This window comes from Dermacentor silvarum, chromosome 11, assembly GCF_013339745.2.
Source record: "Dermacentor silvarum isolate Dsil-2018 chromosome 11, BIME_Dsil_1.4, whole genome shotgun sequence".
NCBI lineage: Eukaryota > Metazoa > Arthropoda > Arachnida > Ixodida > Ixodidae > Dermacentor > Dermacentor silvarum.
In genome coordinates, this window is record NC_051164.1 from 118,379,340 (window position 1) to 118,667,697 (window position 288,358).

General features: G+C 49.1%; 2 protein-coding genes and 1 pseudogene across 2 annotated transcripts; 2 read left to right on the forward strand and 1 right to left on the reverse strand.

The window, feature by feature from the left end:
- The first annotated feature begins 76,918 nt into the window (after nucleotides 1-76,918).
- Nucleotides 76,919-78,797, forward strand: LOC125941357 (uncharacterized). Its single transcript, XM_049658422.1, has one exon. The coding sequence runs from the start codon at nucleotides 76,919-76,921 to the stop codon at nucleotides 78,083-78,085; it is 1,167 nt and encodes a 388-aa protein (XP_049514379.1). The 3' UTR covers nucleotides 78,086-78,797.
- A 6,068-nt stretch (nucleotides 78,798-84,865) lies between these two features.
- Nucleotides 84,866-242,850, reverse strand: LOC125941358 (uncharacterized; annotated as a pseudogene).
- Nucleotides 242,851-283,274: 40,424 nt separating this feature from the next.
- Nucleotides 283,275-284,702, forward strand: LOC125941359 (uncharacterized). The gene is made up of 4 exons (XM_049658423.1): nucleotides 283,275-283,630; nucleotides 284,257-284,334; nucleotides 284,396-284,586; nucleotides 284,646-284,702. Exons 1-4 carry the CDS (start codon nucleotides 283,561-283,563, stop codon nucleotides 284,700-284,702), a joined length of 396 nt encoding a protein of 131 aa, XP_049514380.1. The 5' UTR covers nucleotides 283,275-283,560.
- Nucleotides 284,703-288,358: the final 3,656 nt, after the last annotated feature.

Below are 288,358 nucleotides of genomic sequence, written 5' to 3' on the forward strand. Positions count from 1 at the left end.
AAGAAGCACATTCAAAAAAGGCATGGCATATGCATGCTCATGTTTGTGTTAGCACCAAAGAATGAATATAATGGATTAACAAAATGAAGCAGCGGGAAATTCCTCGCTGAGAAGACCGATGAAGTGCGACGCAACTTGAGAAATAACGATATGGAAACGTCCAAGAATATAGAAGAAAAGAAAAAAAAATATATTTCAATCGTCGCGATGACACATCACGAGTCGCCGTACAGCTTCCAAGTCGCCAGTTATAACGGAATTAATGCCATTCATTGTCACGTAAGACAATGAATGGCTCATACCCCCGTAAACGCGGCCTCCCCTATACGACGACAGAAGAGAAATGAAATTCTACGCAGGAATGATTAGCGGCAACGCAGCCAGCTGTGGAAGCAGACGACGACGATGAACGTGGGAGCAGTCGCACAAGTGCGTGCCGAGCACGAGCGCAATCTTCACGCTCTCCCAGCTCGGCGATGCTGCGCACGACAACGAGCCAGCGAGCTTTTAACACCTCCGCTGTAAAAGATTAAATCATCGCGATGGCACATTACGTTTCGATGTATAGCGCCGAAGCCCCTAGTGGTAACGAAATTATTTTTGAACAGCTCTGATAGCGTCCACGCCACAATGATTGCTTGTGTACTGTCAAATGTTCATATGCTGCGGCCGCTCATGGCACGGTGCAAAATTGCGCTCGCAGCGAAAGCGAAACATTGTGCGCGGACATGCATGCAGACGCACAGTCGGTCGCTGCGAACCCGTGCGATCGCTGCATTGAGGCTTCACTCTGGTATGCTCCATTTGGTTACACAGACCGCACACTGTAAGAACAGATTTCACATAGTGTGCTCTCAGCGACTGCCTGCCTTTCACGTTCGGGGGACTCCATCGGGCGCCCGTGCGCAATGGGCGTTCACAGTAGGTATTCGGTAAAGCGATAGCGCCTGTAAACTATTCTGCGCTTTCTCTTTGCCCAATATTATTATTTTGGCAGTAAGAAACTTCTCTCCTTTGGAGAGTGCTTAAAGAAATGGCCAGAAGGGCTCCCGCGTGGTGTTTGTATTGATTGCCGACAACCAAACATATGAGGAGCGCGGCGCGTTATCCCTGCGCTTCCGACAGATGGCGACTCGGTAAGTCCCCAATACCGAGATATGGCACGTGTTCAGCAGAGTCATGTGACCGCGCTAATGAAAGCGTGCGCGCGGTGGCCCCCGGGCATTTCTCCGCTCTACCGAGATATGGCTCGACCTAAGGGCACCTTGACGCCGGAAGAAGAGGCTGCCCGACGAGAGAAGCACCTTCAAGCCCCACGGGAAAGGAAGCGCCGCCTTCGTGCCGATTCAGTCGACCACGCCAACAAAGCCGCCGATATCCGAGCCGATCCGAAATACCGAGAACGCCCAGCCTTGCCCTGATAGCCTAGCCTTAAGGTATGTTCAGACTGCGGTCGTAACGTTAGCAAAGCGCGCATCTGTCATAAAAACCGTATTGCGCGTTACAAGCGTTAACATCGTTGACAATGCTGGTCGTTCACATTGTCAGTTGCGTCTCAGTGGATTTCAACATGGCGCCTGTAAACAGACTACGCACACAACTACGCACACTGCTCGAACTACGCACACTGCTCGAACTACGCACACAAGCTACTACGCACACACACAGCCATGTCCGTTGGGCCGTTGCTCTAACTGGGAATGCCGGTAGTCGCGTCACTGGAAATTTAAAACTGAAACTGCGGCACTTACTGGCCACGCCGTAACTGTCGTATCTGTATGAAATGTAAAAGTAGCGGGCCTTCCAACAATTACGCTCGCGTGCGTGACGACTGTTGCGCTCTTAACGCTTCATACGATTGTAGTCTGAACAATTTAGTTGCGCTTTTTGCGTTTGCGCTTCCGTTTCTTGCGAAATGTCTGCACATTACGTACGTAGTCTGAACGTACCTTTACCCTGATAGCCCAACCTTGCCTACAAAAAGCCAAGTTAAGCCTACATCAACTAATTGCTAAGGAACGTCGCCCAGCTCCGCTGTTTCTTCAGACTTGGTAACCGCTAGTGTCAAGCTGGCCGCATTTTTTTTCTCCACCTTTGCCTCGGCGCGCTGCGATGATGATGATGACGATGATGACGATGATGATGATGATGATTTAATGGCATCGATCCCCTTTGAAACGGGGCGGTGACAAATAGTCACCTAGCCTGCTTGATTTAATCAGGTATACTGTACATGTTCTTTATCTAGGATTTTTGTATACCTATCAATAATCTTTTTCCTTTTCCCCCCAAAATCTACCTTGTTCCGCTACCTATGAGTTTAAGAGATCAGGTCGTATCAATCTCTTCCCTACTTTTTTTCCACCAATATTCTAATCGTCTCTTGCTTATCTCTACGGCTGATCGGTTGATGTTTCCTTCCAATTTAAACCCAACCGCTTCTGGAAGTTGTACGTTGCCTACGGTTCTCACTGGGTGAATCCCTGCGCATACCATTAGGATGTGCTGAGTGGTCTCTGAATCTTTACTGCAGCATACACATGCCTCATCTAGTTCCGAATATTTTCACCGGTATGTCTTGGTCCTTGGGTAACTGGCTCGAGCCTCAAATAGCAAGGAACTGCCCTTTGTGTTATCGTGCAGATTTTCCCTTCTAATTTCTTTCTTCCCATTCTTGTGAATCTCCATTGTCCTTTTTGTTTCCATTCTGTGCATCCAATTCACGGTCTCTATTTCTCTCACTTTCTTTCTGACGACTCCTGGTTGTCTATTTACAGTTTCTATTATCCTCTACTTGGTTGCCAACTTTCTTGACCTCTTCCTTCATTCTGTGTCCAAGCTTTTCAGATACAGATACTTATGCACTTTAGCCGCCCTTGTTCCTGAGTGTTTCTTCAAAACTAATTTTGCTCTGTGCTTCTCTGACTTCAAAATAGGCCCAACCTATGTCACCCTGCACTGCCTCATTTGTGGTTTTACCGTGGGCTCCCGAAGCCAACCGGCCTACTGGTCTTTGGTTAAATTCCAACCAGCCAAGATATCCCATTTTAAGCGTAGAATGGCATTTGCGAACGTTAGCGCTGGCCCCATTACTCCTTTCCAGATTCCACGCATCACCTCATACTTATTGTGCCCCCACACTGCTCTGTGTTTCATTATTGCTGCATTCCGCTTCCCCTTTATTTTTCAGATTATCTTGGTGGGTGCTTGAGTAAGTCCTTCCTTCGTTTTGTATACGCCGAGGTACTTATATTGCTTTACGATAGGAATGGTTTGCTGTTGAATTGACACCGCGTAATTACCCGTCTCTTCATTGAAGATCATAATTCCCGATTTCTCTGTGCTAAACTTAAGGCCTAGATTTGTCGCTGCGTTGCCACATATATTCGCAAGTGTCTGTAAATCTCTTGTATTGTCCGCTAGTAGCACAATGTCGTCTGCGTACATCAGTCCAGGGACCTTCTGTTTCACCATTTGTCCATTACGCATGTAGGATAAATCAAAACCTAATTCGCTATTTGCCAGTCGTCTTTCCATGCTTTTAACATAAAGCGTGAACAACAATGGAGACAGAGGACATCCTTGCTTCAGTCCGTGGTGAATTCCCACCACTTCATTACCTTTTCGACCTTCCCACACAACTTGTACTTGGTTGTCTCTATATATCTCCCTCAGCAGCTCCACGGAATCGTCATCTATGCCTTCGTGCTTAAAAATATCCCATAACAACTCCCTGTCTACGTTGTCATAGGCTCCTTTAATATCTAGAAATGCTATCGATAAAGATCTATTCTGAGCTACTGAAATATCTATGCACTGAGTTAGTACAAACGTATTATCCTCTAAGCGTCTGCCTGGCCTGAACAGGACTAGCGCTCGTCCTGTTCTCTCGTTCTTGTCCGTGTCTTCTAGTGCTATGATCCCCTCTGATGTATCTAACCAACTAGCCCAAAAAGCCATTCTTTTAAACCATTCTGTAGTTCCCTCATTACATCGTTTTTCTCCACCCACTTCGACAGTTCTAATTTTATGGCTTGCATTGTCATCACCGACATTACTGTAAGTGGCCTGTACGAGCTCGCCTTATCCTTATCTCCTTTTCCTTTGCAGATGACGTTCATCTTCCTTTCTCTCCATCCAACCGGAATTTTCTTCGCTCTAATCACTTGCTCTATGACATTAGTCAGCAGTGCCTTGCTCTTTGGATCGAGGTTTTGATTAGCTGCGTTGAGATTTCATCGGGTCCTCCGGCCGTGTTATTAACGCGATAGCTTTAAGGGCCGCGTGTCGTAGTAACTCCGGCGTCGCGGCGTCCGTGGTGGATAAAATCATCCCCAACCATGCCGACCGCGCAGGCCCTCCGCCTGTCGCAAGGTGTTGTGAAATAGAAAGTCATGCCGAACCACGCCGACCACGCAGGCTCTCCGCGTGCCGCAAGATGTTAGTGAATAAAAATTGAATTTCTCACAGTGAAATCCGTCAGAAAAATGGTGAAGTACGACTTAACTGCAACCTACAGACATGGTGGCGTCGGATTGTAATTTGAATTCATTTCATTTTATTACCTTACGAATGTACGAGAAAACATAATTCTGTTACGAGGAAACTCAAACACAAGTCCTTTTTCTAGCAATTATACCATACCAACAGCGGCGCGCTCGGGTAGGTTACTTGCGAAACTCCTATCCAGATGGCGCTCGCATCTTCGGCAGGCCAAATTGGGACTTTGCCTGCCTAATGCGTTTTGGACACGCGCGCGTCGGGGCAATAGCAAATAATTAATAAGATAATAAAAAAGTTCCTAGAGCCTTCACATTTTAATATAAAACAAATTATATTTCCCCTGAAAAAATGTCTTCCCAGCAATGTATTTCTGTTTAAAAGTGAGGACGGCTTTAAGGGAATCGGTGTACGCTGGGTCTTTGTAAGCTGGCTTTCCCACGTTCTGTGTTGCAGTGAAGTCTACTCATAAAGAAAAATGTGATGCGAACGGGGCCCGATAATGTTATCGCGTTCCACTCTTAAAGGCGAAGCTTGAGCGTCCTCCAATTTTTTAGGGACATTTTCTGCTGCCTTTTTCCAATAAAAGCTTTCTATGCCAAATTTTGACATCTCAGGCCTGTCTGTTGTTGCTGGATCTGTTGTCTGAACTACGCTATTCTCGTGCCGCAGTTATCCGTAATAACGTCTGTGATGTACCGCAGCGCATCGTCTCATATATTACCGTCTTCGCAGCCGTTTGCGAGTGTTTAGTTGGAGCTCCAAGTGCTTTTATATGGTTCCAGAATCTCTTTGGGGCGCCTTTGTCGCTTTTGTGAATGTTATGCATCCAACGTTCACTTGCGCATTTAATTTTCTCTTGCACGAGCTCACTCGCCACCCTTTTCTTTTCTCGGTACGTGTTCTATTTGAGGAGCACCTCTTCTTCGTGTAATCCCAACGTTTTGGCTTCTCGATGATCCCTGGACGCCTGCTTACGTTATAGCTTGCTTCATTTCATTGTCCCACTACTTACGTGGCTTCCTCTTTCCAATCCAACAATGTTTCTTTTTTCTTTTTGCCGTGTGACTTATCTCCTGCTACATAACGGCTACCAGTTCTTTATATTTCCAGCCTGTTGTAGGAAACACCTCCATTTCCTTCTCTGTCTTTTGCGATCTCTGTTATTTGCATTTCATAAATTTTTAGAAAATCTGATGTTATTGGTCCGTCTTTTGCGTTAGTATCTCTCCCAACGCTCTCTATTGACCCTTTTAGCGGAGCAGTTTGTTTTAGCGAAACGAGAGGGCGCTCACGGCGGCGCGCCATACGTCTCCTCAGCGACCGCGCACGAATACGAAACCATTTCCGCTTCTACCTTGCTTCTGTGCGATCAGCTGTCGGAAATGCAACTGAGTTTTCGCTAATACACTGTGCTCCAGTCATGCTAGATTGAATCATGTGGATTGAAGACGTGTGCAGTAGGCTGCAAAAAATAGTGACTGGCATATTAAGGAATGTAATGAATATCTGGGGCCAAGTTTGCTGACCGCTGCTGCAATTGTCCGTACGTGTTTCCGGCACTTTGAGATGTACGGCTCTCCTCGAGGATACAGAAATTTACTCATCCGCCAGCATTGTATCGCTAACCTTCAAAGAAAGGGTTTCAGCCCCGGTACGTCGACAAGAGTGAGTATTGCTCGTTAAACAATGATAACGGGAGTAGCGCCGCCTCCTGTCACAGTAGGTTTCGCGCACAGTATTTACGCACATCTACCCCAACCAGCACGGAAACTTACATCCACTCTTTCACCAACGTGTCAAGAATAAGTGAATGGGCGCACACTTGAATGTATACTTGAATATTCAAGTATATACTTGAATATTCATCGATAGCGCACGAATGGTCGAAGCTGAATGTTTCGTGATGGTCCACAAGAGTAAGCATTCGAATTATTCGCGATAATACGCATTTGCTACAAGGTATTGCAAAGTGCAGAACAGCTACGTTTCAAGCCTTGAGCGCAGCAAAAACAAATCTATCAGAACTGAGCACACCTGCGAGCGATTAGGCAGAAAATAATCAGATAGTGGCCGCACCGAGGAACTTCACTGTATCAGAAACTGACAAGCCGCTGCTTCAAAATATTTGCCAAATAAAGTACAAAGGACAAAACACACTAACCCTGATTCAATTCATGAGCGGGATGTTTGGATAGCTTGAAATACATATTTAGCCCCGCTTTTAGAACAAGCACAATATACGCTGCTTGCGCCGTTTGGACATAGGTTAATCAGCTCCGAAAGCGCTTTTGCATGTCCTCTGAAGCTGTGATCAAAGCTTCGTGTCGTTCACCCAGTAACCGTTTACGATATCTCCCAAAAACAGAGGTTTTCTAAGCCGCGCCTGCGTCATACACTTCCATTGTAAACAAGGAGGCAACGGAGGCAGTTGAGGCAAGCAATGGACGCGTCACCACGTGATCAAACATGGCAGCGCCCATGGGATTGCCGCGAAAAGGGTCAATAGCTTGCTTTATTTCCTTGTTCCATCACTTACGTGGTTTCCTCTTTCCAATCCAACAATTGTTTTGCTGTGTCTGCCTTATTCCCTGCTCCATAACGTCTACCAGTTCCTTATATTCCCAGACTGCTGTAGGAAAAGCCTCAATTTCCTTCTCTATGTTTTTTGCGATGTCTGTTATTTGCTCTGTATTCATTTTTAAAAATTCTCAGGCTATTGGTTCGTGTTCTGCGTTGGTATCTCACCCAAACTTTGATGCTAAACGTCTATGATCGCTATCTAGGATTTCTTTTTTTTTTCAATTTTCGTCTATTATCATTTGGTCTAGTTGTTCGTAGACCATTTCCGAGACTAAGGCGTAGTCGACACATGACTGCAGTGTTACCTGTCCATGACACTTTCCTCCCTGTAAACTACTATGAGGTTCTGTTCATCACACAGATATTTAGCACTAGAGAACTGTTGTAATCAGTATATGCGTCTTAATCGTCCATGTGCGCGTTCATATCTCCCACTAATATCACCTGGCCCGATTTCCTGAACTCATTGATATCGCTTGTAACGAAATACACCAATTCCTTATTTTTTTCTCTGCTGTATATCACTACCTGTCCATAGGTAAGCTTCTCCCAGCCACGTCTTTTTGCCTTGCCATGTGCCGCTAATCCATAAATGCTTCTTACATCACGCGCATGTCACGCGATGTGACATGCGCGCCACGTAGTGCCGATACGTGCACATTTTGCATTGCAGTGGCATAATTTTACACCCGGTAGAACGCTATGTAGCAGATGCACTGTTACTGTTAAAAATAGATGAAAAGAAATCCCCCGGTCCAGATGATATACCCAATTCCTTCTTAAAACGGTATGCCAAGTGGTGTTCAAAGTACTTGGAAATTTTGTTTAGTAAATCGCTTCAGGAAGGCATGCTTCCGGATGACTGGAAAACAGCAATAATCAAACCCTTACATAAATCGGGAAACAAGAATTGCATAAAAAACTATCGACCAATTTCTCTAACTTCGACGACATGCAAAATTTTCGAACACATAATCTATAAGCATGTAATTGGTTTTCTTGATGATCACTGCGTGTTGACGAACGCTCAGCACGGATTTCGGCGGGGCTTTACCACAAAAACTCAGTTAGTAGAAATAATTCATGATTTTGCCAATACAATAAATAAACGAAAACAAACCGACGCTATATTCATGGATTTCAGTAAAGCATTCGACAAAGTAGCCCACAGCAAACTACTTCACAAATTGAGTTTTATACTTAGAAATGCATAAACTATTAAAATGGATGCAAGCGTACCTAACCAACCGCTCCCAATTTGTTCGGATAAACCAGACTTCCTCTGACACATTACCTGTTGTTTCTGGCGTTCCCCAGGGATCCGTGCTGGGTCCTCTTTTTTTCTTGCTTTATATAAATGACATTGTGAATAATCTATCTGTCAAAATTAAACTTTACGCGGATTATTGTATACTTTGTGCCGAAATTGAATCCCCCCAAGATCAAATCAGGCTAAATAGTGATTTTGGCAAAATAGTTGCATGGTGCCATCGATGGCAAATGTCTATTAACTATGAAAAACCGACTTTATGAGAATAACACTAAAGAAAAAGCCATTTCTCTTCGACTATTTTGCCAACAACACTTATATCTCCGAAGTATCTCACTATAAATATCTCGGTGCACATATCTCACAATCTTTCCTGGTCAAAACATACTGACACTGTAATGGCTAATTGTCTTCGCAAATTGTTTACCCTAAGACGGGCGTTAAAATTCTCGACACCTGCTGTCCCCCTTCTGGCATATAATGCAATAGTTCGACCTACTTTAGAGTATGCAATAATCATCTTGGACCCCTACACAAAAACAAATATTGAAAAATTAGAACGAATTTAAAAGAAAGCTGTTCGATTTATCTACAATTCTTACGGTGGAACCTCTATAACAGATCTCCTTAAACGTAGTGGCTTCTATTCGATTACAGAACAAAATCGTGTTTCCCGATTAAAATTCTTTTTTTCAGCTAGTGAATGGCCACTACCGCATTGATACCTCACACATTTTAACACCTGTAACTGGTTATACTACCCGTCATAAACATTCCCAAGCAGTAGCCCCGTTAACGACGCATAACAACTGCTTCAAATACTGTTATTTTCCAAGAACAATAGTTGATTGGAATAAACTTCCTGACGAAGTCGTTACACTAAATTCTTTCTCCCTTTTTCAGGCCCGCCTGCATTCTTGACTCTGTCCTTTTACTTGCTTCTTTTTGCTTGCATTCTGTCCTTTTGTCATGTTCAATTCAAGCGTCGACAAGATTGCTTGTAATCTATGTTTGTATGAGTGTACTTGTATGTTCCCACCCTGCTAAGATCTTGTAAAAGATCGCAGTATCTATAAATAAATAAATAAATAAATAAATAAATAAATAAATAAATGAATGAATGAATGAATGAATAAATGAATAAATAAATAAATAAATAAATAAATAAATAAATGAATGAATGAATAAATAAATAAATAAACAAATAAATAAATAAATAAATGAATGAATGAATGATTGAATGAATGAATGAATGAATAAATGAATAAATAAATAAATAAATAAATAAATAAATAAATAAATAAATAAATAAATGAATGAATGAATGAATGAATGAATGAATGAATGAGATTTATACAAGAATGCTAGAAAAATATATATATTGTGTACCTGAATAAATGAAGCTGGCTAGGTGACTATGCCACAGCCGTGTTTCAAAAAGGATGCAGAGCATCATCATCACCCTCATTAGCATCGTATCGTGCCACTTCCCGGCGACGGCGGCCGCATTTCGATGGGGGCGAAATGCGAAAACACCCGTGTGCTTAGATTTAGGTGCACGCTAAAGAACCCCAGGTGGTCAAAATTCCGGAGACCCCCACTACGGCGTGCCTCATAATCAGATCGCGGTTTTGGCACATAAAACCCCATAACTTAATTTAATTAATTAATCGCATCATGCCACTTGTCAAATCAAGCGGGCTAGGTGACTATGTCACCGCCGTGTGTCAAAGGGTATGCCGGTAAATCATCGTCATTGTCACAGAAGAGCGCATAATCTAAGCGCGCGCCGTGTGTCACGCAAGCCAGCGAAAGAAGCACGTCGGCCCCGCGGCAGCTTCAACAGAGAGGCATACGCCTCAAACAGCTGACGCGACCAACAGTCTAGAAGCCTCGACAAGTTCCGCGAAGGCGACGGTAACGAGAGAGAGAGAGAGAGAGCACCGATACCCCTCTCACCCTGCGAGTCGAGAGAGAGAGTACTACAGCGTGAGCGTGCGCATAATAATAATAATAATAATAATAATAATAATAATAATAATAATAATAATAATAATAATAATAATAATAATACTTTATTGATGACGTAAGTATAATACAATGCAAGAATCGGGCCTGCCACAGTGCCTGGCAGACAGTGACAGAGCCAGCAGTTACACGTTATTAGCTTGTAGGCCACAGTGAAAACTAAGAAAACATGACAGACTTCCGATCACGCATTAATGTGTCTAAGAGCCTTTCTGAGACCACATTTCGTCTTCACGTCTTGTATGCATGGGGGAAGTAAATTAAGCATTGCGGGGACATAATAGTTACGGAGTCTTCGACCGTGTCTCGTCTTACAGCGGGGTGTAACATAAGGATTCTTTGGTCTCACGCAACGAACAGGCACATAAGGAATTTTAAACTGGCTTAACCAAAAATGCTTTAAGACAACAGTTTCTAGCAGCAAAGAATTGAAATCAGGTAAATAAAAAGTTTTGAACACATCAGATTTGGGGGAAACATCATATGCAACATTCTTCAGAATATCACGAAGGACGGAATTGGCCCAGTTTACCAAATGTTGAGCGCCATGACCATATGTAGATATCCCATACCGACTTACACTGTAGCATAAGGCATGTACTACAAGCTTTCAGACAGAAAATGGCATGTAAAATTTATTATTATACAAAACACAAGACACTGCGCGATGTTTTTGACAAATATGTGCGAAATTATAATTGATATCATGACTTCTCTGTATTTCTGTTTTTGCCCCCCCCCCCCTTATGTAATACCCGAAAGGGGCCTTTAAGGGTTATTAAATGATGATGATTATAATTACAGGATAAATCACTGTAAAAAAAAACACGCCAAGGTATTTATTTGAACGAGCGTATTGCACAGGGTCACACGAACAGGGATTGCAACGTGATGTGTGCAAATATAATGGGCACGATAGGGTAACTTGCTTCACAGGGTTGTGGAAATGGATTAGTTGAGTTTTGGACGCATTGATATCGACTACATTATTTCGAAACCACTCCATCACTTTTGTTGTTGCCGTTTGTAAAGAAGAGATGGCGTCACTGTAACTTCGAGCGTATGAAACAAGGACAGTGTCATCAGCATACTGATATAATTTGACGTTCACAACATTTGATAAATCGTTGAAATATAAGTTAAACAATTATGAACTTAAAATTGAACCTTGGGGGGACTTCGGTCAGGTTGCTGCAAAATTTTACAATAGACATAAGTTGGTGCCTGTGAGATAAGAACTTTTTCAGAAGCCGCAAAAACGCACCGCGAAAGCCTAGCAATGAAAGTTTGGTTAGTAGTATGACAGACGCTGTCAAATGCTTTGCAGACGTCGAGAAACAGTACACAAGCAATCTGATTGTGTTCAAACGCAGAGTTTGTCGGAAAAATCTTCAAGCAGCAACTGTGTGCCCCGATTCGGCACAGAGCCATACGGGCTAGGAGATAACCCGCTATGCTTAGTTAAAAAGCTGCTCATTGTCTTGAGCAGATGTTTTTCCGATATCTGCCCAACGCATGAAAGGATTGAAATAGGCCAGTAGCTTTCGTTTTTGTTGCGCGCGCCACTTTTAAAAAGAGGAATGACCAGCGCATTTTTCAGATTATCGGGAATGATACCAGTGGTAATAATATTGTTTAAATTGAGTAGTAGCACATTTTTTATTGCTTCGAAAGTTCTGCACAGCTCTAATATTGAAATACCATTAATTCCTGGAGACTTGTTTGATTTTAGACTGGAAAAGGATCGATTTCAGGTCATGTCCCGAAAGCATCGGAAGAAAGGAGGATTCTGAAATACCAGTTTGCAATGTATATGGGTGAGGTCTAGCTACATTTTGAAAAAAGAAATCATTAGCGGGTAGCAGGACCATTTGAAGAAAAACGACACATCAGATCAACCACCACCTCTAACATTGTTAATTAGGGACCATGTTTTCCTGATGTCACAACGAGCGTCCGTAAATTTTGCTCGTATGTTATTACGTTGTGCTAGACGTATCATAGCATTAACCTTATTTCGAAGCTCTTTGAACCGAAGCCGCAAAGCAGTACAATGAGGACTTCTCTTTGTTTGAACTCATAACAAGTGTTTTGCTTTTATTGCCGCGAGTATTTCTGTCGACATCCATTTTCGGTCCAAGTTACGTTGGTTGATTTTACAGACCCGCGTAGCTGCAAGCCGGAAATCGATGAACAGCGTTACTAAGTTGTCTTAGGCGTCGCCTGGACGAACGGTCATCAAAAAGTTACACCAGTCGCGATTCATTACGAATTTGTCAAAGGCCATGGGGTCAACAATTGAGATTTGTTTGAATTCGTTTGGAGCGACCAAGTCGTTAGTGTGATCTGTTAAAGAGCAGCAAACCATGTAATTAGCAGCGAGTTTCGTGGCAATGACGGCAGATTTGACAATCAAGTTATGTGCACGTATATGATCTATGCAAGATACGGCAAGATGATCAGCAAGGAATTCTACGCGCGTAGGTTCACAGATCGTGTTTTGCAAGTCCCATATGGAAATGACGTCCAGACTAACAATCGTCGTTGAAGGGCGTAGAGTATCTATGTTGACATCCCCAATTAGGCAAACATGGTCCGTTGACGACATCGAGGCCAAGGCGGCATCCAGTTAATTCAGAAGTATACGACCGTTGCAACACGGTGGGCGATAAACCGCAAGCAGAATTAGTGACAAGGAAGGTGCGCAAAGGGGCACTGCTTCAGCTTGGGAAAACGAGAAAGTCAGTTATCGCTCATGTGCCTCGGATGAAAACTGCCACAACTCCTCCCCTTTTAATGGGCCGATTGTGTGAAAAAACTTGGTATCCAACTATCTGATACTGATTGATACAGGAGGACGGAGTGTTAATCTCGGTAAGCACAATCGCATCGAAATAGGAGCTCAAAGGAGTGATTGAGGCCTCAAAATGGTCCCAATGCTTTCTAATACTGCGAATGTGGACGTGAACAGCACGGAAGGCGCAACCATTAGGATTTGGAAAGAAACTGCAGACCTCGTTCAGATTAGTACATGTCTTGAAGGCATCTTTGTTCATGCTCATGCAATACTCTCGAGATCAGATGCCTTATTGATATACAGAATAGGTGTAGCTTCGTCCCTCTTAGCCAGTATCCTGCCGGTTTTGGTCCAGACGGGTTAAAAATTTTTTCTTTGCCTTTCTGCCTTGCCAGCCGATACAGCTCTCGTTTTGCAGGCGAAAGATTGCCATTGAAGTAAAGCCGCGGAAAGGTGCTATCATGAGCGAGCTCACGTAGGACTCCCCGTGCAGTGAGCCATTCCTGCTTCGCCGAGACAGTTTGCATTTGCACAAGGATTACAGGAATGGTATTGCTTCGTGCGGGAAGTCGGTGAACAGCATCGGTCGCTTTGAATTCCGAAATGTTTAGCTTCGCGGCTAGTCCTGACAATTAGGAAGACAAATCCTCGTTGGGGTTATATGCCAGGCCATGAATCTCAAAATTGCAGCGTCGTCTGTATTGCTTTAAATAGCCAAGTTCAGAGCCAACCTTCTCAAAAGCTCAGCCTGGGCAACAATCTTAGCGGAGAGTGTATCTACTTGCCTGCCAAGCTCGCCGACTGCTATCTGGTTCGCAGTTACAGTGGACGACACCGATTCATATTTAGCGGCAAGGCAATCGAGCGACCTCTGTATCTGAAGAAAAGTTCGTGCAGTTTTTTCTCCGGTAGCTTTGAAGGTCAACAGTTCCTCCACTAGACTAGCCAACGTTTCGACTGTAGTCGTCAGCCGGTCCAGTTTATCGTTTACAGTCAAAATTTGTTGTTCGAGTGCTCCATCATCCGATTTATTACCCATTACAGGTTGCTTGACGGCTGGCGTCTTGCATACCGGGCAGTCCCAAGATCCCCGTTTTGCTGCTGCCATTTTCGAAAAAGTTGACTCGGCAACCGTCGAGCAGTTTTTACCCAGGTGAAACGCATCATTGCAAACAGAGCACGTCAGAAACTTACCGTCTTGCGGCAATGGCTCAGCACAAATGGTACAATCAGGCATTGTGGTGCAGTCGGCGGCAGAGAGCAAAACAGAAAAGGAACGCGGGCCGGTGGTGGTTTGACTCACCTGCCGACAGAAAAATAAGGGATCAATACATGGTACCGCCTTGCCGCCGACTGCAATGGGAGTCAGCGGGAGCAGTCCTTTTGTAGACGGTGGTCAGACTTGATTGGGCTGGCCGAGGCAGGGTGACCAAGGCGATGGGAGCGACGGTGGGCGCCAGACAACGAAGCCGATGTTGGTCCTTTGGTATCTTTATGCTAAGATCGGTGATCCAGGAAGCCAGCAGGTGTCGATGCGTGTTCCCAGATAACCGGATCGGTTGCTTCGAATGCGTGCACAACCGGACAACCTGCCGACAGAAAAATAACGGATCAATACATGGTACCGCCTTGCCGCCGACTGCAATGGGAGTCAGCGGGAGCAGTCCTTTTGTAGACGGTGGTCAGACTTGATTGGGCTGGCCGAGGCAGGGTGACCAAGGCGATGGGAGCGATGGTGGGCGCCAGACAACGAAGCCGATGTTGGTCCTTTGGTATCTTTATGCTAAGATCGGTGATCCAGGAAGCCAGCAGGTGTCGATGCGTGTTCCCAGATAACCGGATCGGTTGCTTCGAATGCGTGCACAACCGGACAACCTGCCGACAGAAAAATAACGGATCAATACATGGTACCGCCTTGCCGCCGACTGCAATGGGAGTCAGCGGGAGCAGTCCTTTTGTAGACGGTGGTCAGACTTGATTGGGCTGGCCGAGGCAGGGTGACCAAGGCGATGGGAGCGATGGTGGGCGCCAGACAACGAAGCCGATGTTGGTCCTTTGGTATCTTTATGCTAAGATCGGTGATCCAGGAAGCCAGCAGGTGTCGATGCGTGTTCCCAGATAACCGGATCGGTTGCTTCGAATGCGTGCACAACCGGAGAACCTGCCGACAGAAAAATAACGGATCAATACATGGTACCGCCTTGCCGCCGACTGCAATGGGAGTCAGCGGGAGCAGTCCTTTTGTAGACGGTGGTCAGACTTGATTGGGCTGGCCGAGGCAGGGTGACCAAGGCGATGGGAGCGATGGTGGGCGCCAGACAACGAAGCCGATGTTGGTCCTTTGGTATCTTTATGCTAAGATCGGTGATCCAGGAAGCCAGCAGGTGTCGATGCGTGTTCCCAGATAACCGGATCGGTTGCTTCGAATGCGTGCACAACCGGACAACCTGCCGACAGAAAAATAACGGATCAATACATGGTACCGCCTTGCCGCCGACTGCAATGGGAGTCAGCGGGAGCAGTCCTTTTGTAGACGGTGGTCAGACTTGATTGGGCTGGCCGAGGCAGGGTGACCAAGGCGATGGGAGCGATGGTGGGCGCCAGACAACGAAGCCGATGTTGGTCCTTTGGTATCTTTATGCTAAGATCGGTGATCCAGGAAGCCAGCAGGTGTCGATGCGTGTTCCCAGATAACCGGATCGGTTGCTTCGAATGCGTGCACAACCGGACAACCTGCCGACAGAAAAATAACGGATCAATACATGGTACCGCCTTGCCGCCGACTGCAATGGGAGTCAGCGGGAGCAGTCCTTTTGTAGACGGTGGTCAGACTTGATTGGGCTGGCCGAGGCAGGGTGACCAAGGCGATGGGAGCGATGGTGGGCGCCAGACAACGAAGCCGATGTTGGTCCTTTGGTATCTTTATGCTAAGATCGGTGATCCAGGAAGCCAGCAGGTGTCGATGCGTGTTCCCAGATAACCGGATCGGTTGCTTCGAATGCGTGCACAACCGGACAACCTGCCGACAGAAAAATAACGGATCAATACATGGTACCGCCTTGCCGCCGACTGCAATGGGAGTCAGCGGGAGCAGTCCTTTTGTAGACGGTGGTCAGACTTGATTGGGCTGGCCGAGGCAGGGTGACCAAGCCGATGGGAGCGATGGTGGGCGCCAGACAACGAAGCCGATGTTGGTCCTTTGGTATCTTTATGCTAAGATCGGTGATCCAGGAAGCCAGCAGGTGTCGATGCGTGTTCCCAGATAACCGGATCGGTTGCTTCGAATGCGTGCACAACCGGACAACCTGCCGACAGAAAAATAACGGATCAATACATGGTACCGCCTTGCCGCCGACTGCAATGGGAGTCAGCGGGAGCAGTCCTTTTGTAGACGGTGGTCAGACTTGATTGGGCTGGCCGAGGCAGGGTGACCAAGCCGATGGGAGCGATGGTGGGCGCCAGACAACGAAGCCGATGTTGGTCCTTTGGTATCTTTATGCTAAGATCGGTGATCCAGGAAGCCAGCAGGTGTCGATGCGTGTTCTCAGATAACCGGATCGGTTGCTTCGAATGCGTGCACAACCGGACAACCTGCCGACAGAAAAATAACGGATCAATACATGGTACCGCCTTGCCGCCGACTGCAATGGGAGTCAGCGGGAGCAGTCCTTTTGTAGACGGTGGTCAGACTTGATTGGGCTGGCCGAGGCAGGGTGACCAAGCCGATGGGAGCGATGGTGGGCGCCAGACAACGAAGCCGATGTTGGTCCTTTGGTATCTTTATGCTAAGATCGGTGATCCAGGAAGCCAGCAGGTGTCGATGCGTGTTCCCAGATAACCGGATCGGTTGCTTCGAATGCGTGCACAACCGGACAACCTGCCGACAGAAAAATAACGGATCAATACATGGTACCGCCTTGCCGCCGACTGCAATGGGAGTCAGCGGGAGCAGTCCTTTTGTAGACGGTGGTCAGACTTGATTGGGCTGGCCGAGGCAGGGTGACCAAGCCGATGGGAGCGATGGTGGGCGCCAGACAACGAAGCCGATGTTGGTCCTTTGGTATCTTTATGCTAAGATCGGTGATCCAGGAAGCCAGCAGGTGTCGATGCGTGTTCCCAGATAACCGGATCGGTTGCTTCGAATGCGTGCACAACCGGACAACCTGCCGACAGAAAAATAACGGATCAATACATGGTACCGCCTTGCCGCCGACTGCAATGGGAGTCAGCGGGAGCAGTCCTTTTGTAGACGGTGGTCAGACTTGATTGGGCTGGCCGAGGCAGGGTGACCAAGCCGATGGGAGCGATGGTGGGCGCCAGACAACGAAGCCGATGTTGGTCCTTTGGTATCTTTATGCTAAGATCGGTGATCCAGGAAGCCAGCAGGTGTCGATGCGTGTTCTCAGATAACCGGATCGGTTGCTTCGAATGCGTGCACAACCGGACAACCTGCCGACAGAAAAATAACGGATCAATACATGGTACCGCCTTGCCGCCGACTGCAATGGGAGTCAGCGGGAGCAGTCCTTTTGTAGACGGTGGTCAGACTTGATTGGGCTGGCCGAGGCAGGGTGACCAAGCCGATGGGAGCGATGGTGGGCGCCAGACAACGAAGCCGATGTTGGTCCTTTGGTATCTTTATGCTAAGATCGGTGATCCAGGAAGCCAGCAGGTGTCGATGCGTGTTCTCAGATAACCGGATCGGTTGCTTCGAATGCGTGCACAACCGGACAACCTGCCGACAGAAAAATAACGGATCAATACATGGTACCGCCTTGCCGCCGACTGCAATGGGAGTCAGCGGGAGCAGTCCTTTTGTAGACGGTGGTCAGACTTGATTGGGCTGGCCGAGGCAGGGTGACCAAGCCGATGGGAGCGATGGTGGGCGCCAGACAACGAAGCCGATGTTGGTCCTTTGGTATCTTTATGCTAAGATCGGTGATCCAGGAAGCCAGCAGGTGTCGATGCGTGTTCCCAGATAACCGGATCGGTTGCTTCGAATGCGTGCACAACCGGACAACCTGCCGACAGAAAAATAACGGATCAATACATGGTACCGCCTTGCCGCCGACTGCAATGGGAGTCAGCGGGAGCAGTCCTTTTGTAGACGGTGGTCAGACTTGATTGGGCTGGCCGAGGCAGGGTGACCAAGCCGATGGGAGCGATGGTGGGCGCCAGACAACGAAGCCGATGTTGGTCCTTTGGTATCTTTATGCTAAGATCGGTGATCCAGGAAGCCAGCAGGTGTCGATGCGTGTTCCCAGATAACCGGATCGGTTGCTTCGAATGCGTGCACAACCGGACAACCTGCCGACAGCAAAATAACGGATCAATACATGGTACCGCCTTGCCGCCGACTGCAATGGGAGTCAGCGGGAGCAGTCCTTTTGTAGACGGTGGTCAGACTTGATTGGGCTGGCCGAGGCAGGGTGACCAAGCCGATGGGAGCGATGGTGGGCGCCAGACAACGAAGCCGATGTTGGTCCTTTGGTATCTTTATGCTAAGATCGGTGATCCAGGAAGCCAGCAGGTGTCGATGCGTGTTCTCAGATAACCGGATCGGTTGCTTCGAATGCGTGCACAACCGGACAACCTGCCGACAGAAAAATAACGGATCAATACATGGTACCGCCTTGCCGCCGACTGCAATGGGAGTCAGCGGGAGCAGTCCTTTTGTAGACGGTGGTCAGACTTGAAAGGGCTGGCCGAGGCAGGGTGACCAAGCCGATGGGAGCGATGGTGGGCGCCAGACAACGAAGCCGATGTTGGTCCTTTGGTATCTTTATGCTAAGATCGGTGATCCAGGAAGCCAGCAGGTGTCGATCCGTGTTCTCAGATAACCGGATCGGTTGCTTCGAATGCGTGCACAACCGGACAACCTGCCGACAGAAAAATAACGGATCAATACATGGTACCGCCTTGCCGCCGACTGCAATGGGAGTCAGCGGGAGCAGTCCTTTTGTAGACGGTGGTCAGACTTGATTGGGCTGGCCGAGGCAGGGTGACCAAGCCGATGGGAGCGATGGTGGGCGCCAGACAACGAAGCCGATGTTGGTCCTTTGGTATCTTTATGCTAATATCGGTGATCCAGGAAGCCAGCAGGTGTCGATGCGTGTTCCCAGATAACCGGATCGGTTGCTTCGAATGCGTGCACAACCGGACAACCTGCCGACAGCAAAATAACGGATCAATACACGGTACAGCCTTGCCGCCGACTTCCGACTCTGTATGAGTCACCACCCTCCTCGACGACGCTCCGACGGCCGTGGCTGAAAATGCGAGAAATTACTAGAAGATTCCCAGTCTTTGTTCGTGCTACGGGAGCACGACTTCGATAGGAAGGTTCGAGAACCCCCGGCGAAGAGTACAAAAGCGCCGTGCGGGAATCAGAAGGGGGATCAGACCGCGCCGGTGAAGAGATGTGACGTGAAAAACGACCGTCTGCGGAACAAGGTGATTCCCCGGCAAGCTAACCGACGAGTTCATCGAGCGTCTGCATTTCCGGAAGAAGTTCCTTCTTGGAGATTTGCCTCGAGCTACGCCGAGATCGTCCGGCTCAAGAGCAGCACGGGTGCATACGATTGGACACGGTGTTCCTATTCATTCTGTACTTGACGTGTTGGACTCTTAGTGCTTGTCGTTAATTATTTTTCAGTGTTTTGATAATACCCATCTGAATTGCATTGTGATATGTCTAGCCATAGTGTGCACGTGTGTTTCTAACTGCCTTGTTTGAAGGATATATTTTGTTGTGTTTTGATGACTCTGGGGACTCGGTCTTTGGACCACAACCGGCGTTCACTGGCGCAGCAGAGGGCCCCTTACTAATTGTCCTTGCTTTCGTGGGGTTGTTTTCGGAAGCTGATAAGTCGGTTTTGGAATTTGGCCCGGCGTTGGAGCCTCGTTCACGGGATGTGTGACAGTCATCATCATCATCATTAGCATCGTATCGCGCCGCTTGTCTTGCGATGTGAGATGCGCGCCGCGTAGCGTTTATACGCGCGCCCCTTGCATTGCAGTTGTATATTATTACATGAGGTGGCACGCCATGTGGCAGTCACACAGGTAGCGGAACAAGGTAGATAGAGAAGTCTTTAGGAAGAAAAAAAAAAAAGATTATGGAGAGGTACTATTGATGTAATGAAATACATATATGCCATACCTGATTATTTCAAGCAGGCTAGGTGACTGTCACCGCCCCGTTTCAAAGGGAATGCCATTATATCATCACCATCCTCATCAGTATCATTAGCATCGTATCGTGTCATTTGACACGCGATTTGACGTGCGCGCCGCGTAGCGTTGATATGTACAAACTTTGCATTGCAGTTCCATTATATTCCACCAGGTGTCCCGACATGTATCAGTTGCATATAGTAGTTGTATGCAGGACCTCATAGCTAGGTGACTATTTGTCACTAAGGAGGTTTAAGCTTAAAGCTCATTGTTTGTCACCAGCCCGTTTCGAAGGGGTGCCATATAACCATCATCATTAACACAGCAGCGTACCGTGCCACGGGTCAAGGGATGTGACATGTGCGCCACGTAGTCTGGATACCTGTGTTTGCTCATAGGCACACGTTATAGCACCTCCTAGAAAGGTACGAACCGCTGATGAAGAAGCGAATCGTAGAGCTACGCGCGCGGCAGCAGCCAGGACAGTAGCGGGCTCAGCAGACCGCTGAACAGAGAGCAGTACAAGCTGCAGCTAGCCATTCACGCTGGGCGGACAGTTGACATCGTTCTCGTGAAAACGACGCGAAGAGAATTCGCCGCGAGGACCCTGTATTCTGTGGTGCCGAAAATGGAGCTTCTATGGAACCTCTCCTCCAGCTTACGCTGTGAATGTGCTGCATGTGCCGCGCAGGCCTGTGACTTTTCTTATTTATTTTGCTTTTTGCCTGCGAACTTGTCCCTCAAAGCAGGTGCTGCCATGTTTTGTTCAGCAAGGTCAAGTGAGTGATCTGTGACGCCTCGATGAAACCAGAACATTTCCGCGTGCTGGTAGCTATAACGTGCGCATTCTTCATCACAACCGCAGCGTTGTACGGACTGTCGTGACTCGCGTATCTTATGCGGTGTGCTCCTTTCGTTCTAAATCCTCACCGGTTTGCGATAACCAATCGGAACTCGTACTTTCTGGTTACGTAAGAAGGGTATGTAGCTTTTGGGGTTTTTTTTTTCGACACAGGAAGTGAAGCTGTACACTGCAAGCGTGTACTTGATGGTGTCAAGAACGATGTCTGCACCAGTCTCACTACCGAACGCCACATCAGGAACCCGTTATATCACTGCAGAGTCATATAACAGTCATATAGCCCCCTCCCCCATCTCAATGTGATTTTAGTTCTACCATGAACACGTTTGTTTTAACAGCGAATCTGTTTAAGCCAGCCGTAATTTGTGGTGCGTAGCCGTGGTAGCCATGGCAACCCGGAGGAGGAGGAGGAGACCGCGTGCATGCACGCGATCTCGCACGCGGTCTCCTCCTCGCCAGCTTCCTGCCTTCCCGACCCCTGCCTATCTTTTCTCCGCGGCGCGCTGAGCCAGGAGAAAAAAAAAAATGTCGCAGTTTCGCCCGAAAGGCGAAGCATCGATTGCGATAGCAAATTAGTAGAGAGCTATTCGGAGTAAGGATAGTGGTTTTATCGGCTGCATAAACTTGGACTTATTCGCTTACTAACTGAATTAACAATCGTGGTGTCAGCGCGCACAAGCAAACATGAATAGATCACACTGAATCACCGCAGACAACGACTGTCAAAACGCTGTCAGCAAGCGCAGGTTCGCGCGGTCTATCGCTTCAACGGAAACTGAGCAGCGAACGCACAGCGCATACAAAGGTCAGAGCCGTGTAGAGATAAGAGACGGTGCGGGCGACCAGCACCGCAGGGCGAAGTGCAGAGGAGAAGTTGTTGGCAGAGGAGTAGCTGCCCCCCCCTCCCTCCCGCGCTGCTTGCCCGCTTTCATGCTTTCGCGTGGGAGATTGAGTGGCAAGATACGCCTTTGGTGCCGGAGCACAGCGCCGCCCCGCCTCCCTCCCTCCGATACCGCCACGGCCTTTCGCGCGACGGTCGCGTTTGCTTTCCGCCGTGCGTTCGCTCTCCGTGATAGCGCGCGTCCCCCGCGCGCTTTCGCTCGCGCATACGGCGCGCGGCGACGATTTTATCACCCTTGGAATCTATGCGGAACCTTACGGCGACGGCGACGCCGACGGCAGAAATCTGCTTTGGAGTGTCCATATAATTGCTATCGCAATAAAAAAGGCGAAGGCTTGCATTAGGCCGCGCACAGTTCAAGACACAGCGAAGCTGGCCAATTGATATCGAGCGGCAAGCAGCAGCGTTCTTGGCACTGTGCCAACCTTGGTTAGCCTGCCTGCGTTTGTGGCATGCCAAGAACGCTGTCGCTCGTAGGCGCCGAGGCGTCCAGCGCTAGTCACGCGAAATGTCGCGAAAGGGAAGGTACCTTCGAAAATGATCGCTCGAGAATACCTTCCTACATGCGTAGTTAAGTTAAACCAAGTTAAAACCTAGCAGGCAACCAATTTCATACCTAGCAGTAGCAGCCAGTAAGCTTCGCTGTGCCTAAGCTCTGCGCGACTGAGTGCGAACTTGCCTGATTTTTTTACTGCGAATTTGTTCGAGGTGTTCGCACTGTGTGGAGGGCCACACAAATGCAGCTTGTGTGCGTCACCGTGCAGTTGTTGGGGTGACGGATTCGCACAGGCAAGCGTAACGAGCAGGCTTAGTATATCTCCGGTACAGAACTGAGTGCCTGCCAGACTGCGTTGGCGTTGAGAAGGATGGACCGTAATAGGAGTGACAACCTCAACTCTGTAGCCTGTGCATCACATTTTACACACCTACACCATGTAGAGCAAGAACTATTTGGCTTCCTCTCCGAAGCTTTCGGCCATTTCAAATTGAACGCAGTGAGTTTTTTTCTTTCTTTTCTTTTTTCTTTCCAGTTTTTATGCGGGCCGTGCGTGCGAGCCAACTCCTCACGAAGGACCATCTTCTGTGCATGTTTCAGGACATTGGAAAGAGGCAAAAGAAAAAAAAAGTACGTCTAGGACTGCACGCACGTGTCCCGGCATTTGTGCCCGTCCTGCATACCCTGTTTCGCAAAATCAGACGAGCCGTTCATACGTTGGTCACGCCCCCGGCGGCAACAAGGAGCGAAGGCGGCGAGCACGTGACAGACCGAGTCGCCATGCACAACTCGTCTCGTTGTTGCGTGGCGCTGTGTCAACTCAGCCGAGCCTGCAACGAGGGCGTCGGCTGGAAAGCGTCGTGTACAGAAACACACTGGCAGCAAATAGTTCTCCGCGCCGGGTCACTCGAAATCCCCGTCCGTGTTAATTAAGCCATCTAGCTCTGTCAACACGAGCGGCGTCGCCATTGTGCGTCACGCGTCCTGTTTCCCAGTGTGCCGCGGCCGCGCGTGCAGTCGCTGTAGCCGCAGATGCAAACGCGTCACTCCAGTCTCCCCAACCTCTCAAGTAGCCGCTGCGGAGAAAAAATCTCGTGTTCCTTCATCACATCCTTTACGTGATTAGCATAATTTATGACCCTGCGCCGTGATTTGCATACTGTGTGGTGGCGCAGGCGCTCTTCTCATTTACATACTGAGTCGTGAACACTGTCTACACTGGAACGCGCGTGACGCAGATTAGCATACTCCGGGTCTTGCTGAGCGTAACTTTCAAGGAGCTCCTCTTCTGCCGAGACGGGGCAGTTGGGAAGCAAAACACGAGAGAAGTCGTCCAAAGATGATTAGCATAATTTTGAGTTGTCCTTCCGCGTCGTCGCCGCCTGGAGTAGCGATTGAAAAATGCGATCTCTGGTGCGGCCGCTCGCCTTCTTGTCGACCGCGCGTAGCCGACATCTGTGCCAGCGGCTTTACGACACATCGCTGCACCGCGCTGCGGCCCCTTATCGCAAGCTGTCGCTCGCTTACCGGGCGTCACTTTGCATTTCATCACGCTGACCCCCACTTCGGTACGAAAACAGCTTAGGACGCTGCGTTTGCTTGGCTCATAGTTTTGCAGGTCGCCTTTAGAATATGACGCCTCGTTATGACCTCGATGGTGGACGAAACCTCAGCGTTCTCACCCACCGGAAACGTAGCTTTTCGCCACGCTGTATCTAGGGCGATTTCGGGGATGTTTGGCGTCGCGATTTGGGTTCGAATGTGGCTGTATACCGGGGCACAGCTGCAGTTCGGAACGCAAAACCAAGCAAGCTAGATGGACTGTATTTTTCTTGTGCGGAAATCTCACGACGGTAGCGTTGGTGACCAAATCATTTTTTTTTATCGCGGTAGTTTGTCCCGTCGGAATGCATTTGCCATTTAACGCAGCCTCCAACTTCGCGTGGCGCGATTATTCGCTAGCTACACGGATCTTTCATCTGCAGACTCACATTTGCGATGCGACATGTGCACACCACCAGTGCTTATGCATCATCTACGCTACGCTTATCATTTTTCAATCCATCGCCTGCTGTGCTGTCCTTATCGTCAAGTATTTCTGTTAACCTCGAGCTTCTGCCTCATAATCCAGCACCGGTAAAATGCACTGATTGTATGCGTTTCCCTTCAAGCATGTTCATAAGTTCAAAGAGGTATTTTAATCAAACGTCAAGCAGGTGTTCTCACGAGAATCTAGCTTTCAAGAACACACTGCAGTTTCCGCAACCTTAGTTAACAATCCCCGAAATGTTTTCTTGCAGCAGCAAGAGCTCTTAAAAAGTGGCGTAGGAAGCAATAATGCATGGATGAATGAAGGCTGCCGCCAGCGGTCCTACATGATGATGATGATGATGATGATTTAATTACCTCCCCTTTGAAACGGGGCGGTGACAATTAGTCACCTAGCCTGCGTTATTTAATCAGGTATGCTATACATGTTTTTTATCTAGCATTTTTGTATACATTTCATTAATCTTTTTGTTCCCCTCAATATTTACCTTGTACCTCTACCTATGACTATAAGAGATCAAATCAGGTCGTATCAATCTCTTCCCTGCATTTTTTCCACCAATACTCTAAACGTCTCTTGCTTATTTCGACTGCTGACCGGTTGATGCTTCCGTCCACTTTAAACCCAAGCGCTTCTGGAAGCTGTACGTTACCTACTGTTCTCTCTGGGTGAATCCCTTCACATTCCATTAGGATGTGTTGAATGGTCTCTGGATCTTTGCTGCAGCATACACATGCCTCATCTAGTTCCGAATATTTTCACCGGTATGTTTTGGTCCTGAGGTAACTGGCTCGAGCCTCAAATAGCAAGGAACTGCCCTTTGTGTTATCGTGCAGATTTTCCCTTCTAATTTCTTTCTTCCCATTCTTGTGAATCTCCATTGTCCTTTTTGTTTCCATTCTGTGCATCCAATTCACGGTCTCTATTTCTCTCACTTTCTTTCTGACGACTCCTGGTTGTCTATTTACAGTTTCTATTATCCTCTACTTGGTTGCCAACTTTCTTGACCTCTTCCTTCATTCTGTGTCCAAGCTTTTCAGATACAGATACTTATGCACTTTAGCCGCCCTTGTTCCTGAGTGTTTCTTCAAAACTAATTTTGCTCTGTGCTTCTCTGACTTCAAAATAGGCCCAACCCATGTCACCCTGCACTGCCTCATTTGTGGTTTTACCGTGGGCTCCCGAAGCCAACCGGCCTACTGGTCTTTGGTTAAATTCCAACCAGCCAAGATATCCCATTTTAAGCGTAGAATGGCATTTGCGAACGTTAGCGCTGGCCCCATTACTCCTTTCCAGATTCCACGCATCACCTCATACTTATTGTGCCCCCACACTGCTCTGTGTGTCATTATTGCTGCATTCCGCTTCCCCTTTATTTTTCAGATTATCTTGGTGGGTGCTTGAGTAAGTCCTTCCTTCGTTTTGTATACGCCGAGGTACTTATATTGCTTTACTATAGGAATGGTTTGCTGTTGAATTGACACCGCGTAATTACCCGTCTCTTCATTGAAGATCATAATTCCCGATTTCTCTGTGCTAAACTTAAGGCCTAGATTTGTCGCTGCGTTGCCACATATATTCGCAAGTGTCTGTAAATCTCTTGTATTGTCCGCTAGTAGCACAATGTCGTCTGCGTACGTCAGTCCAGGGACCTTCTGTTGCACCATTTGTCCATTACGCATGTAGGATAAATCAAACCCTAATTCGCTGTTTCCAGTCGTCTTTCTATGCCCTTAACATAAAGCGTGAACAACAAATGAGACAGAGGACATCCTTGCTTCAGTCCTTGGTGAATTCCCACTACTTCGTTACCTTTTAGACCTTCCTCTACAACTTGTATGGGAAGCAGTAATCTTTACTGGGAAACGTATGCGGGGTGCGCTTCGCATTGTTTTCAGGAGCGCCTTATTATCAATTATGTGGTTCGGATACTTGTTTTGAACTTGTTTTGAAACAATATATGCACCGTTCGCTTCACTTTGCTGAATGCTTGTAGCCTCTGCCTTACGGGGGTATCAGCGATTCCATTTTTTCCTTGATTACGGGGGTATGAGCCATTGATCAATCATTGCTTGTAGCCTCTGCCTTACGGTGGTATGAGCGATTGCATTTTTTCCCTTGATTACGGGGGTATGAGCCATTGATGAGTCATTGCTTGTAGCCTCTGCCTTACGGGGGTATTGTTCAACCCTGCACTGCCGCCGGGATCGGCCCATTATTGTTTTTTTGCAGACGTTACGCCACGGATAAATCCCGGGATCCTAGCCATAGTGAGCTTCGCTGTAATAGACATCTTTCGCCCTTGCCAGACATTTGCTTTCCGTTGTACTTCTGCAAAACAGTCAGGATTGCTGTTGCGGTTATGTGAGGGTGGTACTCCGAAGTACCGATGCTCATTTTATTGCGATAGCAATTATATGGACACTCCAAGCAAAATTCTGCCGTCGGCGTCGCCGTGAGGTTCCGTATAAAGTCCAAGGGCGATAAAATCGTCGCCGCGCGCCGTATGCGGTATGTGCGAGTGAAAGCGCGCGAGGGACGCGCGCTTTCACGGAGAGCGAACGCACGGCGGAGAGCAAACGTGATGTTTTCCGTCGTGCGAAAGGCCGTGGGGGGCTGGGAGGGAAGGCGACGTTTAGCTTGCCGCGCTTGCTCACGCCAACGTGTTGACAGTGGTTGTCTGCGGTCATCGAGTGTGACCTATTCATGTTTACTTGTGCGCGCTGACACGATGCTTGTTAATTGTGTTAGTAAGCGAATGTGTCCAAGTTTATGCAGCCGATAAAACTACTATTAATCTTGAAACTGCAGCGCACACATAAGAAACGAGGACACAAGGCAAAGGTAACAGACAGCGCCTGTGTGTTACCTTTGTCTTGTGTCCTCGTTTCTTGTGTGTGCACGCGCTGCAGTTTCAAGATGAATAGCTACAAACTCGCCCAACTTTCAGTACTTTTACAAAACTACTATCCTTACTCCGTATAGCTCTCTACTAATTTGCTATCGCAATTGATGCTTCGCCTTGCGGCCAAAACTGCGACTTTTTTTTTTTTTTCATTGAAATCCAGCGTCACGAGAAGACATCATGCACCGCTGCCCTCAAAAGAAACAAGTGCTTTTCTCAAGCTAATGCTTGCAGTAGAAACAGTCCAAACCTCTGGGTACCAGCAAAGGCAGCCTTCACATCTTTCTCATTTATACAGAAATACGCCATATCACCCGTATTGGCAACGTGATCGTCCTCACTGAATAGCAAACGTAAACTCCTGAAACAGGGCTGCAGTCACACAGATTGTTTTCCAAATACCCCCCCCCCCCCCCCCCTTGCACTATGCTAAAGGCTAGGAGTGTGCGAATATACGAAACTTTCGAATAATGAATCACATAGTGTCCTAATAGATTCAATCTTCGAATCGAATAGTCCCGCAAAAAGCAATCATTTTCACTGTAAATGCAAGTATTTTTCGAATACATTACGAATATTCGAAAATGTAAACTGTGACGAAATAATGTAAATAAAAATTATAAGAACAGCACGGTAAAGAACGTGCCTAGTGGGTCACTTAGGTAGCCATACTTTACAGGCGATCATTCGCACTCTCTGGATAGCATTCGAAGAAACTACTCGTCTGCTTCTGGTGCTCCATTTGTGCTTTTTAGTAAGCGACGTTTCATAACCTACTACGTAATGACAAGGACTTGCTAACTTTAAGATTACCGGGATGTGAACGTCGTTCTATGATAATTTTCATAACGGCTGTTCATTAATCGAAAACTATTCGATGTTAGATTAGAATCGCTTCGCTTCTGGCACTGTGCCATTCGATTTGGTCTCAAAAATCACTATTCGCGCACCCTACTGAATGCCCGTTAATTTGGCAAAATGTTGCAGCTCCTGCCAGTCTCCCGAACATAGTTGCATTATCGGTTGCATGGCATATTTCTTCAATGCCTCCTGTAAGCATTATCTGGTGCACTACTGAACTGCGTCTGTTACTTTATTTATTTATTTATTTATTTATTTATTTATTTATTTATTTATTTATTTATTTATTTATTTATTTATTTATTTATTTATTTATTTATTTATTTATTTATTTATTTATTTATTTATTTTTTGCATCGTGCACCTTACCAGGCGCCTCATGATCAACATTGTGGTAGGGAGGATTCGCCGATGCGCGTTTTATCTGAAGTGAAAATCTTATTTGTTAAGCATTTGAATTCTGCGGTTTTACGTGCCAAACCGACGATTTGATTATGAGGCTCGCTGTAGTGGGGAACTCCGGATAAATTTGACCGCCAGGGGATCTCCCCAATGCACGGTACACGGGCGTTTCGCCCCCATCGAAATGCGGCCGGGATTCCATTCCTCGAGCTTAGTAGCGCCACGCCAAAGCAGCTAAGCCACCGCGGCGCGTGTTAGTTAAGCAATTAAGGCAGTGAGTTGGGCTAGTTGTAATTCAGACAAGTGCGTGTTCCAGCACGTAAGGAATACGAAAAGAGGTGCAGAATAACGGGGCTCTACCTTTTCTGCATGTCCTCCTTTTGTCTATGCACCTGTTTTCGTTTTTCTTGCGCGCCATTTTTTTTTAAATATTGTATTCATCAACCGTTCCCGTTAACGCGTGGTTCGGAGGATGAAGGCTGTGTTGTACCGTGGTCAACAAACTCTGTGGGCAAGGTAAGATCACTGGCCATTCTTTAGCACGTGTTACAGAGACGCGGTCTCCTTAACGGATATGCTGCAAACGACACTTGGGAAGGACGTGAACGTTACGCCATATTTCATGCATGTTTTACTTGATAAGTAAACCCGACTACTCTCCGTGTGTTATGTTAACCTTATTTTTTGTTTACCTCCATGAGCTTTATTTTAATTGAATGCATAACAGTACTTGTATCCGCGGGAGGGTGAATTTCTTTTGTTGCGGACAGGATAGTCACTGCAGTGCCTGCACAGCTTGTGTACAACTAATAAAGAAAAACAGTACAATACCAAAATATTGTGCAGTTTCTTTTTTTGTGTTGTACTGTTTTTATTTATTTGTTTTGTTTTAAAACAAATTGCTGTAGAGAGAAAGAAATGCAACACGACAAGCAATAAAAACATTCATATATGCGTCGTTATAGAACCGAGAGAACGCATAACACAAATACTAGACGCTAATAACCGAGATTTCACAGCGCGCATTTCTGTGGTTTTACAAGTAGAAAACCTGTTTTTTCCAGGCGAGTGAATAAAAAAAATGTCACAGTTTCGCCCTAAGGACGAAGCAATGAATGCGATAGCAACACAGCAATGTCACACGAAGTAAGGTGAGCGGCTTTGGTAGCAATATGAATTGTAGTAAACATGAGCTGATTAAGTAAGCAGGTGTGCTGCGGCGTAAGTAGACCGACATGAACAGAGACTCGATGACCACGAGAAGGCGCGTGTGAAACGGTGGTGTTGATGAGAAGCGCTTCCCGTGGGCAGCGCGCGTGCGAAGGGACACACCTGTAGCGCTGCACTGCCGATCTGGGCAGCATTGCATGTGTAGCGTGCGTTGGAAAATGTGGCCCGACTATTAGTAACTGAATGAACAAGCGTGGTGTGAGCGCGCACAAACAAACATGAATAGATCACACTGATTGACTGCAGACAACGACTGTCAAAACTCTGGCAGTAAGCGCATACGCCGCAGCGGCGAAGGTACGTGCGGTCTGTCGCTTCAACGGAAACTGAGCGGCGAATGCACGGCGCATAAAGGTCAGAGCCGTGTGGAGATAAGCGACGGTGCGAGCGAGCGACGAGCGCGGTTGTTGGCACAGTAGAAGTGCCCCCCCCCCCCCCCCCCCCGCTCCCTCCGGCGCTGGCTTCCCGCTTCCTTGCTTGCGCGTGGGAGATTGAGTGCGTTCGCTCTCCGTGATAGCGCGCGTCCCCGCACGCTTCCGCTCGGGCATACGGCGCGCGGCGAAGATTTTATCTATAAGGAGCCTCACGGCGACGGCGACGGCAACGGCGACGCCGACGGCAGAAATCCGGTTGAAGTGTCCATATAATTGCTATCGCAATAAAAAAACGGAATATACAATGCTGTACTTGGGCATGTTGCTACTTGGACAACATTTTTAGCGCCAGCGGACGAGGAAGGAAGGTAGACGCGGACAACACAATGCGTTAAAATATTCAAGGTAATGTTTTCTGCTCTTTCCATAATGAATACTGAGGAAAGTTTGTAAGGGTCAACGTTCCTTAAATCCGGCCATTTGCTTTCTAAATGTTTAATCTTAGAGAATAGTTATTTCTTTGTAATTATTTATACTATGGATAAGTTAGGCAGTGAAGAACCTTCTGTGGCTGTGGCTTTAATTGGTACGTTACCTAAGTTATGTCTGTTTGTCCCGTACAATAGTCTAGCCGACAATTTATGTAAAAATTTCTGAGTTTTTGACTGATCATGAGAATCATATAAATAAATTACCTACCGTAAGATTTAATTTGGGAGTTCTAGGCAGATCAACGGAACTGTTGTGCGTCATTCAGTGTAATTGGAATGGAAGCAGCCGGATACGCTTTCAGTACGTTTTCTGCATGAACACGCGTGGACATCGCTTTTTCGGCGGAAGTTAATTCCCAGCTACAACAGTAGGTAAGAAGGGTATCTATGAAAATTTACATCGTTTACGCGCGCTGTCGTCAAGTAGAATGAATTCGTTCCTATCAACTCTCCAGCGGGGATTTCTCAAACAATCTGGAGCGGTCCTTGTTTCGTTTACGCATGTTTCGTTCTCCGACGGTGAAACAAAAGGTCTCTCAACATCAGTAATTATCAGGCCGTCAATGCTTGATTCTGCGACTCATACGACATGTAGGAGCACCGCTGTGTCGTCTGGGCGCACGGGCAGTTTTTCCCGAAGGCGGAGCATCGGAAGCATGGTTGGGCTCGCCACACGGTGTTTTAACAAAAAGGCGAAACATTGATAGTGGTAGCAAAGCATTAGACAACTACACGAAGGAAGGTTCGTAGTTTTATCGGCCGAATAATTTACAGCAAGCATTTGCTTACTAATTTGGTGTCAAGCGCGCACAGGCAAACATGAAGAGATTTCACTCGATCCGCCCCTCGCTGTCACAATGATGGCGGGATGAAGAGCTACCCGCCGTGGTGGCGTAGTGGCTTTGCGCTGCTAAGGTGGCGGGATCGAATCCCGGCCGCGGCGGCCGTATTTCGATAGGGGCGAAGTACAACCGTGCATTCCGTGCGCTCTAAAGAACCTCAGGTGGTCACAATTAACCCGGTACGGCGTGCCTCAAAATCATATCGCGATTTTGGCACGTAAAACCCGAGAATTAAATTTTCTTTTAGAGCGCTGGCAGCGGATCGGGAACGCTTGTGCTGCCTCTCTCTTCACCGCGTCTCGGAAACTTGAGATAACGTGACCTCCAACGCTGGGCGCGCGGCAGCACAGCGTGCGTGAAGCCACCAACCATCTCGGTGCCTTCGCACCCGCCGCCGATTACGTCCACGTTACGGTACTTGGGCCACGTATGGATTCAACCACTCGGGAAGCCAGGGCCACAGGCGATGCGCGCTCACTTGCCCCTCATTAGCGCGCGCCTCAGCACGTGACCTCCAATACAGGCTCGCGGAAGACGGCGCGCATGAAGCAGCCTACCTTCTCAGCACGGACTCGTACGCTGTTCGTCGCAACCACAGCATACGGCGCGCGGGGCGAGATAGGATCGCGTCGCACTTGAACTTATACATACGGAACATCACGGGGACGTCGAAAACTCGCCCGGAGTGTTGATATAATTGCTATCGAAACACAACGTGTTCATTTGGACTGGCTGGTACGTCTTGTTGCAAACAAGAGATTTAAACAGCGCGCCACTGGACACAGCAAGGACAGAGTGCTAAATTAGTGGAGCGGACATGGCGCGCGACAGCCGCTTTTGCTTTCACAACGCTGTAGGTGAGAGCGATGGTGTTTCTCGGCGCCCAATGAAAGGATTAGATGGATTGACGTTAGTTTTCCGTTCCGCTCAGAGCAGTGTTTGGGTATCGCATGCATAGAGCTCCGTTGCAGGAAGGCTAATGTGTTCGCACGCTACGCTCATGCCAGTAGTGGAAGACAGAAGGCGACCTTGGCTTTGGCGAAGTGGATTAAGTAGAGCGTGATGGTGCGTTCACTTGACTTGGCCGTTTTTTCAAGTCTTCGACAGTGATAGAAGACGGATCCACCAAGCCGGCAGTGGCGCCGCTGTCTTGGGCACCTGATCCGGGCTTTGCGCTGACCTGTATGCTCTGAAGGCCCGGCTGAAAGATTTCCAAGTTCTACTTGCTGTCACTCACGTATCACGTTAGAAAACACCGCGCGTGATTTTTTTGCACTTCTTCTGACAGCTATACCGTTTTAAACGCGAAGCTTTTCGTTGCGAATCTTGCCGGGCTTTGTGACCGTGGGTTCTGCGATCTGGCTGTTCTCTAGCCAAACAGGCCAACCAATCACAGCGGAGGATGCGTGCCGCTGGGTTCGTTGCACTGCCACCAGATGGCGCTCACCTCCGCGCATCCGCAGTGGCGCCGGCTGTGCGGGGAAAAAAACAGAACCAGAAAGCTCACCTTCGCGCGTCCGCGGCATTGCATTAGCCTCTCTACAATGCCTGAATAAAGCCTTCCGTGTCACTTTGTGCGGACATTCAATAAACTCAAAGCTCGAATCTTTATGCACTCACACAAAGCTTCGCTGTCATAGATTCCTACTCGTGGGATCTGCTGGATTTTCTTTATTCTGTGCCTTCACTGTTCCTTCATCTCGTGCACTGCTATGAGTTTCTTGATGGGCTCTTTCCAGGAGCTTTAGTGCGAATCCCAACTCCTAGTACTGCATTATAGTGAGGAGATCTGGGGAAATGGCTAATTTGCAGTAACGGTAAGTACAGCTAAACCAAGCTTGGCGTAGGTAAAAAAGGGCAAACTCGATGAGATAATTGCAGAGGATTTATCGAAAAAATGCACAACGACAACGAGAATGCCAATGTAGTAATGGAAGACCGATTCCTGCTGTGCAAACAGATCTGCTGTGGTTTTCTTTTTTCTTCCGGGAACTTTCAGCTGGCGTTACGTACTATAGGCACGTACAGGGGCCTCAGCCAGCGGCTCCTGGAGCACTTTCCAATCAGGTGGCGCCAGCGTATCTTTTTTTGCTTTGCTTCCTGTTTATGTCAGCCGGTTTCGTCTCCGACGGGGCGCAAAATAGTGCCTCAGGTAGCAGCAATAGCATCTACGCTGCAGAACTGGCAGCCCGCCGGGGGTTTCGCTGGTTGGGAGAAGTGAAAGAAAAAAAACGACAGATGCGGACACGGGAGCGCAACGTGAGCACGCAGCGATCGAGGAAGGAGAGGAAAGAGATAAACAACTCAGCCAGCCCTACTAGCGGGCCAGCGCGGTGTGAACCTTCGGTCCCCTCGGAATTCACGGTTCTGCGAGGCGGACGGGAGTGCCCGGAAACTCCCGTTTCACTTCGATTTTCGAGGCCGCCGCGAGCCTTTCCGTGTGTCTGTGTGTGTGGTGTGGGGCTGGACTGTGCGCACTAGAATGTATTTTACGTGGATTTGGTCTGCCCGGAGAAGCAATTCGTCAGCGGGATCCGTTTTCTTCTCTCTATTGTTTACCATTGCTACTCTGGTATGGGCGAGTTAGCCCGCCTTCCCGGTGCACGACTTTTCATTCTAGTTTCGTCCTACCGGTGGCTCCTCCATCTGCTTTAACCCCTCACCGAAGGCTGTCTCCGTTGTTGCTAATTGTGACCAGCTGTTGGGTGCTGCTTCGTAACGTTCGGTAGAACACGATTCAGTTGTCAGCATTTTATTACTGTTATAACCTGTTTGGCGCATTGGTTCAGTTTCACCTCGTGCGTTCAGTCCTCAGGTCTTTCCAAGCAGAGTCTCTTGGATGCGTCCGTTGCTTCAAATTCAATTGCTTCAAAGCACTCGAACGGGGGCAGGGCACCGCGATGAAGGAGTCTGACCGACCGCCGGTATATGAAGCGTGGGCGCGCCTGCAGGGACGTCTTGCGGGAACTTGTTCGTGGAGGATGTGTTTCGCCAACGCCCTGGATTTGCCTTTACTTAATTAAGCCCAAGAAGTTTGCGATATGCATTAAGCTGGTAACGAGCACTTCTCGGCAACGTATTTGCAACCTCATTCCTCACCTGTGCCACAGCTTCACGTGGCGGTTAAGGCCTCTACGGAGGACGCTTCCGCTCCGAGTGCGCACAGCGGCCTTGTCGACGGCGAGTCAGTCAGCAAACTTCACAAGGAGTCGCATTCAGTTCAACTCGCTGAGATATACATCACATTTGCCGTAGTTAGCATGATTGAAAATAAGCAAAGTCTGGAGGGTGACGAAAACCTGCGGTTTGTAAAAAAAAAACGTTCAAAATCAACTAAGCGATATCTCTGTTATATCGTGGGCCCAGCTACTGTGCGTCATCAGAGCACGCTAGTCCACTAATGTTTGTCATGCAGGTTAATAAAGCATGCAGTCTTTATTACGGTCAAGTAATCACTCTCTGCTACTGCTACCGGGCCCGCATTGCTGCCTTTCCATTATTGTTCAGTGCTGTGATGTTGTTCGCTCTTTATTTTTGCTGGTGGGTGACGTCGAAGCTAACCCTGGACCTGATATTGAAGCCGTACTAAATGAACTTAAGAATCTATCCGCAGGTCAATGGCAACTAATCACCGAGATTCAATGCCTCAAGTCTCAGTTACTAACAACTGACAAAGCTATATCTGATCTGAGCGTGCGTATGACCTGGCCTGGAGACCCACTACCAAAATCTAACCCCCCTGCGTTCCGATATAGAAAGCGTGAAAAGTGATGCTGCCCGCGTAGCATACACAATCCAGAGGCTGGAAGCGCGTATTGATGATGTCGAGAACCAGTGGCGGCGCAATTAACAATCTGGTTTTCTGTGGTATAATTCTTCAGGGGCCGAGTCGTTTGCCCACTCGGAGGACATTGACCACTACTGTCGCAAACATCACGCTTGACCCGAAAGAAATCGAGCGTGCACACCGCTTGGCCAATCGTGCAGGTAACCGCTTCATAATAGTGATTTTCACATTTCACAAAAGAACCTTTCCAACGGCCGCAAGAGAACGAGCTTCAGCGTTGGCGAGAATTTTACACGTCCTGTTCAATTTGCCCGCATTCGCAAAAAGCAAAGCGGCACCTTATTCCCTGCGCTTCAAAGCCCTGTTCATGGGTAATAAGCGCTACGTTTTTGAAGAACGCACACAGAGTGTGAAAGAATTGCAATAGCAGCCACTTCGCCGCGGGAAACCCCCTGCCCTACAGTATCGACATGAGCTAACCTTTGCTTTTCTGTGATCTTTGCCAACGCACGCGGCTTCCTTCCTAAACGCGATATTATGTCCAACCTCGTGTTGTCGTCTAACAGTAATTTGCTGATAATAACTGAAGCCTGGCTCACTGACGATATTATCGAGGTTCTTGCTGATCCGCCGAACTTCTGCCTCACGAGTCGGTGGTGTGCCTATCGTCATTGATCGTGCTCGCTAGCAACCATCGAGACCGACTTGGAAATCATATGGTTATTCTGCCGCGCTTCACCGCAGACTGTTATGCGTTTGCTGCAGAACACCACATAGCATTCCCGATTTTTCGCATAAACTTAACATCTTGAGCGAAATTCGTGAAAAACACCCTAACGCAGAGATCCTGCTTTTTGGTGACTTTAATTTTCCGCTAATCAACTGGACTAACAATACGGCTTTAATCGTAGACTTTAATCGTTTTGATAAACAGAAACCTCGCTCTGTGCACTGTTCAAAGGAGCGAGAGAGAATAGTTATTAATATAAAAAACTGTCTTCTTCTGGCCAGCTACTCTGCTATGGGTGGGAAAAAGCAAAAAATATTTACCGTGGTTGAACGCTGTTAAACCAAGTTTGTCGAGCGATAGCACGGTTTCGCTTGCTTTGCGAAAGGACACAGACTCTGCTCGGCGTGGCAGCAGCAGCGAGCGATTGACCATCATGCTGCGTCTCGCTTCAACGCGAACTAAGCGTCGAAAGCACAGCGCATACGAAGTTACCAGCACTCGGCGCACTTTATACGTATCGCAGTTCGCTTTGTAGATGACGCCTGCGCGACCGCGCACTTTGTCTACATCGCAGATCGCTTTCAAGATATGGTCGCCTACGTATCGTGCGCAACAGTCGCCGGTAGTGGCGGGCCAAGTCCCAGTTTGACCTTGACTGAGCTTGAAGGTCAGATTTACGGAACTAGGCGTTTTGTGGGTTAGTACCTGGAGTAGTAGAGCTATCGCTGTAAATGATGGGCGACGATGATGACAGAGCAGGCATGTCTGCTCATAGCCAAAAATCACATTTGTTCGGGCATCCATTGTGAAAACGACTGTGTATATATGGTACAATTAGTTATCCTAATGGGAAAAATGTTGCAAAAAAGTCGCAGTTTCACCAGAAAGGCGAAGCATCAATTCCGATAGCAAATTAGTAGAGAGCTATACGAAGTAAGGATAGTAGTTTTATCGGCTGCATAAACTTGGACACATTCGCTTACGAACTGCATTAACAAGCATGGCGTCAGCGCGCACAAGCAAACATGAATAGATCACACTCGATTGGTGTTGGGCTGCTGATCACGAGGTCGCGGGATTGAATCCCGACCACGGCGGCCGCATTTAGATGGAGGCGAAATGCGAAAACACCCGTGTACTTAGATTTAGGTGCACGTTAAAGAACGCCAAGTGGTCCTAATTAATCCGGAGTCCCCCACTACGGCGTGCCTCATAATCAGATCGTGATTTTGGCACGTAAAACCCCATAATTTAATTTTTTAGATCACACTTGATGACCGCAGACAACCACTGTCAAAATGCTGGCGTGAGCAAGCGCCGCAGCAGCAGCGACCGAAGGTTCGTGCGGTCTATCGCTTCAACGGAAGCTGAGCGGCGAAAGCACAACGCATACAAAGGTAAGAGCCGTGTGGAGATAGCTTTCAAGATAAGGTGCGCGCGACAGCCCGCAGCCGCACAAAGTACAAGTACGCAGTTGCTGGCAGAGTAGAAGCCGCACCCCTGCGTTCCCGCGCTGCCTTCCCGCTTTCTTCCTTTCGCATGGGAGATTGAGTCGCCAGTTCCCCTTGCGACCGGTCGCAAGATACACATTTGGTGCCGCAGCTAAACGTCGCCTCCCCTCCCTCCATCCATCCCTTCCTGCCTCCCATCCCCCGACGGCCTTTCGCACGACGGAAAACATCGCGTTTGCTCTCCGCCGTGCGTTCGCTCTCCGTGAAAGCGCGCGTCCCTCGCGCGCTTTCACTCGCAGATACAGCATACGGCGCGCAGCGACGATGTGATTGCCCTTGGACTTATACGGAACCTTACGGCCACGGCGACGGCAGAAATTTGCTTGGAGTGTCCGCATAATTGCTATCGCAATAAAAAAGTCTGAGGCCATCGGTGTCACACCAGGAGTGTTTTATGGTGCGGTGTTGAGCAGGACGGGCAATCGCCAAGGCAGACTTCCGGGTCATCTGTCGCTGCCTTCGCTTGAAGGAAAGGCTTGAATCGTGTTTTTCTGAAAACTGCGCTTGTTGACGCAAAGAATATTTTTGTCAGGAACCGCTGCACCTTCGAGAAGGATATTTCTGTGAGTAATGGCCGAATCCATTTCGCACCTTTGCTTCAGAACTTCTTGTGCAAGCTTTTCTTTAATAGCTGATCAAAATTCGAGCCTCCAGCTTAGAACTTTTTTTCGAAGGAATGGACAGAGCCACAATTCTATTTTTGGTCCTGACGAAAGCCCACGTGTATCAAGCAGAAGAAATTTCAGCTGTGTATTTAATAAAATGTTTCTCGAAAAAGGAATTCCTTAACAGAAGCAGGGAAGTTTTATATATTATTGTTAAAATATTTGAAACGTATTTTATTATTTCTGCGTAATATTCGGCTCGGTAGCGTAATATACAGCCGATAATGACAACCTGTAAAACTTGTACTCGTTTGTACGGGAAGAAGCGAAGTTAGAGGCAACCGTTGTTGAACACTGTAGTCGACTGCTAGGGACCGTTTTCAAAATGCGCGCAGAGTGGCCCCATGGGCGCGCTTAGACATAGCGGCATGTGTTGCATCGCCCAAGGCCCTCGCTCGAATCCAGCAGCGCGAGAACCTCTCTGCCATTCGTGTTCAGCTCAGCGGCTCTCTGCCATGCTGCAGCTCATGATGCCATACGTGGGACAAATAACCTGCTTGCCCTATACACAATTAATGTACGGATATTTATCAGTCTTTTCTGTTCCTTAAAACCTCTTTCTGCCTTGTATGGTTAACTATGTCTTTAATGGATCCGGTCCTATCACTTTCTTCCCTGCTTCTTTTTCCACTCTAAACGTCTCTTGCTTATCTCGACTGATGACCGGTTAAAGTTTCGATGCGCTTTCAATCCCAGCGCTTCTGGTAGTTGCACGTTACCCACGGGTCTCGCTGAGTGAATCCCGTCGCATTCCATTAGGATGTGCTGAGTGGTCTCTGGATCTTTACTGTAGCATACAGCATACACATGCCACATCTAGTTCCGAATATTTTCTCCTGTATGTCTTGGTCCAATTCACTGTCTCTATTTCTCTCATTTTCTTTCTGACAACTCCTGCTTGTCTATTTACAGTTTGGATTATCCTGTACTTGGTTGCCAACTTTCTTGACCTCTTCCTCCATTCTGTGTCCACGCTTTTCCGGTAGAGCTATTTGTGCACTTTAGCCGCCCATTTATTTTCATTCATGTTCCTGCGTATTTCTTGAAAACAAATTTTTGCTCTGCGCATTTCTGACTACAAACGAGGCCCAACCCATGCCACCCTGCACTACCTCATTTGTGGTTTTGCCGTGGGCGCCCGAATCCAGCCGGCTTAGCGAACTTTGGCTAACTTCCAACCCCGACACTATGTCTGATTTTAGGCACAGAAGGGCATTTGCGAATGTTAGCGCTGGCACCATTACTCCTTTCTAGATGCCTCGCATCACCTCATATTTATCGTAACACCAAAGTGCTATGGCCTATAAGTGCTGCACTCCGCTTTTCTTTCATTTTAAGATTATCTCAGTGGATGCTTGAGTCGGTAATTCCTTCGCTCATTTATACACCAGTAGATTTATATCTATGGGCCTTACTTGCTGCCAAACTGATACCACTGCATTGCTCAGATCTCTTCATAAAAGATCGTAGCGGCAGGTGCCGCTCGGCCTTCATGAGTGGCACCTGTTACTTTTGTGTCTTTGGTAAATCTATGGTTGCAACAGTTCGTCAGGTAATTTGTCTGCAATGCGGATTATATTCCTTAAATATATTTTAGGAAAAATCCCTTTGAATTTAACCTCGAAGAAGCGCTACCGATTTGCCTACTGCCTCGCAAGGCTCACCCGATAGCAGAACCCAAAGGTTTGATTAGGTTAGTGAATGGCGACTGCAGCGTCTCGTCTTTCTCATATTCGTCTGGTATTTTGTCTTTCTTTGTTCTTTTTTTTGTATGCGGAAAAACATCGAAGGAAAGACCCTCCAGGAATTATCAAAGTCAGACTCCCTATTGCGTTGCACGCTGACGCTACCAGAACACCGAGTAGCGACTGACACCTGGCGTTGTCAGCGTTCGGAGATAAATGCATCTTAGTTTTGGCCAGGTGGTTCTTGCTGTTAATCACGTTTACTCCTCAACAAGATTAGAGCATGAAGAAAAACACATCACGCCAGAGCGCTTGCATTTGCGACGCCCGAATATATACGTATATGTCGAAAGCGCCGGCCAATGGTAAGCCATCGTGCCGTGCATATATAGCAATGAGCGAGGCTTCGGAATCTGCAACGCCATTTCTAGCGTCGGGAATTTTGCGTGGTGTTCTGGACATCTCACGTAGAATAAATTGGTGGCCGGACACCGACTTGATTCCCAGCGAGTGCTGGATGGTCAAGCCTGCGCGGTGGCGTTGTCCTGCGCGAACCCGAGAGTCCTCCATTGCAGGGCTCGCCTCGTTCGGAAGATAATCGCCATCACTATGGCCACCACGAGCGCTGCCACCACGGCCACGAAGATGGGGCTGAGCGCCTTGCGCAGGGGTTCGTCACGTGTCCTCGGCGGCTGCTCGTGCACTGCCGTCCGCAGCTTGCGTGTCCTGCTGCTGCTCTGTTCGGCGGCCTGCGCGCGTACAGTGCATCATTGAAGGTCACGTGGTGCAACGAAACGCTCGCCTCGGCAGCACCAGTGTCGCGTTCTTTTTTTTTTTTTTTCTTGTTTTTCTACGTGTTTTCTTCCTTCTTATTGCGTCTGCAGACATTTCGTTGATATGCATTATGAAAATTCCGTAACTCTTCAAGAAGCTGGAGTGTTGCTTCGAACCGTCCGTAAATATGTTTTCTGTGCCTTATTATACGCTGTCCTTTTCCAATGCTATTTGCTCGCTCTGTCAATTCGCGGGGTATCGTTGACCGCCGTCTTAACCGCCAGAGTCAGGGATCGGGTGCATTGAGCTGGAAACCGCCACCTGTAACAAGGCGGACACATGTATTGTTTTAACACTGTAATACACAAGACGACGACCAGGACGCATCCCTTCGTGCCGCGGCGCCCGAAATTGACGTGATTCACTGACTCGCCCAACTTCATTAAGTCTCGATGTTCACGTAGTCTTTGCCAGCGGTTACTTTTGCGAGGCTCATGTATTTATTGCCCGTGCGTATTTTCTGTCGTTTTAAGGCGTTTTGTTAGCGATACACTGTATTTTCGAATATGTATATTTTGCTTTCAAAACTGATGCCAACGTAGCCGGACTACAGCAGGCTTATTCATAAAGATCTGAAAGTGGTTTGCGCGACGCTCGTAGGGACCTTATCCGTGCTTGCAATGAAACATGATCCCCGCCCGTGTGTAGTAAAGAAACAGGCACGTGTGAGGAGGCGCGAGCAGTCTGTCAACTATGAATATTCAAAGGTGGAACACTATTCAAGCCGTCATTGCACGTTCTGCATGCCCCACTTCCTGATGCAGCCAAAATATTTCTGCCGCTTAAGATTTTCGAGTGTTGCTTTAGCGATCTCGAAGCACAGACTAAATTTGAAGCAGTCCACCCCAACCTATATTTTCCCTACCTAATATGATGAACAGCCTTCATTTTTCGAGCTCAATTATTACTTAGAAATATGACTAGCAGCTTGTTCCATTGGAAGAAACGGATATACGCGTAAATCAGACTTGTAAGGTAATCACTCACTAGTCGCTCGCATATTTTGCTCAGTGCACTAGCATGGCGATTAACTTTAATGTTCTCAGCACCCTGTGTTTCAATTCAAATCACCATCACTTGTCTTTATACGACCGGGAACCACGGAGGTATCCGCGTCCTTGCGATCCAGTCTCAGATTTTCACCGTTGGGAACGATTGCAGTTTCTGTACTCTAAATGACATTTAGCTTCGCTTCCGAAAAGTTGACTCTTCGGAGGGCGGAAGTCAGCGATCGGCTAGCATCTTCGTCGGTGAGAACAATGAAGCGTCCATCGAGGCAATGGACCGGCAACGTATTTCGAGCGCAGTGTTGGCGACGGCGACTTTCCAGCCCGACGGTGCAGTTTTAGAGCCGAAGACTCTCGATTCTGCGCAAGCCGTCCAACTCGGCCAGGCACGAGGAAAAGAGCAGATAAAGGGCCCTAATGAGTCGAGCAGGAAATACCCAAACCCCGCTCATTTCACGCCGGATTGATCCCGCGAACCGTTGAGACGTGACGCGAATGGCGCTGCTGCCGGACCTCGGGAGGCCCGTAGCGAGAGACAGCTGCTGGACTCACGTTCTGGACCTGCTTCGTCTTCTTCGCTCGGTTGGCTGCCGCCTCGCTCGGCGCGGCTTCGTCGGGAGCGCTCCGGTTTCGGGAGGCCATGAGAAGGCGAGCAGTTCTATTACCTGGAGAGGTATATTTCACTCGAGATTAGTTCCCCGAGTGCGCATCCCACGTAGTGCACAGATCACCATCGTCGTCGTCGTCTCTGTTCCGGTGCGGGCGGTTTGTGGTTTCCTTTGGGGGGCCGTTCTTACAGCGAAGCTGTATATGGCCGTGATCGCGGGATTTCTTCGTCTCCGTAGCGAGAAACTCAACCAATCAGAGCGGAAGGCGCTCGCCTCCAAGCATCCGCGCTAGCGGCGCTGCCGGCTGTGCGGGGGGTAAGAAAGAAAAAAGAAAGCTCGCCTTCGCGCATAGCGTTCGCCGCAAGCGTTTCCCGGTAAAGATTACGGTTGCAGAAGCTGCAGTTGCCGAGAAGCAGCAACTGTAGCATACGACGCAGGGAGTGACGTCAATACACTTTCAAATGTAAAAGAAGAACCCGCCTAGCAACTGCTTTCTTTTGTGTTGTGATGGCGCTATGGAAAGGCCACGCATAGTTACGACTCCCGAAGGTCAGCGTGAACACTATGAGCTGCGACGGGAACAGTAACGTCAACATGCAGGACGGCGTCTTGCTTAGGCGAGGCAGGACCCAACGCAAGCCACGCACAGCTATAGGACGCCCGAAGAGCAGCGAGAATACATGAGCGACGATAGGAACAGCAACGTCAATATGCACAACAGCGTCGTGCTCAGGGTCGGCAGAGCCCAGTTCAAGGCTACGTCACATTGGTCTAGTGGATCAGGTGATACCACAGATTCGCTGGCCAACCATCCTCACAGCGCGGATTGGAGCCCAAATTTTTTATTTCGGTCTCCCGCCGAGAAAGATGGCCACAGTTTAGTCAAATGAACCGTTATTACAGAATCTGTGTAATCAAAGGCGGCCACTTCGTGGGCCAACCTCGAGTGGCCCTAACTGGTGCGTGTGCGCAGCAACCGCGGCTCCTCCACAGAACAGCCAATGGAGATAGTCACCCATTGCATCTCTTTCCGTTCAGACTGCGATAAGTGCTGTTATCCTTTATATTCGACCAGGAACGCATATTCGGCAATTTCGAATAGCGAATTCGATACTTGTTGCTGGGCTAGTTGGTCATCTTATTGCGCAAGGACGCAACCACGGGCGGAAAAAAAAAGTTTTCTTTCGTGTCCTGAAACTTTTTCTTCGGCCCGTGGTTGCGTCTTAACGTTGCGTAATAACAATAGCGAATTCCCGAATCTAGTACGAATCAAATAACAAGGCGCCTTCGATTCGTACTTTGGAATATTCGGTTATATCTATAGGATTGTAAGGGGGACCGATCCAGTGCTGGAAGCTCAGTCAAAGGCGTCGTTGGGCCGAGGCCTATAACGCTAAACAATCGCTCAGGTGTAGCACGCGGACCTCGTTTCGTTCCCTCCAGGTACGGCGTCGGGGTTTTGTCGCGCTCGCTTACGAATAACGAGCGTCGTAGCGTGGACCTGTGCTGTGCTGACGGGGTCAAGGGAATTTAGGTGCCGGTGGAAAGGGCGGGGTAAACAGATAGTCAGCTGCTTGCGCGGGCCTCACAATCGAAGCAGCAAACCAGACTCGGGATTGAAAGAAGCCAGAAGCGAGTCGTACATACAGGCCCTGCTTGTTGATGCTGTCCGCTGGTCGGACGAAGAGCAACTATTCGCCCGAATGATACGCAACCCGCCTAAGACTGTCGCAGAATTTGTTTCGGAGGCCACAACGATCGAGAATACGCTTGAAATGCCCGCCAGGCAATACAAGCGCCTGTGCGCTGACAAACTACGCCGAAGCTCAAGCGCTAGGCGCCGACGACTTGCGGTTGACGATCAGAGCGGTCGTGCGGGAAGAGCTGAAGAAGTTATGCCCAAGGTCGCAGCCACAGGTGGCCTCGATCGCTGACATAGTTAAAGAAGAGATTCAGCGGTTACTGCTAGTGCCAGAAGTTTCGGCGTCGCCTCAACCACAGCCGGAAGTGATGACCTACGCCGCCGTCCCTCGCCGTCAAGGTCCCCCTCCGCGCTCGCGCCAGGGCCCCGTAACGCCGCAGTTCCGTTGTCCACCGCCGCCAGCATGCACGCCCGCCCGTCGCCCAGCGCAGCTGCCAGAGCAAGACGGACTTTTGGCGCGCCCCGACCACCGCCCGCTCTGCTATCACTGCGGGGAAGCCAGCCATGTCTACCACCGATGCCCATACCGCGAGATGGGCCTACGAGGGTTTACCATCAACGCGCCACCTGCACAGCTTGGCGAGCGGCCACGTGACATCGCCGACTACCTCTTCGGAGCCCAGTGGCAACCACGACGACCCTCACGCTCGCCGTCACCAGGCCGCTACATCTCGCCGCCGGACGCAGGCCCAGCCCGGGGCCGATCTCCCAGCCCTTACCTGGGAAACTAAAAGCAGCAACCGATGGAGATGCGGTTGCTGTACGACGCAACGCCCAAGATCCTCCGCCGCCGACGAAGAAGATTCGCGAATCATCATGACGAGGTATCAGCACGCCGCCTGGCAAGAGCCTTGACGACAACACTTCGCCGCCGAAAGAAGACCTGCCGACGCGACGTAGCAGCTGTGGAGCAAGCCGACGCAGCCGTGATCCGACGCCATAACGTAACCGCAACGCAAGACGACGGTCTACCGACATAGACGTGCTAATCGATGGTCATAACGTCACCGCACTCGTCGACATTGGAGCGGACTATTCCGTCTTCTGTGGCCCGTTCGCCGCCAAGTTGAAGAAGGTCAAAACGGCCTGGCAAGGACCCGATATCCGGTCAGCGGGAGGCCACCTTATAACGCCGGCTGGAATCTTTGCAACGCGAGTCACGTTTAAGAACCGCACTTACCCGGCGAGCTTTCGTAATCCTGCAGCACTGCTACAGAGATGCCATCCTAGGCATGGACTTTCTAAACCAACACGATGCAGTCATCGACTTAATGTCAGTTTAAGTCGATAACGCTTTCAACGCACAAAGCGATACCACCGGGTACAAAGATCAGTTACCATGCATTGAATGTGCTTGAAGAACAAGACACCGTTCCGCCTCGCTCCAGCGTAATGATTTCCGTCGGTACCGAAGTGCCTGCAGACATGGAGGTCGTCGTTGAGGGCGATCATCACTTACTCCTCGACCGTGAAATTTGCGTCGCTAGAGGCATAGCTGAGCTACGTGAAGGGAAAGCAAGAGTGATGCTCACAAACTTCAGCCACGAATACAAGCACATTAACAAAGGCACCACGGTCACATACATCGATGAAATAGTACAAGCCAGCAGTGCTTTCGCCTTCGCGGATTCTAGCGCACCTGCAACGATGACTGTAATACCTGAACCAACTTCTGACGTCAATCAGAACCTTCCCAATCATAAGAAAGAACAGCTAAAAGCCCTGCTCCTGCAATACAGGGACTGCTTCTTGTCGTCAAAAATTCGACATACCCCTGTCGCCAAACACCGCATCATAACCGACGAATATGTCCGCCCACTCCGTCAGAGCCCGTACCGAGTTTCGGCGCGCGAACGCGAGGCCATAAGGCAACAAGTCGACGAAATGCTACGCGACGACATCATCCAGCCGTCAAAGACTCCGTGGGCGTCGCCCGTGGTGTTAGTGAAGAAGAAGGATGGAACTCTACGTTTGTGCGTCGATTATCATCGCCTCAACAAAATCACGAAGGACGTATACCCTCTCCCACGGATAGACGATGCCTTGGATCTACTCTAACAACGCAAAGTATTTTTCGTCGATGGACCTCAAAACCCGTTGCTGGCAATTCGAAGTCGACGAGAGGGACCGGGAGAAGACTGCCTTTATAACACAAGACGGACTAGTCCGTTCGAGTTCAAGGTCATGCCGTTTGGTCTTTGTTCGGCACCTGCGACTTTCCATCGCGTCATGGATACAGTACTGGCAGGCTTGAAGTGGCAGACTTGCCTCGTATACTTGGATGACGTCGTTGTGTTTTCCTGAAGCTTCGAAGAACACCTCCGGCGCCTTGAAACAGTTCTTCAAGCAATCAAGACCTCCGGACTCACGTTGAAGCCTGAAAAGTGCCTCTTCGCATGTGAGGAGCGTTTTGGGCCACGTCATCAACAAGTCTGGAGTGTGCCCTTACCCACAGAAAACGGCGGCGATCACTGACTCATCCATCCGCCGACAAGAAGGCAGTGCGTAGATATCTTGGACTGTGCGCCTATTACAGGTGCTTCGTCAAGGACTTTTCACGGATCGCCGAGCCACTGACGTACCTCACGAAGGCCGACGTCGAGTTCAAGTGGGAGACGCCGGAAGTCGAAGCATTTGAAGAAATGAAGCTACGCCTGCAATCGCCGCCAATACTTAGGCATTTTTACGAAAACGCCGATACCGAAGTCCACACTGACGCAACCAGCGTAGGACTCGCCGCCGTGCTTATTCAGAGGACTAACGGACTATAAAGGGTTGTAAGTTACGCTACCCGTTCGCTGTAGATGGCGGAAGCAAATTATTCCACAGCAGAAAAGGAGTGCCACGCCATCATCTGGGCTACATCAAAGTTTCGCCCCTACCTCTATGGCAGGCTATTCTAAGTTGTGAGCGACCACCACGCCTTGTGTTGGTGAGCTAACTTGAAGGATCCTTCAGGTCGCCTCGCACGATGGAGTCTGAGACTTCAGGCATTCGACGTCACCATCGTTTACAAGTCCGGGCGATAGCACTCTGACGCTGACTGCTTGTCTCACGGCCCCGTCGAACCGCCGCCACAGGACGACCAGGATGACGACACTTTCTTGGGACCCATCAGTGCCGACGGATTCGCCGAACATCGAGCCGACCCGGAACTAAGGAGCCTTGTATACTATCTGGAAGGCAAGACCGTCGCTGTGCTGGAGGTGTTCAGGCGAGGATTGGCATCGTTTTTCTTGCTACAGAATAATTTCTCACCACTCCGAGCCAACTACCTGCTCCTACGTGGTACCCTCAGCATTGCGCCTGAAGTTCTGCAAGCTCTACATGACGACCCAGCGGCTGGACACCTCGGTATTTCCCGCACGCTCGCGTGGATACAAGAAAAATACTACTGGCCTCACCCCACTGCCGACATCGCCCATTACGTAAAGACACGCCGAGATACGCAATACACCGCCGACAAGGCCAGCCGGACTTCTACAGCCGATCGAACCACCTCGCCGACCGTTCCAGCAGATCGGGATGAACTTACTAGGCTTTCCCGACGTAGACGTCCGGGAATAAATGGATCGTCGTAGCTACGGAATACCTCACCCGCTACGCCGAAACAAAAGCCTTGCCCAAAGGCAGTGCCGCCGAGGTATCCAGGTTCTTCGTTGAGAACGTCCTCCTGCGTCAGGGTGCCCCAGAAGTCCTCATCACCGACAGAGGTACGGCCTTTACGGCAGATTTAACTCAAGCCATGGGGCTTCTGCGATGCCCAGGGGGCGCTGCAAAAATGGTGCTAAAAAGCGCCCTCAATCAGAAACTGGGTAGTACCAAGCTCGGTCGTCTGCTTCGGAAAGCACGTTTACAATATGGACCCGCCACTTTCGGTTGTGTTGTACCACGGCTTGCAGCGAATATCGGGCGCCTAATATTTTTTCAGGGGTGGCACGCTGCGTAAAGGCAAGAAATTATGCAACGCCGAATACGTGTAAGACGTTCAAGAAATAAGCCGCGAAGCTTTAGCGCGGTGTCAATCGCAAGTGAAGCGAGTCACGTACGAAGTTGAACTTCAGGTAAGGTTTGCACGCTGCTAGATTCAGGCGCACAAACGCGAGGAAATGCTTGCTATAAATGAATATACAACCGCGATAAGCAGACATCATGTGTACGGAACTGCTCGAGCGCACGACGGTACGCGCCGCGACGGCAGCGGTCTTTCAGCTTGCCGCGATGTACGAACTGCTCGAACGCACGATCGTACGCGCCGCGACGACAGTGCTCCTTCAGCATGCCGCGACACGGCGGGCCTCCTGCAATATTTCTTGACTGCATGCCGCTAAACAAGTACCATCTGTCCCTTTAGCAACTGATAAATAACTGATGCAATGCATATGAGCTCAGCAGTAACGTACTACGCGCGAATCGCGCTGCAGCGCGAGCTCGTGCGCTGCTCGCTTGATGTAGCTTTTATCGACAGCGCTCGAACATCGATGTGATGTAATCAATAGTGCCTTGCTGCCTCAACGTGCTGGCTTGAGGTGAAGGATGAGCACATTTAGCTCTCAAATATGTGCTGCTCATGAAGTTATCCAGCGCGCACGACGCTCCGCTTCGTGAGGCCTTGAAAGAAAACGGTCGAATCTGATGTTGGGATTCAGGCCTTCTTGCTCGTGGCAGCTCATGACGCAGCAGTAACGACGGGGACGCTTTTTCGCGGCTGAGCTCTCCGGATCGGCGTCGCCAATTCCTTCTGCTTCCAGCATTACGTCCGACGGCACACGGAGAGTCCGTTTTCGTTAAACTACGCTGCGGCCAGCTCGCAGCGTGGTCTCTGAGAAGTGACGAGCCTTCTCGCACTCGCAACAGGGCCGAAAGAAGTGCGAATCGACGTAAAACTCGGGCTATAAACGTGCTTCGCCACAGCCAGGGCTCAATACTACCCAAGCTGGTACCACCCAGATACAACTTCTCTCGCCGCTACCAGGCGCCGCTACTATACCTCAAACTCCAGCGCCAGACGCCCATCCTGCGATACAGCCTAGGGATGGTCGATGAAATTTTTTAATCGATTAACGATTAATCGTTCGTCGGTTTAGCGTATAATCGATTAATCGCTTTCGATGCGGGGTTTTTCGTCGATTAATCGATTAATCGACTTTTTTTCGGGCGCTTTAAAAAGGCTGAAACACAGTTACCTACTCACCTATTTTACCTATTTAACGTTTGAAAGGTGGAACCAGGATAAGAAATACAAGCGTATAAACTTTGATAAAGAATAATGTTTAATTTGTTAGAGGTCAACTATAATTGCCACTAGGGACTAGTGGCAGGGTGTTCATATTAACACGTGTACTACTTGTTTATCTTTCCCCGGTGACCGCTTTTCACCGGCTAACAAATGTTAAACGTTATCGCTCGGCGCAGGGCGCAGGACGGAAGTTTCTCGAACGTTATCGAATCTTCTATCCGTTGTCTACTGTCACGGACGCTTATGTAATCTGATTGTATGAGCGACGCAAATTGTCTAGTACTTTCTGGAAGACACGCGGGCACCAGGGCGAGCCCAGTGCTTCGATGGGGTCGCCTTCGATGACTTATGTATAAAAGCCGACGCGTTTCGCCGCTGATCAGATTTCGACGATCGCCGACTGTGTTCGCCGCTATCGTTGTGCTTCGAGTGCAACTTGCTTTTGTGGGCACAGGTTCGCCCAATAAAACATCTGTTTCGTCATTCACAGCTTTGCGACTGTTTCCTTCACCGTCACTACTACGTGACAATATTTAACTTTTACGGAATTTTTAAAAATCGCCTGTTGCAGGTAGCATAATTCTTATCGTTGAGTTGGGTTATTCGAAGAGGCGGACATCAGTAGCACGAGAAATCGAAAGACATATTCAACCAATTAACAAAAATTGACTAATGAACTTCTTAGTTAATTACTTTACGACACATATTGCAATTTACGAATTGTAGCGGTCAGTTTGCAAGACGCACTTACTTGAAATGAATTTCCAGGATGACACCAGTTTCGAGATATTATGTCTCAAAGGGTGGGACGAATTACATGGGCGTTCCAGTTACTTTTGTGCTTCAATGCATTTTGGTAAAAAAGTAAGTGGACCAACAGTGCATTTTTACGGCGAGTATACGATGGTGCATATCACCAAGCTGGTGTCATTCTGTAAATTCATTCCAAGTGGATACGCCTGACAAGCTCACCGGCTATAATTCGTAAATTGCAATATGTGTCGTAAAGTAAAAACTAAAGTTAATTAGTGATTTTTGTTAATTAGTTGAATATGTGTTTCGATTTCTCGTGCTAATGTCCGCCTCATCGAATAACCCAGCTCAATGATAAAAATTACGCTACCTGCCACAGGCGATTTCTAAAAATTCCGTAAGACTTAAAAATGAACACCCTGCATGTTAAAAATGGCACTTACTGAGGAGGGTGGGCATGGAGGAAGGAGAAATTAAAAGATATCATCGCAGCACGACTGACATGAAGTAACGGCGCAACACGTGATCGCCACATCAGAGCGCGTGGTAGGTTTAATGCTGCCGGGTGCAGGGCAGCAGCGCAGCTGAACGGGAGCGCACCCATTTGAAACTACTGCGAACCAATACGTTGTCTCTCAGGGTCACGTGCTGACTATATACTGCGAGGTAAAAAGCGAAAGAAATGGCTTGACGGTGAGTCCGCTTGCCAAGACTTGCAGCGTCACGTCCTAGTTCATTTCTTCCTCCACTGGGGCGCCGTCACTCCGGCCCCAGGCACCTTGTGTGACGCGTGCGTAAAGCGGGGAAGCGCTTGGCCAGCTCGGCAGGACTCGGGAAAACAGTCAATAGTCGCCCTGTCTTCGCAGCCGCGCTGCCGTTGCTCGTACTCCGCATTCTATAGTACGATTTCAAAATTTTCACGCCACTTTAGTCACCGTCTGGAAAACGATTAATCGAACTGCTTTAATCGATTAAACCGATTAAATTAAAGGTAGACGTCGATGACAATTAATCGTTTTGCGGCGTACTTTTAGTCGATTAATCGATTAATCGTTCATCGATATTATCATCCCTACAAGCCATCGCCGGACCACTGCCTACCACCCGCAGACGAATGGCCTCACAGAGCGCCTAAGTAAGACCATCGCCGACATGCTGACAACGTAGGTCGACGTCGAACACAAGACGTGGGATGCCATCCTTCCGTACGTGACCTTCGCATACAACACAGCCGCGCAAGAAACGACGCACATGGCGCCGTTCAACCTGGTCTACGGAAGGAACCCGGCAACGACGCTTGACGCCATACTACCGGTCGTCACCGACGAGGGCAATCTCGACGTTATCACCTACATGCAGCGCGCCGAAGAGGGTCGACAGCTCGCCCGGCTGGGCATCAAGAACCAGCAGAGGCCCGATAGCCGACACTACAATCTTCGACAACTCTACGTCGAGTACCAGCCCGGCGACCGTGTTTGGGCCTGGACTCCGATACGCCGATGAGGAACTTAGCGCAAAACTGTTACGACGCTATTTCGGACCCTATGAGATCATCCGACGCATTGGCGCAATTGACTATGATGTCGTGCCAGACGGCATTTTGCAATCACAGCGGCGCCGCGCACGACCCGAAGTCATCCACGTGGTGCGTCTTAAACTTTTCTACGCCCGCTGACGAACTTAGGGACTTCGTTGCTTTGCTGTTGTTTTTATTGCGATAGCAATTATATGGACACTCCAAAGCAGATTTCTGCCGTCGGCGTCGCCGTGAGGTTCCGTATGACGTCAGCGGCGATGAAATCGTCGCCGCGCTGCGGACGCTGTATGTGCGAGTGAAAGGGGCGAGGGACGCGCGCTTTCACGGGGAGCGAACGCACGTCCGAGAGCAAACGCGCGTTCTGCGCCGTGCTACCTGAAGGGTTGCAGAATTAAGCGTCTCTTTCCTGCTTTCCATATATAGAGAGCAAACGCAACTTTTTCCGTCGTGCGAAAGGCTGTAGGGGGACGGGAGGGAGGGGAGGCGACGTTTAGCTGCGCCACCAAATACGATCTCGGCCTGATACGTGCCGCCACAGCCTGCCGGTTTGCCTCGCCCAGCCTTGGTGACGACTTCACCCTATCCCCTTTCTCTCCCATTTCCCCTCCCTGTTGGCGCTGAGCCGTGCTCCCTCAGGGGCTGCAGAAGATAGCGTCAACCTTTCCCTTTCCACACGAACCACTTACACACCAAATACGTATTTATATCAAAACGCCACGCACGTTCGGTGCGAACGCAGGCAAAACGCCGACGGCGTCGGCAACAGTTCTACGCGTTGCAGGTGCTGCTGCATGTCCAAGTTTATACAGCTGATAAAACTACCATCCTTACTCAGTATAGCTCTCTAATAATTTGCTATCGCAATTGGTGCTTCGCCTTTCGGGTGAAACTGCGACAATTTTTTTTTTTTTTTTTTTTTTGTATTACGCGTGGTTTTGTTTTCGCTTTCGTGTTGGTAGCATCCGGACGATGTTTTTTAAGGGGAGGGGATTGACAGGTGTACTTGATTATATTTCACCGGTGACCGCTTTTCACCGGCTAAGAATGAATGAATGAATGAATGAAAAACTTTATTTCGTGAGCTTTTCAGCGCATGCGCCAGATGGAAGTGGTTCCCACTTCACAGGAATCGTTATGCTGTTCTCGCCGCCTGGCCCCTGGTTACGAGCCAAAGCTGGTCTTCCAGGGCGGGGCTGGACAGCAAGATCTTCCATCGGTCTCTAAGGGGTTGGATGGGTAGGGGGATCGTGTTGGGGTTAGGATTGGTGAGGAGTGTTGGGTGTTATTGGCTAAATTTGCATTCGGCTATCATGTGTTGGAGTGTACCTGGCTCGTGACACACGGGGCATTCGTGCCCGTACTGGCTCGGGTAATAATGTTAAACGTTATCGCTCGGCGCAGGTCGCGCCTGAATGTATCGGCAGTTTATCGAACGTTATCGATGCATCTATCCGTTGTCTGTTGTCACCGACGCTTATGTAATCTGATTGTATGAGCGACGCGGATTGTCTAGTACTTTCTGGAAGACACGCGGGCACCAGGAACCTTCGATGACTCGTGTATAAAAGCCGACGCGTTTCGGCGCTCATCAGATTTCGACGAACGCCGACTGTCCGCCGCTAACGTTGTGCTTCGAGTGCAACTTGCTTTTGTGGGCACAGGTTCGCCCAATAAAACGACCGTTTCGTCATTCACAGTTTTGCGACTATTTTCTTCACCGTCACTACTACGTGACATTGAAGAAAGCTGTCCGCCGGTCGGATCCAGACCTCGTAGTCCGGGATCGTCACCCCGTCTAGGTAAAGTCCCTATCTCGGAAAAGTACCGCCATCTACTCTCTCCTCCGCCGTCTCCTGTCCTAAGACGCTTCTTTTTTCTTTTTTACTTTTTGCTTGCGGAAGGTGACGCCAATGACGGCGGCTGCGCAGAGTGGCTTTCGACATAACTCTGAGGCAGAAAAAAAAAAAAAAAAGATATAAAGAAGTGAAAGCGCGCGCTATCATCGTGCAATCGGAGATACAGGAGAGAGAGAAGCGGCGTTGTTCAAAGGATGGCGGTACTTTTCCGAAGCTATAGGTCTAGGTACTTGCGGTGGGCTTCTTCGTGAGCCCGACGGTCCCATACCACGTGTTTGGCCGTACAGTACGGCGTGGTCGAACTGCATCGCCGTGTCTCCTCGCCCGCCGCTCCGGGGAGGACATCGAGGCAGCTTCGCCCTGCAAGGTACCCGGCGTCTCACAACGCTAGCGTGACGAGGAACGCCGTCAGCGGCGTTGCGGGAGCCGCAGCACGCTATGAAGGCGACGGTCGGCGAGTGTCGGTGCCCAACTGTCCGTCCTGCTCAGACGGAACGGGGTGAGCTATGCTATACCTTGCGTACGCCCGCAGAGCGGATTTCTGCTCAACCGATGCAGCGCGATGACAGCACGATGCATGCACGCCTCGAGTGCACGTCCGTGTTGTCGCACTAGAATAATTGTCGGCGTCTATATGCATTAGCTTTGAAGGATGCTACGCTATCCCGAAAACGGCCCCGCTTTTCGTTGAACATTCGGTCTTTGGGCAGATCAAATACGGTGTGCTTTATTTTAACGTTAGCAATAGTTTTAAAGTAACGTTGTTTGCCAAGCGAGTTGGTTCATATTAGTGGGTGAAAGAAACCAACAGCGCATAGCACTTCATAAGAATGAACGGGAAACTTGTGAAGCGTTTGAAACCAAGAAACAGGGCAAACGTTCATGCTTCAGCGATCCTTCAGTACTCCTCACAGATAAAGAGGTTGCATTTTTAGACTGCTGGCGCACGTTGTCCTAATCACTGAAATGTTTGGCTAGCTGCCTGTTTGCTTTCTTTGGCCAGATAGCTGAAGTTGGCGTATGCGCTTCTGGTTCGTTGTTGGGACTACCATTTTTATTAAACTTTCAGTTATAAATCCAGCGCTTGTCCTGTGTAGTACATACTTCTTGATTTTCCGCTGATTTCTTTCACCCACTAATAATCGCATCTGGCACTAAGTCACATCTGGCATGTAGCACAAATCTACTCAATATGCATGATTACACGAATAGGCGGGCATATTTTAAACTGGAAATCAATATGCATAATTCACTAATTAACAAGCTTTTACTAATAGCTTTTTAGATAATTACATTCGCGCACACATAGTAATATACGTATTAAGGGCAGTACACAAGGCGCACCCACTTCGAATTTTTAAACTAGCACGAGGTTTGAGATAAGCACTGTCATAGTATTCTTTAATATGCATTGCTGTTCCACTTACTTGAAAAAAAAAATGCATTCAAGCTCAAAAATTACGTGAATGCCAATGCATTTATCGCAAACCTTGTAAACGCATAGTTTGAAACTGGAGTCATCTTTAAAATTTGTTCCGAGTGGATATGACTTTTGATATGACGTTTACTGTTTCTCCGGTGTAGACAGATTTACAATCTGCACAGCGAATCTTGTAAACCACTCCAGGGTACTCTGAGCGGGGCAAACGGTCTTTGACGTCGCCGAGCCCATTTCTTAGCTTTATCGTCGGCGCATGCGCCATCTGGACGCAGTGTTTTTCAAACATTCTCCACAGCGGTTCACTAATTTCACAAATATAGGGGATTGCTGCGCGTTCGTGGATCCCGGGGCGTCTTCTGCTTGTTCCCTTGCTTGGATGCCAGGTCATGACACCGTCTTCTCAATAAAGCGCTTCAGGCAGCCGTTTCAAGTCGTCCGAGACTGTTTCCAGCTCTTGCTTCAAGTCTCGAGCAGGTGTCCTCGGCACTGGTTGACGAGCGCCGTAGTGCTTGTGAGCAGACAGGTGCATGGACTCGAAGCTTAGACACCCCCCGGTATGGCTTTCTACATAGCCGCAAAACGTTAGACTAGCGTCCGTACGCAGTAATCGTAGTGTTCAAGGGAGGAATCCTTTCGGCGGCTACGGTGAATTTTATAGAAGGCTCCATGCTGTTTAGGTCCGCAAGAAATGTTTGATCGTTGTCCTTCTTCGTAAAGAAGGGTCGGGGCTGGATGGAGCTGAATGCCCGGGATTCCTTGCAGCGCGCTATATACTACGTGCCACAGTGATCCGCCCGAAAAGACGACACGCTCACGGTACACTGGAATCGGCGGTTGCAAGATCGAAGGCCAGTGGGCCCTGTTAGAATATAATTTGTGGACACCGGGCACCAAGGTCTGTCTGGTTTTCACTCGACCGCATTCTTCTTCGCCAAGTTTGGCGCAAGTACAGAGGTGGCAGCACCCGTCGCGCTTCTGTGCATCAGTTTGTAGAAGGTTATGCGTGAAATACATCTTCAGGCACAAGCGTAGCAGGCCGCAGAGCTCTGTCACGTCGAACGGGATTCTAACGCCAGATCCTTCGTTCAACAGGCGCTCGCAAGATGCCACTGCAAGGACGACTGGAATTAAGTCCCTATATAGAAAAAGTACCGCCATCTCTTGGTCAATGCCGCTTCGCTCTCTCCTATATCTCCGATTGGATGATGATAGCGCGCGCTTTGACTTCTTTATATTTTGTGTTTTTCCGCCTCAGAGCCATGTTGAAAGTCACCCTGTGCGCAGCCGTAGTCGCCGGCGGCGACCGCGGCGAGCGCCCGACCACGGCCCGGACCTGAAAGCTTTAACAAGGACTTTCTATGGGCGCTACCGTCGACTTGCTTTCGCAAGCAAAAAGTAAAGAACAAGCGCTTTAGTAGAGGAGACGGCGGAGGAAAGAGCAGATGGCGGTACTTTTACCCCTGACACACGGGCACTCTATTTAGGTAAGGGGACATCTAGCGGAAAGGCGTTCAAGTGCAGTGACACACGACAAAGGAGTATCTGCCTCTCGGCAAGGTTCCTTTGCGGGAGGGAAGATCGGGCATCTACTTTTCGAGCGGAAAGGTGTACTCTCGCATACAGCGTGCACAACTCATCAATAGAAGAAAACCTGTTACACAACTACGGTGCCCCGTAAATATTTGTTTTACCTCAGAAAATATTTTAATTTTTAGCGGTAATGCGATTTGTCGAACAGTGAAGATTTACTCTAGCCATACACGCAAACGCTCGCACCACGTCGCTAGCAGCGCCAAGTTGAATTCAGAATATGCGCATTATCATAAAAAAAAAAATGTTTTTGCGTTCTACAATCACTAAATGTAACCTACAAGCGCAGCTTTTTGTAAATGTTTTCCCTCTTGCTTAACAAACAACGCTTTTTTTCCCCCCGCGTTCATCTGAGGAACCACCTAAAGAAGTTAGTGCGATGCCGTGGGAAAAAAATTTTAGGTTCTACAATCACTAAATGTAGTCTTACATGCGCAGCTTCTTGTAAATGTTTTCTCTCTTGCTGCTTTAACAAGCAGCACTTTTTTTTATCTTTTCGGCGTTCATTTGAGGAACCACCTAAAGAAGTTAGTGCGCTGCCGTATGTCATCGGCGCAACTCCTTTCTGCAAAGGGTCCTTCAGAGTAACAAAAGGGGTTTCCTGCAAAGGACTTTACTTTCGCCCGTATGTCAGGGGTATTAGACTGGCACGCTTGTAAGCAAAGAGCATACGTCGAAAGAACAAAAGACGTGCACAAATCCCGAAGCTCTGTGTTTTTTGGCATCGGTCAGGGGCCGGCGATATCGCGATGAAAAAACGCGAACAGCGGAGCGCGTGGCCGAAGCATAACTGCAGGTGTAGTGCTCGCCGTCCAGTCAACACCATTGACAGGCGCATACGTCGGGTTTGATCGCGCTGTGCCATGATGCACCCCTGCGATATTGACAAGGAAAGCTTATCATCTGCCAGTCATGTCTGACACGCGGTGCGATAATGCCAGCCGGAACAAGATTCTAGCGCTACGTTGGCGCCGACTGAAAGCACAGATTTTCCTATAGCGACCGCGTATGGGAGTTGGACACGTTTCCTCGCACCAGCGAACTGACGGCTGCGCTGACTGTCCCAACTTTCCGCTGTTCGCGTTTCTTTTCATCGCGATAGAATTTGCGCTGTCATCATTACAGCGCCGTCACCTTTTCTCTTTTCAAATAAAAGAAAAGCAGAACAGATACATAAATATTGCAGTGTAGGGGGTGCATCATCGCACAGCGCGAACAAACTGGACATGCGCGCCTGTCAATGGTGATGACTGAACGGCGCGCACTACACCTTCAGATATATGCTTCGGCCACGCGCTCCGCTGTTCGCGTTTCTTTTCATCATGATAGTACATTTGGAAACATAAGGTTAAAGTTGGTTGCGGTAGCTCTTTTTTTCGCCTTTAGAAGAAAGCCGGTGAAATATGGAAAAAGCTTACGTGACCTTCCGCTTGCGCGCCACAACAGCGCTGCGAACCAATTTTGCCTGTGTTGCTAGTTTCACAAATACATACGACATGTGTGCTGCTCAGCAACAGGGCAGACAGGCCGTTTTGTTAATCAGAGATTAGTGGAGCATAGAAGGTCGTTAACCGAAGGATCGCCATATGTCTTTGCACTGTCGAGGCTGTAAGTGCAGGCTCACATGAATGCGCTGTTTTACACAGGAACGAACAAACGTTTCGTCTAATGGTCGAGGCCTGGCAGTAGTGGAAGCGCATAAGCCATGGCCTTCGGTTGACTTGCATAATGCCTGAACAGTTATCTCTGGCGTGTGCCTGATGGACAGGTGGCACTACCATATATACCTGAGCATGCGCAGGTAAGTTTTGTGCCTACTTTCACGCCACAGTGCCAAGGTCCATCTAAATAGGTCGCGAAGCTTGGAACGAAAATCGTGCCGAAACCTATCGCCAGAGATATCAGTTGGTGGTGCACCATTGAAGCGCGACTAGATGAGGAGGGGACAAACACTGAAACTAGAAAACCTATGTGAAAAAAGAAAATATTAGAAAAATTTTCATCAGAAAACTGTCATATGAGTAATTATTTCGTTTAAAATATTTTCGCTGTACTAAAGCAACAAATGTCAATTTTTTGTAGCAGCGAAGCTGTTTAAGCCAGCCGTAAAAAGTGCGCGTTCCACGAAGCTACCATCAGCATTGGCTCGAGCGTCTTCTTCCGCAGCTGGCTCGTTGGCGCCCCTCGGCACGCGCTCGTGCCACTGCTCCCGCGTTCGTCGTCGTCTTCTTCCACAGCTGGCTGCGTGGCCGCTAGTCATTCCAGCGTGCAATTTCTCTTCTGTCGTCGTAATGGGGAGGCAAAGCTTGCACTAGGCCGCGCAAAGCTCGAGTCACAACGAAACTGGCCGATCGATTGCGTCTCCTGGTAGTAGCTATATGTTGAACTTGGTAGCAGCTAATTTCGACCTTGGCTATGTCTGAGTTGGGCTTGGTTGTGCCAGGTATCTCTTAGGTCATGACGCAATCGATCGGCCAGCTTCGCTGTGCCTCGAGCTTTGCGCGGCCTAGTGCAAGCTTTGCCGTTTTTTTCTATTTCACAATTTATTAGTTCGTTCTTGGTGACCCCTACCAAGCGGTGATTCTGGCGCTAGATTTGGCAAGACTTTGGAAACCAGCTATTATGTCGTGTGGAATGGCGCTGCTCAGCTGAACCTGGTGGTTTCATCTGAGTTTTCTTTATTTCCTTGCGTGTTTGTTCAAAGTGTGGCCTGCAGCGTCACTTCAAATTTTGCGTGACCTGGCGCACGGCATTCACTGGCGAAAGGTGTTTTTTGCAAACTTTTTGTTATCGTGCAAGTTCACACTGCGGCATCCTACGAGCTATGTCTCTGTGACGCTCTGCGAAGGAACGTCGCGCTATGTTCGTTCACTCTCCGTAAAACAGGCTCTGAGTGTCCGACGGGCAGCAAAATTAGTAAGTCGAATGTTTTCTAGATGATAATGTGGGGCAATGTTGTCTTGTCTGATAACTGTTGGATATGAATACATGGTGTCGCACGGAATTGCGAATGATTCTGGGAAAAGTTTTCGCATATATGTTGCTATACATTACGACTGTGTGCTGGCCATAGTACTTTTCATCCATTGAAACAAGTTTTGCATGGTCAATTATATTGGTTGCATTATTATAGACGAAAAAAAGCGAAGTTGCTTTTGAACCGTCTGTGGCACTGTCATTTATTTCCCTCCTATTCGCGCACCTGCCTAAGGAACCTACTGGAGCAATTGCCATCAGTGACAGTCTAATTATGTTCACATTATGAAATACGCTACTCTTATAGTTTAATGACACGTGCACGCTTCAGCTGAGGTGAGTCGCAAGCTCGCATCAGCCTCAAAAGAAAACTGCTGACGTAGCAGTCGAAATGTCGGACGCTAAATAAATTCAAACATTCGCTCCAAGCAGCATAAATGCTGACGTTGCTGCTGTTTCCGGTGGTGACGTCACATTTAATTTTTTTGCTTTCTGTTAGTTGTCCCCCCGATAGGCAGATGGCGACGGTTGCAGCGAGCAGCCATTTTCTTGACATGTGGGCTTCTATGGAAGCTTCGCTACCAGTTTACCTTGACAGTGCGCCCTTCTAATTGGTGGTCGGCGTTTGTGCAGTCTCTTGTGTCTGCACGCCTTACCTTCTTTCACGATGAATCCAACTAGCTAAACTTTCTGTTGCTCGGGAAGGCAACAAACCGATCGGGGCGCGTTCAGAGCTTGCTCGTGCTGTGGACTGCAAGTCGAAGCAAGCTTCCTTTTCATTTGTTTTGTTCCCCATTAAAGACATAGCGCAAGTGAGCGACGAATGATGATAGCTGGCTTCACAGCGCCACCGCTGCGACATGCGTGGCACACCGGTGCGTGCGAACGCTGAGAAACTCGAGTCTCTGGCGCTTAGATCTCCTTAATCTTTTGTTTCTTCTTCGTCAGAACTTCTCTACCTACCTTGTACCATTGCCTGTAACAGATCTGCTCAAACGTCTCTTGCTTATCTCGACTGCTGACCGGTTGATATAGTTCCGCCCAATTTAAATCCAAGCGGAAGGTGTACGCTACCTACGGGTCTCACTCGGTGAATCTCTCCGCATTCCGTTAGGGTGTACTCAGTGGTCTTGGGATCTTTGCTGCAGCATAGACATATGCCTCATCTTGTTGCGAATATTTGCGCCGGTGTACCTTAAGCACCCAGCTCGACCCTCAAATAGTAAGGCCCTTTGCGTTATCGTATAGATTTTCCTTTCTAAGTTCTTTCTTTCCATTCTATAGCGGCTTGCGCTGATGTTCGCGTAGGCCAGTTTCCAAGAAGTTACTTTGCGTGAATATATTGCATGTTTTTTAATGCTTGCCTCTCACACAGGCAGAGTTAAAGGCAGCCCTCGTTAGGCTATAACACGCAATACGAGCCCGGGTAAACAGTCACCAACAAGCACCTTCGACAGCCCCGGGCGTTGATGGCTCTCCTTCGGTACTGTAACGACTGCTGGATTAAGCTACCGACAGCCTGGAAGCACACGATGGTGACCGTGGTAACCAAGCCAAACAAAACCGTTCAATCGCAAATCTCCGCCCAATCTCCCTTACGTCATGCGCTGGGAAACTTATTGAACGCATGGTCAACGAGCGGCTCGGCACACATATCGAGGAAAACTATCTCTATCCGCACATCCATGTTCGACTTCCGCCAAATGCTTTCCACACAGGGCGTGCTCCTACAGCTAAGGGAAGATATTCTTGACCATTTGAGCAAACACAGCAAGTCATCCAATCTAGCGCTAGACGTAAAGGGCGCCTTCGATAAAGTGAGCCATCAAGTAATTCTCCGTTACATATATAGAACATATCGGTTGCGGCGCCAAAACATACGCCCGTGGTTCACGGAGCCGGCGTGACAAAAGCTGCTGTAACCTGCTTCGGGGGCATGACAAATTACTGCTGACAGCGCGCGCAAGTTGAACTCGCTCAGCTGTTATTGCTAAACAATACTATGGCGCTCTTCATAGCCCGTGTGACGGATGAGGCGGGCTATAATTTCGGTTTGTTGGCGCTTCCTTGGCAACACACCGGCGTCTGGAAACAAAGAGAAACGCTTTTCCCGTCCGCTGCCGCGGCTCTCTCAAGGGGCGTTTATGCGCCACATTTAGTGCGAACATGCAGATGCGACTTGGTCGTGACAACAAAGCGGACTGAAAAACAAAGCGGGCATTAAGAAAATACGCGATTGCCGGTGCACTGTCCACGCTCGCGAGGGAGCCCAATTGAGACGTCGGCGCAAACAGGAGGAGCCCTCATCGGCGGCACTTGGGACCATTACAATATACGAGAAAGCGGCACGCGCCTCGGCACACGAGGGGCTGCGCGCCGCATCCATAAGCGATCAGACTCGGAGAGGCCGCCGATATATCGAACGAGGCCTCGGCGATACTGTGCTCTCCCCGGCATCGATGCTGCTTTTGTCCTCTTGAGTGCAGCACGGCACGACGCAAAAGGACGAAATCCTCGCTCACTCAATGGTGTGGTCCAGACAGCGTGCCACAGCGGCCTCAGAAGGGCTCGAGCGGGAGCTGTACTCGCAAGAATGCAAGGGGGAAAATGCAAGACGGGCTATGTGTGTTATCCATTTGTTGGGTGACACAGAACATCTGACATGAAAGTCGGTAATGCGTTGTTTTCTTTGACAGTGTTTGTCCCTCGCGTCTATTCCTTATTTTGTCGTACGAGCGATCTGAACGTCCGCATGGCGCTATCGCAGCTGAAGTTGTCTCTCTGTGGCAGCTGTCGCCACTCAATTATAACAGAATGAAGTGGCTGTCCTTCACATTGCGGACAACGGCTGATGAGGTTAATAGGCATTCCTCCCCGTTCCCGCGTGTCGCAGCTATAGCTTAATCGAACTGTGCTCAAGAATAACGTCGGGCCTAGTTTTCACGATTCATCAAAAGCAAAAAGAGCACAAAAAAAATAGAAAGAACACTGTCTGTTCTGGCCATGGTTGTAGACAACAGAGGCAATGGGAAAAGCCGAAAGTGTAAACCCATAATTTAAATCAGCATTTTCAGCGCCATTCCGCAATCACGAGTCAGGCCGGAAATGCTTCTTGATGTGGTTGAAGCAGCCCCCGGAAAGTAAAACTAGTTTCGGCTTCAAGGCATTTGCGCGCTCTTAGCTGTTGCCGGACATCTTAAGGTATTTTTCTTATTCTTTTTATAAATTTTAAGTCTGGCGAAGCGCGAGAAGTGGTCGCCATCGTGCGTCCGTCGAGCATGCCTCCGCTCACCCTTGCCATTCGCTCAGCGATATCACAGGTCATATCGCGCTTCATCGTCTGCTTCGGTTGTCCCAAGTGTGAAGATGGGAAAGATAAGACAGAGCAGCTTTATCAGGCGTGCAACGAACGGAAGACGCAGGAAACCAGGGCCGCTATTTTGTAGCGATGCCTTTAAAGTAATAATGCCTTTTCGCGCTTATCGCGCTTTGTCAGTGGTCAGCTAGAGCGACGGTCCGCTCACGATATCAACGTTGATAACGCGAGCGGACCGTCGCTCTGACCACTGACAAAGCGCGATAAGCGCGAAAAGGCATTATGACATTAAAGGCATCGCTACAAAATACCGGCCCAGGCCGACCAAGCATTAGACGAAGATTGCTAAATCGGGCATCACATGTGTTGCGCGGCTCTGTGGTGTTCGAACACCGGGAATTCCAGTTCTGCGAAGTTTTTCAGGTTTCCTAATGACCACGGGTAAGCACAAGTATTTCACCATATTTTCCGAGCAGGTATTCATTTTGCATGAGTAAACCAGTTCTGTGCAAGCCTGAGTGGACTGACATACGAGCAGTGTCGCTCGACTCATTCCTCATGACGGCAGCCCATCTGTTGCCGGTGAAATACTTGTAATGAAGGGCTTGAGTGCGCGTTTTGGGGCTATACATTTTGTTCATTCTTTGTCGACATGCATAGCCAAGGTTAAAAAAAAGAAAAAAAAAGAAAGACGCAGCCGTGGTGGTTAATAATTTTCGCATTGGTTTGGATCTTCTGGAATCTGTTTTCACTCATTATGTGCGAATTTCCATTGTGAATTAAAATTGCTTCTGTTGATTGTCACTTTAGCACTGCGTGAGGTCAGTCTTTTTTCCAGTACCGAATGTGTGAATAAAAACAAATGCGTTCAGCTTTTACTTGTGTTGAGTTTTGGCTGGCCGAGAAATCGGCTAGTTTTAGTTGATCCACTTCACAACACACCAACAAAATTAACGATTGATGGTGCCAGGAAGTCATTTTCTTCACGCTACCCCCACTATATTTGTGGACTATAGTTGAAGTGTAGCCCTAAACGTAACCGCAAGTTAGGACTTTCCAAGCGACTACTTTCACGAAATGACGAAATGTAATATATTAACCGCGAATATTTGTAATTAACAACGGTTTGCTATATAAATATTCATTATAATTGCTTGGTACTGGTGTGTACGATCAATGTACCAGTGGTTTAGAAAATGAATAGCAGCTTGCAAGGTAAACTTGGGCCGCGATTTTGTAGCGATGCATTGACTTATTCTACTCTAGTCTTATCATCCACCGCTCACGGCCGGCTGATCCCGTTGATAACGCTAGCGGACCGTCGCTCCGACCGCTGCCAAAGCGCGATAAGCGCGAAAAGGCATTATTACCGGAAAGGCATCGCTACAAAATACCGGCATTGGTAGGAAGAAAGCGTTTCCTAATACACGACACACACTCAGCGGGTTCTGCTCAGCGATTTGGCCAATGTCGGCGCACGGCCAGCGGACCCGCAAGAGAGCACGAACACAGTCCGCTTGCATGCGAAGTGGGAAAGGAGGGCTTCAGCGGCAACCCTCCTCCTCCCGGCTGCGCGCCCTCTCTCTCTACCTTCGGACCTCATCAGTGACGTCATGGAGGCATTGTTTTGTTTATTTCCAGTAGGATATCCGGCAGCCGCCAGTTGTGGAAGCGGCGGTGCCGCCGCGTATCGGCATGGGACCGAACATTCCATGGGAGGTATAGGGAGTTCCCGGCCCCTGGTGGAAGCTCTGCTCAGGAGATTACGTGAATCAAAATCTATTCGTCCTGACAGTTTACCAAGCGCCCTCCTGAAATCTTGCGCAAAGTCAGTGTCACCATATCTAAACATTATTTTTGAGAAATCAATAAACGATGGGTCTCGTCCATATGATTGAAAAAAAAAAAAAAAGAAGCTTCCGTCGGGTGCCTAGCTGTTCTTAACGTAGGCACCCGACATACAATATCTAACTATCGTCTGGCATGGCTAACATGTATTTGTCAATGTCAGATCTTAGAGCATGCTTTGCACTCACCATTATGCAGCATATCAGTCAACATTCCCTGATCACCTCAAGTCAACATGGCTCTCGACAAAAAGCTTCGTGCGTTACACAACTAACAGTATTCGTTCGTGATTCGGGGATTGGCCAAGAGTTGGGCACAGTTTACATACGTTTAAGCGAATAAATTTAGAATCCATAATATTGATGAATAAATTCATCATCATCTGCCTATATTTTATGTCCACTGCAGGACGAAGGCCTCTCCTTGCGATCTCCAATTACCCCTGTCTTGCGCTAGCGTATTGCAGCAGATGAATAAATTAAAGCGAGTAAAATCCAAGACGGTTCAGTGATCAGCCATTCTAATAGAACACAGAAAAAGAGAGAGAATATGTGTACATACTTATCAATGAGGCAGTGAGAGAAGAATGAAATGAATAATACGATTAACAATTAAATTGGTTGGATTAAACAATGAATTTCTCTATGGCGATGCATACATTCCTGTGTGAGTGTCCAAGCACAGAATCTCGCAAAGACAACAGGGGGGATATTCTGTAAGAGTCCACCTAGTGGACTCTTACAGGAGCACGAAGGTGCCAGCCAGTCTCCTTCGCGCTCGTGAAGCGGCAGCCAGTGGCGACAGCCGAAGCGGATAGTCCACTAGGTGGACTCTTACAGAATAGCCCCCCCCCCCCCCCCCCCCCCCCCAGCACAGGAGAGTTCAATGGCAGACCGAGCTGTTGCATTGTAATTTTCAATGGCCCTTTTCTCAAGGAGGAGAAACGCCGGCAGTCCAGTAAGTAATGTTCAGCTGTTTGTAATGTGTTGCAGAAATGACACAACGGGGAAATTTCCAGACCAAATCGGTGCACGTATACATTTATGGCGGGACTCAGTCGACATCTCCGTCTCGTTAATGTCACTTCTGTCTGTCGTGTTTTGCAAAATTTCCTGCTCCAGAGGAATTGTAAGTGGTGCAGTCCCGCGCAGCGCTTTAGATTAGATTCTGACGTGCATCTTAGAAACCTGACCGACGTGCCGAAAGCCGTCGTTTGAAGGAGGGTTGGAAGCAGGACCTGCCTTGGCCAAACTGTCTGCCGCTTCGATCACGAAGTATGCCTATTTGTCCAGGTACCCATACTAATCGTAACCTCCGCAAATGACTTGGAGCTAGGGCGTGTAGAGTTCTTAATGTATGCGCCTCGCCGGGTGCAGTAAGGGAACTGCACAATGATAAAGAGTCTGTGATTATTACTGCGGTTGTCGTGGGAGGCTGTAGTTTACGCAGTGCTAGGATAACAGCAAGGAATGCCGCCAGGAATATTGGAGTGAAGTCTGGAAGACAAAAGGTAAAAGTCCAATCCAATGACGATGAAAAACTCCCTTTTGCTCACACTGCGAAACACCCGTTTCTATAATTACCTTTGTGTCGAGCTGATATCCTGGAGGAAGCCGTTAAGAATATGCCAGGGAAGCTGCTTTGTATTGTTGGGGTATATGTGATCACGTATGTAATAACCGATGAATTTGAGAGACTGCTTACCGTGATTACATCATTTATATGTGTACATTTAACGGACTCAATAACGGCAGTGTTATAATCACCTGTGGCGTGTCAAACCGAGGCCATGAGAAAGAGCTGGTTGGCGGATAAAGATCTACTGGGATCTTCTTAGTGAATATTCGCAGAGCCTTATGAATGGTGAGCATCCTAATTCTCATCTCTAGGGAAGCAAGTCGCGATTCCTTGTAGAGGACGGCGTTTGCTACAAACTTTGGCGGCCCCAGACCTAAGCGGACCGCTTCCCGTTCCACCAGAACTAGTGGACGCAGCCTATAAGCATGGGGGCCGGAGAATAACATACAACCGAATTCTACTATATAGGTCGGATAAGCATGCTCTAATTCATTATGCCTCTGCGCATGCCCCATCGATTATTGCTTATGCTTCTCAATATTCCCATTGCTCGGGAAGCTTTTGAAGTTACATGTTCACTATGTTGACGCCAGTTAAGATTTCTATCAGAATTAATTCCAAGGTGCCCGACTTTTTCTGCTTCTGGAATAGTTGAGTGACAGTATGAAAAGAACATAACTTGGTCTTGTAGAGAAAGGACGAGAACATCGTTCTTATTTGCATTAAAGGACAAGCGGACACTGTCCAGACATGCTTGCAACTGTCATAAGTATTCCTGTAAGCACTCGTACATTGATTGAATATCACTTGCCGAAGCAAAAAAAACGTCATATCATCAGCATAAACGTTCGTGCTTACATTCTGATCACGAGGAATGGAGCTGAGCAAGATAATAAACAACAGTGGGGATAAAACTGCGCCTTGCAAAACCCCGCGCGATTGTCTGAATTTTCCTGATGAAATTGCACTTTGTGCACCGTAAAACTCCCTCACTGCAGGCATTCAGCAGTCCCCGTTACAAAGTATTCAGGTAATAGAATATCATGCATCCTCTCCATTAAAATATGGTATTCTACACTATCGTATGCTTTAGAAATGACTAGTTTAACTAGAGGCACACATTGTTGGTGGTAACGTGCCATCTGGATTCCCGGCTCTTCAGATACACGCTTTCCACACTGGTCTGAGCTGGATCCCCATGATATATGATGTGAGTCGAAGACTCCAGCCAATGCAATCTCTTTACCTCAGTTTACCAGAACTGAATCTAGTAGACGTGTATACTGCACACCCGAACGAAAGTATATATATTAACCAACGAGAAAGGCCTACTGCCGGGGAGAATTATTTCAGCTGCTAGAATTTCACATTCCGGAGACATCAGCTGGAATGATATATTTGTCCTGTGGCAAAACGTGCTTGAGACAAGAAATAAGGATGCCTTATGAGAGAACGGTTAGGATGTAGATGCAGATTCTTTGGAAATACTGGCACGTACTTACTCTTGGGAATTGGCCAAGTTGATGATTATGATTCCTTATTTAATGGCACAAATCCATTGTGGGGAATAGGCTTCGAACCGGGTGGTAATATGATTAAAAAGAAACAATTGAGACCCCAAATCGGGTAAGTCTAAGTAGGCCGCAGGTATTCCTTTTATTCCAGTGAGCGAGCCACGCACTCTTACGGCCCCGAGTGGTGATGAGTATGTACAGATGAGGAAGATGAAATGCACACGCAGCGCTCACACTTACACATCCGCACGGGCATTATCAGTGCACCGGGACGATTGTGATTGTGAACCATTGTTCAGGGAATGCTGCGTGTTGTACAGAAACGGCGATAAAGATACGCGGGAAATCGTGGAAACGAGCTTGACCGCACAAGTGGGCCCCACCTGCGTCAGCGCCCCCCCCCCCCCCCCTTCCCCCCGTCTGCAGCGCTGAGCTGAATGGCTTATCCCAACTTTGCTGGACTGCACGTGGCCCCGTCTGTTTCCGTGCATGAACTGCTATTTATTAGACAGTTTTAGTTACACGTACGTGGAGACTTCACGTACGCAAACGTGAACAGTCTACGTACCTTACGTGCACGCCATCTGAAACGCTTTTAGCTACACGTACGCGACGCACCACGTAGCTACATCTATCGGGAAATATAAACAATTCAAGATGAGTATTTCAGCGAAGCCAGTGATGTGCATTGGTGCGTGCCGGTCATCGTCGCCGCGATGCCCGGAAGCGTTATCTGCTGTCATCGTTGACATGGAATGAAACAGATGACCAGTCATCCTGTCGCCGTGTTTCCATGCAAGCCATCTACGCGCCCTCAGGACGCTATCGCTTGTTCGTGATCTCGCGAAACCCCCGCGCGAAGCTGTCTACGTGCGCAAGAAACGCACGTAAAAAATCGAATCTCACGTACGTCCGTGAGACCAGCGCGCGGCCGCTACGTTCTGCGCATGCGCACTGCTTACACGTAGAAGCTCTACGTACGCAAAGCCTCTACGTACGTGTAACTAAAACTGTCTATTGTCGCTTAAGGGATGAAGGTGTCACTTGTCAAGAAAAAAAAAGTCAGCTGAAAGTTTGCAGACCGTCCTTGCCGTTCCTTCCGGTCCGCGTCGCTTAAGCTCTTTGGTCACAGTTAATGTATCAAACCAAGTATATCCTATAAGTATGCATTCCGTTCCTCTACGTTTTCCTTCACGTGATAAATATTTGCACGTATAATTTTGGCGAAATCGCCCACCATCTCTTCTGCGTTTCTTTTTTCTTTTCTTTTTTACGCTATCTGTGTCTTCAAGCGAAAAGGACTAAATAAGCGACTCGCGCTCAAGTGCAAGCCGTTTCGCACTTACGCCGCTGCAAAGATTTATGCGGCCTAGCAGTCGGCGATGCTCAAAAGCCCATCGCATTCACTCCATTCCTCTCGCGCGACAAGCGGAAACGTTCCTTACCCTGCAGGAACCGAAAGTCCAGTGAATATTTCGCTGAGTCCGCGTCGACCACAGCGGCGTCGGAGCATTCGCGAGTGGTCAAAAAGCGGGAGCTGTTGTGCGCAGCGTTAAGCGGAGCCTGATCAACTTGAGCGTTCGCGATACAACAGCGTTCGCCGTGGGAAAAGTTGAGGCAGTGTAAGCGACGTAAATAAAGGCTTCTGCGCTCAAACTGTGCGTCCTGTAAAGAGGGAGGCATGTGACATTTTTACGAGCCAGAAGCTCGGCTCGTAAACGAAACAAGCGCTTTTACGATGGCCAGTGTTTTGCGCGAGTGGAGAGTGGCTGTAAAAGCGAAACCGTCGCGGCGAGTTTCTCGCCGGTGCGATTGGGACCCGACGGCCATTTTATTGCGTTAATAGAAGTCTCTCCCTGGGCGCTGCGCAGCCGCGATGGAGGCTTAACGGGTAGAATTTAATAACGGAGGTGCTGTGACCGTTCCGTTGTGGCTGGCTTGCCTCGTCTCGCCGACGAATTGCCGGGCTTCTTGGCCGATGTCTCGCTTCGCTGAACTGTCTTCATTTGAGAACTAAATGCTTACGTCGGCAAACTGTCGTAGGATTGTGTAGCGAGTAACATTTTGCTCTGTTAATTGAATTCGCTTTGGACGTCACGCTGTACCGTGTTTTTTCCCTGTTTAGGACAGCACCATTCTTTATAGGGAGCATCGTTTGTTTCCTTCCTTCCTGTTTTTTTTTTTTTTTCGTGCGTATTTCTGGCGATAGAGAGCTCCTCAGCTGCAGCATAATGCTGTCTTTGTAAATCACTCCGGGACACGCGAAGCAATCAATAGAGGTCTTTCGGGAAGTCTCTATCGAAGGGCGTGTTGCAAAATCTATATCCGCCCTCGCAGCACGCTCGGCGCTAACTGGACCAGTATTTCAAACCCTGACAGTTTCCTCGAAAGGAAGCCTGCGGAGCAAGGAAGAAATAAAGCGCGTCACCAGCCGGATGTAGGACCGGAAGTTGACAGTGGCGCCACGTTGCGTCCTCCGCGACAGGATTCGCTCGATTGTATACCGCCGCTTCTCGTCAGCCTGCACCAGCGGGCAGCCTCTACTATTATAGTGTGTAGATGCGCGCACTGCTCGACGACGCCGCAGCCGCATCCAGAGTTTTGCGGCAGCGTTTATCTTTTTGGAATATTTTGTCTACTACGGGACGGGCTAGCGGAAGTGCTTTCAGCTTCGCGCAATTTAACATCCGCCGAGCAAAACGACGGGCATAAGGGCGGACTTACGAGCCAGTCTAATAGGTGGCATTGCAGTGAGAGAGAGAGCGCGGAGAGGAAAGGTCAACCAGACGAGCGTTGCTACCCTACACTATCGGTAAGGGAAAGGGGAATAGAAAGAGGGAGAGAGTGAGTACACGTGGGATGATGTACAGGGACATTATAAGCGGTCTCTTTAACCGGTGCACTTCAAATACTGTACTAATGCACGAATCGCTTTATGTGCCAGCGACGGGTGTAGCCACGGTCCGATGTGTCTTTGACTCGGAGAACGGTCTCGAGTCCAGTCGGTTTAAAGTTGTCCTGAGAGAGAGGCGTTGTACGTCGTAGCGAGGACAGGTACACAATAGGTGCTCGATGGTTTCCTCGCACCTACAGGAGTCGCACATCGGGCTCTCGGCCATTCCCATACGATATGAGTAAGCGTTCGTGAACGCCACTCCCAGCCACAAGCGGCACATCAAGGTTGTTTCCCCGCGGGGAAGGCTAGATGGCAGTTGTAGCCGTAGCAAGGGGTCCAACTTATACAATCGGCAATTGAAGGCACTTGAACATCATAAAGCTTGTGACATTTTGCGTGCAAGCAGACGAAGTTCCCTGGCAGTGTCCGTCCTCGCCAAAGGTATTGGACGCGTCTGGGTGTCCTCATAGGCAGACCGGGCAGCCCTGTCAGCAGTGTCGTTGCCAACGATGCCACAGTGAGCAGGAATCCACTGAAAGATTATGCTGTGCCCTGCTTCCAGCACATGGTGGTGTACTTCCCTGATGTCGGATATCATCTGCGCGTAAGTTCTGTGATGTAAGGCAGATTTAATACTGTGAAGAGCTTTCTTAGAGCGGCGACTATTTTATCGCCCTTGGACTTTGTACGGAACCTCACGGCGACGGCGACGCCGACGGCAGAAATCCGGTTGAAGTATCCATATAATTGCTATCGCAATAAAACATCTTGCCTCGGTCACTGAACAGGATGCGAGGCAAGACGTAACACCGTAGGTTCCAGAAAGAAGGTGGCCACGTTGTTGTTGTTGTTGTTGCCTCAAAACATGGCTCGTACCCACGAGAGGGATTGGCCACACTGGATAAAATAAAACATACACCCAACAACGTACAAAAAGGGTAAATGCGAACAATCAAAATGAAGATTTTGGCAACTCCTTAACACAGATTTTGAGAGGTCCTAACTAAATAAAAAATTCAGAGAAAGCTATCTACTAGAATAAAAATAAAATAACCACCTCTGACGCAGAGCCAAAGTCTAGAGGAGCGGTTCCCGCGTAATGTTTAAGGTGGTCGACAGCAGTCACTATCATTGATGTGCTGTCGGTGTGATAGGAAGAAGTCCGATGATGATAATTGCAGTGATGTCGAAAGGTAGGCCAGCAGGAGGCGCTGTTGGTCACTTCTGTAGTTGGCAAGCCGTGCAAGAAGTAACGTACTTGGCCACGAAGGCAGAAAGGCCAGGCTAGAAGAAACGGCTCTTGATCCGGTTGTAGGCTTTGTGAAGGCCTAGGTGGCCAGCAGAGGGATCGTCGTGGAAGGCTTCGAGGATCTGTGTGCGCAGCGAACGAGGAACAGCCGGAACCCAGCGGTGTCCATCGGAACGGTAAATGTTATGGTGTAGCGCATGGTTCTCGAGCTCAAACTGCTTCAGTTAGCGAAGGAACATGGCATTAGGTGGACGTGAGGTTCCGCATAGGCGTTGTATAATTCGGTGGCAGTATGGGTCAGCCCGTTGATAAAAGGCGAACTCAGTGTGGTGATTTGAGAGCAGTGTGTTGATAGGCGCTAGTGGTGCCAATGTCAGTGAAGACGTAGTTTCATGGCCCCGTGAAGTGCGATGCAGGGATATGCTCATAGATGATAGCGGCAGGGGGCAGCCAGGGAGAGCGTCGCCATCTTGATATTTTATCTTGTAGATAACTAAAAAAAAACTTGGAGGAGACGAAAGCTTTGCATTTAAGAAGTGGAACGCGATAGCATTCAAAGATCCCTGACTGCTTCTGACGCTTACCGGCAGCTGCAGCTTATGTACCCATAATGTTTACCGGGAAATGCTGGCGGCGAACGCTATGGCCGAAGGTGAACTTTCTGTTAGAAACGCGGCCTCTTGCGTGGGCCGATCCCGGTGGTAGTGCACAGCAGCGCCAATAAAATTACATCATTTACAGGTTTCTGTTATTGTTTCACACTTTTAATCTTTAAGTTTTAGAATATAACAGAAAAATCAGTAGCCCCTCCCCTGTCGAGGAGATGGGGGTAAGCGAAGCTTGTCGTGCGTTTTTTCGGTGTTCCTCCGAACGAATTTTACTGAGGAGTACCACGTTGTGCTCGAACCTCAACCGGTGACACGCATTACAGCTGGCTCGAATGTTCCGGTTGAGAAACTTGCGTTGAAACCTGGCTGTCCCACTGAGGAAGTTGGCGCTAGCGTTGCCGAGGCGTGCACCACCGTTGTTGGGTTCCTGAAGGGCAAGGCGATGGTGGCGTTTGGCCTCAACATCGCGCTCCCGAAACTCAGGGTCGGCGGCTCTTCGCTGACGTTTGGCCTCAACATCGCGCTCCCTTAACTCTGGGTCCGCGGCTCTTCGCTGACGTTTCGCCTGGACTTCGGAAGCCCTCACGCTAGAATCGGCACGTCGACGACGAGCCCTTTCCCACGTTCAATCTGGATGGATTTGCATGAATTTTCTTCAAAATTTAATCTGTCCGTTATGTAAGACAATGAATAACTCATACCCCCTTAAGCAATGGCTCATACCCCCGTAAAGGCGGCCTCCCCATGACGACGACAGAAGAGAAGTGAAATTCTACGCTGGAATGATAAGCGGCAACGCAGCCAGCTGGGAAAGCAGACGAAGACGACAACGAACGTGGGAGCAGTGGCAGGAGCGCGTGCCGAGCACGAGCCACTGTGCAGCTCTGAGGGCAGCTGGTTTCTTTAGCGTTACATCGCCGGCGCAGGCTAGCGTATACAAGCTTCGCTTGAAATGGCATGCGCTGTCGGTGTTTTGTTTAATGATATTTGTTTGTGGGCTATCATTCTCAAAATTCCTAGGAATACCTTTGTCAAGAATGTAAGACAAGGTATGAGCAACTTTAGTGATAGAATGATGTGGCAAGGCGTGGCATACACATGTACCTAAATCAACGACGCCGGCACCGGATTTTCTGCAACGCGCCCCTTATGGTTATCGCGTTAAAATCAAACTCTTGCAACTGGAGCACCCAAAGCCCAAGATCTCCAGACAAATGTTTCCGCGATGACAACCAGCATAGCACGTGATGGCCAATAACTACGGTAAAGTTGCGTCCATAAAGATAGGCCGTAAGTGTTGCACGGCCCAAATTGCAGCAAGAAATTCCTGCTCTGTTATTGAGTAGTCTGTTCCGTAGCTGTTAGTGTGCAACTTGCATACGGAACAACTCTCTGTCGTGAAGTGTTGTCATGTTGCAGGAGGATAGCACCGTTACTGTGACCACTAGCATCGGTGTGCAAAAAGGTACTTTCATTGAAATGGCAGAGAAGGGGTCGGATGTTTGGAAAGCGGACCCGCACTCGTTAGTCCAAGTGAAACGAGTGCCTGAGGCCAGCAGCTTGCTCAGTGGCGACGCTATGTTTGCGAAAGGGCGGATAAAGCGCCTCAAATATGACGCGAGACCAAGAAAACTTCGAAAGTGTTTCTGATGTTCTGAGCAAGGAAAGCGAAGGACCGCAGCAATATCGTCTGGTCGGACGCCGTTCTTTCTACAAGGGGACCGAACACTTTGATTGTCCTGCTGGAAAATTGGCACTTTTTAGAGTTGCGCTGAAGACCAGCGCTAGAAATGCAGGTCAGAACTTCGTCGAAACGCTGAAGGTGCTGGCGAAAAGTGGAAGAAAAAATAAATATGTCGCCAAAACTTAAGACTACGTAAAACTGTGTGTATCATACGTTCAAAGGTTGCAGGAACGTTACACAACCCGAATGGCATTAGTCTGAATTCGTACAGGCCGTCTAATGTTGCAAAGGCGGTTTTGTCCTTGTCTGTTTCGTGCATATGTATATGCCAGCAAACCGATCTGAGATCGAGACTGAGGAAGTATTCAGCGTCATGGAGGGAGTCAAGGGCATCGTCGATTTCTGGCATCGGGTATACGTCTTTGCGCGTGATCCTATCGAGTGTTCTATAATCGACGCAAAGTCGTACAGAACCGTCCTTCCGGACTAGCACAACAGGCGACGACCAAGAGCTTGATGGCGGCCGGATAATGTCGCCTTTGAGCATGTCGGTGACGTTTCACTCGACGACTTTCCGCACCGCGGACGGCACGCTGTATGGGCGGCGGCGTACAATGAAGCTGCCATCGGTTTCAATGCGATGCACTGCGGTGGAAGGGCGGCAGAGAAGCTTAACGTCAAATAAAATTCTGTAGAAGACTGAAGGTCTTCTTTCAGCGCAACAGTGAGATAGGCGTTTATCGTGGCTGCTGTAGTACCGTCGTCATCAGGAGGTGAAGACAAATGCCGTGTTTCCATGTGAAAGAGAACGAGCTTATTAACAGGTTGGGCGTCTGTAAAGCAAGTCACCGCGGTGCTTTGGGGCAGCACGATCGGCGAAAGAGTTTGGTTAAATGCCGTGACTTCTGTCGTGAAACCTCACCAGGCTAGGAGCAATGGTGAGCCCGCTAGAGATGTGGCAATGGCGACCGAATGGTACAAGAAACACATCACCATTAATGATGGTATCCGTAGTCAATGTTAGAATACCCTCATGGCCAGGTGGAATCAAACATTCGGCAGCTGTGACAAAACGCAAGCTGTTCGAGTTCGGAGGAACATTCAGTGTCTCTCATATGAATTACACGTTGACGGCAAGAGATCGAAGCTGATGCGAATGAGAGGAAGTCCCATCCTAGAATGAGCTCGTGAGTGCAGGAGGCCAACACGAGACACTGAATGTGGTGAGGTATGTCTCCAATGAAAACGCGTACTGCGCAAACTCAAAGTCTGAAAAAGGACGACTAATATTAGCACAACGAAGGGGTGGGCCATTGTAAGGTGTCCTCGGTTTTCGCACACGGGAACGCAAATCGGCACTATTAACTGAAAGCGAAGCGCCCGTCTAGACCAAGGCTTCAATCTACACACCTTCAACACACACCAACAGTATATTAGACGGGCGCTCCGGAGAGATTGAATGCAGTCCTAGAGATGCAGCTTTCCCTCCTGACCCTGTGTCCTATCTAGTTTACCGAGCGACGAGACGACGTGGCCGGACGAAGAGGAGAGGAGGAGCGTCGCATCGGCGAAGGAGAACGACGACCCGCGTAACGGAAACTTTCGGCTGTGCCGACGTTGTCCAGGGAGCGACGTGCGTAACGTTGGTAAGAGCGGTGAGGTTGCGGTCCTGGCGCAGAAAGCTCATCTCGCTCAAAATCGTTATAACCACGTCGTTCGTCCTGTTGACGGCGTCGGCAAAACCTTGAAATATGGCCACGGATGCCGCATACCGGTTGGTGTGGGCGCCATGCGTTGTCGTAAGGCTGAGCCGGTGCTCTTGCTGAGAGTGAAACGAGAGAACCACGTGGTGCAGGCGGCGGGGTTGCGGGAAGTGTTATGCCACAGCAGCAATCTAAGCATAAGTGGGTGTTGGTAGGGGTAGAGGGCTTGGGCCCTGCGCGCATGCCACCTGAAGCTAGTTATTCCCTCGCGATGTTAGGTAGACCGCATCCAAGATACGTTGTATAGACGTTGGCAGCACACGATGAAGCTTGTGCATGCAGTTGGTCGCGGATGAGGGTACGTATCAGTGCACGCAGCTCGTTGTCGTTGCTTACCCTGTGATCAGATACGTCAGGCTGCAAGCGGATCGAATGAAGTTCATCGAGGTGCTGACACGTAGCCATGATGTCGGCTACAGTGGTGGGGCTCTTCACAACAAGCGCAATGGCCCCAATGCCCTTGAGTAAATGGCGCACGCAGTCCGCCATAGAGCTGTTAGCACGGCGCAAACGATGAGGACGTCTCCTATGCATGAAGTGTACGACTCGCCGATGGGCTGAACCACGGCCGCTGGATTAAAAAAAAAAAGGCTTTATTTTATCCAGCGGCCGTGGCTGAACGCACTCGGCGAGCTTGTTTTTCGGGAGCTCCGAGTGTACATCGGGGATGGCAAAAATCTGTCGCAGCTGCTGTTTAAAAGAAGTCCAGCCTACGAAGCCACGTGGATTGATTAGGCGACACGACGGTGTCGCCTAATCCACAGGTTTTCGCCATGCAGATGATCACCGCTGCCCTTTCGCACGTGCTGCTGCCCGTACTGGCGGCTGCTTGTTCCAGGCCTCCCTCTGAGCATGCGCCCTTTTGTCACCGATTTTCGGATCAGCGGGGCATCGCACATGACTTCGCCTTTCCGGATACCTGTGTGCAGCCAACACAGCAATGGGTGCTCGATTCATCGTGGGTTCCTGCATCGACATCGACGCTCTCCAGCTCGTCTACTATAAAAGACAGCCTACCACTCCGGCCGCTCTGTGGGCTTGGTGGCTGCGCCACGACGGTGGCGCCTAATCCACTGGTTTTCGCCATGCAGGTTGGTACAAGGCACAGCCTTTTTGCAAAGAGGTGTAGCGACTATTGTCTGGTGCAGCTTCCGAGCCCACATTGCTGCCTTGCTCTTATTGGTGAATGTGTAGGAGTGATTCGCCGCTTACTAATACTCTCTGGCGACATTGAAACTAACCCGGGACCCGACACGAACGATGTACTGAAAGAATTGCAAAAGATTTCAGCCAGTCAAAACACACTAATCAGTGAGGTTCAAGGCTTAAAAAGTCAGATTGTAAATACCGATAAGATTCTAATGGACTTGAACAAACGAATGACCGAACTGGAACATCATTACCAGGCCATGATACCCCTTCAAAATGAATTAGAAGCTGTCAAATGTGCCTCTGCTCAAACTGCCAGCCTTGTATCCGTCATTGAAAATCGCCTAGACGATGCAGACAACCGGTCCCGAAGGAATAATTTAATTTTCTATGGTCTTCCTGATACTAACCCCAAAGAAACCTTCGCACAATCAGAAAAGCTGGTCATTGATGAAATCGCGGATACCATGAAGGTTAACCTTGAGTCCAAAGATATCGAACGTGCTCATCGCCTTGGTCGCTATTCACCTAACCGGCACCGTCCCATCATTATCAAATTCGCATCATATAAAACGAAAGAATCAGTCCTGTCTAACGGCCGCAAACTGAAAGGCACAAATCATAGCGTGAGCGAAGATTTTTCACCTGCAGTTCGGAACGCCCGCAAACATCTTATTGCCTACGCTAAAAGTCAATCTATGCCCTTTTCCATGCGTTTCAAGACGCTCGTCATGGGTTCCCAGCGCTATGAATATGACGAATCAACTAAATCAGTAAAAAAGATTCAATAGCAACCATTGCGCAAAAAACATGCAGTTAATAACCGCCCTTCCCCCCCTAGGAAGAACCTTTCCTTATCTGTTGTTTATACTAATGCCCGCAGTTTCATTCCCAAACGTGACGCAATATCAAATCTCGTGACGTCATCTAACAGCAACTTGCTAGTTCTAACGGAAACGTGGCTCACAAGTGAAATTAGGGACGAAGAAGTAGTCCAAGACTTGCCAAACTTTGATGTTTATCGCTGTGACCGTCAAGGTGCACGCGGGGGTGGAGTTCTTATCGCTTCCAGTAATGAATTATCCTGTACGCCAATTACTATCTCTTCCAACTTAGAAATACTATGGCTTCTTATTCGCTCTTCCCCTCGTTGTGTCATTCTAGGCGTGTGCTACAGGCCACCTACCAGTAATCCAAACTTCTCACCAGAACTTAACAGTGCTTTATGTCAGATTACAGCAAGCCATCCTAACGCTCATATACTCCTGTTCGGTGACTTCAACTTCCCCATTATTGATTGGAATAACCTGACTTCCGCAATAAACAACGCAGAAGCGAAAGACTTTGTCGACATATGTTTGAATTTTAACTTAACGCAACTTATCTCAGAGCCGACACGTGTAACGCGCGACTGCGCAAACATTTTGGATCTTATACTTACTAACCATCCAGAAACCTTATCATCGGTTACCTATCTTCGTCCTATCAGTGACCACAGTGTGATTCATGCCACATTTGACTTTGCCCCCGCACCGCGTGTTCTTTCCAGCAAAACTATCAACCTATTTGATAAAGCAAACTTCGAAGCTATAAATGAAGAATTGTGCACTTTTTTACCAGTCTTTGAAACCTCATTCAATGAACGATCTGTTGATGACAACTGGGAACTGTTTAAAAATAAAATGAATGAACTAGCAAACAAGTATATTCCGAAAATAACATTCCGTGAGAATCATCAGAACCCTTGGTTTAATAACAATGTAAAGAGGTTGGAGAGAGAGAGAGAAACGTTTATTATTGAAACAGTGTCCCGAGCGAGGCCCGGTATCACCCTGAGGTGGGAAGGTTCCTTAGTCCAGGAACCCTCTGGCTTTGGCTGCCCTCTTGGCCCTGGCGACGAGTTGTCGTTGGTCTTCCAGGTCCCCGAGGGTGAGCTTGGCCTCCCACGTTTCAAACAGGTGGTCTTCGTTTGCTTGTGGTGCTCTGTTAGCGTCCATTTCCGGCTGCATTTCGCTGTCTTCATGCCACGGGCATTCCAAGAGCAAGTGTGCCAGGGTGTCGGGGACGTTGCATAGTGGGCAGAGGTAGCTGTGGGATGTCGGGTAGAGGCGGTGCATTATAGTGCCGTGTGTGTAGGTATTACTTTGTAGGCGTCTGAGGACCACGCTTTCTTCTTTGCCGAGGTTTGGGTGCGGTGGAGGGTACACGCGGCGCTCGAGCCTGTAGTGTTGCAATATCGCCGAATAGTTGTTGGGTACGGCTTCCACCTCTTCTGCCGCGGGTCGGAGGGCGTGTGGGGCGAGGGGAGCCCGGCTGACGTGCTCGCGGGCAGCGGTGTGGGCCGCTTCGTTCCCCTCTAGCCCCTCGTGTCCGGGTACCCACGTTACGCAGGTGTACGGGAGCGGAGTGCTACGTCGTTGCAGTACCTTGAGTGCATCAGCCGAGATGCGGCCCCTCGAGAAATTTCTACAGGCGGCCTGAGAGTCGGTGAAAATGACTGCTGCGTCTGTGCATGTGGTGGTGGCGAGAGCGATTGCCGCTTCTTCCGCCGTTTCCGGGTTGCGTGCCTTGACGGTTGCCGATGCTAACTCGCGGCCTCGGGAGTCTACGACGCTGAGAGCGTATGCGTTTCGATGCGGATACTTGGCCGCGTCGGTGTAGCGGGCGTCTGGGTCTTGCTTGAATCTTCGTTTGATGGCGTTGGCTCTAGCTTGCCTTCTACTCTTGTGGTATATGGGATGCATGTTGCGCGGGATGGGTGCAATGCAGAGGGACTCTCGAACGTCCGATGGAATTCGTTCTTTCTTGTCCGTGTCTGCGACGTACGTCTCACTGTAGTTCAGGTGTCGGAGTACTGATCTCCCGGTGGGTGTAAGCTTGAGTCGTTCCAGTTGGCTGTTTTTGTGCGCTTCAGCGAGCTCTTGCCACGTGTTGTGGACGCCCATCTTAAGGAGACGTGTAGTAGAAGCCATGGGGGGGAGTCCCAGGGCGACTTTGATTGCCTTCCTTATCATGATGTTGATCTTTTCGATCTCTGCGTTCTTTAAAGCCAGGTACGGCATACCGTATGTGATGCGGCTGGTGAGCAGTGCTTGTATTATTCTGAGCGTGTCTTGCTCCTTGAGGCCGCTTCTTTGGCTTGAGATCCTCTTGACGAGGTGCGTGAGCTGCGAAAGGGTGCGTTGTAGTCTTGGTAGGCTGGCCGCTCCGGATCCGTCCTTATGAATAAGGAGTCCCAGTATTCGTAGCGTATCGACTTTCGGGATTGGCGTCCCATTGAGGGTGACGCAGGGGTCGGGCTCTTCGTAGCTGGGTGGCCTGCCTCTCGTTCTTGCTTTCAGGACGAGATGCTCAGATTTCTCGGGGGCGCAGCGGAGGCCACAGTTTTGGAGATAGCTTTCGATGGTGTTTACGGCTTCTTGTAGGGCGGTTTCTTGCCTTCCAATGTTCGCAGCTCTGGTCCAGAGCGTGATGTCATCAGCGTACATCGCGTGATGCAGATCTGGTATGGTCTCGAGGAGTTTGGGTAACTTGATCATAGCCACGTTGAAGAGTAGCGGTGAGATGACCGACCCTTGCGGGGTGCCTCTGTTTGGAAGTTGGAAGCTTTCGCTGCGGATGTTACAGATCCCGACGGTTGCCGTGCGGTCTGTCAGAAAGTTTCGGACGTACGCGTAGGTCCTAGTGCCGCAGCCGGTGCCTTCGAGGTTGTGGAGGATCGCGTCGTGACTGACGTTATCAAAGGCTCCCTTGACGTCTACTGCCAGTATGCAGTACTTGCTTCGATTGTTAAGGTGATCGAGGAGGCCTTCTTTCAGTTGTAAGAGTACGTCCTGCGTTGAAAGGTGCTGCCTGAAGCCGAACATGGTGTCTGGTAGGTGACCGTTATCTTCGAGGTACTGGGTAATGCGGTCGTGCACCATATGTTCGAAGAGCTTTCCCACGCACGAGGTGAGGGAGATCGGGCGTAGGTTCTCCAAGCTGAGAGGCTTGTTGGGCTTGGGTATCATAGTGATCTCCGAGTGCTTCCATACAGCAGGCAGTTCTCCTTTCTCCCAGCACTCGTTGTAGTACCGGAGGAGAGCCGCAGTGGCCTGCTGCGGTAGGTTGCGTAAATGCTTGTTTGCAATCCGGTCTTTGCCGGGGCTGGTATTTCTAGTCAGCTTGGCTAGGGCTACGTGGAGTTCTGCCTGCGTGAAGGGTCGGTCGAGTTCTAGATTCGGTTTTCCAGCGTATACGTTGCTGCTAGTTGACGCGCGAGAAGGTGCATCTCCGCAGAGCTTCTTTTGTACTTCTCGGAGGAGGTGTTCCTCTGACCCGTCGTGGTTGTGGATAAGTCTGTGGAGATGTTGCTTCTGTTCCGCTTTGGTAGGTTCCGTGGCTAGGAGTGCGCGTAGGAGGTGCCATGTCCTTTTGGTGCTCAGAGTCCCTTGTAGCTTGTCACAGAAAGCGTGCCAGTTCTGCCTGGCGATTTGGTCCGCATATTCCTGAGCCTGCTTGGTAAGGAGAGCGACGCGTGTCTTTAGCTTTCTGTTGAGCTTTTGTCGCTTCCATCTCTTGAGGAGGGCACTTCTGGCTTCCCAGAGGTGGAGAAGGTGCGCGTCAACCGCGGGCGTATCGGCATCAAGTTGTATGACCTTGGTGTGGCGTTCTGCTATATCTAGCACATTTTTGAGCCACTCGTCAATGTCGGTTATAGTTGCTCCGGAATCTAGGTTGTCCCTAAAGGATTTCCATTCAGTTAGTCGTGCAATTCCGGTCTTGGTCTGTCTACGGGTGTGTGCTACATCTAATTGGAGGATATGGTGATCGCTCCCTAGGGTTTCCGGAAGCCGACTCCACTCTGCCCAGGGGACGTCCGCCGTAAAAGTAAGATCGGGGTTTGTGTCCCTGGAGACGCTGTTTCCAATTCTCGTGGTCTGGAGAGGATCATTCCAGAGGGTGAGTCTGTGTTGTTGGGCGGCATCGTGCACTCTAGCACCCTTCCTCGTGGTGGTATGATAGCCCCATGCCGTGTGCGAGGCGTTGAAGTCCCCCACTATTACGACTTGGTGGCCATTCGTGGACTTCTTGAGTTTTCGTAAAAAATGATCGAAGTCCGGTAACTGGTCCCGAGGGGGGCTGTACACGCTGGCCACGAATAGGCTTTTCTGCGTCTTTCGTTCCGGTAAAACCTCGATTAGGGTGTGTTCTGTCTGGGTGTTTTCTATGTCGTGTTCTTGCGCCGTGAGAGTTTTCTTGACCAGTATGGCAGTGCGTTGGGTGTGTGCATAAGTGGTGTATCCTTGCAGTCGGACATTCTGCGTGTTGGTTTCTTGTAGTGCTATGACGTCGGGTTGATTCAGCTTGATGAATTCTTGCAGGCTTGCGTGTCGAGGGCGGTACGAGCGACAGTTCCATTGCCATATGCGTATAGTTGAATGCTGGTTCTTCGCCTTGTGGTTAGTGGTCGCCATCGTCGATGGATTCGAATTCGCGTCGGCGATCGCGAGTGGGCGAGATGGAGCGAGAGTCGCTGTGGCTGTTCGCCCGCGCTTTCTTCCGAGTCGTGTGGCGCGAATTGTCGAGTTGTGCATTGGTGACATAGTTTTTCTTTACATGCGCGATAAAATTGTTGAGCTGTGGCGCGATCCCATCGATCTTGGCGTTTAGCGTGGCGATCTTGTTTTCGAAGGTTGCGGCTGTTTTTTCGACTGCTGATTGGACGATTTTTTCCATCGTGGCGTGAATGTTGTTCATAAAGGCTTCTTGAAATATCAGGCACCTTGCATCTACTATGGCTTCGACATCCGCCTTGGTCAGCGTCGTTCCCGACTGTCTGTTAATGTTTTCGAGCTCCTGGCATTTTTGATGCAGCTTGTCTGTGAGTTCTTGCTGTTCCTTGCATTTTTGGAGCAGTTTGTCGGTGAGCTCTTGCTGTCTCTGTTGACTGCGGAGTAGTTTGTCTATGAGGTTTTGCTGGCTTTGCAATTGGCTGTGCTGATTCTGCAGTTTGCTCTGCTGGTTCTGCTGTTTGTTTTCGAGGACCCGTATGGCTGTGGCTTCGGTCGACGAGGAGTCCAAGCTGCTCGTACCACTCGGGGCGCTCGAGCCACTTGCCACATCGGCGTAGCTCGCTGCGCTTGACCGAGTGGGAGCGCGAGCGAGAACGAGAGCGGGAGCGCGAGGCATTTCGCAGTATTGACTTGGACCTGCTGCGCCTTGGGGAGCTGCCCACACTGATACTGCTCGAGCTGGTGGCCGCGGTGCTCAGCTCCGGGAACTCTTCACTGCTGGAGCTCCAGCGGTTGTCTCTTTCTTGGAGCCTGTTGAGGCGCTGTTGCCGTATATTATATGGTGGTGGGCTTGGCTTCAGTCTCTTCTTGCACTCTGTACTTGCAGTTTCGTGCCCTTCTCCGCAGAGCTTGCAGGTTGGTTTGCAATCATGGTTTTGTGGTTGTCCAGGTCTTGCCGCATTTGTAGCAGAAATCCGGGACCGGTCTCGGACAGACGTCTTGACGGTGTCCCGTTGTGCCACAGGTGCGGCAGTACTGCACTGACTTTCGATATGGTCTGCAGCGGAAATCAACGCTCTGGAAGATGATGTAGTAGGGAACGTGCGGTCCTTCGAAGAATACGACTGCCGCGGTCGACTGACCCAGCATTCTGGCGTGAAGAACGGTGTATCTTGCCGGTGCTCGGATTCCTGCCATGAGTTCTGCGGTGCTCGTTCCGGGTATGAGGCCATTGATGACGCCTCTGGAGACGTCATCAGGGGTTCGTATGTTGCCTTTGACGTGGTGATAAGTGCCTCCAAGCTGTATTTTGTTGATGCTGACCAGCATCTTGGCATCTTCCTTGTCGGCCGTGCTTGCGATGATTAAATTTTCGATTCTCTGTACTTGCACGCGTACTTTGTCATTGAAGTCTTGCTGCGATAGTCCACTCGCTCGGCCGATGGCGTGCATAACTGCAACGGTGTTCCATTTGGCGAGGTCGAGACCTGCTTGCGGGCGGTAGACGATCTTAAAGTCGTCTAGTGGCAGGGGCGGCATCCTGGGTCTGCGTTGTTGCTGTGGCGGTGCTGGATTGGACGTCTGCTCATTAGTTGGTTTTGTTGCCGGCGTCTTTACATTCGTGGTGTCCTTCTTGCCCTTTTTGCTCCTCGTGAGCCAGGCGCTTTCCGCTTCGATTGTTCTGCCGCTTTCTGTATCATAGTTCCACATATCTTCCCCGGTGTTTTCTTCCCTCCGGTCCGTTTGCATTGCATTTGTTTCCTCTTCTTTCTGGTTCTCTGACATTTCGCTTGCTGCAGCAGCCTCTCGGCTCATCGTAGTGTCCGTTTGCATTGCATTTGCTTCCTCTTCTTTCTGCGCCTTTGACATTTCGCTTGCTGCAGCTGCCTCTCGGCTCATCGTAGGGGCTCTTCGCCGCGGCGTGGGCGAGCGCTCGTGCGCTCGTGCTCACGTGGCGTGCGCCGCGACGGCGTTTCCTCTGATGGGATTGCAGCAGCTGCTTTGGCGTTAGGCTTAACCTGGTGGGTGTGCGGTCGACTTGATATCTTGAAATAAGGTGCACTTACCCGAAATAGGCTATTGTCCGGCGATTTCTCTCGTCTTGCCGGTTGCACCGGTGCAAAACTTAGATTCGTCACTGGCCTTGTTCCGGGATGAGAAGCACGAAAAGCGGGAGCCCATGTGAGACACGTCTGTTCTCCTCGGCCCCCTGGCGGCGAGTCCTAAAGAGGTTGGAAAATAAGAAAAAAAGACTTTTTCGTAATGCCAAGAAGAATTTAAGCCCAACTTGGGAAAAATACTACGCCGCTGAGAGAGAATACTTACGTGCTGTCCGCAATGCCAAATGGTCCTTTTTCAACAATGACTTACCTAAAATGCTAACAGACAACCCCAAAAAATTTTGGAAAGTTATCAACCCTGGGAACACACGCGCTATAACTCTTGTAAATGATGCGGGGGAAATCATGCCTGAAACTGAGTGCGCACTAATATTTAACAACGCATTTTCGTCAGTATTTTCTAATGATAATAACGTTCCATTGTCTAATGTCCCCTGCAACATAGCTTCTAGCATGCCGAGCGTGGTGTTTTATCCTGATGGTGTTTTGCGCATTATTGAAAACCTTAAACTTTCATCCTCAGCAGGTATAGATGATATAAACTCTAAACTGCTAAAAAATACAAAATATATTTCTTCATCATTTTTGTGTCTTATATTTTCTCAGTCACTTGCTACAGCCTCCATGCCTCACGACTGGAAGGTGGGGAAGGTCGTTCCCATCTACAAGTCTGGTAATAAGAACACACCGCTAAATTATCGACCGATCTCTCTCACTAGCCTTCCGTGCAAAATCATGGAACATGTCATCTACTCCCTGATCATGAATCACTTGGACGCCAATCAATTTTTTCATTCGGCACAGCATGGGTTCCGTAAGGGCTTCTCTACCGAAACGCAACTAGCTTTGTTTCTACACGACTTGCATATAAACCTTGACTCTAACCAACAAACTGACGCTATTTTTCTGGACTATGAAAAGGCCTTTGACAAAGTTCCTCACCGCCACTTACTACTAAAACTTTCTTCTTTGAACTTGCACAGTGACGTACTCAAATGGCTCGAAGCATTCCTTACTGATCGCTACCAATTCGTTTCTATAAATGACAAATCATCCACTCTTCTCCCTGTAACTTCTGGTGTCCCGCAGGGATCAGTTCTCGGTCCTCTTCTCTTTTTAATTTATATTAATGACTTACCCCTACATGTATCTTGCAAGATACGAGTTTTTGCTGATGACTGCGTGATTTACCATCCAGTTTCTAATGCTACTGACGAAATCACCTTACAACAAAGTCTTAACAACGTGCAGTCTTGGAGTGAACAATGGTTAATGACTCTTAATCCCAACAAATGTAAGCATATATCTTTTACCCGCCGCCGTAACCCTTTCCTGTCCTCTTATACAATAGTAAACGTTCCCATAGAATCAGTAGAATCATTTAAGTACTTGGGCGTAACACTTTCTCATGATCTCAGTTGGGGTACGCATATTTCCAACATACTTTCATCAGCTAACAGAACTTTTGGCTTCATGAGACGACACTTGCGTGACGCCCCGCAGAACGTAAAACTCCTAGCTTTCAAATCCCTTATCAGACCGAAAGTTGAATACGCATCACCCATCTGGAATCCATATCAAGTCTATCTTGTTAACGCGCTCGAGTCCTTTCAAAACCGCGTCGTCAGATACATCCATTCATCATACTCATATGACGTAAGCGTATCATCCTTAAGAGCAAAATCTGATCTCCAGCCCCTTGCACGTCGTCGCGCTACAGCCAGCCTTTGCCTCTTTCATAAGTTTTTTTACAGTTCCCTAATTCACGAGCCATATATCACACCACCCGCACGCATATCGCTACGAACTGGGCACCCATTACAAGTCTTACGGCCACGCTCCCATACAACTACCTTTTCTTCGTCTTTTTTTTCCCGCACAGCATCAGACTGGAACGCACTTCCCCACCACGTGGCTGAAATCACTTGCCCGACATCGTTCTTCGAAAATGTCTTTGTTGGCTGAAAAATAATCAGCTTTTTTCACCGCGCATTTTTCCCCCTTCTTTCTGTGCACTTGCGAAATGTAGCTTTCTTGTAGTTTTCTGAATACCTGTGTTTCTGTTGCATCAACTGTACCCACCCCTTATGTAATACCCCTAGCAAAGGGGTCTTTAAGGAAATAAAACTGAACTGAACTGAACTTCGCGGAATCGCCCCATCGGTTAGATGCCCTCACGCGGTCGTAATTTTCCAACCAGCCCTCAACATCGTTGCCGTGGAAACCAGCGAACATCTGGGGATCTTCCCGAGTGCTAGAGATCGTCCTAGAAGGTGTCCTCGCAAGAGCAGGCGTACCCGAGTGGAGCTCCAGGAAGCTCGAGAGATGAGACGAGGGCCCCGAGAACAACCTCCAACTTATGAGACAACGTTTATGCCGCAGGTCTTCCTTTTATTTCAGCGAGCAAGCCACCCACTATTACGGCCCCGAGTGGTGATGAGTACGTGCAGGTGAGGAAGATGAAATAAATGCACATGCAACGCTCACAATATATATATAGATGAGAAAGGCAAACTGGCAAATGGCGACCTGTGTTTGCCAGTGCACAAGAATGCCTAAATGAGCACTGGGGGCCGTTGGTAAACAGGGATGACGAGAGTGCAGCGTTTATTATTTCCAACGGCATAGAAATCCGCGCTCTGCGGAGTTCTGGCCCCGTCTCGTCGGGCCTTCGCGAGGCGCCCTGCTCGCCTCTTCAGCCGAAGCACCGCGGGGCGCTCGAAGCGGCGGCGCCAAGCTGAGGACGACCCCTGGCGCCGTTATCATCAGGCCGGGCCTCCCCGCGGCTCCGGCAGCCGAGCTTGCCAGGAAGCAACCCTCATGAATTTTGATGCGGGGAGCGTCTTCCATCTTGCCCCTTCGCTGCTCGCGGCGTGTTCCTACCAGCTTGTCTGGCCCCGTGTTCTCCTCCCCCGTGCGCGCTTTTGCGCACAGGAAGCGGGTGCCGCGCCAAGGTTTGCCGAGCGCATGGCGCCGGTCTCTGGCCCGTTCTTTTCATTTTGAAAGAAAATCCAAGAAAAAATAAACACTATGCAACCACTTGACTTAGTAGCCGACGTTTGGTCCACGACAATTTCTTGTTTTAGTGCAGCAAACCCAGCTCAGCTGAATGACGATGTGGGTAGAGCAGAGTGAGTGTTCACTTACAAACGGCTGAGAGAAATTTCTCGCGAGAGTGCAAAACTCTTGGCTTAATCGTACCGGCGGGAATGCACACAACTATTGAGCAACGCCTTTGGTCGTCGTATTTGTTCGCTGCAGTAAAGACGGCCGCTGGCAAACGACGTGAGTGAATGAAGATCAACTCTGCCGGTATGAGTTGGAGCTGTGTACAAAGGGAGCTTTCTGGTTGTGGTCAGTTGCTGGATAATGCCATTTTTGCCTAGAAAAGACCACTGTGTTAGCAACGTGACGGCGCCTCTACCACTCGTGAAGATTTCTTCCCTGTCAGCGTTTATGTTGATTGATGTTGCCAAGAAAAATGGCGGGAATCCAGATGTGTATGCGTGAGGCCGCAAACGGAAACGGCAGAGCACGCGGCTGTCCGCTAGGAGCTCGGCGAGCTAAAGTCACTGGAAAGTACCGCAACCGCCGGAGCGCGGTCGTTGCCAGATTTCGTCCAACGCCTTTATCGGGCGGCAGCAGCTCAGCTTTGTAGCTTCGCTTTCAGCGGTTTATATTATCCCAAATCGAAAGATTTCATCGTCCTTAACATAAAAGATGAGACGGTGCATCTTCTATGCGTGCGAAGCAGTACAGATAAGTACGATCGGAAGATTTTTACAGGCGCCAAATTGCATGCAGCGAGACCAGCGAACTCGCGCTTGAGCGGCGGTTCTTTCGTTTGTTCTCCTTCCCGATAAGTTTTGTGCTCGTTGGGAAGCTGTGCAAGGAATATAATAAATTGCATAATTAAGCAACATTGCTCGTGTTTTAAGCATTTTATCCGTCGCAGGCCTACGCGAATCTCGGGTTTGTTTACATCACTGTTTTATACCCTCCTGGCTAACTTGTAAGCTATTCGACGCGCTGCAAAGAACGCGAACAGCTCTTCCTCGGGTTTTCTAGGCTTTGTACAGTGAAGACCGGCATGATGGTTGTCGCTGTGGGCCCTGTGAAGTCCAATAACAAAACTCCGTGGTTGCTCAGTGGCTATGGTGTTGGGCTGCTGAGCACAAGGTCGCGGGATCGAATCCCGGCCACGGCGACCGCATGCATTTCGATGGGGGCGAAATGCGAAAACACCCGTGTATTTAGATTTAAGTGCACGTTTAAGAACCCCAGGTGGTCCAAATTTCTCGAGTCCCCCACTACTGTGTGCCTCATAATCAGATCGTGGTTTTGGGACGTAAAACCACATAATTAAATTAATTAAAATTAATTCAACTGCGCGTCCCCCGTTCTAAATGCAAAACGAACCCCAAGCTCGTGTGTCACACAGAATTTTTTAGGCTGACTAGGTATCAAGCGTTACCACGCATCGTTTATAAGCGGGGATGTAATAGCTTTCGAACGTGGCTACTGATTTACCCGCGCTCGAAACGATTGATACAGATCGACTTCGACGAAGATAAATATCCCTGACTGCAGTACGAGGAAACGGATGCTAAAACAGTTATCCAGGTCACTTTCCCGTTGTTTTAAGCAGTCATAAACAACACCACACGAGAAAATGTATATTTTAATATTCGACATTGGCAGGTCGATAGATCTTTATTGCAGTGGTTTTCTCACTACATTATGTTATTTTCTACACAGCCGCCCGCATTCCGACGCTTTTCGAGTGGCATTTTGCTCGGTTCTGCACATTTCTGAGCATCTCCTCGCCTTGTTTGCGCAAGGCAAACCGCGCAGTCTACAAAGCAAACGCGTCAAGAAGCGTCTCGATCACACTATGGCATTTACGCAGTTCGATGATATCGCAAGGCTTCTCAGCTTTGCGATATCATTAAGTTCACCTAGTGGGAGTGAATTTGTCGCGCTTTGTTCGGTGCAGCCAGATAGCACGGCGATTGCTGTCGCTCTTTCCACTTGATTGGTATCGTGAAAAGCGCTTTCCCGGACTCCCGGTGGTTGCTGCACCCGAAAGCGCAGCACCCGGATATTTTGCTTTCGTTTTAAGTCTACCAAAGTTACATATGCCCTAAATTACACAAAATGAAGACTCCGACCTTGTCGATGGCTCATACGCGCGGCGTGTGCGAGCGATGCCTTTGTCTGCTTGCCCGCTCCGGCACGGCGTGGACCATCTATGGCGAAAAGTGATCGCGTGACGGCAACTGACCAATCGGCGGCGCGACGGCGAAGAGAAAAGGGCTGCGGTACTTTCCAGGTTCCAGGGACTTTACAGCGAGCGGGCTCGTCGTGACACCACGCGGCGGCCGCGGTATCTACGCAACGCAGAAGACGCAGCCATCACATGCAACTGTAGCGCGTTTTCTATTGCTATACTCACCACAGGGCTGGAGTGCGCGCTCGCGTTCGTGGGCTCCAGTATGTCTGCCAAGGCGTCTAGCCAGGAGCTGCCAGTAGTGCGTGCGTGCTGGCGACCGTACGTGTGGTCTTTCCTTGAGTTTCGCGTGGTTCGAGGCTAGTCGAGTATCCAAAATTAATCGAAATCAGCAAAACCCCACGGCTACGACACTGATAAGCGGTGTGGCCAAAGTTTATTTCCTTCGCAGGCGGGCGCGGCCGCGCGTTAGCTGGAGATATTCGGCTTCTTCCGGAAGTACGTAATTCTTACTGAAATTCGAAACGCAGTTTTTCGTCTAGTTTAGCCTGTTTAGTACACTGCTTCAAAAATATACGCACTAACAGCAGTAATAAGCGCACTGGTCCAAACACCCTTCTTGATTCATGACCGCTATCGGAAGATGACAACGCTCTATGGGAATTCACGTCAACGGGAAGTCCCCGGCAGCGCCGAAAGGGTGAGGAGAACGCCTCTGTTGAAAAGTGAGCGAGAAAAAGGCGACTTCGCGCTTCGCTTGTGAGCACCACGTATCTCGCACGAATGCAACATTTGGCTGAGATAGTCACATGCGTATGCTATCCGCAGAAGGTGTTTTTAACACGAAAGTGTTTTAGGCCAGGGTCCACCATCAACGTCCTGTAACGGATGTGGCGTCGGCGCGAAAGATGCTTTCTCTCGACAGGGATGGCGCCGCTATCTAGGAGCGGTGAAGCGAAGTAGTGCATCGTGACACTAACGAGCGCCGACAGGGAGCGCTACGATAGTCACAGCACAGCGGAGGCTCCAATGCAGTCATGGAGGAAGGAAACAAACCTTCCTCTATGGTGGCTAGAAGGGGCAGTGTGACGGGCAAGGGCCAGAAGGTGCACATACAGGCGATGAAACATGGCGGCAGGTCGAGGTGGCGCTGCGCGCGTCGGGAGCGCGTGCAGCGGTGTTGGTAGAGCGTGGCTGAGGGCTAAGTATACATATATATTTTTTTGCATATTCGTTCGTTATGCGGCATGCATTTGTTGCACGCGAAACTTCCCATATATGTTGCAACTGAGCAATTTTATTGAGTTGCCAGTCTCTGCGCGAGGTATGCTATACGTACGGCGAATGGGTAGTTGACAGTGGCCCGTGTTATGTAAATTTGTGCTAGACGTTCGTCCCGGATACGAGGTGCTCCTCAACTTATTTTATTCTTGTTCCCTAGTTACGCCCCGCACTCAATAAAGAAAAACAAGCGCCGGTTCGCGCGGAAACTATACTAACTGCGCGGCTGCAACTTGCATGTTTCGAAGAGGGGTGTTATATTCCCTTAACATTTACAACTTGTGCGTGTCACAAGGCTACAACACTGGTCATTCTACTACCACTAAGTATATTGAACAAGTGTTTCTGGAAATGTAAAAAGAAGTTTGTACGGTGCATCCAGCTGGTTCTTCAGAAACATTTTATTTTTCACATGCTCATGCATCAGTTCAGCACGACCAGAAAAAGTTCAACACAGTTCGAAAAAATGCACTAAAACAAATCAATCAGCACAGCTGAGAATTGTAAGTACAATTCGAGTTCCCTCTGTACGTTCAGCAGCTGCCAGACGGCGGCAAGTGTTGGCACGCCTTTTAACTGAAACGCCATGCTTCCGTCGTGATTGCTGATTTTGCAAGATCTTTCGTAGCTACTTGCAGTGCATGCAAGGGCCCTTACTTTCGCACGTAAGGCTGCACTCAGGCGAAAAGTACAAGCCGGCAAAATACTCATATTTTCCGACTGCGTTTGGTTTCATACCACAGCCAGCACATAAAATCAGAGAATGTGCGCTGTTCAGCACCAACTGCGCCTCATCTGGTGAGGAAACATTGCGTTTTAGGTGCAGCTTGCCCCTAAGAACAACAGAACAACTGACTGTTGCTACTTGCTCAACGGCCTGTTCAAACTTCACCAATTTCGGCAGCAGTAGGTGATCCAACTCGGCACCCTCTAACTCGGAAAGGCCGAAAGTGACGGTCCCTGGTTCAGTGGAAAACGATAGTTTGTTCCAGCTTGTGTTAGGAAGTTTGATGTTGCGGCACACGTATTCCGTACTGACTTCACTCTGCGGCTCCACTTCTATCGTGTCAGTATGTACAGCTTCGATAAACTCCGATTCTGCAGCATGTTGTGCTTCTATTACTTGTTCCCTTTCTTCCGGCGCCTGCTGCTTTACAGTAGTCCTTCTTTTAGTCAGGGGCTCACCTTGTTCACACAGGTTTCTCTCCTTCCTTCTAGTCGGCGTTTTCTTTGTGAGGTATTTTGGCGCATCCTGGAAGATTGTAGGAACGGCGTCCTCTGTTAGCAGCGGCCGATCGCGTGGAATTTCAACCATCTCACCATTGATAACATGACGATAAGTCCTCTGTATAAACGTTGCCTCGAAGTGACGTTCACAAACGACGCAGTCGTTGGTTAGTTCCTTATCGCCCCGTTTTATATTACGGGCCCACTGCTCCCGTTTCAATGCATCCTTGGGAGCTCGAAACGACGACACCCTTGCCGGACACGACTTGTACCCACTTTTACAACCGGGCACAAAACACGTACCTGCTTTCGCTGACATGGTAATAGTGTGTCGCTATCCGGAATCATTCACATGGTGCGCGTCCAGGAGTCACACAAACACAGTTGCACGTGTGGAAGTTCGCGCACAGTGCCAAATACACGTGGCTGTAGCAGCTGTAGCAATGGCTGTAGCGGCGAAGATCTCGCGCGCTCCCGACGACGGCCGCGCCCCTAGCGGCGTAAAAAATATCATCGAGTTTTGTGCGCCTCTCTCCCATGGCGCGCATATGGCGACCGTCACACTGCCCCTTCTAGCCACCATACTTCCTCCATGAATGCAGTGTAGTCTGGTGCAGGGTTGCCAGACTGGGCTATTAATAGCCAAAATGGGCTACTTTTTATGCGGGTTGGCGTCGAAAATTTTTAGTTGGCTACATGGCTATAGTTGGGCTATTTTTGTCTTAAGGACTTCGGAGTCCCAAGGACCACGTCAACACTGACAAAACCCGGGAACGGCAGTTTATGAAAACCCAAAGCTGCTACAAATTTCTGTAGGCAATCTCGAAGGCTGTGTTTTTAGGCAATGTCGGCGCTGGGAGGATGGCGTCATGGCTGCCATGTTTTCACGTCATTGTTTTGGTTTCGGCGCCATCTGCTGCCGGTTCACGCATGGTTCAGTAAGAAAAACGGTGGGGCTGACAGCTGTCGAGTACGTGTTCCGTGTCGGCCGGGCTGCTATACTGCAAACTATTATGTGGACTTGCAGAACAGCTCGAGTATTCGCACGCATGTCGTGGCGCGTCATTTTCGCCTGTGGTCCTTCAATGTTTATCAAGGGTTCCTCAACGCCTATTACTTGGTTTCCCGCACATCATCGCGTTATTTATTTACCCAGTGACTTTACGAAAGAAAACGCGTCGCTTTCATCGAGAAGCGCGACGGTTTTTTATGTACATGCTCAGCGAAGCGCTGTAGTCTCTACTAACGATCAAAACGAAATATTCTGCTTTAGTTGTGGCCTGCATGTTCGCGATAGCACTACATGAGCACCATCTTCCAGTGAGAACATTGACAACTTTTGATGGGGAAAGCTCATAGTCATTGTAATTCCTCTTTGTTCGTCTTACTAGCCATTATATTGTACTTTGCTCACGCGTATTTCCAGCTGTGATGACAAAAAGAACTGCGTTCGATATACATAATAGGTGCTTGTGGTACTCCTACGTCTATATTTTATTATTTTTGCACACATCGCATTAGTAGTAGGGCAAAGAGCTCTTGCCAGTTTTTGAAGGTATACATGGTGTTCTACTGACTTCATATTCTGATGTATGGTGCTTGAATTTGTTAGACGAAGGCGCTTACTTTGTACTTCACGACAGCCGTGCGCGACCAATAAAGTCAGTTTTGTAGGTTCCCTAGCGGAATTACATATATTCTTTTTTTTTCATGTCACACTGAAGGTAAGGTGCACAGCGCCCTCGGAAATGTGACAACACACGCATTCGTGCCTGCATTTACAGAAACTTACGTACACGTTTTCATATTGAACGAATCTTGCGAGCGAATCCCTGTTTAAATATTGCACAGTTCATTTCTTTTCGATACAAATAGTACCCAGATTATTGCCAGTGCCATAATCCACGTGTAAATTAAAACTATAAACTTTAATTCACTTCTTCTGTTATGGGCCAGCAGATGATTCTGTTTGTTTCCACTCGAAGGCGAATTTTAGTTGCAACTGCCGCTTCTTCGCACGAGGAAAATGCGAGAAGGTTTCAAGTTTTCTCCAGAGTCCAGTGTGCCTCCAGGGGGTGCATTTGTTAACTCAGTGTCGAGCTGCTTTCGACTAAAAATGACAAAACTGTGAGAAAGAGAGAGAGAGCGGCAGATAAATAACATGTCTGTTTTATGAATCAAGCTTAGGCAAGGCATTCCAAAATGCCTTGAACTCGGGCCGCCTCCTGGGCACTCGATCGTGACCAGCCGAAGGTGATCCTCGAGGTCGGAGCTGGCAATATTTTGCCCGACTCTTATAGGAAAATGCCACGGGTCAAGTGAGACATGAACTAAAGTTACCTCAGAACGTGGCTTAGTAAATACCATTAACGTCATGAGTAAATCGGAAAAGAAATCCGTCGACTCATTGTACCAATAAGTGGTGTCCAAATCCACGTCTGAGTGGCAGCTCTCACTAGAATTATTTACGCAGACCTTGAGGCTAGTGTTGTGCACCATGGTTGCATGCGGCGGAAGCAATTTTGGAGCCTCAAATACACGGTGAGATTTGAACACCATCTACACTACCTACAAGACACTTGCAGAACATCATCGAACGTTTTGGCTATGTTTATGGCTACTTTTCGCTCGCGAAAAATTTGCATCTGGCTATTTTTGGGCAGCATTTTTAGATCATACGACTATTTTTTGTTGGGGCCATCTGGCAACCCTGGCCCGGTGTAGGCCGTCTGCTGAGGTGATGACGCAGTTTCCGCACGTGATTTGTCTTTCGCGTCCGATTAGCCTGTGACGTCTCGTCGCCTACGGAGTCCAGTTGCAACATGCATCAGCAGTGCTTACACGCCGCGTACTGCTTCGCTTGCGATGGTACCAACTGCGGCTCTAAGCGGCGCAGAAAGGCAACGACGTCGACCGGCGAATCTCGCTTTGGTCCGGCGAGAGACACGCCAGCGTGAAGCAGAACGCGTTCGCGGTGCCACTCGCAAGCTGAGCGCGTCGCAACTCAACTGGCTGCCCAAGACGGACCAAAAAGCTTCGCCGAAGCGACTCGCCGAACTCACCGAAGCAGCACTGTCGCCGACCCGCAGATCGTGCGCCTTTCGTTGCAGCCAACCGTGAGTTCAAGAAGCAAACAGCTTCTGTGAAGACTTTCGTGTTCGACCGATTCCTATGGAAGAGGCATCAACCATATCAATTTTCACTAAGCCCGATTGTTGCTTCAGGGCCCCTTTAAGGCCTATTGTAAACAATAACTTTTCATCAGAAGTAATAATCACTTTGTAATCAGTTTCTTTTGTTATTATCTGTACAATTTCTGCACTTTCGTTTGATTTCAGTTTTAATATTTTCGTTGTCAATCTCACGCAGAGTGTCAATCACCCGCCGTGGTTGCTTATTGGCTGAGCTGCTAAGCACGGGGTCGCGGGATCAAATCCCGGCCACGGCGGCCGCATTTCCGTGGGGGGCGAAATGAGAAAACACCGGTGCACTTAGATTAGGTTAAAGAATCCCAGGTTATCCAATTTATTCCGGAGTCCCTCACTACGGAGGGCCTCATAATCTGATCGTGGTTTTGGCACGTAAAACCCTATAATTTAAATTTACTCACACACACAAGCAGCACCAAGTCAATGACCGCGCTGAGTATGCAATGTAGCCGTATACACTACGTAACAACCCCAGTCACACAACCTAGTGAACTGTGCAGTGCTCATGATTGTATTTTATTCTCAATTCACGTTGGTTAACAACAATAAATCCCGGGGTTTTATACTTACCACGATCTCATTATGAGGCACGCCGTAGTTTTGAACACCAGGGGATCAATTCCCGCCAGCTTGGCGCTGCGCAACGCTATAAGCCACCGCGGCGTGTTGGCGACAGGGTACTTTATAATCAAAGGTTGCGTAAAAGATGTTCCTATTTTGGCCTACGTGTTTAATCTTCCTTCGCGAAGTGGGCTTTTCTCGTCGCAGGGGAAAACAGTTCTAGTCCCTGTGTTCATGGCTGGTTACCCTTGTGACGTGAAAACATTCCAGCCTGTTTCTCTTCTTTCAGAGTTTTTAAAGGTTTTTGAAATAGTAATGCGCCTATATTTAGGGCAAGATTTATCTGATTCAACATGACTTTGTGCAAGGCAGATCAGCCGGAACCGACATAAACGATTTTCTCGGTTACATCGCACCGACCGTTTTTAAGCGCTGTCAATTGGACACAGTGTACTTTGATTTGACGAAACCTTTTGACAAAGTGTCATCAGCTACAACAAAAATGATTTGCGCAATTTCTATAGTGGTTCGAAAGCTACCTTTCTGATCGAGTACACGTGGTCAAAATATCGATACATCTTTCAGCCCATTTACATCTTTGTAGGGTGTACCTGAAGGTTCCAATTTAGGACCACTTTTGTTATTGGTGTTTGTTAATGATTTGCTCTGTTATGAAATTGAGTCACAAACTTTGATGTTTACTCATGATATAAAATTCTTTTAAAGAATGTAGTGCCTAAATGACTTATAATTGCTGGAGGACGTTTCCTTTATTCGTGAGTTGTGTGCTACCAACATGCTTGAAATTAATGTGAAGAAAATTAGTGTTTTGTGTTTTCCCAGAAAGCGTGTGTAGACAAATTTTAATGATGCTTTCTCGGGTGATAGTATTCGTTGTGTGCTTGATGTCCGTGACCTTGGTGTTTATGTAAATTCAAGCTGGATTTTCGCCTTCATGTATTCTGTGTTGTGAGTAATGAGGCATTTAGGCTTAACATCTAGACTTAAAGAAGGTTCGGCTTCCTGATTGTTTCAAAACATTGTCCTGCGCACTAGTCAGGCCGCAACAAGAGCTTGCTTCTACTGTGTGAAACTCTATTAGTACCCATCAAGGTAACTTAAGAGAAGACGTTCAGTGTGATTCGTTCGCACTTTCTACGACAGATATATTCGTCGACGTCGCGATACTATGAATATACTCAATCCGGTTCGTTGACTTAAGTGTATGCTTTCTTTGCGTGACGGGGAGACTCGCGCGTGACCCAAGTTTCTGGCTACAAGTGGCGCACGGGCTGATTGATTGTCATGTGTTACTAGCATCGTTGCAGTTTCGTGTTCCGTCACTGAAAGCGAGCACTTGTTTTGACGTGCTTTAACCTAATATCTATATAACCTGCCCCAAGACACGGATGCAACAGATGTGCAATGCCAGTTCATCTGACATGAATATTTTCATTTGCGTGCCTGTGTTAAATTGGCGCACAGGATGCTTGATGTAATTGAGTTCGGCAAGCACATCTTTATAACTTTCTTATACACACTCACGCTTTCTATACTTACTTTAGCATGTAATATTGTTGAAAATGTTGTTCTGTTTTCATATTTTATTATGTCCATGCTCTATGTATGTACGAGTGATCTGTCGCCAAGGCTTTACAGCTGTTGGCAGGCACTTAAGTAAACTGAAAAACGCACGCACGCACGCACGCACGCACGCACGCACGCACGCACGCACGCACGCACGCACGCACGCACGCACGCACGCACGCACGCACGCACGCACACACACACACACACACACACACACACACACACACACACACACACACACACGCACACGCACACGCACACACACACACACAGGCATACAAAGTGTTAATATATAGATAAAATGTCGCTTACCGTAAGTAAGGTTATAAACTCTTTAGGAGCTGATCGCTCTAATGATGCCTGATCCAATAGCCGAATAATATATTCCGTTATTCTGTTAACAGGCCGGCGTGCTTTAAAGGTACCTATAGCCGACATTATTTGTTCAGATTTTATGTGGGAATAGATATTTTTGTTACGCAGACCAGAGACACGCGTACTGGCATTATATATATATATATATATATATATATATATATATATATATATATATATATCCTCAAACATATCAGCCGAGATACTGACCGACCCAGTAGCCACGTTTATAACCCGGGATGACTCGCTTTAGAAGAACGGTTTGCTTTAAAAGGAGAAGGTAAAATATGACATTAAACCTGAATAGTATTCTGAAATGCGCTACGGTATCAACAGTTGAGCCAGCTCCATGGCATCCGAGACACAGCCATGCTGGCCCCTGAGCTGCCGCGTACACGAGCATACACACACCGTGTATGCTTCCGTCCAAGTCCGCAGTTGTCACTATCCCTCCTGTGTTTTCGGTGGTCGAGGCGTACACGTTTGCAGGGTTTTTCTTAACTAAGCCATCTAAGAGGCCACAGGACTACGAATTTCACGTCACCGATAACCCGAACCGCCACTTTGGATGTATTTGCCTACTTGCAGGGGACGCAAAATGACAATAGTGTACAGCTGTGCACAGTTGCGTTCAAGACCAATCTTGAGAGCTGCTTATGGAAATATTTATTCGACTGAGTGTCTAGGTCGCGTCAAGGTGTACGTTGCAGTGTAGCTGCGTAACGCGTTGACTTGAGCCTGCTAGTCAGTACCATTTTTTAAAAGACCCTTTTTTTAGGCTCTACGGCTGCTGGCTGCAACCTGCGGTCTTGCGCGATTGCGGGTTTTGGATATACCGTGTGTTCTTGCGAAGACTGCCGGTGAATCCTGAAAGTAGAGCGCTCAAGACAAATGTGTTATTTTGTTGCGCAATTATATGAACACTCCAGGCGCATTTCTGCCGTCGCCGTGAGGTTCCGTATAAAGTCCAAGGGCGATAAAATCGTCCCCGTGCGCCGTATGCGCGAGGGTGAGCCGGCGATCGCGGCTCAATCTCGCGTACGCAAGGGAGGGAAGCGCACGTCTTCCAGTCGCGCGCAACGCTCCAGAGGGAGGGGGGTACTCCGGCTGGCCTCACGGCCGCATGAGCCCGCCTGTGCCGCAAGCATCCTAAAAGCATCCGCCCGGCCGCTGTATATCGAAAGCCATCTGCGGCGGGGACAGAGTCCGCTTTGCTCTCTGTTTTCACCGCTTAGTTTATGTGGCACGATTCGCTCGCCGCCGCGCTTACTCATTCCAGCGTTTTGACTTTCCGCAGTCATCAAGGGAGATGCGTTCATGTTTGCTTGTGCGCGCGTGACACCATGCTTGTTCATTTAGTTAGTATGCCTATATTTACAAGTTTACACGGCCGATAAAACTACTATCCTTACTTCGTATAGCTGTGCACTATCTGTCCACTAATCGATGCTTCGCCTTTGGGGCGGAATTGCGCCTTTTTTTTAGAAACCGGATTGTCGGAAACGGTGGACGTCAGAAAACATGGTATGTGTATTCGTGTTCTCGAAAATTTATTAAATGCACTATTTTATCTGTTTAATTAGCACTGTTAACGTCGCTATACTGACATTGCAAATTAAAGCTTGTTGCTACTAACGAGGTCAACTCATATTGGTTTTTAAGTTGCGCGAGAAGGCCTTTTTCTAGGTCGTTCAGCAGGAGAAACTGTCACTTTTTCGCTGGGGAACTGAAATTGGGCCCCCAGTTCTAAGAACGCTGGAAACCACTAACAAGATAAATTTAAGCTGTTGGCATAATGTGACGTCTCCCAGTCTGCGCCACGCAAACTGAACCACTTCTCGTATTTCGACGTGGTGCACTTACAGCTCGTCCTTCACCGCGTTATCCTTGCCCGTCAATTCACCGTCGTGCAGTCATTATGCCGGGGTTGTCACGCAGTCCATCGTCGCTATGCGTTCCTCATTGTGCCGTCGTCATTTGATCGTAGTCGTCGTCGGCACTGAGGCTTCGTCATGACGTCATTCTTTCGTCGCAGCACTTGGGATTTTGGAGAGCAACAAGTTTACGTTGAGTGTTGCGTTTCCCGGTGAAAATGCGTCCAACTTAGTCACGTGCTTTGTAGTTGCATCTGGCCTCTAAAAGCAGAGTACTTCACAAACACTGATGCAAGCTTCGCCTAAACTGATTCTCTCACCATGGGATCCGCATGTTTTTCTCTCTTTCTCGTAGTGCATAAATATTGTGGCGCATTTTGTAGTAAACGCTATACTTTACGCTTCCGCTTTAAACTGCTTTGTGGGGCTAGTGTAAGGAATTACCAGTGCTTTATTGGACTGCTTTTACCATATGCATTCTTAGAAAGAATTCACACTATACTATATGGCGCAAGCATTAACGCACCCTGAGGCTCGAAAAGAAAGGTGGCGGCGGCCGCGTAAAACACAACTGGCTTGAGTGGCTTAACCACTCTGGTCTTGGCCCACACGAGGCGGCGCACGTTGAGAATCGGCGAGGATCGATAGCGAGCGTGCGCGAGGGCTGCCCGTCGCGCACTCGGGGATAAAGCCCCGGTTGAGACAGCGGCCGAACCCGCCAGCTCAGTGTCACGCTCACACTGGAGCTTCACGCTGGGAACAGCCCCTCCAGGCAGAGTTTGAAAGCCATCTTAATTGCATTCCACACCATGAAGCGACTCGCCCGCGTGTCGCCCGGAGCACTTGTTGGGACGCGACCGCTCAAACGGCCTTTTTCGCTGACCGTCCTTCGTGAGGGCTGTTTAGGTTTAAGTCAGTAGCGCAGTAGCGTCAGATAGCGCAGGCAAGTAATCAATAGCGCTTATGACTATTTGTCATCGCCTCGTCGGAATAGTCACCTGTAGCCTGCTTGAGCTAATAAGGTTTTCCTACATCTATGGCAGTTCGGCATTTTGCCTATGTCTCCTTGATGTTTTCTCTCCTCAACCTCTATATTCTATTGTCACGTAGTAGTGACGCTGAAGAAAACAGTCGTAAAACTGTACAACCGAACTGGTTGTTTATTGGGCGAACCTGTGCCCACAAAAGCAAGGTACACTCAAAGCACAACGAAAGCGGCGAACACAGTCGGCGGTCGTCGAAAATCTGATCAGCGGCGAAACGCGTCGGCTTTTATACCTGAGTCATCGAAGGTTCCAGATTAATCCCTGATGCCCGCGTGTCTTCCAGAAAGTTCTAGACAATTCGCGTCGCTCATACAATCAGATTACATAGGCGTCGGTGACCACAGACGACGGATAGAAGCATTGATAACGTCCGAGAAGCTTCCAATGCAGGCGCGTCCTGCGCCGAGCGATAACGTTTAACATTTGTCAGCCAATGTTGAAAGCGGCTACCGGTGAAAGATAAACATGTGTACGTGTCAATACCCTCCCCTTAAAAAGCATCGTCCCGATGCTACAAACAAACACGAAAGCGAAAACAAAACCATGCGTAATAAACAAAATAACAAAAAACAATAACAAAGTAACAAAGTACCTAAGTTTGTCAGCGGGCGTAGAAAGGCTTAAGACGCACCACGTGGATGACTTCAGGTCGTGCCCGGCGCCGCTGTGATTGCGAAATGCCATCTGGCACGACCTCATAGTCCAGTGCGCCAATACGTCGGGTGATCTTATATGGTCCGAAATAGCGACGTAACAGCTTCTCGCTAAGTCCTCGTCGTCGTATCGGAGTCCAGACCCAAACACGGTCACCGGGCTGGTACTCGACGTAGCGTCGTCGAAGGTTGTAGTGTCGGCTGTCGGTCCTCTGCTGGTTCTTGATGCGCAGGCGGGCGAGCTGTCGACCTTCTTCGGCACGCTGCAAATAGGTGGCAACGTCGAGATTTTCTTCGTTGGTGACGTCCGGTAGCATGGCGTCAAGCGTCGTTGCCGGGTTCCTTCCGTAGACCAGGTTGAACGGCGCCATGTGCGTCGTTTCTTGCACGGCCGTGTTGTATGCGAAGGTCACGTACGGAAGGATGGCATCCCACGTCTTGTGTTCGACGTCGACGTACATTACCAGCATGTCGGCGATGGTCTTATTTAGGCGCTCGGTGAGGCCATTCGTCTGCGGGTGGTAGGCGGTGGTCCGGCGATGGCTTGTGTGGCTGTATCGCAGGATGGCTTGAGTTAGTTCTGCCGTAAAGGCAGTACCTCTGTCGGTGATGAGGACTTCTGGGGCACCGTGACGCAGGAGGATGTTCTCAACGAAGAATCGGGCTACCTCGGCAGCACTGCCTTTGGGCAAGGCTTTTGTTTCGGCGTAGCGGGTGAGGTAGTCCGTAGCTACGACGATCCATTTATTCCCGGACGTCGACGTCGGAAAAGGCCCCAGTAAGTCCATCCCAATCTGCTGGAACGGTCGGCGAGGTGGCTCGATCGGCTGTAGAAGTCCGGATGGCCTTGTCGGCGGTGTTTTGCGTCGCTGACAGTCTCGGCATGTCCTTACGTAATGGGCGACGTCGGCAGAGAGGCGAGGCCAGTAGTATTTTTCTTGTATCCTTGCGAGCGTGCGGGAAACACCGAGGTGTCCAGCCGTTGGGTCGTCATGGAGAGCTTGCAGAACCTCTGGACGCAATGCTGAGGGTACCACGAGGAGGTAGTTGGCTCGGAGAGGCGAGAAGTTCTTCTTTAGGAGAATGTCGTTTTGCAAGAAAAACGACGCCAATCCTCGCCTGAACACCTTCGGCACAGTGACGGTCTTGCCTTCCAGGTAATCTACAAGGTTCCTTAGTTCCGGGTCGGCTCGCTGTTGTTCGGCGAATTCGTCGGCACTGATGGGTCCCAAGAAAGTGTCGTCATCCTGGTCATCCTGTGGCGGCGGTTCGACGGGGGCGCGAGACAAGCAGTCGGCGTCAGAGTGCTTTCGCCCGGACTTGTAAACGACGGTGATGTCGAATTCTTGAAGTCTCAGACTCCATCGTGCGAGGCGACCTGAAGGATCCTTCAAGTTAGCTAGCCAACACAAGGCGTGGTGGTCGCTCACAACTTTAAAGGGCCTGCCATAGAGGTAGGGGCGAAACTTTGATGTAGCCCAGATGATGGCGAGGCACTCCTTTTCTGTTGTGGAATAATTTGCTTCCGCCTTCGATAGCGACCGGCTAGCGTAACTTACAACCCTTTCTAGTCCATCAGTCTTCTGCACAAGCACGGCGCCGAGTCCTACGCCGCTTGCGTCGGTGTGGACTTCGGTATCGGCATTTTCGTCGAAATGCGCAAGGATGGGCGGCGATTGTAGGCGTCGCTTCAGTTCTTCAAATGCTTCGATTTGCGGCATCTCCCACTTGAACTCGACGTCGGCCTTCGTGAGGTACGTCAGTGGCTCGGCGATCCGTGAAAAATCCTTGACGAAGCGCCTGTAATAGGCGCACAGTCCCAGAAATCTACGCACTGCCTTCTTGTCAGCGGGCAGAGGAAAGTTGGAGATGGCCGCAGTTTTCTGAGGGTCGGGGCGCACTCCAGACTTGTTGATGACGTGGCCCAAAAACAAGAGCTCTTCATATGCGAAGCGGCACTTTTCTGGCTTTAACGTGAGTCCGGAGGTTTTGATTGCTTGAACTGTTTCAAGGCGCCGCAGGTGTTCTTCGAAGCTTGAGGCAAACACAACGACGTCGTCCAAATAGACGAGGCAAGTCTGCCACTTCAAGCCTGCCAGTACTGTATCCATGACGCGTTGGAAAGTCGCAGGTGCCGAGCAAAGACCAAACGGCATGACCTTGAACTCGAACAGTCCGTCTGGTGTTATAAAGGCCGTCTTCTCCCGGTCCTTCTCGTCGACTTCGATTTGCCAGTAGCCGGTTTTGAGGTCCATCGACGAAAAATACTTTGCGTTGTATAGTCGATCCAAGGCGTCGTCAATCCGTGGAAGGGGGTATACGTCCTTCTTCGTGACCTTGTTGAGGCGACGATAATCGACGCAGAAACGTAGGGTTCCATCCTTCTTCTTCACTAACACCACGGGGGACGCCCACGGACTCTTGGACGGCTGGATGATGTCGTCGCGTAGCATTTCGTCGACTTGTTGCCTTATGGCCTCGCGTTCGCGTGCCGAAACTCGGTACGGGCTCTGACGCAGTGGGCGGACATTTTCGTCGGTTATGATTCGGTGCTTGGCGACAGGGGTTTGTCGAACTTTTGACGACGACGAGAAGCAATCCTTGTATTGCAGGAGCAGAGCTTTTAGTTGTTCTTTCTTATGCCTGGGAAGGTTCTGATTAACGTTGAAAGTTGCTTCAGGTATTATAGTCGTCGTTGCGGGTGCACTGGAATCCGTGAAGGCGAAAGCACTGCTGGCTTGTACTATTTCGTCGATGTAGGCAACCGTGGTGCCTTTGTTAATGTGCTTGTATTCGGGGCTGAAGTTCGTGAGCATCACCGTTGCTTTCCCTGCACGTAGCTCAGCTATGCCTCTAGCGACGCAAATTTCACGGTACAGCAATAAGTGATGATCGCCCTCGATGACGCCCTCCATGTCTGCAGGCACTTCCGTACCGACGGAAATCATTACGCTGGAGTGAGGCGGAACGGTGACTTGTTCTTCAAGCACATTCAAGGCATGGTAACTGATGCATGTATCCGGCGGTATCGCTTTGTGTGTTGAAAGCGTTATCGACTTGGACCTTAAGTCGATGACTGCACCATGTTGGTGTAGAAAGTCCATGCCTAGGATGACGTCCCTGGAGCAGTGCTGCAGGATTACGAAGCTCGCCGGGTAAGTGCGGTTGTTTACCGTGACTCGCGATGTGCAGATTCCAGCCGGCGTTATTAGGTGACCTCCCGCTGTCCGTATATCGGGTCCTTGCCAGGCCGTCTGCACCTTCTTTAACTTGGCGGCGAACGCGCCACTGAAAACTGAATAGTCGGCGCCAGTGTCGACGAGAGCGGTGACGTTATGACCATCGATGAGCACGTCTAGATCGGTAGACCGGCGTCTGGCGTTGCGGTTAATTCGTGGCGTCGGATCACGGCTGCGTCGGCTTGCTCTGCTGCTGCTACGTCGCGTCGGAAGGTCTTCGTTCGGCGGCGATGTGTTGTCAAGGCTGTTGCTAGGCGGCGTGCTGATATCTCGTCGTGATGATTCGCGAATCGTCGTCGTCGGCGGCGGCGGAGGATGTTCGGCATTGCGTCGTACAGCAACCGCACCTCCATCGGTTGCTGCTTTTAGTTTCCCGGGTATGGGCTCGGAGATCGGCCCCGGGTTGGGCCGGCATACAGGCGGCGATGCGGCGAGATGTAGCGGCCTGGTGACGGCGAGCGTGAGGGTCGTCGTGGTTGCCACTGGGCTCCGGCAAGGTAGTCGGCGATGTCGCGTGGTCGTTCACCTCGATCGGGACGCGGCGCGTTGACGGGGAACCCTCGTAGGCCCATCTCGCGGTATGGGCATCGGCGATAGACATGGCCGGCTTCCCCGCAGTGATAGCAGAGCGGGCGGTGGTCGGGGGCGCGCCATATGTCCGTCTTCCTCTGGTAGCTGCGCTGGACGACGGGCGGGCGTGCTGGCGGCGGCGGCGGTGGACGACGGAACTGCGGCGTTACGGGGCCCTGGCGCGAGCGCGGAGGGGGGCCTTGACGACGGGCGACGGCGGCGTAGGTCAGCGCTTCCGGCTGGGGTTGCGGCGATTGTGGCTGCACATCGGGAACTCCAAGTGAGCGCTGAACTTCGTCTTTGATGACGTCGGCGATAGATGCCACGTGAGGCTGCGACCTGGGAAATAGCTTATGCAGCTCCTCGCGAACGACCGCTCTGATGGTCTCGCGCAGGTCGTCGGCGCCTGGCGCTTGAGCGTCGGCGTAGTTGGTCAGGGCACGGCGGTTGTATTGCCTGACGCGCATTTCAAGCGTCTTCTCGATCGTTGTAGCCTCGAAAAGAAATTCGGTGACAGTCTTGGGCGGGTTGCGCATCAATCCGGCGAATAGTTGGTCTTTGACACCTCGCATCAAGAACCGAACTTTCTTTTCTTCAGACATGTCGGGGTCGGCGTGGCGGAAGAGGCGAGTCATCTCCTCCGTGAAGATAGCGATGTTCTCGTTGGGCAATTGCACTCTGGTTTCTAAGAGAACCTCTGCCCTCTCCTTTCGTACGACACTCGTGAAGGTTCTCACGAAGTTTTCACGAAAAAGGTCCCACGTAACCAGGGTGGTCTCCCTGTTCTCAAACCAGGTCCGAGCAGCGTCATCCAACGAAAAATAGACATGGCGCAGCTTGTCCTCGTCACTCCATTTGTTGAACGTCGCGGTCCGCTCGTATGTCTCCAGCCAGGTTTCAGGGTCTTCAGCCGAAGATCCACGGAAGGTCGGTGGCTCCCGAGGTTGTTGCAGCAGGATGGGGGACGCTGGGGCTGCCATTAGGGTCTTTGACTTGGCCTTGATCGCTGTGCTCTTCTCGGGAAGAAGTCCGTACTCCGGCAGAAGTCCTTGCTGCCTACGGCTAGCTCGCTGGTCCTTGGTGACGTTGGCGTTGTCCTCCGGTTTAGGGCTTGGATCGCGGCTTTGCGGGGGCGTTCGCTGCATGAACGCACTAGCACCTCCACCAGATGTCACGTAGTAGTGACGCTGAAGAAAACAGTTGTAAAACTGTACAACGGAACTGGTTGTTTATTGGGCGAACCTGTGCCCACAAAAGCAAGGTACACTCAAAGCACAACGAAAGCGGCGAACACAGTCGGCGGTCGTCGAAAATCTGATCAGCGGCGAAACGCGTCGGCTTTTATACCTGAGTCATCGAAGGTTCCAGATTAATCCCTGATGCCCGCGTGTCTTCCAGAAAGTTCTAGACAATTCGCGTCGCTCATACAATCAGATTACATGGGCGTCGGTGACCACAGACGACGGATAGAAGCATTGATAACGTCCGAGAAGCTTCCAATGCAGGCGCGTCCTGCGCCGAGCGATAACGTTTAACATTTGTCAGCCAATGTTGAAAGCGGCTACCGGTGAAAGATAAACATGTGTACGTGTCACTATTGTAACCTATGCGTGCAACGAACCCGGCTCTATACATCTCTGCTCCTTTCCCGCCAATACTGTAAGCGTCCCTCGTTTATTTCGACGCTGACCGCTAATTGGATCCATCGCTTTAAGAACAAGCGCGTATGGGAGGTGCACTTTCCCTATAATTCTTGTTAGGTGAATATCGCGGCATTCAAATAAACGCGCTGAGTCATCTCGGCACTTTTAATGCAGGAGACACAGCCTCAACCATCCTTTTCATAGTATCCCCCCCTATATTTCTGTCCTGGAGCCACCACTGAAATCGCAAGTACTGCGCTTTCCGTTATCGTACAAAATTTCTCACCTCATTTCTTTCTTGCCGTATTCGTAAATATCCGTGAACATTTTAAAATCGAAGCTTCCTTTGCAAACTACACTTTGCGAACCACAATATGATAACCTGAATGTGAAAAAAATCCCCGGAACCCATCTCACGATGACTGTCGAGGGTGATGCGCTTAGCATAGAATAAATACAGCCACACAACGCAATGCCGCCACCGTCGAAACGAGTCATGTGCGAGGCGCGCAGCGAGATTCCTCTTTCGCGCTTATCACTGGGCATGCATTGCACTGCATGATGTGTCCGAATGCGGCAACCCTGTTTCTGGACACGCTGTCTAGTCTGGTGGCACTGCCGAGAAGTCCGGCCGTGGCCTCCGAGACGAGAAGCTGCGAACGCCCAGAATCGGTTGCCGCACGCTCAGTGGTCACCCAAGTTGGCGAAGGTTCATTGACCCAGTGCATTCGTGTGGACAGCGTTTGCATGAAAGGCGTTAACTGAAACCGGCACATTCCCAGTGATTTGTGGCGCAGCTATACTACTGCATCACGCAGTAGACAGTTGTAGCATAGCGTACGCTAAGCAGCGCACGTTTATTACAGTTTTAATTGGCCTGCTAGATTTTCCGATTTTAGAGGCCATACGTCTCGCTTATCTCCCGACATCACCGGTAGGTGGCGCTCGAAGGTTTCCCTCGTTAGGCTTCGTCTCGTTCGAACGAGAAGAGATCTCAAAAACTGCAAGGTTACACAAAATCCAGTCTCAGGCCGCCTGAGAATAAGCGAAAGCCGTTTACACAGTCATTTGCTACGAACCAAGTGAATTCTATAAAAGCAACGCCAAATTCAGTTCGAAGCGGGCAGCGGGGACCGCCGCCACGTTTTACGGAAACCACGCAAACACGGCAACGCTAAATCTGAGAAATAGCGTGCGCACGCTATACGCTATGAATCGTTTAGCGTTCTGCGCATGCACAGTGACAACCCGTTATGTTGTAGCGTACGCAATGGTATAGCGTGCGCTAAACTAAAACTGTCTAGTATTCCTTCAGGAACACTGTAACGTGGGTTCGATTCCGCTGAGCATCAGAGAATCTTTTTTTCGTCATTGTAGAGCGGCACATTCCCAGTGGCAACTACTCGAGTTGGCGCCAAAGACGTTCATTCAAGAGCACCACACACCTGCTGGTACCTAGAAGTGCTAGGTAGGATAAACTGCAGGGTCCATAGTGAGGTCTAGGATTTCTATCAATTTGAAGACAGAGTAAAACTAGTCACGAAGAAAGAGGCCTACCTGACGCAGTAAGGGTAAAAGCAGACCAATTCGTGCTGGGGCTCGCAAACAAATGTGCAGCTTTAGAACAGGAAGACGAAGATAACACAGAGGTAATGAATGAAGCCGTTACTATAGGTTGACTTCAAAAGTAGCAATTGAAATTAGTCGCGAGGCACCAAGGCCACCAGTAGCTAAGCTCTCCCAAGTAGTTAACAAAGGGCCTAGTAAAGAAACGACAAAGCATGAAAGTGTCTTACTCAAGAGAGATCGAATAGAATTTGCTGGGCTGTCAAAACTGATGAACAAGAAAATAAGGGATATTCGAAATTATAACGTGGAAAAGCTTAAGGAAGCAGTAAAAAATGACCGCAGCATGAAATCTGTGACAAGAAAACTTGGCACAGGGCAAAGCAAGATGTATGCAGTGGAAGATAAGCAGGGTAATGTCAGCAATTTCGATGATACAATAATAACAGCGGAAGGATTCTATACTGACCTGTACAGTGCCGAGAGCAGCCAAACTACCTCCATTCGAAGCAGTGATGAACAGGATGCAGAGGCTCCTTCTATAACTAGCGATGAAGTTAGAAGGGCCTTGAAAGACATGACCAGGGGGAAATCTGCTGGAGAAGATGGAGTTGATTTAATCAAGGATGGAGGAGATATCATACTTGAAAAGCTTGCAGCCCTTTATACGCAATGCTTCACGACTTCAAGTGTACCAGAAAGATAGACGAATGCCAACATTATACTAATCCATAAGAAGGGAGACGTTAAAGAATTCAATAATTGTAGCCTCATTAGCTTGCTTTCAATATTGTATAAAATATTCACCAAGGTAATTTCCAATAGAATCAGGGAAACACTACTTCAATCAGCCAAGAGAGCAGGCTGGCTTCAGGAAGGGATATTCCACAATGGATCGCAATCCATGTGATCAATAAGGTAATCGAGAAACCTGCGGAGTTCAATCAGCCTCTTTATATGGCTTTCATGGAATATGAAAAGGTATTTGATTCAGTAGAGAGACCCGCAGTCATAGATGCATTGCGTAATCAACGAGTCTTCGGAATACCTTGGAAAATATCTACAAACATTCCTCAGATTCCTTGCTTCTCCACAAAAAAAATTGTAAATTACGTATCAAGAAAAACTCGGTGCTAGAATGACCCATTGAGCGAAATGCAGCTCCACTAACGTGAAACCTGGGGAGGTGCGAAGCATGCAGTGATGCACCGCTAATGGGCTCATACTGCCTTAAGCAATGGCTCATAACCCCGTAAACGCGGCCTGCCCATTACGACGACAGAAGAGAGATGAAATTCTACGCTGGAAAGATGAGCGGCAACGCAGCTAGCTGTGGCAGACGACGAACGCGGGAGCGCACGAGCGCGTGCCGCTTGCTTACTGTGACGACGACAGCCCGAGCGCATAAGGTGCTTCGCACCTAAAAAGGGTCTGGAAAGGAGACAATCTCGCCAATGCTGTTCACTGCATGTTTAGAAGACGTATTCAAGCAATTAGACTGGGAAGGCTTAGGAGTGAGGGGTCAACGGCGAATATCTCAGCAACCTTCAGTTTGCAGATGATATTGTCCTGTTCAGCAACACTAGAGATTACTGGAAACAATGATTGGCTGGCTGTCTGGCTGGCTTTATCTAAACTAACCGTTTTTGGACCAACCCGCGTGACTGGGTATGTGCCGATGAAAAAAAAAAAGTCATTCAAACTTTTTTACAGTATATATGCTTGGCGGAATCGAATCCGCGTCATATCTATCAGCCTCTGTCTGAATGTATATAGTTAGACAGGTGCGTACTTTCGGGTCCAGAGGTGACAGAGGAGATCGGATGCAGTGCATGCATCGTACATGACGCGTTTCGGTGGTGGCAATGCGGTGTGTGTGGCTACAGTTGCTTCAATGCTAATCGCCTGATTGTCGACAGTCATTCTGAGGTAGCTTCTTTGTTTTGTTTTAACAGTGAAGCTGTTTAAGCCAGCCGTAATTTGTGATGCGTAGCCGTGGTAGCCATGGCAACCCGAAAAAAGAGGAGGAGACCGCGTGCGCATGCACGCGGTCACCTCCTTGCCAGCTCCCCGTTTTCCCGACCCCTGCCTCTCTTTTCTCCGCGACGCGCTGAGCCAGGAGCAATAGGAAAGGCGAAATCTTGCACTAGGCCGCGCAAAGCTCAAGACGCAGCGAAGCTGGCCGATTGATATCGAGCGGCTCGCCTCCAACGCGTTCGGCGTCGGCAAGCAGAAGCGTTCTTGGCACTGTGTCAGCCTTGGTTATATAGCCTGCCTGCGTTTGTGGCATGCCAGGAACGCTGTCGCTCGTAGGCGTCGACGCGTCCAGCGCTAGTCGCGCGAAATGTCGCCAAAGCGTTCGGCGTCGGCAAGCAGCAGCGTTCTTGGCACTGTGTCAACCTTGGTTCACCTGCCTGCGTTTGTGGCATGCCAGAGGAAAGGAGGCAACACTACATTTGCTAGTAGGTACAGCGTTTGACCGCTGGCGCCACGCTGCGCCGCTCGCACGTACCGCGTTTCTAGGTGGTTCCGTTCACCGAGGGCGCTCGAACGCAATGATATGGTTTGCACGAATGCAACCCTTGGAAGCGTGGCTGTATGGTTGAGTGGTTACGGCGTCGTCGCAGTGAGGTTCCGTATGGGCGCGTTCACACTGAGGCATTCGGCATCTGGAGTGGCGCGGAACCCAGTTCGGCGGCGGCGAGATCCGTCGGAACAGCCCTCTCCGCGCCGATCGGTCTCGGACCGAGTTTTGCGGCAGCTGCCGCCGGATTCCCTCACCGCGGACCAATCGGAGTGCTAGTAAGAATTTTGAAGATGGCGGCCGAGTCGGACGCGCGCGCGTTGTCGCAGTCGTTGAAGTCTGTCGCCGCGTCGGAAATGCTGATCGAATTGGTCCGAAACTTAATTGTTGTCACGAATAACATCTCAACTTACTCTCAGTAGTACTCCATGTCGCGATCTCGCAGAAAGGGTTTGGTGGCGTGACCAAGCTTTTGGCGCTCTTGCAAAGCAGGACGAACCCACCACCGCCGCTGGCGTCCTAACTTCTGCTAATGCTTCTGCGCGTCATGCATCGCCAGAAAAGTGCAGTACTGCCTCTTCTTGCTCAGGGTTCACTGTAGTTGCTTGCAGCGATGAGGCGCAAAATAAAACCACGCGAACTCTAAGCGAGCGGAGATAACTGCGTATAGTTTCGAGGATGCGGGCACATCCGGTATATCCCGCGCTTGTTTGGAGGTTAGCGCTTTACACCGCAGATGGCGCTGTATCGCATTCCGGCGGCGCAGTGGGCAGCGAACGGCGCGAATTTCGGCGGCAGGAGAATTCCGTTCGCTGTTGACGCCGGATTCTCCAGTGTGAACGTGCCCTATGACGTCAACGGCGATGAAATCGTCGCCGCGCTCCGGACGCTGTATGTGCGAGTGAGAGGGAGCGAGGGACGCGCGCTTTCAAGGGGAGCGAACGCACGTCGGAGAGCAAACGCGCGTTCTGCGCAGTGCTCCCTGAAGGGCTGCAGAATTAAGCGTCTCTTTCCTCCTTTACAATCAGCATATATAGAGAGCAAGCGCGACTTTTCCGTTGCACGAAAGGCCCTGGGGGGACGAGAGGGAGGGAGGGGAGGTGACTGTTTAGCTGCGGCACCAAATCCGTATATATATAAAAACGTTGCGAGGCGAGAAGGTGGGTAAGATTTCCGACGCTGCTCGATGAGTGTTCCGTTCTGATCTCGTCGAAAACCTCCGAGCCGCCCCCAGAAGCACCGGCAACAGTCACCAATGCCGCGCGCGTTCGGTGCTAACGCACCGAACAGTTCTACGCGTTGCAGGGGCTGCTGCATGTCCAAGTTTGTAGAGCTGATAAAACTACTATCCTTACTCCGTATAGCTCTCTACAAAATTTGCTATCGCAATTGATGCTTCGCCTTTCGAGTGAAACTGCAACAATTTCTTTTTCTTAATATTGCGTTTTCGCAATTGTGCGTCTCTTCCCTTTGAGAGCGCAAAGTGCGAAACGCTTATGGAGCCTTCCTGCTTCGGCGGCACATTTGCCAACAGCGCCTTTCTGTGTACCACTTCAGCTACGGGAGGAATCGCGGCTCTTCACACTTTTCGCGAAATTGCATGCAAGTTTTTTGGAAACAGCTACCGTATGTGGTGCACTTCTTTGGATGAAGCTGAGCCACGACGGAACACTTGGTTCGTTTCCGTCGTCAAATATTTAGTTACTGCGAACGTTAATATATATTTTTTGTTTTTATGTTAAGCTATCGCGCGTTTTGTGCTTTTTGCAGCTACTGTAGTTAGGAGTTGCAAACGTGGTGTGCTTGTGTCTCTCCGTCACGCTGAAGATCGTTGGCAGTCAAGAAAAAGTGCACGTTGCCCGTCGGCTCCGCCCGCAGAATGTGCAGCTGCGAAGAGCCAACCTCCGCGCAACGTTGGTAATGTCTGTAGGGTTTTGCGAACGACCCTCTGATGCATGCGTTTTGGACGCTCACTGTAGCCGAAAAGGGCGTGTGCACCACGGTGAAGTTGTTTTTGAGAAGATAAGAGCGTGTTACACTAAGTGAGAGCCTGTGAAATCGCTCAAGTCTTCTGATGTATTTTCGACGCGAAATGTCAAGTGGCTCATTGAGCGGCAAAGCCGGCGTCTGTAGTCTGTAGCAGGGAAACGGCACCTGAAGTCCCATTGGCTGCGACGCCACCTCACCAGCGCGAATCGACGGAGCAGAGCGCGCGAGGTGTTGTGTGAGGGGAGAGGGCATCGCCGCGACGCCCTCGCTCTCGGAAGCCGCCTGCCGTATTTTTCTCTCTCACCCCCGCTAGGCTTAGCTGCTTGGTGGCCGCTGCGGCTTCCTCGTCGCGCAGGACGTCGCCGGTGGGATGCGGCGTAGGCACTGCAGGCTGATGCTGGCTCGGGCGCTATGCTATATACCGCTATGGTACATTACTCGCAGCGCAATACTACCCGGTTTGCTACCCTGCACTGGGGGAAAGGGGTATAGGGGTGAAAAGAGAGAGATGGTGAGGACAATGCTTAAAACGCGCTCGAAAATGTTATGGCCTATTAATGCAGCGCTGAGAGGTTCAGAAAGTGAAGGGGAAAAACCAATCTAGCGGTTAACTCATTGTTTACTTTTCCGTACAAGCTTCCGCAGCCTACTTTCACGAAACTGCTTGTGTTGTGGCCATCGGTTATTAATCTCCGTAGCATCCTGTTTTTTTTTTATCTTCCATGGAAAGCCCATCCATTTACACCACGTCTTTTTGGAGAGCGGTCGATTATCCTTAAAACGTCGGGCGGGAGTGTGAAGCTAGGGGGGGGGGGGGGGGGGGCAACTCACACGTGGACCAGTGTCGAAAACCCTGTCCGTGCCTGCCAGCAAAGTACACACACAGCCCATCTGAGGCCGCACTGCAGGCCCGTCTCTCGGAAGTAATGGGCTGTCGAATAGAAAATTGGGAAAAGCTTTTCTGGCCCTGCCAGACAAGGAAGAAAACAACCTAGGAAGGCCGCCTAAAATGCGGCCTTCCAGTTTTCTCCAACTTTGGCAGCGCCTCTCGGAAGAGCCCTAAACTAATAACGCGGCCCTAAACTACCCATGTTTTCAAAACATAAGGCAGCAAAAATAAAGTTCCAGGAAATAAATAGCAGAATTTCTTTCTGAAGACTATAGCTTTGTACTTCGTTTTTTGTTGGTGAGAAACTTTGAACCACAATTTTTCTCTTTTCGAAGCACAGTGCCAGAGTACGCAATGATGAGATATCACGTGGTGTGTGAGTTGATGAATATTCCATGCAAGAATTTACGCGTGTTAGCGCACCAAAGGCAGAAGGTGTTTGCTTTACTAAAGCCTCATTAAATGATCCCGTATTCTTTCCCGGTGTTTTTTCTTCTTATTGCCTATAGCACAATAGTGCTTGTCTATATAGAGACGTATATAGCGTAACTTTCATTTAAGCCATATCGCGTCAAGGCAAAGTTTGCATTCACCTCCAACCAACACGAAACTTCAACGAATGCAATGCGGATTTTTTTTTCAGAAATAAAACCGTGAAATCAAAAATAAAATTCTTGCAGGACCTATCTGACGATGAATGCCGGCGCTGCTGAGCACGCGAGCGCCGTTTCGATTCTCCGGCCGCGCGCGGCCGCATTTCGATGGGGGTGAAAAGGCCTAATACGCTAGAATTTAATTTTATGTCGACATGAATGTGATTAGCAATGCAGCGACACACAGTATTGCCCAGTTCTTCACTTCCGTGTAGAATTTTTCGCTGCCGACATCTGTGTAGCTCCTCACTGTCTGGTGCCATTCTGTTCACTTCTTTCTCTCCACACTCGCCTGCTTTCGATGCCAACATCTTCGCTGTGGCTGACTTCCTCGTTCATCTTCTGCTGGTAATACACTATATCCGGGCACCCATGGAGGAAGGAAAAAAAAAACTAAGAGGGAGCGTCACGTGACAATCTTGAAGCCTAGTCATAAAAATTAGAGGAATGGGATGATGGGAAATAGGCCCTCATGTGATAGGCAAGCGGTAGATTTTACTCGGCTCGCTTCGGTTTCGTCTGCTGCGGGGGCTTCGTAATATGCGCACATACTCGGTGTGGCAAACGCGCGCCGACGTTGGTGAAGGAATTCAAGTGTGTGAAGCAGTCCAGTCTATGTTAAGTCATTCAACGTAACGCGCCGAACCACCATGCTGCCTGCCGCTTATGCAGGAGACAGGCGCCAAGGTTGTAGCGAACGAAGGCGTCGGGTAACCGGCATTGCGCCCAACAACCCGGGAGGACCACCTCAAACGACTGCTCGTTGCGTTTCGTGGTGGTTTCAGGGAAACGAGGAAACCTTTCGCCCTGCATGCGTGTGAAGGCAACCAAGCCGCCATTCCGACGGCGATTCGTCGCGTTTGGGGACGTCTTCTTGGAAACAATGGTGCATTTCGCCCCCGCAAAAATGTGCAGGCGATTAAGCGAGCGTACAGGGTCCGAAGCGACTACTTTCCCACGGGAAAAAAATTCGTCCCGTCTTGTGCCTAAGGATGGACTGGCGAGCCGGGGACTCCGAACATATTTAGGGCCGTGCCGGCCCATAGTTAAGGTTGACGGTCCCAGCTCGACGCTGTCGTTCTGCTGAAAGTTTTCGGCCTCTCAGCAGACCGGCGAGCACTCCCGTCAGCAGTAAGCGCACCTGCGTGATGAAGTGTTGTGTGCCAGGGTGTCCTAATCGAACAGAAAATCGGCGCGATGGTCTGTCCTTCCCACTGTGTAAGCCATATACTCTTTAGGTGGGGACATTTCTCGGCTTGCTCGCCGGACGCGATCGACCAGCTAAAGCAGCAGCGCGTCTATCGGGCTGGTGACGGCAGCGGAACGACGCAACGCAGGCGAGAGCTTGCGCGGACACGTGCGCATGCCCTCTCCCCTACGTTCTCCCCTCTCCCCGGTGACCCACTTTCGCGAGTCACTCGATCATTTCGGATTTCATACCAATGGGAAAATAAACCAATAAAACGTTTTTTTCTTTTCTGTTAAAGTTGCGTCGTACCGCCGATAGGTATCCGCTGCCGTCACCGGGCCGATCGGCGCGCGCCGTTGCTACTTTATCTAGTCGATCGCGTCTCGCGAGTGTCCTCACCTAAAGAGTATATATCTTACAGCGTGGTCATTCCGGCAGGTAAGCACAATGAACGTTCCTTTTATTTATGAAAATGGAACTGAAATATTCGCTAATTATATATACGTGTATATATAATGATCGACAAGAAAGGGAACCGAGGGGCCCGATTTTTATTAATCATATCATAAGAAGCAAAGAAACAGTGACACCAAGCACAACATAGGGGAAATTACTTGCACTTACTAATTGAATTAAATAAACTGTGAATTAATGAGAGTGGATGAAAAAACAACTGGCCGCAGGTGGGGAACGAGCCATGTCTTCGCATTACGCGTGCGATGCTCTCACCATTGAGCTACCGCGGCGCCGTTTTCCCATTCACTTTCTGGGGTATTTATGTTTTTTACAGCTAGAACTAACCCTGGGAGTGTTAGCCAGCGTTACCACTAACAAACCTAGGTGGCGGATGTGGAACATCCTTTCTTCGCGAAGGCGTCACGAGTACGTGATGATTTTAGATGAAGGCAGGCGCTGGCTAATAAACCCACATATGCTACCTCAAGGCGCCAATGTTGCCGGATTTGAGCCTTCGTTATGTAATGAACGAGAAGCAAAGGAACCGCGAGGGGCCCGATTTTTATTAATCATATTATAAAAAGCCAACAAACAGTGACACCATAGAAAAAAAATGTGGTTGATCCCTCTTATATAGGAATCGGTATAGAACACGAAAGTGAAACGTGTCTTCACAGAAGTAGTGTAATGTTTATTGCACATTGATATATAATGTCTATTGGTGTTTTGTCGCTAAAGCGCCCTTAGGCGTTGATGCACCCACGCTGACGCCTGGTGGCACGTCTCCTCCATCACGACTACCAACGTCGATGACCATGAGCAACCGTCGTGCATATGGAAGCTGCACTACGCTGCACACGCTAGCACAACGCGAAAGACGAAGCACGTAACTGACACACTAATACAACGCGCAAGACAAAGCACGTAACTGAATCGTCACCGAGTCAAATCAGCGCGTACAGCGCGTCGTAATTGCAGCCTCCGCGATCAACTTCAGAAACATTTTCAGAGCTAATTGCGGAGGCCACGCTCCGCTGTGCTGAGTACGGTGAACGCCACCTAGGTGGCGTTGGTAGTGCTTCTTGATGCCAGCGTCCCTTCGAATGCTGGCATCGAGGCGTCGTAGTGCTGAGACCACCGAAGCGTTCACTGTCGGTGCGCGTTAGTGTCATAATGCAGTACTTCTCTTTTCTGCTCGTAGGCGGCGGCACCGCCCCGAGCAAGAGCGCGGGTACACGGAGGAGTGTTAGATATATAAGGCGCGTCTGTGTAGCTCTCTGCAAATGCGTTTGTGGCGCAATGGGTTAAACGCTCGGCGATCTATCGTCGCGGACCGAGAGGTCGTGGGTTCGATTTCCAAATTTTGCATGTTTGTGGAACTTTTTCTTCTGGTTCCTTTCTTTGTATTATGTTCGTGTACATTGCAAGCTGACGTATTTCCGTGACGGAAATACGTCAGTGAAGTCTTGGTGGACCCCGGCATAAAACACTTTCGTGTTAAAAACTGGTGTCACTTGGCGCGGGTCTTCGTCGTCTTCTTCAACGGGCCACGGAAAAACACAAAGCGCGTCTCCTTCACTAAAAGTGCTGCAGAAGTTTCGTAGGCTTTGTTTTGACGCGCGTCGGCCGCACACAGTAACCGGCGGCTAGTAACAATGCAAGTTCAAAGCTCGCGCCCTGCTCGTGCCTATCTGTTCCGGCGAGCTGATTGGACGTGCAAAGGAAGCTGGCAAACCAACATGGCTGCACTTCCGGCTTCAAGAACGTTGACGTCAGGGCCTCTCCTGTTTTGTTTCTTTCCTCCGAGGTAGGCTTTCGGACACCGAGACGAATGGTTGCTGAATGTTATCCATTGCTCTGTCCTGGTGCCTCCGTTGAATCGCTGCGTGGATGGATGCTATGAGCGTCCCTTTTGAAACGGGCTGATGGGTTGTGCCACCAAGCTCTTGTTGTTATTTTGCCTAATGTCCTACCTTTATTTTTGAGAAAACACAAAAATACAAAGAATTCCAAGCATCAAACTTTACGAACCATTACTGGGAACTCTGTTTCCTGTACGTCTCCGTTGTTTGTTGCCTCCCTACGTTTCTGCCACCAAACTTCCAACCGCCTCTTACTAATTAATCTCTATAGCGGACATGTTTACTTTCCCCCCGCTACCCCTGAACCCAAGCGCTTCAAGGAGGTCAGAGGAGCCTAGACTTGCAGCTGGATAGATTTCTTCACACTCCGATAAAACATGTTTCGTCGTTTCCCTACCGCAGCAAGCACGTGCGACCTCGTCCTTGGTGTACCTCGCTTTATAACTGCGCGTTCTAAGGTATTCAGATCTCGCTTTTCAGCGCGCCACCTGCCGAACAAGATACGTTCGCAGGACAATCGAGCCAACAGTGGTCGTGGTGTGTCACGGAAGAATGACGTCAACTGTCCTTACGTAGCGTGTGTTACAGAAAGGCTAGTGATACATTCAATCGAAACGCAGTACTAATAATCTATTATATCAATTACCGGTTCCTAGAATAGAATGCATATAAGCAATTAAAGAGCGGCCTCTCGAGCTATCCGGATCAGCAGCTTTACGGGGACTGCATGTGAACTGGCGCATAACAAGTTTTCTATACGTGGATCAGTCCTTCCGCAACTGCATTATGCAGTGAATAAAACCTCAGGGAATATAAATGAGTACATGTGTAGGTTACACACATAGAACAGCTAACCTCAACGTCCTTGATCGAACATAATTTGCGCGCGCACACGTAAGAGCACATCGCAGCGCATTTGGAGGCAACTGAGATACATTTATCAGCAACACTGTTAAGTCGAACTGGCAGTATGCACATCACTGCGCCCTGATAAGTGGGCCGAGAGTGATGCCTATTGTATGCCAAATTTTTTTAATTTGCGGGTACAGCTATAGAGTGAAATATTTTAGTTGCCGAGCAATGTCACAGCGTCGTACAATAGCCGCAGCCAGTGACCTTAATTTCTCTCTATTTGGTATATAGTTCTTGTATATGTAAATCATTTGGTGCATTTTCCCTCATTCCTATTAACCTCTTCTGTAGTACGAACGCATGGCTTAGCTTTCTTTCTTTTTTTTTGTCTACAAGTCCAAGTATAATATCGGCTACGTACTTATAATATGGAGAGAGAGAAAGCTTAATGGTATCAGGATAGATTAGCCTGGCTTGTCGTGCCACTGTAGGCGAGATGTTGATGAATCAACGAAAGGCAGTGTGATAAAAGAAAACACATTACCACACACGTGAAACCGCGCAGTGCGCTCTTCTAGGACGCACCAGAGCCGTCATAAGAAACATTTTTAAGGTTCATTGAATCACCGTGTGCAACCAGTCACAGCTTCCGCTGCATTACGTCATGTAATTATGTTTAACAATGCATGCCAGTTAAGCATTAGGCTTCCCTTGTTCGCAAACTGTTTATCACTTTGCGCTGTTGCGGTCAATAAGTTTATTGTAGTGAGTGATGCGATTTGAATAGTCAATCGACTTCTCTTTCAGACCGTGCTATCTTGTTCCTAACTCGCTGAAGTTTAACGAGAGTTTTTATGTGCTGAGGTTTTATCGATGTCGGATAAAGATATTACATTTTATCATATATATATATATATATATATATATATATATATATATATATATATATATATTAAACAAATGTGAAGCGACGATGTCGGCTGGCGCAAGATGTGGGCAAATAAGTGCCACTACAAGCTGCCTTCGTCGTGTAGTGAACGGAAAATGTGCTTGTCCTACTGCTGACACTTTTTCTTTCCGTTTTTTTTTCTTCTTTTTTTGCGAGACTGAATAGCTGTCACTGCTTGCTCGTCCAACGTCTTCCAGCTCTAATACATTCAAAGAGAACCGCAGATGCGGTATAAACAGCCTTTCATTGGCCTGAAACCGCTGCAAATGAAAGGCAAATAGTGAAGAAAAGGCGAGAGCGCGGAGTCTCAACGGCGTCTCAGTGCATCCTTTCCAAAAGAAAAAAAAAATCTACAGGCGCCGCGATAAAGAACGGCGACCTCATCCAACAGCGCTGACCAGTTTCTGCAGATGCTCCAATGCGTCACCCTTTGTCGACGTCCACGCGGCTGCAGCCCAGACGAATGCGCCCCCCTTCGTTTCCACCCAACGTGTGCCGCGCGTCGCTGTGAGAAGGAGCTGCGGCAAAGAAAGAAAAAGCTCGCTCGAAGGGTCCCCGGTTCAGACACCGTGGCGACTCCGGCGACACTGACCATTCGTCTGGAGGGGGGACAGCGGGGCCGTCGGGCTGCCTCGTGTCCCATTCTGAAGCAGACCGGCGCCGCTGCATGTTTCATTTGTCATTTTAAGCATCGTTTCGGTGCTGGTATTATTTCACCCCGGGGACCATCAGTCTCTCGAATCCACTCGGAGCCGAGTGGCTTGGCCGCCCCTTCGCCTTTCAACAGTGACGCCGACGTTCCTGCCGTCGTCGGGGGAATTGGTGCTAATAACGAAAGTTATTGTCTCTGTCAAGATGCTTAGAGGCGGCTGTGATTACATGAGCAAATATCAGTGCAAGTAATCTTTTAGAAAAGTAATATACCGCGAACGCGCGCAAGTGCAACACCAAAAACGGAGGCAAGTCATGGCACTGACGCTACATGTTTCGATCGAACCTTCGCTGCCGTTAAAAAAGAAATGAATAAGAAACAGGGGCGGCAACATGAGCATTTCGGTGTATACGTAAAAAAAAAAAGCTACCGCAAAAAGGAAGGATGAAACGGCCTTCATGAGCAGCACCGATTGGTCGAAAGATGTGTCATATAACACATGCAGTGCAGTTCGGTGAATTAAATCGCGAGTCAACTCACTTAGACTCGGCGCAACCCGGAGACTCGGGCGTTTTGGTTTCCCCTAGTGGGCGTTCGCCTCGGTGAGCCCAATGGGTCCTATGGGTCTGACTCTGAGCGAATCAAAAATAGGTCCGAGTGCGTGGGAGTCAAGGTCAGCTCGCACCAGCATCAATTTGATTATGAGTGAGTCTGTGCGACTCAAAGTGCACGGAAGGTAAAGTGGGAAAGAGTTCCGATGAATCGGAACTTATTTGTGTGAGCGAATGAGTTCAGTACAGTCTGAATCACACGCGATTCCAGTAGTTTTTGAATGCACGAACATGCACAACGCTAAAGATGCTTTTACTTTACTTTCTTGGTTTGTGTTCTTTTTTATTCATCATGCGAGGCTTGCTCTACACGATCCTCAGTGAATATAGCGCCGTGCATTCATGAACGCCGTCTGCAGCAACGGTAAGCCTGGGTACTGGTGACTCGTTTAGTTTGCCGACAATAGAGCACTGCAGGGGCCGATTTTTTCAGCCCGGGCCCGGCCCGGGCCCGTTTTTACGTTGGGCTGCCCGCACGAGCCCGACCAAAAGCTTTATGGCGAGACCCGGGCCCGGCCCGAGCCCGGAAATAACCTACGTTATCCGCCCGGCCTGGCCCGGCTCGAAACCGGCCCGAACCCGACCCGAGACCGAAAAAGACATGTTTTTCAGAGTCGAGACGCGCTAAGATAACTCGCTGCACGTTACATGCACACCACGAGAAAGTCCGAGCCCGGCCCGGGCCCGCCTCATCAAACCCGAGCCCGGCCCAGACCCGGGTCTGAAAGCACATGTCGTGCCCGAGCCCGGCCCACGGGCCGGGCCGGGCCATGGCTTTCGGGTAAGCCCGAGCCCGTGCAGTGCTCTAGCCGAGAACACCGCGGGCACTTCAAAGGAGAAAACGAGTGTTCGCTAATTATTTTCAAAGCTCCGAATTTTTCCAGGAGCCTAAATGTTGCCAGAAATTACACATCGCATGCCCCCAATTTTCACCAAATATGAACTCGGTGGGACGTGTTGCTATCTCGGGAAATTAAGAAACAACGCGTGCAACGGCCGTTTAATATAACGCTTTCCAGCACGTGCGGCATCTGCTGCGGCAGGTAAGCCTGAGTGCGCGGTCAAGCGAATGTAAGCCACAGATTGGGCAGTTGAGTGTCCAGGAGGCAATGGGCCATGAATGCGTGCGTGGCTGCCCGAACAAGATAAATAAATATTAAGACGACGTGATCGAGATCTCTTCAACACAGTCTGTCGCTGGAGCCAAAGCTTCCACAAGTCAACTTGTCGCAACGTTGGCTTCCGCGTCACATCTTGTTTGGCCACTTTGTTTAAAGAGAGTCTTGATATGAGTTATGCAGAGTCTGACATAAATGAGCCTGAGTTTCATGCAGCTTTAAAAAAAAAAAAAGATTGTGAGTGAGGCTGAATGAATTGTTTGTTTGGCCAAAGAGTTCTAAAGAGGTATTTGTAGTAGCGCTCTCGACACTGAACGCAAGAGACTGACCAGGACGCCGCTAACAGCGTCTCTGCAATTTACCATCAAGCCGTGCGAGAATATTAGGACTCTTAAATTGTCAAGCAAATCGATGGTTTTCTGATGCCTGCATCGGCAATGAAAAGCTGTTTGCCTTGCTTGAACGATTAGTATTGTCAGTGTGTGCATACTTTTACCCAGAATCACTGCATCTTCGTAGAGGGTGCAAAGTCACGGTAAGGACCGATAGGTGAAAACGCACTTGGAAGAGTGGATGAATTTGCTTCCGACAGTCTGTGAGACGTTTCTATTGGGGGAGCGATCTTTGTCATGCTTGGCGTGTTTGTCTTAAGTGGTTAGTGAATTCACTTCAATTGGTGTCCCTGGGGGTGGCGATTGTCTGAAAGAAAAGAACTTTAAAATAAACTGCAGTGGTCGCGGACGCCTATTCTCGGTGGAACGGCAGTGGCCGGGGTTGCCTTTGCGATCACGCATTTTAACAGCGGAGCTGTTTAAGCCGGCCGTTATTACGTTAGTCGTTCACAAAAAATGTGGGTCGACCCTGGCGGTAGTGCAGAAAGGGTTCAAGCGCAAAGGCACATACTCCTGTGAACTAGCGAAGGTGAGCCTGGCGAAGTCTAGCTAAGCTCGGTTGGGACTACTTAAGCTTACTCAGTCATCGATAGCCAATAAATAGCTAATCGATAATCGACATATAATCAATACATTCCGGGAAATTCTAGGGAAGACTTGGTAGTGCTTAGCCTAGCCCAAATACGTGGCCAATACCTTGCGATAGTCAATCGATAGCCAATCAATACCCAATCGGTAATCGATCAATAATAAATAAATTCCGGAAAATGCTGGGAATGACTTGGTAGTGTTTAGCCTAGTCCAAAAGCCAGGACTAGCTAAGTGCCCATGCATTAGCTCCGCTGTCTCTTTAGAATTGCGCCTCCAGTGCAAGAAACGCTAGTTTTGTTGTGGTTGCTGTAAAACCAAGGCCTTCATTTACTATATTCAGGTGAAAGGGGGTTGGCATTCACTGCTGCGAGGAAGGAGGGCCGTACTAAAACACCTCCGTACGGCACCATATTTGAAGGCACCCCGGCAAGGTGTCGTACGCTCCGTCGCTGCGGTGGCACGAAAGTATAAGGGGAGAAGCATTGGAATGCTGGGCGTAGAGACACCGCGTGCAGGACGTCGCTACAAAGCCGAAAGAACGACACAGCCGTGGATAGCTTTCTTTAGTAATAAAGGAAAGCCATGGGGACTTGAACCAGCTTGAACACATCTGTTATTGCGCCATGCAGAGTTTGACAGGGGTTCCGATTTCTTGGAACAGATGCGGAATCAGCGTAGCTGTCACATGCTACCGTTTCGCATTGCACTAACGCGGAGTAGAAATGCAGAAAAAAATAAAGTAAAATGTAACAATAAATGGTTCAGTTTGTCTTATTTTGCTGTTGTATGTGAGCCGTTTGTTTTCTCTTTTCCAGCTTGAACTAACGCGAGCGAGAACTTTTTTGAGGAGCTCTCGATACTTGTGCATGTCTTGCCTCCGTAATTTTATTTCATTGCAGCAGAAAGTGTTCCGCAACTAGTTTGTGCAGCATGCAATATACGCACAATTAGGCGACATGCCAACTTGCACTAGGATAGCACAGGGGTAGGTAGCGGAAGGCGCCACAACGGCCCCGTGAGTCCGGCTGCCACAGGAATATTGTCTGGCAAGTCATCTCCCTTCCGCAGTATTTCTCTCCTGCGGTTCGAGGCCCGCACACTCTCAAATCAAATTATACAGTGTCGGCGTTGTGTTGTCTTGCACTGCATGTTATGCAGTTGATACTTGCTGTAGTAGCGTTTGCTGCGTTTGCTTAGTCTTCTTCGGCAAGATTTCGTAATCTCGTTTTGAGTTGCTTTATGCACGCCACTTGCCAAGGACGTGTTCATTTAGGCCAGAACCCGTGCAGACCTTGCGTACTAAAACGTTCACCTTGCGGAGCAATGCCTTGAGTTGGCGACGATGGTTCTCGGTTATAGTCTCGCGCAGTCTCCGTTTGGCTTGTTCCAACTGTGACCTCTGCAGGGATTTGCTCGAGCCGTCGCAAGGGACGTATTGGAGTGGTTGTAATGTACCTTGCTCGTTTACGTACAGGCCGCCTGGCTGCCAAAGTGGCAACATGTCCCGGCCCCTGCCCGGACGCCGCTAGCTGCATAGACGTGAGATCATAGGATTTTAATGCGCCTGCTGTTTTAGTGCTTTTCTTCGGGGCCGGTGTTCCGGCCAGTGCCATTAACGCACCCGGGGAGTTGCGTGTATGCTAATATGTCCTCATTTGCCAAGTATGGAAGGTCTTTCTACTGCCTTGCGGATGGCTTATTGTACTTCAGCCTCCTTCTTGCTTGACGTGCTGTCATGCGCAACTGTCATTGCCTAGGTAAGGTACCTCGTATTGTCAAGAGCAGCCACCGCAGCAGTCAGCATTGTCACGTCCCCACCGGCAATTGTAGGCACGGTGATGTCGGCCTCGTGCAAGGCAGAATCTCTACACATCGGGCCCTAGTCCGGCATTGATTATTATGTTCTTCCTTAGGCGTTTTCTGGAGCAGCCGCATAGCGGTGCGTACTCTAAGGTGCTATTCCCGGTGGTGAGGACCAAAGGTTTCCGAGAATGCTCCCTTCATGCAAGAGGAGCCTTCTGCCACACTCTGCAGACGTTCTGCGTCTTTCGTTTCATATCTTATGGTTCGGGCGCAATTGCGTCGAGAGTGGGTAGCCGGAGTAGCCGTAGAGCTCTTCTGCTTTGGTGCGTTTCGGGTTATCACTCTCAGTGTTTTCCTAGCTGTGCAGGCTCTCAAGCTTGGCCTTCTGTTTCATAGTCGTAGAGCTTCCTAATTAAAATTACTAAAGGGAACTCTTGCGCTGTGATCGTTTAGCTGTCATGGGAATGACGTGGACTTGTCTCATCTTCGTACTTGTGGCTTCAAACGTTCTTCTGGCTTTGTTTACTATGCTTTATTTGCCTTCGTCAGCCCAAATTTGAAGCGATCCATTTTGTCTATACGCAAAAGGCAATAAAACTCTGTGGACTTGCACAATCACTGCAATTGCATTTATAACGCGCTATCTTGTTGGACATGGCCAGTTCGCAATGTCGCAATCCAGTTTGAAGCCATAGAGGCGAAGTTTAGGCGAATCCATGTACACTCAGCATAATTCCCATGCTGGTTGAATCGCCCTTCTTCCCGTGGACGCCAGAGTTCCTCCTAGTAATTTTTGTTGGAAGATCTATGTCCCCAGAGAAGTTAAAACACAATGCTCCGTAGCATGCGCGTCAAGTTAATACTGCCGTTACCAAGTCTCTGGCAATATTTATGCTCGCTGCTCCAACACATTAAATGGGCCTTGAGGAAACCGCTTCAACCTAGGCTCATGGAAGTCGCTTGTCCGTCGTCGTGATTCGGTACACCTAGAATGTGGAGGCGCCTCTCGGTCTCTGCATGTGCGTGCCGCGTAGATAATGCTGTGCCTTCCTTCCCGCCGGTGTGGATCAAGACTTCTCTGGGGATGGTTGCATTTCTGTCATCTTCAAGTATTATGTCAGCCTCTGTAAGGCTTTCTGAACGACTTCGGTGGCTTCCTCAACTGTTTTTATATTTTTATCTTGTGACTCGGTTTATATTGTCACATCATTAGCGTACTTCTTAAGCCGACACCTTTGACTTCGTGTAGTCGGTAGGCCAAACCTGTCATTATCAGGTTGAATGAATGGACCTGCAAGGTTAACTGGCATAATTCGTGAATGACTTTGGCTCAGGACGAATGCTTTTGATTTCAAAAGTGCGATCTTTGGTCAGAGTCGTAATTTCACGATGTTCACTGAGAAGCGTTCCGCCTTTGCCCTCTTGAGGTGCTGAGATCAAAGGTTCTTCGTTGACTATCAAAAGCTTCTTGCAAGTCCACAGCCACCTGAATACCCAGGTTCTTGCGTTTTCGTGTTTTGGCGCTGACTATTCGTCACAAAGAAACAAGCTGGATTGCGTTCCCAGCTTTTGTCTAAATCCCATCTAAACTGCGTGTAAGTCGTGCATTTGCTTAAACTGCGTGTAAGTCGTGCATTCGCTTAAGCAGCTTGCATATCGTTGTGTTAGGGAGGTTGGTCTGTACTCTGAGGCTGGCCCTATTTATTTATAAATACACCACAGGTTCCAATCGGAACTGAGTGATGGGGGAGGAAGTACAACAAAATTACACAAAGCATAAACAGCATCAAGGGGACGTTATTAATGACTATAAACATTCTATAAAATACTGAACACACAACTTTACAAGAGGTGAGAGTACGAATTCCCGCGGAATGTTTCACGATGGAAACAAGGCTATCAGGAAGATCATTCCAAAGTGCCATGGCTTTTGGAAACGCTGAGGAATTAAAAGCTTTGGTTCTACCAAATATTCCCGTGAGGCTGAGGTGATTATGAAGACGCCTAGAATTACGTAGTGGGGTTATAAGGGGTAATTTGTGTTGTGCCATGAATGTATTTGTGTATCAGACGTAACAGAGCGATTGTTCTGCGGGTACATAATGCTAGGAGGGAATAGGCAACTTTTAATTCCAGTGACACTGGAATGCCGGTCATAGTTGGATGAGATTAATCTGGCGGCTCTGTTTTGTACTGCTTCTAACATTCAAACTGATGAGGTGACCATATTGAGGCAAATCCAAGCTGCGGACGAACAAAGGTTACATAGAAAATTTGCGTGTGCTAGCAGGTGAGTGACTTAGGTTGCGACGTGAATAACGTAATGTTTGGGATGCCTTAGCGCATATGCTCATGATATGGGGTTTCTATGAAAGATTAGGGCCGGTATTTTGTAGCGATGCCTTATGCGTTATTATATACTATTCTTATCACCCACCGCTCACGGCCGGCGGATCCCGTTGATAACGTGAGCAGACCGTCGCTCTGACCACTGACCAAGCGCGAAAAGGCATTAGTATCGGAAAGGCATCGCTACAAATTACCGGCCTAGACGTGAGATTTAAGCCGAAGTACTTATATAACTGCGCTCGTGGAAGCTTCGGTATTGTGGCAACCACGGTGTGTTTTCAGATTTTGGGAACTGAAACCTACACCTGACTGATTTCAGGAAGCAACTGCAATTTGCCTTCGTCGCTGAGATCTACTCCATCTTTACCGGGAGCGCAGGCTGCGTCTGCTCGCCGACTCGAGAGCCAGACTCTTTTGAATGGTGAGCCTTCCTTACGTCATTTTCTCGCCCACGCATTTCATAGACGTTTGGGTTAGGAACCACACTTGGTTGCGGTAAGATAGCTATTGCCACCCGCTCTGCCAACTCTTTTGTGTTTTCTCTTTTAAGAAGGTCATTTTCAACTGTGTTGCTATTTTTTTGACAGCCTGCCATGACCTTGTACGTATGCTGTAGTTTCATTAGGCCAGTCCGTTTAGCGGTTTTGTATCTATGCGTATTATGTGTACCAATGTGTATCGATGCGAGCACTTTAACAAGATCCTTCTGAATGCGATTAGCACATGCTCAGAATGAATACTTTAAATCACACGGCATGCAAACGGCAAACAAATCAATGGTTGTTGGGTCAACAAGTTGTCGAAGAAGGTAATTTCTGAATAATTTATTTCATCATCCTCATCATCTTCGGCATATTTTTATGTCCACTGCATGGTGAAGGCCTCTCCCTGCGATCTCCATGTTACCCCTGTCTTGCGCTAGAGCGGATTCCAATTTGCGCAACGTTTTGCGCAAATTCCAATTGTTGAAATATTTTACACAAGACAAGAGATGAGCACAGTTTTGTTTCTTTAAGAAATCTTGAATTAATATTGTCAACACCGCAAGCAGAGGACATTCGGGGGGATTCAATCATTTTCACAATGCCAGGCACTTGGATCTCTACTGGAAACATAGGTAAAAAATTGCGCATTGACAAAGAAACAGACGTTGTAGTAAACGAAACTGAAAAATTGCGGGCAGAGCTTTCATTCAAAAGTGTTTCACACTTCCCGGCAGGTACGGGAAGGCCATCAGTGTCAACAAGTACAATTTCACTGTTGTTAGTATTTGTTAGTTTTCCAAAACTTCCTCGGGTTATCGACAAGCATTGCAGGTAGGGTGTTTGATAGAAAGGGTTAGCTTTAGCGTCTGAAACTGCCCAAGAATCGGCTGCTTGTGTAGCAGATTCGTAGGCATGCCAGCGTTCGTCAGTACCTTGCAATTTCGCCCCGCGAGTTTCTTTTTGTTAGAGAGACGCTTCAAGTATGTATTATACCAGGTTGCGGAGCAGCTTACAGGTATAAACTTCTGAGGAATAAAAATGCGAGTAAGTTCATAAATTTTGTTAACAAACAAATCCCCGTTTTCCTGTACGATTCTGTGATCAAAATCACGCAAGAGAGAGAAACTTTAATGGATAAAATGAAATTTTAGGTCCCGTGGTTGGGGCCCCTAGTCCAGGGCTCCACTGGCACGAGCGGCTCGCTGGGCTTGGTCCAGGAGAGCCAATTGGCTGTCCTGGTCCTCGTCCGCAAGCCGCGCCTACCACTGCGTGTTAAAATCTCGTGTTTTGAATAGTGTGGGGTTTAGATGTGTTGGTCTGTTTGGGCATATCCACGCGATGTGCGGTAACGTTGGCGTGTCCCCGCACCACGGGCATTCGTCAGTGTATCGTGCTTGGTGAATACGGCTAAGTGTATGTAGATTTGGGTATGTGTGTATTTGAAGTCGGCGCCAATTCCTCGCGTGTTGACTGTTTAACTTTGGGTGAGGGCGTCCATATTGCCTCCGCTCCTGTCTTTGGTGTTCGAGGATGTGTAGAGGGAGGCTCGTCACTGAGTCGGTCCGCAGCTCGGATGCTTAGTACGCGAGCTAGCCGGTCCGCCCTTGTGTTGCCCTCCATGCCCTCGTGTGCGGGGTACCAAGTGAGGTTGTGGAATCTGGCAATTTGGCTCCCTAGAATTTTTAGTACTAAGCGTGGCGCCGTCCCGGAGAGATACAGGCGACAGGCGGTTTGTGAGTCCGTGAGTATGGCAACAGATACGTCCCTATTCTGCGCGTCCCTAATTGCAAGTGCAATCGCTGCGGCTTCTGCTGTGCTGGCAGATTTTGCCCTGACCGATGCAGCTATCACACGATTTTGGTTCGTGGCTACCACCGTATACTTGTCCCTGTCCGTTTGACTCGCGTCTGTCTAGTACACGTCCGGTTGTCCTCTAAATCTCTGGTGCAAAGTTCTCGCTCGGGCCTTCTGGCGTCCTGCGTGATATCTCGGACTCATATTCTTCGGAATTGGGGACACCATTATGTGCTACCTGACTTCCTGGGTCATCTGCACTGTCTCTTCTGCACTGAGCTGGGGGCGGAGTGCAAAGCCAAGTTTGGTTAATATGGCCCGACCCTGCGTTGATGCGCACAGCCGTTCCTTTTGCGCGATGAGGGTGGCCGTCGGATATTCCTTGAAGGTATTGTGGATTCCTAATTTGTCGAAACGTTCTGTACTGGTATTTTCCGGGAGCCCTGGAGCAGATTTAAATGCCCGCCGAATGATGACTTCAAGCTGTTTGAGCTCCTTTGGAAGGGGAGCGCATACGTAATCCTACTGATGACAAAGGCGTGTACCAGTCGGATCGTTTCTTCTTCCGAGAAGCCCTCGCAGGTTCGCCTAACCCTACGGATCATCTTTGCTACGTTTTGTGTGGTACCTTTGAGGAGGCGGAGCGTGTGCGCTACTCCGGCCGTTTGCTGCATCCATAATCCCAAATCATGTAAGTGTAAAAAAAAAAGAGACAGTTCATGATTAATTGCTTCCAAGTTTTCGGCATTGTAGTCGTAGATTGCCTTGCGTTCCTTAGTAGCAGCAGGCGTGCTGCTGTTTATTTAAAAGTGTAACATGCAGTGATCGCAAAGACCAGGAAAGGAAGATAGTGAATGAATAGTTTCGGGCATTGATGTCATGATCAAGTCAAGAGTATGCGATCAAGCACTGGTAACACGAGTTGGAATAGTCACCATCTGCGTTAAATTAAAAAGGTTGCAAGTATCAAGGAAGCCTTGGCTGTTAGAAGAAAATGGCACGACTTGTGGTAATGATGACGTCCACGCTACAGAAGGATAATTCATCATCATCATCATCATCATAATCAGCCTATATTTTATGTCCACTGCAGGACGAAGGCCTCTCCCTGCGATCTCCAATTACCCCTGTCTTGCGCTAGCGTATTCCAACTTGCGCCTGCAAATTTCCTAACTTCATCATTCCATCTCGTTTTCTGCCGACCTCGACGGCGCTTCCCTTCTCTTGGTATCCATTCTGTAACCCTAATGGTCCACCGGTTATCCATCCTACGCATTACATGGCCTGCCCAGCTCCATTTCTTCCGCTTAATGTCAACTAGAATATCGGCTATACCCGTTTGTTCTCTGATCCACACCGCTCTCTTCCTGTCTCTTAACGTTAGTCCTAAGATTTTTCGTTCCATCGCTCTTTGTGCGGTCCTTAACTTGTTCTCGAGCTTCTTTGTTAACCTCCAAGTTTCTGCCCCATATGTTAGCACCGGTAGAATGCAATGATTGTACACTTTTTTAATTAAATCGACTAGAACAGTTATTGACGCTGATGGGTACCGCATTATAATTGCATTAATGTTATCGTGAAACTCATGAACAAAGCTAATGTCCGTATCCGGGGGACGGTAACAGACACCAAAGACATGCGTCTTATTGTTAGCAACCACCCCACACCATATCACTTCCAACGTAGACGTCAGGTTAATGAGGAAAGACTTGAAACGTTTTGAAATAGCAAGCAAGGTGCTACCGCCCTGTCTTCCATCTCGATCGCAGCGATAAATTTGCAACGACTTGGAAATAGTAAAAATTTCACTGTTGCGAACATTAAAATTCATCCATGTCTCGGTTACAGCGATCACGTCGGCTTCAAAAGAATCGATAAGACCTAAAGCGTCCCGCTTCTTCATGATGCTACGAATGTTGGAATACAGCACAGAGATAGGACGCGATGCTTTTCCGCTACCACTTCCCTTCACTGATTGTTAAAATGTAGCATTAGAAGTCTGCGCATATGACAGAGGTGCACCATTAGAACATGCTTGACGGTCGCGGTTGTGTGACCAGAGAAAAAGTGCGTCCTATCTTCGTTGCGAACTCGGCTGCCATCGGTGCGAACATGAGCAGTAGTTTCGCAAACTGCATCCGTGCTAGCGTCATAGGCAAATTTTTTGTGGTTAACAATAAGCTTGTCGTAACGGAGCCGAAAAGAAGGTCTACCGGGAAACGATTCGGCATAATTGAGTAGCATCTTGCGTGCAGTTCTTGTCGCCTGACAGTAGTCCTCCAATACAGAGACGTTATGGCTTCTCGACCTCGATCGCCCTGCCATAGCAAGTTCTTTTATTTTAAATGTTGAAAATTGAACTGTGACAGGGCGACATCTTTCATTTAAATATGGACCACCTAAACGATGGGCTCTTTCTATCGCGTTCGCGTCAAGCTCCTAGTCAATAGTACTCGAGAGTAAATTAATGACGGCCACTTCGGTCGCTTGCCAGGTGTCATTTTTATCGGGCATACCAAAAAAATGTGGTTCATCCCTCTTATATAGGAATTGGTATAGAACACGAAAGTGAAACGTGTCTTCACAGAAGTAGTGTAATGTTTATTGCACATTGATATATAATGTCTATTGGTGTTTTGTGGCTAAAGCGCCCTTAGGCGTTGATGCACCCACGCTGACGCCTGGTGGCACGTCTCCTCCATCACGACTACCAACGTCGATGACCATGAGCAACCGTCGTGCATATGGAAGCTGCACTACGCTGCACACGCTAGCACAACGCGAAAGACGAAGCACGTAACTGACACACTAATACAACGCGCAAGACAAAGCACGTAACTGAATCGTCACCGAGTCAAATCAGCGCGTACAGCGCGTCGTAATTGCAGCCTCCGCGATCAACTTCAGAAACACTTTCAGAGCTAATTGCGGAGGCCACGCTCCGCTGTGCTGAGTACGGTGAACGCCACCTAGGTGGCGTTGGTAGTGCTTCTTGATGCCAGCGTCCCTTCGAATGCTGGCATCGAGGCGTCGTAGTGCTGAGACCACCGAAGCGTTCACTGTCGGTGCGCGTTAGTGTCATAATGCAGTACTTCTCTTTTCTGCTCGTAGGCGGCGGCACCGCCCCGAGCAAGAGCGCGGGTACACGGAGGAGTGTTAGATATATAAGGCGCGTCTGTGTAGCTCTCTGCAAATGCGTTTGTGGCGCAATGGGTTAAACGCTCGGCGATCTATCGTCGCGGACCGAGAGGTCGTGGGTTCGATCTCCAAATTTTGCATGTTTGTGGAACTTTTTCTTCTGGTTTATTTCTTTGTATTATGTTTGTGTACATTGTAAGAACGTCATATCCGTGACGGAATTACGTCAGTAAAGTCTTGGTGGACCCTGGCATAAAACACTTTCGTGTTAAAACACAAAGTTGTTTCTTCGTGCTCTGTCCTCAAGTTCATTCAAACGTGACACCAACTCGTCATTTGTTTGAGTGATGGTACCAATTGCCTCATTCGTAATCTGCAATTCCCTTTCGAGGTCCTCAACCGCCTTAGTCCTAGTCTCAACCGACGCAAGTCGTTTTTCAATTTCAGACAGTTTGTTGGTCACAAGTTTTTGGTTCGGTTGAATTGCCTTCACTAAGTTGGACTGCAATGCGGCAGACGAATCGTAGCGTACACTAATCTTAGAAAGCATTGACACAATTTCTTTGTGGCGCAAGCATCAGAAACGGTACTATGCTCAGCGTCATCTGCTGGCCTAGGGACTTTCTTAGGGGGCCCCGGATTCGCTTCAACGTCACCGCAACATAAAAGTAATGAACAAAGGACGTCGGTGCACTCGCGAGACAAATCATACAACACTTGTGGGCGTGTGAGCAGCAGTAAAAAACGATTACTTGTCTTCTTAGTATATAAGGAAAAGGTTTGACCAACCTGTATAACATGAAAGCGGTGCTCGTAAGCCATTGTCACAGTTATACTGCCTCCACGCCCACTGAACCAGTGACGTTTGCTGTAACCGCTTAAATAGCTTGATATTGTTGATGTCCCAGACGATGGCGATGTTGCGAATGGCTTGGGGGGGGGGGGGGGGGGGTACCGATGTGCTGAAGAAGACACTCGGATCCGCAGAAAGGCCGCGGTCTTGTGAGGGCTGTATCTGCGTGGCGATGGGGTCCACCGGCTGACAGGAACAGGCCACGAAGGGCAACCAGACCAAGAAGACCTGCATAACATGAAAGCGGTGCTCGTAAGCCATTGCCACAGTTGTACTGCCTCCACGCCCACTCACGTTTTGCGCTTGGGTTGTTTACGCGGCAGAACAGCCATAATGGAGCTAAATATAAGCATGCAGGCCCATTTCGTCAATTTGTTTTTTACGCTGTTCGATGCATCCTAGGAATTCATTTGTGATGCTGTCGAGGTTTTTATATTTTGTTTGTTTTTTTCTTCCCCATCCTGGAAAATAAAAACAAGTACCAGTGTTCCAGGTCAGGGTAATATGGGGGGATGGGAAATGACTGTCCATCGCTGTGGTGCCTGATGCTTCAGTGTGTGCGGGGGCAGTCATGATGTCATACTACGATGATGAAAGCACCACTCACCACTTCGCCGCAGATCTGGTCGCTCCCTTCGGTTGTCTTCTCGCAGTCGCTTTGAAATCTCCTAGATAAAATTCTTGATTAACTGTCTGCGCAGCTACGATAAACTCGCGTTGGGCAATACCCCGTACGTCGAAGAAGACGATCAACATTGTTCTGACACTTGACCAAACTTGTCTTACTTTTCTTTTTTTTTTTGGGGGGGGGGGGGGGGGGGGGGGGAGGTTGATCCGTGTATCTTCCATTGACTTGAAAGCCCATTTCCGAGTCGCAGCCGTAGCACCAACCCTCATGTCCTGTTACCACCTTCGACTGCTTCGACTAAGTCTGGGACTGCTATGATCTCATTTTTTTTCAAGTCTTGAGTCATGGGTACCCGAGTTCGTTTTTGTTCCCCTGTGAGCACTCTGAGAACGACTTTCGCTGCAATTAGCATCATCTACAATTCCTGAGAAAGTGGAAGAATTGGGCTGAAGATGAATATGCAGAAGACAAAGATATTATTATGTTCAATAGCCTAGCAAGGGAACAAGAATTCAGGATCGCCAGTAAGCATCTAGAGTCTGTAAAGGAATACGTTTATCTAGGTCAATTGCTCACAGAGGACCCTGATCATGAGAAAGAAATTTACAGAAGAATAAAATTGGGTTGGAGTGCACACGGCAGGCATTGCCAAAACCTGACCGGGAGCTTACCACTGTCGTTGAAAAGAAAAGTGCACAATAATTGCATTCTACCGGTGCTAACATATGGGGCATAAACTTGGAGGTTAACAAAGAAGCTCGGTAACAAGTTAAGGACCGCACAAAGAGCGATGGAACGAAAACTCTTAGGAGTAACGTTAAGAGACAGGAAGAGAGCGGTGTGGATCAGAGAACAAACGGGGATAGACGATATTCTAGTTGACATTAAGCGGAAGAAATGGAGCTGGGCAGGCCATGTAATGCGTAGGATGGATAACCGGTGGACCATTAGGGCTACAGAATGGATACCAAGAGAAGGGAAGCGCAGTCGAGGACGGCAGAAAACCAGGTGGGATGATGAAGTTAGGAAATTCGCAGGCGCAAGTTGGAAAACGCTAGCGCAAGGCAGGGGTAATTGGAGATCGCAGGAGAGGCCTTCGTCCTGCAGTGGACATAAATAAAGGCTGATGATGATGATGATTATGATGACAATTCCTGAGTCAAAATTTGTTCGCACGCACTCCAACGTATGTCTGTGTCCTCTGATAACTCGTCGACTGTGTGTCTGCAATCTTGGTTGATCATTTCACGAATCAAATGAGGATTTTCGCCTATCCGACTGGTTGAAGAGCGACCCGAACAAGGCTCATCTTTAATTAATACTCATTCTGCCATCATTGAATCGACGATACCAGTCGTAGACTTGAGTACGGCTGAATCATTGTTACTTGAAGGCTGCTTGAAGCACACCATGACTTTCCGTGAACTGTTTTCCCCAAAATTTGGCGCAGACACGCTGCTCCTTATGATCGCGCATAATGGTTTCGCAGGCGTTTCGTTTTTGCCCTCTTGAAAACAAAGCGATGCGTAGAATGACTTTCCTTCTACGATGGCTTCCGGCAAGGCACAGATAGCTGTAGCCAGCTACACCTCGCGGCGGCACACGCAACTACGTCCAGGACAGGTGGGAAAATGAACGTTCGGTTTCTTCTGCGTCGTATTCATTTTTCCTTAAGGTTCCCTGGCCACCGGTGCCTGAACGTGCCGCTGTTTTGGTTCCTGGCAGTGACTTGCTTAATTGTAGCGGCGAGCATGTTCCTTTTAGTAAACGTCAACTAAAGGTAAAGAGCAAGTTCTTCGGGAAACACAGTAAAACTTCCGCTAGAATCCATATCACGATCAACACGCTGGAATAGGAATGTTCACCTACAGTCACAGACGATGATGATGATGATGCCTCAATCAATGGCACAACCCACTGTGGGGGATAGGCCACGAACCGGGTGGTATATTATGATAGAAATTTAAAATAAATTAGTTTAGAAATAAATAACCAATAAAAAATTAAAGGAAAAAATAAATAATTGAAGATGTGAAACGAACCGATAACAAAAGAATTAAGTAGTCTATACCAAGTTAGTCAGCCTTACCTAGATAGGAGTATCAGTCACAGACGGTCGTATAGTTGAGTCGCCTTCAAAATGCGCGATAGTCCTCCTTTTGTGTCCTTGAGCATGAGGGAATGCATTCCAAGAATACATGACCATGGTTCATTACGCTTTTTTTTTTTTTTTTTTTTTTTTTTTTTTTTTTTTTTAGTAAGGACGGAAGACGAGCTTAAGTCGTCAAGCGCAAACTCGCAAAAATGACGGATGACGAGACCAGCTCGTCCAGCGCTTTTGTTTTTCGTGCAGGCCTGAAGATGATTTGAGCTCCTTTTTTCCTCCGGCGCTTCTTCGAGGTTGCCTGCTTTATTTTGTGTTTGGTGTAAATAACATAAGATGGTGCAAGGAACCCTTCAAGAGTGAAGTTGGGAGCATGGCACTCTTTTCGCGAGCCTCCTCTCCCTCCTCCTCACTATGCCATTCTATCTACCTTCCCTCTGGACTTGCAGGTTAGTAGAAAGTTAAACGCTGCAGTTTCTGCAGTGCTTTTGTCGGGGGCAGGGGCGTAGCCAGGGGGGGGGGGGGGGGGGGGGGAGCTGATGGGGCATCAGCCCCCCCCCCCCCCCCCCCGAAATTATTTCGTGCTGGCATGCCCCACCGACCAAAATTACCGCCGACGCCGGGAATTATTCTGGATTTGGTCTACAATGTCTTTTTCACGCTCAAAAAGACCTTTCGGCACGAACATTGCGTATTCGGGCTGGATTTCGTGGCAACACCTTTGCACGTGGAGTCACGTAACGCAAGGAGCCCCATCCAAGCACAAACTTTCAAGGGCTTTTCGATAGCGAGCGGGCGCGTTGCGGCATCTCGCAGCGGCCGCGGAATCTACGGAGCGCATGGATTTCAATTACGAAACTTTATGGGTATAAAGTTCTCAAACTTTTGACGCGAAAAGTGCACTGACATTTCCAAAGACGTGCTTTAAGAGATTTTCAATTCTGGAACTTTATGGGGTTAATGTTCTTATTAACTTGGGCCAACATGCGCGCACTGGAGCCCTCGTGTCCAAGTCGTTCCAGAAATGGAAGCACGCGCTCGCAATCTTCCACACACACGAAAATACTAAATATCACCGTGAATGTCAGCTAGCAGCTGATAATTTTCTCCAAACATTTTCAGGAAGCGTGCCCAATGTGATCGATCAGCTGGACTAGGGCAGGCAAAGTAAAATATGAGAAAACAGAAGGAAGTAAACGGGCTACTATTGAGGAAGCTTTTTGCGGGCGACAAGGTCTGGCTCACCGTGGCCACAGGGACAGTGGCCCTATGGATATAAGCATAGCCCCCGCTGAAAATGCAGGTATTTTCAGAGCGCTTCTTCGCATGCGAGCTGATTGTGGAGATACATATCTGAAGAACCATTTGGAAAGTTGCCCCAGTAATGCCTCGTATTTAAGCCCAGATGCGCAAAACCAAATTATAGAAATTTGTGGGGAAATTATCAAAGAAAGCCTAGATTCAAAAGCAGGATGCTTCTCCATACTTCCTAACGAAACGACGGACATCGCTGGAATCGAACAGCCTACTTTTTGTGCAAGGTACCTAAACAAGTATGCCAACGACATTGGGGAGTGTTTTAGGTTTTAGCACCGGAATAGATGCCCATTTCTCATTGCCACTGCAGGTTCTATGTAAATGTATAAATGGTGCTGCAGATTCTAGTCACCCTTCCAGTGACCACAGCCAGCGCAGAGAGAATATCTTTAACAAGAGTTTACTAAAAAAACTACTTGAGCTCTACAATGTCTGTGGTTAGGCTGGTGCTTCTAACACCCACAGAGACGTCGGCATCAACGTTTCCGAAGTCATTGACCGCTTCGCTCAAGTTCCCCGCCGAGAGAAGGTTGTCCTTTAGATATCAAAGCAGCAAAAATCAATTCAAGTAAAACGATCTTTTCTTTCAGGTCCACAAGCTTTTAATTATGAAAACGTATGACTGCTCGTTAGCTTTTAAAACCGCAGAAATTTTCGCCGTTTATTCTAGCAGTTAGCATCATGATCAAAATTATCATGCGAATACGAAAATTACGAGGACATCAATAACCAATTTTGACCGACCTTGCTCATTGAAAGCCCGGCCCACGCGGCGTTTCCCAACAAACACACTCGGATATTGGGTAGTTCAACTTGCCGCATCATCTGTGGCTTTCCTTTGTCCTTTTCTTTCCTTTTTGGCTACCTGCTTTTACTTCTTTTTTGAAACGAAGCAATAGCCTTCTTTGATTTTGGGTGCAGAATAATTGTTGCCGCTGTGCAGGCAGTTAAAATACACATTTTCGCACTGATTTCTCCATTATTCCTCTATTATTCTACCCACATGGTGCTGTCGCGACCGCAGCATGACCCAAGTACATATCACGATTTCTGAGATCATAGTATTGTTCTTGCCTGGATCGTCTGTCTTTCTATGCGCAATGTTTACTATCTGTGACTGTGCAACATGTTTGTCTTGTTTGATGCATTATATACAGTGACGTTTGCTTAGATACGTAGATTTATTGGAGACTTATACGTATATTTAAATATCGTGTTGCGAGGTTTTGTGTATACAAGCAGCGAACTTTGTTTCCAGCGACTCTTTTTCGCCCTTTATCAAGTTGTATCTTCGCATTTGTATATTCCATTCTATCTTCGCATTTTTAATGTATGTTTTGCAGAACTCCAGCTTTTTATATGTACTCACTGTTGCGACTATAGTTTCGGTGCAATTACTCACAATACACGACCGGTAACAGCTGCTCCTGCGCAATCCATTGCAACGAAGGACAGCGTCATTGAGGTTTTTTTCTGGCCGTTGCATATGTACAAAAATGTAAACAAGGTTCTTGAATGACAAAGATTCATCAAAATATTTCTCCTCAACTTATTCATTTCATGGCCTTTACGTTTTTCATATCAGCTGAATGCACTGCTTTGCTGGTTTCTGGCTGATATAGTTCTAAAGTTCGTGTGATATTTTCTTTACTTTTTAAATAGACAAAAAAAAACGCGGAAGAATTGATATGAGTTATTTCTGCCACAATTTTTGGGGCATACGAATATATTCTTTTATGAAAAAATATATAGTTTACTTGGCAGTGCGTAGCGTTCAATAATTCGTTTGCAGCATCTAATATACAAGGACATTGGCAATTCAGTTATATTATTCATGCATTTGATATCCCTCTACAAATTCTATAAGGAGGAGGCCGGGCTGCAACCTGAGCCCCCCCCCCCCGAACAATATTTCTGGCTACGCCACTGGTCGGGGGTCATGGATAATTACAGCTGTCAAGAGGCTAATGTGGCCTGGGAGCTCCACAGGGCATTGTGCACATGCCACGCGATGGAAAGGTCCACACGATTTTCTCGCGTCCATTTTCCTCTCTGCCACGCTCCTTCCACCTGACGCGGCGTGTAAGGCAGCCACAGCAGCGGAAAAGTCGAAGGCAAAGAAAACTTCATACAAAAAAAAAAAAAAAAAAAAAAAATCGGGAGAAGAAAGAAGTAATTCCGCTTGTGCGGGCCCTCAGTCTAGGGCTCCTTCTAGCGTTGACATTATCAGAGTCCTTCAAGGACTCTGGTAATATCGATGAACGATTATTCGATTAAAGGTATCCGCAAAACAATTAATCTTCATCGATGTCCACCTTTCATTTAGTCGGCTTAATGGATTAGACATGTCGATTAGACAATTAATCGATTAGACATGAATCGAAACGAGAGTTTGACGGGAATTGAACTTGAAATCTTACTAGAAGGCGGAGCACGAGCAGTGACTGTGGTAAAGCGACTGTCGACTGTTTTTCCAAGTGATGCCGAGCCGAGCGCTTCCCCTGTCTACCGCCACGCCGCCCGCAGCCGGAGACTGGAAATGATTTTGCAATTCAAGGCATACTAACGTTGGTCGTCGTGCCACTCCCAGTTTACTAAAGAATGTGGCACAGCATTTGCGCTGGTTTCAAGCATGTATTAATCGTTAAGATCCCCATGTCGCAGAAAATCCGGTGTGAGCGTCCGGCGCCAGCACCGGCGGCCCGTGAGCGAAAATTACCGTATATATTTAGGTGTATGTATATGCCACGCCTTGCTATATGACATGCGGTGCATGCGGATTATATTCTCATATCATTCTATCACTAAAGTTGCTCATACATTGTTTACATTCTTGACACAGTCATTCCTCGGAATATTGAGAATGACAGCCCCCAAAGAAACGTCATGAAACAAAACACCGACAGCACATACCTTTTAAGTTAAATCTTCTCAGACTGAAATATTACAAGTGTTAAACATTAACAGAGATCTGAAAACGATGCAATGTCTTTTTTCGTGCGGCTGTGCACTACCTCCGGGATTGGCCCACGTTCACGCGCTATAAGCCTCACCATGTAAGAGGCCGCGTTTCTACCAGAAAGCTCGCCTTCGTGCGTAGCGTTCGCCGCCAGTGTTTCCCGGTAAACATTATGGTTACATAAGCTGCAGTTGCCGGGAAGCGTGAGAAGTAGTCGGGGATCTTTTAATGCCATCGCGTCCCACTCTTAAAGGCCAAGCTTAAGCGTCCTCCAAAAGTTCATGTCGATTCCAGCAAATCTATAGCGTCTATTCGCGCATGCTGGTTGTGTGGCCATTCAAAGAAGGTGTCGTTTTCACCCAAACATCCCAGCCAATTGACATTCCTTCGCGCTGTAGAAAGAAAGCATGTGGCTTATAATCCTAAATCAGTAATTTCCTTTGCCCCTGTGCATATTGCAATTTCTTGGATATTTTAGTCGGAGTTCACCTTCAGCTTTTGCCGTTTTTCTTACTTTTTGTTTAACTGTTCTGTACAGGGATTCAGTAGTGCCATTTATCTTGTTTAATGGTGTTCGAAGTGCCATTATATATATTGTTCTCATTTTCAAATAGCACCAGTGCCAACTCTATTTAGTCTTTGACAAATTAAAAAATGTCACAGTTTCGCCCTAAGGGCGAAGCAATGAATGCGATAGCAACACAGCAATGTCTTGGTAGCAATATGAATTGTAGTAAACATGAGCTGATTAAGTAAGCAGGTGTGCTGCGGCGTAAGTAGACCGATATGAAGAGAGACTCGATGATCACGAGAAGGCGCGTGTGAAACGGTGGTGTTGATGAGAAGCGCTTCCCGTGGGCAGCGCGTACGAAGGGACACACCTGTAGTGCTGCACTGCCGATCCGGGCAGCATTGCATGTGTAGCGTGCGTTGGAAAATGTGACCCGACTATTACTAACTGATTGAACAAGCGTTGTGTGAGCGCGCACAAACAAACATGAATGGATCACACTGAATGACTGCAGACAACGACTGTCAAAACGCTGGCAGCAAGCGCATATATACGCCGCAGCAGCGGGCGAAGGTACGTGCGGTCTATCGCTTCAACGGAAACTGAGCGGCGAATGCACGGCGCATAAAGGTCAGAGCCGTGTGGAGACAAGAGACGGTGCGAGCGAGCGACGAGCGCGGTTGTTGGCAGAGTGGAAATGCGCCCCCCCCCCCCCCCCCCCGCTCCATCCGGCGCTGGCTTCCCGCTTCCTTGCTTGCGCGTGGGAGATTGAGTGCGTTCGCTCTCCGTGACAGCACGCGTCCCCGCACGCTTCCGCTCGGGCATACGGCACGCGGCGAACATTTTATCTATAAGGAACCTCACGGCGACGGCGACGACGACGGCGACGCCGACGGCAAAAATCCGGTTGAAGTGTCCATATAATTGCTATCGCAATAAAATTATTCTATATCAAGCTTTATACACTTGCATTTTTAACTTGGAGCCACATATCAAATCCCGGCCACGACGGCCGCATTTCGATGGGGGCGAAATGCGAAAACACCCGTGTACTTAGATTTAGGTGCACGTTAAAGAACCCCAGGTGGTCCAAATTTCCGGAGTCCCCCACTACGGCGTGCCTCATAATCAGAACTGGTTTTGGCACGTAAAACCAATAAAAGGAAAAAAAGCACATATCAAACACTAAAATAGGTCCTTACAAAATTACATAACTGTGTTTCAAACTTCTTAACGTGCCCGGTGAAAAATTCCGATTAATCGGTTAATCAAACCCTGCATTTAAAGTTATTAATATATTAAAGGCTAAAATGATGAATGATTAATCGTTTATCGAATAAAAAGTAATTAATCTACCATCCCTAGCTCTTGCTGTCTGTCTCCCGGGCCCGCCGCACCAGCTGTTTCTGGTCACGATGGTCCGAGCATGTCGACACTGCAGCCTCGGGTGTGGTGTTGGGTATTTGCGGGGTGGCCCCCTGTATGTTGGCGCGCGCCCATGTGCTGTGATATAGGGAGGCACAGTCGTCAAACATTTCGTTGCGAAAAATCACTTTACACAGAATGGCGGCGCGCGACAACTGGTAAGCGAACACCGTGTCTCAGTGTCCTATATCCCGCCGGGGGAGCAGGCGCACACCCTAACACTGCTGTCCCTGCAGCCGGGATTGTTATCGCTGTGCAGTTCGCCAAGGTCACCAGTTGCGTGGTGGACTGACAGAAGGGGGGAGTCGATGTGTATAGTGCGCTGCGCGATGGGCTCGTAAACACGCGTGGTGTGCAGTCTCCCTGTGGCAGCAACGATGGTGCGCACGGGTCTATCCTCGCCGTGTCTAGAATATGCGCATCGGACAGGCCCCGCACACCGGCTGCTGTGCCTGAAGGGTGAGCGCGGTCTGTTGATCGACATGGCTCATTTAATGGCGTCATCGGAAGCTGGGTGCGGGCGTCACCTGAGAAGGGAAAAACCTGATCGCATGCGAAAGAACGCAACATTTGCGTTGCGGTTCGGGGAGCGCAATCGCATCATGTTATCGCGAGGGAGACTGCATGATAGCATCGGCGGAGCAGTGAAAACATACTAATAATTTGTGACGGGACCCACTAGGCAAGTGAAGACAGCATGAAATGGCGCAAAGAGTCGGAAAGAATAAACTTCGTGCTCCTTGTTTTTCCGCTTGCGTATTTATTTGGCTCAGTAAAGTTTTCAAAGCGTCTAGACAACGCAGTCAGCAAGGAACTCTGTGGACCAGTGAGAAGTCAGTGTGGCCTGAGGCCATCACGATCGTGTCGATGTTGATCATCACGTCTCGATGTACTTATGGTTGCATAAGCTGCAGTTGCCGGGAAGTGTGAGAAGTAGTCGGAGAAGTAGCCCCGGCAACGAAGCGCGTCCGTCGCTCGCTGCTCCAGGCGATTCGCGCGCGATGAAAGTGGCAATTTGAAACTGCCGAACATGACCACCAGCTTTTAGTCATTGCACGCTGATATGTTCTCTGCGCAATTTCTGAGAGCTTATGGTTGCACGCGGTTCGGAGCGGCCCGATTTCTGACTAACAGTCTGGATGTTCCGAACAGCGAAGGTCTTTATCGCGCCGCCCCCCGACAACGCGCAGGCAACAAAAGTCGTCGCGCCCATTCAGCGTCTGCGGTAAGCGGGATTTACACAGCCGGAGAGAGCGCTGCCAGGCACCTCCAGCAGAGCCGTCTTTTCGAAGGAGCGAACACGAGCCGGGCGTAATACGTGCTGCTGTCAAATTGGCATCGAGCACTGCGAGCTACCGCGCCACGAGGCGTAAACGCCCCCGTATACGGCGTCTTCTACGCCGTTACTGGGCTCCTTGCTCGGTTATCAAAAGCCGCTGTAGCGGCCCTGGTACGGGCGGTGGAGGCGGCGACAGTGAGAAACGTGCCGAGCGGCCGGGGAAACATTCGCGCCAGAGGAGCTCGTTCGGCCTGTATTGGCATGGTGTGCGCGAGCCAAGGGACTTTCAGGGTGTGCGCGCCGTTGCAATGGCAACGACGAGCCTGAACGCATCTGGCCGCATAAGCGGGACCAAAAAAAGCGCAACGGAGAACAACAAACAAAGATGGAAAGAGTCGGGGAGCACCGAGGGGATGATACGGGGAAGTTTATCGCCCTCAGGTCTGCGGCATTCGCTCGCTCGACTGCAGCCGCCTGCAGCGGGGACGCTGCTCTCAAAGAAAACGAATCAAGAAGTACGTTTGCAGACAGCAACGTTGAAGCCTGCGTGACGCACAGCTATGCAACAAACGCCACGCAAACCGAACCGAAGCCTCACAATACTCTCATTGACGTTAAGCACTGTGCAAGGGCTTGTTTACGATTGAGCAATGCGGCACTAATAGCCAAAATTTGGAAAACTTGTGGTGTGCAAAGCTACAGCCGATGTGCAAGCTCATGTGTATCCCTTCTGAGAACTGCAGCTAGTATAGGCGTACAGCACTACGCACTGTGAATAAGTTTCGAAGTGATTTGCCGACAACAATATTACGTGAATAAACTTCAGAATCAAGCAAAATCATGGCAAAAAATGAATTTTTTTCATGCAAAGTTCTGGGTAGTAGTATAGCGATAGCTTTTGCAACTTAGGAGGTTGGCCGTAAATTCGTTGAACACGTCAATTTACGGCTGTGCCTGCTTTCACACTTTGCTGGCGATGCTTGCTGGAACCCGAGGGTGTCGATGGCTTAAGAAATTAATTTGCGAGATTTTACTTTCCAGAGCGATCGGGAGTCAAAAGAGTGGGCAGGGAAGTTAACCGGACCGGACGTGACAATACAAATTTCTACGCTGCGTGTGGTGTGGAGGACAAGATATGAATGACAAGATTGTAAGCAGAGAACAGCCAAATGCAAGCTACAATCTCACTGTGAGACACGCCGAAGTGGGGTGCTCTATACGGATTAATTTTGACCACTCCGGGTCCTCCGACGTTCACCGAAACAAGTGTTTAAAACGAAGCTTTCTTCGTCTCTGCCTTCGACTTTTCCACTGCTGCTGCCTTGCACTCCGCGTGGTGAGGTGGTTCAGTATGTGCACGGAAGAATGGAAAGGCGACACGAGAAGCTCGTTTGGATCTTTCCATCGACGGTCGTCACAATGCCCAGTGGAGCTCTATGGGCGTTGCCACAATATGCCCTCTTGACTGCTGTAATTTATTTATTTATGAACAGCGAAGCTGTTTAAACCAGCCGTTTTTTGTGGCTCGTGGTGCGTATCAAGAAACTACCAAGAAATAAAAGAAAGTAAACTTTCTTGCCGAGGCGGGATTCGAGCCCTCGTACCTCCAATCGCAAAGTGAGCGTCGTAACCACTAGGCTATGCAGCCGCGCTTTCAGAACATGCAATTATGCGAATGATATGATTGCGTTCGAACGTCGTCGTCTTCGTCCACAGCTGGCGCGTTCGTACGCTCGTGCTCTGTGAGGTGAAGAGGTTTTGCGCGCTACGAGGGCGAGAGAGAGACGCATTCACGGAGCGGCTCTCCTGGAACGCGGTGTCGGTGTTGCAAGCTGCGCTATGCAACGCGCAGTGACGGCCGTAAGTCCGAGACGCGCGACAAGAAATTCCAACCAACTGGCCCAACTTGCCGCCTTGTTGAATAAATTATCATCATCATGAGCGATAAGATGAAAATTTCGCGCGCACTTCCGTACCGCATTAACGTAGGGGGGTTAAAATACAGGGGCCACAATGGGAAAATGTTCGTTAATATTGTCACGGCTCACTGGAGACAAGAGCGAAGAGCGGTATTTAATTGAGACAATTAGGACAAAGCGCTCAGTTCAAACTTCTTCTTCTCTAGCACCTTGCTTGCAAGCTCGAAGTCGTCGTCTTTGTCGTCAGCGTGGTTGGGCAGAGATAGCGTCGCGGCATTTGCCCCCTCCAGAAGGAGCATCGACCCGATGCTCGGCGGGTAGCACCCGGTGATCAGCAAACCAGAGAGTAGCCATGTCATTCAGAAAAATAAGGTTTCATGCGCGCCACGTGCACAGTCTCAGGCAGGTTCATACGGTGCCTCGAGCAGTATGATCTGTCAGGAACAACTTCATAGTTGACGTCGCTAAGGCGTCGTAGAACCTTGTATGGACCGAAGTATCGGCGTAGAAGTTTCTCCGCGAGGCCCCGGCGGCGTACTGGAGTCCAAACCCACACTCTTTGGCCGGGATGGTAGACGACGCATCGATGGTGTTGATTGTAACGTCGGGCATCTCGCTCTTGCTGGCCAGTTATGCGAACGCGCGCGAGCTGTCTTGCTTCTTCGGCGCGCGCTGTAAAATCTGCGGCGTCAGTCTCGGAATCGCTGGAATCATGAGGCAGCATAGCTTCTAGCATTGTAGTCACTTCTCGACCGTGGAGGAGACTGAATGGTGTCATTTTTAACACGAAAGTGTTTTATGCCGGGGTCCACCAAGACTTCACTATGTTCTATGACGTATTTCCGTGACGGAAATACGTCATAGAACATAATACAAAGACAGAAACCAGAAGAAAAAGTTCCACAAACATGCAAAATTTGGAAATCGAACCCACGACCTCTCGGTCCGCGACGATAGATCGCCGAGCGTTTAACCCATTGCGCCACAAACGCATTTGCAGAGAGCTACACAGACGCGCCTTATATATCTAACACTCCTCCGTGTACCCGCGCTCTTGCTCGGGGCGGTGCCGCCGCCTACGAGCAGAAAAGAGAAGTACTGCATTATGACACTAACGCGCACCGACAGTGAACGCTTCGGTGGTCTCAGCACTACGACGCCTCGATGCCAGCATTCGAAGGGACGCTGGCATCAAGAAGCACTACCAACGCCACCTAGGTGGCGTTCACCGTACTCAGCACAGCGGAGCGTGGCCTCCGCAATTAGCTCTGAAAATGTTTCTGAAGTTGATCGCGGAGGCTGCAATTACGACGCGCTGTACGCGCTGATTTGACTCGGTGACGATTCAGTTACGTGCTTTGTCTTGCGCGTTGTATTAGTGTGTCAGTTACGTGCTTCGTCTTTCGCGTTGTGCTAGCGTGTGCAGCGTAGTGCAGCTTCCATATGCACGACGGTTGCTCATGGTCATCGACGTTGGTAGTCGTGATGGAGGAGACGTGCCACCAGGCGTCAGCGTGGGTGCATCAACGCCTAAGGGCGCTTTAGCCACAAAACACCAATAGACATTATATATCAATGTGCAATAAACATTACACTACTTCTGTGAAGACACGTTTCACTTTCGTGTTCTATACCGATTCCTATATAAGAGGGATCAACCACATTTTTTTGTTGTTTCTTGCCGAGCCGTGTTATAAGCAAACGTGACGTAAGGTAATATTTAGTCCCAGTTCTTGTGGTCCACATCGACATGCATGCAGAGCATGTCTGCGAGAGTCTTGTTGAGGCGCTCCGTGAGTCCATTGCTTTGCGGGTGATAGGCTGTCGTCCTTCTGTGTGCCGTGCCACTGAGCGTTAGTACAGTTCGCAAAAGTTCAGCCGTGAACGTGGTTCCCCTGTCGGTTACGATGACCGCTGGAGCACCGTGCCTCAGGACGACGTTTTCAATGAAGAACTGTGCGGCCTCGGCTGCTGCGCTGCTCGGAAGTGCCTTGGTTTCTGCATATCGCGTGAGGTAGTCTGTCGCAACTATGATCCACTTATTTCCGGCGGCAGATATTGGGAATGGGCCCAAAAGGTCCATTCCAATTTGTGCAAATGGCGTTTCCGGCACTGGAACAGGATGTAATAGTCCGGCAGGTTTCGCAGGTGGTACTTTTCGTCGCTGGCAGTCAAGGCACGTTCGAACGTAGTGCTTCACCTGTGCTGCAAGCCGTGGCCAGTAGTACTTCTCTTTGATCCGCGCTAATGTTCTTGTGTACCCTAGGTGGCCTGAGGTAGCTTCATCGTGACAGGCCTGCAATATTTCATTGCGGAGAGTTTTAGGGACGACTAGTAGATATCTGTTCCCTGTTGAAGAGAAGTTCTTTCTAAAAAGAACACTGTTGCATATGCAGAATGATGACAGGTCCCTTGAGAACAATCCAGGCTTGTTTGTGGTGCGGCCTTCTAAGAAATAAATTAGAGAAGCGAGCTCCTGGTCCTCTTGTTGTTGTTGAGAGATGGTGGCCGCATCAAGAACTCCTAAAAAGCCTGTGGATTCGTCATCATCTCCGCCTGACGACTCGATCGGCGATCTGGAAAGGCAGTTAGCATCTAAGTGCTGCCTTCCCGATTTATAGACCACTGTCGTGTCGTACTCTTGAATCCGTAGGGCCCAGCGTGCCAAACGTGCAGATGGATCTTTCATGTTGGTCAACCAACAGAGAGAATGGTGGTCACTTATGACTTGAAATGGGCGGCCGTATATGTACGGGCGGAACTTGGTAACTGCCCATACTACAGCCAAGCATTCCTTCTCTGTGGTGGAGTAGTTCGATTCGGCACGTGGCAGCGTTCTACTCGCGTAATCGATGACTCGCTCAGCGCAGTCTTGCTGCTGAACAAGGACGGCGCCTAGACCCACGTTGCTGGCATCGGTGTGGATCATTGTGGGTGTATCTACGTCAAAGTGGGCAAGAGCAGGTGGAGTTTGTAGACGGTGCTGCAACTCGTTAAATGCCACCTCCTGCTCCTCGCCCCACACAAACGCGACATCTTCTCTGGTTAGGCAGGTGAGCGGTGAGGCGATGCGTGCAAAACCCGCAATAAATCGCCGGTAATATGCACATAGGCCCAGGAAGCGTCTGACTGCCTTCTTGTCCGTAGGCCTTGAAAACTTTGCGACAGCTGCGATTTTCTCAGGATCAGGTCTGACACCTGTGTGGCTTACAACGTGGCCCAAAAACTGCAGTTCTTCATAGCCAAAGTGACACTTTTCAGGTTTTAAAGTAAGCCCAGCAGACCGTATGGCTTGAAGAACTAACCGTAGCCGTCTGAGATGTTCATCAATTGTGGCAGAATAAACAATCACATCGTCTAGGTACACTAAGCAAGTCTTCCACTTAAGGTCTGAGAGAACGGTATCCATTAGCCTTTGAAACGTGGCTGGGGCGGAGCAAAAACCAAAAGGGAGAACTTTGGATTCATAGAGCCCATCAGGCGTCACAAAAGCAGTCTTTTCGCAATCCTGTTCATCGACCTCTATTTGCCAGTACCCACTCTTTAAGTCCATTGACGAGAAGTACCGAGCATGGCGTAGCCTGTCGAGGGAATCGTCGAGGGAATCGTCGATGCGTGGTAAGGGATACACGTCTTTTTTCGTAATCCGATTGAGCTTGCGATAATCGATACAAAACCGCAGGCTACCATCCTTCTTCTTAACGTGTACCACGGGTGACGCCCAAGGACTTTTTGACGGCTGGATGACATCATCTTCTAGCATTTTCTTGACTTGCTGCTGTATTGCTTCACGCTCTTTCTCAGCCACGCGATACGGATGCTGCCGGATGGCTATTGCTGTTCCCTCCGTAATAATGCGGTGTTTCGTCAGTGGTGTTTGACGCACTCGGGACGTTGTAGAGAAGCAGTCCTTAAAATGGTCAAGCAGTTCCCTGAGACTTTGTTTCTGTTACGGCGCTAAACCTGGGTCAACGTCGACGACGGGTGAATGTGGCATCGTATCGGTGGTTGATTCCTCTTTTACAGCAAAGCAGTATTGAACGTGGTAAATTTCGTCAAAGTATGTGACAGCGGTGCCTTTACTGATGTGCCGGCGTTCATTAGTAAAATTTGTCAGTAGTACCTCCGTGCGACCACCGATTAGGCTGACGATACCCCGAGCGATAGCAACACCTTGATGGAACAGAAGTGCAGTTAATTGTTCGGCTACACCGTCCTTGTTAAACTGTTCTCCGCAACTGACGGAGACAATACTGCATGATAGTGGTGGTATGCAGACGTCGTCGTCGGCGACACGTAATGATGTACGTTGGCGCTCGTCGTCGTGGCTCGTGTCTATACTATTCGATAAGGTTATCTCGCCATCCCGTATGTTAACCACGGCGCCGTACTCCCGCAAGAAGTCCATTCCAAGGATGAGTGATCTGCAGCACTCTTTTAAAATCATAAAAGAGGCGACAAAAGCTGTATTTCCTATCTGGAGTCGTGCAGTACATTTTCCTGTAGGTGTCATTATCTGACCCCAGGCATTTCGAATATGAGGGCCCATCCATTGCGTTTTGACTTTTTTAAGCCGGTCTGCCAACTGCTCACTCATTATCGAAAAGTCTGCGCCAGTATCAACCAAAGCTGTCACGTCGTGTCCATCAATCGTTAAGAGTAGGTCGGCACTCACAAATTCGTCGGTGTTCCGTTTCTCCGGGTTGCTCTGCTCGTGTCTCAGTAATAATGGGGGATTTTCGGCGGTTCGACGACTTGCAACCTTCCCCCCGGAGGTCGCTGATTTCAGTTTCCCCGCCGTCGGCTTGGAGAGCGGCCTCTTACCACGTCGGCGAAACTGTGACGGTCCGGCGAAGAATAGCGTAACGGAGACGGCGAGCGCGACCGGAGATTAGCTGAGCTGCCTTGTTCCCGAGTGATACTGGCGTGGATTTCTCTCTGGAAACTGTCGCGGAGTAGCAGGTGACATTTCCTGGATGCCACCCTGGCGATGAGGGCAAAAACGATAAATGTGCCCTGGTTCGCCACAGTGAAAACACAATGGTCGGTGATCAGCAGTTCTCCATACGTCAGTCCTGCGAAGCTGGGGTCGCCTGAAATGCTCTCTCTGTATCCAGGCAGCAGTAGGTGGCCGCTGGTGGTACTGCTGTACTGGCACGGTAGAAAGCGGGCGACGGACAGCGTCTGCGTAGCTATATGCACGTGGCTCGTAGCGTGGCTCGGGACACGGTTCAGGGAGTGGCTCAGGAGATGCAAATGCTTGCCGGATTTCCTTGGCGGGCAACTTCAGCGACCGAAGCAACAGTAAACTCCTTCGGTGTCGCAGTTTGCTTCGCAATCTCCTCGCGCACAATGTCTCTGATCAGTTGACGCAGCGAGGTCTCGTCGGTCACTACCATAACTGCGGCTCCTGCAGGTGCATCGTTAGACGTTCGTATTGCCGGCAACGCTGCGGGAGCGCCCGCTCAATTGCTGTGGCTTCATTAATAAATTCTTCCACTGTTGTAGGCGGGTTTCGCACGAGACCAGCGAATAGCTGTTCTTTGACGCCGCGCATGAGATGGCTCAGCTTCTTCGAATCAGGCATGTTGGGATCCGCGCGGCGAAACAAACGAGACATGTCCTCGGCAAACATGGAGACACTTTCGTTGGGTTTCTGAATGCGCAACTCGAGAAGGCGTTGTGCGATCTCAGCGATCAGTGCTTCCGAAGGTATCAATTAGCCGACGGCAAAATTCGTCCCACGTTGCCAAATGTGCCTCGCGGTTTTGAAACCACGTCCTTGCGCTACCTTCAAGAGCGAAGTACACATTGGAAAGCTTCTGGTCCGGACTCCACTGAGTGACCCTAGCCACGCGTTCGTACTGGTCCAGCCAGTCTTCGGCGTCTTCATACGTGTCACCGCGGAAGCTTTTGGGGACTAGATTGCTCTCAACAGTCACCTGTGTTGTACTTGCAAGCGCCATTTCCTGAGTCGGTGCGGTCGCTGACAAACTTCCTTGCAAGAGACCGAATTCCGGGCACAGACCTTGCAGGCGGCGGCTTGCGCGGTGCACAGGTGTCTCGACGCGTGGATGATGTCTTGAAGGGCTGGATGCAGGGCTACTCGCAGGAGTCGTCCCAATCATTAGGAGAGGATGCGATACCCAGCACCTCCACCAGAGTCACGGCTCACTGGAGACAAGAGCGAAGAGCGGTAGTTAATTGAGACAATTAGGACAAAGCGCTCAATTCAAACTTCTTCTCTAGCACCTTGCTTGCAAGCTCGAGGTCGTCGTCTTTGTCGTCAGCGTGGTTGGGCACAGATAGCGTCGCGGCAGTATCAAAAGAAGAGATCAGTAAATCCGACATCGGTTAAGCACTCAAATTCGCAATAGCGGAAGACAAACTAACAAAGCTTGCAATAACTTCTAGAGCAAAAAAGAAAAAAAAAGAAAAAGTGGAATAACAGGGCACACAGTAGTGTATGTTCAGAAATGAATAAAAGAGCATTAAAAGAATATGGGTCTCGATAGAATTTTCAATACTAGACGCTGCCGTCACTTCATTAGGGAGCTCATTCCAGTCGTTAATCGTGTTAGGAAAAAATGAATATTTAAATACATTGGAACGGCACTGATAAGCTCTAATTTTGTTAGCCTGGAACCCCCTTGATGAAAGGTAATGCGCCTCCTTAATGAACACTGTTTTGTCAATACGAGTTTTACTTTTGTATCTATTATAAAGGAATTTCAATCTTGCGATTTTACAGCGTGAAGACAGCGTTTTCCAACCCTACCCGTCCCGTATTCCGGATCCTCTGACAGCAAAATTATAATTTCCTGTTACGAAGTGTGCTGATTGCTTCTGGACACGTTCTATTTTGTGTATGAGATTTTTTAGTGTACGGATCCCAGGTTATGCATGCATATTCTAGAATAGGCCTAACGCTAGTTAAATACAAGGTTACTTTAGGTGATGACGGGGAATGCTTAAAGATTCGCTGGAAAAAGTGAAGAAGAGGGTAAGCTTTTGCGGTAATTGAGTTAGCATGATTAGACCAACAAACTCCGAGCATGCTCAGTGGTGCTGAGTGCGATATTAACAGCGAAGCTGTTTAAGCCAGCCGTAATTTGTGGTTCGTATCAAGAAACTTCCGCACCGTAGCCATGGCAACCAGGAGGAGGAGGAGGAGACCGCGTGCGCACGTGGTCTCCTCCTCGCCAGCTCCCTCCCTTCCTGACCCCCGCCTCTCTTCTCTCCGCGGCGCGCTGAGCCTGGAGAAAAAAAACGTAGGCGCCGACGCGTCCAGCGCTAGTCACGCGAAATGGTGCCAACGCGTTCGGCGTCGGCGAGCAACATCATTCTTGGCACAGTGCCAACCTTGGTTAGCCTGCCTGCGTTTGTGGCATGCCAGGAACGCTGTCGCTCGTAGGCGCCGACGCGTCCAGCGCTAGTCACGCGAAATGTCGTGAAAGGGACGGTATACATCCGAAAATGATCGCTCGAGAATACCTTCCTACATGTATAGGGTTTATATCGGTCAGACAGGCCGTTGCATAAATGATAGCGCAAGAGAACATGAGCTGTCCGTCAAGAATAAGATTAGTGCACATTTACCTATGCACTGTGAGCCCTGCACATGTGAGGCAGACTTTTTCGATATTCGCATTCTTGGCAAAAGCAAAGATTCCCTACACGGGAATTAATAGAGGCGTATTTCATAACCTATGAAACGTGACATCTGTGTCAGCGATACGTCTGCGGCTTTACGCAGCACTGAACGCTAGTTTCTGCACTATATGATTGGTTAATGGTGCAAACTTCGAGTTATGTGCGCAAATGTACGTGCGCATAAGGCCACCTTCTCCTATAAATTTGACCCTTGTCTGCTTTCAATAAACTAGTTGCGAGTGACGCTCTTTCCGGTCCTGATCCTTTTTTCCATCCTTGGTTGCGTCTTAACACTACGCAATGTGTAGTCAAGTTAAACCAAGTTAAGACCTAGCAGTAGCAGCCAGTAAGACTTGAGGATCGACAGTTTCGATGTACCCAAGCTTTGTACGACCGAGTGCAAACGTACCCGTTTTTTATTTACGTTGTAGGAACTGGGGGATTGTTCAAGCGAAGATTGTGTTGGCTCAAAAGTTTCGGTGGCGTTGTAGTCACACAAAAACTCACGTGTGGTGCATACCCGCATTGCATATGCGTGTATGAGCCACGGATATGCGTGTATGAGCCACGGATATGCGTGTATGAGCAAGGGACAAGAAAGAAGTAAGGAAAAGAAGGAAGGAAGGAAAGAACAGGTGCAGGGAAAACTGCGCCGGCGCCGGATCACGTGACGCGAAACGAGCGGGACCAATCAGGGTCGTTTGGTGTGTCGCGGGGAGGGAAAGGGGGTTGGCGCTCGCTCCGCCCGGTTTGACGTGGCCACGTCACCTCGTCGTCGATGCTTCTGACGACACGTCATTGGGCCCGCCGATGCGTCGTGGACTCGACGTCGCTGTGTGCGACGTTCGGCCCACGGTTGACCTGGTCAGGGGGTCAGGACGGTGGGGTGACCGAGGTGCCTGGATCGCCCGGCCGACTCCGCTAGCCTGCGGGTCGAAGCCGCTGGGAATCCGGGAAACGGCGCCGTCAGCCTGTAGCTGCGGCTTCCGGTGGAGCGTCCGCTCAGCTCGCGGGTCGTGGCCGCGGCAGCTGAAGAACGGCTTCCACCGAACTGCCGCCGTCTCCGAGACCAACCCGTCCTGTGCGGCCTCCAGCTCCTTCTGTCCTCCGTCATCCCAGAGCGTGGCTGGGCTGTTCTCTCCTGTTACGTGTCCCTTCTCCGCCTTGGCCACGTAGCCACACGTGCATTTTCCCCCTTCTTCTTTCATACATTCCGTTCTTTTTTGATCGGACACTTTCGTATTTTCCCACATCTTTTTTCTTCATCCCTTCCCCAGCCTACTCGTGCTTTATTGTCCTCTTCAAATCTTTTTATTCTTCTCTCTACTTAGCTCATGACATGTGCCCGGAAACATTCCTTTTCATTGCCCTCGGTTTCAACCTTTGTTGCCATCTGTTCAATTTTCTCGTGTAGTGTTTTTTGCTGCGACCGCAAAACTTCAATTTCCGCGAGGATCTTCTCTTGGCCCTCTAGTAGTTTTGGCAGGCATTTTATTCCTCTAGTAGTTCGTGTTCTGCGTTTTCCGAAAGAGGGCCGGGAGTTTTGTGAACACCTCCGGCCATGAGTAAAAGTGCTTTCATCAAGGAACATGAACATACAGCCCCCACACACCAAGAGTCTAACAAGCTGCGCAGGTGACGTGTATATAGGTTCCGGCACCGACATGGACATTCTGCAAACTGGTCTATAATCGTAAAATTATCCAACCTGCAGAAATAGAAGTGTGCGGTCCTCATGCCGGCACCGGAACCCAGTTGGGCAGAGCGTAGTAGCAGTTTAAATAGCCCGGCATCGTGTGAGGAGCCTTGCTGATATTCGGTCGTGAAGCCGCTCTCAATCCAGTGCGCAGTGGTCATGTCGAGATATGGCCACATCACTCGCCGCTGCTGGGCACATGCCGGACGGGAACTTCCCGTCCCGAAGTAACGATGCCAGGAAAGTTGCGTACGCCATCCCTTCGTCTTCTCGTAATGGTTGCAGTTCAACGGATGCATCCAATGTTGCCCCTGTGTTTTTCCAAGCGGTGTGTATTTCGTTGTCCATGCTGGATCCCTCGAATTGCCATGAAGGAAAGCCGGCGCCGTGGACTGCTCCAAGTGCCCGAAAGAGCTGCAGAAACAGGAGCCTTAAGTGTGCGGTCCTCATCTCGGAACCCCATTGTCCGTGACCCCCCGCAAAATCATTGCAGAAACTGCAGCGCTTACCTTTGTACTAACATAGAGAGAAGGTAGGTAGAGGTGACACGAAACGAGTGAATACCAGCCAAGGCACTCTTCGCTCGCATACATGGGGGCAGGGCGGAAGAGCGAAAAGGCAACGTAAGAAGGCAAGAAAATGCTACTACTACACTCGACAGGCGGTAGCGGACAAATTTCATTCCCAGTACGGCGCTGCTCGAGGTGGCAAGTTCGATGCCGACCCTGGCGGCGTGATTTTCGATGAGGGCGTCATACAAAAACGCTCGTGTACTTGAGATTTAGGGTCAGCCCCAGGTGGTCAAAAGATCCGGAGTCCGCCACTATGCGACCTACCTCATAATCCCATTGTGGTTTTCGGATGTACAGTCCAATAATTCGATTAAAGCTTAACACTTGGGCCGCAATGCGATGTGCCATGCGAGGCAATGACAATGCTCAACCCTCTCACGAAAGATGGCGCACAACAACGCCCCAAGCAAACACGTCTCCCTGCATGTTCTGTGTACTACGCAGACAAACAGCAGTGGTGCACGCCAGGTAAGTTTTAACATCTACTCACCACTCTCGTATTGCTAATCACAAAGAGGGAGTGCTTTTAATGTAGAGGCAGGTTGGTCTGCCTCTCCTCACTGGGGTAACGAGAAGTTGCAAGGAAAGAGGGAGGTAGACACGGCACATGCCGTGTCTGCACAGTACAGTGAACCGCATGCACCTGCCCAATACGCGGACGCGCACTATATGGACGCGCACCAGTGATGTGTCCGCACAAACGTTTCTCGCGCAAACACATTTCGCACGGTCACCGGCGGCGGCGGACACCATCGCGAACCGGAACGTGAGTGAGCCCATAACAGCTTACGCTGTAAAAGCACGTTTTACCAGGCTGACTATGCAGGCTCTTTGTGGGGGTTCCTGTGCCGTAGCGCAAGTTCCACTGCTTTGGAGAATGAAAGGAGCTCTCGTGCTCACCTTCCACAGGTCTCGGATGTCAGTAGCGCCATGGGAGCCACGTGTGCATCGCACAGCCGAACGAGATGGTGAAGACGTGGGACGGAGGCTGTGTTCGTGCGTCTTCTTCCCGCACAACTTCCGAGGTGTAGAATCAGGAGCAGCCGTAGAAGGAGTTTCCAAACACTGACGCACCCGTTTCCTGGCTCAGAGGCACGCGGAATCCCTGTATTTACGGAGCGCCCGCGCGATCACTTGTTCGCCACCAAACGGCGACATGTCGGCAGCGCCGGGGAAGCGGATGCGTCCCCGCAATATCACTGTCTAGGCCAGACTCAGATTTGATGCCTATGTCGCTTTCAAGACGCGACGGTTGAGAAACACGAAAGTAAAATGAAAAACAGTGAGCCAAGCACGCGCGATCGAGTTGGATTTTTGAATACGTTTTATGCCTTAGTTTTGCGCACAATGGTTTCATGTCTCTAGTAGCAGAATGTTGGATTTTCTTCGTAAGTTGTAAAACTCAAAATGAGTCGGCGACAATTGTTATTGAAAAGCAGTCGTCGGCGGATGATCCTCGTGTCTGGTCCTCGTGCAGCCCAGTGTAATTAAAAGCGAGCCAGTACAAGCAGTAACTGCATAAAAATGTATAGGACCTCGAATTTGCATCACATTAGTCGACTGTAGGTGCATAGCGACAATCTTTCGTGTGTACGTGCACGCGTAAAGTAATAGCAGCAACAACTGAACATAAAGTAAATTTCGCACAATATACACGGAAGTACATAGAAGGGCCAGGAAATAACACACGACGAACGGGTTGAATGGCCCGTATATAAATTAGAGAAGGGAACGAACAGAAGATTGTGCACAGTGAAATTGGCGCTGCTGCTAGCGCTCTGCAGGGTGGGGGAAAAAATGAAAAGCGGGACAACACGAGGGAGTTCGGCTCGATGAGCGGGAGGTATGCGGAACACGCCTATTACGCGAGCTTCCCTAATCAGACAGAGAACCACACCGCACAGTGGCCGCGAAGCACCATGGGAACAAAGCACGCACCACTCGAGAAACCGGAGCCGATATTTAACGGCCCTCTTTCGCTTCGTAATTACGAGCGCAGCGGCAAAAGAGAGAGAAAAAAAAAAAGGGGGGGGGGGGGGGTACGGTCGCGTGCGTTTCTCGGCGCTGTAACCCCAGGGGCCGCGCACAGCACGAAGGCTCCACCAGGGACGCCCAGATAAAACAAGGATTGAAGGCGGCTGCTTTCTCGTCTTGCGCTGCTGCTCCGCTGGTAGCAGCTCTATCGTGTAAGGGTGAGAAAGAGGGCTCACCAATTACCGCTTGCAGCGGCATGTACATTTTGTATATCGGTATCTTGCTTTATTAGCTGCCGACTCATTAACGATGGTAATTGACCACGTCAAAGCTCGAGCCAAGTGCCGCGTTGTTTCGGTAAGGACGCGACTGTTGAATATCGGTGACCACGTGGTATTGCAAACTGCTCGCGAGTGCGTACAGTGGTCGCACGGCGTCGCCAAATGCCAGCACGTGCCCTATTCGGCTCTTCCTGATTCTTATTGGATTTCCGGGAGCTTGGAAAGTTCCTCCTGGACGCCCGGTAGCTCTCTCTACCAGGTCGGCGTAGAAAAATATTGGAGGATGCGCTTTGCCTTTAAGAGTGGAACGCGATAGAGAGAGAGCAAGGAGAGGAAAGGCAGGGAGGTAAACCAGAAGAGCGTCCGGTTTGCTACCCTGCACTAGGGGTAAGGGAAAGGGGTAATAGAAAGAGAAAAATAGCTTTCAAAGATCCCTGCATGCTTGGCAGGCTTCCCGGCAGCTTTCTTTTTTCTCCGACTTCGCCTCCGCATGCGGCTGCCGAGGAGAAAAGCGCTGCGCGCCGCTGTATGAGTGGTAGGAATGCTGGAAAAGGGGCTTGTGTGTGCGAGTTTTATATTCAAATTACAATCCGACGTCATCATGCCTGTAGGTTGTGGTTAGGTCGTAGTTTATGATTTTTCTCACGTATTTTACTTTGAGAAATCCAATTAGTTTACTAACGCCTCTGCGCCATGCGGAGAGCCTGCGCGGTCGGGGTGGTTCGGGACGATTTTCTCCGCCAAGGACGCCGGCGCTTACGCTGACACCGACGCCGACGCCGGATTTTCTGCGACACGGGCCCTTAACGCCATCGCGTTAAAGCCTCCAACGCTTTCCGGCCAGAGATGTCGAAGCGTGCCGAAGGGTTGTTGACGCTCGAGGACGGAAGACTTAACGCGGGTTTATTCAACATTTTTGCAGGCACGAGGCCAAGAGGAGCAAAATACGAAAGATGACACGAACTGCTCTTGAATGAGCCACGCCAGCAAAAGGAGCGCTGCTCGCTTTGGAAGTTTCAGGAATCCTCCTCGCACTGCTGCTTTTAGGCATTTTTCTCCCCGCGCGAGGGAGAAGGGGCTTTTCCTTCTTTGAGTCCTCCTCGCACGTCGTCCACTCCCCCGCACGTGACGTCAGCCCCGCTGTCATGGGGGCAACCAGTTGTCCTTCTGGTTCTCGGAAGACGACGAGTGGTGATAATAACCATCTCTGGAATGGCGTTCTCGCTGAGAATGACAGCGGAGTTGGGTCCACGTTTGGGCCACTCGTCAAGCGGCACGCACACTTCTGGGGATGCGGACCCGATAAACCGCACGCCCTCCCTTTTCGTGCACACGTGCGCCGTTGCTTGAAGCTCTTTGGCGCGCAGTGCGACGTCGTTAGATCAACAATCCCCGCCATCTAGAACAAAAACTTTGGAATGTGTGTGCGGCGGTGGGTATGAAGGCGCGCGGCAGCAGGTGCTCGGCTGGCTGTATCGAACAATATGGTTTTCTCTCTCAGTAAGCGTAGAAACCCTTCTCACCCACTTTACCGACTATTATTCGGGCGAAGAAACCTCACTGGAGCTACATTTGTTCAAATTGCGTAGCAGATGTTACGGAAGTACTTTTGGCACTGCTGTAAGGCTAGCAACCACACATATGCTTGTGTAATTGCCCGATTGCCCCGTAGACGACAGGCACCCCTGGTAGTGTGGCGCGTCGGGCTACACAATCAGGGGAAGAATTACGTCAATTCGAGAATTGCAATCGACGCTCGTAAAGCTGCTCCAGTGGCGTTTTCTTTTTCATTTGAAATATGCGAGGACGTTGAAGTAATTGCTTAAAGCAGCATCGTCTTCTCAACGTAAGGGCGTCGGAAGACGAAAGAGGTGCCACGCGCAGCATGCGCACCAAACACAGTCGTCAGAGGGAAGCGGGTGCCGGGTTTGTAGGGCTGCGCATCTAGGTGGCGTCCTTAAGAACTGCCTGGTCGATTCAATTGTCCGGATGATCCGACAGCGCTTCCAGAAGAGCATCAACGAGCTCACGAGGATCAATGGTGAGCTTCGTGTCGACATTTCCGACGACAAAGTCGTCGCTCACTATGACCCGGTGTTCCCAACTGTAGGGTAATTGCCTTGCACGAGGGCTTTTCGTCAATTTAGGTGCGCCATAGGGCCGCCGGGTCGTTTTTAGGGGCGAAGCACCTTAGGGCCGAGCCTTGTCCCTCCCTCGTCGTCCGTAGCTCTGGTTTGCATGGAGTCCGCTAGGGGCGCTGCGTTCGTTCCCGACGCGTGCTCTCTTTCTTCAGCCATGGATGATAGCGGTCGCTTCTGATAACGGTGCGCCCGCTATGGATGAAAAGGCAAGAGTGGCGGCTCAAATGCAAGCGGATTCAAGGGCTCGCAAAGCTGCTGCAGCACGGGAACGCCGGCAAGCGGACCCGGAGCTGAGGGCTCGCGCTTGAACCGAGCATCGGCGCCACCAACCTCAGGTAGAGAACGGCGTTTTGGGTCCGCTTGCCGGCGTCGCCGTGCTGCTGCACTGATCACAAGGCAATGTACGAGGGATTCACGGTTACCGGAACGATGCCCCGGTGCTTGGCCCACTCATCATCATCCCCTTCGTGGATATGCGGTGATCTTTTTTCTCCAGATGTACGGTGTGTTTTCACGTTTCACGTTTACACAACATCATGCGAAACAAGGATATTCAAAATGCACCACAGCCTACTAGCTCTGCATTCAGCCTTGCTATTACAACTGCAGCGACGCCACAGACAAGTCAAAACTGCTGTTTTATAGCGAGGGCTCAGTTTTCCTTCGTGCCCTTATGTCTGCAGTCAGATATGAGGTGGGCCGAATAGAGAGCAGCCGGCCGGCCACGATGGGCAACGCCAACGCTGCTCATGCTGCGCACATGGTAGCGTGCGGCAAACTTGCTAGTTTTTAGCCCGAGGACTGACTTCCCGTCCGGCCAAGTGAAAAAAAGCACCCTGTGCCAGAAGTTCGTGGGTCTCGCCTGCAAGCGCGCCGCGGATGACATCGTATACACTCATGTCCGGGGCCACTTTTGAAGTCAAGGTCTTCTTGGCCGACTTCAGACGGATTTGGCGTATATCGAATCTGGGTGGCGGTCTTGCAACCACTTCTAGAAAGGGGCCGCTTAGTTGATTTGTACATGTCGTGTGAACATGGAACGGTGTACCACATGCCGTCGCAGCAGTCAGCAACTAAGGATATAATAAAAGAATTAGTGTTAGTAGCCCTAAGCAGGATGGGATGTGAGTCGCCGGCTGCCGTGCCACCGCCAAGTGCCATCCAACTTCTCCACATGGAATACAGTGCGCGAGTTCGATAGGGCGCCTATAGACGTTTTCACGAGGGCGCTCCCGACGGTCTGGCGTGGAGAGTATGTGTCAGTGTTGCCTGTTCGGTCTGGACTGTGAGCTTGCCTTGCGCTTGCATTGCGGAGTGGTACCTTTGCTTCGATGTTTCCATTTATTTTTGTCACGAATGACTTACGCTCGTAAATAATGGCATATATACTCATCAAAAGGCTACAGGCCAGCACTGTGCAGTTTATTGGTGCACAAACAACCAGCGGAAAATAACGAATTTGGGTACTAAGTGTGTCCACAACACAGCACTCCGCGAGACCACTGCCGCGATGTGGTATGTTCACGCTTCGCCGGTTTCCTGCATCACCTGAGGACTTGGCATTTCAGTCTAATGTGAACCAATGCACACATCAGTAAAATAACGCATTTTGTTAAGCTCTTTTCGGCACATTTTCCAACAGATTGTGAGAATTGTCAGCTCTTCGATGCAATATTTTCTCGTATGTAGTGGCAGAGGCTACATTTGTTGTTCTTTCAAACACGACTTCATTCCAGTGCCTAATACGGGGTTCACACGGCGCACTTTTGATCGTGATCGAGCCCGATATGGGTAGAATTTCTTGGTCGCGATTGGCTTCTTTGCTCAATCTGCGGAAGGGAGCCAATCGCGGTCGAACATTCCGATCCAGATCGGTCTCGTTCGCTATCAAAAGTGGCCGTGTGACACCGGTATAAACAAACTGGAGCACTCTGCGAGAGAACTAGTCGGTAAATACACTTCGCAACGATCTGGAAAAATCGTGTCCTATGGAAGATGTATGCAGACCCTGTGTCCACCAAAACATTGTCTCTGCGTTCACACGCACCCTGCGCGGCCCTGCTCATAAAGGTAATTAACTTCAACAGTGATGTTCTGCATCGAGCTCACCCATCTTTGAGCGTTGTCTATGTGCTTGGGCAGCAAGAGAATGCAAAAACGAACGTGTCAACCTCATCAGCGCGGCCTAGCGCCAGTGCTAGAGTTCGGGAACCGTAATTCGCTAACTGTGCGTGGCGTAGAAACGCCATGCTTGCAAGAATAACAGTAACGAAAAAATAAATAATTCGCACAGTCGATCAAGTGAAATACTTACGTGCGTGCAGTGACCGCTTCGCTGACCACTAAGCGCTTTTCACTCACGTACGGTCAGTAGTGGTTTACAGTCATATCCATATGTATTTATTCGACAATTGTTAAGACTCGACATTATTATGAACATAGCACAGTGAGACAGTGCAAGGGAAACAAGAGAAAGAGCAGAGATGGCCCTAAAGCTGCAATATTATTGGCTTATTTCGGTTCAGAGATAGCCCACACGAACAATTCTTGCCGTACACGATATCTTCAATAGAAACTTCGCGCACGATCTACGTTAAGGTTCACCGTGAGCGAAGCTTGTTCCAAATTCAGACATTCGAAAGAAAAGCCATTCCAGGTAAACAAACGTAAAAAATAGGTAAACAAATATATATTTATAACAAGTCCTGTTATAATCCCTATTGGGATTGACAGTATGTATAAATAAATAAATACTAAAAACAAAAATCTAGCACCTGGGCTGTATCAGTTGCGCTGGCATCTGTGATCGCTGTCGCGCGTCGGTTCGCTGCAGGTACCGCGCTGCTCGATCGCCACGCTTATGCTTTGAAATTTGGTTATAAGCACCTTGCACTGCATCAGATCCAATAAATTTTGCATGATTGAGCTGTTCAGTTGCGTCGGAAGCGTATGGAGTAACCACCACATATCTACCAACCACTGACACGCGTCGTCGGGCCGCCGGCGCCTGGTTCTATAAGCATTGCCCGACAGCTACGTACGCGCCTACTTTCGCTAAATGAGGCAACCCTCAATCGCGAAACGCAATGGTGATGAGATTTAATCGGCGATACGGTCACATGTGCCCAGCAATAACAATGAAATATACCGCTGATTAGCACGCCAGGTCTCGACGAAGCAGACGCGGCTGCCGCCGCTACCGACGAAGAAACACCACATCCACTGGCTGGGCTTGCTGTTGCCATGGCGCACCACACTGAGCGCTCACGCGAGCACGTGAAACATGTAACAAGTGAAGCCGCACAAGACAAGCGAAACGGAAGAAAACAATCGAAATAATGCGCGGCGAAGATCACACAACCGAAGTGCGGCCGGCCTGCTCTCGCAAGGCGCACAGTCCAAAATGGCGCCGACGCTAGACGTCGCTCGTGTCGGCCAATGGCGCTGCTCAAACGTCGGTTTGTGAAAAGGTCTATAGTGAGTGAAAAACATTTATTGTCACTATATACAAAGAGAGAGTTTGGGACGAGCCAGAAGGGCCCGCCCCGTACAAAGTCTAGGACGGGTTCCTATTCCGGAACCCCTGTGGCTTTTGCGGCAGCCCGGGCTCGGTCCACCAGGGCACGTTGGTCCTGTATGGTCGAGCAGCCGAGCAGGGCAGCCTCCCAGCTCTCTCGGGAAGGATGGGGGTGGGGGAGGTCTATAGGCACGTGCGCAGGGCGCGTGCATCCAGGCCCCCTAGAGAACGTGAGAGAGGAGAGCTGGGTCGCAGGACCGCGCGTCTGAGTGCGCATGCGCGCAGTGATCCTGGAGCGCGCGCGGCGGCGAAAGGATGGCACTGGCCTTGACGAAGCCCTAGCGCGGCGCTGTATCTCAGTGTGTGAAGGGTTCAAGTATACTCCAGCGTACGTGGAGGCACGCCGTACTTGATTCCGCTGCGACGGCGAAAAGTGGACCCCCGTGCAGTCTAGCGCAGACAGCGCGACCGGCGGCGTTCGGGACGCTTTGGCGAGGCCGGCGCCGCCATAGAATATTGGCCCTTTTCGCGGAGCAGTTTGCTCTAGAGCAACGAGATGGCGCTTTCGGCGGTGCGCCATACGTTGCCTCAGCGAATGCGCACGAATACGAAACCACTACTGCTTCTGTCCTGCTACTATGCGATCAGCTGTCGGAAATGCAAGTGGGTGTTCGCTCATGCACTGTGCCCAATTCATGCTGCAAAATGTGTAACAATAAAGGGAAGACGTGTGCGGTAGTTAGCTGCAAAAATAGTGATTCGCATATTAAGGAATGGAATCAACCTGTGTCGCCGCTGCTACATAAGGACTGCCTGTGTTGTCGGCCCTTCGCGATGCACGGATTTCCTTGATCATAAAAAAGGATAATTCATCCGCCAGCGCTGTATAGCTAACCTCCAAAGAAAGGACTTCAACACCGCAACGTCGGCACTTAAGAGTGAGTAGCGCTCGTTACAAAAGGAAGTAACGCCATTTACGGGCATAGTAAGTTTTTCGCACGTTATTTACACACATCTACCCCTACTCGCACGCAAACTTACACGCACCCTATCGCCAACGTATCAATAATAAATGAATGTGAGCACACTTGAATCAGTGTGCTGAAAGCGTGAGTGACGGCGACTACACAGACACGAATGTTGGAAGCTGAACGTTTCGTGACGGTCCACAGAGTAAGCGACGGACTAGTGGTAATACGTCTTTGCTACAAGCTACCACAAAGTACAGAACATTTACATTCCAAGTTTTGTGCGCCGCAAGAACAAATCGATCGCAGAAGAGCACACCCGCGAGCGCGATTAGGCTGAAAATAAACAATCAGATAGTAGCCTCACCGAGAAACTTAGTATTACTGAGTCAGAAATATGACAAACCGCTGCTTCAAAATGTTTGCCAAATAAAGAACGAGAATAGTGATCCTGATTTAATTCATAAGCGGGAAGTTTGGACTGCCTGGAATACATTTCTAGCCTCGCTTTTAATGCAAGCACCGTATACGCTGCTCGCGCCGTTTGGACAAGGCGTAATGAGCTATGAAAGCACTTACCGTAAAAACCGGAATATAGGTCGAACTTTTTTTTCAAAAAACCATTGCGAAAAGTCGACCCTCGTCTTATATACCGGACAATGGCGGAAAAATTACGGAAGTCTTGCAACAATGGGCAGATGAAGTAAACAGCCGCCTTCGATCGCCATCGCATACAGGCTGATTTTTCACATTTTGTTTCAAAATGAGCGGAAGCCGACGGCAATTCACCGTTGCCTTCAAGAAAAAGGCGATTGAGTACGCGGAAGCCCACGGCAACCCGCCAGGTTGCCGTGTGCTTCGTATCGTGCGACCATCGACCCGCGTGTTTGTCAGCACCTTATCATCACGCCACGGAGCAGCATTTAAATAAATACTGTCACCATTGTGCAACCGGCTGAGTCGCATTTGTTTAAAGTTAGGGGTGTCTTTCGGTACTCTTGCCATTGAAAAAGATTTTTTTCATTTTTAGAATTGGTTAGTTGGGGGGTCGACCTATATTCCGGTTCGACCTATAGTCCGGTTTTTACGGTACATGTCCTCTAAAGCTGTGGCCAAAGCTTCGTGTCGTCCACACAGTCACCGTGTACGATATGCGTCGAAACGGAAGTTGCGCCGCGCCGGCGTCACGCGCTTGCATTGTAAACGCGGAGGCAACCGAGGCAGCTGAGGCAAGCAATGGACGCGTCACCACGTGATCAAACATGGCAGCGCCCACGGGAGCACCGGGAAAAGGGTCAATACCCCATATCACGTCGAACTCACTTGACCACAGTGATTCGCGCGCTAGCTTGGCTGGCCGGTGTAGTATTCGGGGCTCAGGTGGTCTCGGAATCTGGCGTCCACTGAGGGTCGCTCTCTAGCCTACGCCACCGATGCCGTGCCAGCCACGCCAATAACGCCACCTGGATAGCCCAAGGCCTGTTCACTCTGATCCTCGTCATGCTTCCTGGCCCGAAATTTCCTTTACCAAGCCTGACGGGACGAAAGCGGCGACGTCGAAATAACCACTGCTTACTCGGGAACATCCCCATATAGATTATATGGCAGTTGGGCCAGGTAGCATGACGTCATGGATCGGAGTGCCTTGTGCTATCTAGGTGGTGTTGTCAAAGCTAGCAAGGCCCGTCACGGCAAAATTGCGCAGTTCATAGCGTGCACGCCAGGAGCAGCAGGACGCCGAGCAGCAGCGTTTGGTCCATAGCGGAAGGAAGTCCACCGACACAGATTTGTACCTGCGGAGACTTGGGAAGAATGCAACTAGTGTCTCCTACGGGCCGAGGAGACCCGATGGGTTTCATCGTAAGTTCGTGTGAAATACGGTAGGATTGTTATACGAATTAAGTGCACAAAATCGACAGAACCCATCTCACGATGCATGTCGAGGGTAATGCGTTTAGCATTGAATCACTATAGCGACACAACTTATATTGCCACCGTCGAAACGAGTTTTGTAAGAGCCTGCAGCGGGACTCCTAAGAACATGACGTCATGACATCTAGCGGTGCCACCGCGAAGCTGCGCGTGGCCTCCAAACTGCATAGCGTGCCGGTGCGTGCGTACACAACGGCGCTACGTCACGAAAATGCGGTGGCGTCGGAATTTAGTTTCGCATGGTAGGCACTCCGCTGCCGAGCCGCCGCCCGTGTTGCAGTGCACTGTACCCGTGTCGCGCCTACAACAGCAGCCGCTGGGTTTCGTGGGTGGTTGTGCAGTTCCATGTGTGAGGTCTTTATTCTATTATCTTACAACGAAGGAAATGCAGTATGTCGACGTGCTGAGTTGGGTCGAAATACGCACGAGGCTAAAGGTTTCAAAGGCTTTCTGTTGATAAAAACCGTCGCAAGCAATGGGCCGCCGTGGTAAACAGCGAAAGTTGGATTCTCATACCAGATCATCCATTGCGCGCAAAACATTTCGTAACCGTTAAGCTTCTCTTTTATATTGAGTGGCGTGCATGAGCCAAACTATCATCTTAGGATCGTTATTAGCAGGTCATTACAATTTCTTGCCGCACTGTGGGGAAAGCTAGATTAGGATTAGCCTTGAACGTAGGTCGAGCGAGCAGATGCCCCACAAAGCACGTCACATTCAAATTTATTTTCATCTCAAAGAATTGCACCACTTGCAGTGTAGATATCACAAGGTCGATCCACATAGGTCGCGAAGCTTCGGGCGAAAAGTGGTTCAGAACCAATTGTCACCGACATCAGCAAAGCTGGTTATGGGAGCAGCGATTGAAGCGCGACTATGTTTGGAGGGAATAAACATCGGGAAAGAAAAAAAGCGTTTTTAAATTAAAGCGAGACGCAGTTAGATTCATTCAACGAAAATAAAATTCATAATTCATTTTATATATGCATGGCGAGAAAAGATACAACTGTATTTTACTAGATCATTATCCATATATACCTTTTTTCAGGGCCCACCGTGAGAGCGCCCATCGATAGCGGCGGGCGTTGACGCCGCTATCACTTGCAATGCCATGCAGCTCTTGAGGTGGACAGAAAGGCGCGCTCGTAAAGTTCACGCCCCCCTCACATGGTGTGTTGCTTTGCTTGTCGACGTTTGTCTGAATTAGGTGACGCGGGTAGTTTTATTGTTTCTTAACCTGTGCAGTCAAAAGTAGTGAGTTGCGACCGTCAGATACTTGTTTACTTTAGTTGTTTTCGTGCAACAGCGCTGGCCGACGGGCTTGGCGTCCGAAGAAAGGACGAGCACTCTACGCAATCTACGCCCAAAGTGTTCGTCGGCCTCCAAAGAAAGTATGTTCTGTGCAGCGACGCGATTTCGACGCCCGTACGGCTGATCTTTTCCGGCATCGCTTTTCGCGCTGAAAACTCGGAACGCCCATGAAGTCGAATGGCGGGGCATTTGAATATACAGCTCTAATGGCAGGCCTCCGAAAACAAATTTCGCGCCTATGAGAACAAAATGACGTCACTTCTGTTTTTGACGGATATGACGTCAAATTATTTTTTCTACCGCCGGAAGTGTTCCCTCCTCACACAGATGGCGCTAAGCCCCATGAACTGCAGATGAACCGCCATGTTTTGAACGTATGGGCTTCTATGGAAGCTTTGCTACCAGGTATATTTACCTTGGAAATCATATCACACGTTCACATACGCAGGCTGCACAGTCACAGCTGCGTTAATTACAGTACGTATGGGTGTCATAAACCCGCCTAAACGTGTCAATTAAATTTCGAGCGCGAAATCAAATGTACAGGGTTAGTGCAGAGTTGGAGCGATCGGACGGCCGCGGCCTACAGGTCAGACTGCGCGGTCTTACACAGCCGGCGTCGCCGTCGGGACGGTAGGTCGCCGGTCCCATCACCGAGGCGATCGCTTCTGTTGGCGACGTAGAAATCGGCTACAACTTCTTTTTAACATGAAATAGCTCTTAATAGAAAAAAATATTTCAAATTTGCGCGTGTTTCGTAAAGCAAGCGCTCAGTACTAAACCAATGGCGCGATCGAGAGCAACGGTGCGACCGCATTTCGTCTCGCGTACAGAAGCCCAAGCACCGGCAGCGAGGCGGCACGGCTGGTTTGCAAGTAAACTACGTTTCGTTTGGTAATCGCACCTATGACACCGTTTGCCATTCGTACCAATTCATTTAAGCCCACGTTAATCGTGTTGTCAAACATAAGCGCACTCTGATGAGCTGCAGGCCATATCGCTGTCGGCCGTCACTGCGGCGCTCAGCGAGCTAGGCCTACCGTCTCGTTCGACCGTATTCCGACGGGGGCGAAATGTGAGAACGTTTCCCTTGGTGCACGTTAAAGAACCTGACGTAGTCAATATTAATCCGGCGCCGCCACTACCGCGTGCTTCATAATAAAATCGAGAAAAGCCCCCACCCCATTAAAAAAAAAAAAAAAAAAAAAAGAACGCCATCCTCGCGTGCAAGCGGGGGTGGCGAACGTGGGCGGAGCTATACGGGCCTAAAATATATCGACGGTGCCTACCGCTGAGAACCTGGCTCCTCTCTCGCGCTTCTTTCTAGACACGCTGCTGGCCTTCGAGACGAGAAACGTGGCGAACGCTGAGAACGCTTGCCGCACACACATGCGAAGTGCCCACGAGATTGGGGAGCCCAGTGCATTCGTGGCGCTAAAGTGTCGGCTTGCTGTCCTTCAGGAAACTTTGTTGACGCGGGCTCGATTCCTCCCCGCATCGGAAAAATTGAAAGGATATTCCATATCCATTGATGACCATCACCGTCTTGCACATTGTCTTTCTGCGCTTGGTGTAAAACGTGGCAAATGAACATCAACTGTAGTAAAACAGTCGTGATGTCATGATGATGATTTGTTGGCATCCCCTTTGAAACGGGGCGGCGACAAATAGTCGCCTAGCCTGCTTGATTTAATCAGGTATACTATACGTGTTCTTTATCTAGAATTTTTGTATACCTCTCATTATTGTTTTTCTTTTTCAAGAATTTACCTTGTACCGCTTTCACGTTATCGCATCGAAGCCTTAAAACTTTTATACACAATTAATAACTCCACCTCTGGTCTTTCTTATTGTCACTTGCTAATAGATAGAGCCCCCTTTCGTTTGATTATTCTCTGGATGGCATCCCACTTAAGAGAGTGTCTCAGTATAAATACTTAGGAGTCATTGTAACAGAACATCTTTCTTGGTCTGAACGCGTCGAATATATAAACGGGAAAGTCCTAAAAAAATTGGTTATTTTCGCCGCACTTTAGTTAATACCCCTCGTGATACTAAACTGTTATTATATAAAACGTTAATTCGCCCTGTTCTAGAATATGCATCTGTTGTCGGGTTTCCCTACAAACGGTGAAATAATTTCGTCCAATAACGTTCAACGAAAATCTATCGCGTTTCATTTGCCAAAATTACAGCCGAAATTTCTCGCCAACACAGGCTCAACAATCTCTGACCTTCGAACCATTATTTATTTATTTATTTATTTATTTATTTATTTATTTATTTATTTATTTATTTATTTATTTATTTATTTATTTATTTATTTATTTATTTATTTATTTAATTTCCAAATCTGTTAGCCCTTGCGGGCTGTTACAGGGGTGGGGAAAAAGAACTTTCAACAAACACGTAACGCCAGTTCCGCAATAAACAAACAATGCATTCAGCTTTCACGTTATCGCATCGAAGCCTTAAAACTTTTATACACAATTAATAACTCCACCTCTGGTCTTTCTTATTGTAACTACATCACATTTACAAACGCAAGTTGTACCCGTAGCTCCCACGCCTTGAACATAACACCTATTTTTGCTCGTACTAACACATTCAAATACAGTTTTTTTCGACGTACTATAGAGCTATAGAATTCTCTACCTGGCAACATTCGTTCATCATCACTAAAATATTTTATAGCTACCACCAGTAAGCACCTTGCTAACATGTAAAGCGCTTCCTTTTATCATTTTTTTTTTGTGTGTGTAATGTGTAGTATTCTATAATGTTCCCACTCCTGCTATAGCCCTCTATTGGGCTGCAGTATATGTAAATAAATAAATGAAAACATTTTTCGTCATTGATGCGCATTGCCAGTGGCACGTAGCTCATTACGAAAGTTGGCGTGAAAGACGTTCACTGAAGATGAGCACAGACCGAGTGGCAAGTGAACAGTCCCGCGGCACGCACCGATGTCGGCGTGAAGCAAGTTCGTCAAAGAGCGGCATCGATTTCCACCTACTCAGTGGCCCAAGTTGGCTTGGCGGTTGGTTTGGAACCCTGTTTCCGCAGCCCCGAGCCATTCGGCCATAGACTAGCCAGGTAGGTGGGAAAACGGTTAGAGACAATCATAGATGGCTCTCGAAATGGGCGTCAAGTACCCTAAGAATGCCGACGGCATAGACGGTATGCAAAACTATTGCCTCCGATCCCCCATTGGGACCCTCTTTCTTCCCCTCCTCCCCTTCCCTTACGTAGAGTAGCAGGCCAGATGCTCCATATTCCGGCCGACCTCTCTACTTTTTCACATCAATAAACTACTTCTTCTATTGCCTCCGAAAGGGCATCACCTTCGTTAAAGGGGCAGCACACGAAAGGAAAACGGAGGAAAACAAGTCCACTATATAAGGCTGCTGCCACCTTCTCGGAAAATAGCCGTACTGCCCTCAACTAAACCAATACAGTGCTCACCTTTTTTTTTTCTTCATGACGAGAGTATCGAGTGTAAGTGTAATTTTGTTTGAGTACTAAACGATTCCTTTTGCCGCAGTTGGTGCTACCTCGTTCCAGTTATGCGGATGTTTCAACGTTGTAGCTGAGCCAATATTTTACCTCGTTTTAGAGTCTGGGAAGGCTAAATTTTACGTGGAAGCGCAGGCATCTAAATGTTCCAACGAGGGTAAAGGCCAGGCTGAAAAATGGGAGAAAGGGTGCCGAGAATAAAGGCGTGCTTACATCTGCACGGAGAAAAATGCTTGTCGACCAGCGAGGAGGGTTCTATAGGCGCTGGAGGAGAATGTACGCCGCGGCCGGAACGAGTCTGCAGGCGTCGACAGGCGAAAGAAATGCGGAAGGAAACGTAGAGCAGGAATTCCTCTGGTGCGTTATCATTATTGCGATCACCCAAGCCGCTTTCGGCTGCAGCGTTTCGCGCAGTGCATATCGAGCCGCTTTGGAGTTTGATGCGTTCACGCGTGCCTATTTCTCCCTGAATTGCTTCCCGGTATATCACATAAGCGTCTGGAACTCGGTTCCTTGTCTTATGCTCGAATATATAGGGTTTATTCTCGTTCTCCTTTTGCTCTCGATGTACGCCTCCTGCAAGCACACCTTTGCTTCAGAAATGCTTGCTGTTTCGTTCGTTGCCTCTTCCAAGCATAGGCAAGGGTCCCCTATGTAATCTTCTTATTCCTTTCTTCCTTCCGCCTATGCAGTTCTCTGTGCTTTAAAAAGAGCGGACCTTTTATTATGTAGCTGGTTTCCTACTTTCCGCCGCGAGAGAAATAAGAAATAATAAACAATAAGAAAAGACTGCGCGTTCGGCAGCGTCTAAACGAGCCTTTGTATCCCAAGACCACGTCTTTATCTGCACTGACGCAGTTTCCTCGTACAAGTCCGCCCAGAGTAGCTTGTGCACGGTTTTATTATTTTTCCAGGTTTTTGAAGCGGCTCCTGCAGCGCGCAGCTGATCGCTGTTTGTGCATGGTAAAATGCGTGTGAGGTTCTACTTCCTCTCAAGAAAAAGGACCGCCGCACCTTCGAATAATAAACAGAATCTGCTTTGATTTCTTCTTTTTCGGGTGTTTCTTCTCCGAGCTTGGAAATGAAAGATGCGAAATACCGGTCTATACTCCGCACGATGTGACGCGCATCAGAAACTGCTGAAGAGCGAAAGCAAGTTTTCAAACGTCTGCTCTCTGAATACATTGTTCGAAATAGTGTATTGCAACGGCTTTTATTTCTTCTTATTTTTGTTGATTTTTCGCAGAACGTAGATATTGCATCGAGAAAGACCAGACCTCGCAGGCGTGTGCGCAATCCTACAGCAGATCTTACCGCGTCGCTGCGACGGTATAAAAAACGGTTCGCCTTATTCTCGCGTCTCCGTGTACTCCTTATGGTTTTGCGCAAATAACGCGCGGACGCAAGAGTGAGGCATGCGCACAGTAATCCCTCTGCAGCTTTGTCGTGCTACACCGAAAGTATTTCATGATCACTTAACAACAAGCCCATGCTTTAAAGGGATATGGACACAAAATCTGAAAATTTTACGAAAATGCTGAAAATGAATCCTCAGTGTGCGATTACACCGAAAATAAGTAGTCACTTAGCTCATTTTTCAGCCGATGGCTTTATTTTTGGCGTTTTCGTGAGGGCGCGCCGCGCCGCCCGATCCCCGCAAGTTGTAAGGCGTGACGTCACGACACCCTCGTCGCATACCCAGCCGGCCGGCCGCGGTCATTCGAAGCGCGCCGACGCCGCCATCGCGAACATAGATTCGAGTTCTGGTGCCTCTACCAGCGATGAGTACACGTCTGAAGACGAGGACCATTCCAACTTGGCAAGAAATATTACCGCTTACGGTCGTTTACGAGCCTTCCGCGTCAAGCGACGAAGAAGAGCAGGTGGCCGTGGAAGTGCCGGTCAGGTTTTCGCGAACCGTAGCGCGAACATTTCGCCCTGCACCAGACACTTGTGCAGAACTATTTGTCATTTCCTCTGTAAAGTTGCTTTTTCAAGAGCGCACGCAGGCGAGGCCGGTGCGGGGTATACTTCAACACTGCGTGGTTGACTGAATAGTAGTTTATTACGTCGGCGTGAGCAACTGCACAAGAAGGCTGCAAGTGAGCGAAAACAGTACCGACGTCTTTTCGCCTCCGCGTTTCAAGCGCGCCGCTGATCCTTTCTATCTTGCATTTTCGTGAGACGCCCGAGGGCACAGCGTCAGGCTTTAGGCGTTGCCGAGGCGTTCGGGCTGGTCACATAATCATCGTCGACGAGGTGGTCCGCGCAAATGAAGTCATTTTTTACAGGTCTCCAGGCTGGCCGTGATGGCTGACAGGCACGTATCCAAAGTTTACGCACCTTCTCATCTCTAGGAAACGTGTGCGACCGCGTGTCACGACCGACGATGCTGCTATACCAGACTTGGGCGCAGCAATGTCTGGGCCGCGACGAATGCGGGAAGGCACATGTAAGACGCACCACCTGCGTGGAGCGCCGACGGGGATAATGTTTCAGATGGACCACGTGCGAAGATCGCCGACGGGAATAAACGCTGCAAGGGACCGAAAGACTGCGACGGCTGTGGCCGACCTTGGCCGCGCGTGGGTGTTATGACGTCAAATTTCAGCTTCTGCCGGCGGCCGCTTGGAGGCAACGCGCAACAGAAAATCGCAAAAAAAAATTTTCGCATTGTTTTTTTTTTTAAAGCTGCTTGTTATATTCGTCATTTTCGACAGTTCAACTTTTGTTCCGACGCAAAAAACCACCCGCCAACTTTTGTGTCCGTATCCCTTTAAACAGTGGTCGTCTCCGTGCACTTTTATTATGAAGCTAGCTCCCGAGCCGCTGCACATATTTCTAGTTCCTTGTCAAGCTTCATCTGTATAGTCGAAGCCATAGTTCAGGCTTTCAGTCACTATCAACATTCAACTCAGTACTCCCGCATACATATGAAAAACGGCGTAAACTGCTTAATATAAAATTCGGCTTTGTACAGGTTTAAGTGAACCGTCAGAATGTCAGCATTTAGATGCTTCAAAATTTTGACAAGCCTCCAATCGGTGGGAAGTTCAATTGTAAGACAGTTTCATCCGCGTTATTCTACTATTTAAAGTAAAAACTCCTACATCCGTGGTTACTGCGTTTTCAGAAAATCACTGCACACTGTAAGATTGCAGGAGACATTGTGATAAAATATTATGGCTCGGATATGCAAACATTTCCCAATTCCGCCAACACGGCTAACGCAGCAAAAAGTAACACGTACAATTTATCTTTACTTATGTGAAATTATGTTCGTGTGGTGGGTTCTGCTAGTGACGATGTCGACAGAAGAGAAGTTGCACGGAGTTTCGCCGCGCTCGCCGATTAGCGTTCATGGCGGTAATCGCTAATGCATTGAAAAAGCAATCGGAAAAGAAGAGTAAGCAGAAAGATGTAGCCCTCACAGGAGGGCCAGCTCTCACAGATGTATGTGTGCCATCTCTCTTTGCGCCTCCAATCAAGGGTTCCGCAGCTCGCCGGAGCAGATGGGCGCGAACTTTGAACTTGTATTGTTACGAGCCGCTGGAAGTGTATGCTGCTGACGCGCTTCAAAACAAAGCCTACGAAACTTCAGTAGCAGGTTTAGTGAAGCAGACGCGCTCCCGTGTTTTTTCGTGGCACGTTGAAGAATAAAACGAAGACACCGCCGTGATTGCTTAAGGCTATCTGTTGCCTTCTGACACTCACCGACCCAAAACACAATTTTCAAGCTCACACACCACACTTTAAAGTCAGCTTTTCTCTCGAACAAAAGATTCTGCGAGAAAGACACCGTCGAACACCGTCACTTTTCAGAGGCCGATAGTAGCAGCGAAAGCTTCAGGAGCGCGGTTGCTATGGCAACGTTGACATTTGGGGTACCCGTCCCAGTGCTACTTTGCGAAAAACAGCACGTGACTTCCGCCACACTTTCTCCGATACGTCCGTGCTGGCCGGGCCGGGACCTCTCCTGGGTGCTCCTGGGTACAGTATCCTGGGTTTGCTTCCTCCGTGCCGTGGGCAGACCCGGTTCGCGTGCGATGTCGCTGGGTCTGCCGTTGTCTGACCAGACGTGCCGTCACCAAGCCTTTGTCGTACTTGGCCCAACCTCACCGCGTTTTGGGCGCAGCAGCGCTGTTAGCGAACACTGGCTCGGCCATGTAAAGCGCACGTGTAGCCCGTTCGAAACACAGCCCATCACCGCACCTTCTCGTCCGCTTCTTTTAACACGAAAGTGTTTTATGCCGGGGTCCACCAAGACTTCACTGACGTATTTCCGTCACGGAAATACGTCAGCTTACAATGTACACGAACATAATACAAAGAAAGAAACCAGAAGAAAAAGTTCCACAAACATGCAAAATTTGGAAATCGAACCCACGACCTCTCGGTCCGCGACGATAGATCGCCGAGCGTTTAACCCATTGCGCCACCAACGCATTTGCAGAGAGCTACACAGACGCGCCTTATATATCTAACACTCCTCCGTGTACCCGCGCTCTTGCTCGGGGCGGTGCCGCCGCCTACGAGCAGAAAAGAGAAGTACTGCATTATGACACTAACGCGCACCGACAGTGAACGCTTCGGTGGTCTCAGCACTACGACGCCTCGATGCCAGCATTCGAAGGGACGCTGGCATCAAGAAGCACTACCAACGCCACCTAGGTGGCGTTCACCGTACTCAGCACAGCGGAGCGTGGCCTCCGCAATTAGCTCTGAAAATGTTTCTGAAGTTGATCGCGGAGGCTGCAATTACGACGCGCTGTACGCGCTGATTTGACTCGGTGACGATTCAGTTACGTGCTTTGTCTTGCGCGTTGTATTAGTGTGTCAGTTACGTGCTTCGTCTTTCGCGTTGTGCTAGCGTGTGCAGCGTAGTGCAGCTTCCATATGCACCGACGGTTGCTCATGGTCATCGACGTTGGTAGTCGTGATGGAGGAGACGTGCCACCAGGCGTCAGCGTGGGTGCATCAACGCCTAAGGGCGCTTTAGCCACAAAACACCAATAGACATTATATATCAATGTGCAATAAACATTACACTACTTCTGTGAAGACACGTTTCACTTTCGTGTTCTATACCGATTCCTATATAAGAGGGATCAACCACATTTTTTTTTTCTTTTATGTGGTATACGTAAGTATTCTCTCCTAATCGTGGATGGCAGGTCCGCTTTCAATTCGTGTAAACAACGTTACGGTGGTCTGTAGCGTATATTAACTGACGGAGGACAGAAAGAAGGGATGGTTATAAGAAACGCCTGGCGTCTAATAACCATTAGGCCACAATCGCACTCACTTATGTCGTGCCAACGCCAACTAGCCTCCTGAGATGAATCAGACTGCGAGTTTGCTTTACGCCTAAGAGACGAGAATGAAAATCGCCTGAATTCTGCGCACCGCGTGAGGTTCATTTGAGATGCACGACCGATTATCGCGACATCGATCCCGCTGGCACAGGACGCTGCCAAGCGCACGCTGCTGGTGTATCGTACATAAAAGACGCCACTGGCGGGAGGAAAATCTCAAACGCGGCTCTTTGTTTATATGAAATAATACAGTGCTTTCTGCGACGCATTCGCAGATTACCTCCAGCTTAGTGCATGAGATGATAAGCCAGATGATGATGATCCTCTTTTATGCCTCGTACCCACTGACGGGGATAGGCCAAGAATCGCGCATAATGAGAATAGCTGTACGCACAGCACTTTTCTTTTTGCTTATCTATGGAAAATGAATAAACAAAAAACATAGGTTACATTTATTTCTTACTCTAAGCATTTTTCTGTGCTCTTCTGTACATTGAAGGCCACAGAACCCGAGTCTCTTCGGCACATCCACAGAAGTGGCTCATTTCGCGAAGGATTGCTTCCACGGTCGTTGCATCCTCTCTCACAAATGATGCAATTATCAGTGGGCATTACGTCTGCTGCTACCGTTCACTAGCTTTCATTAAAAAAAAAAAGTGTGGCCGACGGTGATTGCGAGAGGAGCGATTTGAAAATCCTCTTACCTCCTCGCCGCCTCTCGTCAGCAGATATAATGAACAATAATAATAATTAACTTACCTACTGTTTGGAGGATTTAGCCTCCATGACGTATAAAATAACTTCCTTTAATTTTTTGGAACATTAATGCCTAGCTTTGAGCCTGATAGCCTAAAGTATGTTTTAGATTGTTTCGCTCACATTGACGGCATCGCTGACTAAGCGCTTTTTAGCATCCAACACCGGGCCGCGTCCTCGTCACTGATGACTTTTGCGTGCGAAAGCGCAATATTGCAGCCATGCGCAGTGGCCCGCCTAATGAGGCTAATTATAGTGAAAAAAATATTATCAAGAGCTTTAATTTAAACTTCGTTTGGCACAAGTGATTCCTTCATTTATCGCATACGTGTTCTTGTGTATAACTACACACTGGAGGGTCTGAAGATAGAGAAAGCGCAGGGTTGGCACTTCTGCGCCAATGGCGCCATTTTGATATGTTCCACGAAAGCGTTTATCTGCAGCTTTATTCTTAGATGTGAAAGGTGCATACGATAACGTACTACATGAGGCCATTCTCGATGCTCTTGCGACGGTTGGCCTAGGTGGTCGAGTCTATTTGTGGATTGCAAGTTACCTGGCTGCAAGATCATTTTTTGTGTTAACTGACCCAACTACGCGACGCTATACCAGCAGGGGCGTTCCTCAAGGCGCTGCACTCAGCCCGACGCTATTCAACTTCGCGCTTGTTGGACTTGCTGAATACTTGCCAACTACCATCAAGATTTCAATATACGTAGATGACATCTGTGTCTAGACTTCGGCAGTCACACGTTCTCAGATACGTGCGCGGCTTCAAAGAGCAGCAACTTTGACAGCGAGCTACTTTTGTAAACAAGGTCTCAGCATATCACCCGGAAAATGCGCACTAGTGGCATTTACTCGCAAACCAATGACGCCTTATGTCATCTCAATCAATGGGCAGACCATTTCCTATGTCAGAACCCACAGGTTTCCTGGCGTAATCATTGACCGAGACCTCTGTTGGAGCCTGCACGTGGCCTACATGAAACGGCGCCTGACAGCAACTTCCCAGTTGTTTGAATACTTGGTGGACTTAGCACGGAAGACGTGACGCAATGCTGAAACTCGACAGAGCTCTCTTTCTTGGTTTTCTAAGATATAGTCTACCTGTACTGAACAACACTTGCAAGACTAATATTCATGTTCTGCAGGCAGCACAAGCTCAAGCACTCAGAGTTTGCCTTGGTTTGCCCAGATACACGTCAACAGAGGCAACTATTGTGATTTCTCGGGACCATCCAATGCAAACTCGCATTACCGTGGAAGCCCTGAGAACGCACATCAGACATTTTGAACGTGCCCCCTATCACTACCTTGCAGACAGGCGCCAAGCATCGTCCTCTAAAACTGTCATCAAGTACAACGACAAACTTCCCTCGGGTTTCACCGCTGCATCTAAACCATCGATACCACCTTGGTGTCTTATTATCCCCACAGTACATCTCAGCGTACCAAGAATCAGAAAAAAATCTGAGCTGTCGTTGTCTGTGCTGAAACAACTGTCTCTGCTTCTTTTGCACGAGATGTATGCGAACAGTGTACATATTTATACTGATGGTTCCACAAACCTCCAGTGTTCGTCCGGTGCTGTGGTTGTCCCAGCAAGAGCTATTACCATCAGCTTTAGGACTCAGCTCCCAACGACATCGACAACTGCGGGACTACGTTCTCTGCGCGCGGCACTTTTATTCAATCGGGAACCACCTCGACAATGGTCAATCTTCAGTGACTCAAAGGCAGCCCTACAATCTGTGCTATCAGCTCTGCATCGCGGGCCATACGAACAGCTCGTATTCGATATTAGATGCCCACTCCATACATCACATGAGAAAGGACACCACGTGAGGTTTCAGTGGCTGCCAATCACTGGGGCGTCATAGAGAACTAAGACGCCGATAATGCCGCTCGGGCAGCTCTTGAAGACACACAGGAAGAGGCTATACCGCTTTCACGGTCCGACGCAGCCAGCAGACTTCGAGTGCTTGCGCAGGAAATCACGCTCTCTCTATGGTGCACACCAAGCAGCCAGACCAACCGGAGCAATCGTCAACACCACCTGCCATCTTTGATGCATCTCTGTAGGCCAACTGGACTCCGCCAAAGAGAGGCCACTCTTCTTTATCGCTTATGGCTAGGGGTGGCATTCACGAAATCTTAATCATTTCTCATTGGAATGGCCGACAACGCTCTTTGCAATGCCTGTCTTTGCGAGGAGACGCTAGAACACATTCTATGCGACTATCCTGAATATAATGTTCAGCAACAGTCCCTGGCGTCCGTTCTAGCGCACCTTGACAAAAGACCAATGTCAGTTGAAACGATTCTCGCATGTCGTCGACAGAAGACATCGCAGCTGAAGGCGACGAAGGGACTACTTAGGTTTTTGAAAGAAACGGGCTTGGACAAGCGGCTGTGAGAATGACGTCACGTACCACGCAAGAGTGGGCTTCTTCGATTTTCGGAGTTCTGGCAGCCAGCTAGTTCCGGTTGTGATAGGAAGTCACGTGAGCTGGGATCCCAAGACAACCCGGAGCTGCCCGAAGTTTGCAAAATCGAACGCCGGGACAGCGCTGGCCGCGGATAAATGTAAACAAGCTACCAACATGGCAGCGACCGGCGTGGGCGGCGTAGTCGGCCGATTTCTGCGTTGCCACCGTGAAAATATACAGCTGTATTCGGAAAAACACTTTTGTGAGAGTTCGCGCGACTGGGCATCTCACTTTGCACAGCGTATACAACAAACGGCCTGCGACGAGTCCGATGCCAAGACGCAAAATCGCACGTAAATAATCGCGCAAAAGCGAGCGCTCGAGGATGCCTCGAGGAGGTCGGCCACCGGCGACATTTGAAGTCATTTGACAAGACACGAAAAAGCGGGTAGGTCATTAAGCGTAAAATTTCGCGCCGATCGGCATGCTTGAATTCGATTTCAGAAAGTTTGTTTCGGTTGATAGTGCTCCTTTCAATTCTGCTCCTGTGCTGAAGGAGCTGGGGGCTGCGGCTGGCCAGCAGTTGGGCTGGCGCATGAAAATGCACGCCACCTGTGACCATCAAAAAGCTCTATCATGAGAGCAATAATTAACCTAATATACGTGTGGCCACTACTCATCTCAGTACCTTTAACATCAACGGCAGTTTCGAGCTGCCACCCAAGCATACGGCGGATAGACGGAGCGAACGTGGGCTAGCTGCGACGCCTTCGCTATATAACTGCAGAAAAAATATATCGCCGCATATACGCGAGCGATGTGAAAAGGGATACCACTAGAGAAAGATGAACCGAAAATGCACCGCGATGTGCGTCTACAACTTCGCGAACAACTTGCGCGGAACACGATGAAAATACCATGCAAGCATAATCGACAGCGCCGGTGACAGCGCCGTGCGTGCTGTTTACGGCGGTGAAGAAGGATTCACGGCATACACACCTACAAAAAAAAAAAAAAGAAAGCTTCGCTGCCGCTCGTATGGTTCGCCGCCGCTCGTATGGCACCGCCTCGCAAGGCGGAACGGTGCGTTAGAACCCTAGTAAGATAACGCTAGAAGCAACGCAATCAGCGATCCACGCATCACGCCGACGAGTACGCGAGACGAAGTCCGAAACCACAACAACCGGGGCGGCTCGCGCTAGCGTTCGACGCAGGCTGAGCGAGGTAAAAGTCCTTAAGCGCCCGCGCTGCAAACCGTCATGTCCCCACAAAGATGGCGCTCATCGCCTCTTTTTGTCGTCTGCTAGCCAGAGAACTTCCAGAGAGCAGCCAGAACAAAATCGTCCTGGCAGGTTCTGGCAGCCCGCGGGTAGCCAGAACTGTCCAGCCCGAGTAAAACGAACGCGCGGCGGAAGTGCGTCACGCGGTAAGCGGAGCAACCCGAGAAAAACGAAGGCGCGCTGGTTGGCTCTGGCAGCCCGCGGGTAGCCAGAAGTGGAAAATCGAAGAAGCCCAGTGACGGACTGTGACTCACGATGTGTGTGCTGTGCTCTCTCCCCTCCCCATCTTCCATTCTCCCCCATCCCGCTCAACGTTTATAGATACTTTTTCCTGCTGCCATGTATATGGTAGCAAACCGGTTGTGCTAAACTGGTTAACCTCGCTGCCTTTCCTTCTCCACTCTTTCCTTCCTTTCTTGATACAAACTCAAATTCCTGCGCCGAACACAGAAAAGTGACTGAAATTGCGCCATGCTGCGCCAGAACGGCTTCGGCATGTGTGCTCCGGCAGTGGCCGCCGGAGTAGCACCCCCCCCCCCCCCCCCCCCTTTCCGGCCGGTGCATTGCGCGCGACGGAAGACAGCGCGCTTCCTCGCGCGAGATTGAGCCGCCGTCGTCGGCTATCGCTCATCACGCGTTCACACGCACATACAGCGCGCGGCGGCGATGTTATCCGCCCCTGGAATTTATGCGGAACATCACGGCGACGGCAGAAATGCGCCTATAGTGTCCATATAATTGCTATCGCAATAGAAAACAAATTTGAACAGTTTTACGTTATAGCAGCCTAGGGTTGATTGCGGCTTCCTGGGTCGGCGAGGACATATGGTGACGCAGGAATTATGTTACCGCGTCGATTGGACCACATAATTTGAGAACATTTTCTGCCATCATCATGAGCGTCGGCGCGGGAATAGTTCGATCGTGGTGCTACCGATGTTTTCCGCTTTACAGAAAAGCATGCGCTGTGCCGCCGCTCTTCCATATTCTAGTACGCTATAGCTACAAAGCACGCCTCTGCTACGCGCTTCGTGTCGGTTTATTCTGTATTTCGTCGTGGTTTCGAGTTGCGCTGCTATATTTCATTATTCCACTAAAATTAAGATTGGCCTGCTCCTAACTTCTTCAAAATAAAATTTAGTCTGCTCCAAGCTGCTCCAAAAATGCAATTTTACTTGCTCCAAAAATTGCTCCAACATGACTTTGGGCAGTCCCACCCCTGAAAGCGTACGCGATGGGTCATTCCGCTCGGTCTAGTCCTTGCGTGCACTCATATTGAGCAAACATGATGCTTTTGGCACTGTTACGTACTAGGAAATCGGGACGCGTATTTTTGCGCTGAACAAAACACGCATGATATACGTAGGTTGAGTTGTAGTTCTTTCGCGCCCGTCGCTTCATAGCGAAGCTTTTCTTGCCTCTTCCGTCCACTTTGATTTCGTTGGCTGCAGCCAGCATATGCAGCAGCGTGCCTCTGTCTTTGCTAGTAGACACACGCATCTCGCCCTACTACCATACTACCCACTACCACACTATCACACTTTACTACAGGCAACAGGCACACTAGACGACTACTCTCAGCTCGTTTAGCGTGCGGACCGATGTAACTACTAGAAGCAACAACTGAAGAAGTCGGCAACAAGAGGTCAGCAACAAAAGCAACCGAGTATGGAGGTAAGCTGCGGACACCGAGTCGTGTCCATCCACTACACTCAACATCCAGCATCGAAGTTCACGTGATGCTCAACACGGATGTTCTCGCGCTCCCGGAGATGCCGAGTACGGATCGGCGGCCGGTGTCCAGCGAGTGTCAGTGGGAGCGCGCTGCCGTGGTAATTTAGGAGAACGACAGTCTCGCGCGTTCGGTTTGGTGAAGTTGATCAAGTGCGGGGCCGTGGACGTCGTCGCGTTCGCCGCCCGTGGCAGCGATCCCTGGCTACGACAACCGCCGCAACAAGACGACGCCGTTGACGTTGATCAGATAAAAACCTAATATCGACCTGCGAAAATTCTAAAATCAGTCGCTACCGACCTTCATGGAAGACGTCTTCAGTGTCCGTCTCGTCATCCGTCACCCTAGCCAGTCACCATTAGTGATATAGTAGTAATAATTGGCTATTGAAATATAAAGTAAACGGAAGCGAGAGGGACTACTGCTGACGGCACTGTAACTGTCTAGCACAGGTTGCTGACACCTGGACTGAAGTCAACAGTAAGAAGATGGTGGTAGAAAAGGACAGGTAGAAAGCATAGCATAGGCGCTAGACCAGGAGAAGGAAACTATTTACATACGTGAGATAAACAAAGCCTGTCTGAGAAGCTTACGACCGTGCTGTCTGACAAATAAATGCGTCGCCTGGCGTTTTCGTCGTCCTACAATCCCCTTCAGTTTAGTACACGCCGAGTCCCACGCTCTTTGCGCTTTTGTAAACAATCATGGAAACCCTCCTAGGGAAGTGTTGCTAGGGCAGTGGTGGCGAGGCACATGATGTCCTCTCGAGTTCGAAAGTGCATTGCTTTCGAGTACCTTTAGGTTCACATGAACAGCCACGAGCGGGCTTACGTACGGAGACGAGGGAGCTCGACGAAGCACTGTACCGAGCTTTACAAAAATAAAAATAAGAATAAAAAAACGGAATAATTTGCACCGCTATCCTGGTGCAGCAGGGGCTAGGTATCCGAATTCATCTCGCAAAATCCTTGGCGAATTAAATGTTGCTGGCACCCACACCCGCTACCTACTCCTGCGTACTCAGTCTTTGAAAAGGCATCCATATATGGATAGCATATATGGATAGCATACATTGCGCCGAGGCGAGACGACAGTACCAAGGTGGCTAGATGGCCCTCGGACCGTGCGCTACCTGCCGGCCGCGAAGTGTAGTTCAATGCTTCTCCGCTTCGTGCCCACAAACGTGGCGCTGCGGACAGAGGCCTGTCACTACTCGGCACCGCCCCGTTCCATAGAGGATGCCAACAAATCATCATCATCATCATCATCATCATCATCATCATGTCGGAAGCGGCGCCAGCCGTGTGCTCCTCGTGTATCTCCTCCAACCGTAACGCCATGCATGCGCAACCGTGTAAAATGGCGCTTTTTCAACTCGGATCGACGATTACGAACACTGGCATTTACAGCGGTGCCTTTATCGTGAATAAAACGTCTTTTGTGCTGTGGTAGTTACGTGCAGCAGAAATTACTAACAGACACGTGCACTTAATCTAATACGCTTAATGTACATCTGTGTCACATTGAAAGGGACTCCACACCTACATGGAAACATTTGCGTCATTGCGTTATACTTTTGCATAAACATTGCATTGTAGACTTACATTCTATTGCATTTGTATGAATTTGTACAAACATTTCCTTTATTAATTTTACGTCTGCATAACATTTGCTTTAGTATTTGCGGTAACATAAAGGAACGCTTTGCTTAACACCGATTTCGACGTGCGCGCTTTATCCGTCAATCATTTTTATGACACACTGTTGCAAGCTGGTTGCCTACGATTTCGCCAAATTTCATTGCGAATTCGTAGCGCACGTGCTCTTCTGCATCCATAAAGTCACGGTTATATTGACGTGAGAAGCTGGTTTCGCGAACCAGCCGGAACAGCCATATTCGATTCAGCTTTCAAATTAAGCCAGCTTTCGCGGAATTTCGGCGAGTGAGTGGATTACCGAAACTGCCTTTTTTTTTCATCTCTGAAAGGTCCTTTGACCTGGAAAAACGACGGATGTCGCGCTTGCTGCTTGCAGAAACGAACTTGGTCGTTATTGCGCTGGATCAAATATGTTACATGATGAATAAGACGATTCTCACAAAGTGACAACCAGGTTACAGTAGTTACTTCGACACGTTTCATGATATTCGATAAAGGTCTTGCTTGTAATCTTGCCACCACCCCACCTCTTCCGGTTTTTACTCTAAGAAAAGAAAACAAGTGAAGCGTTCCTATCATCCTAAGGCCTCGCATCTCTGTGCCAAAAGGTGCTGCAGCGTAGTTTACCTCCGGCAGCACTAATAAAGAAACAGTGCACCCGACCGCCGAGGCGATCTCCGGCCCCGCTGCTTTCGCGGCTTACGGCAGCGGAGCTCTCGAAAACCGCCGTCCCTTATCTCCATCTTGCGGTGGCCGCCACTCGCAGAGGCGGCCGATTTGTCAGCGTGATCCCCGTGTCGCCGCCACAAGAGCGGTGTCCCTTCCGTCGCAGCAAGTGCTGGACACTCGCGAGGATCACGCGTTGTTCTGCGCATAATCGGCGCTCCACACAGCTGCGCATGGTTAGCCTAAGCAGGAAAAATTGACTTCATTTCGAGAAACGAAGAGTGGGAAGTGAATGAACGCAAACCGCGCTGCATGTGTGGGAAATGTCACGCATTCGGCGTCGCTTTCATTCTTTTGTGTGCATTATTAAGCCATGGGCGCTATTCGACTGTGCGCTATTATTAAGACTGCGTGTGCGCTATTAAATTATTAAATAAATGTTTATTAATGTATGTTTAATTATTGAGAACATTTTCTTTTGATCTACCTTTTCTAAATCCAAGGAAAGTATCAGAGAATGTTTTTTGACTGAAAAACGTATTTACGTGAAGAGAAATTGTTCTTTCAGGGCCCTTTAATAAAATAGAGATAATCTTTATCGGTCTGTAGTTTGTAACCTGATGTTTGTCACTGCGCTTATAAAGAACTGACACTTCGCGTTTTCTTCATAGCGTGGGGGAAAACATCCGACGAACAAATGGAACGGAATATTTGCACTACCATATAGGTTCCGGAAGTTCTAGAACGTATTCAACAGATTTAATTTGAAGATTGTCCGCATCTAGGGTGCTGTTCTTATTTAAGTTCAGGAATGTGCTATGAACTTCATAAAACGGACAATTGGTACTAGAAACAGACTCTCAGTACAGATAGTAGATAAACCTGTTGTTGCAGGACAGCATCTGTTTCATACCGCAGATTTAACAAAACGCTTATTTAAATACTCAACTAGCTGATCTGCCAGTAATTTTTAGGGGCGAAGCTCCTTAGGGTGTGGGTCTGTCCCTCCTCTGTAGTAGTAGTAGTAGTCGTCGTAGTAGGTAGCCACGTCTACCTTTATGAGAAAAAAAATTCCGAAAGTTGTGTCCGTAGCGCGGAATCGAACCAGGGACCCCTCGCTTCCGAACGCACGGCGCTAACCACTACGCCACGAAGCGCACATGGACATACGCACCACCATGACAATAAATACCCAACATTAACGAAAGACTGCGCGTTTCTAACGCGTTTGTGCTAGCGCGTTACGGCCCGTCTAAGAAGCTGGTGTAAGACGCTGTGGCCTCTCCGCCTTATCCCCGTATTCATAAACGCTCCTCGACTTGAACTTGACTTGCCACCGCCTTGGGCAGCGCGTTCGAAACGCGTTGAAGGCGGTGGCAAGTCAAGTTCAAGTCGAGGAGCGTTTATGAATACGGGGGTTATACTCTCTCAGCAGTCATGTGATGGCGTCGGCAAACGCAGTGCACGTTCCGGCATGTGTAAACGGCTGCGTAAGACGCTGTGGCCTCTCCCCCTTACTAGAGAGTACTGCACGTTTCTAACGCGTTTGTGCTAGCGTCCCCTTAAGCGGGAGATGGTGCAATTATAATGAAGGGCGCTGTTATAAAATAGGAATGACGTCACATATGGCGCGTGTCATTGGTGGAAGTCAATCGTTCGATTTAGTGCGGCGAGACTGGGCGAATTACACGGAAGATTCACGGTTTACCGATGATTCCCTCCGGAGCTTCGCCCACTCATCATCATTCACCCCGTGAATATGCGGTGTTTTTTTTTTTTTGGTCATGGTTTAAAAATGTCATCAGTGAAGGGATTGCATCGTCGGCGACCTGAAACTTCGTGTCGATTTCCATCAGTCGTGTGACCCATGCTTTTCTTGCTTTCTTTGATCACAATTGATACTGTGAAACGGAAAATGCTTTTCCCGGCGTTCACAGCGCCGTTTTCTCGCGTTCAAATGTGCCTGGTTGGCCTATTCCCGGTGGTACAGGCATAGTAGAAATCTGCAGTGAATGTGCAGTTAGACGATGCTGACGGCGCATAGTCACCGCTGCCAAGTGAACGAGTCCTTGCGTAGTGTGACGTAACGCACTGATCGCAGGTACTTTCGTCCGGAACGCCGCCCTTTTCCAGCGGGTTTGGCTGATGTGTTCCCGGTGCTACATGCGCAGCCTCACGAGCACATATCGACAGTGAAGCTGTGCAGTGACAATACGATGCTCACGTCACGTCGTCGCCACTGCCAGGTGACACCAGTAAACATTGGTCGCTTAACATTTATGCGCCAATAATAGCTAAAAGCCTAAATTGACTTAACATGAAATTACTGACCCTTGAAAACGTCCAGGGTCGGTTTCGCGAACAAGCAACGGCCCATTTTTGCAAAGCACTTCACAGAATAAACAACGTGGGTAGAATCTCTATGACAGCTTTACTTCAACCAAGCAACTTTTTGGGATGATTTCTTAGAGACATGCGAGCGCTTGGTTTTGCGCCTTGAAACGCTAATGATGTCGAAACGAATTTGTGTGCGCGTGAATCAAGGTACGTAAATGTTACAGAAGATACACGCAGGTAGCATTTGTTACTAGCTCGTTACAGCCAGCGAAAATCCCAGACCCCTTATTGAGACACTCTAACATATATTTCGCATTTTTCACTTATTTCATTTGAAATGCCACGCGAGTGTGTAGGCACGCCAGCGACGCGGCAAGGGCAATTGCAGTGTGTGCGAGTTGCAAGCCCTGGAAAAACGCGACCTTCTTCAAAGGTGCTGAAACCCCTGTAACGCGTGCACCACCGCACAAAGCCAACGCATGTGGCAAAGCCTGCAAAACAATCATTCTCGAGGGAGGACGAATGTGTTTTACCTAAATAAAATACCGTCTCCTTCGGCCAATCACTAAGGGAAGGCAACTTCTAAAGGCAGATATATAGTGACACGTGAAGGAAACGCGACATCCTGGTGAAGAACAATTACAGACGACCTGCTTTCCTCTTAAGGTTTCTCATCGTGTTCGGGGTCTTTTTGCATTCTGTGAACGTTTTTGCAACAGTGAAACGTTTTACCTTCGCTCTGTGCACTTGCGATCATCAATCACCAACTTGCCCAATCAGCCACCCTGCTGCGGTTACCTTACAAGTGTGTAATCGGTGATATATACATTTTTTATTTTTGCCAACATAATCGCGGTCATAATGAGCGTTAGATACTGTCGACAGTTTTGTCACGTTACACACTGTCACAGTGTGCGCTTTTGCTTTAAGAGATGCCCGTATCGCCTCGTGCGCCAAGTGAATGACTTGAATACGAGATCTCTCCTTTGGTTGCCCATCTGTGTCTGCGGCCCCAGTTATTCAACTTGCACACATATCTAGGCTCAAGCCCGATCACTCAGAGCCGCGCACTGTACCTTAGGCAGCACCAGGACGACACTTTTTGCGGCTGGTCTTGGAGTCATGAGGGAAGTAGTGGCCGAATACTGCGCCAGAGAGGCCAATTCATGTTCTGATGACGGAGTGACTTTGTTGAAGCTTAGTGGGCCTTCCTGATTTGGTTGCATCTGGACTAGTATCTGGACTCTCGCCATTTTTTTGCCGGTGTCAGGCGCCACTCCATGCCTGAAAACGTAGTGGACTGGACGACGATTCGAACTTACGACCTTCAGATTAGAAGCACGCTGTTCTACCTCTGCTCCACGCCACCACCAGTAGAGATACCAGCAGTCATAGAGGCATTGCGTAATCAAGGAGTACAGGAGGCGTACGTGAATATCTCGGCAAATATCTACAAAGATTCCACAGCTACCTTAGTTCTCCACAAGAAAAGTAGAAAGTTAGCTATCAAGAAAGGGGTCAGGCAAGGAGACACAATCTCTCCCATGCTATTCACTGCATGCTTAGAAGAAGTATTCAAGCTCTTAGACTGGGAAGGCTTAGGAGTGAGGATCAACGGCGAATATCTCTGCAACCTTCGGTTTGCAGATGACATTGTCCTATTCAGCAACAATGGGGACCAATTGCAACAAATGATTGAGGATCTTAACCGAGAAAGTGTAAGTGTGGGATTGAAGAGTAATATGCAGAAGACAAATATAATGTTCAATAGCCTGGCAAGGGAACAAGAATTCAGGATCGCCAGTCAGCCTCTAGAGTCTGTAAAGGAGTACGTTTATCTAAGTCAATTACTCACAGGGGACGCTGATCATGAGAGGGAAATTTACAGAAGAATAAAATGGGGCTGGAGGGCATACGGCAGGCATTACCAAATCCTGACTGGGAGCTTACCACTGTCGTTAAAGAGTGTACAATCATTGCATTCTACCGGTGCTAACATATGGGGCAGGAACTTGGAGGTTAACAAAGAAGCTCGAGAAGAAGTTAAGGACCTCACAAAGAGCGATGTAACGAGAAATGTTAGGCCTAACGTTAAGAGACAGGAAGAGAGCGGTGTGGATCAGAGAGCAAACGGGGATAGCCGATATGCTAATTGAGGGGGAAAATGGAGCTGGGCAGGCCATGTAAGGCGTAGAATGGATAACCGGTGGACCATTAGAGTTACAGAATAGATCCGAAGATAAGGGATGCGCAGTCGAGGGCGGCAGAAACTAGGTGGAGTGATGAAGTTAAGAAATTTGACGGTGCAAGTTGGAATCATGATGCTAGCGCAAGACAGGGCTAATTGGAAATCGCAGAGAGGCCTGCGTCCTGCAGTGAACATAAAAAGAAATCTGCCATGTGAACGTCCTTTGAATCAGACTAAAAAAGAAAAAAATGTGGTTGATCCCTCTTATATAGGAATCGGTATAGAACACGAAAGTGAAACGTGTCTTCACTGAAGTAGTGTAATGTTTATTGCACATTGATATATAATGTCTATTGGTGTTTTGTGGCTAAAGCGCCCTTAGGCGTTGATGCACCCACGCTGACGCCTGGTGGCACGTCTCCTCCATCACGACTACCAACGTCGATGACCATGAGCAACCGTCGTGCATATGGAAGCTGCACTACGCTCCACACGCTAGCACAACGCGAAAGACGAAGCACGTAACTGACACACTAATACAACGCGCAAGACAAAGCACGTAACTGAATCGTCACCGAGTCAAATCAGCGCGTACAGCGCGTCGTAATTGCAGCCTCCGCGATCAACTTCAGAAACATTTTCAGAGCTAATTGCGGAGGCCACGCTCCGCTGTGCTGAGTACGGTGAACGCCACCTGGCGTTGGTAGTGCTTCTTGATGCCAGCGTCCCTTCGAATGCTGGCATCGAGGCGTCGTAGTGCTGAGATCACCGAAGCGTTCACTGTCGGTGCGCGTTAGTGTCATAATGCAGTACTTCTCTTTTCTGCTCGTAGGCGGCGGCACCGCCCCGAGCAAGAGCGCGGGTACACGGAGGAGTGTTAGATATATAAGGCGCGTCTGTGTAGCTCTCTGCAAATGCGTTTGTGGCGCAATGGGTTAAACGCTCGGCGATCTATCGTCGCGGACCGAGAGGTCGTGGGTTCGATTTCCAGATTTTGCATGTTTGTTGAACTTTTTCTTCTGGTTTCTTTCTTTGTATTATGTTCGTGTACATTGTAAGCTGACGTATTTCCGTGACGGAAATACGTCAGTGAAGTCTTGGTGGACCCCGGCATAAAACACTTTCGTGTTAATATAGGCTGCTGCTGCTGCTGCTGCTGCTGCTGCCGCTGCCGCTGCCGCTGCCGCCGCCGATGATGATGATGATGATGATGATTTGGTATGGTCTGCGCCGTCATGCTGAAGAGACGACGACAGTGATCGGCTTGGCTTTGATCGCGCTCTCGTGCCACTCTGGACCTTTTGTCGCAGCATTTGTAAATACGTCAGCGTAGCTCGAATACATAGTAGCAACATGAAATTAAAAAAAATATTGTATTGTAGCTCCTGCAGGTAAAGCAAAGGGGGAAAATGGTACACTGCAGGTGGTGTTTGACGTCGTAGCTCTCAAAAGTAGGCCGAGAATCGCTTATCCGTTCTGACAGCGGTGCCTTTTCGCTTTCACTTCAAACTGGCTAACGTACATTTCTAGCTTACGCTCAATATCAGAACGGTTCGCTTCGTTATGGTCTTCCTACTGATTTCTTTCTGATACATCGACGGGCTTTTTTCTTAGCCCAGACAACGGCACTTCAAAAAGTTCTACATGAAAGCTACTACATGCGATGTTTCTTAGCGAGCTGGGCAAGTTTGAAAATACTATTTATACCTTGAAACGGATGCTCAGAATCGTCAATAATGTTAACTCAAAGCCTACTGAGCGTTCTACATAACGTCCGAGTACCTGAAGGTTGTGGGCAAGTCGCATTTTCGTCTACCATGTAATACTTTACATTACATTAATAGATTTCTGTTTGAAACCTCTTCCTTCTGCGTGAGTGAACAATTTCATTGCCCTTCTGCAGAGGGTTTTCAAATTTGTTTTAGTAGAAATCGCTAACCAATGACATGTATTCAGCATATGTTCGGCGAGAACAGGTTTACGTAGATTTTAGTGTTGTCTACTTGCTCGTGGAATGTTACCGTCGCATGGCATGTGAGACTTACTAGTTTGAAGTTTTCATGTGGGCAGTTAGAAGGAGACTCAAAACATTTTGTGTGTCTCAAGTCGAGTTTCGGTAGCTGTGTGTATCACGAGCTGCGTTTGGAAGTTCACCGAAGCTGTTGAGCGTAGTTGCTTGACGCTGTCAATGTGCGAAAATGGCGGCCAGGCATTCACTCTATGGTGCATAAAAATATCACTAGTGGAATTACTTCAGCAGCGAATGTTGATTAATTTTTCGCATTATGACCGTGGGGCGGGCCGCCGGGGTAGTTTAAAAGCGCTTTCATCGCAAGCGACCGAAGTGCAAAGTCTTGTCAAATTACCTTTTAGACAAGGCGACAGCGCCGCAGATGTGGTCGTGCGGTGTTCACGCTTCGTGTCTCTCTAATCTGCGAGCCCGACCGATGCGCCGCCGCACCTCGCTCTGGAAAAGAGCGATGCTCGCAAAGTAGAGCCTGATCGTAACCCGACACGAACAAGCAAGCCGAAAACTTTCAGAGGCGACCGACAGGAGCGTCTCCGAAGCACCATCCCTCGCTTCTGGCGAGCTGGCGTGTTCTCACCGCCGTAAACTTTTGTGCACTCTGTACCGGCTCAGACTGCACGAGGAAGGTGCCACGGTTCGTCCACGGGGGGCCGCTCCAACTACGCGCCTGAACCGCTTTCTTTCGTGGTTGGTTGGGCTGTCACCGCCGATGCAGTGGCACCAATGCAAAATGAGATTTTTTCTGTCTAAAGGTTTCCACCGCTTAGAGGGGCTGCGCGGTCGAACTATCGGGAAAGGAAGCACATCTCTTCGTCCCCCTTCCACCTGCGAGGGGCTGCGAGACAGGGCACCGGATGACAGTCGCGTAGCTTGAGCCAACACACATCTGACGAATCGGCTTGTATATGCGCAGCACACGTGTGCTGGTCAACAGATCTGTCCTCTACGCAATGAGACAACAAGCGCCACATCCTCACCGTAACAAGTATCGTGAGCATCCTTCCTTAATTAGAGCGACTAACTTTCTAGAAGCGTCTGGCTACTCGCCTACACTGACAGTCATCGTTGATTCGAGCTCTCTTTCGCTCTCCGCGTTTACAGTGTAGCTTTCTGTTTTTCTTTTCGTTTACATTTATCTATTTATTTTACATTGATTTATGATCGCATCTTTAAGGGAAATGACCGTCGGAGGACGATCGTTTGAGAATTAGTTAAAAACTTAATTGGTGAATTTCTGTTAATTATGTGATTATGCATTTCAATTTCTTGTGCAAGAGATGTCCGCCTCTTCGAGTAGACCAGCTCATCAACTAGAATTGTGCTATCTGCCATAGGCAACCTTTAAGAATTTTTGAAAGTGTTCGCTGAAACACCCTGTATAATATATATATATATATATATATATATATATAGGGTGTTTCAGCGAACACTTTCAAAATTTATTTTTGAATAAATTCAAAATCCCCCCCCCCCCCCTTCCCGCTCCCTCCGGCGCTGGCTTCCCGCTTCCTTTGCTTGCGCGTGGGAGATTGAGTGCGTTCGCTTCCGTGATAGCGCGCGTCCCCGCACGCTTCCGCTCGGGCAATAGGGCGCGCGGTGAAGATTTTATCTATACGGAACCTCACGGCGACGGCGACTGCGACGCCGACGGCAGAAATCCTGTTGAAGTGTCCATATAATTGCTATCCCAATAAAAACTTGAAGCGTTCATCGCCCAGCAGCGCGCGCCTCGGTCACCAAGACGCCAGTCGCGATCGCCATCATCGCGGCGATCCTATCCAAGTCGTGAAGGTACATTCGAGGATGACGCAGGGACGGTCGCCGAGCCCTCGCCTGGAAAACTGACGTCAGCGACCTTTCGAGGCGAGGCCTGCTGATACGCGACGTGCTGAAGACCTCCAATCGACTGCGACCTCGACCCGACGGAAATTCGGCGACGCCTGTAGCAAGAGATTTGACGACGCCTGTACCTCAGCCTGCAGACAAGTTCGCGATGAACATATCTGTGCTCGTCGACTGGAGAAATGTCAGTGCCCTAGTAGACACTGGTGCTGATTACTCGATTATTAGTGGAAAATTGGTGAGCCTTCTCACGAAAGTTATTATGCCTTGGACTGGGACGCAAGTTCGTACAGCTGGCGGACACGTTATCACACCGCTTGGCGTGAGCACTGCTAGGATACGAATCAGAAATTGCATGTTTCTCGCTAGCTGCATTGTCCTGCGTGAATGTTCCCGTTGATATGGGGTTTATTGGCGTTTAATCCTGTTATGTCCCGCGCAAAGAGCACCCGAGCAGTTCCAGCCAAACGCCAGCGCGAGGCAAAACCAGCGACACCGATCCTTTCGTCTTTCTCTTCCTCACTTCAGGAGCCATGCGACCACAGCGACGCTTGCGCTAACTTCGTCATTACAATGGCCCCACGAGAGAAGACTAGCCATCCTGGCGACTCACGGTGACGACACGATAGAGGGATCGTAATACGGTTTAAGCCGGCTGACGTGCACAGTCTCGCGACCACGACGCCGAAGATCGTCAGACAGCGTGAGAGGTTCGACCACATAGTTTACAGCAGATGTACAGGCGACGATCCGGTAGGGTCCGTGGTATTGATCCAGCAACTTAGACGAAAGGCCGGGAACGTGAGGCGGAATCCACAACCAGACGAGGGAGCCGACACGGAAAGTGGTAGGGCTCAGGTCGGTGTCATGTCGATTCCGCTGGTGGGCTTGACCTTCCGTCGTGAAGGTACGGGCAAGTTGGCGGCATTCTTCAGCGTACCTGGCTACTTCTGATATGAGTCGATATTCAGAGGCGTCAGGTTGGTATGGCAATACTGTATCGAGCGTGCACGAGGGTTCTCGTCTCTACAATAAAAATAAGGGTGAAAAACCTGTGGTCGCTTGAGTCGCGGTATTGTAAGCGTAGGAGACAAAGGGGAGAACCATGTCCCAGTTGGAGTGGTCCGACGCGACGTATGCAGTGAGCATGTCACCAAGAGTGCGATTGAAACGCTCAGTTAATCCATTGGTTTGCGGGTGGTACGTGGTTGATGTACGGTGGACAACGTGGCACTCGGCAAGCAGAGCTTCGACCACTTGGGAAAGAAAGACACGTCCTCTGTCACTGAGGAGTTCTCGAGGAGCGCCATGTCGAAGCACGAAATTGCGCAGGATGAGGAAAGCAACCTCACGTGCTGTAGCGGCAGGAAGGGCGGCAGTCTCAGCATATCGGGTGAGATGGTCAACAGCAACGATTATCCACCGGCTTCCAGACGTAGTGAAAGGGAGTGGGCCGTAAAGGTCGATGCCGACCGGATCGAAAGGCCGCGCAGGGCAAGGTAAAGGATAAGGAGCGCCGGTCGAGCGTTGCGGAGGAGTCTTGCGTTGTTGGCATGCTTCGCAAGCACGGATATACTTTAGGACAAAGCTGTACATACCGCGCCAGTAGAAGCGTTGGCGCAACCTTGCGTAAGTTTTCAGCACGCCTGCGTGAGCACTCTGTGGGTCGGCATGAAAAGCAGCGCAGATGTCGGAGCGCATGTGACGAGGTATTACGAGAAGCCACTAGCGACCACCTGGTATATAGTTGCGGCGGTAGAGCAGGTTGTCTCGCACGGTAAAATGAGAGGCTTGACGGCGGAGCGCGCGGGAGGGCGGATTGGCGGTGGAATCCGATAGAAGGTCGAGAAGGGCAACAATCCACGGATCCTTCCGTTGCTCCGAATGCATGGACTCGACGTTGAGCGCTGAGATAGCGGTGTACTGTGCCGAGAGAGACGCTGTATCAGGGGGTAGATGAGAGCGATGAAAGGGCGTCCGCGTCAGAATGCTTGCGGCCAGACCTGTACACCACTTGGATATCATACTCTTGAAGCCGGAGGGCCCACCGACCGAGGCGGCCCGAGGGATCTTTCAAAGTCGACAACCAGCAAAGAGCGTGGTGGTCCGTGACGACTTAAAACGGGTGGCCATAAAGGTAGGGTCGGAACTTGGCAAGAGCCCAGACTATAGCCAGGCACTCTTTCTCAGTGGTTGAATAGTTGGTCTCGGCCTCTGTGAGGGTTCGGCTCGCGTAGGCGACAACATACTCGTGATAGCCAGGCTACCGTTGCGCGAGCACCGCACCAAGGCCCACGCCGCTTGCATCAGTGTGCACCTCCGCAGGCGCCCGGGGATCGTAGTGCCGGTGAATCGAAGGAGCTGTGAGCAGCTGGCGTAGCGTCTGGAATGCGTCATCACATTCACGAGACCAGTGAGACATGTCGGTGCCAACGGTGAGAAGTCGCGTCAAAGGTGCGATAACGGTCGCGAAATTGCGCACAAAGCGACGAAAATAAGAACACAGGCCGATGAAGCTCCGGAGGGTCTTCAGTGACGTCGGCTTAGGGAAGTCGGTGACAGCTCGAAGTTTCGCAGGATCAGGGAGGACGGCGTCTTTGGACACAACGTGGCCCAAGATAGTCAAGGTGCGAGCTGCAAAGCGACACTTTTTGATATTCAGCTGAAGACCAGCGTTCTTAAGACATGTCAAAACTTGGTGGAGACGTGAGAGGTGCGTCGAGAAGTCTGAAGAAAACACGACGATGTCATCAAGGTAGCATAGGCAAATGTTCCATTTGAGAACGCGAAGTATGTTATCCATCATGCGCTCGAAAGTTGTGCGGGCGCATTACAGAGCCCGAATGGCATGACGGTAAATTCATATAGCCCATCAGGGGTGACAAACGCTGTCTTCGGTCGATCGCATTCGGCCATGGGAACCTGCCAGTAGCCAGATCGTAGGTCCAATGACGAGAAGTACTCAGCGCCTTGTAAACAATCGAGTGCATCGTCAATTCGGGGCAAAGGGTAGATGTCCTTCCGTGTGACTTTGTTTAGGCGGCGGTAATTGACACAGAAACGAATAGAACCATCCTTTTTTCGCACTAGCACAACTGGAGAAGACCGCGGACTCTGGGATGGTTGAACGACGCCACGCTCGAGCATGTCATTCACTTGGTCGTTGATTATACAACGCTCCGCCGCTGAAACTTGATAGGGGCGTTGTCTGAGGGGAGAGTGCGACCCGGTGTCGATGTGGTGGGAAACACTGTTCGTATGACCCAAGGCGTGTTCCGTACAGTCGAACGAAGAACGGAAAGTATCTAGGAGAGACAGGAGTTGCTCGCGGTGCTCGAGGGAAAGGTTGGTGTCAACGCATCAATCAAAGACTTCGGTAACCAATCGCGAGCTTTTCGGAAATGGTGTCATGGCGTCGAGCGAAAGGCCAGAAGAGTAGCCAGGCACGTCCAAACACTCAGACATGTCAATAGGTTCGACACAGCCGAGGCACTCGTCGCGAAGCAGAGTCAGCGGGTATTGGAACGGGTTGTCCACTAGCATAATTGTTGTACCAGCCGCTACGTCAAGAACGGCGAATGGAAGTGGTAGAGATTTGCGGTGAAGAAAAAAGATGAAGGCGTGAACAGTACCGAGGTGTCGGGCGCCGATTGACACAACAAAACGACTGGTATTGAAGTGCTTGGTGGCAGATCAGTCTCGGCGGCGACAATAATCTTTAAGGGGGCGGGAGAGGCAGAGTGGTGTAAACGACAGGCAGAGCAACTTCGGCACGGGCACAGTCAATGACGGCACGGTGGCGCGACAAAGTCCGATCCCAGGATGACATCATGGGAGCAGGAAGGCAGAACAAGGAACTCAATTGTGTAAACTACGTCCTGAATAACGATCCTAGCGGTGCATGCGGCTGAAGGTTCGATGGGCTCCGTGATGGCAGTACGAAGTACAAGGCCAGAAAGTGATGTGGTGACCTTCCTAATCTTACGGCAAAGAGTCTCACGTATGACGGAAACTGCAGCGCCCGTGTCGATGAGTGCGAATGTAGCGGCTCCTTCAACCTGTATTTCTATAATGTTTTGCGGCGATAGCGGAGGTCTTGGGCATTTCGACAAGCGTGCAGCTCTTGCCTCCGAAGCTGCAGCATTTAGTTTCCCTCGTTGGAAGGCAGGCGACGACGCATCGGCGATATCGAACGGCGACGCGGTGATGGTGAACGACGGGGGCTGAAGTTCTGACGACCGGTTCAGAAGTTCGGCTATGGGTTCGAATCAGCATGCTGGTGGGATGCAGGTACCTGTGGCTCAACGACGACGTCCTGACGCGGCAGGCGACGGCGACAAAAGCGCGCCACATGTCCCGCGATACCGCACGAGAAGCATATCGGCCGATTGTCCCGCGTGCGCCATGGATCTTGTGGCCGGAAGTACTGAGGGGGCATTTGAGGGACAGGGAGAAGCGCTGGGCGCGGTGGCGGCGCCGAGTAGGGGAGTGTCGTTGGTCTAGGACGCGACACGACTTCAGCGTACGTCAAAGGTGCAGCAATCTGAGCTGGTGCAGCAATCTGTTGGACTGGTGGAAGGGCCTCTGAAACCTGCTCGCGGATGGCCCGCTGCACGGCCGAGGACAAAGGTTGGACAGGCTCCTGGGTGAGAGGGAGCAGCGAGAGCTGGCGGGCCACTTCTTCACGAATGAAGGCTTTGATCTGAGGCAGCAGAGACCCGTCATCAGCCTGTCCGTGAGCAGTCACCAAACTGGAAAGGGAGGCCACTTGAGGAACAGTTTGGCGGGCGAGCGCTCGTTGCCGGCGTAATTTATCGAAGCTTTGGCAATATGTGACTACGGCTGCAACGGTGGTAGGATTCTTGGCCATGAGCATCTGAAAAGCGTCGTCATCAATCTATGACGAAGATCTATGACGTCCTCGATGTAACTAGTGAAAGTCTCGCCTGGCTGTTGTGCTCGGTGGCGAAGGCGCTGTTCAGCGCGAAACTTTCGCACCGCAGGACGGCCAAATACCTCCGCGAATGCAGTCTTAAAGTCATTCCATGTCGCAATGGTTGCTTCATGGTTGCGGAACCAGAGGTGGGCGACACCCGCAAGATAAAAAATAACCTTGGTGAGCTTTGTCCGATCGTCCCATTTGTTGTGGTTGCTCACCCGTTCGTACGACGAAAGCCAGTCGTCGACGTCGGTATCAGCGGTGCCACTGAACACAGCCGGGTCTCGTTCACGAACGGCACCGCAGGTGATTTGCACAGTTGACGAAGTGGGTCGCTCACCGGCGTTGTCTGGCATGGTCGTGGGGGTAGTGGAGGGCAGAGTGTGGCTGCGGAGTTCCAGGGCGAGTTGTTAGGATAGTTAGGATACCCAGCACCTCCACCAAATTATATGGGGTTTATTGGCGTTTAATCCCGTTATGTCCAGCGCAAAGAGCACCCGAGCAGTTCCAGCCAAACGCCAGCGCGAGGCAAAACCAGCGACACCGATCCTTTCGTCTTTCTCTTCCTCACTTCAGGAGCCATGCGACCACAGCTGCGCTTGTGCTAACTTCATTACACCGTGATTTAATTCTTGGAATGAATTTTCTCCGGGAATATGGTGCCATCGTCGACCTCAGGAAGCGTTACATCACTTTCTCTGCGAGGAACGCTACGACGCAAGATGAATCCTGCCGCCATAGAGCCGGACTTGGCGTTTCCGATGACAGCGTGACTATACCGCCTCGTTCCAGCGTTATGGTTCGGGTGATATCTGAAGAGTCGCGCAAGGGTGAAGTCCTAGCAGAAGGCAACATTTCCCTTTTGCTGAAGCTAGGAATCTCTGCGGCACGAGGCATCGTTGACCTTCGAGATGGCTGGACTGAAAAATTGCTAACAAATTTCACCAATGAGCATCGACACCTTTTTCGCGACACTGCCATCGCCTACGCTGAAGCCTTCGAGGACATCATTCAGTGTTTCGCTTCTGAAGAAACCGACACCGATGAAGCCTCGCTCGCAGGCATTGACATCATTAACGAGCTGCTGCAGGAGAAAAAGAAGGCACTGCGGCAACTGCTATCGGAATTCAAGGCGTGCTTTGCGTCTTCGTCAAAAGTTAGTCAAACGCCAATCACGCGGCCTATCCATCAGCAGCCGTATCGTGTCTCGCACAAAGAACGCGAGGCAATCAAAGCGCAAGTAAAGGAAATGATTGACGATGGCGTCATCGAGCCTTCAAGCAGTCCGTGGTCTTCACCGGTCGTACTCGTCAAGAAGAAGGATGGCACGCTTCGCTTTTGTGTTGATTACCGAAAGCTCAACAACGTCACAAAAAAAAGACGTTTACCCGTTTCCGCGCATGGATGACTCTCTGAACCGGCTACGGTGAGCTAAGTACTTTTCATCGCTTGATTTAAAAAGCGGCTATTGGCAGATTGAGGTCGACGAGCGGGACCGTGATAAACCTGCCTTTGTCACTCCGGACAGTCTTTACGAGTTCCAGGTGCTTCCCTTCGGTCTTTGCTCTGCTCCAGCAACTTTCCAACGGATGATGGACACTGTGCTAGCTGACCTGAAGTGGCAAAGCTGCCTCGTCTGCCTAGATGATGTGGTCGTTTTCTCAGCCAGTTTTTCTGAACATCTTATCCGACTACGTCAGGTACTCGAGGCAATCCGATCGGCTAACCTTACACTTGTTGTCTTCAGTCGGTGATGCAGGTACGAGTCGTGGGAGAAGAGGAGTGTTTTAATGGAATGATAAAAGAGTTACATGGCCACACAGGCTGACTACGCCACACAGGCGAACTCACAAACAAGAATAGCCACACGTATGCTTCCTTCACCGACCAGTCGACAACTGCGCAACTGCTACGTGGGTCTCAAGCTTCGTTAGGCCCACTATAGCGCACTACATGAAGAGCGCTTCCCGAGGGAGGGCGCTAGCGATATGCTTATACATTCGGCCATCCTGAATTGAGCTTAACGTCCTCGTTAAGGTGATCCTACATAATGTTTTCTTAATTATCTTATAAATGCTCGGTTATCCTACAATTCACATTTCCTAAAATAGAAACAGTAAAAGAGAAATATAATACTACTAGCTTAATGCAGAAATTTAAAGAATACGCAAGCAAGCGCTTTGTCCAAGAACATACGCTTGAAGTTCACCACAGCACACAGAGTAATTCGGTAGTTCGTAATGTACAGGTCTGAAAAAAAGTCATTTCTTCCGGCCATCTTGACTGGCTTGAAATTGCGGAAAGCCACAACACGAGAAAAAAAAAAAGATGTTTCCCACTACACGAGAACTTCGCACAATAGAATTCTCGGTGTACACAGAGAGAGGAAAAAAAATCACAACACACAGTCTTGTAGTCTGGCTGGTACAGTCCGTTTAAGTTGTGGACGCTGCTTTACTGAGATTGCTTCTTCTTGAGGCTCTTCAGATGTGTCATCCTGGTGTGATGTTCGAGTTGTAGAGCCTCACTTCTTTACTTGCGAGACGTGCGCGGCTGTTGCAAGCCTGCTTCTGCTTTCTGATGTAAGTCAGCGACACGGTATGTGTCTGCCGCCAAAACTTGCGTGATAACGAGAGGTCCACGATACTTCGGTTGAGTTTTGGACGGATTCCCGGTATGTTCTGGAGCCTTGCTCATAAATACAATTTCCCCAAATTCATAAAGTTTTTCAGGGTAGTAACGGCGATCGTAGGCCTGTTTGGTAAGGTTTTGCTCGTCGAATGACCGTTCACGTACTTGAGTTCTTAATTCGTGAGGATGTTGCCAAGGGTCTTCCTCGTCGGGAAGCTGCTAGAGTGCAACTCCATAAAAACTTGGCTTGTAGCCATGAAGCATCTCAAAAGGACTCTTGCCTGTGCTTTTGTGTATAGCATTGTTCAGGCAGCACTCAACTTGTTTCAAGTTCACATCCCCATCACACTGCTCAGGATCATTAATGGCAGTTGTGATGACAGGCAATATGGTCCTATTCGTCCTCTCCACTTGACGATTTGCTTGAGGGTGGCGAGACGAATTTAACACATGTCAAATAGTCCGTATAGAACAAAACTCTGCAAATGCTTTGGAAGTAAAGCAGGTTCCTCTGTCTTATGATAGTGGTTGGTAACCCTCTTTCGAGTATAAATTCATCAAGAGCACGAAGAACTTGCATTTTGCGAATATTATTTTGCTACGTTGATGCCTTTCTTTCTTTTTCTTTTTTTTTTCCTTTTCGAATAACGTTTGGCTTACGTTGATTTAACCGTAGTTCTCCGCTTACCCAATGCCTTCCTGAAGGCCTGTAAAGTATTCAGAAATCATTGTTTTTTTTTTTTTAAGTAAGTAAAAAAAATTAAGCCAGTTCCACGTTTGTGAAATCTGATAAAACAGCGGATTTCTGCAGGCGTGGCTGTATGGCGTAGTAGGTATTCTTTATTTAGTTGTGACGGTTCATTGAGGCGGAGCCCCCGAGAAACCAATTGAAGGCAAAGCCGTTTGTTAGAGAACACACACAAACTTTTAATAAAAACCAAAACGAAAAGTAACCTGTAAAATAAATAGTTCAAGAAATATCACGGCAAAAAGAAAACACTCAGAGCAAACTCATGGTATTGGTGACACGCGAGTCCGGGCTGAGGTCGCGTGTGAGGGCGCGTACTAGTTCGCAGAGGATGGGAGGCGGCGAAACAACGAAAGACTTGGCATTCGTCTCACCAAGGGCCGGCGTATTGGACCGTTGGGCAGGCTACCAGAGCGCGGCAGCTCTGGCTTGGCGAGAGAAGGCTTGGCGGCACGGGCAGATGGCGGCGGCGTTCTGGCCAGGCAGCTCGGCGTGGAACTCGGGCCCGTAGCCCGACTGGTCACGTTCCGCCCACGGGCGCAGAAGTTCGCCGGCCTCGGGCAGCTGTTCACGATCGGGTAGAGTGGCGACGCCCAGGAGCGGGTTGGCAGGAGGCCCCGGTCGGGTGAAGTCCTGGTGGCTCGGGTCTGGAACCCGACGGCCGTCTTCAACTCCCGGTTCGGTGGCCGACCTTCTCCTGGCGTCGCTTCCTGGAACTTCCCCTCTTCTGCCAACCCGCCTCGCTTTTCTGCCACTCTGGCCGATTCCTCGTTTGCACATTGGCCGCTCGAAGCTTCGTGGTCTCTTGCGATTGGATGCCTTTTTCTTCTATTTTTTCTTTTTGCGCCGCGTGTTCACATGCTGGACGGTTTTCGACGTTGTCGTCTTTCAACCAGCACGTAATTCGCCTCCGCGCGCGCGCTCCTTGTCGTCTGCTTCTTGTTTATCTTCATTCACCGCTTGGTGTCGCGCATTCCGCAGTATGACGCTCGCCTTTGGACCGTGATTACCCGGGTTCAAATCCCACCTTTCTCTCTTTCTCTCATTCTGTGTTTCTCTTTCTCTCTTTCTCGCTCTCATTTTCTTTATCTCTAGCACATAGCAAGTTGTGTTACAATCGTCGGTACAACGCAATCATATGGTTCCCATAAATGCACGTTCTGAAAGAGTGGGTGTATAGCCTAGTTTCTCCAGGAAAGTACCTCGGGGTTCCGCTAAATTATTACCGAAATGCTGAGGAATATTGGTCTGAGGAAAACAAACGCGTTAAAAGTACTACCTATAAATGCGGTGGCCATAACTCTTCAGTGCTGCAGTGCACTTGTAGTGCAGTGGGGCAAGAGCTTCCGTTTGCAATATGTTTTTAATTGCCAAAGTGTTCTACGTGTTGCAAGTGATGAGCATGGCCAGAAGTTCGGTTCAAAAAGTCCACCGAGTCTTTGCGACCTTATATGGGGATCGTAGTGGGAGCTCAGTAGCTGGCGCAATTTGTTTCATAAGGCGAAAAATGGGGGTCTAGGGCTCTCGCACTTCTTCTTCAAGCAGTTGGTGAATAGATTCTTCTGTGTGCGGGATCAAACTGCAGTTTTTTTTTTTTAGAACTGTGATCCAAGCACGAGTACATCATTATGTATCTGTTTTTTTTGTATCGTCATTTTCTTGGAAAGCAGCTAGGACCGCTTAGTTCTTATTTGCGTGAATTGGTTATGTCTATACGTTTGCTCAAGGCAAGACATTCATATGAATACTTGTCTGATGTTACGGAAAAGCGTTTGTATTGTGATATTCTTGATTTGTTCCTACCAATACCTGTCTATCGAGCTGTCTACATGCTAGGTGCTGAGCGCGATGTGCTAAAGCGTGTTAAAAAAAAATGCCGGTCAGGCCCTCAGTTAAACCGTTCTTTTTTTGAGATACATACCGACACTCTCCCTGTTAAGCCATGGTTATAACGTAAAGGTCTTGTTGTACCTTGGTCAGTAAACTGTTTAATCTGTACAAAACCGGAAACAATAGAGCATATTTTTCTAGACTGCCACGATGTCGTATTCCTGTGGGATGTCTTGCAAAGAACTCTTAAAAAAGAATTGCCGTTAAGCCCTTTTGGAATCCGGTTTCTTCCACGTGCGGATACAGGGGAAGTGCCGAGTGATGTGCTAATGTTGCTTTGCATGCATAGCGTATGGAAGACGAGAATGGATATTAGGCATGCTCATATACAAACTCACTCAGCAAGACACTATTTTGTTGAGAGTGTGATCTACACCCGAGACTTGTTCAGAGCACAATGTGAACCCCCGAGTGGCTACATGTATTAGACCAATTGGCTTCTGTGAAGCCTTTTTAAACCACATACTCTGGCCGAGTTGTGGCTGGTGTACTTAGAATATGTACATGTGTATCTGATAACTTGGTTTGTGTTTGTGAAATGGCAATAGAGAAAAAAAAAAAACGAAGTATACCTAGTTATGACGCCCGGGTTCGAATCCCGCCTCGCCAAGAAAGCTTATTTTATTTATTTATTTCTCTCGCTCTCTGTCTGTCCCTCTTTCTCTCTCTGCACCTCCTCTCATTTCACACTCTCTCCAGTTCACTCGACACTGTGAACGCCATCGCTCGGTAGGGATCAACCTCGACCTTAAACAGCTCCGCTGGTAATAGCATGCAGACATGCAGAGAAGCGGCTTGCAGTTTTATATTCGGTATAATTAACATTTTAACGCGACAGCGTTAAGAGCCCCGTGTCGCAGAAAATCCGGCGTCGGTGTTGGCGTGGGCTCGCTGGCGTTGGTGGCGGAAATAATCATCCCAAACCAGGCGTTAGGGCACAAAATTTAATTTCTCGAAGTAAAATCCGTCAGAAAAAGTGCAAACTACGACTTAACCACAACCTACGGACGAATGCTATCGCGTTCCACTCTTACCTCCGTATTCAAGAACGAGCCTTAAACTTGACGAAAAGTTCAGAAACTGCTGGATGAGTTTCAGAAACTGCACTTAAGGCGCACTTATGAAAGTGTCACTTTTCTGGTTAAGTGACGCGCATGGGGACGAGGCTGGAAAAGTTTTCATTCTTGTTTTGTTAACTGAAGCACAAATAAATTATCGTAACGCTAACCTAACGCTGTGCGTAAATGTTTACAGGCTTTACAAAATAACGTTGCGCAATAAGCTAAATAAATATTGCAAACGGTTGCCGGCTTATCGTTTTTACTAGCACCCGTTAAACAGCACTGTCGATATTTTGCCGTCTACACCTGTTTGTGCACCTCGTGTGTGGCTTGGTTCGCGCTTCATTTCTACTGTTTTTGTGCGTGCGTTCGCCGAGTTCACATGTTTTGAGTGTTCGCTGTGGACGAGAAGAAGGTGAACTTCTCCGAAGAGGAGCGCGGTCAGCTCATCGACCTCAACAGCATTTGGAAGCTTTACGAGCTCGTGGAACAACCGCGCAGCGATTATATGCGATACACGGCTTATTATGCGGGATACTGCGGACTGTGAGACATTCACAAGATCGCCGGTGATGACTTGAAATATTCCTGCGCCGTAGAATCGCAGCGTCACGAGCAGTTGAAGCAGCGGTGGTGCGGACAGGCCACGGTTGCCGCACAGCGTTCGAAGCAGCATTCGAACAACGATGCCTGCAGATAAACTCGTTGCAGCATTCCATGGGGTCCCTGTGCACTTGTCACGTGTACGCAGAGCCCTCGTTCGTATCGTCTGCGCGAGTGAGCGAGGCTGCCGTAGTAGTCGGCCACGTTTTCCCGTAAGTGCGGGTTGAGGTAGGTCCGGGGCAGCCTTCGCGGTTACTTTTCGGGGCATAAGTACAGAGAGAAGTACAAGTCTTTTTCTTCAAAACACGTTAAGTGCCGTAGTGCGACTTAAGTCAAGGCTCGTTCTTGAATGCGGTGGTTCAAGGCGAAGTTTAAGCGTCCTCCCATTCTAATGGTGCGCGGCACAAGCAAGCAACGCTCACGCAGCAATTTTCATATAAGACGGCCTATATTGCCCCTGGAAAAATGTCTTCCCAGCAATGCATTTGTGTTCAAAAGTGAAGCCGACTTCAAGGTGATCGGTGTAAGCTTGGTCTTTATAAGCTGGCTCTCCCACGATCGCTCTTGCAGTGAAGCCTACTCATAAAGAAAAATGCGATGCGAACGGGGCCCGATAACGCTCTCGCGTTCCACTCTTAAAGACGAAGCTTAAGCGTCCTCCAATTTTAATCATCTGTTTATAATTATGGTAATGCCTGTTTGGACGGCAACTGCACATGCTCATAAACTATGTTGCATAATTTGTCATTTAGTGCTTCACGCACAATTTCTTGCTCCATCCAGCCTTGAGACCGGCACGCTGCAGGCAGTGGCACGCAATTGAGATAACTGCGCTTTAGCTGAAACATTTTTTGCACATTTCAGTGACACTTCAACTTGAATATTTCCCTTTGGAATGGCGCATTAATCCTGCGACTTAGCCAGGTTTGTCCGTTTGCTGACAAAGTCAACAGCTAAATAAGTAGACGAGCATACGATTTTTCTTTCTGTACGGCAGTAGCTTGTGATCTGATGCATAACAATGCGCCTGTCACTGGCTCCTGTTAGTGAACTGGGTCCAAAATTCTCTAGTCAAATTGTAAAATGACATCATTACACTAGATGACTTAGCACGATGAAGCGTTACTGTGGCTATGGCGGCAAAAATTAAACAAAGAAATCTGGCGCGTACTGTGCCAGAAACACAATATGATTATGAGGCACGCCGTGGTGGGGGGCTCCAGATTAACGTACACCTAAATCTATGTACACGCGTGATTGAGGCAGGCTTATGTGGACGGATCCTTAGCACCCTATCACGACGGCGAAATGCACCGAGGTAAGTAAGGGCGGACACCAGCAGGCGACTCGTTTAAAGCTTTGGAACCAGCTCGCAAAATGATTAGCATAAATATATAGTAGAAGTACAGTGCGTTTCTGGCACATGACGAACTCCAGCAGGGACATGCTCGCGTGAATGTAGTGGGAGTATGTGTGCAGTAAGAAATGAACGCATGTCAGCCGTCATTTCCTAACACTCGTCCGAGCGCTCGTCCTCGATGCATGAAAAGCCCCTCGGTTGCGAGCGGAGAAAGAGCGGGCCGCGCCCACGGCTCAACTTCTCCGTGGGCCGGCCAGAGCAAAACTCCTACCAGCGTGCGCAATCTCAGGAGGCCATGGGGCTAAGCTGGGTTCCGTCACGCGGTCCAGAACTTGCCACGCTTGTGACATACACTAATGTCTCGCCCTGAAATGCAAACTTACACGCAACAGAGTGGCGAGGGTGCAGTTAGCAAGAGAAAGCACCCGCAAGCTGGAAAATTTTACCGGGGTTTGAAGCAACGCTATATCGGGTGACGACCGAAACAAGAAATAGCTGGCCAATTGGGAAGTGAATTTCTTCCGTTGTTGCGAAGAACTTGACGAATATCGTTGTGTCCTCTGACGTACATTGCGGCGTTTGCGGCTTGCGGTGAACTAAGTTTGCGACCTCGTAAAGTATAGGAAGACAGGAGCAGCGTGCCATTTGGTCTGCGCTGCGTCGATCTCGTCCGCGTCAATCCCTTGGCTCTCGTGCCAGCTTCTTCAAGCTGTCCTACGTCACTCGAACGATAATCGAGAACTAACACGCCACCATTGCCTGTCGCATCGAACGTCCGTCTCGCGACCGCCACTGCGGCTTTGCCCGCCATCTGCTTATCCGGGACGGGAAGCAAAGAAGCACACGCTGAATGAGCACACGGGGGGTGGGCTTTCCCGCATGTCAGCCCACGGGAAAAAAGGAAGCCGTCTCGGTCTTTCTCGCGAAGTGGACGTACAGGGATTTGGGGGCGAGCGCCAAAAGACGGGGAATCGCCGCAGAGTTTTTCCCTGGAGGAAAGTCGCAGCGAAGCGGAACGCCATCACGACGTCCCGCCTCTAGACAACCCCGCAGCGCCCATTTCGTTGGAACCGTTTGTTTTGCGTGAGTCACAGCGGCGGGTGTCGACCCGCTTGTGCACTCGGCCCGTTCATTTCCGTGCGAAGGGACTCGTCTTCATTGATTCCTCTGCGCCACCCTGAAACCGAAACGCGCGGCGTGCCTCGATGCCGTGCAGCTGAACATGTGCGCACGTACATACGACGCACAAGAGCATGCAACTATGCTGCATCATGTGAGATCTCTCATGTGCAGCCTTCTCGGCGCTTCCTTCTATCTGCGACCGTGCACTGCCGTGGACAAAACTTTTCAAACCGTGCCCGCAGAGAAAACGATGCTTTTCGTCGAATTCAGTGTGCACAACCAGGAACTTAGCGAAGAAACCCAGTTGGAAGTTGGGCGCATATGACACGGTGAAGTTGAGCGTATTCTCTGTGGGCGCGGCACGCAACCTTTCTGGCTCCGGCTGCAACAGCATGCAGTGGCTTACCACGCAAGTTCTACATAGCGCCTTGCGCAACATCCACAAGATTTAAATGAAATAACACCGATTCCTTGGTTGCGCAAGTGCATGAAATGCTTGGACAGCATGCTTTGCACCTTCAGTGCATGTTACAATTTCTGGCGTTCGCTGCAGAAATTGGCCACGGTATTTACGCACTTGTCAACAACCCATGGAGTTTTGTGTGTGTGCGTGTGTGTAATCTGAGAACACATCCAATGGCGGCAACTATCGGTGAAGGAAACAATGGAGGGTAGCAATTAAAACTACTTTAGCCTTTACGGCGCGCTTCTTTAAACAGTAAACTGCCATGAAATAGCGCAACTTGCCGCGGAGACGCAATACTATGCTGATACGATGGGCTCTCGATTAAATAACTTATAGAGAAACGAAAGCTTCCTTTACCCAAAGATAAGGACGATATTAAAGTTTGGAGTTGTTTGTACAGCACGTTTAGCATTGGGCAGTGCAACGTGAGGTATATCCAGACGAGACGTACGCAGCGTTTACTTCCGAAAAGTATTTATTTGGAAAAACGGACACACTTACACGTGCAAAAATGTTGACAAAGTATAATGATAAAAATGACACTAGAGAAATGTCGAGCCACGAAACTGTTGAAGAAAATGAACTTGTGAATGCTGATATGAATCCATGAGATTTATTCCAGGAAACACGCTCTTTATCCGAGAGTGTCATTGATGGAGCACTAACGCATCGTGACCCCTGTGGGGCTATAAATAACGTCTCCAAAGTTTCCCTGTGGGACGCCTGTGCAAAACTTTTGTTTCTGTGAATCGTGACTGACACGCGCACTGTCTAATCTCGTACTTCCAACTCTTCTATTATTTCCTTCACGTTTCCCTGTCTGGTCTGTGCAAAGACTCTCACATGGTATACAGGCACATCGTACCGACGCATTATGCGCAAGTCATTTGGAGACTGCGGCGCCACAATTATCGCAATCCTTACGCGACTAAAGTGTTAATTCTCTGCTCTGGATATTTCTAGACACTAAGCGATTCCATATAACTTATTCTTATGATTGAGCGTATTGGCTTCAAATCGAAAAAAAAAGAATGTGCGCCGATTCGTTATTTCTTCTTCTTCTTCTCGGGAATTTGATAGTAATTATTTGAATTTGAAGTTCCGAATACGAATCCAATAGTACACCCTAACCATTCGTATTCGATAAGGAACAATTGGGTATTTCGAATATTGAAACTAATAAAATATTTCGCAACAACCAACTATAGTAATATATGGTTACTGTTTTGTTCTCCATCTATTAACTCAAGCGTCGCAAATTATCAGAAGTCAAACAACGACACAAGTTTTCGAAGCAATGAAGAAACAAAATGGATCATGAGAGTTTTGTGTTCGGAAGTCATTGGGGCTTCCACCATGACAACCTGGGAGCTTTGCTTATGTTCTGTCATTTATTGTTTTTGGTCGTGTAGTCTTGTAGCATTTCTATGCTTTGTGTTACAACCAGTGATGTTCTTGCAACGGACCATTTTACTTTTATGTGCTGCAGGCAAGTCGTCTAGCAGCTTTTTTTCTTTTTTTTTTTTTTTTTAACCCCACGCTTGTCAATTCAGTTAGAAAGCGAATGTGTCCAAGTTTATGCAGCCGATAAAACTACTATCCCTACTCCGAATAGCTCTCTACCAATTTGCTATCGCAATTGATGCTTCGCCTTTCAGGTGAAACTGCGACATTTTTTTTTTTTTTCTTAACATGTCTTGCCTTTTTGGGCAACCATTTATTGGCCTTTATAGAAAGCTCCATTCCATACAGCAGCCATTCATTCTTGGAAAGTTTTTCAACCAAAGTTTAAAGATGTTGGAAGGCTATTCGTGCAGTTTTTCTATTGACAGTTAGTGATGTTGTGTTAACAACTAATCCTTCGTTCCTGATATTCAGCTCTCTTTTTTGCGCTAGTCAGTAGAGGCGTCCTAAGCAATTTTACCGCAATAAATATTCCTTCCGTAACATATGCGTCTGCGTTTGACTATATGATATCCGATTCGATATTCGATATTTACCATTCGTGTTCAATTCGTATTGTATGTACGTGTTGGTATTCAAATATACACGTGCTTGTGGTCATAGGCTTGGTACATTATTCTTTTTTCCCCTTACAGAGAAATGCATAAATTGAGCTTTGTGTGCTTGCAATCGCTCTCTTGATAAAGGCCGCACACCGACCGAAACGTCGAAATTAAATGTTTTTGCTTTTCTACGTACGCCTGGATTTCCTTTAATTTATTAAACATCGGAACCGAAGAATTACTTCCTTCCCTCTGATGAAGAGGAGAGCGAGGTTCGTCTGGGCATCGCGCGTCGACGCTGACGCTTCGTAAAGTGCTAACGCTTGGAGACTCACTCAGCGTGTACTACAACAGGGTATACGTGACAATATATATATATATAGAGAGAGAGAGAGAGTGGATGAAAAACAACTTGCCGCAGGTGGGCAACGATCCCACGTCTTCGCATTACGCGTGCGATTCTCTTTCCATTTGAGCAACCGCGGCGCCTTTCTCCCATCCACGTTTTAGGGTATTTGTGTTTTACTAGTAGAACTAACCCTGGGAGTGTTAGCCAGCGCCACCACTCACAAACCATGGCGGCGGATGTGGAACATCCATTCTGCCGCAGGCATCACGAGTACGTGATCTATTGCTAAAATATTTTTCATCCACTTCCATTTCCATTAATCTATAATTAATTTAATTCAATTAGTAAGTACAAGTAATTTCCCTTGTGTCGTCTTTGGTGCCCTTGTTGGCTTCTTATGATATGATTAATAAAAATTGGGCCCCTCGGTACCCTTCCTTCTTGTTAAATATAGTACCGTGCTACATATAATTTGTATGAATTCCTTAACAAATGCTAGGAACCATTGTGCGGGGCTCTTTAACGTGCACCTAAGTGCACGAGCGTTATTGCATTCCACGCGTGTAAGTTTGTTCGCAAACCAACACTGAACAGTTCGACCGGTTATATTCTTGTAAGTTGCCGTTACTTTCAGGACCTTTCTTTTGCAACATAGCCCCGTGATAAAACTGTCACTTTAGCATAGGCCAACGAGGGTGAAGCCAAAAGCCTGCGCGCTCAAGAGATATTCATTCAATTACTTGACATTGTAATTGGAATGCCTTGTTACTTCCTATTGCTTGTTTTTTCCCACCAAACGTCATGTGTTCGAGTGTCTTAATTGTCGCTACCTTAATTACATGTGCCTTAATTAACTTCGCCCTAATTATCACCAATGGTCGTGGGTTCGACACCCACCAAAGGTTGAGGGTGCGACTTCCACTAAAGGTTGGGAATTCGAGTGCCTTAATTAACTCTATATTATTAATTGTGCCTTAATTAACTTCGTCTTAACACCACAGGTCGTGAGTCCGACTCCCACATAAGCTCGAGCGTTCGATTCCCGCCGAAGGTCGTGGGTTCGAGTGCCTGAATTAACTCCATCTTAATTATCTTTGCCTTTTTTGGCATCATGAGTGGCATCGGAGCCAGCTGTGGAAGAAGACGACGACGAGAGCAGTGGCACGAGCGCGTCTATGCGCGAGGCAAGCTCACATGACTTTCTGTACCGCACGCCACGTTTTCAAAGCCACCGTCTGATGAGGCATTTAAGGTTTCGCCTTAAAAAATAATCATGTGGTTTTACGTGCCAGAGATAGAGAACTGAAGAGAGGAAAGGCAGGGAGGTTAACCCGATGTGACTTCCCGGTTTGCTACCCTGCACTGTGGTGAGCGAAACAGGGGTTGCAAAGAACACAGCGAGAGAGAAAGAAAGAAAATTATGGTCGATCCCTCTTTCATAGGTAGAAAGTGAAACGTGTCTTCACAACTCGCCGCAGCGAAAGGCGCACCATTTGCGGGCCGTGTTGCAGGTTTGCTATTGGCCAGCGCCGTCCTGCTGGCTTCGGCGAAGGTGCGAACATTGTAGTGGCTACGGCAGCCTGTCGAGTGCCGACGCGCTCGAGTGGAATTCCGTGGCCTAGTGGTAGAGCACCCGCCTCGGCTGCGGGAGGTTCTGGGCTCGATTCCCACCGCCTCCGGGCACCCACTGGGGCACAAGCGTACCTGGTGTTCGGCTTCCCTCAGGGGTGATACGCTTGGGAGAGGAACCTGCGCCCTAAATTCCCCGTCGAAACCCTCGTAAGCACAGAAAACAAGTGATATTTGGGCCGCTCCCATGGCGGCCATTTCCCATGTGGCGCCTATTGACGCCTTCGGGTTGAGGGCAAACACGTCTTCCCAAGCGTTGAGGTCCAATTATGGCCGAGAACCAGGCCGGGAGCGCGCTTGTACCTATTTTACCGGTAGGTACCCGGTGGTAGCACTTGCCTCCCACAGTTTGCCAATACCATCTAAACAGCACTAATTTCGATTTCTTCACGGGAAATTGTCAAAAAAATGCGCTTTTTGCGAGTGTGCAGACGATTGCGCGTCTTACATCTTAGTTGCAGTACTCAAATGCGTAAGGAAAGCAAAGGGGTTAAAGAAAAGGGGGGGGGGGGGGGGGTTAAGTCGGCCTCAGAGGGGGGGGGGGGGTACAACCCCCGAATCCCCCCCCCCCCCCCGTCGATGCGCCACTGGCGCGAAGGCATTCTGCTTCACGCTGGCGTCTCTCTCGCCGGACTAAAGCGAGATTCGCCCGGTAACGTCGTTGTCTTTCTGCGCCTTTTAGCGCAGTAGTTTTCTTAGGTGGTGCCATCGCAAGCCAAGCAGTAAGCGATGCACTGTTGATGCACCTGGAAGCCGCAATCCGTCGGCGACGAGGAGCCACGGGCTAATCCGACGTTAACTGCCTACACGAGGCCACAGAAGTACATGGATTTGTCTGTTCTTAGTGCTTGTTAATTTAGACGTTCTTGTGGCTTTGCTTATTGCGCCTTATATGCCGTCATCGCCGTAAATTTCAAAGCAATATATGCTTTTGAAGTGCAGAAGGACGCTGCGAACACGCACAAGCACTACTAATTACAAAGGTTCAGCTTGTCGAGGTGTCCAAATCGAAACGCGCCAAGCGTCTCAATGCCCTGTCTTGCGCGCGATAAATTCATAAGGGCGTTTTATGTCACGTGTCGATGCACGCGTCCGTGGCCTAATGGTTTCAATATCCGGCTTCTTTCATTTCATTTCGTTTTTATTGTATGATTATTAGATGCCAAGCATTTTTTGCTCGGGGCTATGTCACTCCCTACCTCCCTCCGCCGTGCGGCGCCCACACCCCTACTGCGCAATGCGCATCCTCCTCCCCCACCTCTCCTCTCCTTGTCTCAGCTCCTCTCCTCCCTCCTCGCCCTCCTCTCCTCTCCGACGCTCCTCTCCTCTCCGGATTGCGCAACGAATGGCAACACCTGCGGCTCCGCGCGCGATAATGCGAAGCAGCTTAAGTTAGAGACGTGACGGTAGGCGCCCCAGAGGCACCGGCAACAGTCACCAACGCCGCGCGCGTTCGGTGCGAACGCGGGCAAAACGCCGACGGCGTCGACAGCAGTTCTGCGCGTGGCTGGTGCTGCTGCATGTCCAAGTTTATACAGCTGATAAAACTACCTTGAGTCGACCCCATGGCTGCTTCGCATACTACTCAGGGTTCCCCTACGGGAAGATGGTGTAATTTTTTTTATTGTATGATCATTGTATGAAACTCTATACACGAGGCTACACTTGGTTCTTTACAAGGAGGCTATCAAACCTGCTCGCTTGTTAGGGCCACGCTGCAGTACTTCGCTTCACTTAAGGTGGCGCCGGAGCTGATGTCACATCCGTTGCAGGAAATCAGTCGTGAAACCAGTCATAAAACACCTTCGTGTTAAATAGGACAGGTAACAGACAAGGCGTTTCAATTAGAGGCGTTTACGTGCCATAAACCACGATATGATTATGAGGTACGCCATAGGGGGGAAACTTATCTATCTTCCAGTTAAACTCCCTGCCTTTCGCATCTCATTTATCTGTCTTTCTTTCCGATTAAGTTTCACCACGCGGGGTGCACATAAGTACACCAGCGTCGTTCTTGCATTTAAAACGGCGAGTTTGTTCGCAAGCTTCAACAAACACTGAGCAGTTCGACCGGTTCTATTCTTGTAAATTGCCGTGCCTTTATTTTGCGACATACCCCCGTGATGCCGCCGTGACGCTATGATGGGCCAAATGAACGCGCTAAAGGTAACACTACTTTTCGAAGAACAACACAAATGCTCACGCCTATTTTCATTTGGTTTTCCTTTTATTTCACTGTAAACTGGAAAACCGGGCCAGCCAGTGCTCGTGGTCACCGCCAATGGATTTGTTTTTTTGTAATCTTCCCGCACTTCCTCACTCGCGGCCAGCCCGCACCGTCATTTCGATGCGGTCGTTCCCTATAACGCGCGTCCGCATTTAAAGTCCTCCTTTCTTACGACTTGAGGCGCCTTCCTGCGCGTAGTCGAGGTCGAGCTCCAGCCTCGTCCAAATCGTCGCAGGTTATATCTCTGGGTGGCGGAGTAGCGCATGCGGCTGAGGAACCCAGGAAAGGGAGGCTTTATTTGCCGGCTTTGCGGGAATGCAATATCTATGCAATATCTGCGGCTGGGCGGCCACTACTCTAAGCGGCGGCCGCGCTTTTAATATCGTCCGCCTGTGGGGCCGCTTCCTTGCGCGGAGGTGTGCGGGCCAGAGACGAATTGGGCAGCGGAAATGCGAAATGCAAACTTTGATCCGCGGGCCCATCGCACGGTCGAGTGCGTGCAAATCCGAGCTTCCAAGCCAGCGCGCAAAAGAGCAGTGAACAAAAAGAAAATCCGAGTAGGCCCGCATGCTCGCCCTCGTGGCGCCATCAGAGAACGAGGTCCGGAATTGAATTATTTACTCGCGCCTCCTCCACTATAGGTTCTCGCCGCGCCATGAGAGCGGTGCCTCAGTCGACGCCCCCGCGGAAATGTCTCGCCGTCTCGTTGAGAAAGATCGAGCGTGTGGCTGCGCTAATTCGCAGCCGCGCTTTCCTGTCTCTTCGCGCTGCCTAAACGAGTTTTAATAGGTCTCACTTATTCGTAACGGCACGTACATCGTCGTTGCTACTGAGTGTGTACTGATATTGCAATCGCAATTCTGTGTACGTTCGAGGCGCCGTTGCCGTGCTGTAACGGTATCTACGCGTGGCGATCGCACGTGGAGGTCACCAGAGACGCGCAGTATACGTTTGGCTGCAAGAGCTGTGCCCAGTCGGGTCTGCAGGACAGCGTTCTAGCACGAGCGCTGTGCGCGCACACACACTGGTGTTCCTGCTAAGCATTCACTGGTTGGACCGGAACGCGTGCCGCGAGTATTAAGGTATCGACGGCCGGACCTAACTGCCGATGGTTCTTTACCGCGAAGCTGTTAGCCTCTATAGTTGGTCGGCATTTTTCGTCGCCTGCTCACCCAAAAAGCGGCAGCTGGAAAAGGGGGTTGTGTTTCTGCGTAACAGAATTATGTTTTCTCGTATATTCAAATTAGAATCCGATGCTATCTTGTCTCTAGGTTGTAAGTCTTAGTTTGCGAATTTTGTCGCACAGCTTACTTTAAGAAATAAAATTAGTTAAATAACGCGCATGCGCCAGGCCTACAATAATGAGGTCGTCTGCTGCACATGTGCGTGCGCGCGTGACTTACGCCGCTTGTGGTGCTGGTGCTTGTGTAACGTCGTCTAAGGTCATTTTGGTGGTGGCACTTGTCTAATGTCCGCACCAGCTTCACTGTACTTTCACATGGTGGAATGGAGGTGAACTTATTTCTAGGGGGCTGACTTGGGGATTCGTGGCACAATGTTGGCCTGCCTATCTGACTTCATGTCAACATTTTAGGTACGTCTCGGTTCAATAGTTTCTCGTACATTTACGCGAGAAAATGGTGTTCCACAAGGTTGTATTCTCAACACGACGCTTTTCATAGTGAAAATGGACTCCGTTAATAAAATCATTTCATCCTCTGTTATGCACTCAATATATGTCGACCATTTGCGACTGGCTTGCCGCGCCTTAAATCTATCAACCCGCGAAAAACAACTACAAATAACAATAACTAATCTCACACAACGGGGCCGAGAAAAATGGTTTCCGCTTCTGCATTCAAAAAACTATTACAGTTCTGTTTTTCCATAAGCAAGTGTTACACTGCGATTCAGTTCTGAAATTGGACGATGCAACGCTGTCGGTCAAACAAAACTACATATTTTTAGGCGTAACTTTTGACACAAAATTGAACTTCCTGGCCCACATTAACACAACCAAAATTTCGGCAATAACTCCTGCGCATGTGTACTTCAAACCCTGCGCAAATCCTGCCCTGAATGTAGCTCCAATCCTTCTCTAATTGTGTGCTTGGGTAGTTCAAATCCAGTGCTAATGCAGCTCCACTGACGTGGAACCTGGGGAAGGGCGAAGTAGTGTTTCCCTTGTGCTATATTCTTGCACAAGTGAGGAGCAATCGAGAGCTTGTGGGGTGGTGGCTCCCTCTCTTGCGCTGCGCTGGTACCAGACTGGTGTTTCGGAAGCGATTTGCACGAATCCCTGGCTCATGCCCGCATATCCAATGCGGGTATGCGCCACACGGGATTTTATTATCTTTAATCGTGACGTAACTGACGAGCATGTGATGTTATTGATGTCATGACCTATCAGTCATGTTAGTCATACATTCGTACCCATCCATGCCAATTTTGGTATATACCAAGGGAACGAGACGCGAGTTTTCGGCAGATCTTGCTTCTTGCTTTCGTGCGTGACCACGACGGCATGACACCACATCAGACGCCGGCAGCCCGAGCCCCTGAAGTGCTTCGCACTTAATAAAGCACTAAATATTCTCAAAGTGTTATCGCACAAGCACTGGTGATATGATTGAACATGCCTACTCCGTATACGCCGCGGTCCCTTGGGCGTAGCATTCTCGACTATGGTGCAGCTAGGCAATCTTACATTAAACGGCTAGATCCAATTCATAGTCTCGGCCTGCGACTGGCAAGCGGTGCCTACAGAACATGGCCCGTTTATACGTCGACTGCCATCAGCCTTCCTTAAAGCACCACAGAGCACTACTCACTCTTTCATGTGCACTGAGAAGTCGCTCATCACCACAACATGTATGCTACAACATCGTAACACAATGTAACTCACGGTCACACTGCACAAATAAACCTAATAGGAATGCTGTCAATTCATGATATTCCTCGTGAGGTCCTGCAGGTTGCTGAAAGGCCACAAGACTGGCTCCATGGTGCGATTTTACACAGCTATGTGACTGGACAGACACTGAGTCGCCATCCCGGCCCAGCGAAGCTGTTGAAAAGCTCCGCTACAACTGCTGAGGGGGGTATGCAGTGCTTTGCAGTAGTGGTATAGTGATGGTAATTTAGAGTTATGTTTTTTTGACAGCACGCAGCCGCCCATAGCGGTGCTGCAACATCATCAGTTGATGGGCTCCTTATTTTATATACAAAGGCTAGGGACGTCACTCCCGGGCAATCCCAGTAATCTTTACCGAAAGTGACGTATGCGGGGAGCGCTACGTGCTTCGCATTACATGTAGGCGCAGCTTGTCATTGTGATGTTATTGGGTGCAGGATCACTCCAGAAAGAGATAGAAGCAGCACGCGGAAGCACAAACACACATCAGACGTATATTGGACACACGTAATACATTAAAACAGCACATATACAACAGTTCCCCAAAATATGTTCAAGAAGATATACAGCTATTATAGATTAGTCAAAAGGTAGTCGGCCTACAGTTCATGTAGAAGTAGTTGCCGCCATGTCGGAGACGTCGGGGAATCGGTCTCGGACAGAAGTGTCGGACAGCTGGTTGGACAGCAGGGTCTAACTACAGGGTCAGATCGCCTCGTGGAGCTCAGGTGGCCCTGCGCCACAGTCGATGTACCGGAACCTCCGCGTGCCCGGTTACTCGATGGCGGGGTTTGTGTTCCGGAGAACACTGCGGCAGCCCACCAGGTCACGTCCACAGCTGGCGAGGTAGCCCTGTGGCCGCTCACCCGAACGCTCGATCAGCCAGGCTCAGGACTGCCAGCCCTCCTGGACCAGTTACCCAGCGGAAGAACTGGACGAGGTAACCCTGTGACCGCTCACCCGAACGCTCGAACAGCCAGGCTCAGGACCGCCAGCCTTCCTGGACCAGTTGCCCGGCTGAAGACCTTGACGAGGTGGCCTCTCAGCTGGTGCTAGCTTTGATTGAGGTGCAGACGTAGTGACGCGGGTGGCGATAGCTCCTATGGACCGGACGCCCAGCGAGGAAGCCCCTGTGCCGTCGAACGCCGAACCTCGCGCACCGCTCACGCCACGGGCCACGCTCTCGCGAGCCACGCTTTTTGAGGCGCCACTGTCGACGTTCACCAATCGGTGTCGATGATGATGATGACGACCTTAAAGTACATACCCACTCATGGGTATTGGCCAAGAGTCGTCGTCCTCTTCGCCACCGCACGGCACACTGTCTTCATATGTTTGTGTTTGCCACTCCCGCGTGTAATATATTATGACAGTCATCAGTTGATGTAAAGGTTGTAAACAGGGACAGCTGCTGCCTCGGAAAGGCTGGCCAGCGTTTCGATAGGATCTTCGTCAAAGGCAGCCTTGTCATCCTCGGCAGGTTAGCTTTAACGGGTTAGTAGAGTGACGTCGTTGGCGGCTGGCTGTAAAGGGAGAGACTGAACAGAAAATTAGTGCTGTCGTTTCACGTCTCTAGGCGTGGTTTCTGAGAGGAGGGGGCATGTGCGGGCGAGTGGGAAGGCGGCAGAAAAAGAAAAAAAAGAGAGAGAATGGAAAAGAAAAAAAAACTAAAGAACGACAAAGGGTGTTGGGGGGAGCGCGAGGTTAGGGAGCGTTCAGAGGTGTCGTAGGCGGCGTGCGTTTGGGGTCCTTAAAGAGCCGGTCAGTGCGCGAGTAACAACAAGACGAGTTGAAAGAATGATTTGAGTAGCGTAGCAGCAATGCGTCGGGTAATTTTGAAGGTGTTAAAATGACGACACGGAGTCTGGAAGGAGAGAGGGGGGTGCAGTTGGAAGGTAGCAGCTCGGTCTTTCAAGGGACGTTAGCCTCAGTAGTTCGGCGTAGGTGTCGTCACGGCGGTTTACAGAAGTGGCGCGACCCTGTGTGGTCGAGGCGTCGCGAAAAAGGTATCCTGGCGTCTGGGACTTTGGATTGTGTGGATCTTTAAAAGAAAAGGAAAAGAAAACAAAAGAAAGAGTGTAAAAACGCAACAAATAGGAGGATGCCAGCAGGAAAAAAATTATAAAATAAAAACAGTGAGTGGGCAGGTGTACATGGGAAAAGCGCTCGTGTGGTTGATATATGCTTGAAAGTATGGAAGAGAATAAGTTGATTGGTAGAGGATAGGCTGGAGGAACTCGAAATGGAGAGATAGGTGAGGTTGAGAATCGAGATTAGCTGGAGGCCTAACGTGTTTTGTGCCATTGTTAAGGTTAAAGTTACAGCTTTTAGCGATTTCAAGTTGTCACGTGCCAAATTGATCCCCGTCGGGTGCAGGCATTTAAACTTGTGTATGAGGTATGATTCTGTATATTTCCTCGCGCGAGGCGAGCGGAAATTTGTTTGTAGTTTATGGAGCCTTGCTTCATCGAATACATGGCCATGTTCGTTGAAGTTCTTTCCAGTATCTCCCTTTACAGCCAGCCACCACCGACGTGACGTCACTCTACTAACCCGTTAAAACTAACCTGCCGAGGATGACGAGGCCGCCGTTGACCAATATAGGTCTTCTTATGGAAATGTTGAGCAGCATTTCTGAGGCACCTTATCCCTGTTTGTAACTCTTATACTCCATCTGTCAGCCCTCTTTTTTGATCATCAATTATGTAGTTCGAATGCTTGTTTCGAGCTTGTTCTTTATTGAAACGTGTGCTGTTCTGCATGTTGTATGCGTGGCTCCAAAGAGTGTATGCACTGTTCGCTTCACTTTGCTGAGTGCTTGGAGCACCGGCCTTACGGTGGTATGAGCATTTGGAGGTATCAGCCATTGACGATGATAATTTCATGTCGACGTTCCGCCCCGAAGAAATTTCGGGATCCTAGCTGAGGCAGCTTCGCTGTTAGAAGACACCCCACAAGAAAACATAATACAAGTGTTCCGTGGTATTCAACACAAATATAAACATCGCACAGAGTTTTGCGCAGATTGTTCCAAAATACAAGTATACGTCGGAACCGTAACGCAAAACTGGAAAATTAGTATTCGTATTCCTCATTTTGCTTGAGTCTTTACCGCCCAAGTTTATGCGATATGGGCGGCAGTAAATAAAATTATCACCGACCAGCAGAATAATGCTATCATTTACACCGATTCGTTAAGTACACTCAGAGCTTTAACTCCTCGTGTGAACCCCTACTTTGCGACACGGTGGTTTATAACAAATACCAAAGAACCATACGTGTTGGGATACCAGGGAATGAACTAGCAAATTGTCCAGGGCAGCGCAAAAAGGCATAACTCACGCAACACTTCCATACAAAGACAGTATCCGAGCGATTCGTAAGGCCCTGGCATCAAAATAGCAACAAGAATGGGACTCTTGCATAAATAACAAGTTACATGTAAGTAAGCCCCTGCTTGGCGAGTGGAAGTCGTGCAGTCACCAGGAACGGTTCTATGAGGTAATGCCATGTCGTACTTCGAATTGGGGCACACACATCTGACACACAATTTTCTACTTCGAAAAGAAAACCCGCCAACTTGCGGGAAGTGCCATGAACTTCTTACAGTAAGGCACATTGTTAGGACGTGTCCATATTTTGAAACACAGAGACGGAAACATTTACACAATCTGTAGAACTTGCACGTACCTTTACACCCCGCTTCAATATTTGGAGATGATCCGGTTGTGCCATTCACTGACTTGTTCTTAGGTGAAACCGGTTAATAACAGCGCAGCTGTTTAAGCTTTTCGTTTCCCCGCGTAGAGTTCCCAAAAACTCGCCTAGTGATGACGTAACGGCGCACAGTTGCGCCTCGCTTCACCTTGCGATAGCCAATCGATAGCAAATCAATAACTAATTGATCAATAAATTCCGAACAATGCTGGGGATGACTTGGTAGTGCTTAGCCTAGCCCAAATACGTGACCAATACCTTGCGCTAGCTAATCGATAATCGATCAATAATCAAGAAATTCCGGAAAAAGCTGGGGATGACTTAGTAGTGCTTAGCCTGACCCAAATACGTGGCCGATACATTGCGAAAGCCAATCAATAGGTAATCGATAATCGATCAATAATCAATAAATTCCGGGAAAGCATGATCTGTAAGGGTAGGACCAGCTCGGTTCTGTTGCGAAGTCCAAGAGAGAGAGAGAGAGAGAGAGATAAAATTTTATTTTGTCCATGATGGGGTCTGGGGGCGGCGGGGGTTGGGAGACTAATGCCATGCAAAGATGAACATGCAAAGATGTTAGCATGTAGACTGCTCCAATACCATGGAGCCCTTCTTGTAAAATACGATATGTACATTTGTATATAAAACCCGTTTTCTGATCTCACTGGACTTCTCATTCTCCCGGCAACTGGCACGGCACCATCCATGGAACTATCGTGGCCGCTCGGACCTTGCGAAGTCTGAGGTCCGAGCGGCCACGATAGTTCTATGGACGAGGAAAATGCCGGCGGAGGTAACCTTGTAGTAGTAGCGGGCGGCCTAAATGACGTGATAAACCGGAAAGGGGCGGGGCTAGCCCAGCGTTTGGCGAAGGGTGTAGATGACTTACGCGAGGTGTCCACTCGGGCGCAGATTGTGGTATGCACTTTGCGGGAGGTACCTGTACGTGACATTAACGTACAAAGAGCAGTTGCGTCCACTGATGAGGCGATTTGGAAAGTGAGCCGAGACAAAGGTATTTAGGTTGTAGAAGTCAACAGGTAAGTGAGAAGGTATGGTGGTTTTCAAAGAGACGGAATGCACTTCAATCACAGGGTTGGACGTGAATTGGGCTAGCGACTTGCTGGTCGTGCAGTTGCTTTTTTTTTTTTTTTTGGGGGGGGGGGGGGGGGGGCACAGGTGCTCAGGAGGCCAGGGTAAGCTGTAATGAAGAACAGACTAGCATCACCGGCAACAACAGAAAAACGAGAAAGCAAAGAAGGAAAAGAGCTCGATGTGCAATAGGTTACATAAACAATCAGGGTGGCAGAAGTATGGAAAAGTGGTTAGAGATTGAGAGCAGTTAAATCGAGAACAAATAGGTGTGCATGCGGTTACAGAAACGCGCCTTAGAGACTTAGAAGAGCCGCCAATGCTTAAGAATTATGTTTGGGAAGGGTGTAACCGAACAAAATTGGAAAGAAAGGGAGGGGGAGTCGGAATGCTCATAAATCAGGGGCCCAAATGGGAAAGAGTAAATTCAATATGTCAAGAGCATCTCTGGCTATCAGGCACAGTCAGCGGAAAGAAAACTTAGCTGGGCGTGACGTATTTATGGACAAGTAAATATTTCGAAAAAAAGAATCAGGAGTTACTGGAATGCATAAGTGCTGATAATAGGGGTTTCGGGAATGACGCCAAAATTATCCTATTAGGTGACATGAATGCCAACATACAGGATTTAGATGGCTTACAGACATTAACGGGAAGTCAATGCTAGATCTTTGTGAGCAACATAACCTCGTCATCGTGAATACAGTGCCTAAGTGTGATGGGCAGACCACATGGGAAGGCGGAAATAGACAATCCGCCATCGATTACTGTCTGATGACAGAAGGAATTTATGATAGGTTGAGAGAAATGGCCACTGACGAGGAAGGGGTACAGCAGCATAGGGAGTGACCCTAAACGCATCATTTTGCAAATGGGATATGTAGTTGGGAAAGAGAGCAAGGAGCGAAGAATGACCAGTCCAAATTTGAACGCTGAACAAATAACAGATATAGTCACAATAGTCGAGGAAGAACTTCGCAAATGCCCAAGCAACGAGTGGGAATATAGTGAGCGTCTAATTACGACAGAAATACGCAAAGAGAAGCAACAGGCTCGTTGGAAAGGGAAAAGAAACCGAAAAGCTGGTGGAATAGGGAGATACGAGAAGCGATCGCCGAACGACAGAAAGCATCACGAGAGCACAGGCAGGCAAAAAAGCGCAGTTGCTGCAGGATGAAGTAGCCAGAAAATGGGAACTACACCAGGAGAAAAAAAAAAAAAAAGATCTCTGGTTCAAGTACTGCTTTAAGCAAAGATAAAAGGTGAAAGTGAACCTTGGCTGTCAGAAATACGTGAGAAAAAGAAGGCCGCACCTAGAATATTTTGGAACCACCTAAACTTATTAGGCAGGAAGTCTGGAAAAATACAACATATCCCAGACGAGGATGAAAACAAACTGAAAGGGGTTGCGGCATTAAATTACATCCGAAAAATAATAGCCGAATATCTCCGAGGCAATGACGAGGTTGTATTGGAGGAAAAAAAAAAAGAGCACGAAAGAGAACCAGATGAAAAAGGAGCTGGTGCTGACAAATTTCAACTGGAAGAAAGCCGAAGAGAAAATTCCTAAGCGCACAGCCACAGGGCTAGACGAGGTTCCCATTAGGCTGATTAATGAACTAGGACCAAAAAGTAAGGAAGCTCTGTTGAAAGCAGTAGAAAAAAACCTAACCTAGGTAAGGGGGAAAAAGAATTTGCTCATATAGACCGTTGACCATTGCATCGGTAATATACAGGTTAGCAATTCAGGGGATTAAATTGAAGCTGCAAGCATGGGCAGAGAATAATGGCATATTGGGAGAACTTCAGAATAGGCTTCAGAATCGGTAGGCGTCTGCATGGTAACTTATTTGTCCTTACTCAGTGTATTAAAATATCCAGAGAAGAAAGGAGACCGCTATATGTGTTTTTTTTTTAGACATTACCGGAGCGTATACAACAATGTAGACCGCAACATTTTGTGGGATATTCTCAAATGGGAAGGTATAGACAACGACTGTATAAAGATATTGAGGGAGATTTACCGAGAAAATACCGTTTGCGTTGAATGGGAAGGGATGAGGAGAGAGGAGCAAGTTGATATCAACAAGGGACTGAGATAGGGTTGCCCTTTATCCCCGCTGCTGTTTATGATGTACTATCGACCAAAAAAAGTTTACGGACCAAGGGATCTGACAAAAAGCTGAATATCTCCGCAGCCTCAAAACACCAGCCTGGTATTCCCATTTCCAGCTTTGGTAATGATATATGCCAGCCTTAATTCCATTGGTATATGCGAACAACATTGTGACGTACGGTTTTACTGAATACTTTTAAAGGCTGCTCGAATATTTAGCGTTTTCTGAGATCCCGTGGTCCGTAAACTTTTTTGGTCGATGGTAAGGATGGAAAGGGCGCTAGAGGGAATCAATATCGGGTTTAACCTCTCATACAAACAGGCCGGCAGAATAGTTGAGCAGCAGCTTCCAGATTTATTTTATCCGGACGACATTGTGTTGCTTGTTAACAAGCAAAGTGATATGCAACGTCTGACTAATATCTATAGAGAAGAATGTGAGAATTTAGGATTAAAATTTAGCGTTAGAAAATCAGGTTTTATGCTATTCAATGAAAACAGTGAACAGACAGTGTTGATACAGGGCCAGGGAATACCTCGGGTAAAAGAATACGAATACCTGTGTGTATGGACAAACGAAGGCGATAGATATCCGTAGATACATGGAAAAAACAATAATAGCAAAAGTGAAGCGAAATGCGGCCATAATGAAGCACAGAACGCTATGGGGATACAATAGGTGCTCCGGGGTATGCAGAAAAGTGTAATGGTTCCAGGGCTAACATTTGGCTAACATCTGTTGTTTGCTTGAAGTCAGGGACTCGATGGCAACCAAACGTCAGTGGAACGCCTCGCATTGGGCGCCCGCGGGAAGACTACTAATGAAGCTGTGCAGGGTGATGTGGGATGGACAAATTTTGAAGTAAGGGAGGCTGTTGTACCATAGCACCTGCCATCATCGTCACCCGTCCCTCTGGGTCCTGTCGACGAGTCGCCAAGGGGACGCGACGACACAATACGACAGGGGTGCGTCAGCAGCCGCCCCGTCCGGGCCCTCTCGACGAGTCGCCAAGGGGAGGCGACGACACAATACGGCGCAGGCGACGTCAGCAACCGTCCCGTCTGGCTCCTGTCTACGAGGAGCCGCCGCCAAGGGGATTTAAGGAGGAACCGGCCCATTGTTAAGCCAGAGAGTCGCCACCGGCCGCCCCGTCGGTCTGGTGCGCTCAGCTCTTACTGCGTTTACTAGCTATCACCAGCTAAGGGCATCTATTACCAGCTATTACCTGCTATTCCTGCTATATCTGTACATATTTGTACATATTGTATAAAGCTTTCATCTCATCTTCGTCTGCTTCAAGACTCCGTCTCTCGTCCCGACCCCGAGTCGCAATAGTGGATGGCAGCTATGGGATAGACGAACCAGTATCTCAACAGCGGATGGCAAGCTGCGAGATACGAGGACCGAAGACTCCTGCTATACCGCTCGATGGCAGCTACCAGACCAACCGGCGTCAACCACTTTGGCTGGGTGAGTGCCCGATGTTTGCTTTTCATGTCGCCAGACCTCTCTAGCACAGGCAGATGTTAGGAGAGTGTATTGTTTTTTTGGCAGTCTATGATTTATGCATTTACCTTCTTAAACAGTGGATTCTAGTTTAAAGTAAGGTAAATATAGTGGGCCAGCAACATGAGGAACGTGATCGCGATGGAGGAATTCCCAGTTCAGGACCTCATTCAAATTTGCGAGGAGTTGGGCATTTCCGCCGGCTCCGAAAAAGCAAGGAATGCGATTCTCGACGTGATGCGGGCGGAAGACGTGACGACCGAGGAAGCCGAAGAGGCTTGGGAGATGATTGTTGAACGAAAGCTGGAGACAAAAGAACGCGAGAGACGTGAGAGGCGCGAGCTAGAAGCGAAAGAGCACGTAAGTCCAGAGGAAAAGGCAAGGCGAGAGAGCCGTCGACAGAATCAAACATGGATATGGCGCACAGCACGATATCATCCCCACACCTTCAGGGCGGGCGAGAATATGGTTAAATTTCTTACTGATTTTGAAAAAGTGTGCGAAGGAGAAGGTGTCAACCGGGACCTCTGGTCCGAGCGGTTGATCCTGCTGCTCCCTTGTAGTCTCGCGTGCGTTTTGGAAAGCCTGCTTGATGAGGAGAAGCGGGACTACGATGAAGCTAAGAAGGCTTTGTTGAGTCATTTTGATGCTGTAAGTCAGGCCGACTGCCAGGACCAATTTGATAGCCACAATGCCGAGCCTGTCGAGGAGAGACCGCGTATTGAGATGGCTACTAGCTCAGTACGCCAGGGAAATGCTATGGTGCCATTGTTGCACACGCTTGTCGACCAGCGGGAACACATTGTTGTGTCGCCGTCTAAAGAAGCCGCTTTGGAAATATTGGCCGACGACGAAGGCCAGAAAGAAATTCTGCGCCCTTTTGATGACAGCGATACACTCAGGCTAGTCAAGGAGAGACCGCAGGGCAAACCGGCTAGCTCAGATGGCGTCGGATGCAGTTGTGTTCTGTTAGAAGTACAGACCTCTAACGACGACCACGAGGCTAGCTTGGTTTTGCCGCCCGGAGCTATGTGGTTGCGACGAGAAGGCAGGGCACCAGCGAGTACGAGTGCCGAGACTGCGAGCTTTGCGAGCCGCGCCGAGGGCGAACGACGAAGGCGCAAGCCGAGAAAGTCGGGCGGCTGTACGAGCCAGGTAACCGCCAACACGTTACGTGGAGGAATGTAGCGAAGCGCCGCTCGAAAGCTTGTTTCAATGGCCGCTTCCTTCATGGAGGAAAGAACGGCGACGGCCTAGCGGACAAAGGGACAGCGCGCACGCGGGTCCGTGGATGCGCCGCTCCCCGAGTGTTTGGAGGCACTAGTGTGAATGTCACGGCTACTATAGGTACTTTGTGCAAATCAGCTTTGTTCTGGTGTCGCGAGTGGACAACTCTGATGGGCTCGATATATTCCGACGTAACGTCGACGCGCGCGCACGCTGGGCACAGCGACGCTACGCTAGCAAAACGCGAGCACTCTATAGTCTGACGCGAGGCGCGACTGACGCGGCCAGCGTCCGTCGGCGCGGCCCGGCGGCAGCCGGCGCGAAATGCAACATGCTGCATTTCGCGCCGACGACGTTACCCAGACTGCACCGCGTCCGCGTTTCTTTCCGCGCGGCGCTCGCTTTCCGCGCGGCGCTCTGCTCTACTGAGCATGCGCTGCTCTGGCTCCGGCCGCTGCGTCGGGCCGCGTCGCGTTGGACTATTGACCCTTTTCGCGGCGATCCCGTGGGCGCTGCCATATTTGATCACGTGGTGACGCGTCCATTGCTTGCCTCAACTGCCTTCGTTGCCTCCTTGTTTACAATGGAAGTGTATGACGCCGGCGCGGCTTAGAAAACCTCTGTTTTCGGAGATATCGTAGACTGTGACTAGGTGGACGACACGAAGCTTTGATAATAGCTTCAGAGAACATGCAAAAGTGCTTCCGGAGCTGATTAAGCTATGTCGAAACGGCGCAAGCAGCGTATATATGGTGCTTGTTCTAAAAGCGGGGCTAAAAATGTATTCCAAGCTTTCCAATTATGAATTCAGTCAGGATTAGTGTGTTTTGCTCTTTGTTCTCTATTCCGCAAATATTTTGAAGCAGTGGCTTGTCAGTTTCCGACTCAGTGAAGTTCCTCGGTGCGGCCACTATCTGATTATGTTCTGCTCAATCGATCGCGGTTGTGCTCAGTTCCGATAGATTTGTTCTTGCTGCGCACAAGGCTTGAAACGTAGCTGTTTTGAACATTGTAATCCCTTGTAGCAAATATATATCGCAGCTAGTAAATCGCTTACTCTTGTGGACCGTCACGAAACACTCAGCTTCGACCATTAGTGCGCCATAGGTGTAGTCCGTCATTTATTGTGCATGCGTATACAGTGCGCATATATTCAAGTGTGCGCCCGTTCACTTATTCTTGATACGGCGGCGATAGAGTGGGCGTAAGTTTTCCTGCCATTTGGGACAGATGTGTATAGACAACGTGCGCGAAACTTACTATGACAGGAAGCGGCGTTACTCCCTTTGTCATTGTTTAACGAGTGGTACTCACTCTTGCTGACGTTCTGGGGATGAAGCCCTTTCTTTGAAGGTTAGCGATACAAGGCTGGCGGATGAGCCAATTTCTGTATCCTCGAGGAAAGCCGCACATCACGAAGTGCCGGTAACACGTTCGGACAGTTGCAGCAGCGGTCCGTGAACTTGGCTACACAGATTCATTCTATTCCTTAACATGCCACTCACTATTTTTGCAGCCAAGTACTGCACACATCTTCAATCCACGTGATTCAATCTAGCATGTGTTAGCGAAAACTCAGTCGCATTTCCGACAGCTGATCACACAGAAGCAAGGCAGAAGCGGTAATGGTTTCGTATTCGAGCGCGGTCGCTGAGGAGAGGTATGGCGCGCCGCCGTGAGCGCCATCTCGTTTGTCTAAAACAAACTGCTCCGCGAAAAGGGTCAATAGGGCAGGTGGATTTGCGCCTGGCGTGTCTTCGCCGACGTGACGCGACGAAGCGAAGGCCGGCACGCGCGCGCGTTGTGAACGTCGGAGTATAACAGAGCCTTTAGACCCGAGAATGGTCGACCCGCTCGAGCGCGTCTGAAAGGGTGTGTTTGCGAACACCAAGTGCCTGATTGAGAGGAGGAGGAGAAACTTTATTAATACAGTAAGCTATGCGCGGTTTATTCCTGGGTGGTTCCCTCTGACAGGGCTCCACTGGCAATCGCGGCTCGCCGGGCCTGGTCGAGGGTCGCCAGTTGGCTTCCCAGGTCCAGTTCGGAGAGTCTTGCCTCCCAAGACCACGTAGTGAGCGTGTGTGATGTGACTCGTGGCGAGATTGCCTCGTCCGGTCTGTCTGTGCATTGGTGTGTGATGTGACTCGTGGCGAGATTGCCTCGTCCGATCTGTCTGTGCATTGGTGTGTGATGTGACTCGTGGCGAGATTGCCTCGTCCGGTCTGTCTGTGCATTGGTGTGTTATGTGCGCGAGTGTCGCTGTGTGTGTGCTACACCAGGGACATGTTCGGGACGTCTGGGGAGATGGCGTGTAGGCGGGACAAGTGTGGGTATGTGTTAGTTTGCAGGCGGCGCCAGTCCCTAGCCTGGAGTCTATTGATAGCTTTGTGCGGGGGAGCGTATTGTCTTCTTGCGAGACGTTGGTCCTCCAGTATTTGTTGACTCGTGGTTAACTCATGGGTCGCTACTCGGTCTGTCGGGGGCTGAAGGACGGTGTGGTCTGCCGCTCGGCTAGGGAGACCTCGAGCTGCGCAGTCCGCCTCTTTGTTGCCCCGCAAACATTCGTGCCCGGGGCACCAGACGATCCCGTGAGTCCCCTGTAGTGAGCGGCCCAGGATTCGAATGGCTTGTATAGGGAGTGTTCCATTCAGGTATAAACGACACGCCGCTTGTGAGTCCGTAAGGACGCGAGCGTTTCTTTGCTTGCTCTCGGTGTCACGAAGTGCGAGAGCGATCGCTGCTGCTTCTGCTGCTGCGCTGCTTGTGGCGCGGAAGGAGGCAGAGGAAATGAGGTTCCCCTGATTGACAACGGTGATTGTGTATTTCGTCTCGCGTCGTGGCGACGAGGGATACGGGCTAGCGTCCGTGTAGTATGCATCTGGGTCTCTGAAACAGCGTTTGTGCAACATGCGGGCACGCGCTGCTCTCCTGCCTTGATTGTGAATTGGGTGCATGTTCTTGGGGATAGGGTCTACTATAATGTGTTCTCTAATTTGGTTAAGGAGGAGTTGTTTTTTCTTCGCAGTACCGGGGTGTTAGCGGGTACCCTAGGCGTTGAAGAAGGTGCCTTCCCTGTTTCGTCTTGTTGAGGCGCTCCCTCTGCGCTATGAGTGTGGCGTTTGCCAGCTCCTCGAAGGGGTTGTATACCCCTAGGGCTAGTAATTTCTTTGTGCTTGTGCCTGATGGTAGCTGTAAAGCCGTCTTGTACGCCGTTCTTATAAGAGTGTCCATGCGCTCGGTCTCAGTCTTGCGCTTAACTTGATACGGGAGTGCGTACGTGACACGACTGATAACGAGGGCTTGTACCAATCTTATGGTTTCGGCCTCTGTGAAGCCATTTTTGCTGCGCGCTACTCTGGCGATCAGTGATGCGATGCTTCTTACTACGTGATTTAATTTGTCTGAGGCTTCCTTTAGGCCATTGTTCTCCTGGATGTGCATACCCAGTAAGCGTGCTGTCGGGACTCGCTTTATAGGTTGCCCTCCAATCTCGAGATGTATCGCCGATGCTCGATGTTTCTTAGCTTGCTTGGGCCGGATTTTAGGTACTCCGACTTGTGTGGGCCACATCTCATTCCTGCTGCTGTTAGATATGACTCGATGTGTTCGATAGCAGTAAGTAATGTGTTCTCTCTGTCACCGTATGAGCCCTTGGGGGCCCATAGGGTGATATCGTCGGCATAGAAGGCACATCCGAGTTCTGGGATGTTTCCAGTTGTAGTGCAAGTTTCCTAAGCTCGATGTTGAAGAGGAAAGGAGATAGTGTAGATCCTTGTGGAGTATCCTTCTGTGGTAGATCATATGTCTGATTGTATGCCTGTTATGCCGATGCGGGCTTTGCGGTGACTGAGAAAGGCGATGGTATACTGATATACTCGCTCCCCGCATCCTATGGCGGCAAGGCCATCTAGGATGGTTTCGTGTGCTATGTTATCAAAAGCTTTTTCCACGTCGAGGGCTAGGAGTATGTTGTTGTTGCTGCCCGGTTGTGGGTTGAGTACTTCTTTCAGGAGGAGGAAGACGTCCTGTGCTGACAACATCCCTTTCCGGAATCCGTACATGGAATTTGGGTGTAGTTCATGTTCCTCGATGTGTTGTTCAATTCGAGTGAGTACGATTCGTTCGAAGAGTTTGCCCAGGCAGGACGTTCGCGAGATCGGTCGTAGTTGATCGAGCCTGCGTGGTTTGCCCGATTTGGGTATAAGGACTATCTGAGCGGTAGTCCATTCCTCGGGTAATGTTCCCCCCGGTGTCCATATTTCTTCGTTCAGCTGCTGTGTAAAGGCTCGGAGGGTTACATCGCTTAGGTTCCTCAAGATGGCGTTGGTGATCCCGTCGGGGCCCGGTGCTGTGTTTTTCTTGAAGCTCTGTGCTGCCGCGTATACCTCTGCATATGGGATGGGTGCATCGAGCCTCTCGTTCGGAGGTCCCTTATAATGAGGGTATGGCTTCGGATGCCCGGTCCGGATTCCCGTGTATCTTTGCTGGAGTTCCTGTATGAGTTGGTCCTGGGTTCCCGGATATTCGCCAACAAGTTTTTGTATGGTTGTGTTTGTTTCTGTTTTTGTACTTGAAGGATCGAGGATACTGCGGAGTATGTTCCACGTCTTTTTGGTGCTGAGCGTGCATTTAAGCGAATCACAGAACGTGCGCCAATTGTCCCTTTCTACCTTCAGAGCATACTTGCTGGCCTTCATAGTGATGTTTGCAATCCGAAGTCTAAGTTTCCGGTTTAGTTTCTGTTTGCGCCATCTTTTGGTGAGACCTCTGCATGCTTCCCATAAGTGTATTAGATGGTTGTCGATTGCTGGCGTGTCGGTATCGGTTTGGTAGACTTTGGTGTTGGCATCATATAATTCTTTGATGCCCACTCCTTGATCGTGGCATCGCGGCCTTGGTATTCTGGTAAGGGTGGATTTATATCTAAGTCGGACTGTTGCATCTCCCTGAACTTAGGCCAGTTTGTAATTTTGGCCTTCCCTAGGGGTCGGCGTAGTTTGGCCGAGGCGCTGGTGATTTCGATAATGTAGTGATCGCTACCCAGCGAGTCGTTTAGGACCCTCCAGCTTGTTCCTACAGTATTGTTGGTTATGGTGAGATCAGGGGTAGTGTCCCTGCTCGCGCTGTTTCCTATATTCTTGTAGGCGTACCTGGTAGAGTAATTAGTGTGTAGCCGTGGTGTTCTATGGTTTCAAGGAGCTTAGTGCCCTTGGCATCTGCTTTTGGGTAGCCCCACGTGTTGTGCTTTGCATTGAAATCTCCGGTTATGAATAGGCGATCGCGATGTTCCAGCATTCCCTGTAGGTGCCGGAATAGGGACGCGAAGTCAGCCTTCTTGTCGCGGGGGGGGGGGGGGGGGGGGGGGACTGTATACGTTGCATATGACCTGTTTTGGCCTCCCCTTCTTTACGGGCCATATTGTGATGATGAGATGTGGGATTTCCTCACCGGGCAGTACTGTTAGGGTTGTTGCCAAATCTTTGCGAACGAGCGTGGTCACCCTAGAGTGATTGGGGTCGTAGTGTACTTTATATCCCGTAATTGGTTGCTCTCCCGCCTCTTGCAGGCAGATAATGTCAGGGGGGACTAGAGCCACCTTTACGTATAGCGAGAGAGATGCCAGATTGCTTTTAATGTTCCTGCAGTTCCAGGACCAGATCGTGATACTTTCAGCATGATTGAGAAAATCGTACTTTGAGCGCCGATTCCGTTCTATGTCATTTTAGTATTACATTTTCTGTGTGTGTTTTTTTGAGATAAACTTGAGTCGCGTGTTGAGCGTATGAAGGGGCTGTGATGTTAAGAGCGCATTGTTTTATGTTTTGGGCCTTTCTTCTCGCGAGACACGACAGTTTTAGTTGTTGATCGTTTTGTACTGATTACCTGATTGCTGGACGCTTGAGTAGCGAAAGTGTCAGTGTTTTCAAGTTTTGTTGTTTTTACGTTTACCTAGGCTAGACAAAGCCTAAATGCTTAATTTAGATTATGACTTGTTTTTGTATTGTACGCGTTAGTTGTGTCAGTGTATAATTTTTATTCACCTTTGCTTTCGTGTCAGTATTGTGAGTTTTAGTATTTGTTTGTTTTTTTGTTAGGACCGCTTCTGTGCTTTATAAATGTGGTGCTCGTTTTGCCGAGCGCATTTTGACAGCAATACGTGGAGGGCTATTTCTTTATGCGGTGACAGTTGTCGGATTTCATTAAGCACTTTTGCGAAGTGGCGCCCAAGCGCATAGATTAGCTACGCTTAGCCTTTGCGCCACGGCTTTCGGGGGCAAAATTAAGTCATCTTCGGCAACCTTGATCTTTGCCAACCCGCCCGCATTACAGTTGAGAATCGCTTGCGACGGAATTCTGATTTGATTAACCCTCATGCATTGACAATTAAAGAAAACAAAAAGGTCCGTATCTCGAATTTCTCTCTCAGATACGTGTCTCGTGTTGTTCGGGATTTTTTGTTGTTGTTTTATTTTGTTTTGTTTTGTTTAGCGCAGCCAGATCTCGAAAAATGCTTTGTTCGATGATTTTGGTCTGGCGGTTTGAAGAGCATTCGGAGGGCGCTTGCTTTGGCCGGAGTGGTTTGGCGTTGTTGATTCTCGGTCGTTCCAGTGGACATTATCAGCACCGAGCAGCAGAAAAGACCACCGGCTGGAAAAGCGGCAGAGCCGATACCTCCAAACCATCCTAGACGTCGCTCAACCGGCGCATCCAATCTTCCGAGCTGCGTCGGACAGCTCGACCTCTGGATGCATTGTCTGGCGGCGGGGGTGCTGTTGTGCCATAGCACCTGCCATCATCGTCACCCGTCCCTCTGGGTCCTGTCGACGAGTCGCCAAGGGGAGGCGACGACACAATACGGCGCGGGCGACGTCAGCAACCGTCCCGTCTGGCTCCTGTCTACGAGGAGCCGCCGCCAAGGGGATTTAAGGAGGAACCGGCCCAATTTTAAGCCAGAGAGTCGCCACCGGCCGCCCCGTCGGTCTGGTGCGCTCAGCTCTTACTGCGTTTACTAGCTATCACCAGCTATCACCAACTAAGGGCAGCTATTACCAGCTATTTACCAGCTATATCTGTACATATTTGTACATATTGTATAAAGCTTTCGTCTCATCTTCGTCTGCTTCAAGACTCCGTCTCTCGTCCCGGACCCCGAGTCGCAATAAGGCTCAGAGTAAAATTTCTTTTGAAGAATGACTGAGGAAAATGGAAGAAAGTAAATGGTGTGCGAGAGTGTTCAGATATTTGTACAGGAACAACACTGACTCACAGTGGACGAAAATAACTAGGAAGCTTACCAGTAAGTATGCGACCGGTATGGTCAGCAACACGGCAACAAAGAACGTCAAACGCAAGGTGAGAGAGGCTGAGACAATGTCATGGGTGGCGGCAATGGAAAGGAAACCGGCTACGACTAACTACCTCAAGGGAAAGAAGGAAATCAGGAAAGAAACAATTTATGATAACTCAAAAGGGAAGCTCCTTACTTTTCGAAGCGAGATCAGGGTAGTTTAACAGGCGCGGATCCAGGGGAGATGTCCGGATGTCCTGACCCCCCCCCCCCCCCCCCCCTCAGATTTCTGCATCGCCCCCTCGCTGACAGGGGGATGGCCCTGTCGCAAAAAAAAAAAAAAAAAAAGTATCGCCACCAGCATTCTTCAAAATTATTTTTCGCGAGTACCAGTGGTATGAGCCATGTAGAAGTAAAGCTATAGCTCGCTCACAAGCTTAGTTGTATTCCGTAGGGGTGTGGTGTCGCGAAGTTGCCGTAGTTATTTTTTCTCATGAACATCTTGGACCTCCTGGCGCCGGCCGTGCCTTACTCTTCCCATCGGTGGCGTCGAATGAACGAGGGGACGTGCCTTTTGCCAAGCACGCAGATGTCCGCGCGAGCGCCTTCGCAACTGATCAACTCAGTTCCCGATTGGGGTGTCATCGGTTGCCTCATTGGCTGTCATCGGTTCCGCGACCAACCTGCTTAATGAAAGAGATCTCTCGCTGAAGTGTGCATATATAAATAATAACAACTAACAGCTAAACTAAGAACTTCGCATAGGCAACCTTTTTTAAAACTGTAGCACTCAGTGTGATCACTGGTTTTGGCACGTAAAACCCCAGAAAGAAGTGTGATCACAGTTACACGTTGACAATATCCAGTACGAGCACAGTACGGTTCGTACGCTACAAGTTTTTCATTGTAACTTCGCAGTTTTATTGTCGTACATTAAGCATAGGAGGCTCAAAGCCGTCGGATCCGTTTATCTGAGTGGCCGTTCTCGCGGAGCGGGGCGAAGCCTCGCGCAGCGGCTGCGAAGTGGGGGCGCGTGACGTCAGCGGCCAACGCCAGCGCGCGGGCGTTGGCCGCTAACCACGCGTGGTTAGAGAAACGGGAGCAGATGCGCGCCTTGTGTAAAAGGATGACGTCGCGTGGGAAGCAAAACATGTAGACGCTGGCTCGCGCTCTCGGCTACTTGGCCACATCGTTCTTGTAGGTGGCGTCGTGAGTCTTCTTCATACGCGGTGATTCGCATATCGTAAACAACCAGCGTACGTAGTGGTTGCCGCGTTGGAGCTCCAAAGCAAATGAAGGTGTCTCAGCCGAACACAAAGAATCTTCTTAAGGAAATCAAGATGTCCCAACAGAACTCCAAAGATGGACCCGTGCTTACGCATTTATAACAAACGTGCGACAGATCATCCCAAATTTTATTTTAAGAAACAATACAGGCTAGATATACCGGGTGTTCAAAATTAAGCTTTATGGTGTTCTTGAAATTAGGCACTAGGAGGCACGTAACGACCACCTGGGCAAATAAGTTATGTGGCCAGGGGGACACAAAGTGAGATAATAATTATTGCTGTCAGCAGCCGAAAATTACCTAAAATTGAATAATTAACTATTTATCGACTGCAGTAAGTGTGTATGTTTGTATTGAAAAGTTAGAGGCAGCCGTGTTTCTACACAGTTTCACTTATAATTCTTCTAGCATGTCTATTCTCCGAGATATCCAACTCCAAATTTTAATTGTCGTTCGCATGATTACGCATGCAAGAGAGTGAGGATTGGCGCAAAGCTCCTCCATGATGTGGCGCGGCTGTTGGGTGCGGCGTTTAGTCTGACAACGCGGCGGAGGCATTGGCAAATATAATAACTGTCCCCCTTCCCCTGACGACTGGCGAAATAAAAGAAATCGAAGAACCCGTAACCGCTGTCATAACACGCGACCGCGCAGCCTGTAAAGCTGGCGGCAGCTGCCATGCCGAGATAATGGCGCGAGCGGAGAAGCCGGAGGGCAATGCGCGTGCGTAATGGTGACTAGACGACCGGGCATGGTCCTTGTCTGGGCTACGCAAATAAAGTGACTGCTGATTTCCAAGTATTGTAAGTTTTATTGAAATCAAAAGCAACAACTACACCATCAATAACAGAAACCTTTTTAGCTATGCTAACGAATATTTCATATATACTGCCGTTTTAAGTTTGATGTTGTCATGCACGAATCTCATGACAACACTTCACCCATCAGGATGTCAATGCCCTAAAAACGTTCAAAATGCCTCTCTTCCACAGCTACGCAAAGCGTAAACCACGCCCGCGTCGATTCCATAACTCTTCGCAGTACGACAATAGAAATTTGGAGTTGGATATCTCGGAGCACGAACACGCTAGAATAATTCTTCCGACCGATACTGTGTAGAAATACTACTGTCTCTAAGTTTTCAATACAAACATACCCACTTACTTCAGTCGACAAAAAAATAATTGTTCGACTTAAGTGAATTCGGCTGCTCACAGAGATAATTATCCTCTCACTTTGTGCCCACCTGGCCACATAAGTTATTAGCACAGGTGGTTTTTGCGTGCCTCCCAGTGCCTAACTTTAGGAAAACCATATATCTTAGTTTTGAACACCCTGTATTATCAGGCACAGCCGCCAAGCACATGGCTGTATTGGGTAACATCCTTTTCCTTTATGCTCGGAGAAACCGATACCTGGCTTCGCTAGAGGGCTTCTTCCTCTTTCTGGCGTTTTACGTGCCAAAACCAGTTCTGATTATGAGGCACGCCGTAGTGGAAGGCTCCGGATTAATTCTGCCAACCTGGTGTTCTTAAACGTGCACTACAACGCAAGCACACGGGCGTTTTTGCATTTCGCCTCCGTCGAGATGCGGCCGCCGCGGCCGGGATTCTATCCCGCGATCTCGTGCTCAGCAGCGCAACACCTGAGCTCACTGAGCCACCACGGCGGGCTACAGGTGTTGCTCTAGCCGTATAAAACGCGGGTTTATCGTGAGCAGAAACGGTGCATTTCGGTAAATGAGAAAGGCTACTATCATCATCATCATCATCATCATCATCATCATCATTGACAAAAACTGACCCCCCCCCCCCCCCCCTCAGAAAAAACCTGGATCCGCCCCTGTTAGTTATAAAGGGAGGCACACCCAGGACGAAGACGCATGTGCTTGCTGCGGTAAAGTTAGGAAAATGATGGATGTTTTTGTGAAGGAATCCATCCATCCCGTCCGTCCGTGGCGATTGTCTTTGGGTAAAACCACAAAAGAGGCAGTGGTGCAGGGTGGCATGGCATGGAACAGGTGTCAAAACCGATAATGGACAGCCCATTGTTATACCCCTCGCCATCACCGATGCCTCTTTTACAAGTGTCGCGATACTCGGCGGCGGCACGTCCCATCAATCGTTGTGCCCCGTTGTATCGTGATGTAGAGATCGCGCTAGCGCTGTTATCAGCAGTTGCCCTTTGCACTCGCTGTGGCATGGAACACTCGTTTGATCACGTCTCCCAGGATCTCGACGTCGACATCCTGATGATGCCGTGCAGTGTGCCGCGACTATGAACGCTCTGGCTCATTCGCTAGTCTATGATGTTGGGGCGGACTTGGCGCAGCAAACGCAGTACTTGTCCATCGCGCCAGCCGAAAACAGCACGCCGGTGTCCTTGCCCTTTGAAGAACATGCCGAAGACGTTCAATATAGTCAATAATGATGATATTGCTGTGTAAATCGCTCGGATAGCTTCGTCTGCCCCCGGAGAAATTGTCACGCTGCACGGCGCAGCCGAAGGAAGAGAAGGTAGAAGAGAGAGAAAAAAGGTAAAGACAGGGAGGTTAACCAGAGATTATCTCCGTTTTGCTACCCTTTGCCGGGGGAGCGGTAAAGGGATGCGACAGGAGAGAGAGAAAAGTAAAAAGGGTGCGCGAGGAGCTGCCTGTTGGATGACCGTCCTGTCCCTTGCACTACGCTAACCACCCATCACTCTTGAAATCCATCCCATCCGCTACAATATATAAATTCATTATAGCAGACCCACCATAATCACAGCTTCGCTGGCTTCCATCTTCACAGCAGTGGAAGGGCTCTGAATTGTTTTTTAATTGGTACCCTGGCACCTTGAGACTGCTGTAACTGACGCGTTCAACTTTTATGGTGCAGCCTACTTGAGGCTCTCCTGTGGATTCCCACTACACAAGGACATAAAAAAGCAGAGTCCTATGTGCTGTCCATGGTGCCGCGCAATCTTTTTTTCTTTTTTTTTTTTTTTGGGGGGGGGGGGATGTGTGAATATTCGAAATGTCGTCCACGAATAACAGTTCTTGCTATTCGATTCTTATTCGAGTCGAGAATATACTATTCCGAAATGTCTTATAATGGTTTCACATAAGGGACAACAAAACTCACTGGAGCATACGGGTAGAAAGTCAGATGAATCTCCCGCAGAGGAACTGCGCAGAACCGTCTACATCGGGTGTCTAGACGCTTCCATTGATAAGGTCGTTGAACCAACTCAGTAACGTCTAGTCATCCAATAAGAATACCTCGCCTTTAGTCAGTCTGCTTTCTCGATTTAGGCAAAGCAGTTGGTGATTTGGACAGTCCATGTTTGCATCACTTTAATACGATGTTTACGCCGCGGCGATATTGTGATTTGCTATAGGCACCATGCATTGCAGTTTGCGCGCGATCTATGCACAATCTACAAGTGAAGCTTTGGGACGGCCAGTGTCAAAACCAGCAAAACTGGAGAGACGCCGTATACATTCGCATGATACTTTCGATCGCTTATCACGAAAGAAGACTGTCCGAGTTGTGAAAATATCAAAGTGCGCATGCTCTGCATATGATAGCACACGTTCGCAATCGATATGAGCAGCGGGAACAATTGTGAGCTTGATATCGTGAAAGCGCAGGGCATACCTCTCAAACGAGCGACGATAAGGAAGCCGTTGTCGTTCGGAATGGCGTATCATTTTGATCGTCTCTCTACCGGCCGGCGTCAGCAGTACTGGGGCGAAACATGAATTGTCGTAGCGCCATCTGAACAGAGAACGGTTCCCATCACAAGCTTGGTTGCGGGCCTGTATTTGATTCAACGCGTGTGGAGTGATTAGATAGAAAAATTCCGTTTGATGGTGAAATCGCACAGAGAAGGTATGCCAGATCAAAAACAGATGGTCACAAGCGCGTAAGTTAGGTGGCTATAGTGCTATACAGCGAAGGTCGATGATCATAGGCGATCTAGTGGGACTTTATCTCGGGCGGTTTTCATGGTTGACGTTTTCAGTTTTGTGGGTTGCGCATGAGTTTTTCTATACATGTGATAAAGTAGCAATAAACTTTAGGTTGTGCGTTAATGCTTATTTGGTGTCGTCCTTCTTTTGCGCTCAGTGTGTTTTGTTCGGTAAAACTTTCTGCTGGGCGAGTTGGTTCATACTTGCAAAGGAAATGGTTATGCGCAAAAACAAAAAACACGGACACAGAAGTAGACGGGGACGAGCGCAAACTTTCAACTGACTTTATTTTTTCCTACGTTGTCAATATATACTCTGAATGACGTAGGTACAACAACGGTGATCACATGACACACTTACAACGTGCCGCGCAAGAACATCATCTCAGTTTCTTTTAAAGAAATTGAAGTATCACTAATACAGCCATCTCCTTTTGAAAAAAAAAATTTAATTATGGGGTTTTACGTGCCAAAACCAGTTCTGATTATGAGGCACGCCGTAGTGGGGGACTCCGGAAATTTAGACCACCTGGGGTTCTTTAACGTGCACCTAAATCTAAGTACACGGGTGTTTTCGCATTTCGCCCCCATCGAAATGCGGCCGCCGTGGCCGGGATTCGATCCCGCGACCTCGTGCTCAGCAGCCCAACACCATAGCCACTGAGCAACCACGGCGGGTCATCTCCTTTTGACGAAATATGAAAGGCTTCCAACAGTTCACGGGCAGTAGTATCACGGCTTTTGCCCAAAATTTTGATGCCTCGGAAATTTGGTACACACATGCAATGCCGGACGTGCGCAGGCAAATGCGCATTCTCATTATTTTTAATCGACAGCTCATGTTCCCTTGCACGAACGTTGACACACCGCCCAGTTTGCCCTACGTACGTCTTTCCACATGATAGCGGAATTTCGTACACAACGCCAACCGCGCATTTTACGTAGGGCGGCTCGTGCTTTTTGCCGCATCCTCCAGGATTCTTCTTGTTAGTCGCACAAATCCTCGGGCAGAGCCCAGCGAGCTTACGCGGGGCTGAAAAAACAATTGGCACAGCGTGCCTACTCGCAACCTTCTTCAAATTATGAGAGGTGCGATGTATGTAGGGCAACACTTCAGGACGGCTCCAGCACTGCAGCCCAGTTTTGGCACCAGCGCGGGCTGCTTTCGACTCTCGCAGAAGAACCTCTGCAACTGCCGTAACTACCGTGCAAGGGTAACCGGCATCCAACACACGCCGAACCTGGACATTAAAACTATCCTGCATAGCATGTGGGCACGATTTCCTGAGCGTGGAACCCAGACAAAGTTTCACAATTCCCCGCTTGACGAGCTTAGACTGCGCAGAATCATAAGGCAATAATGCCTTTTGCGCTCGAGGATTATAAGACCAACAAACATGATCATTTAAAAACCGAAGCTGTAGATCTAAAAACTGCAGCGAATCATTAGAAGGGATTTCATGTGTGAAGGCCAGTCCCTTCCCATACTGCCGAAAGGCGTCAAGAATAGCATCAACAGACTTGTCTAAGGTAAAAACAGGTAGCTTCTTTAAAAGTATTAAAAAGTCGTCAACATACCTAAAAACTTTGATAACGTTACTTTTCTCTAAGATTTTTGACAAACAACGATCCACGTCAGCTAAAAAAATGTTGCACAAGACAGGTGCCACACAAGACCCAATGCTGCAAATAAAAACTATTTTCAAAGGCCACAAAAGTTGACCGGAGGTAAAATTCAAGTAAACTGATAAAATCATCTACCGACATGCCAGCAGAATTTTGAAAGGCAATGGCCCCGCTGGCATCAATGCAGTCTCGAACAGCAACGAATAAATGCCCATGAGGAATAGAATAGAATAAATCCACAACATCGACAGAGAACATAAAATCAAAAAAATGTTCCCCCCTGCAAAAATCGCACCACATCATCCGAACTCTTGGTATCGAAGGGATCATTAACTGAAAGTACATTTAGTTTCTTAAGCAAGAATTGGCTGACCAAGTGCTGCCAAGATCCCTTCTCACTTATGATTGTGCGAAATGGTACTTCTGGCTTGTGCGTTTTTGCCGTAAAGAAAACACTGAGTGAATTGCCCTTAGAAGATCTAATATCCCTGGCCAATTTGAGAAGCTGAAGGTTTTGACACAAATTAGCTGCCTTTGTCTTTACACGGACGGTACTGCTTTTAACCGGAATGAAATTCTTAGAAATGGCCTTCCTAGTCTTCTCAGCAAATAAAGGAGCATTTAACACCACAAACCCCCCCTCCTTATCGGCTTGGAGCAGACGGAGGTCATTGTCCCTAAAATGCTTCACAATGAGATCTGTCGGTTCCCGGTACTGGCGGTGGTTGTTCTTTCGTACAGTTCTGGATAACGCATCAACCCCCTCAAGGAGGCACCGGGTAGATTGATCCTGAGGCGCTCTATTAGCTATACGCCTGTTAAACGCCAACAACTCATGAGGCGGAACAACGGGTTCAAGGCTATACTTCGGCCCTTTCTTGAGCAGGCATTCAACGTTATCCCGGATTTTCACATCCTCTCCTAGAAGCAAAACCTGAGACACCCCCCCCCCCCTTTTTTTTTTTTTGTCCTCTTTCTTGTTCAGCTGGCACAGTACGCTGCTCAGGTAGGCTGTCCACCAAATTTCGACCATACGAGCAGTAGAGGTCCTTAAGGACCGTAACTTCACTTCTGCCTTCCAGGGAGGGTCACTGACGTAGCACAGAACGCGTAACAAGAAGAATCCTGGAGGATGCGGCAAAAAGCACGAGCCGCCCTACGTAAAATGCGCGGTTGGCGTTGTGTACGAAATTTCGCTATCATGTGGAAAGACGTACGTAGGGCAAACTGGGCGGTGTGTCAACGTTCGTGCAAGGGAACATGAGCTGTCAATTAAAAATAATGAGAATGCGCATTTGCCTGCGCACGTCCGGCATTGCATGTGTGTACCAAATTTCCGAGGCATCAAAATTTTGGGCAAAAGCCGTGACACTACTGCCCGTGAACTGTTGGAAGCCTTTCATATTTCGTCAAAAGGAGATGGCTGTATTAGTGATACTTCAATTTCTTTAAAAGAAACTGAGATGATGTTCTTGCGCGGCACGTTGTAAGTGTGTCATGTGATCACCGTTGTTGTACCTACGTCATTCAGAGTATATATTGACAACGTAGGAAAAAATAGTCAGTTGAAAGGTTGCGCTCGTCCCCGTCTACTTCTGTGTCCGTGTTTTTTGTTTTTGCCCATAACCATTTCCTTTGCTGTTTCGTTCGCTCGATTTTATTCCGTTCGTACACAAGTAGAGCTAATATAATTCCGCCAGGGAAGTACCTTGAAAATGGAATTAAAAGTGACAGTTGCTGTATAGACGGAGTCACCTGCATTCCGTCTTGTGCAGATATATTTTTGTCGGTACGGCGCCTTAAATGCGAATGTTATTTCTTCTCCCGCTGCTTTGATTAATGAAACCGGTGCATATCGTTTGCAGGAGGCAGGGGCTAGCTTACCCACTGGTTTCTGGCATTCGATAGTGTAACGTAACTGTAGATCGCAACAACGCATTGCGACAATTAATTGGCAAAATTCCCCCTCGCGCAATGGCTAAATTATAAGCTCTTGTTTGTCGCAGAGGTGGCCGTAGTCGTACGCTTGGAACTGCCAAAAAAAGTACCTCGATGAGGTTGACGCAGTTCGCCGTCAATCCAGCTGTAAAAGTGTGGGACGCAGATGGAGCTGCTCCCACGTATTGTCCGCGCTAGGCGTCATTATCGAGTGTCATTCCCGGAGTCCCTCGCAATTTTTGCGCACCCGAGCGCCCAGGAGCTTCCGTGGAGCGCATTCCGCGTTCTTGAAATTCAAGGGAGGTGCCTCGGCACGCTTCTCCGATGGGCCCTGATGATTATGACGCTTCTCAACCCCGCGCCCGCTACGCTTTTTTTTTTTTTTTTTTCCGAGACTCCCTGCGCGCATGGCGCTCGCTTCTTTCGTGTTTCGCCTACTGCTCGCGCAGGATGGGTGTTCTGTGCAACCTTATTCCTGAAGCGGTTGAAATTGCTTTGTTCTCCCGCGCCGACCGGAAGAACATAGAGCCGGGAGGAATTTGTAAGCTTCCTCTCTTCGCACGCGGAGCACACCGCGGAGGCTTCATCTTGGAGCATCCTGCTCTGCTGCTTAACGGGATTTGGGGAGCTATGCTCGGTCCTTACCCGAGCGCGTACATTCTTTATTTCGCGTCCACCCGCACTCCCCACATCGGGTAAACAAAGCCGGACGGTGCCTCGTGCGAACAGACGTTTCTCGCGTATGGCAATGCGAGCGACGCAGTCGTCATGGCGACCGTCCGCTGGCAGGCAACGCGGTCCTCGAGGGGCAAAAGTGGATTCGTCTCGCAGTTTCGTGCCGGTTCGTTAGCGCTGGATAATGCTCGGGTAATGATGACGAATAGTTGAGCAGGAGCGCAGGTGTCGCTCCCCGCAGCTGCGCGTAGTTCGCCGGCTCTACACGTATGCAAAGCCGCCGAGAAAAAGGCTTTTGTTTCTTGCCTTATTAGCGCTGCTGCTTTGTGACGCTTCCATCGCGTCGCCCTTTATTCGCACCGACGCTTCGGGGGACGCTTGCCGGGCATGCTTTTGCGTGGCTGGCAATTTTTCATCGGCGTCTCTGTGCGGGTCTGCACGTGGCGTGAGAGCACGTAGTGCAGTGTATGCTGGGAAAACTTGTACAGGAAATATGCACGTCAGGTTTTACTTTGACGGTAACGAAATGTCAAGTAGCGTTCAGTAGCGTGGACTGTTTAGCGCCCTGAACTTGTATGGCGCGCGCGTTACGACCTTTTATTAACGTCTTGCAGCAACTACATGTGAGCTCAGCAACAATGTATTTCCGTCTGGTTCCATATATTACTGCAATTAAATCGTTCTCCACAATATAGTAGTAAACGCCGCTAACGTATAGGAAAGCAGCATGTGCCAGTCTCTTCGGAGGCGTTCTGCAACTGCTGTCAGAGGCCACCTGTAGCGGAAGTACGTGCGATCATAAAGCCGTTGCGTAACTATGCAATTATTTTCACCGTATAGTAATGATGCCTTATGTGTCCTTTTGTCTAATTCATTCTACTAGTATGCACTTTTCAGCTAGTTGCCATAGCTTTGTTAGGTAGCTAAAACTAGTGCTAATCAAACAATTGTGATGATGGGTCTGCACGCGTCTTATTGGACACTTCTCGTCTGCCTTACTGAGGATTACTGTGGCAATTCCGCTATCAGATAACTCATTACAGAAGATCGGGCTCCATATTAATCAAATGTATTGTCTGGACTGTGCAAAGGCGAGCCAACGTTAAATTGTCTCCAAGTGAGCGTGCACCATAATCTGCGCAGTTTCCAACAATGTTTACATTTGGTACGCGCCTGTTCCAGTGCAGCCTGATCCTTGAAGGTACGTTCAGACAACGTACGTAATGTGCAGATATTTCGCAAGAAACGGAAACGTAAACGAAAAAAGCGCAACTAAATTGTTCAGACGACAATCGTATGAAGCGTTAAGAGCGCAATAGTTGTCACGCACGCGAGCGTAATTGTTGGAAGGCCCGCTACTTTTACGTTTCATACAGATACGACAGTTATGGCGTGGCCAGTAAGCGCCGCAGTTTCAGTTTTAAATTTCCGGTGACGCGACTACTGGCATCCCCAGTTAGAGCCGGCCCAACGGACATGGCTGTGTGTGTGCGTAGTAGCTTGTGTGCGTAGTTCGAGCAGTGTGCGTAGTCTGTTTACAGGCGCCATGTTGAAATCCCCTTAGACGCAACTGGCCAGCTCACGTTTTGATTGGCCGGTCTTAAGATGCGTAACGTATGCAATTAACAATGTGAACGACCAGCATTGTTAACGATCTTAACGCTTGTAACGCGCGATACGGTCTCTATGACAGATGCGCACTTTGCTAATGTTACGACCGCAGTCTGAACATACCTTAAGTCGCTCTCGGTCCGAGCTGGAGGCAGAGCGGTTCGACATTTCACAAAAATCTGACGCTCAACGCACAGACAAGAAGTGCCCGACACTTAAATTGTTTTAGCTTTGTGGGATACGTTACCGCAATACGCACGCGCCGTCCTTCTACCGAACCTCGATAGACATTCCCCGAGATGAACGTTTTGTCATCGCGTGCTGCACTGCAGCGCTCAAGTAAATTATTGATGCAGTGAAGAATTACGCCTTTATAAGTTCCACCAAACCCCTGAAGGCGAGTGCTAGTTTCGGTTTCAAGGAACATGCGTTCTCCTGGCGGTTGCCGGACATCCTAGGAGCTGATGGAACGAAGTAGATGTGACTGTTGCATTTCTTGTCAATCACACGTTTCTAGAAATAAATATGAGTGAAAGGCAAACAACTCTTCTGTTTAGTTATTTTTTATTTATCTTTTTCTGAACTTTAAATCGGGCGAAGCGCGGGAAGTGGTTGACTTCGTGCACCGGTCGACCTTGCCTCCGCTCACCCTTGCCACTCGCTCAGCGATTCGATCAGCGATATCACAAGTCGGAGAGCGCTCGGTCACCTGCTTTGGTTGTCGTGCCAAGTATGAAGATGGGAAAGATTAGACAGAGAATCTTGAAGGCGTGCAAGAAACGGAAGACACAGGAAACCAGGGCCGCGATTTTGTAGCGATGCCTTATGACTTATTTTACACTATAGTCTTATCATCCACCGCTCACGGCCGGCTGATCCCGTTGATAACGCGAGCGGACGGTCGCTCTGACCACTGACAAAGCGCGATAAGCGCGAAAAGGCATTACTTTAAAGGCATCGCTACAAAATACCGACCCAGGTCAACCAAGCATTAGACGAAGATGGCTAAATCGGGGCATCACATGTCTTGTGCGGCTCTGTGTGCCAACACCGGGATTTCCAGTTCTGCGAAGTATTTCAAGTTTTCTAATGACAATGCGGAACCAGCGCTGGCCAGGAGGCGCTACGGCAGTTTGGGTGTGCAGCTGAAATATGCTGACACCATCCGATAGGGAGGCCCCGAAAATGGTTCGACATTTTGGATGATAACAGACGCGTGCCTGTATCAACGTTCGCTTTCGTTCTATGCATCGAGCCAAACTCTGGCCATACGGCCGTACCTGATGCGCGGTGGACAAAGCACATGCGCTCATACGTTCTATCACGCCGGTTCCCAGTCAGGCCAAAACCTGGACACGTGTACCTCAAGATGAGCGGTGGAATTGATAACGCGAAATCGCAGCATGTGCAGCTGAAAACTGTTTCTACCGCTCACTAGGCTGTGTGTTATGGCGCTGCTGCTGGCATGCGAAGTCTCAGCGCTGGTTGCCCATAGGTAAGCACAAGTATTTCAGTCTATTTTCTGAGCGGGTATCCATTTGGCATGAGTAAACCAGTTCTGTACAAGCCTGAGTGTACTCGCAGTGTGGCTCGACTCATTCGTCATGACGTCAGCCCATCTGCTGTCGGTGAAATACTTGTAATCAAGGGCTTGAGTGCGTGTTTGTTGGGCTATACATTTTATACATCCCTCATGACTCCTACAATTAACCCACAGCTCTCAGTCCCCAGCGGCTGCGGAGCACCTGACCACGGCAGCGGTCAGACCTGCGACGCGGCAGAGGGTGCTCTCTGGGTCCAGACACTGGAAACTGAACCTGGCAACGTTCAACACGCGAATGCTCTCGAGTGAGGCTAGCTTAGCAGGGCTGTTTGGGGAATTTTCAGGCATTGCCTGGGATATTATTGGTCTTAATGCGGTGATTAGAAGAAATTGTGAGGCTTATACAGTGCGAACTAACGGCCACGTCCTCTGCCACAGATATCTTCGAGATAAGAAAGAATATAGGATAGGATTTCTAATCAATAAGGACATAGCAGGCAACATTAATGAATTCTACATTATTAATGAGAGGGCAGCAGTAGTCGTAATAAAGCTGAATAGGAGGTATAGAATGAAGGTAGTACAAGCCTACGCCCCAACCTCCAGTCACGATGATGAAGAAATAGAACAGTTTTATGAAGATGTTCAATTAGCGATGAGAAAGGTACAAACTTAGTATACCGTAGTCATGGGCGACTTCAATGCAAAAGTGGGGAAAATCAGGCTGGTGAACAAGCAATTGGCAATTATGGCATCGATTCTAGGAAAAATAGAGGAGAGATGTTGGTAGGGAATTTGTGCGGAAAAGAATAGGCTCCGAATAATGAATACCTTCTTCAGAAAGCCTGGTAACATGAAGTCGACCTGGAAAAGCCCTAATGGAGAAACAAGAAATGAAAAAGATTTCATTATCTCTGCCGATCCCAGCATAGTGCAGGATGTAGAAGTGTTAGGTAGGGTAAAGTGCAGTGACCATAGATTAGTGAGGTCTAGGATTTTTCTCAGTTTGAAGAGAGAAGGAGTAAAATTAGTCAAGAATAAACAGGCCAACCTAGACGCAGTGAGGGGAAAATCAGACCAATTCATGCTGGTGCTCGAAAACAAATATGCAGCTTTAGAACAGGAAGATGAAGATAACATAGAGGTAATGAATGAAACCGTAACTAGGCTGATCTCAGAAGCAGCAATTGAAGTGGGAGGTAAGGCACCAAGGCAATCAGTAGGTAAATTCTCCCAAGTAACAAATGACCTAATAAATAAACGACAAAGCATGAAAATGTAAAACTCAAGAGATCAGATAGAATTCGCTGAACTGTCAAAACTGATCAACAAGAATAAAATAAGGGATATTTGAAATTATAACATGGGAAAGTTTGAGGAAGCCGTAAAATATGGACACAGCATGAAATCAGTGAAAACAAAACTTCGCATAGGACAAACCAAGATATATGCACTGAAAGACAAGCAGGGTAATACCATCAGCAATTTCGATGGCATAGTAAAACCAGCGGAAGAATTCTATACTGACCTGTACAGTGCCCAGAGCAACCAATCTACTTTCATTCGAAGTAGTAATGAACAGGATACAGAGGCTCCTTCTATAACTACCAATGAAGTTAGAAGGGCCTTGCAAGACATGACCCGGGGGGAAGCGGCTGGAGAAGATGGAATAACAGTAGATTTAATAAAATACGGAGGAAATATTGTAGCACTCTTCAAAGAAACTGGTTTATTGTTGGCGAACTTGTGCCCGGAAACTCAAGACTAAAACACATTCACACAATTCGCAAGCAGAGTTAACAGGATCGTGTTCCACCGGCAACCATGTCCCTAGACCGAATACACGCCAAGTCGCGTGCACAAGAGACACGCGCTGTCTAACGGCGGTGCGATGAGACGCCTGGAAGGATACCTCGTGAGAGTGCTCGTAACTGGCATGTGGAGCCATTACTCCCCTTCCGATGCGTGCCAAACAAATTTGATATATAGACGTGTTTTCATTGCCTGTCGTAATAAGGCTTCATGCGGACTACATGTGCGGCCTCCACAAGGTTGTGGCGCTTTGGTAGCTCTTATCCATGAGGGATGACTTCGTAATTCAGGTCACCTACTCGACGAATAACTTCGTAGGCACCAAAGTATTGGCGAATGCGTTTTTCAGATAGGCCGCGACGGCGCACTTGTGTCCATACCCACACTTTATCGCCTGGCTAGTACGGAACTTCTCTGCGGCGCAGATTGTTGTAGCTTGCGTCACTACGTTGTTGCTGGCGTATACACGGAACCATACCAGCTGCCGGACTTCTTCAGTTCGTTGTAGTAAATCGTCCATGCTGTACGGGTTGTTGTTGTCATCAGCTACTACTAACATAACATCCAGTGTGGTTGTGACTATGCATCCATAGACCAGTTGAAATGGAGTGACCTGAGTTGTCTCCCTAACAGCCGTATTATAGGTGAAAGTAGCGTAAGGCAAGATTGCGTCCCATGTCTTATGTTCGAGATCGACATACATGGACAACATGTCTGCCAGAGTTCGGTTTAGACGTTCTGTCAGGCCGTTTCTTTGGGGATGGTATGCAGTGCTTTTCCTGTGACTGATGTGAGTCATCTTCATCAAGTACTGCATCAACTCAGGTGTGGAGGCTGCTCCTCGATTCGTAATCACGACCATTGGTACACCATGTGGCAGGACTATGTTGTAAACGAAGAACTTGGCAACTTCAACTGTCATTCCTCGCTCAAGGCAGCATGTTTCAGCATATTCTATTAAATACTCTTTCGCTACTACGATTCATCTCTTCCCTGACGATGACGTTGGGAACGGTCCAAGAAGATCTATTCCAACTTGCTCAAATGAAGTCTTCAGTGGGTCTATGGGTTGGAGAAGGCCGGCCGGTTTTACGGGTGGTGTTTTGCGCATTTGACATTCACGACATGTCTTGATGTAATTCTGCACCGACGCTAAGTATCTGAGTCGAATTCTGGCGAACGTCCGGCTGACACCTAAGTGAGCCGACAATGGTTCGTCATGGAAAGCTTCCAAAATTTCCGGTCGCATGGCTGGTCTATTTTTCATAGAACTAATGGCCGCCTCATCGATTAATTTAGGTCAAGGATTGGAATTGTGCTATCTATCACAGGCATCGTTTTCTTTTTTTAAATTTCGGGCCTTCTAAAGAAAACGCCTGGTATATCCGGCGTGCGGTATTAGAGCTGGCCGCTGCTGACTGACGAGGCCTTTGACACAGGTCCTTCCACAGCGCGAGAGAGGCGGGAGGTCTCTCTGCTCGTCCTTCTGACTCTGCTGCACGCAAATTGTGCCTGGCGGCGGAAGCTCGCGCGGGACTAAGCTGCTGAGACAGGACTCGCAAAGAGCCTCACTCGAGGCTCCCTCTCAGTAGTGGGAAGTGCGCGAAGCCGAGCGTAGGCGCCGGGGAGAGTCCAGTGTATTAGAGGACGACGCCTAACAACATCAGCCGCGCGGGGCAAAACAAGCGCCGATGAGGCTCGGGGAAATCCATTATGCCCGCAGTCACGCCACATCTTCGATGGCAGGTCCGCCATGATTCCTCGCGGCGGTCCGAGCGCATAACGGCCAGCGTAGACCGTTATGGCGTCGAGAAGAACGCGAGCCAACTTCCTCACCGAGCCCGAGGCGCAGAATTGATGGCACCATTCTATGGCTCCGTCCCCCGCTCGGGATTCTGTGGCTTGTTGTGCGCACGGCATTTCAATGGTACAAGCCTCCTAAGGCGACGCGTATTTGTAATCAAGATCGTTTGTGTATAGTCGTCCGTTTCTTTATAGGAATTCACCTCCGCTCTCAATAGAACGCATCTTCATGGGTAAATATATTTTTGTTTGCGAGTAATGTTGTAACCACTGTGGCCATGGCAATTCCGCTGAAGCGACGGATTGTACAGCCATAGCCTCCTATATTTTTTAAAAAATATAGGAGGCTATGGTACATCCCATTCCAGGATGAATCGTAAGAAGAAAAAAAAAATTAGCGTAGCTAATTTAATGTTTAAGGCGCAATGTTAAAGAGACAGCGGAGCTGATGGGCCCCTAGCTAGTCCTGGCTTTTGGGCTAGGCTATAAGCTCTACCAAGTCATCCCCAGAATTTCAGGAATTTATTGATTATTGATTGATTATTGATGAGCTATTGATTGGCTATCGCAAGGTATTTTCCACGTATTTTGGCTAGGCTAAGCACTACCCAGCATTTCCGGGAATTTATTTATTATTGATCGATTATTGATTAGCTATTCAACCTCTCCGAACTGGATTTATCGACGATGTGCGTAGCGTTATATTCGGATTAGACTTGCTTTTGCTGCTATTGCGGCTGTTTTGCGCACGTGTTGTTGGAAGTGTAATGTTTCTGTATGTGTATTGAATTAAGCACAACGTATGCGCTGACGTTGTCTTCTTGTATTCCACAGTCTTCTCTTTCTCTCTTGCACTTCTTCCTCTTGCACGTGTTTGGTTCAAGCATACTGATTACGGGTCTATGGGTGCTATAGTATGACACGTACTTTAGTGTTTTCACGTTGTGAGTATACCCATGTACGTATACAATGACTCCTTTACGCGTAGAGTGTTTTGCACCGATGTGCAATACTGTTTGCGCTGACAATTATCACGCAACACCGGCCGGCCGCTGTCAAGCGCTCACACAATGGGCTGAAACTGCGCATTCTCCCACTGTGTTCAGAAAGGGTTCAATATCAGGCCATGGTCGGCCTGGTGTTGCACTATCTCCGGAATTGGCCCGCATTTTTTGGCTTTCCCTATAATTCTACGCATTAAAACCTTTCGGCGACGGAATTTGAAGCGTCGGAATGCGAAAGCGCAAGCGTCAGAGACCGTCGAACAAAGTCAAACTCATTTAAACAGTGCGGCCTAAGTTTTGTTGAACGGTAATGATGCCTCATCGTGCAACTCGATTGCTTAACGTGTAACCAGGAACGCGATGTTGTAGCGTTGCCTTTTCCGCTGCTATTCATTTTCGTGATTCCCGCCCTTAATTCGTGAGTGGTCAGTCCGACACTCCGCGGGCGTTATCATTGGCATCAGCTAGCCGTAAAAGGTGTGTGATAAGAGCGGCATGCAATTTAGGGGACGGTACCCTGATGTAGCGCTGTGCCGTTACACCTCATTTTTGCCTTGTGCGCGTGGCGTAGTATAGTAGCGTAGCTTTTTTTTTTTGCCCATTAATATTACCCTTAGACAGGATTTTTACTGTTAAATTGGTATAAAAACAATTGTACAAGACCGATTCGAATGAGTGCAACAACACTGCCACACCAAGGAAAGTCGTACCTTACATGCATAGCATCTCGCATAATCTGAGAAGGATAGCGAGAAAGTCCGGAGTGAATGTAGTTTTTATTGCGATAGCAATTATGTGGACACTCCAAGCGGATTTCTGCCGTCGCCGTGAGGTTCTGTATAAAGTCCAAGGGCGATAACATCGCCGCCGCGCGCCGTATGCATGTACGCGTCTGTGCGAGTGAAAGCGCGCGAGGAACGCGCGCTTTCCCGGAGAGCAAACGCACGGCGGAGGGCAACCGCCACGTCTTCCCGGCTCCCATGCCTCCTGAAGCTTCCAGGTCTGCGCCAAAAAATGTGACGTCACTTCCTAGCAGCATTCGCCGCCGCCTCCCCGCGCCGCCGTGGAATGCTTTGTCGGCGGCTGCGATGTAAGCGTAGCTGTGGCGGTCAACCCAATCGTTTGGGCGCGTTTTATTCGTGGTATGCTGCAATGCCTAATAAATGCGGTGTGTCGGGCTTCTCCGGCAGCTATATTGCCGAGAAGAAAGTTCAGGTGTTTTCGTTTCCAAAAGACGACGACACGTTGAAGAAGTGTTTGCGTGCCATTCCGAGGAAGGATTTCGTGCCAACTTCATATACCATGGTAAGAATGCCTTTCAAGTGCATTCTTTAGTTTTCGTTTTTCTCCAAGTGCTGTTTTCGGTTTTCCCAGACTGTCAAACGTCGTGCGTGCGAATGGTAGAGGAGTCGTCAGTATGTGTGCACAAATAAAAATCTTTTTGCTAACCCTAATGCCGGTGTATCACGTCGACTACTTGCTGCTTGGTGGCCGCAGCCTCTGTTCAGTTCTTCATACGTGTGTGTAACTATATTACCTTCGCATAGCTGTATTAATCAGTGCATGCTCATGTGTAAACTGACAAACGCGAAAGTCTTGATGGTAGATCACTCACTCGGACGCTAGCCCTAGGGAAGGAGGAGAGAAGGCAGGGATATTAACCAGAATAGCTTTCAATTTTACTGTAAATGTCTGTGCCTGCGTATCTGTTTTATCGTTCTTTGCCATAAACGAATCAGTTCCTTTCTGTTTGTTTTGTTACACAAATCATATTTTTGTTAATAAGTACGTGCTAGTGTTTACATATCTATTACACAACAGTTAGCAAGGAAAGGCAGGAAATTCATAACTTTTATGGGGCATTTTATTGATGTGGCAGTCCACGGTTCATGAGTAATTTTTCTTATACTGGCTGCTCAGTCATTCACATGCATATCTTGTATTATGTAGGTCTGTGCCGTTCGCTTCGACCCATCATGCTTGGAACGAACGACATCGTATACCGACTGGAAAACGTTGTAGAGGTATCATTGCCTGTGCCACGTTTGCGCACTGCGTCTGTGCTTAGCGTGTTTCCCGGGTGTCCTTCATACCTCCTTCATACCTCTCGAAGGAAGGACAGAGCTCGAGAGAAGCGCAAGACATCAAGCGATCCCGACAAGATGCCTCAGAACTTGCTTGTGCTATTCAAGAATCTGTTGCATCCAGTGGTGTACCAACTACTTCTCGAGGGCAAACAGCGCACGATCTGACTCTCTCTCTCTCTCTCTCTCTCTCTATATATATATATATATATATATATATATATATATTGTGAAAAGAGTATTCGGCAGGTAGATTTGACGAAGCTTGACGGTTAAAACAAGCTGGCTCGTTTAAAACCGACCTAGCGCGAACCACAAGATCGTCAACGTCTTCTTCCACACTGGCTGGCAGAGAGCTGGTGCCGATGTGCTCTGGTACAATCAGTCCCCACGCAGAAAGGAGCCAACCTGGCGACTTAGGGGAATGACAGCACAGGAGGGGCGTAGCACGGTTTCAGCCGTACGACGTGAACTGTTTCACGCCATTGGCAGCGGTGGTCGGAAGATGGCTTGAGCGGCTCGATGATGTAGTTCACGGGAGACGTTTGCTCTACTACTCGGTAGGGACCATGGTAATTCGAGAGAAGCCTGGTCCAAAGGCCGGGAGTAGTGGACGGGACCCAGAGCCGAACTAACATTCCTGGGGAATAGTGAGCGCTAGATGCGGATTCGTCATGGCGAGATTTTTGGCGACCTTGGTCTTGCGCGGTGAACGAGCGAGCCAGTTGACGACACTCTTCAGCATAAGCAGCCGCTTCGGAAACAGGCGTGGCTTCAGAAACATCGGACCGGTAGGGCAGAATGGTGTCCAAGGAACATGATGGTTCACGTCCATATAGGAGAAAGAAAGGAGAGAAGCCGGTGGTAGTTTGCGGCGCAGAGTTATAGGCGTACGGGACGAAGGGGAGCACCTGGTCCCAATTGGAGTGATCATCGGACACGTACATCGCAAGCATATCTCCAAGGGTACGGTTGAAACGCTCCGTCATGCCATTGGTTTGAGGATGGTATGCAGAGGTGGTCCGGTGAACAATGCGGCATTCTTGGGGCAGTGCCTCGATAGCGCTTGAGATATATATATATATATATATATATATATATATATATATATATATATATATATATACAGGGTGTTTCAGCGAACACTTTCAAAAATTCCTAAAGGTTGCCGGTGGCAGATAGCACAATTCTAGTTCATGAGCTGGTCTACTGGAACAGGCGGATATTACTTGCACAAGAAATTGAAATGCATAATCGAATAATTAATAAAAATTCAATAATTAAGTTTTTAACTAATTGCCTGATGGCCTGTATTGCAATTTACAAATTGTAGCCGCGGAGTTCGCAAGGCGGATCCAGTTGGAACGAATTCTCGGGATGACACCAGTTTCGAGATATTGTTTCCCGAACTTTGCAGAGAAATGCATTGGCGTTCCAGTTAGTTTCTTAACAAAACGTCGCTTTATGCATTGAAGTACAAAATTAACTGGAACGCCAATGCACATCTCCGCAAAGTTCGGGAATTATTTTCTCGAAAGTGGTGTCATCCAGAGAATTAATTCCAAGTGGATCCCCCTTGCGAACTCCACGGCTACAATTTGTAAATTGCAAAATGGGCCATTAGGTAATTAGGTCAAAACTTAATTTGTGAATTTTTGTTAATTAGTCGATTATGCATTGCAATTTTTTGTGAATGTAATGTCCGCCTCTTGAAGTAGACCAGTTCATTAAATAGAATTGGGCCATCTGCCACAGGCCACCTTAAATAAATTTTGAAAGTGTTCGCTGAAACACCCTGTATATTGTCACAGCTGTCCCCGATTCGTCGTCGGCGCGAAGTCGATCGACGGGGTAGACAAGCTGGTTGGTCGTTCCGTACGCAAGCGAGCACAGTGAAAAGAGTCAGAGTCGGGAGTAAACAAAAAAACAAGATATTTATCGGCTGATAAATACACACAAATTAATAAAATACAGTAATAAAAAACACAAGACAGACTAACATACCTGAACTTAATATATCACAATGATGAAGACAAATAAATACGAGCAATTAACAGTAGATATACATATGAAACAGTGCGAGGATCAAATATACAAGAATAACACTTAACAGTAATTGACTAAAGCAAAGTTCCAATGAAAACAAAAAGAAACAAACGATGTCATACGCGTGGCCGGGCAGCAGCAGCAAGTCCATAAACCGTGAAGTCGGTGCACAAAGCTTTCCCGAAGAATGCTGGCGGTCCGATCTTGTCGAGGTGGATGCGAATTGCTGGGCTGGGTTTCCCGGGAGTCTAGATTGGACGTCTTCTCTCAAGCAGGTTGAGCTAACTTGAGGCGAACTGCCGTGAGCTTCGTTGCAGACGCTGGTTTGACGTCTCGTACGTCAACAAGTTCCTCGGAGTTCCGACGTGGCCAGGTGGCCCAGGCGATACTGGACGGCACTAGCCCCCAAACGGCTTCTCAGCAGCGCATGGATTCAGCTTCTAGACTAATCAGCAGGGCCCAAAACATGCGCTTAAATAGCCTCTACTTTCCCTAGTTCCCTATGTAGGGAAACTGCCGGTATGTAGAGTTCTCCGAATTCAGGGCTCTTAGCTCCCAACAATCTTGGCCGCGTCTCTTTCACCATGGACGAAGAACCGCAGATTCTCCTCTCTCCCAATGTCAAGGGCCAAGGTGGAACCCGGCATACCACGCAGACGTACACGCACACTTCTGGGTCCGTAATCGGCGTGTCGCGTCTGGAATCGAGATGGCAGCCCGAGCGGCCACGACGCTTTTGACGCCCGTAATTCGGCGTGTCGATGTCGAATAAATTATACGCTGCACAGTCAGGAGCCCACGTTTCTGACGCTCGTAATTCGGGGTGTCGTTAATCAGCGTCCAAACCATTCGAAAATATGCCGCTCCGTGACATATATATACCAGAAAAAAGCGATTCTGGGTCCGGGTAAATATTCACAGTGAAGTAGACACGCGTATGAAGCGCTTTATTGACGTTTCGGCCGGGGTCCGGCCTTCATCAGAATACAATACATGGCGTCAGTACAGTTCATATACATGTGCATATCAACCGAATGAGATATGTTTACATGATAAACGATAAAAATGGGCGAACAAAATGCATGTCAATCGTTCAAAGGACAGCTGATACGTGTATACACAGATGGCGTTTGCAAACACATAATCTAAAAATACAAAGCATAAAAATGCACAGAAATGAAGTGCAAAAACCAATCGTCAGGTGACAACCAAAGACGTCACCCAATATGGGCTATGTTATCAAGCTAACAGACAAAAAAAGGATTAGTGACGTACTAGTAGAAAGGAGAAACAAGTGACGGGCTACGATGACAGGCAACTCAATTTTCCTACACTTTCATGCAAACCACACGCGACGGCATCAAACTTATAGATAAGGAAGGATTCACGGGCTTCTCTATCATAATTTGAACGAAATCCAGATTCAAGCAACGTGACTTTCAGTTTATCGAATGAGTGGTCAGGGAGGTGCACGTGTCTTGAGATGGACAGGTTGGGCAGCGTGTTAGCGTGGGATTTATGATTGTTAAAGCGCAATCTAAAAGGCCCTTCTGTTTGTCCGATGTACCGTTTTTTGCACACCGTACATTCAAGCATATATATTACGTTTTTAGTGTCACAGTCGAAATCGCCTTTGATTTTTAAACGAAAATTTGAAGCCGTACTAGTCACCTGTTGCGATGTGCACATGTAGGGGCATACTTTACATCGCGGTTTTCGGCAAGGATGGCATCCGATGGCATCAGGGCAGTCAGTCTTAGATGATGATGATAGTATATCTCGAATATTTCTAGCTTTACGATATACTGCTTTAGGTGGTTCAGCGAAGATGTTTTTGAGTCGTTCACTTTGCATTAAAATATTGTGGTGTTTCTTCAGTACATGCGAAACACGTGAGACTGACGCAGAATGGGTTAGGACAAGATTTGTCTGAGGTGAGGGAGTTTGTTTGTTCGCAGTGCAAAGAAGCGTCCTTTGGTCATGCACGTCTGCGCGCTTTATTGCATCGTCAATTAATTGTGGTGGGTAATTTTGTTTGACTAAAGCGTTTTTTAAGGTACCGCAATTTTTATTGCGATAGCAATTATATGGACACTTCAACCGAATTTCTGCCGTCGTCGTCGCCGTCGCCGTGAGGTTCCCTATAGATAAAATCTTCGCCACGCGCCGTATGCCCAAGCGGAAGCGTGCGGGGACGCGCGCTATCACGGAGAGCGAACGCACTCAATCACCCACGCGCAAGCAAGGTAAGCGGGAAGCCAGCGCCGGAGGAAGCGCGCGGAGGGGGGGGGCACTTCTATTCTGCCAACAACCGCGCTCGTCGCTCGCCTCTCCACACGGCTCTGACCTTTATGCGCCGTGCATTCGCCGCTCAGTTTCCGTTGAAGCGATAGACCGCACGTACCTTCGCCCGCTGCGGCGTATGGGCTCGCTGCCAGCGTTTTGACAGTCGTTGTCTGCAGTCATTCAGTGTGATCTATTCATGTTTGTTTGTGCGCGCTCACACAACGCTTGTTCATTCAGTTAGTAATACTCGGGCCACATTTTCCAACGCACGCTACACATGCAATGCTGCCCGGATCGGCAGTGCAGCACTACAGGTGTGTCCCTTCGCACGCGCTGCCCACGGGAAGCGCTTCTCATCAACACCACCGTTTCACACGCGCCTTCTCGTGGTCATCGAGTCTCTCTTCATGTCGGTCTACTTACGCCGCAGCACACCTGCTTACTTAATCAGCTCATGTTTACTACAATTCATATTGCTACCAAAGCCGCTCACCTTACTTCGTATGACATTGCTGTGTTGCTATCGCATTCATTGCTTCGTCCTTAAGGCGAAACTGTGACATTTTTTTGAAACTCTGATTGCTCAGAACAAATTCTTTTAAAACCATATATATATATATATATATATATATATATATATATATCGAATTACTATTACAAGTGAAAAAGCCTGGAAATACCTCTGTCAGATATTTTTATATTTACCAGACATTGATCTATTTATAAAGCGGACATGGTAAACCATGGGGACCCGAACAAGTATTTCAATTTGCGTTTATTTCTTGCAACCATATAAAACCTCAAGATGATGCAGGGACAAAAGGCAATGAGTTCCCAGAGGTCACTGATCCCGCCCGCATACATTGCAGTGCGCATAAAAAAATGCGCATCCGTTACAGACAATTTTACTAATTAAACAAAGAATTGTGCTTGGTGTTTAAGTCTACAGCACAATTGTGTCGCTAGTTCAGGTAATAGTATTGTCAAGGTTACACACAACGAAGTACAATCAACGTAAATGACTTGCAATGTTCACAAGCAAAAAGACAGCAGATGTGTGCGGCCTTGGAGAATTGCAACCAAATCTCCAGCGTAGCTGTTTCTTTCGAACATTGCAAACATAGACAAACGGACAGCAAAAATGACGCAGCGCTTGTCTGTCTGTTGCTGTCCCTTTGTCCATGTCTGCAAGGGAACGCCAACGAGCCCGTACGCAAACCCTGCTTCTTTCGAACACTTTCCTGTAATTATGTCGCATAGTGTAAAAGGTCGCCCATATGTGGCTGTTCCGTTTGAAACCTTGCTCACATGTAATGCCTCGGAGCACTTCTTCCTGAATTTTTTCTAAAAGCAAGTAATTCTTTAACACACATGTGACTTCACCATACCATTCACCATAGTGTACTCCCTCCCTCTATACTACGCCCCCCCCCCCCCCCGCCCACTCAAATTTCGCTATATTTCATGTCGGTTGAGTTCACAGTTCTCCCAGGGCAGTGGAATAAATGTTGCTTTGTGGGTAAAACACATTCATAAAGCGCCGGATCACTTGCTTGTGTAATTTACTGTAAATACCATAATTAGACCCCGGCTTTGCAGTTTACTTACACTGTCCCCATATCCCGCCCTTTATTTACGTCCAATATAAACGTAGTGTATTGCTTAGTTCACCGAGGACATCGCTGAAAGCAACTAGGAATGGCGCATAAAAATAGGGGGGAAGAACGACGGCTCAGTAATTATTTGCAATGTTTATAACTAGACCAGGAACGTAAATATCTTGTCGCACATTGCACTTACGCAGCATGACCCCCTCTCCTTTTCACGAAACATAAACCTGCTGTGACCTGCAGCTATGTCAGGACACTGGGAAGCATAGCTGAAAGCGGCCATATAACACGCTCTAACGCTTGAATAAGATTTTTTTACGAATACTGTGTTTGATACAACCTCACTTAACTTCGCACAGAGATTTTTCATAGCGTACCACCAATGTTTGCTAAATTTCGTCTTGGTGGCGTTCATAATTCTGTCAGGGCAGTGGGGGTAATTTTGCCCCGCTCGTTAGATGGACTCATAACACGATAGAGTGCTTGCATACTTAATTTATTGCGAAAGCCTCAATTACCCATCCATTTTGAACTTACCTACATATCAAACATTACCTGGTCCTCAGAGTCACAAAATCTAAAGAAGCTGCTTCCTTTAGTTCTGTGAGGACACCAGAAGAACCAAACACATCACGCATGAAAAAAGTAAAAAAGAAAGAAATTAGGGTCTAATAACTATTCGTAACGCTCCTAAATAAGCCAGAAACGTTAAAACTTCCAGACACATTGTATTTGAAATGCTGCCTATTCCGCCATAGTATAAAATATCTGAAATGCAGTGTTAGCTTGGGACATTCGGGAACCTAGCTAGTTACAGCAGCGTGATACTTTCGAATATTTGCTTGCAGTTTTTTTAAAAGCTGTATTTGATCAACACGCATTTACCATTGCACATAACCTTGGCGTATTGTTCCCCCTGTGTTCGCAAAATTTGATCTCAGTTGTAGTTTTAACAGTGACAGCGCAGCCGTCTACTCTATCAGCAAAGCGAAATTTTATTCACACATTTGGAACATTGCCTATATATTGCCTATAGCATGCCCCTAATTTCCCCCTATACAATCAAGAAGCCATGTTTATGTCACCGAGGACACCGGAGAAACAAACTACGCATCTCGTATGATGCACAGAAACACATCAAAAAACGAGTGTTCGGTAATTATCTGAAACACTTGCATTTAAGTGTTGGAAAAGAAAAAATGAATGTTTCGCTATGCACTGCGCTTAGAATTCGGCATATTTTCATGGAATTTCAAGTCTGTATCTCGGTGCATTTCAGTAAGGTTTTAACCTGGTCTTGTTGGTTTTCCATTATGAACGTGTAGCATTGCGCATAAGTAACATGGACAAAAGAAGGAACACGGTTACACACACGGGGCGCAAACTACCAACAGTTTATTGCCGAGAAGTTGTCTGGGAAACATTTCGACTAGCGGCAGTGTGACCAACTGAAACACTTCAATGAGTCACTTTCTTCAAAGGCTGTAATAAACCTATGCATAATAAACATATATCGCTCGTCATTGAGAACATTGCTTCGTACTTCGAGTAAATATAAACATTGTGCCAGATATAGTTTAGCGAGGATACCGGGTGGAAGCAACTGAATACCGTGTATAACGCATAAAAATTGGGAGAAAGTGAGCTATTCATTAACTGTTTTCAGAGCACATAAGCAAGCTACACTGTTCAAATTTTCGGTACACGTCATCAAAAAGGTGGCCTTCATTTCTTCAAACTATGGAATATATGCTGCTCTTGCTCCTGCCAGGAAACCAGTAATAGTGTAGCTCTTATTTACAAATATCCTGAAAATGAAATTGACCAATTCACAAGTGACACGTGCATTTAGAAAAAAAAAATCAGGTCTGTGTTCTAATGGTATTGAAATGGCTCTGCACGTCCGACCCTGGTCATTTTCACGAACATACCTACGATAAGTCATGATTGCACAATGAAATTCGACAGCTAGACCTGTAAGAGGTTTGATTAAGATTGTTATTGTGATAAGATACTGAGACTGCAACGCCATGTATACTATCCTGGACGGAGATTCAGCAGTTCCCGCATTTGATAACCCGACGATTTCATGCCGTGAGGCACACAAATCGTTGGGCGCAGGCGGATTATAATACTTTATCTGGACCTCTCACCTCGCCCGCAGGTCAAATATAGCTAGCCGATTGTGGTTTAAAATACGGTTAGGCGGTCCCAAAAACTGGGCATTATGCAAGCAACGCGAGTGGAAATTGGTTACGGCTGGAACTGTCCAGCGCCAGGCCTTCTCCGCCATGCGAGCGTGTTTAGCGAATCCAATCCTGCGCGTCGCCCGCTACAGTGTGTCGCGAGGAGGCACAAAAGACAATCCTCGCTGCCCAAGCAGGGGATACGTAGTAAAGAAAAGCATTACTTACGTGACCACTGTATTAAGAAAAAAAATTTAGCTTAAGCTGCAGTTTTGTTGGGCTTTCCAGCGTGCAGCCGAAAATGCCCGCTATCAATAGTGCAAGGGGGGGGGGGGGGGCGAATGGCATACTTTGCCCCCCCCCCCCCCTGCCCCTCGGTAGATACGCCTATAGTTGCATCGTATGAAGCGGAGGAAGAAAGGCAACGCTGTTCAACACACCGAGAATAGAAATGAAAGCATGCCTTGAAGCAGCATGAGTGTCAGATGTGTGGACTGTCGCACATATATAGGTGCACAATGTTCCTGTACATTTTAAACGAGAGCGAACCGTGTTTGAATGGCTCCCTAACGGTGTTTGACAGTCTCAAACTGCTATGAAGGAGTTCCAGTCAAAAGGCTGAGAGAAGGTCTAGACACTGTTCACGATGTAAGATCCTTGTCGCAAGTGTTGGACAGTCTGTTTACGTAGTCATCCGAGGAAGAAAACTGCCGCTCTGTGAATGCACTCAGTGATCTCCTTGACAAGCTTGGAGGCAATATTCATGCTTTAGAAAAGAAAGAGACTGGGAAGTTTTTGAAGGGACAGTTGGTTAACACTTGCTAAATGGCTTGTCCAGTACTGTTCTCAACTAATGGTGCTCTCATGTATTTTGTACACCATATCAGCACATGCGTATAAAGTACTTAAGGAAGGTAAGCGGATTGACTTTGCCTCACCCAAGCACAATACGAAATGCGTTCTCTCATCTTACCAGCTAGCCCCACAGACATAGTCTTCAGGGAGCAGTTTTCTACAATATGTTGCACACAGATTCAAGCAGCTGCAGCCTCATGAGATTTGTGTTACGTTGATATTGGACGAAATCGACATCACGCCTTTCCGAGACTATTGGGGGCGAGGACTTATGGAGTCGCCATCTGTCGGAAGCGTCTTGCTTGCGTAGTATGAGGGATAACGCGGCGCGCTCCTCCTCTTATGAGGCTGTCGGCGCTCAATAAAAAAATGTCGCAGTTTCACTCGAAAGGCGAAGCATCAATTGCGATAAGAAATTAGTAGAGAGCTATAGGAAGCAGGATAGTAGTTTTATCAGCTGTATAAACTTGGACATGCAGCAGCACCAGCAACGCGCAGAACTGTCGTCGATGCCGTCGGCGTTTTTGCCCGCGTTCGCACCGAACGCGCGCGGCGTTGGTGACTGTTGCCGGTGCCTCTGGGGGCGGCTCGGAGGTTTTCGACGAGATCAGAATGGGACACTCGTCGAGCTGCGTCGGAAATATTACCCTCCTTCTCGCCTCGCAACGTTTTCATATATATACGGATTTGGTGCCGCAGCTAAACGTCGCCTCCCCTCCCTCGCTCCCGTCCCGCCAGGGCCTTTCACGCGACGGAAAAAGTCGCGTTTGCTCTATATATATGGTGATTGTAAAGGATCAAAGAGACGCTTAATTCTGCAGCCCTTCAGGGAGCACGGCGCAGAACGCGCGTTTGCTCTCCGACGTGCGTTCGCTCCCCGTGAAAGCGCGCGTCCCTCGCGTCCTTTCACTCGCCCATGCAGCGTCCGGAGCGCGGCGACGATTTCATAGCCGTTGACGTCATACGGAACCTCACGGCGACAGCGACGCCGACGGCAGAAATCCGCTTTGGAGTGTCCATGTAATTGCTATCGCAATAAAATACCACGCGGGAGCCCTCCTGGTCATTTCTGTAAGTACTCTCCAAACGATGGAAGTTTCTTACTGTCAACATAATCATCTTGGGCAAACAGAAAGCGAAGAATAGTTTAAAGGCGCTATCTCTTTACCGAATATCTACAGTGAACGCCCATTGCGCGCGGTCGCCGTGATGGAGTCTCCCGAACCAGCTTCTTGCGTGAAAGGCAGGCAATCGCTGAGAGCAGACTATGTGAAATTTGTTCTTGCAGTGTGCTGTCTGTGTAACCAAATGGAGCATACCAGAATGAAGCCTCAATGCAGCGATCGCACGGGTTCGCAGCGACCGACTGTGCGTCTGCATGCATGTCCGCGCACAATGTTTCGCTTTCGCTGCGAGCGCAATTTTGCACCGGGAATTGAGTTTTAGGCCGCAGCATATGAGCACTTGAAATTATACAAACAATTACTGTTGTGTGGATGCTATCAGAACTGTTCAAAAATAATTTCGGTATAACTAGGGACTTCGACGCTATACGGCGACTCGTGATGTGCCATCGCGACGATTCAATCTTTTTTTTTTTTTCTAAATTTTTGAACGTGTCAATATCGTTATTTCTCAAGTTGCGTCGCACTGTGCGTTTATCGATCTTCTCAGCGAGGAATTTGCCGCTGCTTCTTTTTGTTAATCCAGTACACTCATTGTTGGTGCTAACACAAACATATGCCATGCCTTTTTTGAATGTGCTTCTTACCGTTCCTTTCCATTCTGGTGAACTCGCCAGCATCAATGAGTTCATCGACCAAATTTTCATGACATTAACCGGGCGAGCTTCTCAGTGCGTGCTTTCTGCTACTCGCCCAACATTGCAGCCTCAACGCCGTAGCAGAAATCTTCCTCGCGGAAGTGCTTGCTACACACCCGAGCCGATGGCTGCTTGCCGGTTTCGCAATCCAAGTCAGCTTCTTGGCCTGCAGGTACGTGTGAAGGCGCATGCGTCCGGCACTGTGGTATCGATCGCCTACCATGTCGGGCGCCTTCAAAGGCAGCCACTATACCTATTATGGTACTTTCAAGTGCTGTCAAGCAGGCACCCGAAGCGGGAAAACATCCCCACTTAATGAGAACCGTAGCGCAGGTAGGGACTAGACTTTCGGTTTCAGCTAGCTTCGGCGACGACGCAGCCGCTGTGCCCATGTTATCCCTCATACCACGTCACGCCGACGGAGGCGCCAGCTTTTCAAGTGGTGGAGCTCGCCCCCAATAAAGGTGGGAGCATATGCGGTGCTGCTACAAATTCCAGTGAGGCAGCAACATCTGCTCACGTTTTTGTGATTCAAAGCCTGTTGACGTCATTTTGAGAGGTTACCTACATTCTTCCAGTGAAAACATTGACTGGTGATGATCTCCGTGTCATACCGAAGAAGGTCATTTTTGCGTCTGGAAGAAATTCGGTTTCAGGTTGTGTAAGTTGTCTGCGACAATAATTCGTTGAACAGAAAAGCAATGATGATGTTTAGTGAACCACGCAAACTTCGAATTCTGTACTCTGCGGACCCATCCCAGCCGCTCTGTTATGTTGTTGACGCACTGTACTTACTGAAATGTATAAGGAATAACTGGATTAACCAAACAAATGCAGGCACAAACTTCTTCTACACACACTTTGACCTCTCTAATAACAGCGTCCACCCAGAGAGCATTAGGAGTGCCTCATTCAAGGATTTGCGAGAAGTATACAGACTAGAATCATCCCAGCTTTTCAAGTTTGGGTATGGGTTAACGTCCAAGGCACTAAATTCCAGCAACTTGGAGAGTCAGGACGTTAAACTTGCATTGCAGATATTTAACCCACATGTTACTGAAGCCCTTGTAGGCCACCGTGAGACAACTTGCCTCTGGCATACGGAAGAAACACCAGGCTTTCTCAAAGTTATTATACGCTCGTGGAGCATCGTAAATGTTAAGTCACCGTACAAGGGTGTACACCATCGTAATGTCTTTGAGGAGCCAATATCGTGGTTGAACCAAAGTGTGCGTTTCCAGATTCCTTCATCACGTGGCTTTACGTATGGGAGTTCTACAGACATGATACTGATGGTCTCACTAAAGATACTGAATGCCCTGAGGTTGGCTGACTCTGCACAGTCTTTTTTGGAGCTTTCAAAGTACTGCATCACAGAACTAGGCCATAAGTATGTTCTGCTTGGGACGATACAAACAGTGTGCCTGCAAAGCTGATTTGGCCAGTACCGTCAAATGGGGGAGGAAGCTACCACATATCAATTAGGCAAATTTATGAGACAGAGGGTAGGATTCGTTTACAGAACACTTTGCCTGTAATAAGTTCGGAAGATCTGAAAGGCATCGGAAGACCCAAGCCCTGCCAGTGGTACTTACAGCAACTTTTGCATCAATGTCAGTGATGCTGAGCTTGCAGCACTAAGTGCACATATTCCTGTCGTAGCATACGTTGGTGGTTATTGCGCCCATGCAGCAATGAAGGTGCTTAAATGTGAAAGCTGCCAAGAAAGCCTAGCTGTCGATTAAGAGGAGGCTAAGCTTGAAAGTGACCCACATTCGTTAATGGCTCGATTGCACAGATGTGGTTTGAAACTGCCGCCCCCGTTTGTTGTTACCGTTGTAATGCATACTGAAGTTGTCGTCAATAAGCTCACAGAGCAAAACAACTTTACTGAATTTTTACAGGAACAGAACCAAAGGAAACTTGTTAGACAGCTCACTTTACAGTACCTGCCGCGAGTTTTAAGAACTCCAAGATGCGCAAATGGCCACACATATGAACTCCTAGTTACACTAATGGCAAACTGTGCCACGAATGTGTTACTAAATAATTTATGTAAGCTTAGAAATTATCTTCAGCGTACTGAAAAAGACGAATGTGCGAAGAAAAGGAAGGTATGCATCTTTGTGGACGAACAGTCTTAAATGCTTTTTAACCTCCGGGTAAATATCAATTTCCTGCTGTATGTTCAGTCGAAGTGATATTGTAATGACTAAGATGAACTGTAAATAAACATTGGAGGTCAAACATCACCAATCTGCTGTATGTTAAGTTGCGCTACTGTAAGAGAGATGAACTGCAAATAATCATTTGTTGCGTTACCCTGTTGTCAACGTTTGGTTCTCTTGTGGAATGTAGAGTGGCGTGTCGAATATTTGTAAATGGGGTGCAGCTTTCAACACCTGCCGCACATATTGTCTGCATAATAAGGAAAATAAAGTGATAACGGTGCTGTAACGATTCAAAATTATCTGTTCAACGGCTATACAGCTCACAATTAATCATTATAGTAGCCCTGTTTCATAGCCAGCACTAATTCATGTAATAAAAGAAGGCGCTTCATTTTCGGGTCACTGACATGAACAACGCAAAAAACGAAAAAAAAAAAAAAGGTCAGCGTGAGCACAATAAAAAAAAAAAAATAGCGTCGCTTGCGCTGGAGGCTCAATGCAAAAGAGACAGCGGAGCTGATGGGCACCTAGCTAGTCCTGGCTATTGGTTTTAGACGTTTATAAACTGCGCAAGAAAACGACAATAACAGTTGGCAGTCTGCGCTCGTGGTGTCGTGTGTGTTTTCCTTCTTGTGTCTTCGTTTTCTTGCGCAGTTTATAAACGTCTAAAAGCTATGAACCAACTAGCCCACCAGAACGTCCTACTGGCTTTTGGGCTAGGCTAAGCACTACCAAGTCATCCCCAGAATTTTCCGGAATTTTATTGCGATAGCAATTATAGGGACACTCCACGCGCATTTCTGCCGTCGTCGTCGCCTTCGCCGTGAGGTTCCGTGTAAAGTCCAATGGCGATAAAATCGTTGCCGCGCGCCGTATGCTGTGTGTGCGAGTGAAAGCGCGCGAGGGACGCGCGCTTTCACGGAGAGCGAACGCACGGCGGAGAGCAAACGTGACTTCTTCCGTCATGCAAAAGGCCGAACGGGGGCTGGGAGCGAGGTAGGGGAGGCGACGTTTAGCTGCGGCACCAAATGCCTATCTTGCGACCGGGCGCAAGGAGAACTGGCGACTCAATCTCCCACGCGAAGGGAGGAAAGCGGGAAGGCAGCGCGGGAACGAGGGGGTGCGGCTTCTACTCTGCCAGCAACTGCGTACTTGTACTTTGCGCGGCTGAAGGCTGTCGCGCGCACAGTCTCTTGAAAGCGATCTCCACACGGCTCTTACCTTTGTATGCGCTATGCTTTCGCAGGTCAGTTTCCGTTGAAGCGATAGACCGCACGAATCTTCGGTCGCTGCTGCTTCCGCCCTTACTCACGCCAGCGTTTTGACAGTGGTTGTCTGCGGTCATCGGAGTGAGATCAATTCATGTTTGCTTGTGCGCACTGACACCATGCTTCTTAATTCAGTTAGTAAGCTAATGTGTCCAAGTTTATGCAGCCGATAAAACTACTATCCTTACTGCGTATAGCTCTCTACAAGTAAATTTGCTATCGCAATTGATGCTTCGCCTTTCGTGTGAAACTACGACTTTATTGATTATTGATCGATTATCGATTAGCTATTGATTGGCTATCGATTGGCTATCACAAGGTATTGGCCACGTATTTGGGCTAGGCTAAGCACTACCAAGTCATCCCCTTCATCTTCCGGAATTTCTTGATTATTGATCGATTATCGATTAGCTATTGACTGGCTATCGATTGGCTATCGCAAGGTATTGGCCACGTATTTAGGCCAGGCTGAGCACTACCAAGTCATCCCCAGCATTTTCTGGAATTTATTGATAATTGATAGACTATCGATTAGCTATTGATTGGCTATCGATTGGCTATCGCAAGGTATTGGCCATGTATTTGGGACAGTATAAGCACTACCAAGTCATTCCCAGCATTTCCCGGAATTTATTGATTATTGATCGATTATCTATTAGCTATTGATTGGCTATCGATTGGCTATCGATGACTGAATAAGCTTAAGTAGTCCCAAGCATGCTTAGCTAGTCTTAGGCTCACCTTCGCTAGTTCACAGGGTTGTGCCACTGCGCTTGGACCCTTTCTGCACTACCTCCAGGATCGGCCCACAGTTTTCTGTCTACGGCAGGCAGCTGGCAGATTACGCTCGGCATAAAGAGCTCCGCTGTTAAAACTGTTTTCGATGCGCCTACTTCGTCGACCGCAAGAACTGCACTATTGGTGTGTCACATTTGACAACGAAAAACAATACACAAGAAAGAGTGTGAACGCGCCCGATCATGATACACTGTTTACATGATGCAGGAACAGCCCAGATGCCAAATCGCTTCACTCGCTTGTTGTGCGATGTTCGTTGCTGAAAACACAAACCAGCTGACATCCACAGATGCAAGGGGCACTCATTCGTCGTTGACAAAGCCCACATGATCCCGCCTGACCCCAAAAACGCATTGAACATGGGGGCGTACAAGCACAACGCAACATATCAACGGCGCAACGGCTGAAGACACCCGCTCGCGCGGCCGGAGTGCCATCTGCCTCCGCGTCGTGACGTAGCCGGCGTCGTGCCACCTGATGCGCAGGCCTGAACGCTTTAGGAGGCGTTTTCCGCCATGCGAAAGCCCGTGAGGGGATTGGAGGGAGGGAGGGGAGGTGAGGGGCGGCGTTGTGCCGGCACCAACTGCGTATTTCGCGACCGGATACGAGGGGAACTGGCGACTCAATCGAGCGCGCGGAAGGAGGAAAGCGGCAAGTCAGCGCGGGATGCGGCTTCTACTCTGCCAGAAACTGAGTACTTGGCGCGGCCACGGGTGGTCGCGCGCGCCGTATGTTGAAAGCGATCTGTAGATAGCTTTGTGCGCGCTGTGCTTTCGCCGCCAAGTTTCCGTTGAAGCGATAGACCGCACGAAGGTCACTTTGCTCGCTGCTGCAACCACGCTTGCTTACGCCAGCGTTTTGACGGCGAGTGTCCGTGGTCATCGAGTGTGATGTGTTCGCTGACATCATGCTAGTTCATTCAGTTAGCAAGCGAATGTTCCCAAGTTTATAGGGCCGATATAAGTACTATCCTTACTCCGTATAGCTGTCTACTAATTTGCTATCGCAATTTAGACATGTATTGCCGGGGGTGCGGCTGCGTCCAGGTCTTTGAAAACAAAAGTACTGTTTTGAATTGGGCCCATAGCAGAATTCTTGAGGCATATGAAATTGCAAAAATAAAAGTGTTTCGGTGGCATTATCGGAAAAAGAGATCTGGTTTCTCGAATGACCGAGAGAGCCCACTAGCTAGCAAGTTGCGCTTAAGCTGTTTGACACGTGTCGGTTGCTTCGTGTGTGCCTCTAAATGTTAATATTTCTCTTCTTGTTTTCTATCGCCTGGTTGTGTGTATATCTTGTGCGCATGCGAAAATAAAGATTTGTAGTTGAAAGTTATTCTTTATGGGGTTTAACGTGCCAAAATCAGTTCTGATTATGAGGCACTCTGTAGTGGAGGCCACCGGATTAATTTTGACCACTTGGGGTTCTTTAGCATGCACTACAACGCAAGAACACGGGCGTTTTTGCATTTCGCCTCCATCGAAATGTGGCCGCCGTGAACGGGATTCGATCCCGCCATCTCGTGCTCAGCAGCGGACAGCCTTAGCTAACTGAGCCACCGCGGCGGGTTTAGTTGCAAGTTTAGCGCTATTCGTGTGTCAAAATTCTTCTCTGCCCTCACCCTGTCGCGCTCCACTGTTATCATGAATCCTACACTATTTGTTCTTTTCAGCTTTACTTTATCCGTGCCTCAAGTGGCTTTACCATTTTGGGAAACGTTATCATTCTACATTGTCAACAGTGGCGACAGGTGTTTGTTTTCTTTATTTCGAGAAGTCTTGCCTCAAATCAATGAAGTAAAAAAAAAGTAAGATAGCGTGAACAGATGCAACCCTGCATCGTGGCGGCAGTTGAGCGATGTACTCACTGTGCCAGCATGTCGGTCATTGCGCAGGCTAGACTCTCCCTGAATATGTGGCGTGCGTGGACAAGTCCGCATCATGGGCGTCCAGTGCCGCGCCGCGTGTGGCGTCGCCCTTGACCTCGCAGATGCGGCCGGGGGTGAGCCGACTCCTGCTCAGGGGATCTACAGGGCAATAAGAGCGCATGTCTCGATCGTCACTTTGCCGATCAGCGCATTCACCCATCCGTCCAGTCTGTCCCGCTCACGTCTTCGAAAACCAGCGCACATTAGACCTCATGCGCTGAAAGCCATAGACTCTCAGGACACAAAAACACATTTGACAATATTCTGTTCGTGTAAAGGATGCACCACAAGGGAAAGCGTCCTCGTGTTGCTTGCGAAAAACCAAGTGCAGCAAGCCGAGCGAAATATTCGTCATTCGTGGGTAGCGAATGGACGCCTTGCGATCTTTCAGAGGCGCGCCGCGCTTCCGGTTCAACAAGCGCCGCACTGGCGAGCGTGCGAATCGCTCGTTTGGCGTGTGGCCATCACCGGCCTGCGCCGAGCTCAGTAATGCGGTGGCACCGGCGTGCCGATCTGTCCGTTTACTTGCGTCAGCCCATCTACTACACATGGTCGGTTGGTTGCGGCCGAAGCGTGCGAGGAGATGACCCGCTGCTGCGTTGCATTGACTGCGCACGGAGGTTCCAGCTCCTCCCGTGGAAAGGGCCCGGCTATGTACTTGCGTGGCCGCGACTGCAGTGGGTAATCTCATCAGAGGCAAACACAGGCATGTGGCCGACAATCACGGGGGACGAAAAGAAACGGTCTCAAACAGTCACCGCCGCTGACTTCTGTCCGACAGCATTCGCGTCTATATAGGCATAGAAAAAAGAGACAGGCGTAAGGTTCTGCAAAGAAACCAAAGGCGGTGCCCAGCAATATTCCCGGATAGAGTTCGCCCTAAAGTGCAGAGGACTAGTCAGCTGAAGCAATCCAGTGTGATAATGATAATAATGGGGTTATTTTTCAGGCCTCTAATGTGGGAGCGATAAACAGCTCGCATCAGCTTGGCTACATGTCCCTTCGTTAGGAAAAAAGGCGCGTAAGTGTATGTACTTTTTTTCTTGTCTTTAGTTGATGTGCATCGTTTAGAGCACTTCACACTGAAAGTTGAATGCGAGACGACAGGATAATATTAAAGAGAGAATAAAAAAGAAAACGCATCAACTTGAGTGCCAAGGCTTTCTTGATCGATATGAAAGACCTCTTTCATTCTCTACTCCGCGATGGTTTATTATCCTGTGTAGAGGAAGCAATTGACAAGCCTTTCATAACGACGCAGGTCTCGGTGTTGGTGGTTGTTTGGAAATGCTGAACGTGTACTTGACGTCGACCTACGCAAGCTGAGACAAATGAATTTACCTGCTAAAACAGGGTATTGGCTTTTGAATAACGCCTGTGCTTAGCGACATAATTTATTCTAGCCGATTGCGTGCTTCAACCGTTTTAAGAATGTTTAGGTATGTCGACAACTTCTCAGTTCATGGCGACTCAAATTACAGTTGTGACCTCACCGTTGTACTTTAAGGTGTTCCTGGTATTTTTAAATATATTTTACATCATGACGTGTGAGCTTCCAGAAACAATAAAAGTCGGCTTTTAAGTCAGTGTATCCAGTTGTTAGGACATCACGTGTGCTGGACGCTCGAACCAAAGGCAAAAAAGTCATTACTCCCGTTTCAGTCAGCGTACTCTAAGCTCGTATTGATGCCTTTTGCTTCACCAATACATTTAAAAAGTCTTGTCACATCTGACGGAAGAAAGCTTTTGGTCATAGGTCCAGTACCTTACTGCAGCTGCTTATACCTTAAGTTTGCAGGTCGGTGTGGCAGAGAGCATCTTGAAGAAAGTAAAACGTTCCCCTCGCGTGTGTAAACTCCTAAAGGAACGAATCAGTGGCGAAAAAGGAAGGAAAAGGAGATTCTTATTCCCTATTTTCACGGAATCTCGCACAGATTTATGAAGATACCTCAGCGCGTAAAGATTGTGGGGTCTCGCACGTGGGGCGCAGAAACGACGACACAGTAGTGCAGACAACCAAAGGGTTGCACCTTTGATACACTAATGCCTACTAGCCGAATTACTACGCCGATGGGCATGCGACAAATCGAGGAGGTCCGGATAGCAAGCGATATGTTCGCTCCATGCTGGAAACCAAAAGTCGTTCGCGTGTACGGTCATACCAATGGTGGCGCGTTCGAACTATGATCGTGGTCGTCCATTCCGGTGCCCCGCTTCGAGGCCTTCCCGGGACAGTCCCGCGACGCGGGTCGGCGCATGCGCAAAAGGTCCGCACTGCCCGCCGACCCCACGCCAAAGAGGAAGCGCCTTCTCCCTTTTGCGTCCAAGTAACCCCGCCCTTAGGTGGCGTTAGCCGCGTAATACGCCGCAACCATGCCGACCGCCGCCGCCGTAAAGCTACGCCCCGAGGCCGGATTACAGGAGACGGGAGCCATGCGGGGAAGACGACATCAGGGTACGCATGAGAGTCGTGCATCCCCACAACGTTTTTATTGCGATAGCAATTATATGGACACTTCAACCGGATTTCTGCCGTCGGCGTCGCCGTCGCCGTGAGGTTCCCTATAGATAAAATCTTCGCCGCGCGCCGTATGCCCGAGCGGAAGCGTGCGGGGACGCGCGCTATCACGGAGAGCGAACGCACTCATCTCCCACGCGCAAGCAAGGAAGCGGGAAGCCAGCGCCGGAGGGAGCGCGGGGGGGGGGGGGGGGGGGGGGGGGCTGCACTTCTACGCTGCCAACAACCGCGCTCGTCTGCACCGTCGCTTATCTCCACACGGCTCTGACCTTTATGCGCCGTGCATTCGCCGCTCAGTTTCCGTTGAAGCGATAGACCGCACGTACCTTCGCCCGCTGCGGCGTATGGGCTCGCTGCCAGCGTTTTGACAGTCGTTGTCTGCAGTCATTCAGTGTGATCTATTCATGTTTGTTTGTGCGCGCTCACACAACGCTTGTTCATTCAGTTAGTAATACTCGGGCCACATTTTCCAACGCACGCTACACATGCAATGCTGCCCGGATCGGCAGTGCAGCACTACAGGTGTGTCCCTTCGCACGCGCTGCCCACGGGAAGCGCTTCTCATCAACACCACCGTTTCACACGCGCCTTCTCGTGGTCATCGAGTCTCTCTTCATGTCGGTCTACTTACGCCGCAGCACACCTGCTTACTTAATCAGCTCATGTTTACTACAATTCATATTGCTACCAAAGCCGCTCACCTTACTTCGTATGACATTGCTGTGTTGCTATCGCATTCATTGCTTCGCCCTTAGGGCGAAACTGTGACATTTTTTTTAACTCCAAGAAATCTCGTATCCTTGTGCAGACAAACTTGTGCGGCCTTCCACGAAGAAGCCGAATGCAAAACTAAGCACAGACATCACTTGACGCAAAGTACCCAGAGTGTCGTCTATGAGCTACCTATGTCTTGTGGCAAAGTTTACATTGGCCAAACTGGCTGGTACATAAACTACTGGTTTAGAGAGCACTTTTATAATGTCAACCGCGCAATTCAAGACCATCCTGGTGTGCACTGCCGTGAATGTGGCTGCAAAGCCGCCTTCAATTCATGTAGGATTATTTCTAGGAATATGTAAACGCTTACCAGACAAATTATCGAGGCTGCCGTGGAAATAAAACGTGTAATATGTGGTTCTGTAGCCGTTTCCGAAAAATACTTGACGTTCTTAGAAACTGTTGCAAATACGCGATAGTGACATAAGAAACAGTAAATTCATGCTTTTCTTGTTTTGTTGCAGTGTCAGTATAAAAGCTGTACACCGGCAAAATAATCGTTTTACTAAAAGTACAAGGCTGTGTGTGTCTTTGTGCCTCGCTTCCTGTTCGTTAGATTTTGGCATGGTTCCCCTGAACTATAAACATCCACTCTTTATATACGTCTTGAAATATACTTCGGCGGACTTCCGAAAGACTAGGGTTATGATGGAATGAAAGATATTGCTTGCAAAAATAAAACGTAGTGTGCATATCGGCAAACAAGCATTGGGAAAAAAGGTGCAATTCCAAAATATCACCCTTTCACATGGGTGTATTAGTTCGCCTAAACAACCCTTTCTACGGATGTAAGGGGGTGAGCTACAGACACGAAAAAACACGCTTTGGGGTGCAATTTTCCTTAGTGTCGACAGAGAAAGTGTTCAAAGGTGTCGCACGCGTGAGACTGTGGGTCATTTCGAACCTAACCAGCTAGCCGAGATGACACGTCAGTGTACACCAATAGCGAAATAAATCATATTTAGCAACTGCTCGACATTTTAACAGCTTCGATGTTTTACCACAGAAAATATATTTCAGAACTTCTCAATAAAAGACTCAATGGCAATTTTTTAACACGAACGTGTTTTACGCCAGGGTCCACCACCAACTTCCTGTAACGGTTGTGACGTCGGCGCGAACGCGCAAAAGCTCGCTCTTGGCAGGAATGGCGCAGCCATCTATTAGTGGTAAAGCGAAGTACTGCATCGTGACACTAACGAGCGCCGACAGTGTTTTGATTTTTCAAACATATATCTGCAAGTTTGGATGTTGCAGTTCCGGAGAAAAAAAAAAGAATTGGCGAGAAGCGCACCATTATTGAGGAGCAATGTCATTTAGTTTAGTAAGAGGAGCCTTTTTGGCCGAAGCTGTGCAAATAATGGCACCAATTGAAACCCCAATGGTGACCCAATAATTGTAATAAAACTGAGAGTTTTGAAGATTACATTAGCTATCCCCGATAATCGGAGCCTCGGTCTGAACACGGTCTACCCAAAACTAGAGAACTTCTACACTGCCCTTTCGCATTTTTATTTTCGACTGCCACGCAGCGGCAGTCGCCATAGTGTCAGTGAAGATTCCCCCTCTCAGTTTACGATCGATACGCGTTTCTTCTTTTCCCCGAGACGCGCACCAGCCGGCAGGGAACAAGTGCGCGAGAGACAAGCGCGTTCGTTTTTCTCCTCACTGGCGAGTCGCCGCCGCGCGCGGAATGCAAGCGGCGCTCAGCCATCGGCCCGAGACGACACGGAATGTCACGGTCATCGCTTTCCAGTTCGCGCGACAGCACGGACTCGAGCGCCTTTTTTTTTTTTTTTTTTCTCGACCGTGCAAACTTTTTCTCTTCACTTTGGCTGCGATCGCTTTCTCCACTCTATTTCTTGCCGTCCGAGAACGGCAGTAAGGTGAGAGAACAAAGGCAGAAACGACGACGTTGCCTTCGGTTCCTGCTGTCTTGGCCAGCACGTCTCGCTTACCAAGTGTTGCGCCTGAGAGTCTTTTGAGTTGTACGCCAACTTAATAGCAAGTTTCTAGAGGTTTTATTACTGTTTCTGAGAGTTGTAGTAAATAAGGTCACCAATCTATACATTTTTTCATAACGTCCTCGCTGTTGTAGCAGATGTTATTCATTTCGCGCCGTGAGCTGCGGGGCCCAATGGTCGCGGACACTGTGCCGTCGCTTTGCAGTTTCCTTCGCTGACCCGTTATGCGTTATGGCTACTCCGCGACATGATCCGTAGCGCGAGACATACTCTGCGTGTTGCGCCATGCTTTATACGCAGCTGTGGCAGGAAGGCGCTTTTTGGTTTCTGCTTGCGCCCCTATAAATTGTGCCTAATGCAAGTCAGCAGGTCATATCTCTGCTGCCTAGTCAATGTCATCTCTGTATGAACTCTCCTAGTGCAACGCGAATGCCGGTGCAGCGATAGCAACGTTCGAGGCGACTGGTGCATGCGTCACTTCCGAATACACTGCTCCTCGCAGCCTCGAAAGGCTGGTCATTCGCTTCCGCCGACGTCTGTAACAGTGCGCAGCACCTCTTCCGCGTGCCATGCCGTCCTCTAGGTCTTGTCTCCACTTTCGCCTTCCCCACTGCTGGGTATAAACAAACAATCAGGATCCTTTGTTTTCTCTGCATCGCTGCCTCTTTATTATTTTTATCTGGCTCTCATAATTTCAAAATACGTCTTAGATCTCGGGATTACAGTTGGACCTTGGCATTTCCAACACGGTCTCGTGAATCAGCCATGGTGCTGCGATTCAATTCTGTGTGCATTTTAGAACAGGTCGAAACATATTACCTCCTTAATGTAGTAAAACATACTTGTTTTATGATCGCGGGTGGCGTGTCTCGCGTGCCATAACGCCAGCAATGATGCGTCCCAATTACGCGAGAAAACGCGGTGTTCTGAGATATATGTACACTAGAGCACTGCACGGGCTCGGGCTTACCCGAAAGCCCGGGCCCGGCCCAGCCCGTGGGCCGGGCCGGGCCGGGTAGAGGAGTTTTTTCACGGGCTCGGGCCGGGCTCGGGCACGGCGTGTGCTTTTTGACTCGGGCCCGGGCCGGGCTCGGGTTTTTTGACGCGGGCCCGGGCCGGGCTCGGGCTTTCTGCGAGTTATTCTCGGGCTTCTCAACTCTGAAAAACATGTATTTTTCGGTCTCGGGCCGGGTTCGGGCCGGTTTCGAGTCGGGCTCGGGCCGGGCTCGGGCTTAAGGTAAAGGGGTGGCCGGCCGGGCCGGGCGGGTAACGTAGATTATTTCCGGGCGCGGGCCGGGCCCGGGTCTCGCCATAAAAGTTTTGATCGGGCTCGGGCGGGCCGCCCAATGTGAAAACGGGCCCTGGCCGCAAAAATCGGCCCGTGCAGTGCTCTAATGTACACAACCTACTTACTTTTGAGTTTAAGAGGAAAGGGGACCGAGGGGCCCGATATTTATTAATCATATCATAAGAAGCCAACAAACAGTGACACCAAGGACAACATAAGAAAAATTACTTGCACTTACAAAGTAAATTAGAGAAATGATGAATTAGTGTAAATGAAAAATGGATAAAAATCACGGGCCATTCCACTGCTGTGAAGGTGGACGACCAGCGAAGCAGGTTAGCACACGACATAGAGGTGATACAGAATTCAGATCAAAGGTATGAGCAAATTTTTTTTTTCTTTTGAGCGGCGACGGCGGTCATCCCGAAGAAAGACACCCGCACACACACTTTTGATAGGCGGTCTTGATCGGCGACATACATTCGCGTGGAAGACTGCCGCCACCACGGGGAGCCGGAGGAAACTATACACACTCGACGGGGCCGCCATGCCGGGAGAGCAGAAGGAAACTTGGCACGCAAGCGCCTGGAAGGATGACGAAGAGAGGGCGGTGCGAGCGTACATATGGCCGACACTAGTCGCACAGCGACAAATCTTTGATAAACCCTTATTATCTACCTCAAAGCCTACTGATTGGGAAAATTGTGCCTATTGATAACTCACCTACTGAATATACATATCCAAGTGATGACACGTATAAGCTTCTGCGTAAAATGACGCATTTTCACATCGGATTCGTGAGCTGTTGTTTTTTCACACGCATATCTGTTGACGGACACGAAAAATGCATATAACCCTAGCCACAGCCAGCTTCGCCGTAAAAGCAACTTGCCGCAGGTGGGGAACGACCCCAAGTCTACGAACTACGCGTGCGATGCTCTTGCCAATTGAGCTACCGCAGCACCATTTTCCCATCCACTTTCTGGGGTACTTATGTTTCACTACTACAAGTAACCCGAGAGTGTTAGCCAGCGCCACCACAAACCTTGGCGGCGGATGCAAGGTAGATATACCTGGTAGCGAAGCTTCCATCCTGACTTTTTTCCGTCCTTGGTTGCGTCCCAACTAGCCCAGCAACCAACTAGCCCAGCAACAAGTCCTGATACGTTCCATAGAAGCCCGTACGTTCAAAACATGGCGGTTCATCGGCGGTTCCAAGGAGGTTTAAAAAAATTCTGGAGCTGAGCTGCCGTCTCAACAGTGAAGCCGGACCGCCGCCATCTTACCATAGGCAGGCAATAACGTTAGCAAATAGCGGGGAATATAGGAAGCACTTTCTTCCCACTCCGTGCTGTTTTTAGGTGGATAATTTAGCTGTGCAGATATCGTTGGACGTCTTCCTTTCTGTCACTGGTTTCAGAAGAAAGCCTTAAGTTATTTTAAAATTTTATGGCACATCATGATAATAATACATAGCTAAAGGTAATATTTTAAGCGAAAGGTTCAAGCTTTTAATTTCAAGTTAGCCTAGCATTTGCAATAACTGACCAAAAGGACGTGAGCTGCTAGCAGATTTCAGCTGTCACAGCCCTCTTTCAGAGTAGAAGTATAGGCAAACTGTGGCTTCACCTTTGCTGGTAAGTAACTGCGGGGGCTGCCGCTCCAGACATTTTTTTTAACCTCCTTGGGCGGTTCATTGGGCTTAGCGCCATCTGTGTGAGGAGGGAACACTTCCGGCGGAAGAAAAAACGTGACGTCATATCCGTTAAAAACAGAAGTGACGTCATTTTGTTCTCAAAGGTGCGAAATTTGTTTTCGGAGGCCTGCCACTGCAGCTGTATATTCAAATGCCCCGCCATACAACTTGATGGGCGTTGCGAGCTTTCAGCGCCGAAAGCGATGCAGGAAAAGTTCAGCCGTACGGGTGTCGAAATCGCATCCCTGCACAGAACATACTTTCTTTGGAGGCCGACGAACGCTTTGCGCGTAGAGTGCTCGTGCTTTCGTCGGACGCCAAGCCCGCCGGCCAGCGCTGTCGCACGAAAACAACTAAATTAAACAATTATTTGGCGGTCGCAACTTACTGCTTTGGCTGAATAGGTCAAGAAACAATGAGACTACCCACGTCACCAAATTCAGACACACGTCGGCAAGCAAAACAACACAACATGTGAGGGGGGCGTATTGTAACAGGTTAACTTTACGAGCGCGCCTTTCTGCACACTTCCAAGAGCTGCATGGCATTGCAAGTGATAGCGGGGTCAACGCTCGCCGCTATCGGTGGGCGCTGAAAAAATGTCAGTTTCGCCTTAAGGGCGAAGCAATGAATGCGATAGCAACACAGCAATATATATATATATATATATATATATATATATATATATATATATATATATATATATATATACGGATTTGGTGCCGCAGCTAAACAGTCACCTCCCCTCCCTCCCTCCCGTATGGTATGAAGAACTTTATTTGGGTCCTGAGGAATCAGTCTGGGACTGATGCGGGCTGCTCCCACGTCGGGACAGAGAGGCCGAGCCCCTCTGCCGCCACACGGGCCCTCTGGACTGCCCCGAGTTGGTCCGCTAGCACTTCACTGTGCAGCATGCGCTGCCACCACCGTTCACCTTGAGAACCATCACCGGCCAACGCCGAGCAGCGAGAGAGCATGTGTTCTAAATCGACCAAACCCCCACACTTACTGCAATAGACTGAAACCTTCCGTCCCCCCACGGCATTTCGCGCCACGGAAGAAGTCGCGTTTGCTCTCTATATATGGCGATTGTAACGGAGGAAAGAGACGCAGCCCTTCAGGGAGCACGGCGCAGAACGCGCGTTTGCTATCCGACGTGCGTTCGCTCCCTGCGAAAGCGCGCGTCCCTCGCGCCCTTTCACTCGCACATACAGCGTCCGGAGCGCGGCGAAGATTTCATCGCCGTTGACGTCATACGGAACCTCACGGCGACGGCGATGGCGACGACGACGGTGACGGCGATGCCGACGGCAGAAATCTGCTTTGGAGTGTCCATATAATTGCTATCGCAATAAAATATCACTTACTCGTGATGCCTGCGGTAGAAAGGATGTTGCACATCCGCCAAGGTCGATTCACATAGGTCGCGAAGCTTCGGACGAAAAGCGGTTCAGAACGAGTTGTCACCGACATCAGCAATGGTGGTTATGGGAGCAGCAATTGAAGCGCGACTATGTTTGGAGGGAACACATTGGGAAAGAAAAATGCATTTTATAAATAAAGAGAGAGACAGATTCATTCAACGAAAATAAAATTCCTAATTAATTTTATATACAGATGGCAAAAAAATGTCACAGTTCCGCCCTAAGGGCGAAGCAATGAATGCGATAGTAACACAGCAATGTCATACGAAGTAAGGTGAGCGGCTCTGGTAGCAATATGAATTGTAGTAAACATGAGCTGATTAAGTAAGCAGGTGTGCTGCGGCGTAAGTAGACCGACATGAAGAGAGACTCGATGACCACGAGAAGACGCGTGTGAAACGGTGGTGTTGATGAGAAGCGCTTCCCGTGGGCAGCGCGTGCGAAGGGACACACCTGTAGCGCTGCATTGCCGATCCGGGCAGCATTACATGTGTAGCGTGCGTTGGAAAATGTCGCCCGACTAGTACTAACTGAATGAACAGGCGTGGTGTGAGCGCGCACAAACACGAATAGATCACACTGAATGACTGCAGACAACGACTGTCAAAACGCTGGCAGCAAGCATACGCCGCAGCGGGCGAAGGTACGTGCGGTCTATCGCTTCAACGGAAACTGAGCGGCGAATGCACGGCGCATAAAGGTCAGAGCCGTGTGGAGATAAGAGACGGTGCGGACGAGCGACGAGCGCGGTTGTTGGCAGAGTAGTAGTGCGCCCCCCCCCCCCCCCCCCGCTCCCTCCGGCGCTGGCTTCCTGCTTCCTTGCTTACGCGTGGGAGATGAGTGCGTTCGCTCTCCATGATAGCGTGCGTCCCCGCACGCTTCCGCTCGGGCATACGGCGCGCGGCGAAGATTTTATCTATACGGAACCTCACGGCGACGGCGACGACGACGGCGACAACGACGGCGACAACGACGGCGACGCCGACGCCAGAAATCCGGTTGAAGTGTCCATATAATTGCTATCGCAATAAAAAGGTGTTTATTGATAATGATCAAGTAAAACAGAATCGTCTCTTCTTTTTATTGCGATAGCAATTATATGGACACTTCAACCGGATTTCTGCCGTCGTCGTCGCCGTGAGGTTCCCTATAGATAATCTTCACCGCGCGCCGTATGCCCGAGCGGAAGCGTGCGTGGACGCGCGCTATCACGGAGAGCGAACGCACTCAATCACCCACGCGCAAGCAAGGAAGCGGGAAACCAGCGCCGGAGGGAGCGCGGGGGGGGGGGGGGGGGGCTGCACTTCTATGCCAACAACCGCGCTCGTCGCTCGTCCGCACCGTCTCTTATCTCCACACGGCTCTGACCTTTATGCGCCGTGCATTCGCCGCTCAGTTTCCGTTGAAGCGATAGACCGCACGTACCTTCGCCCGCTGCAGCGTATGGGCTTGCTACCAGCGTTTTGACAGTCGTTGTCTGCAGTCATTCAGTGTGATCTATTCATGTTTGTTTGTGCGCGCTCAAAGTTAGAAAGATAGTTAGAAAGTTGTCGCAGTTTCACCTGAAAAGCGAAGCATCAATTGCCATAGCAAATTTGTAGAGAGCTATACGGAGTAATGATATTAGCTTTATCAACTGTATATAAACTTGGACATGCAGCACCACCGGCAACACGCAGAACTGTTGTCGACGCCGTCGGCGTTTTGCCCGCGTTCGCTCAAAATGCGTGCGGCGTTGGTGACTGTTGCCGGAGCCTCTGATATAAATAAGCACTTGGTGTCGCAGCTAAACGTCGCCTACCTTCCCTCCCCCCTCCCCCACGGCCTCTCGCGCGTCGGAAGAAGGCGCGTTTGCTCTACATATATGGTGATGATAAAGGAGGAAAGAGACGCCTATTTCCGCAGCCCTTAAGCGAGCACGGCGCAGAACGCGCGTTTGTTCTCCGCCGTGCGTTCACTCCCCGTGAAAGCGCGCGCCCCTCGCGCCCTTTCACTCGCACATACAGCGTTCGGCGCGCGGCGACGATTTCATCTCAATTGACGTCATACGGAACCTCACGGCGACGGCGACGGCAGAAATCTGCTTTTGAGTGTCCATATAATTGCTATCGCAATAAAAGACTATCATCATCAGCATTGGCCTTTTGAGCGCACGGCCTCTCCTCCCTCCCGGCCGCTTGAGCCCCCGCTATCTCTCTTGCGCCAGTCGATCTTCTTTTATGCCGCGTCCACCCCCCCCCCCCCCCCCCCCTCGCGTAGAGCTGGGCCCGGCTGCGAGACTAGCGCAGCAAGCCTGCTGGAAGCTGCGCCAGATTAGAGTTCTCCCCTGCTGGGAGGCTAGCAAGACTGGTGAATTCCAATGGCAGATTCGGAGTGGCCGACGAACTCTGCGCCGGAGCACTCCACTCCGGCGGAGGGTAACCGAAGGAAATCTGCCAATGGAACACAGGCGCTCCCTCCGGAGCAAATGGTAGGGGGCGCTAGCGCACATCCGCTTCCGGAAGCGCCCAGCATTCCTTGCGTTTCGCGCTGTTTTCCCCAACCTGTTCGGCATGAACTCGCGCGCGAGGTGTACGTGAAAAGAAGTTCCGTTTTGAATTTTTGCTTCCTTTTTGAATTTTTGCTTCCTGTGTTCCGATGGAAGTCACACCGCGTGCAAGTGTCCTCCTCTTGTCGATGGTGAACCGGGCACGTACCGACGCGGAAGGTGAGTGGATTTGGCTATCGTTAAAAACGTTCCGTACACGTAGCCTGCTGTGCACGGGCTGACGCAATGTTTCTCATTGCTTTTTGCCACAGTGTGTGTGAAGTTTGTGGAACGGTAGCACGGATGCGTCTTCTCTTACACTTAAGCCCCTTTTACGTCGTTTGTTGAATAACAGCTAGAAACATGATCTAACGCCATAATTTAAGTTTTATTTTCTTTCCTTGGATGTGTACCCTGTAATTCGCTGGTAACAATACTCTTGCGCAAGTCATTTTGTTATTTTATTTGCAGGTGCCTGCAAAAACAGCCGATGCAATAATGAATATTCATGAGTCGGTTACCTTGCTTGATATCCCAGTGAAAAAATAGAGTTTGTTAAAAAAAGGATGCTGTATTCTTTGTCGTTCACGTTCGATCAAATTCGTTCACGTTCTTCAGGTTCCTACTAAACTGCTTAATTATTAACACTAAAAAGAAGAGTGGCGTTAGTGCGGTGAATTCGCAGTTTCTCGGCACGGAAGCCGTTTTGCGATTGCAGCCGTCACGGTGTCGTCTCTCCTGCCGCGGTGGCTCAGCGCTGTACAGCCAAGCCCTCATTCTCATCCATTTTCAATGTCAATTTTCAGTCTCAGATCCTGGAAGCAGTGTGGACGATCTACAGCAGCATGGAGCCACGGGACCAAGCCAGAGGACCAGCCGCCGCAGTAAGCCCATTTACCGCTAATTTTCATATGACGTATCTAATTGTGGTTTTAACTTTTTCAGGTGCAGCTTGCGAATGGACGGAGGGCGAAACGAAATTGATGCTTGATTATTATGAGCAATATTTCCCCCAGGTGGGACCCATGAAGAAATTTAGAAATAAAAAGGAAATGTTTGGCCGCATCGCGGAAACCCTCAATAAAACAATGGGCATAACGAGGACCGGAGAACAATGCTGCAGTCGCTCTAAGACTGTAATTAGGCGCAAAACGTCTGCAACTACCCAAAATAAGATGTCGGGAAATTCTCCCAGCGATGTGCCATACGACGAGGAGCTGGCCAAGATAGCTGCTCTAACCGACAGCGTTGAACCAGAGGTGTTGCGAGATGGCTACGGCGTTGTGTCTAGAAGAGATACTGGGAGTGTGTCCAGCAAAAAAGGTACTTATAGTTCGTCACAGGAGGCGGAGGAGACGCCGGATGGATCACAAATTGATGAAGAATGCTCGCAGAGTACTCAGAGTCGTCGACAGGGCAGACAAACACCGCTGAAAGACAAAAAACCAGGTCCCCGCGTGTTTCCACATCAAGACTGCAAGATATGAAATTTTTTCTTGAAGAAATGAAGGAGCTGCATGCGCAGAAGGAAGCACAGAGAGCAGCACGACACGAGGAAAGAAAAAAGCAGAAAGAAGAAAGCCGGGAAGAGAAGGCGAGACAGCACAAGGAGAAAATGGCAATGCTGAGCCGTCTCCTTGGAATAACTGCGGCGAGTGAAAGAGAAAATAAATAAACTGATTTTATTAAGCACTTGTTTGTTCACTTCCATATAAACTTGCGGAAAAAACAAAAGACAAAATGTGCGTATCGGCAGACTTCGCCGCCTTGCCGCCGTGGTTGTGTGTCGGGCACATCGGAGAAGAAGCGAAGCCTGTTATCAATTCATTGGCAACACGTCGAGGCAGCCTGAAGTGCCTCCGGAACTGCATTTCACCAGCAAAAGCAAAGAGTGTTAAAATGCGAATTTCCGAAAGGTATATGCGTCAATTGTTACCTCTTCATCCGAGTACTGCAGAACGACGTCGTCGACAAAACTCGCAACTTTCGCTTTCTTCTCCGGCGGCCGAAACATGACGTCGAAAACCTTTTCGTATATTCTAGCTGCTTCATCGCTTGAGTCCTCACTGGTCGATTCGGAACTAGAGCTAGAATCGTCGCTCTCCGCAAGCAGTAAAAGCGCGAGCTGACGCTGCGATGCACCACTCATGATTGCTTCCGAGCTGCGACAGAGCACGCCCGGGCTTGCCCGCGCAGCGCGTAGCGTCGGTCACGCGGTGCGCCGCGTTCTGCGCACGCGCCGGGAGCTTGCGACTTCCGGTCGAATCCGCCGCGTTTCGCGGAGTAAAGAGAGCTGCTCCGTGGAGTGGATTTCGCGGCGGAGCTGCTCCAGATCTGCCAATGAAACATAGAGGGAGCACTCTCAATCTGCCAATGGAACAGACTTGCTCCGCGTGGAGCAGAAAAACTGCTACCGGAAGTGCTCCGAATCTGCCAATGGAATTCACCATAGGCCGGCGGCGTTCCTCCGCCACGGCTGCTGGCGCGCGCATTTTCCCTCGCCCCTCCGGATGCTCCGCGTGCGTCTATTGACAGGGCCGCTGGTAAATGGAAGGAAGGCGAGGAGTGCGCGGCGCGGCAGCCCGATGGCGGGGGCGAGATAGGCAGCTGCCACGCATGACTGTGCGTGTGCCCGCTCTGCGACTGTGATTCATGCGCGCAGCCCTGCATGCCGGCCTCGGCCGCCTGTGCCGCATGCTCTCTCCGGGCCAACGGTCAACGGAGGAGTGGGATGTGAGAGGAGTTCGCGTTAGCGTTGGTTGTATACACGGGGCTTTGTGGGGTATTTTAAGAGTCCATTTCAGCTGTCGCGATTGGCTCCAGCTGCAAGAGGGAGAAGGAGACTGGCTGGCTCCTTCTCGCTGGTGCTGCTGGAGACAACCGCGACAGCCGAAGTGGACAGTCCACTAGATGGACTCTTATAGAATACCCCTGTTGGTCAATGACTCTTGTCTGGGAACGTCGTACAAAAGCGTGAGGAACGCGGAACGCCGTTGACCGTGGACGCCGAGCCAGTTCTTTCAGAGCCGGGCATTGCATAGCCATCGTGTAAGTGTTAAAAAATACCCCGTTGTGCTACGCGGACCCGGTACCGAAGCCTCCATTTTGTAGCAAAATTCAACATAGCAAATCCCCAATATGGCTAAACCCCAACATAGCAAATCCCGCCAGAGCGCCAGCTTCGCTGGAAGGGCTCTGACGTTTAACAGCGAAGCTGCTTAAGCTGGACGTAGTCCGGTGGTGTACGCAGAGAACCTCCTCCGCCTGGCGATGACGTCACGGTTGTCGTCTAGCAACGGAGCGCCACCTCCTCGCCCCAGCTGCGGCGCCACCTCTTCGCCCCGCCGAAGGATGGATGGATGGATGGATGGATGCATGCTATGACCGTCCGCTTTGATACGGGGCGGTGGGTTGCGCCGCCAAGCTCCTCCGCCGTAGCTCTGCCTAGCTTCTTCACACAAAACGCGTGGGGGCGAAGTTAGGCAATGAGGTCACTCCAGAGAATTGGGGGCGAGCTCCACCACTGGAAGAGCTGGCGCCACCGTCGGCGTGACGTGGTATGAGGGATCACGTGGACACAGCGGTCGCGTCGTCTGCTTCGGAAGCGCCGAAGCGAGTTGAAAACGAAATTTTAGTCCCACCTGCACTACGGTTTTGATTAAATGGGGATGTTTTCCCGCTTCGGGTGTCTGCTACAACACTTGAAAGCAATATGATAGATACTGGCTGCCTTTAAAGGCGTCCGACATGGTAGGCTCGGTACCGGCTCGGTGCCGCAGTGCCGTACTCGTACGCAATGGAGCCCGGTGTCACCCTTCACACGTACCCGCAGGCCAAGAAGCTGCGTGCAGCTTGGCTTGCGAAACTTAGACCCGGCACGCAACCATTGGCTACAACTCGGGTGTGCAGCAAGCACTTCCACGAGGAAGCGCGCACTGAGAAGCTCGCCCGCGCGCACCGCCCGGTTAATGTCATGAAGATTTGGCCTATGAACTTGTTGATGCTAGATACTGGCAAGTTCACCAGAATGGAAAGGGAACGGTAAGAAGCACATTGAAAAAAGGCATGGCATATGCTCATGTTTGTGTTAGCACCAAACAGTGAATGTACTGGATCAACAAAAAGAAGCAGTGGGAAATTCCTTGCTGAGAAGAACGATAAACACACAGCGTGATGCAACTTGAGAAATCGTCCAAGAATTTAGAAGAAAAGAAAACATGAGAGCCCTTCCACTACTGTGAAGATGGAAGCCAGCTAAGCTATGACTATGGTGGGGCTGCTGTAGTGAATATTGCCCCCACGATGAGAATGGGCGTATCGTCGTTGGGCATCACCCAACCGAACATGTCTATCATGAACGGTCCGGTTGAGAAACTCGCGTTGAAACCTGGCCGTCACACCGGGCAAGTTGGCGCTAGCGTTGCCGAAGCGTGGCCACCGTTGTCGGGTTCCTGGAGGGCAAGACGACGCTGACGTTTAGCCTCAACATGGCACTCGCGCAACTTTGGATCGGCGACTTTTCACTGACGTTTGGCCTCAACATCGCGCTCCCTCAACTCGGGGTCCGCGGCTCTTTGCTGACGTTTCGCACGGACTTCGGAAGCCCTCACGCTAGAATGGGCACGTCGACGACAAGCCCTTTCCCGAGCGCGTTCATTCTGGATGAATGTCTGTGAAATTGCTTCAAAATTAAATCTGTCCGTCACGTAAGACAATGAATGGCTCATACCCCCGTAAACGCGGCCTCCCCTATACGACGACAGAAGAGAAATGAAATTCTACGCAGGAATGATTAGCGGCAACGCAGCCAGCTGTGGAAGCAGACGACGACGATGAACGTGGGAGCAGTGGCACAAGTGCGTGCCGAGCACGAGCGCAAACTTCACGCTCTCCCAGCTCGGCGATGCT

Coding starts and splice junctions, on each gene's coding strand:
- LOC125941359 (XM_049658423.1), top strand. CDS start 283,561: ATGGAAGTCACACCGCGTGCAAGTGTCCTCCTCTTGTCGATGGTGAAC. Junction 283,631..284,256: donor GGCACGTACCGACGCGGAAG/GTGAGTGGATTT, acceptor GTCAATTTTCAG/TCTCAGATCCTGGAAGCAGT. Junction 284,335..284,395: donor CCAGAGGACCAGCCGCCGCA/GTAAGCCCATTT, acceptor TAACTTTTTCAG/GTGCAGCTTGCGAATGGACG.
- LOC125941357 (XM_049658422.1), top strand. CDS start 76,919: ATGCAGATGATCACCGCTGCCCTTTCGCACGTGCTGCTGCCCGTACTG.